We start from the raw sequence: 217,143 nt of genomic DNA, 5'->3' as shown, positions 1-217,143 counted from the left end.
TTTTTCTCTTTTTGATTATAGTTGATGTACTATGGTTACATTAGTTTCAGGTGCACAACATGGACAAGTGTAGACGTCACACCGTGCTCACCACAAGCATAGCTACCATCTGTCACCACACGATGCTACTCTAACGCCATGGACGATATTCCCTGTACTATACCTTCCATCCCTGTGACTTAGTCTAATTAAAGGCTTCATTTTTCTTATAGTAACAAAACATCTAGAAATAGGCAGAAAGGGATGGGTGCAGCTGGTTAAGGAAGTAAGTTATCACGGACTAGGCTGCAGCCTCCTCATCCTCGGCCTGTGCCTTATCCCCAGGGTGGCAAAGTGACATCTGTACCTCCAGGCATCCTATTTGCTTTCCAGGAGGGCAAGGAGCTTTCTCTTTACGAGGTTTTGCCTTTGAGTCAGGAATGGACCTCATTCCAGGCCAGCACGGTCATGTGCCTAGGCCTCTCACCTTAAGATGATTTTTCGGCTGGCATCTCACTCTGCCACCCTTAATAATGATCTGGGCGGTTTTAGTGAAAAGTACGGGGTAAGTGGATACTGGGTTAAGGGCAGTACCTGCTGTGCTCTGCACCAGTCACATGGCTTGTTACAAATGAACACCAGCTGGCCACCTGCAGAGTCAGTCCCTGGGGGTAGGCCCCTGGGCTCTGCATTTTCACACTCCTGTGGGATTTAGTGCATTTGAAATTTGAGATACTTTAGTCTGCTCTACAGTCTTGCTTAGAGGCTCATTAGCATATCTGTTGGAACTAGGAGATACTTCCTCCCACATACATCAGTTAGGATGCGTTTGGCCTAAACCCAACTCCAAAAGGCTTATGTCCTAAGGACATGTATTATTTTATGTAGTGTCAGTCAAGAGGTAAGATGGGTTCATGGTTGATGGACTCAGCGAAGATGATGATCAGATTTTTTCTCTCCACTTTGCTGTCGACCAGCCTCATTCTGTGGTTCCCCGTGCACAGGTAGTCAGATGGCTGCTAGCAACAATCATGTTTTGTGTGAGACAAAAAGGAAAAAAAAAAGGTCTCCAATGCTGTCAGGATAGAATTCCTCTAGAAACTCCAATGATCCTGTTTGTGGCTCATTCTCAAGAATTGAATCACGTGCCCATTTCTGAACCAGTTACTGCCAAGAAAAGTGGTAATGACCTTTTGGCCAGTTAATACACCCTTTAAGCTAAAATTAAAGTTGTCAGGGGTGCCCGGATGGCTCGGTTAAGCGTTCAACTTCAGCTCAGGTCATGAGCTCAGTTTGTGGGTTCGAGCCCCGCATCGGGCTCTGTGCTGACAGCTCAGAGCCTGGAGCCTGTTTCGGATTCTGTGTCTCCCTCTCTCTCTGCTCCTCCCCCATTCATGCTCTGTCTCTCTCTGTGTCTCTCAAAAATAAAAAGAAAAAAAAAAAATGAAAGTTGTATTTCCTCAATTCGCATTGCCCCAAAGGGGTGGAGCCAAATGGGAGTAAACTACTACACAGCCATTCTGGCTCCCTGCCCCTTTGCTGAGTATCCCAACGCAGATCCCTACACTTAGGGTGGAGGTTAGAGGCGAGATCAGACTTGTGGCAAGACCACACAGGGGGCCACAGATTCACCACTGTGAGAATCTTAGAAGACTGAGAAGGCAGTCCCATGGACTTCTCATGCTTCTCTCATAATCACAATTGTCATATGTGAATTCACTTTCAATTAATAAATCTTGAACACATAATGCAGTTTATTCTGTTCTTCCATGAAAATTGAGAGCAGCAACTCTTGATGGGAACTCTATTCTCCATGCCCACTAGGGCACTGAAGATGTACTTAGGATCACTTCAACCCTGGAAATGCGTATTATGTCACATTTTACATCTGGGAAAGAATCTTTTCACAAAGTCTCATGGCTTCATGGTGACAGAGCCAGAAATCCATTTGGGGATACCTGGCTGCCTTTTCTTTGAACCTTTTCAGTGTCTTTGTATTGACATCATATATGTGGAGAGTAGAGATGGCCAAAAAAACACCAGGGTTTGGGTGCCTGAGTGATGAGGGGTGCAATACATTTATTGGGGGAAGTTGATGAATTTGATTTTGAATTTGCAAATCCAATGGCACACGTTCCATCCGTCAATAAAGATCAACACTTAAGTGTTGAATAACTGAAAAATTAACGGAGATTTAGATGCTGGATTGTCACCATGAAAGAAAGTTGAAGCCAGACTCCAAGAGACAAGGACAAGAGGCATCAAATAGCCAAGGGAAGAAAAGAGAGCAGCAAGAACTGAATAGTTGGAAAGGTGACAGGAGACGGAAGATCCAAGGACTAGTTAGGAGATATCCTATAAGAGGTCCAGGTATTGGTTCTTTAAGGGCAAAGTATATTGTGACTCGAAGAAGTAAGAGCAAGACACATTCCTCTTGGGTCTTTCAGACCAGGACTCCTCAGGATATTGGGTAACTTGAAATTTTCACTACCTTCCCAACCTTCTTGGTGTCACTCAAATTTTACATGTGGAGAATTCAAGGAAACTAAAGACTTAATGACTCGTCTACCATATGGCACCAGGCATCATGTTTTACATTATTCTACTCAATAAAAAAATATGGAGGGCTACATGCAAGGGACTATACTAGGTATGGGACACTTCTTTCTAAACCCAGGACTTATCAGCACAGCCTAACAAAAGTGTGAGAGATCATGAGTTCACAGTAGTTAGTATTCTTTCCAGAAACGCACAGGTGTACTACTCTCCTCAAGATTCATATTCTTAAGCCTTGTAAATCCAATTAAAGTAATATGTTAGGAGAGCTCTTTACAGCAGGGGGGGGGGGGGTCACAAACCCAAGGACCCAGGGAAGTAACAGGAAGGAGCGAAGTGGGCCAAGAGATGTGGTGAAATCTCCTTGTTCGCCAGCTGCTCCTCCACTTTCGTCACAAGAAATTTCACGTATCTGCCTTTGGAGAAAAGTACTGATGCCGATCCTAGCGAGCAAAGCTCTGCCCTTCGGGTCAGGAGTCTAAACTAGTACTTCAAAACGTGACAACAGAATTCTCTGATCCAGTTTTAACAAAGAATTTATTTGCTGATCCCCAAAAAGCAAAACTCAGAAAACAGCCCCACCCCCTCACTGCAAGAATAGTTCTATAACAAAACATTTTCAATCATTTCCTCCTTTCTTCCCAAGGTGTGCTCTTGTGCCCATCAGTGTAGAGCAGACAGACATATGGAAATACTTTGCATGAAAGGCACATGGCACTGTCGTATCGCTCACACCTCCTGGTCCACCTCCCTGGCAGGCAGGCAAGTGGAACTTCTTCTATAGCCTCTTTTTTTTAATAGAAATTTCTCAAAAAATTTTCGTTATAGCAAAATATTTAAAGATTCCTCCCCCGCTCATCCCACTTCAGTTATCTACTGAAAAAGTATAGAATTGAAAAGTTTGTTGCCCCCGCTGCAATCAAAACCCTGAAGAGTGGAGAATTTCTGGATACTCTACAGGTTTTTGGGTTATATACTCGTATCTACAGGGGAATCTGAACGTCAAGTTCTGGATTTGATTGGAACAGCTGAAAACCTGACAGTCATTCTATGATGGAGCAGAACAGACTTTCTCCACCATCAACTGACACTACCTCATCGACCCCACATCCTGTAGACATCCAAGACTTGAATCTCACATACAGACTACATTTCAGAGACAGCAGAGAGTGCTACGGTGCAGGAACAGAACAGAATGCTGGTGAAGGCACAGAGGAAAGGATCCCAAGAAATTTTTAGTGCCATTTTGTTTAATAAGCCAGTAGTATAGCAACCTAAAGGCCTTGGCTGTGATCACACCAGGATGTTGTTATGGAACAGGTGCAGGAGAACATGACTGGCAGCCGGCGTCCCCTGGCTCACTGTGCTAACCACCTCCTTGGGGGACTACGGCTGGGGCGTGTAACGGAGGTACTTCTTGCCAGACGGGAGCTCTTTGGTGAAGACTCCTTTAGGGAAAATTTTTTTGGCTTCATCTTCAGGGATGGTTGGAAGAACCATCACACTATCGCCATCCTATTGAAAGACATTGAAAATAATGAAATTCACTCTTACAGTGAAGCCTGAAGGCCAAGAAGTAGCTTCAGAAAAGTAGCTTCAGAAAAGTAGCTACAGGTGCTCATGAGAATAACCCAGTATTGGTCACTCTCTCCCCTCTGAGGAATTTTGTTTTCACAGGATGATCTTCGACACTTTGCTGAGAGAACAATGTCCCCATCTTAACAAGAAATGATCTTGTTTTAAACCCAGTGACGTCTTGGCACCACACTTTAAAATTTAAATTCTAAGTCCTTACCGCTGCCCGGTGTGAATGAATCGTGCCTCCTTGCCCCACCTCCCGCTCCTGCTCTTCCAGGCACGCTGGTTTTCCTCCCTCATATATATATATATTTTAATGTTTATTTATTTTTGAGACAGAGACAGAGCATGAACAGGGGAGGGTCAGAGAGAGAAGGAGGCACAGAATCTGAAACAGGCTCCAGGCTCCGAGCTGTCAGCACAGAGCCCGATGCGGGGCTTGAACTCACGGACTGTGAGATCATGACCTGAGCCGAAGTCGGCCGCTCAACTGACTGAACCACCCAGGCGCCCTTTCCTCCCTCATAAACAAGCACGACTTGGTCCCTTGCTTTCTTCATGTCCTTCCCAAAGTTCCCTTCAGAGAAAGGCCTTCTTTGACAGCCAATTATAAAACCTACCCTCCCACCCCTATGCTCCCACTCTCTCCACCTCTGCTTGATTTTTCTCAGTCACACTTATTGCCACCTAAAACACGGTAAACTTGCGTACTGTTTGTCTCTGCCCACTGGCATGTAAGCTCTCTGAGGGCAGGGACTCCTATTTACATAAATATTTATATTGTTCACTGTTGCTGTAGCCCAGAGCCCACTGCCTGGGCTCAATAAACACATGTTCAATGGACAGATACAGACTTTAAATGATTTGCCTGTCAGGAAAAACAAATCAACACAACCTGGTATTCAGGTGAGCATATTTTAAAAAGGTAGCAATGTTAAGATGCCCTTGTGATATTATCCCTGTCTGAGAATTCTACATGGGGTTTGAAAGGCTAATTGAAGCTTAAGAGAAGTGAAATGCTCCAGATATTAATACACCAAAGAGTTTTATAGCCATGACTCAAGTGGCCAATCTAAGTTTTGCTATAAATATTTTGCCAACATTTTGCTCGTTTTGGGAAGGGTTAAAGGTTTTTTTTAAAAAAATTATTTTATTAAGAAATCATTCTGGATGGCTCAGTTGGTTAAGTATCCGACTCTTGGTTTCAGCTCAGGTCACGATCGCACACTTCGTGAGTTTGAGGGCCGCCCCAGGCTCCATGCTAAGGGATTCTCTCTCTCTCTCTGGCCTCTCCTCTCCCTTGCTCATGTTCTTCCTCAAAATAAATAAATAAACTTAAAAAAGAAAAGGAATCATTCTGACCAATTAATTTGATCAAGTGATATGGAAGTTAGAAAGCAATACGGGGAGTTTATATTTCATATAAAAATACAAAGAAGACCTTGACAATGGCCTCATAGTAAATCTGAAACTCAGCCATAAGGAAAAGTCCTGCCAGTGTGTGTGCGTGCCAGAAAAAGAGCCCCAAGTAAGAAAGACCCAGAAGATAGCCATTTAGAGACTGGCCCCTTAGGCCTTGAAGGTGAGCTGGGTATCTGCCCTTTTAACGTCTTTACCTTCCAATCAACGGGGGTGGCAACCCTCTTTTCCGCTGTCAGCTGGAGAGAGGTAATTACCCTGAGAATCTCATCAAAGTTCCTGCCAGTGGTTGCTGGGTAGAGGATAGACAGCTTGAGCTTCTTATCAGGACCAAAGATAAATACCTGCAAAGCACACAGATGCATAAATAGGAATAATTCTTTTAAGTGTTTTTGATATCAAAGCTTCTTTGAAAGCTCTTTAGTTACTAGAAATGTTCAAGAGTGTAGAAAAAAACCAAAACCCAAACCCTGCCCCCAACCCTGCCCTCAGCAAACATCTAGGAGGATACATCAAACTGTTAATCTGGGTGGCTTCAGTGTAGATAATTTTCTTCTCCAGGTTCTTTTTCTTTTCTTTTTTTTTTTTTTTAACGTTGATTTATTTTTGAAGGAGAGAGAGAGACAGAGTGTGAGTGGGGGAGGGGCAGAGAAAGGGAGACAGAATCTGAAGCAGGCTCCAGGCTCTGAGCTGTCAGCACAGGGCCCGATGCAAGGCTTGAACTCACAAACCTCGAGATACGACCTGAGCTGAAGTTGAAGGCTTAAACGACTGAGATACTCAGGCGCCCCTCCATGTTATTTTTCTAAACTTAGAAGGGAATTCTATTTGGTTCTGGGTGTCTCAGTAAGAAAACCTGATATGCAAATTGAATCCAGGAAAGGCCTCAGGAAGGTACTATGTTAACTAGGGATGATTACCTTAAAAATATACTAATGGGGGTGGGGGACACCTGGATGGCTCAGTCGGTTAAGTGTCTGACTTTGGCTCAGGTTATGATCTCACAGTTCCCGAGTTCAAGCCCTGTGTCGGGTTTCTGTGATGACAGTTCAGAGCTTGGAGCCTGCTTCAGATTCTGTCTCCCTCGCTCTCTGCCCCTCCCCCGCTCGCACTCTGTCTCTCTCTCAAAAAATGAATAAACATTAAAAAAACTTTAAAAAAATATACTGATGGGAGTTGATACCAGTCTTCAAATAGTTGTATAGTTTTGCAGATGAGGGATTAAGTCTGTTCTCTAGTAGGTAAGGACAAACAGGAATTCCCAGCCACAGTTGCCTTATGAAGAAGGAAAAAGAGAGGACTGTTAGGAGAGCTGGGAAAAAGATTCCTCAATTCTAGATGATATCTTATGATCAACTACTTATTTTATGTACATTTCCAAAAGTTATCAAATTTAGCTGAAAATTTTACTTTGCTTCAGCAGTACGGATGGTCAGTGAGATTGCCGCTAATTATTTTATAACTGGAGATATTCCCCTATTCCTCGAGTCGGTGTAAGCACTCAGCTGTACACGGAGCCTGGCCAGTCATGAGGACAACTAATGGATTTCTACAACTCACCACACGAGCTGTCACAGGCATGCCCTTTTCGTCCTTCTCTGCTGGGTCCAGCATGCCTAACAGGATGGCAAGGTCCCGATTCTTATCATCAATGATGGGGAAAGGTAATTTTTCTGTGGGCTCCTGACCATTGTAAGCATTGATATCCTGAAATGCAGGTGAAAGGGAAAAAAAAAAATCTAAACCAGGCACATTCTTTGAATTCAATCAATGAACATCTTGCAAGATAGGGAAGAGGAACATAATCATAATTTTCTCTAAGCGATTTTAGTAAAAAAAAAAAAAATGAATGAATGAACACTCCTCACCCCAATCACTCACTGACAGAAATAACAGTACAGTACAGTACTTAGGTTATAACCACAGACCCTTTTCATGCCCAGGTCTCTTAAAATTTGGCATGATTTTACTGCCCACAGAAAGCAGCAAGAAATGCTTTAAAAGTTGAATGCTGTAGAGTTAGATCCCAATCTAAGGTACCTCTCTGGGTACCCAACAAGTAAATACCATCAGAAATAATGTGTTCATTAAGTCCATCAAATCTAAAAATAATGCCACATGCAAAGATAATTCTACAGATCTGGTCCCTGCCCGCTAAGAACCCCGACCCAGACATTAAGCTACTATACAGCAGATACTAAGAAATGAAAAAAAAAAAAACCCATAAAATTTGAAGCAAATCCAAGAATGGAGAGTTGAATATATATTTTAAGGACAAGTCCAAGGTAAATTTACACTAGGGTGAAATCCACATAGAAAACAAAGCATTTCAGGTCTGAACTGAAAGACAATAATGTACTTTCCTCCTTATTCTACTCTCTTCCCCTACTAAACTTCACTCATTTACTCATTCATTCCTACCTTTCCTATCCCTAGAAGCCTTTGAAAAAGAAAATCTAGCTCCCGTATTTGATCAATGATACAGCACTTCCCGTGGGGTAAGCACGAGGACAAGTGCATGCGGATGAGTGAGGCGTGGCACCTGCCTTCAAAGAAACTTCTACTTTGGTTAAGATGATTCCCATGTGAAGTAGCAGCAAATGCAAGACTCTAATGTTTACATGGCAGGTTGTAAATGCTGAAGTATACTAATGTCCCCATTGACAGATAGGTCTCCTGAGTTAGGAAAGACTTCAGGGGAGATTCTACCTGGGGCCTTGAAGGATGGATGAGATTTTTCACAGGGAAGAGGAGCAGTATTAATGGAACATGCAGGCAGGTCTGAGCATAAATAACTGAGAAGAGAGTGAGTAACTTAGCTGGGTAGAGCTTTAGGAAGCAGCAGGAGAGAGGATTTAAGGTTGGAATAAGGTCTGTTTATTATGTGGAGCCTTAAAAGTAACATAGGGGTTGAGGTCATGGCGGATATAGAGCCTCTGTCAATTTCTCAGCAGAGATGCGACAGGACAGAAGTGGTACAGGTGAACTTTGAAACGGGTAACAACACATTTTGACGAGTTCCTTAATTTTATTATCTTAACTTCCTTTCTGTTGTCACTGGCCCCCCATCAACTCATCACAACTAAGTAATAATCAAAAGGGCTTTGTGCTAGAGGGGTCCTGAAGTTTCCTATGTAACCAGTTGAGTGCCAAAGTTTGGCCACTGCTTCTGATAGGTGGGACTTATTTCCTGTTCAGTGCTCTCACAATTCTGAAAATTCAAGGCAGAGGCTCACAAGCTAAAATGAGCCCGGGCATGCTCCTACTTTAAAAGGTGTTTTACAAGAGGCAATCAATTCTTCCTTTGGTGGTTTCTAGTTTCAATGGCTGCTGTACGGTAATAAACGGTCAACACTGCCACTTCCCTGATGGGCATTACGTTATATCCACGAACACCAAAGAACCACATGCTTTGGCTTTATTCTAGCCTAAATCAGATGAATTCCTACTCTCTATCATGTAGTATCAATGACAGCATTGGTTTGAGGTTCCAATTGCACTGCCATCCCTTCCTAGCCGGCTAACCCTGAGCAAGTCCCTCCAACTCTGTGGGAGGAAAAGTATTCTCACTGGCAAACATGAGAGCATAGTGCAGAAATGCACTTATCAGTCGCAGCCAAATGTAAGGGATGAAAAAAAATGCCACTGTAAGCAAGAGAAAGCCCCTTCTCTTTTCTCCTGTATATGATGCTTCTAATCTCGGGCACTTAGAATTAACTAGCAGGAAATGGCCAAGGGCTGCAGCCCCAGGTGACCAGCTCACAAGTCAGTACCACATCTTTTATTCAGTCGCATAGCAAGTGCTTGACAGAGTGCCTAGTACATTGTAAGCATCCTTCAGAGCTTACCTATCATCACTTTTTAGTGGCACATCATCGCAAAGTCATCAAAATGTCAAGTTTAGAACATCACATTTATTGTCCAAGTAAATCATTTGTTGAAAGTAGACAATTCCTTCCGTTCATGCATTCAACACACAGAGACTGACTGCCTAGGATACACTGAGTGCCAAGCACTGTTCGACAGAGCACAAAACAGGAGTCTGCCTTGCTGAGCCTGAGCCTGATGGGTGTGGACAAATGAACAAATGAAACTAGCAACGTGCAGAACATTTTATTTTAGATGGTGACAATGCTAAAGAAAAAATCACAGGGGGATAAGGAACATGGAGGGGAGTTATAATTTTAGATAAGGAGGCCATGGAAGAAGGCCTTGATGAGGTAGCATTTGAATCAAGACTTGAAAGCGGGAAGGGCACAAGCCACAAAGCTACCTGAGGAAAGTCTTCCAAATAGTATTTTGCATCATTTTAAAGGCAGAGCAGACAAGTTTACTGATGAACCAGACGTGGATATGGAAAAACCAGAGGAATTCAGGATGATGCCTAGATTTTGGCCAACTATGAAAATGCAGTGTCCATTAGCTAAGATGAGTAAGATCTCGGATTAAGAAAAGGAAGCCAGTGTCAGACATACTAGGTGTGAGATGACAGGGCATCCCAGGGGAGATGGGAGTTGGCGGTGGTCGTAGCAGTCTGGGAACCAGCAGTGTCTGGCCTAGAGATGGAAATTCGGGAATCACAGCATTTAGACGTGAGTGGATGAGCTCACCAAGGGGAAGGGTATAGATAAAAAGAGACGGTGTCCAATAAATGAATTCAGGGCAACTTTAGCATAACTAGGAGTTGGGGGTGAGGAAGCTCACTCTGACCATAAACAGGAGTAGCTCAAGGTGTGGTGTGTGGAAGCCATGAGAGGAAAATGTTCCAGGATATACAACGACCAGTGGGTTGAAGGCTGCTAGTGGGCCGGGAAAGACGAGGGCTAAAAACCGAGCATTGCATTTAGCAAGGTAGAGATCACTGTGCAGTTTAAGTCAGATTTTCAAATAATAGGTGAAGCCTGAACTTGAAGTTACTTGTACCTTTACCTCAAAAAACCCAAGCTACTCTACATAATTTATACCTTGATTTATAACCTCAAAGCACATGCCAATTGGTACTATACCTTGCTCCAGGCAAGATGGTCTTCAACACTATCCACTGAGAGGGCAATCATTTTCACGTTCTTCTTGGCAAATTCGGGTGCCAGCTTTGCGGCTCTGCCGAGCTCCGTGGTACACACAGGGGTGAAATCCCGAGGGTGCGAGAAGAGAATGCCCCATCTGAGATGAAGGAAAAGGAAGCCACAGCATATTGGAGGGATTATCACCGTCATGTAGAATGGGAAATCACAAATCCCATGTCAAAAATGACTTCCTTTTTAAATAAGTGCTTATGAGGACAATTACTTTTAAATTTTTGTTGAGGAATGCTTTTTTTTTTTTTTTTTTAATTTTTTTCCCAACGTTTATTTATTTTTGGGACAGAGAGAGACAGAGCATGAACGGGGGAGGGGCAGAGAGAGAGGGAGACAGAGAATCGGAAACAGGCTCCAGGCTCTGAGCCATCAGCCCAGAGCCCGACGCGGGGCTCGAACTCACGGACCGCGAGATCGTGACCTGGCTGAAGTCGGACGCTTAACCGACTACGCCACCCAGGTGCCCCGAGGAATGCTTTTTGATCTTCTGACTTCCAGAAAAGCCTATGTTGAAAGCCCAATTCAACCAAACATATGAAATTCCACATGATAAATGTCTTAGGAGACTGTAATTTAAGGGTGTTGCCTCCTTAAATAACTACAGGGCCACCCTCTTTTTCAGCTCATAAAACCTGTGCTACTCAAACCAACAAGCTTACTGAAATACCTTTTCCCCCCTTCTTACCCACTTCTACTTTTTTTCTAGGCTATAATAATGGATGTCCCAATATGCCCCAATCCAACCAAATGCCTGACTGCAATAATAAACAGGTTACATAATCTCAAATAAATAGGCTTCTATCCTCTATTTATATGTAAAATTAAAGCTGACACTTGGCTTCTTTGTAGTGAGTGGATATAAAAACTTTTGTAAAGCTACCAAGCCTGCCAAGCAGGACACCCAATCTCTGCACCCTGACGAAGCTACCGCACTTTTGAGTTTTACCTGTCTCTTCCTTTGCAGTTTCTTTTCCTATTTGCTTTAGTCCAAGTAGGCAAGAAAACTGGCCGCCTACAACACAGATTTTGACAACTACAGATTCTTAGGTAAACATGAATATCTAAATCATCATTACCTAGGATGAAACTTTATATAGATTTTTAAGCATATTTCCAGCTAAAAGTCACCAAGAACTTTTGGAATACCATTTCCTTCTCCTTGGCAACAGAACTACTCTTCTGACTGAAAAGGAAAATTTAACACCGGGTTCTCCACACCCCGCTGGACTTGTGTTAAACCAGGATCCTAAACTACTAAATAACTCAACTCAGTCTAGATGCCAAGCTTGACCTCTCAAAATCTGCCAAGTTTCCTGAGGCACAAAGAACAAAGCAGAGACAAGGGTACCTCCCTCCCACCTACATCTGCCACTCAACTCCCAAGGCTTCAGGAAAGGAAAAGCCTTCCTACAATGAGGATAGAGGGCCCTATGGCAAGACTGGGAAGAGAGAGGTAATATTTTGAAGATTCTGGAGGTTTGTGGTATGTTTACTTTTTTATAAAGGACAGTAAGAGGGCTATACATCTTGTGATATAAATAATCTAGGTATGGGTAAAAAATCTAGGCCTTTGATTCTATGGTAAAGGATCTGCTTAAGGGTCAGATGAGACTTACGAGAAAGTTTCCAAGAGTTGAGAGAAAAACAGGGCATTTCTTCCTGAGTTGTTAAAGGGTTGATGAATTAGAAGCGTCAGACACACTCTTTCCATTGTGCATCGAAAAGGTTTTGCTGAATCATGCTAAGGAACTCAGTTTAAGCCACTTCACATCCTGTCCCCCTCAGAGGCCAAACTCCAGTGTGCCACATGGCTAGGAAGAGGGTAAGTCTGAGGATGTCTTACTAGTAAAGAAGCTGCTTCTACCATATACACAAAGAAACAGAGCTAAAGCTCATTAAACTCACCAAATGAAGCACCCAAACCCCTTAGTTGTTTCCAGTTGTCAGGGGTAGGGCAGATACCTGTAATGTTTGAAATTATTATTTTTTTTTCTCCAAAAAACACCTAGATCAAAAGCTGACCTCTGAATTGAGATCACACACAGAACGGAGTCCCTGGGGAAATTGCATTAGGCAAAACCATGTATTATAAGTATAAAAAGAGCTCAAACTTCTTTTCAAGGTAGGGGAGGGAACACAATCCCAGGCGTGACCTGAGGCAGACTTGTTATATTTTTGTTTGTAGATCCAGATATTTTTCTCATCTTCCTACTGGTGGCTCCCTGAGAAGGCACCGCTTTTAATAAAATCAGGATAGACCCAGGGGCAAATAAACAACAGCAAGAAACCCAAAAAAGTAGGGTTAGCTTAAATAGTGACGGCATTTATAATTATTGCTATAATAAATGTTTTATGTCAATATTTATCTTTATACAATCTAAGAGTGCTGATAAGATTTTGTTCTATGGGGATGAGGACTGTAGATAGGAATGGAAAGGAACATACTCTAAAAATCCCATGGACTTTAGGAGAAATACTAATACCTAGATTACGAGATTGGACACAGTCTGTATATTTCTCCCTGCCTTTAAGGTCTGAATGTTCCATTTTTCATCTTTTTTCTAGCCTAGTCCTTTCTTTCACAAAGCTTAGCTTTTCCCTTAAATTGGCAGCTGGAAAATAGACTTAAGAGAGTGTAAAGGGCTGTGTAGGCCTAAGTGGGTAAGAATCCCTCCCAGGTTCTCTGCATAGCCCTGTCCACTCATTGATGAATGTCATAAACTTCCCTCTCTCTGTCTATACACATATACATCTGGACACTGTAAATAAAATAAGGACACAAATCATGGAGGATTTGTTAAGCCCCAGAACACCACAGTGCAGAAAATACGAACAAAAAGCCAGGAGCAGAGTCATAAATGCAGAGAACTGGTGGCTGCCAGAGGGGGTGGGGGGGATGAGTGAAATAGATCAAGGGGATTAAGAGGTACAAACTGCAGTTATAAAATAAATTAGTCATGGGGATAAAAAGCACAGCATGGGGAACACTCAATAATATTATAATGCATGGTGACAGACGGTGACTACTTACTGTGATGGGCACTGAGTAATGTATAGAATTGTCTAATCACTATATTGTACACCTGAAACTAATATAACACTGTGTGTCAACTATACTTCAATAATTAAAAAAAAAAAAAAGGGAAAACCAGTGTGGTGGGACCACTGGAACTCCAGAGCCATAATATAATGACACATATCTGGGAGGTTTCAGATTAAAACCAAGCAACTTAAAAGCTTGCTGATTCAGGGGCTGTAAAACGTAAAACCTGGGCAACACCAATTTACTCCTAGTCATAATGGTCCGACTGCCAGGCCAGATCTGGCTATCGCCGGCAAGGCCACGTGCTGGAAGCAAAGCAGTGGGGGGAGGAAGCAGTGAGGGGCACACGACTGGGAAACAAAAGGGTCTCAAAAGCGGGGAGGTCCAGGCGTCCAGGAGCCTGCAGTGGCCTACCGCGGCAAGAACACGCCATTGCAACTGAGCAACCTCAGAAAGCCCTTCACTTCAAGTGTTGCAAGTTCTGGAATGAAGGGCACACCTACATACAGAATGTTCTTGGTTCCTCCCAAAGCTGTTATCAAATCATATCCCAGCCACAGGAGGAGGCTCTGGACAAAAAGTCTTTCAGCCACTTATTTGGCAGCTGGTGGTTTAAATTTTTACATTTTGTGTCGAGAAGCCTGCAAATACCACTGCAGCAAGCAAGTCCTCGGCGCGCTGGGCCGTCCCGAACCTTCCGCCCACAGCAGTGTCCTCAGACTCTGGCCTTAGACACTCACCTTCCCCCAGGGAGCAAATTCCAGCACCGAGGGAGGGAGTGCGACCCTGGGCACAAGTCCCGGGAAGTGACCCCTGATGCAGCCCGGCCCTCGCCCCAGCCCCCTCAACTCGGCCACGCTCCTTGCACCCCTTACCAAACCGAGTGATACAGGCAACAAACCCTCCGCATCGGCCTCCGGTGCCCGTACCTGCTGGAACCCAATTTCGTTCCCCTCCCCCTTTCCCGCCGCGGAGCCGGCTCAGCCACACGGGGGCCGCCGGCGGAATGGGGTCGAGGGGCCGGCCCCCAGCAGCGCTCGGCCGACGCGGGGCAGGAGCCACTCGGCCAGAGGCACGTGCAGGAACCGGTGCAGGGAGGAGGCGGGCGGCGACCAGGGGGCTGAGCTGGGAGGACGGAAGGTAGAAGAAATAGGGAAGGCACCTCCGAGGCCGGGCGTAACCCGAGGACGCTACGAGGTGGCCACTTACGAGTCTCCCAGATAGTCGTGGAAACGGATACGGCCGATGGTAGTATTGGCCTCGAAGTTGGGAGCCTCGTCCCCAAGAAGGAGACCTCCAGGCATGGCGGCAGCAGTGACGCGGGAAGACGAGGACGCGCAGCAGCGGCAGTCACCAGCTTGCCGGCTCCGGCGGTGTGGGTGCCGGCCGCAGAGTAAGTGGGGCCGCGAGGGGCGGGAAGCGAGCAGCGTGGGCGGGGCCAGAGGCGGAGTCTGAGCGGGGCGGGGCCGTGGCACGGCGAGGGGCGGGGCGGAACCGGGCCGCCGCCCGAAGGACAGAGCCCCGCTGGCGCGGGTGGGATGGCGGACGGGGCAGGCCGGAGCAAGGGGCGGAGCGAGGGGCGGAGCAAGGGCGGGTCAGTTCTGGGTCCTAGTCTCCTGCCTCTGAACCTGCCGGGAACCTGTGGGCGCCGGCGCCTGTCTCCACTCACGTGACTTGGGACTCAGTGACCCCTGAAGGCTTGGGGGTGAGAAGGTTTGATCGTGCAGTGCGTCTGGGCTTTGGTGGTGCAAGGAAGCGGGTCGCAGTAGAAGGGGAGCCCCAAGGCGGAGAATCGGGGTGGGGGATGACGAATCCGCGATCCTCCTGTACGCTCACTCTTGGTCGCCTGACCCCTCCACTTACCCCTCTTTAAGTGTGAGCTTCTGGAATCCTGACCGCCCCAGCCAGCCTAGCCATCACGAACTCTGTATATCAGAGGATGTGGCAAGACCCAGACGTGTAAGGGACCTTATGTCAGAGGAAGTGGCTTTCGTATTGCAGCAAAAATTCCAGCACCTATGTCAGTCAGTGCTTGGGGGAATGTGACTAAACTTTTATTGCCCTCCCCTCTCCCAGAGTTCATTATGAACCATAAAATATTCAACACAATTATCCTGAAATCTACATATGCATTTTAAAACATACTTCTTGTGGTCTGCTGTATGCAAGTCAACTCTACCACCCAAGGAAGTGGGAAGTTTTTTTTATATATAATTTATTGCCAAATTGGTTTCCATACAACACCCAGTGCTCATCCCAACAGGTGCCCTCTTCAATGCCCATCACCCACTTTCCCCTCTCCCCCACCCCCCATCAACCCTCAGTTCTCAGTATTTAAGAGTCTTTTATGGTTCACCTCCTTCCCTCTCTGTAACTTTTTTTTCCCCCTTCCCCTCCCCCCTGGTCTTCTGTTAAGTTTCTCAGGATCCACATATGAGTGAAAACATATGGTATCTGTCTTTCTCTGCCTGACTTACTTCACTTAGCATAATACCCTCCAGTTCTATTCACGTTGCTACAAACTGCCAGATTTCATTCTTTCTCATTGCCAAGATTCCATTGTATATGTATATAAACCACATCTTCTTTATCCATTCGTCAGTTGATGGACATTTCGGCTCTTTCCATAATTTGGCTATTGTTGAAAGTGCTGCTATAAACATTGGGGTGTAAGAGCCCCTATGCATCAGCACTCCTGTATCCCTTGGGTAAATTCCTAGCAGTGCTATTGCTGGGTCATAAGGTAGATCTATTTTTAATTTTTTGAGGAACCTCCACACTGTTTTCCAGAGTGGCTGCACCAGTTTGCATTCTCATCAGCAGTGCAAGAGGGTTCCCATTTTGCCACATCCTCACCAGTACCTATAGTCTCCTGATTTGTCCATTTTAGCCACTCTGACGAGTGTGAGGTGGTATCTCAGTGTGGTTTTGATTTGTATTTCCCTGATGAGGAGTGACGATGAGCATCTTTTCATGTGCCTGTTGGCCATCTGGATGTCTTCTTTAGGAAAGTGTCTATTCATGTCTTCTGCCCATTTCTTCACTGGATTACTTGTTTTTCGGGTGTAGAGTCTGGTGAATTGGAAGTGGGAAGTTTAGGTTCATTTATTTGCTATGTGCCAAGTGCGAGGTAGATAGACAAAATGACTGTTCTCTTGGAGCTTTCATTCTAGTGGGGGAGACATAACTAAACGAGAACACATTAGATAGTAGTAAATCCTATTTAGGGAAATAAAATAAGGTTATATGCTAGAGGGTGACTGGGGTGCTGCTTTGCATTGGATGGTCTGGTCTGGGAAAGCCTCCAGGATAATGTAGGTAAACTACTTAGCACATAGTAAGTGCTCTGGAAATGGTAGCTGTTATTTGGCTGATGATAATAGCTTATGCAATACATCTTGCTTTGCCAACTATGTGCATGGCACTGTGCCAGGCCTGGTGACTGCAGTCCCTGCTCTTATAGGGAAGGCAGATGTACACGCAGTTTTGATAAAATTATGGAGTAAATGCTGATGGGAGAGGGTGCCAAATGGTTGGAGTTCAGAAGTGGGAAAAATCCTCTGCATGGAACTCCTTAGCCTTAGGAAGGCACATGGTAGTGTTAAGAGAAGTGACTCACATACTGCAGTTTTAGTTTGCACCGTAGTGCTGTGTGTGGGGTGCGTGTGTGTGTGTGTGTGTGTGTACACTAACCGGATTTACTCAGTTCTCCTCTGAACAAGGATTTACAGTAAGATTATTGGTAAAATTTCTAGCCACTCTAGAGAACTCCATAAAGCTACTGTAATTTGATATCTCAACTAATTTGATTCCAGGCATTGGTTTTGAAAGTGCTATGTCTTAAATCCTTTTGCGGGGGAGGGAGAAAGAGAGGAGGGAAAGGAGGGTAATTTTATCTTAATGCACTATTAATAACACCATGGAGATAGCATAGGAAACACAGATATACCACAAATATGGAGAATGAATACAAAAACAGACCACTGATCGCTATAAAAAGCATAATCATGGAACTGTCTGTTGTAAATTAAGCAAATGCACGTATAATAAAATCTGATAAACGCCTGTTAGCATTTATAGCTCCAGAGACTGCACCCCGGAAATCCTCATGTACTCTGCATGCTTATTTGCTTTGTCTTTGTAGCATTTTAAATTCTTTTGAATTAGCTGACATTTGAAAGATAGATTTTCTTTCTTTTTTTCTTTCTTCCTTCCTTCCTTTCTTTCTTTCTTTCTTTTTGCAAAAATATTTGGATTTCTGTCTCCTGGAAAGGCAGAAGGTCTAGCCACTCTGGACCCGTATTCCATGTGGGTGAACAGTGGCTGGAGAGAAGCCTTCTAAGGGTGCAAATGTTCCCTGTTATTCAGAAGGTCCTTCGCCACTTACTGACGTTAAGTGCCTATTGTCATTTTAACCCCACTCTTGCACTGTTGTTTTTCTTAGAGTAGAATTAGGAGGAAAATGGATCCTATCCTAATGTATCCCTATTCTATCAAAATTGTGAAAATGAAAGGTTGACCAAGGGCCATACGTTTCCAGGAGGAACAAGATAGAGCATATCTTTGTCAAAGTAAAGAATATTCCCATATACTTAATGTGCAAAGTTGAAAGAACACCATCTGTCCTGCCTGGCCCTTGTAGGGAGTTAGTTTAACTTCCATACTACATGGAAGGCGGATGCTTCATGGGCTGAGGCCATTCCAGAGGGAAGAAGTGCCAAGGAAAAAGGAGGAAGGGAGGCAGGGCAAGGAAGACATTCCAGGGAGAGGCCAGAATGTGGAAAAAAAGGAGACAAGACTAAGGGAGGGATTTACTTTGCAGAGGGGGTAGAGGCTCTGATATCAGGGGGAAAAAAAGTTGTCAGGCTGCTGGCAGGGTTGGGGAGAATCTTGAAGTCCTTAGAAGTAACTCCCTGGTGACAGGAAGAAGGGGATTGCAGGGATTTTCAGAGGGCTTTGACTCCTGTCTGATTGATAGGCTCTTCTGTCTTTACTGCTTTGGACAGACTGAAGGAAAAGGTGAAGGAATTGACAATGGTCATTTGTAAAATCAATAGTGCATTACGTTTCTCTCTCTTGTTCTCTCCTTAGGTTGTGAACTCCTAAAGGCTTGACCATATTTTTTTACTGGTAAACATTTGTGACCCGTTAGATGCGGTGGGCATTGGGCTAGATTACACAAAGTGTTGGAGAAGCATTTGTCTACCTCCTGCAGCCACACCAACAAAGTCTGTCTGCCTACAGCTGGAAATAAAAGAGCAATGTGTCCCTAGTTATAATTGTAGCTAGGGAAAAATTCTTATGCGTGTAGGAGGAGATACGGAAAACTTGAAATTAATGTTAGGAAGGTGGGCTTGGGTTTTTAAAAGCAGTTCTTATAAGCTCTCGTGTTAAATCTGATTGTCTTTATCAGAAATAAAAATAGAAAGAAGGCTGGCCTACAGGAAACTGTTCCTGCTATTCAGGACAGTGCTGTCCACCTGCTAGTGAGTAGGGCTGTTAATCTCTGCACTGCCCTTCTTTGTCTTGTGTAACGAGGTTGCTTCTCCCCTACTGTATCTGCTACAGGACATCTGCATTCTGGAAAGAAACCAATGTGGGAGAGAAAATGAAAGGACGACAGCTTGTAAAATGCTAGACTGATGAATAACTCTCAGTAGGGCTCTGGAGTAGTAAGTTCTGACACTTATTTTCCCAAGTAAAGCACCCTAAAAGTTTACCGTTTACCCTGAAAGAGATTGCTTAGTAAGTTTTCACAGATAATGATTGGTGGGAGGTGGGGGGGGGGTATTTGTTACAAAGGGTTAAAGGATTAGGTTTAGAGATGTCATACAATCGTGGGTAACTAAAGACCACATGCCAACTTAAGTTTATCTGTTAGCCAGTTCTCTCATCTGCTTTTAGTTGAGCATAAGGGGCCCGAGGCTATATAGGGAAGAATTTATTACTGTTACAGAGCGGGCAGTGAATATAAATTTGTGAAGCTTCATATCTGGAGATCCATAGAAACTGTCATAGAGAGGAAAGAGGGGAAAGGGGAAGAGAGAGAGAAAAGAGAGAAAGTGGTCAGCACAGAAGTCACAAGAGCTGGTGGGGAGGAGACAGAAGGAAAACAAGGAGAAAGGGAAGTTTGGAGAGGAACAAGTTTGGATGCCTGCCCGCCTTGCCTGGACCTCCCTCCACAGGACAGCTGGCCACCTGGTCCTGCCACTCTGGCCATTGGTGATTGCACAGATCTGGGTGTCTGGCCCAAAGGCAGTTCAACCTCTAAACTGGCTAGCAGCCCGTGAGGGAGCCTGGCACAAAGTGTTTTATTATGGGATCCTCTCTTGGTGGCTGGAATGCAAGAGTGCAGATTCAGTCAGCAGTTCACAGCCGGGACAGAAGCTGAGAGATGGTCAGGGAGGGTAGTAAGCAGAAGCCATGACGTGGTCCTGAGAAGAGCGGAGAGTGGCAGGCACTCTAGAAACAGAGCGGCAAGTGACTGATGCTGAGGGGAGATAAGCACAGAGTCACTACTGGCCTGCTAGCTTTCGAAGGCAAACTCTCTGAGGCCTAGTGCCAGGAGCGAGCTAAAGGTCAGTGGTGGGAGAAGACCTCCCCAGGGTCAGGGAATCAAGTTATGCATCGCCTGGGAATTTAAATGTAGTAATATCAGTCTGCTTGTTATTATTAACAAAATCTGGCACTTCTAAGCAATGTTGGTGATAAAACAGTCCTAGAAAAATCTGCATGTTGGTCTAAATTGTCAACAATTGCTGCAGTTCTTGTTGAGTTTTAGGAATGTATACATAAGCTCCAGCTTAGCACATTTTAATTACTTCCTCTTTGGGGAATAAAAGTATTCTGCATACAAGTTAATTTGGAGAACTCTCCATCATATAGTCAGCTCTGTATATGTGGACCTCATTTATTTCAAGATTGATTGTGGTTCAAACTGTCTTTCAGCACAGTTTCTGCCGATAACTCTGGCATTTAATAATTACTGCATTTAAATAGTAGGTTTGAAGTAAATAACATTAGCACAGTCGTTATAAAGGAACAGACCTTAAGTTATTTTCCTGTGACTGCTTGAAAGTTTTGTGTTTAAAATTTAAAACACATGTACACCAAAAACTATAAAACATTACTAGAAGAAATTAAAGAAGACACAGATTAATGGAAAGATATCACATATTCATGAATTGGAAGACTTAATATTATTAAGATGTCAACTACCCAAAGCAATCTACAGGTGCAGTGTAATTCCTATCAAAATCCTGAAGTTATTTTTTGCAGAAATAGAAAAATCCATCCTGAAATTCATACGGAACATCAAGGAACCCTGAATAGCCTCAAAATTATCTTGAAAAAGAACAAAGTTGGAAGTCTTTCATTAAAAACTTTTTTTAATGTTTATTTATTTTTGAGAGAGAGATAGGCAGAGTGCGAGCAGGAGAGGGGCAGAGAGAGAAGGGGAACAGAATCCGAAGCAGACTCCAGGCTCTGAGCTGTCAGCACAGAGCCCAACACAGGGCTCAAACTCACGAACCGCGAGATCATGACCTGAGCCGAAGTTGGACACTTAGCCAGCTGAGTCACCCAAACACCCCCAAAGTTGGAAATCTTGACACTTTTCTGATTTCAAACATATTATGAAACTATAGTTATCAAAACAGTATGGTACCTGCATAAATACAGACGTATAGACCAATGAAACAGAATAGATAGCCCAGAAATAATCCCTTATGTACATGCTCAAATAATCTTTGGCAAGAGTGTTGAGGCCACTCGATGAAGAAAGACAGTCTCTTAACAAGTGACATTGGGAAAACTGGACATCCACCCACATGCAAAAGAATGAAGTTGGACCCTAACTTACACCATGTACAAAAAAAGGTTGGGAGGGGGAAGCTTTTTTTTTTTTTTTCAACGTTTTTATTTATTTTTGGGACAGAGAGAGACAGAGCATGAACGGGGGAGGGGCAGAGAGAGAGGGAGACACAGAATCAGAAACAGGCTCCAGGCTCTGAGCCATCAGCCCAGAGCCCGACGCGGGGCTCGAACTCATGGACCGTGAGATCGTGACCTGGCTGAAGTCGGACGCTTAACCAACTGCGCCACCCAGGCACCCCAAGGGAGGGGGAAGCTTTTTAAGAAAACATACTACTATGAAAACTCCCTTACCCAAAATTTAGTCCACAGCCTCCATAAGATTACATATCAAGGGCAAATACAAATCCTAAAAGTCTTCTGCATAAATAATAGTAAAAAAGTTTTAGCAATCTGAGTGGGTAACCTAACTTGTTCCATCTGCCAGAAACACAATTAGATCCAACTGTTCTTTTACTTGTGAGTTTTTGTGTTATCTTGTCTCATTGCTAAAATGTTCAAATCAGAGCTGTAAGAGTTCTGTTTGTGTCCGTATGTTTATATGTCTACATATGTATGTTATATATATGTGATACTTTTCTACCTCCAGATGGTATTTTACCCAAAATAAGTTGTAAAAGGGCTCTATTTAATTGGATTAAAAAATAGGCACTTACAAAAATTAAGACTAGTCAAACGAGCTTATGTTGTCTCTATTAGATATTTAAGATTATAAAAGTTTGAAATCATCCTAAGAACAAAACATATAATAAAAAATAAATTGCTTAATGTATGTTAAGCACAGAAGTAGAGAGGGAGACAGTGAGAAGCCACATGTTTAACTTTATAGATGCTTTGCTTCTATGATGTTTGATGTTACAAAAGTTATCAGCAAGAGGAATAACTTAAGATTATGGCTAACTTTGTCTAATGTGTCATGAAATGTTCATGAGTAATCTAAACATAATCATTTAGAACATGTGAATTAAACACATGTAAGTGGAATAAGTTTAGAAATGAACTTTTCCTTGGGGCGCCTGGGTGGCCCCAAGTTTAAGTAGATAAACATTAAAAAAAAAAAAAAAGAAATGAACTTTTCCACAATGATTATGTTTTATAAAACATGTCTGCTTAAAAATAGTTTCCAAAATCTTTTTGGGAAGTTGAATCTTTAAAGTTGTACTAAGTTAAACTAAATTAACATACTAGATATTTGTTGAATATCTAGATCATTTCCAGTCAGATAAAATGCTGAAACATTAAATGCTAAATATAAATTTATCTACTTTGGCTTCTTATATTAAAGAGGCAAATGATATTTGGGTCTGTTAATAACACATTCTTCTTGCCACACTGAAAAAATTGTCTATTAAAAAGCATATGCGAGGGGCGCCTGGGTGGCGCAGTCGGTTAAGCGTCCGACTTCAGCCAGGTCACGATCTCGCGGTCCGTGAGTTCGAGCCCCGCGTCAGGCTCTGGGCTGATGGCTCGGAGCCTGGAGCCTGTTTCCGATTCTGTGTCTCCCTCTCTCTCTGCCCCTCCCCCGTTCATGCTCTGTCTCTCTCTGTCCCCCCCAAAAAATAAATAAACGTTGAAAAAAAAAAATTAAAAAAAAAAAAAAAAAAAAAAGCATATGCGGGGCGCCTGGGTGGCGCAGTCGGTTAAGCGTCCGACTTCAGCCAGGTCATGATCTCGCGGTCCATGAGTTCGAGCCCCGCATCAGGCTCTGGGCTGATGGCTCAGAGCCTGGAGCCTGTTTCCGATTCTGTGTCTCCCTCTCTCTCTGCCCCTCCCCCATTCATGCTCTGTCTCTCTCTGTCCCAAAAATAAATAAACGTTGAAAAAAAAAATTAAAAAAAAAAGCATATGCTTCTAGAAATTATGAAATGATGTGTTTATTGCACATTTGCCCATCTACTACAGAACATTGGTGCGTCATAAACACTTCACAATAGGCAACCTCCTAGTTTTCGCTAATATTAGGGTTCCTGAGAGTTAAATATTCTAATGAACAAATGTAACTAAAAGTACTAGAAATAATAAGGAAAAAAAATCTGCAGGCAAAATATACAAATAAGGTAGGATATGGTTTTGGTAAAAAAAATATAACGGATGAAGATGTCTCTTGTTATGGAAAATGGAAAGTAATATTGTCCTAGTTTAGAGGCTATTTACAGTTTGTTTCCAAATTAAAAGATAAAAAGGAGTATAAAGGACAAAAACTAAATAGATACTGAAAGTTGGGAAGAAGACAAGGAAGGAGAGAGAAATCTTATTTTATGTAGTCAAGCTGACCCAAATTAAATGAATTTATTATAAGGGTTTAAAAAATCAGCTTTAATATCACTGCATACCTATGCAAAGAAACAGAATGTCACCCCCAAATATGCCTCTTTGACATAAAATTTATTTTGAGCTGAAGGCAATGAAGAAGTGGCAAAGCCAGAAAAACCTCCTCCTTTTCTTCATCAAGGCAGGGCCTAAGCTCTCCTGTTGCTGGAGGCAGACTCTTACCACTTTAGAGAAGGCGCTAGAGAAATCTGCAAACAACCCTACTCAGTTCTGTTCCCTCCTGCCTATTTACCTTTGTGCAGGATTTATTAGAAATGCGGATTATCAAGCCCCACGCCAGACCTGCCGAATCAGGAACTTTGGGGGTGGGACCGAGCAGTATGTATTTTACCAGGTCTTCCAGGGGATTCTGATGCTCTGGACTAAAATTGTACCATGCCATTTACTGGGATTGGTTCAAGAACGGGCATTCAATCCAGTTCTTGCTAATGAGACATAACACGCATTAGGACAACTTCTGGCAAAACTGTTTTTGATCCTGAGTGAAAATCAAAGAAAGTCAGTTTTTCATCTTTCTCTGGACATTTTGCCTGGATACTTACAAATATTGCAGTTATGGTGCTACAGACCTAGGAGTGACAGAATACCAAGGGTGGCGGAGCAGAAAGATGGAAAATATCTGGATTCTTTATGGCATCATTGAACTACAGCCTGCCCTGAAACTTATTCTACCTCTAGACATTCTGCTGAGTCAAGAAATATCCTTATTTTTTATTTTATTTTTACTTTTGAGAGAGAGAGAGTGAGAGAGCAAGCAGGGGCGAGGGGCAGAGAGAGAGAGAGAGAGAGAGAGAGAGAATCTCAAGCAGGCTCCATGCTCAGCGAGGAGCTCAATGCAGGGCTCAGTCCCACAACCCTGGGATCATGACCTGAGCTGAAATCAAGAGTTGGCTGTTCACCCGACTGAGCCACCCAGGCGCCCCAAGAAATATCCTCATTTTTAAAGAGAATTTGAGTCAGTATTTCTGTTACTTGCCATAAACATATCTGATGGTCTGATACATTAGATTCGCTAATATTATACTTTGGGTTTTTAAATGATTATTCATTAGTAAAAATGACCCAAGATTATATTTTTGCTGGCATTGTTAGCTTTCAGTATCAGGATTAAACTTCTTCATAAAGTAAATTGGGAAGCTTGTCATGATTTTTATTATCTGAATAATTTATTTTTTTTTTACTTTTTTTTCAACGTTTATTTATTTTTGGGACAGAGAGAGACAGAGCATGAACGGGGGAGGGGCAGAGAGAGGGAGACACAGAATCGGAAACAGGCTCCAGGCTCCGAGCCATCAGCCCAGAGCCTGACGCGGGGCTCGAACTCACGGACTGCGAGATCGTGACCTGGCTGAAGTCGGATGCTTAACCGACTGCGCCACCCAGGCGCCCCGTTTATCTGAATAATTTAAATAACTCAGGAATTAGCTGTCTTTTCAGATATGTTAGACTTTCTGGTAAAGTAATTTGAACCTAGTGGTTTTTTTGAAGTTAGATCTCTTGCTACACTTTCAAGTTCTTCAATTATTTGGCTAATTTTCTCTCTTTGTGAACCGATATTAGTAATTTATCTTTTTAAAAAATCTGTCTATTTCAGGGTGCCTAGCTGGTTCAGTGGGTGAGGCATGTGACTCTTGATCTCTGGGTCTATGTTGAGTGTAGAGCTTACATTTAAATAAATAAATAATAAATAAATAAATAAATAAATAAATAAATAAATAAATATCGTCTATTTATTGGCATATATTGGAAATCTTAGAATTACAAAAAAAACTCTTTATTTTCAGTGATGTTCCCTTTTTCATTATATATATTTATGTTTCCTTGCCCTTTTCCCCCTTGGTCAGACTTGCTAATGATTTTTGTGCCATAGCATTCAAGGACAAAAAAAAAAAAACCCAACCCATTATTTTATTTATTGGGCCTATGCAGTTTTGTTTTGCTATGCTTTCTAGTTCATTAATCTCTCCTTTTGTTTTTATTACTTTCTTTCTCCTATTTTCTTGGCTTATTTTGATTTTTTTTAAGTGTTTTGATTGAATGCTAAGGTCATTTATTTTCAGTCTTCTATATATATTAGTAAGGTCACTAAAAGCTCTGAATTTTCTTTTCAGTTAAGGTTTTTGTGGTATCCCATAAGTTTTGAAATGTAGTTGGTTTTATTTATTTCTGAACATTTTGTATTCTAGTGTTGATTTCCATTTTAACCCAAAAGTTATTTAGAAAACTGTTTTGTAATATTCATGTAATTGGACTGGGTTTGCTGTCTTTTTCTTATTAATTTCTTATTTTATTGCAATTTGATCTGTGCCTTCAGAAGCATATCAAGATTTTATTTGCAACCTAGGCTTTGATAAGTGTTTATTAACCTTCAATGGCAACTTAAAAAGAATGGATAGTGTCTGTTTAAAGGATAGGACAAATATCTACCTATGTACACCTGTCTTTCTGTCTGTCTGCCCTTGATTGCACCCCTCCTCTCACTACTTAAGCTTATTAAGGTCTTCCCTCTTCTGCTTACTGTTTTTCTTTCTACATCATCGATCTCTGCTTCTCTTTTGGCCATTCTGTTAGCATGCAAGCATGCTCTAGTAGTTCTCTCCAACAGGAATATAATGTGAGCCATACCTGTAATTTAAAATTTTCTGGCAGCCATGTTAAAAAAGTAAAAAGAGAGGTAAAATGAATTGTATTGTAGTTTACTTAACCCAACATATTAAAAAAATCATTTTAATGTGCAATTAATATAAAAATTATTAATGAGATATTTAATATTTTTTGTATCAAATCTTTAAAACCCGGTGTGTAATTTGCACTTACAGTGCCTCTCACTCTGCACAGGCACATTTCAAGTGCTCAGAAGCCACCTGTGACTAGTAGCTACCATATTAGACAGCTCAGTTTAGAAGTCCCAACATTTCCTCCTGCTATCACCCATTTCTCTGATCCTCTCTTTTTCTCTTCCTCTATCCATTAAACTCATCTTGTTAAATCCAGTGGATGCTTGTCTTCACTTTCCATGTGTTTGACAAAATTGATCACTTTGTAGGGAAACCAATTTCTTTGCTTCCATAATACCAAACTCTCCTGGTTTTTTCCTCTTCTCTCTTGGCTTCTCTGTTTGCTTTACTGATGCCTCATCTCTTCTCTGATTTCTACAAGCTGGAGCTTCTCAGGGCACATTCCTTGACCATTTCATCTATCTACATTTCCTTTGGTGGCGATATCAGTGAGACCTGTGACCCTAAGTAACCTCCATATGCTGATAGTGCTCATTTTTATCTTCAGCCAGACCTCAGGTTTGTATTGCCACCTATCTGCCCATTTGACGCCTTGACCTGAGTGTGTCGTAGACATACAACATCTGCCCCAAATATAATTCTTAATTCCCTATATTCCCCATGAAAACACATTTGGTACAAGACTGAGCATCCCCAGTTTTCTCCTTCTCTCTAGAAGAAAGTGGTCCTGACTCCTCTTACTCCCCTCCCAAGAGGAAGTCCAAGTGATTCTGCCTCTCACGTGTATCTTGTAATTGTTCACCTCCCTCCATCTTTACACCCAGCCCTGGGATTTAGGTGTTTCGGTTATTAATTTATTTTCCTTTAGACAAAAATCCACCTTTCTTTGACCTACTTTGTGATCCCGGACCTGTACTCTGCAAACTATAGTTTTTCTCTGCCAGCAGGGTTGATGTTAGGCTCCATCTAAGGGTGGGGGGTGTGCTGAAGGAATTATCAAGGTTGGAAGGGACTTATTTTCTTCCTGCTTTTTTTTCCCCCCTTCACATGACTATGAATGGATCAGCACACAGCTGGCCCCAGCAGTATTCTTTGTGGTAATGGATTGCTCCCATGGCTCCAGCAACTACATGTCCTCTGGAAGGTTTCTTCTTAATCCCAGTGATGGGTGGCATGTTTCTTTAGCAGCTAAGCCATCCTAGAGAGGCCTGAATCTTAGGCTGGTACATCCCTTCTCTATATTTTGAAGTTTCTTCCTTGTTTACCATTCCTTCAGCCCTAAGTATGATAGCTGTAGTCTGTGATTGCCATCTCCATTACACCATAAACTTCTCTTTTACCGCTTTCAGTAGCTAGCCACTTTTTAACCAAATGTATAGTTCTTTATGTTATGCTCTCCCTGTTTGAATAGCTGGTGGTTTCTATCTCTTGACTGGAGGCTGACTGAAATAAAAATTGGTACCAGGAATAGTCCTAGGACAAAAACTCAGCGATTGTTTTTTGGGGTTGGTTTGGTCTGAACCTCTTGCCAGTGGGAAATACAATGCTGATAACACCTGACATTCGATGGCATCACAATAAGATGATCACACATGGTTGATTTTGATGAAATCCCAACTGAAGCCTGTGCTTTGGGGGCCCCGGGAACTGCCATGCTTGGCAGTGGTGATCACCATAAGGGCCACAGTGTAGGTTGGTCGTATAGTGGAGTGGTTGCAGAAAAATGAAAATCTCAGGTCCCTGAACTCTTGGTTCAGTTCTTGGTTTGAGACTCAGAGAGCTTCTATGGCCGACCTAAAAGGATTTTTTATTTCTTATAGCCACAAGGCTGATAGAGTTGAAAAATCAAATGCAAAACTTAATTTTGTTGGTTGCAGAATTACATCAGTTTCAATTCACAGACTTGCCAAGTTTCCAGTGTGAAGGGAACCAGAAAATATCCAAAAAGAATAGGATTCTCACACTTTAAATAGGGAGTTCTGGTGAGACTCACATGAAGTCTGAGTCTCTGAGGAGTCTTCCCTTCCCCCCAAACCCTGTAATCCCCTCACCTGGAACTAACACCTCACAAAAGAGAGGATGCCCATGCTCCTTAAAACCTATACCAAATACCCGTTATTGCTATTAGACCCACAGCCAGGGTTTAATTTCATCGTGTTCTAGTGGCCTGGTGGCAGCAGTGGGTCTCTCAATATAACTGGTGCACAGCCCAGGTTCCCAGATTTGCCCCTTGTTCCAGAGAGTCACGACTTGCTCCGCAGAGTGTGTATGGGCCTGGAAAACCTCAATAAATTCTTAGACTCAAGATTCTCAACCAGTATCTTTCAACACCATGGTTTTAAAAAACTAAATTTGAGGGGCGCCTGGGTGGCTCAGTCGGTTAAGCGTCCGACTTCGGCTCAGGTCATGATCTCGCAGTCTGTGAGTTCGAACCCCACGTCGGGCTCCGTGCTGACAGCTCAGAGCCCAGAGCCTGTTTCAGATTCTGTGTCTCCCTCTCTCTGACCCTCCCCCATTCATGCTCTGTCTTTCTCTGTCTCAAAAATAAATAAACATTAAAAAAACTAAATTTGAGAAGTAATTTTCAGTCTCTTACATAGAAGAATTCGTCCTAAAGAGCCATATCTATGGTGACTGTTTTCAGTCCTACACCTGTCAGCCTTGTCTCCTTCCTTAACTTTCAGACTGTTTGTGTGATATGTAGGTGGCATATAGACATAAATCTGGACATACAGAATGGGGTGTTTAGCAGAGGCAGTGCTCTCTTTCTCTGCCATTTGTTCTTCCTGAGCTTTCTGAGCACTGAGTTATCTTTAGCAAATGGCCGGGATTTAGCCATTGAAAGAGAAGCTCTCTATGTTCCACGGAGAAGGAATGTGGGCTTGTCGTAGTCCTTAGATACGGAGCTCAAGTGTTGCTAAGCTAAATTCTTTTGTTGCACAGAGAGCTAGACAATGAAGGCTTTATCAACAAAGTCTTTACATGTGCTACTCAATCAGTGACTGCCTCTTCCAGGACTCCCCGTGGACAGATAAGTTTATTGTTTCGCATACTCACTTAGGTATGTAGTCAGTTCTTGTCAATAAGCATTCAGCCTTCATTTCCATCTCATGTTAGTTAAGAATACAGTTCCAGGGCAAACCAAACCATGGCTTCAGGCCTAGTTGGGAACCTGTTAACTTTGCTCTGTTCCATGGTCCTATCTCTGGGGTCAATACCTTGATCATAAAGGGAGCTGGGCGGGATATATGGCTGATTCACTTGAAATAGAGGCTACCCAGTGAGAAGCACACCCTTCTTTTTTGTTTTTTTTAATGTTTTAACATTTATTTATTTTTGAGAGAGAGAGAGAAAGACAGAGTGCCGAGTAGGGGAGGGGCAGACGGAGACACAGAATCTGAAGCAGGTTCCAGGCCCTAAACTGTCAGCACAGAGCCCAGCGCAGGGCTTGAACTCACAAACTGCAAGATCATGACCTGGGTGGAAGTCGGACGCCTAACGGACTGAGCCACCCAGGCGCCTCCAGAAGCGCACACTTCTGACTGGAAGAGCTGGAAGGGAATATCATTGGTGTTGGCTTTTTATATAAAAGCAGATTTACTTGCTATTTAAAGAGACTTATTGAATATTTATAAATAGTTACCAAGTTAAATTATTCATACATGTAGTTTCTCTCCCCTTTCCCCTCCTCATTCACTTGTTCATCCATTCAGCAAGCATTTGTCTCTCTATGTGCAAGCCATAGTGCTAAGTGTTGGTACAAGACCTCAGTGAACTTAGAGTGTAATGCTTTTTCCTTACTTCTCAATTTTTTCATCCTTTTCCTCTAAACATTTCTTCTGTCCTATCCCATTTTTTCTTTTACATGTTTTTTTTTTTTAATTTATATTTCAGAGAGAGAGAGAGTGAGTGCAAGAGTGGGGAAGAGGGCCAGAGGGAGGGAGAGAATCTTAAGCAGGCTCCACATTCAGCATGAAGCTGGATGGGGGCTTGATCCCATGACCCTGGGATTATGACCTAAGCCTAAATCAAGAGTTGGATGTTCAATGGACTGAGCCACTCCTGTGCCTCTCTTTTACATGGTTATTCAAGCCTATAATAAAAATAATTTGCTGCCTATTAAGAAACAGCGAATTCAAATCAGGGAGATTTGGGTAGTTCTTATAGCCATCATGGGCCACACTCCATTTTATATCAGTCACTAACAATGCCTGCTTGTGGGACAACTGGAGGCATGGGGGTGATAAGCAGTGCTAGCTGCCTTTCTGAGATCAATTCCCTGGGGCTGGATGCTGTGCTCTAACCATCTGCTCCTTCAAATATCATCTACCTTTGTCATCCTCCAGCATGAGGATAACCCCTACTTCCCTCAGAAGCACTTTTAGGGTATTCTGTCTGCACAGCTACCTTGCCCACGTGGAGTCTGGAAAATTCCATCACCTAGAGGTGTGTCACCCACTGAAAAGAGTTTGGGAATGCTCCAGTAAGCACAATCTGTGAAGACATAAAGGCATGTGTTTACTCTTCATCTAGAATGGACTCTTGAGGGTTGGCGGGTGGGGCTTTGGCTTTGTATTTTCTTACAGCTACGTAACATGTGATCTGTTTTACTTGCCCAGTAAGTTTGTTGTCATTACTTAATAAATATTTAATGACAGCAGTGAATAAAAACTAAGAAGCTAGGCTAGGTATTTCAGTGGTCAGGTGGACGAATTCTGTTAGAACAAACTTTTCCACCTTCCTTTCCAAACTTGCGTTTGTTTTGTACTTCAGCCTTAAGTCCTAAATTGGAGCCAGAAACTGTGGGTCAAAGGAGGAAACAACCACTGAAAATAAACAAGGCAAGAGATGGAAGGTATGCGTACCTTAGGCTGTTTCATAACATGTATTCAGGGAGGACATGCTATTTAGATTATCTTGGCCCATACATGCTCTGCAGAGCAAGTAGTGACTCCCTGGAGGAAGGGGCAAATCTGGGAAGCTAGACTCAGCAGAGGCACCTGCTGTCACTAACAGGCCACTGGAACACATTGAAAGGTAATCCAAGTTATGGGTCTAGTGGCAACAAGGGCGATTGGAGTAGGTTTTAAGGAACGTGGCCGGCCTCTCTTTTGTGAGGTATCTGCTCCTGGTTAGGTGATTGCAGGGCTTTTGTAGGGGGAAAAAAAAGACTCATATGCAGAAGAGCAAGTAACATTTTTTCTAGAAATTAATTTGCATTTATGCCTATGATCCGTTTCAAGTTGATTTTGTGTAAGGTGTGAGGAATAGATCAAGGCCTATCTTTGCATTTATGTATGTATGCGTTTATTTGCATCTGAATATCCAAATGTTTCAGCATTATTTGTTTAAAAAATACCATGTTTTCTCCATTGAACTGCTTTGCAGCTTTAGCAAAGAACAATTGACCCTAAATAGAGGGTGTATTTTTGGACCCTCAATTCTATTTCATTGATCTATAGTTCTTTTTTCTTTTTTTTAAATTTTTTTTTTGTATAACTTAACTTTATTTTTTAATATTTATATCCAAATTAGTTAGTATATAGTGAAGCAATGATTTCAGGAGTAGATTCCTTAATGCCCCTGACCCATTTAGCCCATCCCCCCTCCCACAACCCCTTCAGTAACCCTCAGTTTGTGCTCCATATTTATGAGTCTCTTCTGTTTTGTCCCCCTCCCTGTTTTTATATTATTTTTGTTTCCCTTCCCTTATGTTCATCTGTTTTGTCTCTGAAAGTCCTCATATGAGTGAAGTCATATGATTTTTGTCTTTCTCTGACTAATTTCACTTAGCATAATACCCTCTAGTTCCATCCACATAGTTGCAAATGGCAAGATTTCATCCTTTTTGATTGCCGAGGAATACTCCATTGTGTATATATACCATATCTTCTTTATCCATTCATCCATCAATGGACATTTGGGCTCTTTCCATACTTTGGCTATTGTTGATAGTGCTGCTATAAACATGGGGGTGCATGTGTCCCTTCAAAACAGCACACCTGTATCCCTTGGATAAATACCTAGTAGTGCAATTGCTGGGTCGTAGGGTAGTTCTATTTTTAGTTTTTTGAGGAACCTCCATACTGTTTTCCAGAGTGGCTGCACCAGCTTTCATTCCCACCAACAATGCAAAAGAGATCCTTTTTCTCTGCATCTTCACCAACATCTGTTGTTGCCTCAATTCTATTTCATTAATCTATAGTTTTTTTCTTTTTTCTTTTTTTCTTTTTTAATCTTTATTTTTGAGAGAGAGAGAGAGAGACAGAGTGTGAGTGGGGGAGGGGCACAGAGAGAGGGAGACACAGAATCCAAAGTAGGCTCCAGGTTCTGAGCTGTCAGCACAGAGCCTGACGCGAGACTCGAACTCACGAACCGTGAGATCATGACCTGAGCTGAAGTCGGGTGCCCAACCGACCACGCCACCCAGGTGCCCCTCATTGATCTATATTTCTATCCTTTTGCTAATACCACCGTGTCTAGACTGCTGTTTAGCCTTGAAATTAGGTAGTATGAGGCCTCCAACTTTGTTCTTTTTCTATTTTTTCTTTGTTTGTTGTTGGCTATTATGGTTCCTTTGGCTCTCCGTATAAAATTTTGAATCAGCTGTCTGTGTCAACAAAAAAATCCTGCAGAATTATGATTGGGATTGCACTGACTCTGTACATTGGTTTGGAGAAAACTGTCATCTTGACAGTCTTGAATCTTCCAATCCTTGACTATTGTATGTCTCAGCATTTATTTAGATTTTCTTTGGTTTCTTCCATCAATCTTATGTGGATTTTAGCAGACAGATTCTGCACGTGTTTTATTAGGTTTATACCTGAGTACTGTGCTTATTTTGTATACTAGTGTAGACAGTATTTTTTAAATTTGAAATTCCAGTTGTTCATTGCTGGTATATAGGAATAAGATGACTTTTGTACGTTGACCCGTATCCTGTCACCTTGCTAACTCACTAGTTTCAGGCACATTAGGTCTTTGGAATTTTTGATGTACACAATCATGTTATCTACAAATAAAGTTTTTTTTTTCTATTCCAATTTATATGTTCTTTACTTCTTTTTATTGCATTATTATACCAGTTAGGACATTCAGTACGGTGTTGAGTAGGAGGGGTCAGAGGGCATCCTTTCCTCATTCCCAATCTTAGGAGGAAACCATCAAGTCATCATTAAGTAAGAAGTTAGTTTCAGGTTTTCCATAGATGCCTTTTATTAGGTTAGGGAAGTTCCCTTCTGAGTTAGCTGACAGTTGCTATCATGAATGGATATTGAATTTATTCTAATGCTTTTCCTGCATCCAGTAAGATACTCATGTGGTTATTCTTCTTCAGATTTTGACAAGGTGAGTTGCACCAATTGCTTTTCAAATGTTGAAAAAGCCTTGCATTCCTGGGATAAATCCCACTTGGTTGTGTCATATTATCTTTTTCATATATTGATGGATTCAACTTGTTAATAATTTATAAGATATTTTTGTGGTTTTTTTAAAGATTTTTAAAGTTTATTTATTTATTTTGAAGGAGAGAGAGCATTCGTGAGCAGGGGAGGGGCAGAGAGAGGGAATCCCAGTGCAGAGCCTGATGTAGGGCTCAATCCCATGAACAGTGAGATCGTGATCTGGGTCGAAGTTAAGAGTTGGATACTAAGCCGACTGAGCCCCCAGGTGCCATTTTTGTAAGATTTTTGTATCTTTGTTCATGAGGGATATTCATTTGAAATTTTCTTGATCGTAGTGTCTTTATATGATAATTTTATTGGGTAATAAAATACTAACCTTACAAAATCAATTGAGAAACGTTCCTTTATCTTCTTTTTCAGGATGAGAGTGTATAGAATTATTATTTCTTCCATCAGTGTTTGGTTGACTTTACCCCCTGGGCCTGGAGTGTCTTTTTAGAAGGTTTAAAATGACAAATTCAGTTTCTTCAATAAATATTATATATATACATATATATATGAAGAAATATATAGAAATATATAGAAAGAAATAAATAGATTTCTTTAATAGAAATGCATCTATTCCTTCCTGAATGAGTTTGATAGTTTGCTTACTAAAGAATCTCATCTAGGGGCACCTGCGTGGCTCAGTCGGTTAAGCTCCAACTTCAGCTCAGGTCATGATCTCACAGCTTGTGAGTTCGAGCCCCACATTGGGCTCTGTGCTGACAGCTCAGAGCCTGGAGCCTGCTTCAGATTCCATGTCTCCCTCTCTCTGCCCCTCCCCACTCACGCTCTGTCTCTGTCTCTCTCTCAAAAATAAACATTAAAAAAATTTTTTTAAATAAAGAATTTCATCTATATTATCAAATTTATAAACATAGAGTTTTTCATAGAATTTCCCTTATGCTCTTTTTAGTGTCTGTGGGGTCAGTAGTAATTTACCTTTTATTCCTGATTTTGGTAACTCATGTCCTCTCTATTATTCTTGGTCAGTTTAGTGAGAGGTTTATCAATTATACTGAACTTTTCAAAGAACCAGCTTTTGGTTTTATTAATTTTCTCTATTCTGTTTCTATTTTCAATTTTAATTGATTTCAGCTTTTACCTTCATAATTTCCTTCCTTTTTCTTGCTTTGGGTTTATTTTGCTCTTTTTTCCCTAGATTTTTGAAGTGTAAGATTAGATCATGGAATTGAGACAGTCTCCTTTTCCTACATAAGCATTTAATGCTATAAATTTCCTTTGAATCACTGCGTTAAGTGCTTCCCACAAATTCTGATGTGTTTGTTGTATTTTCATTTTCATTCAGTTCCCCCCACCCCAATTTCCCATGTGACTTTCCCTTTGACCCATGGATAATTTAGAAGTATGTTATTTGATTTCCAAATATTTGGGAGATTTACTAGATATCTTTCTTTTATTACTGTCTAATTCAATCCCATTATGATCCAGGAAGATATTTTGTATGATTTCCGTTATTCTAAATTTGTTAAGGTTGTTTTATGGCCCAGAATATGATCTTTCATGGTGAATGTTCCGTGTATACTTACAAAAAAATGTGTTTTTTGTTATTGTTGGGTACAGTGTTATAGAAATGTCAATTACATCAACTGGTTTATAATATTGTTCATGTTTTCTATATTGGCACTGACTGTCTACTTCTATCAATTACTGTGAAAAAGATGTTGAAGGCTCTAAATATAATTGTGGATTTATCTACTTCCCATTCCATTTCTCTGTCTGTTTTCAGTTTTTGGAAGTTCTCTTATTAGCTAAATACACATTTAAGATTGTTGTTATTATTTTTTTTTATTTTATTTTTTTAGTGTTTATTTATTTTTGAGAGACAGAGAGAGACAGCATGAGCTGGAGAGGGCAGAGAGAGAGAGAGGGAGACCCAGAATATGAAGCAGGTTCCAGGCTCTGAGCTGTCAGCCCAGAGCTGACAACCGACTGAGCCAACCGACTGAGCCACCCAGGCGCCCCAAGATTGTTGTTATTGTTTGTGTGTGTGTGTGTGTGTGTGTGTGTGTGTGTGTGTGTGTGAGAGAGAGAGAGAGAGAGAGAGAGAGAGAGAGAGAGAGAGAATTGACCCTTTTCTCATTATGAAATATATTTTTTTATCCCTGATAATATTCCTTGTTTTGAGGTCTACTTTGATACTAATATAGCCACTCCATTTGTCTTTTTTTTTTAAGTTGATTTATTTATTTTGAGAGAGAGAGAGAAGGGGAGGGGCAGAGAGAGAAGGAGAGAGAGAGAATCCCAAGCAGGCTCTACACCAGCAGCGCTGAGCCCGATGAGGGGCCTGAACTCACAAACTGGGAGATCATGACCTGAGCTAAAACCAAGGGTTGGACGCTTAACTGACTGAGCCACCCAGGTGCGCCGCCCCCCCCCCCCATTTGTCTTTTGATTAATGTCTGCATGATGTCTCTTCTTCCATCTTTTCACTTTTAACCCATTTATGTTTTTATTCTTGAAGTGGGTTTCTTATAGATAGCATATATTGTGGTACTGTTTATTTTTAATTCAATCTGACAAACTGTTAATTAGTATGTTTAGATCATTTACATTGAATGTACTTACTGATATTTTTAGATTTGCATTATTATTTATTTTCCAGTTGTCCCTCTGGTTTTGCCTCTTCCTCCTTTCTATTGATCTTTCACTCTGTTCACTGACTCTTCTTTCTTTTCTTCTCCATTTTGCCCTTGAGGCTTCAATTGAAGTATTAATTTCAGACATTGTATTTTTCACACCTAAAATTTCATTTGGTTCCTTAAAACTTTAAAAAAATAAATTTCACATTTTAGAGCAATTATAGGTTCACAGTGAAATTGAGAAGAAAGTACAGAGCATTCCCATATGCCTTCTGCCCCTATACATGCACAAATTCCCCCATAATCAACATCTGGCATGAAAGTGGGTTTTGTTACAATCAATGAATCTATATTGATACATCTTTATCACTCAAAATCCACAGTTTACTTTAGGGTTCACTCTTGGTGTACATTTCATAGGTTTTAACAAATGTATAATGACATGTATCCACCTTTATAGCTTTGTACAGAATAGTTTCACTGCCCTAAGAATCCTCTGTGCTCCAGTTATTCATCCCTCCCTCTCCTCTAAGCCATTGGTAACCACTGATCTTTTTTCCTGTATCCATAGATTTGCCTTTTCCAGAATGTCTTATAGTTGAAATCATACAGTATGTAGTCTTTTCAGAAGGGCTTCTTTCACTAAGAAATATGCACTTAAGTTTCTTCCATGTGTTTTAATGGTTTTAGCGCTCATTTCTTTTTAGTGATGAATAATATTCCATTTTGTGAATGCACCACAGTTTATCCATTCACCTGCTAAAGGGCATCTTGTCTGCTTCTAATTTAGCAATTATAAAGCTGCTCTAAACATTCTTCTGCAGGTTTTTGTGTGGACATAAGTCTTTAACTTATCTGGGTAAATGCCTAGCATACATTTAGTTTTGTAAGATGGGCTTTTTTTTTTTTTTTACAGTTTTTATTTCTCTGCCTGTATTTTCTGTTTTCTTTTTCCTTTTTTTCAACATTGCTAATTTTTTACTTCTCATAGCATGTTATGATAGCTGCTTAAAGTCTGTACCTGATTATTCTAATATCTTGGTCATCTCAGTGGGTGGCATTTGTTGATTGTCTCTCCCTTGTAAATTGGTCTTTTCTTGGTTCTTTGTGTGTTGAGTAATTTTGGATTGTATCCCAGACGTTTCGAATATTGAATATGAATGATTCCCATTAAAATCCTCCAGAGAATGTTGACTTGTTGTATTATTTTAACAGGTAGTCTACCTGGGTTATTTCAGATTGTCTGGCTACATTCTGTGCATGATAGCTCCAGTGTCAAGTTCCAGTGTTTTTGGAACCTTTGCTAGGCTGCCTTGAATATGTTCCATGCATATGCAGCTCAGGATTAAGCCTATGCCTTGTGCTAGTTTGTACACAGTCAGGAGAGCCCTCTCTCCAACTTCTCTAGCTCCCTTCTTCTTTTTTTAATGTTTATTTATTTTTGAGAGAGAGAGGGAGCAAGCGGGGGGAGGGGCAGGGTGGGGGGAACAGAGGATCAAAAGCGGGCTCTGCCCTGACAGCAGAGAGCCCAATGTGGGGCTCTAACTGGAGAACTGTGAAATCATGACCTGAGTCAAAGTCGGATGCTTAACCGACTGAACCACCCAGGCGCCCCTCTCTAACTCCCTTCTATCCAGGATTCCCCCACATTCTCCCACCTGCAGAGACTCCTTGGTCCTCTGGCCAGGTAGGTGGGGTTCTCTTGGAGTCTTGGATGCCTGTGCTGCTACATAGTTCCTGTAATCAGGACTACTTTTGGTGCTAAGAAGAGAGTGAAAAAAGAGAAAATTTACCCGGTGATTTATTCCAATTCTCTTTGGACCGCAAGAACCATTAAAAAAATGTTTGACCATAAAGCAAAGTTTTTATTGGGTATTAGCTGATCATGCCATTTGACTGATTCTGCTAGGGTATCACCCTTGGGAAGCTCTGAGAGAAGGGACACACACACACACACACACACACACAGGAAAAGAAACCCAGATTCTCTCCCATATTCTTTGCTCAAGGCACTCCCTTTCCCAGTCTTTCCAGACACAGGGTCCTTTCTTGAGGTGTTAGCTGTCTGTGGTACCACTATTGTAGCTCTGTTGCATGACTGCCCTTGGTTCAGCACTGTGAAAAAAAAAAACAGGAAATGAAATGAGAGCCCCCCGGGTGCCTGGGTGGCTCAGTCGGTTGGGCATCCAACTTCAGCTCAGGTCACGATCTTGCTGCTCGTGGATTCTAGCCCTGCATCGGGCTCTGCGCTGACAGCTCGGCGCCTGGAGCCTGCTTCAGATTCTGTGTCTGTTTCTCTCTCTGCCCCTTCTTCACTCACACTCTGTTTCTCTGCCTCTCTCAAAAATTAATAAGCATTAAAAATTTTTTTAAAAATGGGAGCTCCATCCCTGCACAAATTGCTTTTCCAGCTTTTGACTCCCCTCCTAACTATGACTGGGTTTCTTTACTTTTCAGATGCTTTAGGTTGTTGCTTTTTGCATTTCATCCGCAATTTGTCACTGTCGTCAGAAGAAGAGACAGGTGCTAGTGAGCTGCCTCTTGACTGCACTTTCCTTTGTGCTCTCTTTCCACTTCCATCTCAACTGCCCCTGTCACAGTGCAATGACAGACCCCTACCCTATCCTTGCAGTCTGTGAACGGAAACCACAGCTGTCCTTTTAAAACTATACCTTTCAACTTCGTGTTTTACTTGTGGTTTTTACATCCTGGCTAACTAGGTAAAGCTTGATTAGGTGTTGTAAAATTCAAGAACTTCACTTTGAAGTTGACCGATTGCTAGTGGAGTTTACCACTAAAATGCAAGTATGCAACCACACCAATGGATTGTCTGTCTCTCTGGTGTTTTTGTTTGTTTGTTTGTTTTTTGTTTTTGTTTTTGAGAGAGAGAGTGAGTGGGGGGCGGTGCACAGGGGTATGTTGGGGGAGAGAGAGAGAGAAAATCTTAAGCAGGTTCTGTGCTGGGGCTCGGGGCTCAATCCCACAACTGTGAGATCATGACCTGAGCTGAAATCAAGAGTCAGAGGCTTAACCTACTGAGCCACCCAGGTGCCTCTCTCCTGTGTCTTCATTATCAGTCTTCCTCCTCCTTCCCAATCCACCTATCCAATCTCTAATTCATTCTTCTGCTCCCCTCCCAGTCCACTTCTTTTCCCAACAAACTTACCCATGTTTATTCTTTCTGAAAGGACCTTATCCTTTACCAGAATTTCAACACTAACTTCTAAGAACCAATCCCACCTTTGCCTCACGTCTCTATCCACAATTAAATCTCTCAGAAAAATCCACAATGACATATCTCAGAAAAGTAAAGGTTTATATTTTCATTTTCACTTAAAAAGGGATTATAGTTATTCTGGAAAATTTACGCATTTGTTACGCATTTGTTCATAAAAACAAAAAGAATTTCCCATTAGTCTGACCATCCAAAGAGAATATATGTGTGGCCTTGAGTGTAATTTAAAATTTAAGTTAGAAAAACTTATAAATTATCCATATCCTGTGTAGAAAAAACAGAAAACATAAATAATCAAAAAGGAACAAAACTCCCCCATAATTCCACCCAGAGGTAAATACTGTTTTTAGTTCAGTGTGTGTTTATACACACACACACACACACACACGCACACAGACACATTTATGTGGGTTGGTTAGTTAGGGAGGGCAATTGGTTGGGCCTGAACTGGTATCACAGCTTTGCTGTGTTGGAGAAAGGGGTTGGGTAAAGCAGGTGTTGATTTGCAAAGGTCGATTTGCATAAAGCATTTTTGATTTTGTTATTTGGACAAGGCTGAAACTTGTAACAGATGGAAACTCCTGGGGAGCAAAATGTAGGGAATAGAAAGAATTTAGTCATGTGTGTTATGTGCCTTCTTGTCTTTCTCTCTTTTTTTTTTTTTACCTGCTTTCCCCAAAAGCTCACCCAGCCGTTCTGTAAATCTTAGGCCTGTGGAGACAGAGACTATCGGCAAAGGGCTTAGATGACAAAGGAAACAGGAATGGGAAGGGGCTTCCTTCACATTTCAGTCAGAGCATGGCCGGTCTCCAGAGTGGTGCACGCTGAGGTCAGCTCCATTTTGTGCTGCATCGGTCTGTAGCTTCCTGGGCCTGTAAGAGGCAACCTCTTGTGTCAGGAACCACCATTCTCCCAGTAACTCTGGGCGGACTGTGGCAGAAGCCAAGGGAGGGCTGCAGTGGAGGAATGTGAGAGCATAATTTATGCCACGAGAGCATAAATGAGGAGCACATTAATAAAAGCAACTCATGGAGACTCTAAAAAAGAATGGGAGGTGATTTTACTGGGGAAGGGTCCTGGGGCCAACAGTTTGAAGAAGTATGTGAATGTGTTTATTTCTATATCTATATTTCAAAAATGGGGCTCTTCCACACGTACTATTCAGTAATCTTTTTTCTTAGTAATATGCCTTGAACATCTTGATATGTTAAATATAGAGATATTTTTTATCATTTTAAGGCTGTATTCCATTGCATGTGTTATCTACACGTGTCATAATGACTTTAACCATTCTCTACCTTTTAGGTTGTTTTCAACTTGTTAGTATTATTATCAATTCATTTATTGTTGGTAATTTATTAGTAAAATAATAATGCATTTTCTCGTTTTAAAAAAAAAAAAAGGAAGCCAAAACACTGTTCGAGCTCCCATACTTTCAGTCTTAGAATCCTATTTGAGTCCCTTTACCTAGTTTGGTGCCACTTAAAATGTTTTGCTGATTTCTACACATCTTTTCTGTATATGTTAAATCTATTCTCAGTTTGAGTTCCACAGCCACTAGTGCTGCCCCAAAAAGAAAAACAAAATGGGCCCTAATAGTGCCCGTATATTTGTACCCTCCCTCCTGGCCCATCTCTAGGCCCACTGTCAGGAAAGGGGCTCACAGACATATATTCTAAATATAAATGTTATAAAACTGAATAGACTAGACTTCCCAGGGACAATTTCATTTTAAAGGCAACAAAGAAGTCTTGGAACCAAATGATTAAAACTCTTATGTATATGGCAAAGGTATTTGGGTTTGGGGTGGGGTGGGGAGAAGGGTAGAGAGGAACTGGGGAGCAGGGGCACTGAGATACCCTTGAATCCCACAGAACGTGACCTACTTTTTCCGATGAAAGATTGTTCCCGGCAGTACTGGATTTGAAAGGATTCTCAACGTCTTCTTCTAAAGGTTGTCACAGCAGTTAAGCTTAATGATCCATTCTTGTCATGATCAAAGACACTTTCATGATTTTTGCACCCACGGCACCAGTATTTTGAGATTAAAAAAAAAATCAAACATGTATTAATTACCTCTGCTTCTAAAAATAGAAATACTTAAAAAGGTTTTTTCTAATAATCAAAGAAATATGTGCAGATTGTACCAAGATTCAAGGATTATAGAAATGAACAAAGTAGAGAGAGTCCCCAGAATCCAATCCCCAGATACAAATAGTTTGTACATGTCTGAATAGATTTAATTCTGTGCCTGTATATCTGCCCCCCCCAATACATAACAGAAATGGAATCATACTATACTATTTTGCAAATTGCTTTTTTTCACATAAACATATAATGGGCAGATTTCTCCATCCATTCCGATGGAGGTATTGTATAGATTTATGATAATTTATTTAACCTATTTTTCTTCATTGATATTTAGATTCTCAATTTTTTTTGATATTTTAAACAATAATGAGGATTCTTATAGTTGCACCATTGCTGACTTTCTGTTTTTTTTTTTTTTCTGAAGGAATTTCTAGAAATAGAATTTGTTGTATCAAAGGGTATGAGTATTTTAAATTTTAAAATATATTGCTTAATTACTCCACGAAGGTTGGACTAATTTATATTAGTCCAGGTTTCTTGTAAAGCAGAAATAACCAGTTAGAAAACCTGTTTATTTCCACACTTCCTTGCCAAGAAAGGGGGTTATCAAACTTTTTAATCTTTGTTGATCTGACTGGTAGAAAAATTTCTAATGTGAATTAATTGCTCTAATTTTCAGTGCTCCTTTTGCCGTATGTTAAGTTTCCTCCAAAATCTAGGACTATTTCTAGGCTCTCTTCCGTTTTATTGGTCTTTCTTTTACTTTACCAGTACCATACTGTTTTATTAACTTTTCTAACATAATTTAGATATAGTAATATAATTGTTTTGATAGCTACTAGGGATGACCTACCTTCAGGAATTTCTTTACTAAAAATGACTTCTTGCTTATATAATCTTCCATATAAACTATATTTTTATCTATGGATCCTTCCATATAAACTTTAGAATCAATTTGGCACTTTTAAGAAGCAAATACATAAAAACACAAGAACTGGCAAAAATTAATATTGGAACTACATTAAGCTTACCAATGAAGTTGGGGAAAGGATTGATATCTTTTAAATAGTAAACTTTTTCATTTAGAGACTTGGTAGGTCTTTCCATTTTTCTAAGACTACTTTTATATTTTAATATATAAAGAATACAATTTTATTTAGATAGGCATAGCACATGTCTTGTTATTCCAAGTTGTTCTCTCATTTTAGTTGCTCTTGTGAAAGGGATTTGTTCCCTGTTATGTTTTCTAACTGGTTATTTCTGCTTTACAAGAAGCCTGTGTATTTGTATGTAGTTATCTCATAGCTTGCTACCATAGTGAAATCTCTTTTTAGCTCTAATGGCTCTCGGTTTACCCTCCTGAGAGTTTTCTCATTGTGAAATAATAATGTATGCAAAAAACGTGTTTTCTACTTTCCAATGTTGTTAATTTTTCTTATCGCATTGAATTGTGAAACAGCCTGCGGAACGATGTTGAAACATAGTGGCGATGGTGGGTACTTTTATCTTTTCTCATGACTTTAGTGAGAACGCCATTAATTTGGTCATATAGTCATTTATATTTATTAAATTAAGGAAATTGTCTTCTAACCTTAGTTCACCAAGTATTTGCTAGTATCTTATTGAGATACTATTCGATTTGCTAGTATCTTATTGAGAATTTTTGCATCCATATTCATCAGGGATATTGGCCTGTAGTTCTCTTTTTTTCCTGGGTCTCTGTCTGGTTTAGGAATCAAAGTAATACTGGCTTCATAGAATGAGTCTGGAAGTTTTCCTTCCCTTTCTATTTCTTGGAATAGCTTGAGAAGGATAGGTATTATCTCTGCTTTAAACGTCTGGTAGAACTCCCCTGGGAAGCCATCTGGTCCTGGACTCTTATTTGTTGGGAGATTTTTGATAACCGATTCAATTTCTTCGCTGGTTATGGGTCTGTTCAAGCTTTCTATTTCCTCCTGATTGAGTTTTGGAAGAGTGTGGGTGTTCAGGAATTTGTCCATTTCTTCCAGGTTGTCCAATTTGTTGGCATATAAGTTTTCATAGTATTCCCTGATAATTGTTTGTATCTCTGAGGGATTGGTTGTAATCATTCCATTTTCATTCATGATTTTATCTATTTGGGTCATCTCCCTTTTCTTTTTGAGAAGCCTGGCTAGAGGTTTGTCAATTTTGTTTATTTTTTCAAAAAACCAACTCTTGGTTTCGTTGATCTGCTCTACAGTTTTTTTAGTTTCTATATTGTTTATTTCTGCTCTGATCTTTATTATTTCTCTTCTTCTGCTGGGCTTAGGCTGCCTTTGCTGTTCTGCTTCTAGTTCCTTTAGGTGTGCTGTTAGATTTTGTATTTGGGATTTTTCTTGTTTCTTGAGATAGGCCTGGATTGCAATGTATTTTCCTCTCAGGACTGCCTTTGCTGCGTCCCAAAGCGTTTGGATTGTTGTATTTTCATTTTCGTTTGTTTCCATATATTTTTTAATTTCTTCTCTAATTGCCTGGTTGACCCACTCATTCGTTAGTAGGGTGTTCTTTAACCTCCATGCTTTTGGAGGTTTTCCAGACTTTTTTCTGTGGTTGATTTCAAGCTTCATAGCATTGTGGTCTGAAAGTAAGCATGGTATAATTTCAATTCTTGTAAACTTATGAAGGGCTGTTTTGTGACCCAGTATATGATCTATCTTGGAGAATGTTCCATGTGCACTCGAGAAGAAAGTATATTCTGTTGCTTTGGGATGCAGAGTTCTAAATATATCTGTCAAGTCCATCTGATCCAATGTCTCATTCAGGGCCCTTGTTTCTTTATTGACCGTGTGTCTAGATGATCTATCCATTTCTGTAAGTGGTGTATTAAAGTCCCCTGCAATTACCACATTCTTATCAATAAGGTTGCTTATGTTTATGAGTAATTGTTTTATATATTTGGGGGCTCCGGTATTCGGTGCATAGACATTTATAATTGTTAGCTCTTCCTGATGGATAGACCCTGTAACTATTATATAATGTCCTTCTTCATCTCTTGTTACAGCCTTTAATTTAAAGTCTAGTTTGTCTGATATAAGTATGGCTACTCCAGCTTTCTTTTGGCTTCCAGTCGCATGATAAATAGTTCTCCATCCCCTCACTCTCAATCTAAAGGTGTCCTCAGGTCTAAAATGAGTCTCTTGTAGACAGCAAATAGATGGGTCTTGTTTTTTTATCCATTCTGATACCCTATGTCTTTTGGTTGGCGCATTTAATCCATTTACATTCAGTGTTATTATAGAAAGATACGGGTTTAGAGTCATTGTGATGTCTGTATGTTTTATGCTTGTAGTGATGTCTCTGGGACTTTGTCTCACAGGGTCCCCCTTAGGATCTCTTGTAGGGCTGGTTTAGTGGTGACAAATTCCTTCAGTTTTTGTTTGTTTGGGAAGACCTTTATCTCTCCTTCTATTCTAAATGACAGACTTGCTGGATAGAGGATTCTTGGCTGCATATTTTTTCTGTCTAGCACCCTGAAAATCTCGTGCCAATTCTTTCTGGCCTGCCAAGTTTCAAAAGAGAGATCAGTCACGAGTCTTATAGGTCTCCCTTTATATGTGAGGGCACGTTTACCCCTTGCTGCTTTCAGAATTTTCTCTTTATCCTTGTATTTTGCCAGTTTCACTATGATATGTCGTGCAGAAGATCGATTCAAGTTACGTCTGAAGGGAGTTCTCTGTGCCTCTTGGATTTCAATGCCTTTTTCCTTCCCCAGTTCAGGGAAGTTCTCAGCTATGATTTCTTCAAGTACCCCTTCAGCACCTTTCCCTCTCTCTTCCTCCTCTGGGATACCAATTATGCGTATATTATTTCTTTTTAGTGTATCACTTAGTTCTCTAATTTTCCCCTCATACTCCTGGATTTTTTTATCTCTCTTTTTCTCAGCTTCCTCTTTTTCCATAACTTTATCTTCTAGTTCACCTATTCTCTCCTCTGCCTCTTCAAGCCGAGCTGTGGTGGTTTCCATTTTGTTATGCATTTCGTTTAAAGCGTTTTTCAGCTCCTCGTGACTGTTCCTTAGTCCCTTGATCTCTGTAGCAAGAGATTCTCTGCTGTCCTGTATACTGTTTTCAAGCCCAGCGATTAATTTTATGACTATTATTCTAAATTCACTTTCTGTTATGTTATTTAAGTCCTTTTTGATCAGCTCATTAGCTGTTGTTATTTCCTGGAGATTCTTCTGAGGGGAATTCTTCCGCTTGGTCATTTTGGATAGTCCCTGGCATGGTGAGGACCTGCAGGGCACTTCCCCTGTGCTGTGGTGTATAACTGGAGTTGGTGGGCGGGGCCGCAATCGGACCTGATGTCTGCCCCCAGCCCACCGCTGGGGCCACAGTCAGACTGGTGTGTGCCTTCTCTTCCCCTCTCCTAGGGGCGGGATTCACTGTGGGGTGGTGTGGCTCGTCTGGGCTACTTGCACCCTGCCAGGCTTGTGATGCTGGGGATCTGGCGTATTAGCTGGGGTGGGTAGGCAAGGTGCTCGGGGGCAGGAGGGGCAGGCTTAGATCGCTTCTCCTTAGGTGATCCACTTCAGGAGGGGCCCTGTGGCAGCGGGAGGGAGTCAGATCCGCTGCCGGAGGTTTGGCTCCGCAGAAGCGCAGAGTTGGGTGTTTGCGCGGAGCGAGCAAGTTCCCTGGCAGGAACCGGTTCCCTTTGGGATTTCGGCTGGGGGATGGGCGGGGAGATGGCGCTGGCGAGCGCCTTTGTTCCCCACCAAACTGAGCTCTGTTGTCAGGGGGCTCAGCAGCTCTCCCTCCCTTTGTCCTCCAGCCTTCCCGCTTTCCGAGCAGAGCTGTTAACTTATGACCTCCCAGACGCTAAGTCGCGCTTGGTGTGGGAACACAGTCCGTCAGGCCCCTCCGCTTTTGCCAGCCAGACTCGGGGGCTCTGCTTGGCCGGCGAGCCGCCCCTCCGCCCCGGCTCCCTCCCGCCAGTCCGTGGAGCGCGCACCGCCTCGCCGCCCTTCCTACCCTCTTCCGTGGGCCTCTCGTCTGCGTTTGGCTCCGGCGACTCCGTTCTGCTAATCCTCTGGCGGTTTTCTGGGTTATTTAGGCAGGTGTAGATGGAATCTAAGTGATCAGTAGGACGTGCGGTGAGCCCAGCGTCCTCCTAAGCCGCCATCTTGCCGCAACTCTACCTACATTACATTTAAAATGCTTTAAAAATTTCCTCCATGTTGTGGTTGTGTTCCCTTGTCTGGCATAGCATTATATATGTGTTTCTCTCTCTCTTTGGGGGGTCAGATTTGCCAGAGATTTGTCTATTTTACTTTTCTTTCAAAAATACCGGCTCTTGTTTTTTTTTTTTTTTAAATTTTTTTTTTCAACGTTTATTTATTTTTGGGACAGAGAGAGACAGAGCATGAGCGGGGGAGGGGCAGAGAGAGAGGGAGACACAGAATCGGAAACAGGCTCCAGGCTCGGAGCCATCAGCCCAGAATCTGACGCGGGGCTCGAACTCACGGACCGCGAGATCGTGACCTGGCTGAAGTCGGACGCTTAACTGACTGCGCCACCCAGGCACCCCGTACCGGCTCTTGTTTTTATTCATGAGTTCTTCTATCTAATTTCTTTGTTTCATCAACCAATGGCATAACTGCCAATCAAAGTCATAACTCAATACACAGTAACTAGCGTCATCAACCCAACTTGAATTCTATCCCAAAACAAAGAAATTTGACATTTTATTAACCTCTGCAACCTTATTGTAAATGAAATAACAATTTTACCACATTTTACTACTGTGTTTCTCTTGATGTTATTTACACTCATCTTATGAACAGTGGGCTTACTGGGCATCTACCCCAGCTCAGCGTTCAGTGATGTCACTTCAGTAGCCTGAAATTGGTCATTCCTCAGTTTACCAGGCTGCTGCACAAAATTCACTCTCCAGCCCTACTTTGGAGCAATGGGGAACCCCAGTGTCTTGATCTGTCGTTTTGGAGCTGCTTCATGTGGAAGATGGATAGGACCAGTTTCGGCAAACCTAGTATCTGTCCATTGACAAGAGATGATGGAGTTCAAGCAGGTTTGATGGGGCTTGTCCAAAGAAATACAGTCTCTTTCAAGATCCACTAATCCCCAAGGGGAACATGAAGAACACACATGGGGCACAAAGAAACACACATCCGTGTGCGCCCACACATAGAAGAGTAAATTTTTATCTTAGAGTGAAAAAGAGAAAATGTTCAAAGCACCTACTTTAAAAATTAAAACACAGAGTTCTCAAAACAAGTAATACCAATTTATCTTTGGACTTAATTTTATAGTTTTTGAATGGCAAGGGGTGGGAGGCATAAGAGAGGTCAAGACCTGAGACTGAGGTAGGAAATGGGAAAAGAAAAGAGAGGGGAGAGGAAAGGGATGGAACAGAGGAAGGGAGTGGGAAGAAAAGGAAATGTGTGGAGAGGACAGGTGTGAGAAGAGGTGCGTTGTGGGATGAATAGGAGCCCGCTGGGTGGGGGATGGAGTCAGGCGACTCTGGTTCCACTTGGCCAAAGGGGCAGGAGAAGAGTTGCCCCTGCTCTGACTAGCACCCTGAGGGGGTTGTGACCATCTGAGAAGTAGCTTTTATTCTTGATAATGAGAGTATTTTCTCATGAACATCTTCACCTTGTGGCAAAATTATCTAGAATTTAAGATTTTAGTAAAGTGGGGCGCCTGGGTGGCTCAGTCGGTTGAGCGTCCAACTTCGGCTCAGGTCATGATCTCGCGGTGTGTGAGTTCGAGCTCCACTTCGGGCTCTGTGCTGGCAGCTCAGAGCCGGGAGCCTGCTTCTGATTCTGTGTCTCCCTCTCTCTCTGCCCTTCCCCTGCTCATGCTCTGTCTCTCTCTGTCTCAAAAATAAATAAAAACATTAAAAAAAAAAGATTTTAGTAAATTATTTTAGGTTTTGTAAGTGTAGCCTGTATTTTGCTTTGGTGGATTTAAAATCTGACAGGTGATATTATTTTAAAGAGGGATTCAAAATGCCTCATTTCACCATGTCTAGAGATTACATTTGGAATCAGTGTTTATTTAAAAATAAAGCTGGGGGTGCCTGCGTGCCTCAGTTGGTTAGATGTCTGACGACTCTCGATCCCCGCTCAGGTCTTGATCTCGGGGTCGTGAGTTCGAGCACCGCGTTGGGCTCCATGTGAGGTGTGGAACCTACTTAAAAAAAATCTTGGGGCAACTGGGTGGCTTCATCAGTTAAGCATCCTACTCTTGATCTCAGTTCAGGTCATAATCTCATGATTCATGAATTCAAGCCTTGCATTGGGCTCTCTGCTGTCAGCACAGAGCCCACTTTGAATCCATTGTCCCCCTCTCTCTTTGCCTCTTCTCCACCCAATAAATAAACACTAAATTTTTTTTTTAATCTGTTTTCAGTCTTTTTAGGACCTAGTATGAAGAACATACAATGCGAACAAAGAACATGAGAAAAGACACTTTCATAGGAAGCTTCCCAGGTTTATTGTTTATTTAACTGCTTTGAACGAAATGCTTGGGTCTTACCTGAATGAGAATGTGGACGAGACGCAGTCATCATGAAGATGAACACTGTGTTCCGGCTGAAGCTTCTGCTGTTGGACAACACTGTCTCCTGTGGCGTGGAAGACTAGCATCATCTTAAAGCAAGAGGGAATCGACAACGAACAGTACTGGGTCCTACCCAGGAGGAGGGTAAGTTCGAGTAATTATTGACAAGCTCATGTTTGGTGCTGGGGGTGGGGTGGTCAGGGTACCGTGCCACCCCCTGGTCACAAGCAAATCTGCAGAATCATTCCACAGCTTTTCTAGTGAACTTAGCCTGTGTCCTGACTGTCATTGACTGGAACCGAAAGCTGTAATTGGTGACCTTTGACTTCTCCCGGCATACATGCAACTTTCCTCTCTTCCTCCACCCTTTCCTTTCCTCTTCTCTCCTGACTTCCATGAGTGACTGTGGCAACCGGCATGCGAGAGTGACGCCCAGGAATAGCATCCGATCTTTGATGAGACCAGGACCTAGAGGCTGCGGGTGCCCCTGTCAGCACACAGGGCAGGGGGTCGGTGACCAGACGGAAGGCACCTGTGATCGGCAATGTCAGTCTTAGTTTGAGACGTGAGGGCATCTGGAGAAGAAAAGTGTTACATGTCACTGAGTCACTAGGATTGAATGTTGTAGGTAGAAAATGGCAGAGCGGAAGAAAGAAACACAGGGATACAGGACGGAGTGTAGAATAATTGTGGCGGGAACAGCCCAGTTGGCTGTAACAATGTCACATGTCTGCGTGTAAGGCACGCTGTTGATTAGAAAAGAGACTCTTTGTTCTGAAATGTCTGCATCAGTGAAAGTCAAGGATGTGAGCTCGGAGGGGGCACAGGGAACTCAAGTGCACTCCTTTGCCTTGAGAGGGTCTCAAGGCTTGGGTGCAGAACTCAAGTAGCATTTTGGAACATCGTCCCCTCTCTGTCGGGCTACATGCAGCACAAGAGATGGTCCTCCTGTCAGCCTGTATTGGTGGTGGAGTGGACTCGAGCTGTCTCATAGACGCAAGTTTCTCACTCTGTTAGGTCAAGGATTGTGTGTCATATTTCCCTTGCACTCCCATTTATTTGTCAAATGGTAGGTACACAAAAGCTCGTGCTAAATGGACATAGTGCAAAGGGCTCTGAACTTGGAGGCACGAAGGCCTGAACTTTGATACGGTTTTACACCTGTCAGCCCTGGGAGCTCCGGCAAGACTTTGGGCTTCTGCGTCTCTCCACAGAGAGGAGGGATCTCTGTTCTGCCTGCCTTGCTGGGTTAACGAAAGAGTTCCCAACACATCTCCTCTCCTGAGCTGGCACTCCCACAGAAATGTAATATACCCATCCTTCAGGTCTTTATTCAGCTGTCATCTCCACTCTGAGAACTTCCTGGTTTTTTAGCTGGATCAGGGCTTGGGAAAAGCGAGACAGCCCAGGTGGTGTGACTGGTCGCAAGCCCGAACCTGCCCTTGCCTGTGACACCCTGCTTTGAGGACAAGCTACTTGCAAAGGCTCGACTGTTTACTTCTTTTATTTCTAAGGCTGGGTTTTTTTTTTTTTAATGTTTATTCTTGAGAGAGAGAGAGAGAGAGAGCACACATGCACGTGCACTAGCACACTAGTGGGGGAGGGGCAGGGGAGAGGAGAGCCGGAAGATCCAAAGCAGCATCCAGCTGACAGCACAGAGCCGGACACGGGGCTCGAACTCATGAGCTGTGAGATCATGACCTGAGCCCAAGTCAGACACTCAACTGACTGAGCCACCCAGGCGCCCCCAGAGATGGATTTTAAAAAAGCTTATAGTCCAGTGAGGGAGGCAGGGCACACAAACAAGAAGACATAGATACAGGATTAGGAATTGTGCTAAGTTCCAGGAAGAAAACAAGTACGGAGGATAAGGTGGAGGGAGACCCATTTCGAGCAGTTGGAAGTATTCTCTATTAGCAGGGACCTTCGGCAAAAAACAAGCTGGCCAGGCAGAGATAAGATAACAACAAACATTCTGGGCTGAAGGAACAGGAAGGCCTGGCTAAAAAGTTTTCTAAATGAAGATCTGCAAGTTAGCGGGTGAGGCTGGAGTCTAGGGCCGAGAGGAAGAGAATGGCCCAGGATACGTTCAGAGGGTAGACTGGGGCCAAGTCCTGAGTGACTAAAAACTGGAGTAGGTAGTTTTAAAGTGACGTCATGGTCTGAGTCTAGGACATTTCTCTGTCTCAAAGTCAAACTAAAAATACTGCCTTTGATGCTCACACTTACATACCCATCGACTGGGAAATATTCTTATCTCCCCCCTCTCTCTGACCACCCCATTCCATATCCAATTTGTCTGCAAATCCTGCTAAGTCCATCTGCAAATATCTTTCCAAATCTGTCCACGTATGTTCACCTGCCTCTCACCACCCTACCTCAAGCCACTGCCCCTCCTGTCTGGTCTACTGTAGAGGCCTTCTCGATAGTAGTGGGCTGGGAAACTGGTCAGGAGGGTGGGAGGGTGGGGAAGCCCCGATCCGTAGCCTTTGCAAGTTTCTTTGGTATAAAAACTCACACCATGGCCCATTTCAGTCTACCAAACTGATGCCACTAAATGTGGCCGTGGGAAGATATGTGCACAGTCCACTTTCTCAAGCCAGAACAAGCCAGCCGCAGCACCACCACTGCTTGGGTGATCCTGTTTCCTTCCCCCACCAAAAGGAAGAAAATCCTGCCAGTTGACACGGGTGGACCTTAAGGGCGGTATGCTAAGTGAAGTAAGTCAGACAGAGAAAGAAAAATGCTGTATAACTCACTTATTTGTGGAACGTAAAAAACCAAAGTCATGGATTTGTGGTTGTCAGCGGTGGGGGAGGAGGAGTTGGGGCAGGGTGGTTAAGGGCACACACTTCCAGTTTTAAAGTAAGTAAGTGCTGGGGGTGTAGCGCACAACGCGATGACTGTAGTTAACTCTGCTGTATGGGTATTTCGAAGTTGCTAAGAGAGTAAATAATAAAAGTTCATTTTTTGGAACTATATGAGGTGATGTGTGTTAACTAAACTGGTGGTAATCATTTTGCAATACACGTAAGACAAGTCATTATGGTGCACACCATAAATTTACACAGTGTTGCCCATCAATTATATTTCAGTAAAACTGGAAGAAAAAAATAAGTACAAATAAAAATAACTCTTATTTTTATACCAACATTATTCAATTTATAAACAAAATAACAATTTTAATTTGTATCTAGTCTTTTCCAGGAAAGTTTTAAACTCTTAAAACTAGTTTTGGGGCACCTGGGTGGCTCAGTCGGTTAAGCATCCGACTTTGGCTCAGGTCATGATCTCGTGGTTCGTGAGTTCAAGCCCCGTGTCAGGCTCTGTGCTGACAGCTTGGAGACTGGAGCCTGCCTCAGATTCTCTGTCTCCCCCTTTCTCCCTGCCCTTCCTCTGCCTGTGCTCTCTCTCTCTGTCTCTCTTAAAAATAAGTAAAAAAAAAATTAAAAAAAATAAAACTAGTTTTAACTAAGGGGTACCCGGGTGACTCAGTTGGTTAAGTGTCTGACTTTGGCTCAGGTCATGGCCTCATGGCTCATGGGTTCGAGCCCCTCATCAGGCTCTCTAATGACAGTGCAGAGCCTCTTGGGATTCTCTCTCTCCTTCCCTCTGTCCCTCCCCTGCTCATGCTCTATCTGTCAAAAATAAATAAACCAAACTAGTTTCAACTTAAAGATCTTTTTTTTTTTTTTAATGTTTATTTTATTAGTTTTGAGACAGAGAGAGAGAGAGTGTGTGAGCCAAGGAGGGGCAGAGAGCTAGAGGGAGACACAGAATCCGAAGCAGGGTCCAGGCTCTGAGCTGACAGCACAGAGCCCAAAGTGGGGCTTGAAGGTGGGAACGGCGAGATCATGACCTGAGCCAAAGTCAGATGCTTAACCAACTGAGCCACCCAGGCGCCCCATTAACATAAAGATCTTTTTAAACTAAGTTTTAAAATGTATGACTTTGGGAGGCTCAGTTGGTTAAGTGTCCTTAAGCGTCCGACTTTGGCTCAGGTCATGATCTTGCAGTTCGTGAGTTTGAACCTGTGTCGGGCTCTGTGCTGGTAGCTCGGAGCCAGGAGCCTGCTTCGGATTCTGTGTCTCCCTCTCTCTCTGCCCCTCCCCCCTCATGCTCTGTCTCTCTCTCCTTCAAAAATAAATAAACATTAAAAACTTTAAAAAAACAATTAAAATGTATGACTTTGATAAACTAAGTATCACTTGAAAGACAGGAAACTGTCAGGGATCCTTTCAGTTTGCAAAAATCCTCTCTGACATTAAAAACTCAATTGTCGCCCCTATCTAAGTAGGGGAAATTTCTGGAAAGACAAAAATACAGTGGCTACCCCAACTCGGGAAGGAAGATTTACGTTTTATTGTATATCCTTTTGTACTGTTTGAATTTTTAAAGCCACATGTCTGATTTCTTTTTCAAGAAGAAATAAAAACCAGTTGAAGAATGGCCTTCTAAGCTAGAAGGAGAAAAACTCCTGATGGAAAGAAGGGAGATAAGATGAAAGTAGGGCCTCCCCAGAGGACTAGAAAGAGCTGGAAGGAATTGCTTCATATAAAAAGCACTGAAGTCTTATAGACTGCACAAACCTTTGAACCAGCTGAACTTTTTAATCATGTACAAATATTCCATTGACTCCACATAACTTGCACCTAACATCCTTTCTCTTTCCGGGTCTTAACACTGCCCAAGGTGGAAATGTAGGCCTGGCTTGTGAATACCCTCTGGCCAGTGATGCATGTTGAGTCATTATGGAGCTCATGAACCTGGTGCACCCAAAAGTCAAGACAAGAAAAGACAGGACTGTCTTACCCATCTTTATTTTGCTAGCTTATCTTTTCAGCACATGGTAGGTGCTCAGTAATTGTTACTCTTCTTTTTCCCCTCTAGATGCAGTGTTTAATTTGTTGAAGGCCCTGCGTGTAAGCTAAGCTGAGGTACATGTCTTCCCTGGGAAGTGCTATAGGTAGGAAGCTTGTGCGGTTCAAATGCGGGGCATGACTCTAGGGGAGGCTGCGGGTGTCCAGATAGTGCTTGCCGAGGACAGGCTGAATGGGCCAAGGACAGAAGGTACCACCTTCTCCTCCTCAGCAAGAGAAGTAGCATATTATGAGTTAAATCATAGGCTAATTAATGACTACACTGTTTGACAGTGTACAGTATACTGTGGTACAGTATACACAGTACATTCATATAGGTTTTCCATTTAGCTCTCGCGACAAGCCCATGAGCTCCACCATTTTATAAGAGGGGAAGCTGAAACCCATTAAGTGATTTGCCCAAGGTCCAACCATTGGTAATTGAACAAGGACTTCACTCCAGGTTTTTCAGACATTGAACCTGATGGTCTTTAGACTGTACCATATTTGCTGTCAGGAGAGGTTTTTCCTGCTTCTTAGTTCTGCCATACGGATAGTATGTTGCTGGAAATCTTGGACTCCAAACACATCTGACTTCTCAGAGGTTCATGTTTCCCTGTGGTAGAGCAGCTTTCTTGTAAGAATGTCAAACTTGTGACTGTAAATTAATTCCTTGTGCCCTTGGGGGATTGAGCCGGCCTTCCAAGTGAATTGTAGCAACACATTTTTACAGATGCTGTTGGAAAAATAACCTGGTTAGCTCTGCAGACTTTCAGAGGGCTCACAAAAGCCCCAGCAGGGCAGCAACTGGCAGCCGAATGATATTCCACATTCCCTAATCTAAAAGGTACCTTGTTACATACAGTAGTAAGAAGGCTTCAGCTGTAATTGCTATAATTTTTCTTCATAGTGAGAACATTTTATTACTCCACTGAAGGGTGTGTGCCAAGAAATTCTGTACTTAAAAATTACTAAGCAAACCAAATAGCTTGGACACAGAATAACTTCCTAAGAGAAGATGCCCATTGGTCAAGGTATAGACTCAAACCAACCAACCCTTAAAATTCAAAACAAAATCCAGTTTTTACTTCAGTTATACCATACACTGGTACAAATCCAATGTGGATTAGGGAATTGAAATTTAAATAGGAGCTATAAAAGAAATAGAAGAACAAATAAGAACAAATATAGGACTACAAAAAATGTACACAAACCCTCTATGATCTTTGAATTAAAGGACTTCTTGAATACAATGAAAAAAAACCCACAAAGAATAGGTTTGCATAGATGGAAAAATGAAAAAATCTGTATAGCAGAAAATGTAGTAAAATTAAGAGGCAAAGGACATACTGGGAAAAATATTTCTATCTGGTAAGTCAAAGTGTTCTTCCTGTAGATTTTTTTTTTTTTTTAAGTAAGCTCCATGCCCAATGTGGGGCTTGAATTCATGATCCCGAGATAAAGAATCACATGCTCCACTGACTGAGTCAGCCAGGTGCCCCAATTCTTAGTATAGAAAATAGGCAAGGGGTCCCTGGGTGGCTCAGTTGGTAAAGGCTCTGACTCTTGATTTTGGCTCGGGTCATGATCCCACAGTCATGAGACTGATTGAGCCCCAAGTTGGGATCTGCGCTGGGCAGGGAGCCTGCTTAAGATTCCCTGTCTCTCTCTCTCTTTCTCTGTCCCCCCTCTCTTTCTGCCCCTTCCTTTCTATCTCTCTCTTTCAGAAAAAACAAACAAACAAAAAAGAAAATAGGCAAAAGATAACAGTTCACAAAGAAGGAAATACAACTGGCCAATAAGTATATGTAGAATCATTCAATCTCATGAAAAGTCAAAGAAGTACACATTAAATGCATAGTGAGATTCTTTTTTTTACTTGCTCAGTTTGGCAAGGGGATATTTTCAGTCTTATGTGATGCTGGTTGAATTGGAATTTTTCTGGAGGTAACCTAGCAATGTGCATTGAGAGCCATAAAAATTCTTATTTCCTTGAGGTTAACAAGAAACTTGCTGGACCTGTATGAAGAATATCAATTAAAAATGTTTTAAATATTTTTGTGTTTACAGTGGAATGGTAAAGATGGTATATTTTTCTGCATGGAAAGATTCCATTTTGCAAATAGCATATCAATTTCCTAAAATTAATTTTTAAGTTTAAGTTCCAATGAAAAACTGTAGTAGGTTGTTACTTTGGAAGGCTGATCGGAATTGACAAACTGATTTAAATCTTTCTTTTATGTTCTGAGTACTGCATTTCCAAGGGGTGCAGAAAATTTTATCATGGAAGAATAAATAGAGCAAGCCAAGAATATTTTATATTGGAATAATATGTAGGGAAAGATCTATGCCATGGGATCTTAATATGTATTCTAAAGCCACAGAAAATAAAGACAGGGGTGATGAAAGAAAAAGACAGCCATGTAGATGGAACAGAATAGAGTAATCACATACAAACCCTAGTGTATGTGGGAATTGTGCATGTGATAAAAATATAGAAAAATATGATTATTCAAAGATGGGTTGATTGAGAAACTATTTGGAAAAAAGTAGCCATAGATGTTTACCTAACAACAAATCCCAAACAGAATTAGGTAAATGAGAGGAAATGATACTGTAAAGACTAGAAAATAAAGATGAATGCCTATATGATTTTGTAGTGAGAAAGGCCTTTTTAAGTAAATAAAAACTACAAAGGGAAAGATTGATAGAACTGAGTTCACAAGAATTTAAAACTACCACAATTTAAATTATTAGGCAAACTAGTTAACAGCAACAACAACAACAACAAAACCCCACAAAGTTGAGGCACCTGGGTGGCTCAGTCGGTTGAGCATCTGACTTCAGCTCAGGTCATGATCTTGTAGTTTGTGGGTTCAAACCCCACACTGGGCTCTGTGCTGACAGCTCAGAGCCTGGAGCTGCTTCAGATTCTGTGTCTCCCTCTCTCTCTCTGCCCCTCCCCTGCTTGCACTCTGTCTCAAAAATAAATATTTTTTAAAAATTTAAAAAAAACCCCACAAAATTAAGTCCTTAAAAAAGAAAGAGCCTAGAGAGCTTGTCCATGACCACCCTCAGGTCCATTAATTCTCTGCAGTGACCACAGGACTCCGGAAAGTGCTATACTCATGATTACAGTGAAAGGAAACAGACTAAAATCAGCAGAAGTAAGAGACATGTGGGGCAGAGTCTGTGAGGGCTCTCCCCCTGGAGTCATGGGTGACATCGCCTCCTGGTCATGATGTGTGACACACAGAGTATTGCCAACCACTGAGGCTCACCTGAGCTTTTGGCATCCAGAGTTTTTACTGGGGCAGGATTACATGTTGTCCACCCAGCTGGCTCAGTTTTCATTCCCTCCAGGAAGTCAGACTAATGCCTTTAGTCTCCCGTCCCTCCTGGGGTTGAAACTGGTACAGCATGGCTCAACACCCCCATCATAAATCACATCATTAGACTGGTGGCCAAGGCCCCCAGGCAAAGAAGCCACTCTTATCAGGCAGAGCTTTCCAGGCGCCTAAGATCACCTGTCTGTGTCCAAACACAAAGGACAGAACTCTCCTTGAGGAAGGTTCATTCTTTACTGCATAGAGAGAAACCAAGCATTTCTGGCCTATCAGGTTGACAAAGTATAGCAGAGGCCATCAGTGCTGGGACCTAGCCTAGACACTTGACTACACCCCATGGGCTTCTAACTGCCAGTATCTCCATCTCTGTGCCTGAGAACTTTTTCTGCTAAAGAACTGTGTGTGTGTGTGGGTGTGTGTTTTGACTACAGAAGGCCCTCTGCCCCCTTCTTCAAGCAGCCCCACTTATAACGACTCTTGGAGGTAATAACTACCTTGTTCCACCCGGGTCCGATAGTTCTGAGGCATTCCATGCTCTTTCCCAGGGTTTCTCTACAAGATTAAGCTCTAGTCATCCACTGTGGTGGCTGGCTTAGCAACACACTCTTCATCAGCTGCCTTTCCTTCTGAGTACCACTTACCAATGGAGTACTCTCCTTGTACTCCATTACTCAAACTTCTTACATTTGGGGTTTCAGGATCTGCTTCTGGGACACACTCAATACAAAATTTAAAACAAAATTCAGGGGTGGCATGAGTGTTTGGACAGACATTCTCATCCGCTCTGTCATGGAGTGTAAATTGGTTCAAACTTGTCGGTGGTACTTTGGAAATAGTTATCAAATAGCCTTCAAATGTGCACAGTCTTTGATTTAGTAATTCTGCAAATGTTTCTGAGAAATAGCCTGGGATGCATACAAGATTTTATTTTATTTAAAAAAATTTTTTTTTAACATTTATTCATTTTTGAGACAGAGAGAGACAGAGCATGAATAGGGGAGGGTCAGAGAGAGGGAGACACAGAATCTGAAACAGGCTCCAGGCCCTGAGCTGTCAGCACAGAGCCCAACTCGGGGCTCGAACTCACGGACCGTGAGATCATGACCTGAGCCGAAGTCGGCCGCCCAACCGACTGAGCCACCCAGGCGCCCCTACAAGATTTTATTTTTTAAACAATGAACTACTTTCAAAATGAGGAGAAAAACAATAAATAATATCCTTCATGGGTAAAACTTGTGTCTCATGTATTTAAGGTAGGATACAAATAACTGACTGCAATTTTCCCTTCACCAGCAACTAACAACCTTTTAAAATTTTTCTTCAGAGGTACATTAACTTTTGTTGACTATAGGTGTCCATGGGAAATTATTAGATTTCTTGTACACTATATTAGTCTGCGCAGGTTGCCATTAACACAATACCATAAACTGGGTTGTCTTAGAGAACAGAAGTTTATCTTCTCACAGTTTTGGAGGCTGGGAAGTCCAAGATCAAGTGCCAGTGAGTCGCTGGTGAGAGCTCTCCTGGCTTGTAGAAGTCTGCCTTCTTGCTGTGTCCTCACATGGTGGGGAGAGAGCGAGCAAACTCTCTGGAATCTCCTCTAACAAGGATACTAATTCTATTAGATCAAGGCTCCACCCTTATGACCCCATTTAACCTTAGTTACTTATTTACTCCAAATACAGCCACCCTGAGAGGTTAAGGGCCTCAACATGTGAATTTTGGGGAGGCCTGTAGCATATAAGAAATATCTCAGGGGGCGCCTGGGTGGCGCAGTCGGTTAAGCGTCCGACTTCAGCCAGGTCACGATCTTGCGGTCTGTGAGTTCGAGCCCCGCGTCAGGCTCAGGGCTGATGGCTCAGAGCCTGGAGCCTGTTTCGGATTCTGTGTCTCCCTCTCTCTCTGCCCCTCCCCCGTTCATGCTCTGTCTCTCTCTGTCCCAAAAATAAATAAACGTTGAAAAAAAAAAAAAAGAAATATCTCAGTTATTTAGTGAGTGCCAGAACTTTCTTATTTGCTCTGCCTTGGCCATTTTGAGCCCCCCGGGTTATATCTAGAAACGATATCTCTGGTAAGCACAGGGCTGTTTTCCATCGCTTTCTGGATCCATCAAAACTTAATGTCATTACCCCAAAAGATGCAGCCTTGCTTCCCATCATGTGGCACCAGTGCCAGAGAGGATCATAAGTACCCATCAAGCATAGAGTCTCAGCAGTCCTCACAACCTTCCATTTGCTGTCCCCTTCCTGTCCTGTTTTGGTGGTCCAGCCTATAGGTAGAAACTCAGTATGATTCATGCCCAACATTGCAGTTTTCTACCAGGGATGGACCTTAGGCCATTTGACTACAGTTCTGTTTATTTAGTGTTTCATGTCTCCTGTGGGAGCACTGGGTTGCTCTCCTAGCCCAGAGCACACTTATCACCAGACACTGAGAATTTCCCTGGATTTCCTTCTTTTGTCTGCCAGATTAGCTCTCATGCTAATCACCTTGCTTAGCTCTCGTCTGTCACCATGCTTATATTCGTCATTCTGTTCAGACACTGTATATCAATTACTCAGATGGTATTATGGGTGCCAGCCTCTGCAGAGGAGGGTCTTTGCTGGCATCCCCCATGTAGACCCTATGACATTGAATGCCTACATTTTAATATCCATCCGATTTCATGATCCTAAAACTTCCCAAACATTAAATTGTAGTTTTTAGAAAACAACCAAATAGTGGGAACGCCCCTGCCACTCCCTCCAGCACATCTATGAGCCCTCAACCAGGCTCTACTCTACCCCATTAAAAAAATTTTTTTTAATGTTTATTTATTTTTGAGAGAGAAAGAGAGAGAGAGAGTGGGGAGCCAAAGCAGGCTCCAGGCTCTGAGCTGTCAGCACAGAGCCCCACGTGGGGCTCGAACTCATGAACCGAGAGATCACGACCTGAGCCGAAGTCAGACACTCAACTGACTGAGCCACCCAGACGCCCCTTAATTTTTCTTAGTGTTTATTTTACTGCACCCCATATTTTAATCCCACTCCCACACTGAGCCTCACTAGCATCTTCCACTCGTTCAGCACTTGGTGATAAAAAAAAGGTGAAAGGTTAGTGGTCAAATTGGCTACATCAAAATATCTGTTATGTTGCTGCACATCAGTTTGTTGGTTTGCTCACCAATTTTTCTGCCATGTCCCCAAAATAATCTTTTGTATACAGAGAAGAAAAGATGCCACAAGGGAAATTATATGAGGTTCAACAGGGACCAAAAAGCAACTAGATCATCACCACCATCATAATTATCATGCTCATCATGTGTAATCAGACACAAGGCAAGAAAAGTAAAGGAAGGTAAAGTCATTCAAGTTGTTTATATATTAGTTTTCTAGGGCTGCCATAACAGAATACCACAAACGCATGGCTTAAACAGAAGTGTGTTGTCTCAGAGTTCTGGAGGCAGTAAGTCCGAGATCAAGGTGTCAGCAGACTTCGTTCCTGGTGAGCCTGTCTTCCTGGCTTACAGAGAGCCCCCTTCATGCCGTGTCCTCACATGGCCTTTCCTCTGTGCAGACAGAGCTCTCTGGTGTCTCTTCTTCCTCTTATAGGACACCTATTGGATTAAGGCCCTACCCTCATAATCCCCTTCTGTCTTAATTACCTCCTTGAAGTCTCTACCTCCAAATACAGTCACTTCGGGGGTTAGGACTTCAATATATGAATTTTGCAGGGGACACAGTTCAGTTTATAACACTCTGGTTTTGACTGCAACTTTCTAACAAAGATCCAGCTGCCTTGGGCTCCTCAGGGTGTCTGAGAGGGCTGGTCTCTGGGTTTGGATCGGGTCCTTCAGTGGGGAAGAACCTGTAACCCTGACCAGCTGTGTCTTGCTTCGAATTATTTATGCACCAAATGCTCATTATGGAGGGGTCTTTTTCCTTCACCCTGTCAGCCATTAGCGATTTGGTGTTACTTATCAATCCTCATGGCTTCCTCCCCCCACTTCCTGCAGGCCCTCTCGGGTCATTGCCACACTCTTCTTTCTCTTAGCTGTTCTCATCAAATACATGTTCTGACCAGAGGGGTCCATACTGAGCTTTAACAAGAGCCCTTTGTTCATCAGACACCTTTGGTCACAAGTGAAGCTGGAGAACAAGTCCGCTGAGGAAATAAGCACACGCCCTGATGACTCACCTTGACCCTCCCCTTCTGACAGGTTCCCCCCCATCACAGAGGGGAACCTGGGCTCTTTCCAGTTCCCTTTCATGTGTCTCCATGACTTGGATCATGGGTGGCAGGAGGCCGGGGAGACAGACTCTTCCCTTTATCTGGCTTCCCTTTTCAGACTTGCCTCCCACAGAAAGTTTCCCTGCTTTTCTACCTCTTGGTGTTGTATGTCCTCACCTCGAGGCCTCTGTATACAAGAGGAGAGAAAGGAAGCTAACATACTTTGAGTATTTACCCAACAGTGGGTGTTTCTTATACATCACCTTACTTATTTTCCATATAGCCCATTCTGTGAGGATCAGTGGTGCTCACAGGTTAGGTAATGTCCTCAGGTTGCCCGAAAGCTAAACACTTGGCTGGGATCTAAACTCAAGTCCAAACTTCATCTGAATCAGGTTATGGTCCTGGATCCTCTTTTTATCGCATGCGTCTTGAGACCATGGAATATTTCCAGTGGAGGACGCATGCAGGGCAAGGCATGGGAAAGCAATCTGTCAACTGAGAAATACTCTTTTCAGAAATTAGTAGTATTGGCAAAAAGGATCTTTTTAGCAGCCAGCCTTCCCTCTGGGAAGGGGGTCAGCTGAGGTTGGCTCAGGAAAGGCAGATGAATCGGCAAGTTGTAGCTGAGAGCCAACAAATGCATAACAAGGCAGTGTTTTCGGCTAGCAGGGGGGCTGGGCAGAACCCAAAGCCCAGGGGTCAAGGCAAGGCTCTTCTTCAGTTGCCTGGCCAACAATTCCTGCCCCAACATGCTGAGAGCGCCCTCTGCTGCCCAGCATCTTAAAATGGAGCATAAAAACTTTTAAAAACCTTGACCTGAAAGGCGCCACGGTATTTCTGAATTTCAAACCCAATTTGAAGGTTATTATTTAAGGAAACCAACATGTTTTCTTAAAAAACTGATTGTGCTGAATGATATTAAAAATGTAAAAGTATTCTTCAAAGAAAATTGGAAACAACTACAGTTATTCACTCACTTTATGTTTGTAAATCATAAATATTAATTTAACAATATGAATAACATGCTCTTTAGCCCTTTGGAGGATAGCAACAGGGAAAACTGAAAAATAATGATCTAGCCACTGTCGGCTGAACCACATTTTAAGAAATCTAACTAGAGGTGCTTGGATGGCCTCGGCGGTTAAGTGTCCGACTCTTGATTTCAGCTCAGGTCATGATCTCACGGTTTGTGAGATCAAACCCTGAGTCAGGCTCTGCTCTAAGAGTATGGAACCTGCTTGGGATTGTCTTTCTCCCTCTCTCAGTGCCCCTCCTCTGCTCACATATGTGCTCTCTCTCTCTCAAATAAACATTTAAAAAAAAAGAAATCTAGCTAAGATGAAAGATGAAAATTCAAAATTCAAACTGTCCCTTGGGAGGCTGGTTATACCTGGATTCTTCATTTTACAAAAGACTTTGGTTTAGGCCTAGGCTTGGCTACCAATTACCCTAACTAACCCCAGCAGAGTTTTGAGAGCCTGAGAATGATAGGGGTTTGTGGGATCTTTGGGCATTGGGGGAAGAGTGTCTAGATTTAAGATTTTTCTGAGATTAAGTACATAGCCTCTGAGTTACATCTGACCTAGTTAACAAATTATATAAATGTTGGGATCGCATATGATATAATACAATTATTTGTATGTGTAGAGTATGAAATTAGTGCCTACAGCGAACACCTCCACAGTCTCTTCATCAGAATATACTACCATTTAAATGGAATCCTATTTCCCATGCACACACTTTTTGAAAGAATCTGTAGGGAATGGGAATGTCAAATTAATCATTCTTATGAGAAACAACATTAAGGAAGTAATGAAACCCCTGTTGCGTCCCCTCCCCAATAGCACTTTTCCCTTTCTTTGCCAAAAGTGCATTCCCTCTGGGAACCTGCAAGGCCATTAAATGTTTTTCTCAACTATGCTACCAGTTTCATAACCTCTGCTCTTGACACAGGAAAAGTGTAAGACTTTATGCAACTTGTTTGTTTTTTGTTTTTTTTTAATTTTTTTTTTCAACGTTTATTTATTTTGGGGACAGAGAGAGACAGAGCATGAACGGGCGAGGGGCAGAGAGAGAGAGGGAGACACAGAATTGGAAACAGGCTGCAGGCTCTGAGCCATCAGCCCAGAGCCCGACGCGGGGCTCGAACTCACGGACCGCAAGATCGTGACCTGGCTGAAGTCGGACGCTTAACCGACTGCGCCACCCAGGCGCCCCTATGCAACTTGTTTTTAACAGCAAACATACAAATGTAAACAAAGGTCCATGACCAACAGGCGTGTATTAAGAAAGCGATTGTGAATTCTGCTCCCTGGTTATGAAATGAAGTGTATTTGCACACGATAGATAGATACCTGGCTGGGTGAATAAAGGCCAGCAAACTGGCCCCACGGCTCTTTCTCAGCACTGCCTGAGCACCAGCTGTCCCTTCCGAAGTCTGTGACCTAGAATAGCAAGCTCTGCAATTCACTCTTCTAATTTTTTAAGGTATTTTTTCTCCTTAAAAAAAAAAACACTTTATTGAGCTGAGATTGACCTACAGAAAGCTATACATAATTAATGTGTACAACTTAATGAGTTTAGGGATAAGTACACACCTGTGAAACCATCACCATGGTATATGCCATAAACATAGCCATCTCTTCCAGAAGTTTCCCCTTCATTCCTTCCTTCTTTCCTTCCTTCCTTCCTTCCTTCCTTCCTTCCTTCCTTCCTTCCTTCCTTCCTTCCTTTTCTCCCTCCCTCTTTCCTTTCTGTCTGTCTGTTTGTATTTATTATTTTTGTGATAAGAACACTTGGCTTAAGACCTCCCCTCTTAGCGGGTTTGTAAGTTTATGATGAGGTGGTGTTGTTAACTCCAGGTGCTGTGCTTCAAGGCAGACCTCTAGGCCCAAACAGGAGGGGTGGAGCCAGCTGGGGGTTGAGGCTGTTGAACTGTGGGCCAGGCCATCCGCACTCCACCTTGAGGACTGTGGTAAAGGTAAAAAAAATAATAACATGCAGCATTGTAGTGGGCTTCCTGAGCACTACCTATTTAAATGTGAGATTTATTTGACAAAGCCGTAGCTGATAGCTTCAGCCCAGCACCGCCCTGAAAGTTCTTGCTAAGACACAGAGCCCCTACATCTGCTGTCGTGACGTCACTTTATGGTTGGGGCAGTTCTGCAACAAGACTGTTGGAGGAGGGTTGAAGATACTGGTAAAGTTTGGTAAGACATTTAATTCATGCTCACTTAAGAATTAAACACACTGAATCGACTTCCCCCCTCTCTTCCTTGGGAAACATTTGAAGGGTACCCACCATGTGCCAGGCACCTGCCAGATGGGATTCACAGGCGACGCAGCCTAGTGGTCTTTTTTCCAGCAGGCACTGTGACTTAGCCTGTGCCCAGGGCTGGTGCCAGGCTTTTCAGGATCAATTCCTCCTTGGGCTCCTGTTTCCAAAAGCCACAGAGACCTAGCATCTCTCCCTTTGCAGGTGAATGCCACACACTTTAAATTGGAATGCTTTCTTATTTCTTTGCCACCTAACAAATGGTAAGAGAATTCTGCGTATTTTTTCTTTTCTGTTTTGGTTGGGAGCACAATTCTAAGCATTGCAAATGTAAGCAGATCATCTGGAGAGAAGAGGAAATACAGGAGAGGGGGAGAAGACCATTTTCTCTATTGCTGAAGAATAGAAATTTTTCATAGAAATAGACATTATCATAATTGTCTGTAAAAATGTTTTAGAATGGAAAAATTTAAACATGCATGAAAGTAGAGAGAATAGAATAATAACCCCATGTACCCTCTGCCCAGCTTCAACAATTATCAACTTGTGTCCTGATATGGTTTTATGCATAGCTCCTCAGCTGTATTATTTTGAATCAAATTTGATATATTATTTCATCTGTAAACATTTTAATATGTAGTTCTGATAGAGACTCCTTTGGAAAAAGTAATCACAAGATAATCATTCACCTAAATTAGCAATAATTCTTTAATATGGTGAACCATCTAGTCAGTTACTTAAATTTCTAACTGACTCATAAGCATATATGTGCATATTTTACAGTTTATTTGTTTGAATTAAGATCCAAATCATCTCTACTTATTGTACTCGGTAAATCTCTGAAATCTCTTTTATTCCATAGATTTCTAATCGTATCCCTCTGTCTTTTATGACACTTGTAATGTGTTGAAAAACTGAGAAGTTCATCCCATAGATTTTGCTGATTGGGGCCCTGGGGTCTTATTTTACAAGGTCCTCCACCCTCTGTTTTCTGTAAACCAGCAGTTGGATCTGGAGGCCAGGTCAGATTCAGGTTCCATTTTTATGTCAACATGTCTTCATTAAGTGGTAGAATAAGTTCTTTCTTTGGTATTCTTTATAATGCTATTGGTTTCTGAATTTGGTTGCAGCCTGTAAGACCGTGTTTCTCAATCTTTAAATGTTCAAGTGTTAGTCAATTGACCATAAGGCCTTGGCCATCCACTACACCTGTTGTATCAGTTTCCTATTGCGGAAATGACAAGTTACCACAAACATGGTAGTGTTTAAAACAGTGCAAATTTATTATCCTATAGTTCTCAAGACCAGAAGTCTGAATTGGGCTTTACTTGGCTAAAATCAAATTGTCAGCAGGGCTGGACTCCTTCTAGAGGCTTTAGGACAGAATCTGTTCTCTTGCTTCTTCTAGCTTTTAGAAACTGCCATCATTTCTTGGCTCATGCCCCTTCCTCCATCTTCAAAGCAAGCAAGGTAGTAACATCAACTCTGTCTGTCTCTCTGTCTCTGTCTCTCTTTATAAGAATTCCTTAATTCCCTTTATAAGAATCCTTGTGATAGCCCACTGGAATAATCCAGATAAGGCCTCCATTTAAAAATCCTTAACTTAATCACAATTGTGAAGTTCCCTTTGTCATGTAAGGTAACATAGCCACAGGCTCTGAGGACTAGGACTGGACATCTTTTGAGAGCCATTATTCTGCCTTTCACACCCATATGGCAAAGAATCCGAAGGAGTGGAAAATTCATCAACAGATTTAAAGAGTGATCCTAACTGAGAAGAGAACAAAAGTGTGTAGAAAGTAGGACCAGTCATAATTTGGTCATAGTCCCCAGGCTTGGCTTCCATGTTGCTCGTTCATAGAGCCTCCATGGACACATGGAAGATTGTGTGTGTGTGTGTGTGTGTGTGTGTGTGTGTGATTTACCACCTCTCATTTCTCCCTTGAACAGGACTAAATTTCTAACTGCTGGAGGAAAAACCAGAGCTGGACATAAGGGGTAAAAAAGATTTCATTTAGAAAAACTATTTCAGCAGGAGAAAGGCTGGCCACAGCAAGTACAAGGGGAGGTTAATAGCTAAGGGACAGAGTGGGGGGGGGGGGAAGTCGGTGGATGGAAAATTACTAGGAGGAAACATTAGGGGTGAGGGAGTTGGGATTCTGGCTAAACTGACTTAGCAGGATTCTTGCTAAAGTGGAACAATGTAGAGATGAACATACAAGCTCAAAAGAAAGGGCCTGGTTGAGAAGAGAGTTCAGGGGAGCCTGAGCAGGGTTTTGTCAAGGAGAGAATCTGTCCCTGCCCCGTGCCCTTTTCTGTGCCCTTGCACTACCACTGGCCCTTCAAACTGAATGTATCCTAAACAGAGTCACTGACTTCCCTTCCAAACTTGCTCCTTTTCCCTCTTCACTGGTTGTATTAATGATACTAAGTCCTTCTAGAGCCCAGAATTCAACCTCTTCCTTTATCTCTTGTCACATGTCAGTTGTTTGCTAAGTCCGAGGGATTCCATTTCCATGAGAATTCTAAAATTTATCCTTTCTTCCCTGTCCCCATCACGATTCTCTTATTTCAGGCCTTCGGATGCTTTTCTTGGGTTATGAAATAGTCTTCCTAAATTACCCCCCATCCAGTCTCCGTGGCTCCAGTTTCTCCTCCTCCCAGTTTATCCATCAATGATAATAATGGCCATTCTTATGGAGCATGCTCCATATATAATCTCATTAATCCTTACAACCCTTCTGTGAGCAGAGTTGAGCCAAGGGACAGGCCAGAGGGGAAGAAGTTCAAAGTCGCAACCAGTAAGGGGTGCCAAGACATCATTAGAAATGAAATCGAGCAGAAACTCCTGGTGGAAGGTCGGTACCCAGTTTAAAGAAAGAAGACTCAGCTTAACTACAGAGTAATGTTTGGCTGGGTGGAACAGTGAAATTACTTGGGACAGTAGAGGAAAGGCAGAGGGTCTCTGCCTGAATCAGGATTCAGCCTCTCTTAAAAAAAAAAAAAGTTGAGTCAATAAAGAATCTCTGCTAGAAGGCACAGTACATTATTGCACACCTGGGGACCCACCTGTTTTGGTCCCATTTTACAGATAAGGCAACTGAGGTTCAGAAGATTTAAGTAATCTGCCCAAGTTCACACAGACTGTAAATGCAGAATTGGCATTTTATCTTAGGACTCCAAAATTCCATGTTCTTTCCACCCAATGATCTGGCTTTACCTGTGTTTGCAACTTAATTTCCCACTCTTTGCTTTCTATCTCCAATGTTACAGTAAAACCAAACTCCTCACTCCTCTTTGCTGGACCTTGAGTTTTTCCACCTTTATGTCTTTTTGTGTGTGGTTTCCTTTGCCTCCCAGAATGGCCTAGAATCCATCTCTTCATCTTTGCAAAGCCTATCCTCCTCACAAGCCTGGCAGCAACACCATTGCCTCTAGGAAACCATCATAAAGACTCCCATCTGGAAGTGATGGGTTTTTCCAATGACCCACAGCAGCCCATACCTTGTTTATGACTGTTTCTACTCTGTACATTTTATTACAGATATTTGTGCACGGGTCATTCTCTTAGTGAACATGTCTGTGAGGGCAGGTCTGTGCTTCATGCATCTTTGTGCCTCCCACAGAGCCTTGCCCATTAGAGGCACTCAAGAAGTATGTGTGGCCTAAAGGAGCAAGTACAGAGATTCTGCAGCCAGAATTGTCTATTACTCTCTAATTATCAGGGATTTGGCAAGACATAGTATTGAAGCCGGAGACATGGAAGGGGGGGTGTAGTTTTGTTTTACTTTGATTCTGTGCCTTTGTACAGATGGTTTCTTCTTTGCTTCCTATATCACAATGCTTTTGTCAATTCATAGCTACCACTTTCTTCAAGATCTGGCTCAAAGCTTAGCCCTTCCTACAGGAGTTCTCTCCGGAGTCCAGGCCACCGTCATCGCTTTTTACCCACACAGATTTGTAATTGGCAGACAAACAAATCATTGATCATCATTGTCAGTCATCAAACTGTTACTGAGTATTCGGTAAATGAATGGCTGTGCTGTGTGCTGCAAGGTCGAAGAAAGCTTTGCAGGGGGTGGGACCCAAGCAGAGTCTTGAAGGCTATGTTTCAGCTAAAGAGGTGGAAAGGAAGGGGAAGTAAAATTGAGTGTGATATTGAAAGGTTCAATTCCTACTCTTCCTGTTACTGGCAATCTTGAGAAAAACCATTTAATCTCATCAGGGATCAGTTTCCTCTAATGTAAGATGGGGATAATAAAATTAATGTGAGGATGGTTATGAGAATTAATGTGGGAGTCCCATGTATTGGTTAGGACTGTTTTGGTTACAAGTGATATTAATGCAGTTAATTAAAATGTGACATGTAATAACATTTTCAGTGGTTAGTATATGGTGCTGAAAACCTGTCAGTTTATGGTGCAGACACACTCTTTTCTCCATGTCACCAAATCTCTCCTCTTGTGGTATCCACTTGGCTGATGTTGGCTGAAGATGTTAGAAGTCTTCCATTTGGGCTTCCTTCCGCAGGGGACCACAATCGGCTATCTGTCGTGCTAGTCGCTATGGATTGCTCAGTAATTGGCTGGTTTCCCAAGGGAGAGAGGAATTGAATTGTTTCCATCTTCCCTGCACACATTTCACTGTTTTAAGTCTGTGCCTTTACTTAGTGTTGCCTCTTCTACCCGGAATGTGCAGTCATTCGAAGCTTAGCCTGGCCAGCTCTCGCTGCCCCAGTAAAGGATGGCTTTAGAGGTGTTACTTTAGGAAGTCACCTTGACCCCTTTTTGACCACCTTGAGTGTCCCAGGTGCCCCTTGTCTCTGGGCATCACTCTCTCATTGCACAGTTATCACATGGTGCCATAAAGACCTGCCTCTCTCACTGGACTCCCCAGCCTGTCAAGACCGTCGCAGAGCACTCATTTATTACATGACTATTAAATGAACGAGTGGACTTCCTCCATTCTCTCCCAGTCCTATCTTCTTTTTCCCTCTGGGCACCACAGTTTCTTCTCTATTTTTGTGCATTGTTTATGGCCTATTAGTTACAAAACCGCTTTCTGACCTGGCCATCAATACTGTCCCCATGTTTTAAAATTAATGATAACATTAGCTCACATCTACTGAGCACTTACTGTTTGCCTGGCACTGTTTCAAGCACTTTACATGGATAAACTCCTTTAAACATTCCTTGTTGCCGAATTCTTCTGGTAGAGGTTAACCTTGACCTCGTGGAAGGAGTTGTACTGTACTACTACAGTCCCTCCATACCGCAATAAATGCTGTAATGAGACAAGTTAGCTGGATCTACTATCATTCAAATATCGGAAGATACGACTAGAAGCAACAATAACAAAAGGCTATCCTTATGGTGCAATAACACTACGGGGTATTTTCCTCTTTAAATTTAGCTTTAAATTACTATATCATGTTTCAAGTCATGTAAGCCAGAAGGACAAGTTGGGATGGACTGTTGTATTTAAATTTCAGTTTACAGACATAGGCTTGAGGGATTTACAGAAATGTGAGTATGAACATGAAAAACATGAGGGAGATTTTCATTCTTTTTTTCAAATTTTTTTTTTTTCAACGTTTATTTATTTTTTGGGACAGAGAGAGACAGAGCATGAACGGGGGAGGGGCAGAGAGAGAGGGAGACACAGAATCGGAAACAGGCTCCAGGCTCTGAGCCATCAGCCCAGAGCCCGACGCGGGGCTCGAACTCACGGACCGCGAGATCGTGACCTGGCTGAAGTCAGACGCCTAACCGACTGCGCCACCCAGGCGCCCCATCATTCTTTTTTTCAAAAGAGGTAAGCTAGCAAGGAAGATAGATTTGGGAAAATTAGTCGTGAGAATTCACCTTTCAGAGAATCCTTCTTGGCTGGGAAGGAAAGCTTTTCTTCTAGTGGGCTAGGAATGGTGGTGGGGTTATTCTACCAGAAGGAAGCAGCTGGCAGATGAAGAGAACTCCCTGGACAAGTGGGGGCAATGTAATATGGAAGAGACGGGGTTCAGTGAGTCTGGGGATCAGAGCTTGGCGACACTGCTTACCAGGTGTTAGCTTCCATCAAGTTACTTTACCTTCCTGAAGGCTGGTTTTCTTTTCCATAAGGGTCAGGTTACCAATTTTACCAAATAGAAATATAGGATGCCTAGTTGAATTTGAATTTCAGATAAACAGAAATTATTAGTATAAAATATGTCCCATGAAATATTTGTGCCCCATGCAGTATGTCTTTAGTAATGCATAGGACATATTTATGCCCAAGTATTATTCATCGTTCATCAGATTCAAATGGAAGTGGTCTTTGGGTTCCTGGATTCAATCCCGACATGTACGTGGGGGCCTGGGGGTACCTCCAAGCAAGTCTCTGGACACCAGCTAGGTATCCTACCATTCAACTCAATTCTGACCCTATTTACCCAGGGATAGCATCAGAGTCTACAGGTTGAAGGCTCAGTCCTACAAGAGTGTTCCCAATATCCCCCACTTCAGATACCAGTCGCAAGTGCTTCTGACTGGCTACAAATCAGGGAGGTTCCCATGATCCTTTCCTGGGATTCTGTTTGATTAATTTGCTAGAGCAGCTCATAGAACTCAGAGAAACAATTTACTTACTGGATTACCAGTTTATCATAAAAGGAAATGAAAAAGAATACAGATGAACATCCAGGTGAAAGATACATGGGACAAGGCATGAGGAAAAGGCACCGACCTTCCATGCCCTCTCCAGGCATGCCACTCTCCCACAGCACCTCCGTATTCACTGACCTGGAGGTTCTCCATACCCAGTCCTTTTGGGTTTTTATGGAGGCTTCATGGCCTAGACAAAATTGATTAAATCATGGGCCATTGGCAATCAATACAACCTCTCGCCCCTCTTCCCAGAGCTAGCCCTCAGATCACAGGGTTGTCTCCATGACAATCAGCCCCCATCCTTAGGAGTAGTCTGAAAATCACCTCATTAACATAACAAAAGACACCTTTCTTATTCTCCACACTTAGGAAATTCCAAAGGTTTTGGGAACTGCGAACCAGGAAATAAAGATCCAATGTATACTGCTTAATATAAATCACAATATCACAACAGGGCATCCTATATTTTATCTGTCAGTGGGGTGTGATAAGAATGATTATCGTGTAAGGGTGTTGTAAGGATAAAATGATACCATACTTAAGTCTTAAAATAGTAACTGGTGCATAGTCAAAAGCTGAACAAATGGATGTTATTAATATAATAATAAAGGTCTTTATTTTAAAATTTCAGCTTTCTTGAGGTATAACTGATAAACAAAATGATAAAATATTTAAAATGTACACACTGGTGAATTGATATATGTGTGCATTGTGAAAGGACTCCCTCATCTAGTTAATTAACATGTCCATCACCTCACATATTTATTTATTTTTTTCTTTCTTTGAGAACATTTAAGTTCTACTTTCTTAGGAAATTTCAGTTATACAACGCAGTGTTCTCAATTACAATCACCGTGTTTTACATTAACTCCTCAGACCTTATTCATCTTATAACTGAAAGTTTGTATCCATTTACCAATCCCCCCTAATTCCCCCACCCCTAGCCCCTGACAACCACTTTCTACTCTCTGTTTCTATGATTTGATTTTGTTTGTTTTTAAGATTCTGCATATTAGTGATATCAGCAGTATTTGTCTTTCTCTGTCTGGCTTATTTCACTTAGCATTTATTTGCCCTCAAGATCCATCCATGTCGTTGCAAATGGTTCTTTTTTTATGGCTAGATAACATTCCATTGCATATACACACCACCTCTTATTTATGCATTCATCCATTGATGGACACTTAGTTTGTTTCCATTATCTTTGTTATTGTGAATAATGCTGCCATAACACGGGAGTGCAAATATCATTTTGGTCTCCCATTTTCATTTCCTTTGGATTTATCCCAGAAGCGAGATTGCTGGGTCATATGGTAATTCTGGTTTTAATTTTCAGAGCAACCTCCATATTATTTCCCTAGTGTCTGTACCAATTTACATTCCCACAAGGGTTTCCTTTCTCCACATCCTCCCAACACTTGTTATTTCTTGTGTGTGTGTGTGTTTTTGATGCTAACCATTCTAACAGGTGTGAGGTAATATGTCACTGTGGTTTTAATTTGCATTTCCTTGATGGTTAGTGATGTTGAGCACGTTTTCTTGAACCTTTGGCCATTTTGTATGTCTTCTTTGTGAAAATGTCTATTTAGGTCATCTGCCATTTTTAAGTTGGATTTTTTTCTATTGAGTTGTATGATTTCTTTATATATTTTGGATATTAACCCCTTATCAGATACATGTTTTGCAAAAATTTTCTCCCATTTCATAGGTTTTCCTTTTGTTGATGGTTTCCTTTGCTGTGCAGAAGCTTCTTAGCTTAATGTAGTCCCACTTATTTGATTTTGGTTTTGTCGCATTTGCTTTTGGTGTCACATCCAAAAAATCATTGCCAAGACCAAAGTCAAGGAGCTTACCCTTAAGCTTTCTCCCTAGGAGTTTTATAGTTTCAGGTCTTACATTCAAGTCTGTAATCCATTTTGAGTTAGCTTTTGTGTATGATGTAAGAAAGTGGCGCATGTAGCTGTCCAGTTTTTGTCCATTTTTGCATGTAGCTGTCCAGTTTTCCCAGCGCCATTTACTGAAGAGACGGTCCTTTCTCCATTGCATATTCTTAGCTCTGCTGTCATAACAGACAGATGCATGGGTATATTTCTGGGCTCTCTATTCTGACCCATTGATCTATGTGCCTATTTTATGCCAATACTACACTCTTTTGATTAGTATAGCTTTGTTGTATGTTTTGAAACTGGGAAATGTGATGTCTTTGGCTTTGTTCTTTCTCAAAATTGCTTTGGCTATTAAGGGTCTTTTGTGATTTCATACACACTTTAGGATTTTTTCTGTGAAAAATGTCATTGGAATTTTGATATGCATTGCACTGGATCTGTATGTCACTTTGGGTAGTGTGGACATTTAAACAATATTAATTCTCCCAATCTTTGAGCACAGAACATTTTTCCATTTATTTGTATCTTTTTCAGTTTCTTTCATCAACTTCATAGTTTTCAGTGTACAGATCTTTCACCACCTTGGTTAAATGTATTACTAGGGTTTTTTTTTTTTTTATGCAATTGTAACTGTCGTTGTCTTACTTTTTTCTTCTGATAGTTTATTAATAGTGTATAGAAACAACTAATTTTATATATTGATTTTGTATTCTGCAACTTCGCTGAATTCATTTATTACTTCTTATAGATTTTTGGTGGATTCTTTAGGGATTTCTATATATAATATCATATAATCTGCAAATGGTAAAGTTTTGGTTCTTCCCTTCCAATTTGGTGTCTTATTTTTTTTCTTGCCTGATTGCTCTGGCTAGGACTTCCAGTGCTATGTCGAATAAAAGTGGTGAGAGTGGATAACCTTGCTTTGTTCCTGATTTTAGAGAAAAAGCTTTCAGCTTTTCAGTATTGAATATAATCTGTTGAAAGTGGGGATAATAGAGTCACTACTATCATTGTGTTGCTGTCTGTTTCTCCCTTCAGGGCTTTCAGTATTTACTCTAAATATTTAGGTACTCTGGGGCACCTGGGTGGCTCAGTCAGTTAAGTGTCCAACTTAGGCTTAGGTCATGATCTTGCAGTTCATGAGTTTCAGCCCCACATTGGGCTCTGTGCTGACAGCTCGTAGCCTGGAGCCTTCTTAGGATTCTGCATCTCCCTCTTTCTCTGCCTCTTCCCTGCTTGCCCTCTGTCTCTCTCTCCCTCAAAATAAATAAACATTATAAAAATTTAGCCTGTTTCCGATTCTGTGTCTCCCTCTCTCTCTGCCCCTCCCCCGTTCATGCTCTGTCTCTCTCTGTCCCCAAAATAAATAAACGTTGAAAAAAAAAATTAAAAAAAAATTTTATAAATATTTAGGCACTTCTAGGTTGGGTGCATAAATATTTACAAATGTTATATCCTCTTGGAATTGATTCCTTTATCTTTATATAATGACTCTATTTTCTTTTATTAAAGTCTTTTTCTTAAAGTCTATTTTGTCTGGTACAAGTATAGCCACTCTTGCTTTCCTTTCGTGTCCATTTGCATCGAATATCTTTTTCCATTCTTTCACCTTTTCCCATTATTTTCACCTTCAGTCTCTGTGTATGTCCTTGAAGCCAAATAGAGTCCTTTTTAGGTAGCTTTAGTCCATTTAAATTTGAAGTAATTATTGATAAGAATGAATTACACATTGACAAATTTGTAATTATTTTCTGGCTTTGCAGTTCCTTTGTTTCTTTCTTCTTCTCTTGCTCTCCTTTGCAATATGGTGATTTTTCTCTAGTGGAATGCTTTGTTTCCTTTCTCTGTATCTCCTGTGTATCTGCTATAAAATTTGCTTTGTGGTACCATGAGGCCTACATAAAATAGCTTGTATTTATAATGGTCTATTTTCAGCTGATAACAACTTAACTTCAAATGCATGCTAAAAATCTACATTTTGGGGCATCTGGGTGGCTTAGTTGGTTGAGTGTCCAACTCTTGATCTCAGGGTTATAAGTTCAAGCCATGCAATGGGTTCCACACTGGGTGTGGAGCCTACTTAAAAAAAATCTACATTAAAAAAAATTTTTTTTTTAATGTTTATTTTTGAGAGGGAGAAAGAGCACAAGTAGGGGAGGGGCAGAGAGAGAGGGAGACACAGAATCTGAAGCAGGCTCCAGGCTCTGAGCTGTCAGCACAGAGCCTGACGCAGGGTTCGAACTCATGAACCGTGAGATCACGACCTGAGCCAAAGTCGGAGGCTTAACCGACTGAGCCACCCAGCGGCCCCCCAAAATCTACATTTTTACTTTCTCTCACACATTTTATGTTTTTGATCTCAATTTATATCTTTTAATCTTGTTTATCAATTGGCAAATTATTATAGTTATACCTATTCTTACTGCTTTTTGTCAGCTAATCTTCATATTAAAGTTATAAGTGATTTACTCATCACCATTACAATACCAGAATATTCTGAATTTAACTATATATTTACCCTTAACGGTGAGATTTATACTGTCATATATTTTCCTGTTACTAATTAACATCCTTTTGTTTCAACCTGAGAAATTCCCCTTAACATTTCTTGTAAGTTTAGTGGTAATGAACTCCTGCAGCTTTTGCTTATCTAAAAAATTCTTTATCTCTCCTTCAATTCTGAAGCACAACTTTGCTGAATAGAATACGCTTGGTCAGCAGTTTTTTTGCATGTATTATGCCACTCCCTTCCGGCCTGCCAAGTTTCTGCTGAAGAATCTGCTAGTAGTCTTATGGGGTTTCCCTGGTACATAACAAGTTGTTTTTCTCTTGCTGCTTTTAAGATTCTCTCCTTTTAACTTTTGACAGTTTAAGTATAATGTGTCTTACTGTGTGGGTCTATTTGGATTCATCTTATTTGGAACTTTCTGGGTTTCCTGGATCTGGATGTCTCTTTCCCCAGGTTAGGGAAGTATTCAACCATTATTTATTTGAATAAGTCTTCTACCCCACTCCACATCCTTTACCCTATCCTCTCCACCCCCCCCCCCCCCAATATTTTTCCTTCTGGGATCTCTATAATGTGTATATTGGTCTGTTTCACAATGCCCCATAAAGTCCTTAAGTTATCTTAATTATTTTAAATTATTTTTTCTTTCTGCTCCTTTGGATGAATTCCACTGCCTTGTTCTTGAATTCACTAATCCTTCTTCTTTCCACCAGATCCAGTCTGCTGTTGAACCCCTGTAATGAATAGTTCAATTCAGTTATTACATTTCTCAGCTCTGTGATTTTTTTTAATTTTTAAAGTTTTATGTATTTATTTTGAGAGAGAGAGAGAGAGAGAGAGAGAATCCCAAGCAGGCTTCACACTGTTAGCACAGAACCAGACATGGGGCTTGAACTCACGAACCATGAGATCATGACCTAAGCTGAAATCAAAAGTCAGACGCTTAACTGACTGAACCACCAGGTGCCCCTCAACTCTGTGATTTCTGTTTTGTACTTTAAAAGTATATAATCTATCTCTTTGTTGAAATTCTCACTTGGTTCATGTCCCTGTGACCTTAGTGAGCACCTTTATGACTATTATTTTGAACTCTATCCAGTAAATCACTTATCTTTGTTTCTTTAAGGTCTATTTCATGATTGTTTTCTTGTTCTTTTGTTTGGAACATAGTCCTCTGTTTCTTAATTTTCCTTCACTCTCCGTATTGGTTTCTGTGCATTAGATAAAACAGCCACCCTTCCAAGTGTTGATGAAGTGGTCTTGTGTAGAAGATGAAATTATTATTATTGTTATTGTTATTGTTATTATTATTATGTTTTATTTTAGAAAGAGAGCGTGAGTGCACGAGCAAGGTGGGGAGGGGAAGATGAAGAGGAAGAGAGAATCTCAAGCAGGCTCCATGCTCAGTGTGGAGACTGATGCAGGGCACTATCCCACAACCCTGGGATCATGACCTGAGCTGAAATCAAGAGTCAGATGCTCAACCGACTGAGCCACCCAGGTGCCCCTTGTAGAAGACGAACTTTATCATTCATCCTGATCATAGATGCTCTTGGTTGTCTCTTAAACCTTTGTGATTGTCTGAGCCACCTTCCTTGTTTTTAGTCAGTCCCAGTAGTTGAAGGTGTACCAGTCATGTGGGTATTTTCTTGTTCACTCAATGTTTAGGAGTCACTTGGCTAGTTTCTAGATTTCTTTCAGAGGGAATTGCCCCAAGGGTAGCTGTAGATTTGGTGTGCCTCTGGGAGAAGGTGAGTTCAGGAACCTCTTGTGTCACCCTCTTGGACCAGAACTCTTTCAATATCCTTCTCTCATTCCAGCTCCTCCATTATTAAAGCGTTTCCTGAACCGCCGAGACCTTGGCAGCAACGTCTCGGTACGTTGTGCACCTTAATGTCATTCTATTGTGCTGAGTACACTGCTCTCAAAGTAAGGTGCTAAAGAAAGATTTGCCCCTTCAGCAGAGGTACAGTCAAGGAAGGCGCACCAGCACCCCTAAACGTCTTTAAATGGCAATTTGCCCTACAGATAGTCCTTGGCGAAAAGTTTCCTGCTATAATCTAGGGGAAAGTGAATTTTAATCAAGGATTTAGAATTACATAATGATAATTGGGAGGAGGGAGGGGAATTAGTAAATTATGTCATTTAATACTTGGGAGATTTTCCTTAAAAGTTTGTTCTGTAGGATACTGGTAACCTATATCTATATCTATATCATCTATATCTATATCATCTATATCTATCTATTCAATGACACTTGGTAAAGATGGTAAGACAGACTATATTCAGGACCATTGCAATAGCTATAGGGACTATTGCAATGGGGTTTTACAGGGGAAGAGATATTGGGATCAATTCCAAATATAGCATGAGCAGGGAGGAATTTAAAACCAAGAAGCTGAGTAGGGTTTAGTGGATGGAGAATTACCAAGAGGAAACATCATGGATAAGGGGGATTCTGGCTAAATTGACCTAACAGTGTTCTTGCTGTTAGGTCAGCATGCCAGGGTGACCAGACATTACCTTGGGGATGCTGGAGGATGAGTAACCTGATCAGATATTGATGGTGATCAGATATTGAGAAGGGGGGTCCTGGTTAAACTGACTTAGCAGGGTTCTTGCTAAAACTAGATTTTACAAAGTTTACAAATGGGCCTAGGAGAAGGCTCAGGAACTTGACTAAAGTTTGGTCAAAGACTCTTTGTCAGTATCATTTAAAAATTATATTTAGTTTATGCTAGTCAAGTTTATATGTTTGTGGTTTTAGATATTTATTTTCTTTGTTTTGTTTTTAAACAGAGGGAAAGTATATTTAGCTCTATCTTATGAAAATTATGTGGTCATGTTAAAACTGCTAAGCTCTTCTTTCAAGGAAAAAGGCTTTTAGTGACACCTGGTGGCCATGACTTCTTACTGCAATGTTTTCAAGAGCATCCTCAGAGAAAAGTCAGCATTCGAACTTTGCCAAATCCTGAGGGCACTAAGGATGTGTCATGACAACGAGACACGAACAACTCTATTCTTTCCCCCACTCCCCTCTTTCCCAAGGCTTGAGGTTGAGAATGAGCAGCTTGCCAAGGGAGGCAGAGTGAAAATGCTGAAGTCCATACCCTCCCCCTTGCTACTGAGGATTTCCAAGCCTGAAGTGAAAAGCCAGAGAAGGAAGCTTTGTGTTGAGTGGAGTACTGGTTATTACAATGGACTGGTCTTTTAAAGGACAAGACAAAGAGCCTCTTTATTTCATGGCTAAAAGGGGCTAGAAAATCCATGGTGTTGCTCAGCTTTCATCCGAAGGGCAGGGAAAGTGCAAATCCAGATGGTGGCATCTAAGGGACAAAGAAAAAAGAAACAATCATGGGCTTCACTTGCATCCCATTGTGTGCAGTTCATTCAATAAACATGTTTCAAATGCATAAATGTATTGTAAGGAAAAAACCCAGTGGGAAAGGAAGCACGGTGATTCTGCCAAAGAACAGGCAAACTGAATTAGATTTGGATTCTGTCTTCTCATCTCACTCTTGAACAAACCAAGGTCAAAATCAGAGGAGGCATGAGCCCAGGGTAAAGCAGGATTCATAGTAAATCCATTCAAAAAGAAGTCTGAAAAAATTCTCAAGTCCATTATAGCTGGGACAGGAGCAGAGTCTAGTCCTGGTCTACTGACCCTGACCCAACCATGGCAAGAAGAGTTGTTTCTTTTTGGCCTCTCTTCCTCTCCCTGGTGGGTCTTTTGCAAGCACTGCAGAGAAGCATGGGGCTGCTTGGATCAGTGCCTCTTCCCCAGGCTTCACCCTTCTTTCTTTTCTATGAACCGTCTGTCTTCTGCCTGTTCCTCCAAATAATGCCTAACTTTTGAATCCTGCCTGGCAGTCCGGCCCTGTGTTCACACCCACTGGCTCAGTGAGTCTTTCCTGCCTCCCAGGGAGGCATTATGTCTCTATTTGCAGGGGGAGGGTCCCCAAGAGCAGGGGCTGACATGCCCAACGCCATCACACAGCTATAAGTGGCAGGACCAGAGTGAGACTTCAAGTCTAGGGCTCTCTCCATTATATTTACTGCCCTAGCATCTCTGCCGTCTTTTTCTGGCTTTCCGTTTTGGACTATGACCCTTTTTTGACTTTTTTTTTTTTTTTAGTGTGAAAGTTTTCAAGACGCCCACGAGTGGAAAATGTACTCCCCCCCCCAGCCAAATCAAACTCTGCCAGATTCCTTACAGCTGTGTGCCGTTGAAATGACTAATGAAAGCACCTTCCACTGCTGGTGGAACTTTCACATAGGGCACTGCTTGCCAGGACCCGACCCTGCGTATTTACATACTGGATGTCACCCCAAAAGCCCCCCGACCAGGGGATTTCCGGGATGTAATGAGAACGCCGCTCTGGGCCTTGGAAGGTGCACTGTCTGAGCGCTTGTCCTGCAGGGAAGGAGGGTAGCATTTCGGACCCCAGCTGGCTCTTCTTCTGGGGAGATGTGTATTTCAGTCACAGATCCACTGGTGACAAGATACTGCCTGTTGCCAAGTGTTAAGGTGCTGGGAATACCTGCCTGAGACTTCAGGGCCCCTGTGCATCTGGAGCTTGGTGCTTGGCTAAGGCAAGAGATACAAACGCTCTGACAATCTCAATCTGTAACATGGGTAAAAAGGGGGCATTCTGGGAGCTCCCGAGAGGGGCACCTAACTTAGGGGTGGCCAGGGAAAGCTTCCTGGGAATTGTAATGAAAGGGCTGAGTCTTCAAAAAAATTTTTAAAGTCCTTTTTCTTAAGAATAAGAAAATCTAGTTACAAAGGTAATACATCCCCTTGAAAATACTTTAAACTCTGTAGAAATATGTTCCTTTAGAAAGTTTAGGGAATGAAGAAGAAATAAAACTTGATTAGTAGGATTTCTACTCAGTTGACACTGGCTGTCTTCCTGAGAAGTTGTGTGTGTGTGTTGGGGGGGGTGGGGGAGTCACCTGGTGGCTCAGTTGGGTAAGCGTCTGACTCTTGATTTCGGCTCAGGTCAGGATCTCATGGTTCATGAGTTTGAGCCCTGCGTTGGGGTCTGTGCTGACAGTGTGGAGCCTGATCGAAATTCTCCTTCTCTCCCTCTCTCTCTGCCCCTTTGTCTTTCTAAAAAAAAAAAAAAAAAAAAGTGTGCATACGTGTGCATGTGTAAGGGGGTGGAGTAGTGCCCAAAAGAGAGAGGTGAAGACTCTAGGGGAGGCCTTCCTTGTCCCTGTGGCCACAGCCTCTCTCTGTGACGACAGCCAGCCTGAATGAGAAATCAGCCACTTACTGGGTACCCACCCACTATGGGACTCCGGTTTTTCAACCTGATTTTCCAGATTTGGGTCTTGACTCTCACTGTCCTATAGCTTTGGAGTCTCATCTCTGCCTAGTCTCCGAACAGTTTATCATGGTGTTTTTCTATGTGAAATGAATCTCTCCCTAAAAAGCATTGGAAGACCTGGTTTAAGATGTTCATATTTAGCCTGCTGCAATGCCAGTAAGAGCTTTTATTGAGGACTTTCTGTGCCAAGAGCTTTATGACTCGTAACATTAATTCTCACAACCTTCCGAAGCAGCTGTTTCATTATTCCCATTTCACAGATGAGCCAATGAAGGCCATTGCTTGGTCAAACCACGTGGCTGATAGTTGGCAGAGCCTGGTCTCAAACCCAGGTCTGCGTGACTTCTAAGTCTACGCTCGTGAACGTGATCCTGCCCTGCGTTATTTCTCAAGCACATTTGGCCACAGAAGTGTTTTTTAATTGCATAGACCCTCATCTCTTAGCATTATTATTACAATGCCATGGATAACAAGTTGGGAAATGATGCCCCAGGGAGAGGCCTTGCGCTTCCTGTAGAATAGAGATAATAACACAGTCTCAGTGCTGTGATGATTAAAACACGTTTCAGAAAATCAATGCTGATGGTACTTCCCTTCCACGAGGAATGTACGTGTTTTAAAAATAACACTTGTAATAACCTTGATGAAATGAAGCTGTGTTTTGGCTGGGATGATGGTTCTTGAGCCCAGAGAACCCCTGGCCCTGGGGATGCAGGGCTCTGCACGCTGCCCCCACCTCTTTGGTCCCTCAGGTCCCCTTCCTTCCTTTTACCCTCTGATTCTCTCCCCCTTCTCCCTGCAATGCTTGCCTTTGTTCCATGAACAGTGGCTCAGTTGTCTACTGCTGGGGCGGGGCCTTGCTCTGAAGCACTGCCTCCTATCAGGTCAGCCCCAGAACCCTCCTCTGCAGCACTGACTGTGTCTGGAGCTCCAGCTGTAGGCCAGGCCTCTGTTACTAACTGGTCAGACCTCCCATGGTCCTACTGCTACCACCCGACAGACTGCCAGGCCTATGTCGTCCCAGAGAATACGCAGCCACCCCATCACCATCTACCACATTCCAGTGATGGGAGGCCTTTGGAGATAAGGACCAACCTAGAAGATGAGGGACTCAGCTGCAGCTCCCTGGCCATTGCTCTGGGCAGCTCACCAACCCCCAACGGGCCAGTCTTTCAGCCTGGTTAGTTCCCTACCTGCTCCTGGGATCCCGTCCTGCCCCATCAGACTGTTCTAGGCGGGTGCACCTGGCGGCCAAATCATGACATTCCTTCCTCCTGTGCATCCGTCTTCTGCAGCTGTTATTTTTCTTTTGAAATTTTAGCAGTCCCGCATTTCAGGGTGCACTTAAAGCACACTAGAAGTAAAACAGACAAGGAAACACAACCAGGCCCTCAGCCCCAGCTCCTTAACTCTACCTGGAAAAAGTATTTGCATTCTTTTTGATAGATATCAAACACTACTGAAAAGGAAAAAAAAAATCCACATAGTTCTTTCCTCGCACGTGTGAAGGGGCTGTTGATCTCATTTCACACACAGAGAGACAGAGGATTGGAGGGGTTCAACGTCCTACAACTAAAAGGAGCGAAGCCAGGGTCAGAGCAGTTATCCGGTATTTGTCCCTCTGCCAAACACTGCCCCTTGGCCTTGGGGCCCATTGAGGTCGGGGCCCTTTTCTCCTGCAGTGGCCCAAAGTGGTTCTAATTGACTGTGACATGTGTGCTGGGTTCCCTCCATTTTCTTCCCTTTGCCCTCTCCAGCTTTCTGTTCCAGGGTTGATCCCACCTGCCACTCTTCACGGGCATCAAGCTGTTTCTTGGGCTTTTCTCAGTAGCCAATCCATGGGTTTCTTTGCTGCCATTCACCTGCCCAGCCACTCACTCACCTTTTGACAAAGTACCAGTGGAGCCACATGCTAAGTGTTGTGGAGATATGTGCAGGGAAATATGAGACATGGGTCTTGTCCTTAATCAACTGTCAAAGAAAAATAGTTCTGACAGTTGTAAAAAATGGCGAGGAAGACTTCATTCAAGATTATTGAACTCCACTTTTATACAATGGGGAGATTTGTAACCAATGAGCAGGGTTGGGGAATGGGTAGAAAATTACTAAGAGGAACTTGATTATCAAGGGCGAAGGAAGAGGAGATTGACTATCAAGTTAAGCTTGATCAATACTGACTGGTTTAGGATTCTTTGCTAAAACTGGGCTCAGCCAGCCAGGGGAGGTCTGATGGAGAAGAGGGTTCAGAGCTTGACTGAAGTTTGTTTCAGGAGGGAGTTATTGTCAGTACTCCTGAAGCAGTGCAAGAGTCAGGACCCAGATATAGGACCCAGAATGATGAGAGTCAGGAAGCATGTGCTGGCCATGGACACAGATGGAGCTCAGTGGGGCACCAGTGGGTGTATCTGGGCTATTCCAGACACTGGCTGTGGGGCTGACCTTTAGACATTCACACTGGCTTCCTCCCATTTTTTTTTTAAATATCTTACTACATCCACATACTTTCTTCTAGGGCTTTGCAAGCTTTCATTTCTAGGATTTCATACTTTCTGCTTCAATCGAGACGGGCAAGCACAAAGGTTTTATTTTAACCTTGGCCAAGGTTTTAACCTTGTTTTAACAAGGTTTTAACCGAGGTTTTAACTCATGTTTCTCTTCTTCAATATTGGGACCATATCTGTTATCAACTGACTTGTGTCCCCTGAAATTCATGTATGGAAACCCTAATTCCCAACATGATTCTATTTGGAGATAGGGCCTCTAAAGATTAGGTAAGTAAGGTTGAATGAGGTCATAAGGGTAGAGCCGTAATCTGAGAAGATTGGTGTGCTTCCAAGAAGAGGAAGAGAGACCACAGAGGAAAGGCCATGAGGACACAGTGGGAAGGGGCTGGCTAGAAGCCAGGAAGAGAGGCTCACCAGAAACTTGAAGTTTACAGCACCTTCATCTTGGCCCTCTTGCCTCTAGAACTGTGAGAAAATAAATGTCTCTTGTTTAAGCCACCCAGTGTGTGGCATTTTGTTATGGCAGCCCAAGCAGACTAATGCAGGCTCATCTCATGGGTTCATTTCGAGAACTAATGTAACACAAGTTGAGGACCTTACAGCAATCCACACATTTTAGCTCACTCAGTCCCTTGTCTTCCCGTTGTGTGATTTGTGGCCTGTTTGCCACCAAACATCTTTCTTGTGACCAAATGATGGCATGGGATATTCATACAGCAGAATCACTTCTTTGCATTCAGGCTTTGTCTCTCCATGTTGGAAGTAACAGAACTTTCACAAACTAGTATAAACCAAACGGGGAATTTTCTGGAAGTGTGCTGTTATCAGTTAGGGTTCCTGGTTTCAAGTAGCATAAACTAAGTCTGGTTGACTTAGGCTGAAAAGGAACTATTAAAAGGGATACTGAATCTAGTCAGGAAGACTGGAGTCCCAGGTGTGGGGCCTCATTAGGCACAGCATGTAGAAGGATGAGTGAGGACCATTAAGCCACACTATTGGGCGCCTGCTGCTGCTGCTGCTCTGATGTCTCCAGCACTGGACTGCGCCAGCACTGGTGGACCATCTTGCAGAGTGAATGTTCCTGTGGTCCCTGTAGTTCAGGAGCAGTGCTATCTTCTTGGCAGAAACTACATTACCATCTGCTACATTCTAGCTGCAAGGAAGTTTGGAAAAGTGATTATTTGGCATTTTCACCATTGATAGTGGGAGGTGGGTCTGCCTCTCATTGAGATTCGCAAGGTGGGAGAGCTTTCCCAAACAATAAAAGGAGGTTCAAGATGCTGGATGGCCAACAAGAATGAGAAGTTTCCTCACAGATAGGGAATCTTACAGAGCCCCAAATAGGGAGTGTAGCTTCACTCATAGGACCAAGAACCAGAAACTGGAAAGCCAGAAGCTGGATTTTTCTGTGTCTCTCTGTACCCTCTCTGTCTTCCTGAGGACTGGGCTCCTGATCCACTTGCTCCTGGTGAGGGCCACCTCCTTCTTGACTGTTAGAAATTAGTTGTCTGTGTCTCCTAGGATGTCTGTGTCCTATTCTTCCAGAAACACTTCCTTATTCCCTTTTGGGGGCCCCCTCCTCTGTCCATTTATGGTCTGGGTGGGCTCCATCACCAGCTCTAGGAAGGATCTAGACCCATGATCCAGGTCCAAGCCAATCATTAGCCACAGTGATCTATCCAAGGATGGACATATGACCTAAGACAGCCGGGCACTTTTAAAAATTGCACTATAACTCGCATGTTATAAAGTGCACAAATTTTATACAGCTCTCAATGAATTTTATGTATTTCTACACTTGTGGAATAACCACCAAGATGGAGCTATAGGACATCTCCAGCAGCTCAGAAGGCTCCCTTTCAGTTACTCTGTCAATACTCCATCCAAAGATAATCCCTATTCTGACTTTTGTTACCATTGATAGAAATCTTACCTTTTTTTGGATTCCATTTAAATGGAATCATATGGTATACATAATCTTTGGTGTATGGCTTTTTTGCTCAACATTATGTCTGTGAGATTCATCCCAAGTTGTTTTATATAGTGTTGGTTTATTCATTTTCACACCTATATGGTATCGCATTATATGGATTTTACCACAATTTATCCATTTTACCATTGATGGACGTTTGGGCTGTTTCTGGTTTGGGGCTATTAAATAATGTTGCTATGTACTTTATTGTATGTATCTTGGCAGATACAAGCACTCATTTCTTCGGGTATATATCAAGAGTGGAGTTTCTAGATCACAGAAAAAGATACATAAGGTATTACCAAATAGTTTCCCAAATGATTGTACCACTTTACACATTTGCCAGCAATATATGGGACCTACAGTTCGTTGCTCTTCATGTTTGCCTATCCTTATTGTTGGACTTCTAAATTGTGGCTGTTTTGACTGGGGATCGCAGTATCGCACTGTAGTTTTAATTTGTACTTCCACGATGACTAATGGTGCTGAAGACTTTCATATGCATATTGGCCATTTGGATATCCTGTTTTGTCAAATGGCTGTCCAAGCTTTTGCCCACTTCTGAAGAACACTGGATTGTTCATCTTTTTTCTTTTTTCTTGACTTGCAGCAATTCTTTATGTATTCTCGATACATGTGTTTTCTGAATCCAGATACAGATATTTGCTTGATAACATAAATTGCAAACATGTTCACCTACTCCATGATTTGCACGCTTAGTCCCTTAATGATGTCTTTTTTAGGGGCATAAGTTCAATGTATTAGTATTTTCTATGGTTACTGCTTTTTAACTTGCTCTGTTTAAGAAATCTTTGCTCACTCTGAGATCATGAACTAGTTAGCAACTTTGAGGGAGATAGAGGTAGGTAAATGGCTCCTTTGTGTTGAATTTGAAGTTGTGAGAAGGTGAGGCTGAGTTAGAAATGGGGGCAAAAAGCACCAAGACTTGCAGGTGGTCTTGGGGGGTTTAAAGGGGAGGCCTTGTCAGAACATGGCCAGTCTGAGCCTCCTAGGAGCTGTCCACTATGGCTTTGGCTGAAATCACAAGGCAGTCCAAGAGGGCACCAGATCTCTGTGAAGATTCATCTAGTCCTTCATAAAGTATTTACCGAGTGCTTATTCTGCATCCTGACGCTCTCATGGAATTTATGAACTACAGGATTTCAGAAATTATTTGAAAACACTTTCTTATATTCCAGATTTGGAAAAGAAGGTTAGAATATGGTAAATAATTTTCTTGTTATCATAGCTGGAGCAGAGCCACTGGTAAACCAGAACCACAGCTAAAACCCAAGTCTCCTGGATTGAACCCCCCTCCCCCACTCCCGACTAGTCTGTCAAAGAAAGGTATGAGGGATGGTGGTGAATGATGTCCCTTTTGTTTCAGGGACATCAAGGTAGATGGTAGACCAAGGTAGGTGGAGGTTTTCCTCTCTTCCTTTGACCCTGGGCAAATAGGAAGTGAGATCCCCTCTAGTCTGCAGTGGCAGAGACTTCAGGAAGCCCACACAAGTCAGAGGGCCAAAGTAGATCAGTGTCAACAGGCAGAAATTAGAGGGACTTCCCCCAGGTCCTTCCTGTCAAAGAAAGAAGCGTTAGAGATCTTTGTGAAGAGAAAAACACCTCGAGGACTATTCCAGACTGGGTAAGTGGCTCCCTAATGAGACTGCTACTCCTTGGGTTTTATCCCAGGACACTGGGATCCATACCACTGTGGTCAATTTGAGCATCTGGGATTGAAATATGGATGCTTCAAGCAAGTGCTCATCCGAGACTCAGCTCCAAGGAGCAACAGGGTCTTCTTATTGGCAGCAAGAGGGAAGTGATGGACATTTGGATGCCTTGGTATTCAATGATAAACTGGAGATCAGTGTCATGGTGAGATAGGACATGAGGCCTTTCTGGCCTCCTCTCCCCAGCTCCTGACTTTCAGCCCATGACTGTAACAACCGGCACCACAAGAGCTCACTTAGACATGCTCATGACTGTCGAAGTGTCACTGGGGTCTCTTCCGACAACAGACATATTTTGAATGTCTCCTCCCACAATTAGAGAAAAGCAGCACCTTTCCAAGTGGCTCCTAAAATCAGATGAGTGGACTGGTGCCAGGCTGTGTAAGAATTACCCTTGTGGGTCATGGCTTGGGCCTGAAACCTGGGATTGTTTTTAAGGCTGTCCAGGTGATTATGATCAACCGATGATTCTGAAAATCATTTTGCTACTTAGAGCTTGGATTCTGACAGATGGAGCTTTCAATTCTGCCTCTGCTGTACGCCTTAGCAATTGCATTTTCTTGCACACAAATAGCCTCGTGAACCCTCAGGGTTCTTGTCTGCAAAATGGGGGCTAACTATACTATGCACCTCATGATGTTGTCATGCAGACTAAGTTAATGTGAAGCATGTAAAGCTGAAGCATGTAAGGCTTGCCGCTCAGTGAGTCATAATACTATGTGCTACTATCGTTATTATTTATTATTAGTCCAGATTCATCTCTTTCACCTCCTTTCTCCACTGTCATGGTTTATTTTTATGCCCAAATGACATACTAACGTTGCTTAGTTATATGAAACCACCCACACTAAATTTTACTTAACACAAACAGAACAAAGAACGTATTAGCATTTTGATTTTATAGGTGAGAAAAGAGGACAGAGAAGTTACATGATCTTCCCCAAATCACATAACTTGTAAGTACCAGGGCTGAGGCGTAAACACAGGACTGTGGGTTCTATAGCCAAGAAGGGTGACCTTGACAGAAACACAGCACAGCAGCAAGAGGGGACACTATCTATTCACACCCTTCTCTCAGGCTTCATGTTCTATGTTTTGAGTGTTTGCGACATTGTAAAGAAACTCAATGAATTCATCGTCCATTTGGTTTTAACAGATTAACTCTTTCTCACAAAGGGGAAGCGAACATGAGGGCTGGTCTTTAACACCTGGCTGACCAGGAGAGGCCACCGAACAGCAGCACCAGCACCAGCATAAGCACATTAGAAACACAGAGTCGCCGCCCCACATTTGAACCCACATTTTAACAAGGTCACCAGGTTGAAGTCTGAGAAGCAGTAAGAGGAGGCAGGACCACTGTCTGGAGGAAAGGGGTCCAAGTGCCTATATAGGGCAGTACTTTCCCGGTTCAGGGAGTTGGGATTTCTAAGGGAAAACGACACCCTTGGTTAGGACACTTTGCACATGCAACACATCACACAGTAGATGCATTCCCAGTAGACACATTCCTTCTTATTTTTACTCACATCCTTGGGAATCCTGCCACATGTATGATTTAGACAGCAGTACCATGGGGCCTCGCTTAGACACACTCCTAACTGTGCAAACATCCTTGGAGTCTTCAGATTGACCAAGTCCCTGTACAGGAAACATCTCTGAATGTCTTTGAATGTTAGAATCTCTCCTCACGTTATTAGAGGAAGGCAGGAACACGGTGGTAGTAAAATCGGATTCTGACAGCTATCTAGCATACCTGCAAGAGAAGATGACATGGAGAGCTGATGAGTGAGTGTGGTTTTTTGACCGTGGCCGTCTGCAGTGACCGTCCCTTGAATTTCTGTTGAACCACAAACTGAGAGCTTCATTGTAGGTTACTTTTTTTGTGCTTCACTGTTGATTTGTGAGTGTGACAGATGTAACTCTAACAAAATTGTTGTCATCTGGTGTTTCTGGTGGTTTGTGGATTTTTTTAAGATGAGGGACTATGTCTCTTTTTTTTTCACTTAAATTGAAATTTTATTGATACAACATACAGACAGGAAAGAGCACAAAGCTTAAGCATGAAGCTCGAGGGAATACATAAGGATGCACCCAGCACCTAGGTCAGGAAACAGAATGCTAAAACAGCAGAAGTTCCTCCTGGCTCTCTTACAGTCACTACTTCCTCTTTCTCCTCCCACCGGCGGGAACCAAAGTCCTCGCTTCTCGAACCGCAGATTCGTTTTGCATGTGGGAGCCATACTTTTAGGTCAGCAAAAAAACCAAAAAACAAAAAAAACCCACTTCATTTAAAAAATATTATAAATCTTTGAAAGCACATGTTCTTCAGGGAACACACAACACTTCAGTAACAAATTCTGTAGTCCTTGGCTAAAAGTCCTGTAAAAGTTGGAAGATTTTCAATTTAATTTTATCTTCTTCTATTGAAATGATTTCAAACTTAGAGAGAACTTGCAAGAATAGTGTAATAATTTTTCTCTTGAAACATCTGAGGGCAATTTGCTGGCATCGATGCCTTGTCACCACTGCCCCCCGCCCCCCACCAAACGTCTTAGTGTGTGGTTCTCTCACAAAGGATGTCCTTCTACATGATGAAAATACAACCATCAAAATCAGCAAAATAATATGGATACATCATTACCATCTAGTCTGAAGACAGCGTTCAAGTTTTGTCAGCAAGTCCAGAATCATGTACCACGTTTACTAGTCTTCTTCAAAACAGGAGAGTTCTTCACTCTTCCCTGGACTTCTTCTAGAAACTTCACACTTTATAAAATTACGCAGTTATTTTGTGAAAGGTACCTCGATTTGAGTTTATCTGATATTTCTTCATAATTATATTTAGAGAACGCTTTTTTATTTTTTACTTTTGGCAGGAATATCACAGAAGGGTTGGTCTTCTCATTGCCTCCAATAGGTGGTGCACAATTTTAATTTGTCTTATTAATGGTAACATTCACTTTGACCACTTGATTAAGAGTACCTGCCAGTCTCCTTTACTGTAAAAGTATTCTCTCTCCCCTTTTAATTAGTATTTTGTGGGAGGTGTTTTGAGACTATTTATCCAATTCTATATCAAATGTTCACTCATGAGTTTTAGCATCCATTGATTATTCTTTTTTTATTCAAGTATAATGAACATACAGTGTTATATTAGTTTCAGGTGTACAATTTAGTGATTCAACAATTCTATACATTAGTCAGTGCCCATCATGATAAGCATACTCTTACTCCCCTTCATCTGCTTCACCCATCCCCCATCGACCTCCCCTCTAGCAACCACCAATTTGTTCTCTTTAGTTAAGAGTCTGGTGGGTTGCATGTGTGTGTGTGTCTTTTTATCTTTGTTTTGTTTCTTAAACTCCACATATGAGTGAAATCACATGGTATTTGTCTTTCTCTGACTTACTTCAGTTAGTGTTACACACTCTAGATTCACCCATGTTGTGGCAAATGGCAATCTTTCATTCTTTTTTTTATGGCTGAGTCATATTCCATTGTATATATGCCACATCTTCTTTATCCATTCATCTATGGATGGGCATTTGGGCTGCTTCCATATCTTGGCTATTGTAAATAATGCTGCAATAAACATAGGGGTGCATATATCTTTTCAATTGAATGTTTTCATTTATTTTGGGTGAATACCCACTAGTGGAAATACTGGATCATATGGTAATTCTATTTTTAATTTTTTGAGGAACCTTCATACTCTTTTCCACAGTGGCTGCACCAACTTGCATTCCCAGCAACAGTGCGTGAGGGTTCCTTTTCCTCCACATTCTCGTCAACGTTCGTTATTTCTTGTGTTTTTGATTTAGCCATTCTGACGAGTGTGAGGTGATATCTCATTATAGTTTTGATTTGCATTCCCTGATGATGAGTGATGTTGAGCATCTTTTCATGTGTCTGGTGGCCATCTGGATGTCTTCTTTAAAAAAATATCTATTCTTTTGCCCTTTGTGCAATCCAGTGATTATTTTTATCTGAATCAATATTATTATGATGGTTGCCAGACAGTGATTTTTAATCTAATCATTGATTCTATATTTATTAGTTGGCATTCTGCTGTAAGGAAAAAAAATTTCCCTTCTCCTTATCAATTAGTTAATTAACTCATTCATATTGGTATGGACTCATGGATACTTATTTTATTCGCTGGATTCTAATCTCTTGTTATCATTATTTATCAAATCTATTATCAAATTGTCCCCAATTTGACAGTGTCCCTATCATTTTTTTAGTACTTCCTTACTTTCTGGAATAAGATATTCTATGCTCATTTGTAATTTTCCTGCCATTTCTTCTGAGAGTCCTACTTCCTTTTATTTTTACTTAAAAAAAAAAAGTTTATTTATTTATTTTGCAGGGGGAGGGGCAGAGAGAGGGAGAGAGAGAGAATTCCAAGCAGGCTCTGCACTGTCAGCATGGAGCCTGATGTGGGGCTTGAACCCACAAACTGTGAGAACATGACCTGAGCCAAAACCAAGAACCAGACGCCCAACTGACTGAGACACTCAGGTGCCCCAGTCCTACTTCCTTTTAAAGGAGAATGATGTTTAGAAATCAAAATGTGGAGCTAGGTATGTTTATTGTTACTGGAACGTCACTGCTCCCAGCTTTTCTCAATGACTAGCGCTAAGGCACACATACACACACATTCCACTCAGGCTTCTGACAGCCTGCACTAAGCTGTGAGGTCACTCTCCTCATCTCTTGCTCTATGATCTCACCTTACCACCCTTACCATGTGCCCAACCCACAGCTAGATCCTCTCTTCGCCCTGCTCAGAACCTAACATCCCTCAGCTGCTGTCACTGTCTCTCCACACAGTCATCCTCTTTACCCCATTGCCACAGCCCTCTCTTCCCCAATTTGGAAACTCTTCATAATTACCCTTCAAGACTCCCACACCCTGGAATTCTACCTGTCATCCCCACCTATCATGCTTAGCCCCTTTGAGTAACTTTTGAATTATGCAGGATTGGGGCGCCTGGGTGACTCAGTCAGTTAAGCCTCTGACTTTTGATTTCGGCTCAGGTCATGATCTCACGGTTTGTGAGATTGAGCCCCACGTCTGGTTCTGCACTGACAGCATGCAGCATCCTTGGAATTCTCTGTCTCCTTCTCTCTCTATCCCTCCCCTGATCATGCATGAGTACACACACACACACTCTCTCTCTCTCTCTCTTTCAAAATAAATAAACATAAAAAAAACACGTTATTGAATTATGGAGGATGAAAGGCAGGAGGGCAGAGACTGTCACAGGGCCAACATCTCCATTAGGCACATAGACACAGTGCCCAAGGCCTATGACACTTGTAGGGGCCCACAACAATGTTGTAATTTTAATTTATTTTAAATTCAGAAAAAAACAATGAACATAATAATGAATCCGGCCTGAATTATATTTATTTTTATATCAAGACAAAATAAAATGTTTACTTTTTTTTAAGGTATGGAAGGCAATGTATTTAGCTTTGTGAAACTTTACTTTCACAATAATACATACCCTTGGCACTGTAAGACCTTATTAAAGTTTTGTAAATTGCGCTAATAAGGTAAATATTTAGGTTGATTTTATGAGGTTTTCAGACATTAAGTTTGAAAAAGTTAGTGGTTATCATAATTTGCACACATGATGACAATGAAAACAGTAAATGAAATCAATGAATACGATTTACCACCCCTGGGGCACCTGGTGGCTCAGTGAGTTAAGCATTGAATTGTGGGTTTGAGCCCCCCATCGGGCTCTGTGCTGACAGCTCAGAGCCTGGAGCCTGCTTCAGATTCTGTGTCTCCCTCTCTCTCTCTCTGCCCCTTCCCCACTTGCACTCTGTGTCTCTTTCTCTTAAAGATAAATAAACATTAAAAAAATTATTAAAAAAATAAACATTAAAAAATTAAAAACTTGATAATTGTAAATAAGCTAACATTTAAACATGTATACTTTGATAGGTATATGAATAATTAGGTAAACTTGACTAATTAGGAGAAGCTGACTGGGATACACACATTAAGCAATATAAGTGTTCATCTAAATTTTTTATATTTCATTTTTTTTTTACAAAATACCTATTCAAGTTGTTTAATGTATAACTTCTCATGTGACATTTTGGAAGTCCTTTATATTAAAGACTATTATTCGTGTGTCTGATGCCAAACAGTGCTTATTCTGGACCTCCATGTTTGTATAAATTTGATTTCTTCTTGAGACACAAGTTTCTTGCTGGATTTCTGAGGTAACATTTTTATTATTTCTGCAGTGGGTGGTGGACCCTGGTGCATCAGCCAGTCTGGTGATTTACTTCCCTCAGGATCCTGTGAAATTGAATGAGAGAGAGATCATCGTCCTGCTGGTCTCAAAACTTCTGACGTGTTTGGTTTAGTATTGTCTCTTCTGTCGGGGAACCTTATTTTTTAAATTAAATTAAATAATTAAATTAAATTGAATTAAATTAAATTAAATTAAATTTTATTATTTAATTTAATTTTATTTTTGAGAGAGAGAGAGGTGGGGGGAGAGCACGTGTGAGCAGGGGAAAGGGGTAGAGAGGGAGAACCCCAAGCAGGCACTACGTTTAGTGTGGAGCCAGACACAGGGCTCCATCCCATGACCCTGGGATCTTGAGCTGAGCCAAAATCAAGAGTCGGATGCTCAACTGAATGAGCCACCCAGGCACCCCCTGTCAGGAAACCTTATTAATGGCGTATGTGCCTGAACAACCCTGCGGGCAGATGCCATCTCACTGCCCATCATGACCCAAATGTTTAATTTTTATGGAAGAAGGAAAGTGTCTATTCCCCTTGAAAGCTGCAGTGCAGTCCTGCGGCCTTGATTAGTTTTGTAAGTCCAGTTCCTTGTAGAGTTTCTGGAACATAGCATATACTCGATAAATGTGAAATAAATGAATGAATAAGTGGCCAAGTGTCAGGGCTTATGTTTCTTGTTTTTCCCATGGCAGAAAAGAATAGAGCAGAAAAAAAATCATCATATTTGTTGATGGCCTGTTTACTAGAATGAGTGTTTTCTTTGCCCCCAGTAGTTCAAAGCTATCTATATATTCATCCATTAATTCAAATACTTATTGGCTCCCTACAATAGGAAGTGCTTCCTTTGTGTGTCAGTACGGGATTGTGGAATGTCCAGCTTGGACTTAGGAGAGCAGGCTGTGTCTATAAGAACAAAGTCCTGAACTAACCTCTCCGGCACAGCACTGTCGTCCACGGGCCCCACACGTCGGAAACACGCTGAGCTAATCCTCCAGTTCCAGTTCTACACATCCCCGCTCATGCAGCCTTTTCTATACCTTTGACACGAGCCAACTTCATCTTTTCTCAGCATGAGTCACTGTCAAAAACATACACATTGTCATAACTGCTGTAGCTCTAGTGCTGTCCGTTGCTTTTTAAACAATCATAAAATCAAATCTAAAGCTCACGTTGAGAGCTTGTTTTATTGATGACGTACAATGGGAGATGGATGAGATATCTGGGGCCAGAACTGTTGACCATCTACCATCTTTATTGAGAAATTTCTGATTTCCAATCTAACTAACTCAAATGAGTCGTAATTCAGAGACATGATAAAGTTAAATTTTCCTCTGTGCTGACTATGAAAAGCACTTGGGAAGCACAATAATAACATAGACATGATTGTATGAGGAATGCTCAATATACTTAAAATAACACTTTCAACTACCCTCAAATACTTTGGCATAAAATATTCCATTTGAACCTTTACTATTTCTAGGTCAGCTGTTGGCAAACTGTGGCCTGGGGTTGCATCCAGCCTTCTCCCTGTTTTTTTATGGTCTGTAAACTAAGATTTTTTTTTTTTTTACATTTTTAAGTGGTTGAAAAAAATAAAAAGAATATTCTGTGATATGTGAAAATTGCAGTAAATTCAAGCTTTGACGTCCATAAGTAAAGTTTTATTCAACTCAGCTATATCCATTTGCTTATGTATTATTTGTGGCTGCTTTTGAATGATGAAGGGCAGAGTTTAGTTGGAACAGAGACTGTTGGAACAGAGACCAAAGCCAGAAATATCTGCTATCTGAAACTGTACACAAAAGTTTGCCTTCCTGGGTTTGAGGTACTAGAGACACATCAGTGAACAAAACAGAGATCTCTGTGTTGGGGGAAGTCATCAAGAGGGTGTGACTACCAGCTGATCCGAGAGCTAGACCCAGGTGACAGGAGGCTTCTTAGTCCCCCCCCCCCCCCCCCCCGCCATCATCGGAATGTACATTCTGAGCATCATTCCCGTAACCAGAGCTGTTTCAAGGGCACAACCTTAAAAAAGAAATGTGTTGTTGAGACCATTTGGATTGTATATGGGACTGAACCCTGTTAAGTGCTCTATATAAACTTTTAAGATTCTGGCAGGTAGGTATGATGACCTACCAATCTGGACTGGCCTGCTTCTTTCTTTGGTCTCTCCTTGCCCTCTGTGTAGGGGGACCAGGTTTGAATTTTAGCCGGAGAACTCCCAAAGTTGCAAACCAACACCCTGCCCTCAGAAAACTTACATTCAAATACGGGAAGACAGGAAACAGTAAGCATAAGTACATTATACATAGTATTATTAGGATGTGATAAATGTGATGAGAAGAAAAGATGTAGAGGAGGGTAAAGGGAACAAGGATTTTCTTTTTTTGGTGGGGGGAGGATGTTACACTTTGGAAGACAACAATCAGTGTAGACCTCGTTAAAAAGGTGGTACCTGAGCAAAGACTTGAAAAGGGTGAGGAAGTGAGCCACGTGGGTGTCTGGGGAAAAGCACTGGAGGCAGAAGGGATAACAGCAGCTCCTCATACGGTTGTGTAGATTGAGTTCATGTATTTAACTAAAAATAGTGCCTGGCAAATGGTAAATTCTCAAAAAAAAAAAAAAGGGTTCTTTTTTAGAACGAGCTAGCTGTAGACGCTCCTTTCCTCTCTGCAGTGGGCGGATGTACTGAGTGCCTCTTGGTAGGCGCTCACTATAGCAGAGAAAGGCTCTCCTAAGTACGAGGGGTCTTGAAATCTTAGCTTTATCTATCCCAGGATTAGCTTTCATCCCTGGGGCTTAGCTCTCAGGGGCAGAGCCATCCTGGAGAATCATGAGCTCGAGAGGTATCATACCTGTGGTCTGTGTATTTATCAGATACGGATCCCGGAGTCTGTCGGCACACACAGGCGCAGGGACTTGCCCTACCGTCACACAATTAGTCAGCAGCAAAGCTTCGATAGGCATGGGGTGTTTTGCTTCCAGGTCTGGTGTTCTGTTCCTGCTCTGTGCTCCTCGTCCTGCAATAAACCTATTTTTACACGGCTTATTTCTTCCAGTAAACTTTCAGGTGTCTTTGCGCAGGGACCACGTCTTACTCATTTTTGTTTTCCCCTTCAGAATCAGGCACTAAACAAACAAAAAACCAAAACCGTTGCAAGAACAGTCAGTGCTTGATTTTGTTGGGTACCGTTTCAAATCGTAACCACTACCTGTAAGTCTGTCAGATAATGCCAAGGTGGGACCGACCGTCCCTTGTTTCCTGCGTTTGTATAAAGCATGGGGACATAAATTGTCCTACAAATCAGGGACCTCCCAGAAGAGATACCGGACATTTACATTTTCAAACTTTTTTATGTTGCTAAATATCATGTGAAGATCCTGGAGCATAAAGATGATTCATGAGCTTTGGGCTTTGATGAGCAGTAGCGTCAGGCTGCTAGATAAGAGATGGCATTTCCAGGACAAAAAATGGGGCAGACAATGCAGGACAAACACTTTGTTGTCCCTTGTCTTAATCCAGGGTGGGTTCTCAAAGTGTGGTTTATGGACGGGTGGCATTAGCATCACATGATGCTCGTCAGAAATGCAAATTCTTGGGGTGCCTGGGTAGTTCAGTCCATTGAGCGCCCGACTCTTATTTCGCCTCAGGTCATGATCCCAAGGTCATGGTATTGAGCCCTGTGTCAGGCCCCACGCTGGAGCTGAAATAAAAAAATAAAATAAAATAAATGTGTTCGACAAATTTTTTAAAAATGGGAGAAATAGTTAAGGATATGTGAACTTCCTGGGGACTGCTGTGAGGTGACACTGGATTACGTTTATCACCTGATTCCCATATGCCCTTACTCAGACTGGCCTATTTTAGAGTGGTATTACAGGCCCTAGGAATTCGTATTCAACTCAAGAGTTTGTAGCCAACATTTCCCAAAGATTTGGTGGGTATTTTTTAGGTAAATGGCTGCAGGCTTATTTGGGCAAAGTTATGAAATTTCAAGGTCCTGATGTTTGAACAGTCTGGTTTCTGTAAAATATTTGCTTGTAAAGTCCTGCTTTTATTTTATTTTTGTAATAAAAGACACTCAAAACCTCTCAATTTTTGTGCTTGGAGGCTCCATGCTCTCCAAACCAGAGTTAGAGATCTCTAAGTGTCAGGTCACTAATTGCTATAAATATTTCATGGTAATTGCTAATCATGCCCATTCTTTTTTAGAGGTTTGTTTAAACCCTTGTTTAAACATCAGTTCTGGGTAAATAAGGCTGAGATGATCTAGGAGTACATTTTTTTCTTTTTTCTTTTCTTTCCAAGGAAGATGGACTATGCTAGTGGGAAAGCCTTAGATGTGTCAAACATTTTGATGAGATGTGTGTTCATTTGAGAAAGGAACCAGAGAGAGAGAGAGAGCCAATCTGGTGTGTACTGGAGGGAGAGAGAGAGAGAGAGGGAAATCTGAAGCTGAGGATGGGGATACATCAACAGGGAGTGCGAAAAAAGAGCCCATGAGACCAGATACTGCATTGGGAGGGCCAGAGCAAGAATCCTCTGATGGCAAAACTGCCTGGAAGGCTGATAATAGAAATATTAAATGTAGATTTTTAACATGTCTGCTGTGTTTATATACTCTTTAGCAGTCGAAGCAACAGAACACAACCAGTTCTGTGATTTACAGTTTCTCTTAACAGAAGAATGTCAAAATTATGTTGGTAATAAGAGCGTTGATAAAGTTTTGCCTTTCCACTCTCATATGAAGTTGGAGAAATGCAGCGATTTAGGTTTGAGAAGAGAAACAATTTGGAGGATAAATTTGGTTTTGTCTTTAGGTGACCTAAACTTGAACAATAAAGAGTAACGAGGACTTCTGTTTCCAGCGATATGGCAGACTAAGTTATCTGTTACCTCTTCCAACGCAAAACACTTAAAAATGCTAGACACATTACAATGGGCATCCTTTTCGGTGCATAGCTGAATTTATAAGAAAGAAGGGGAAACTCCAGGGCCAAAACTTGAGAGTCAAATGAAAAATTGGAAGGGTTTGTAGGTCTCAATAACCAATATACTTGGATTTTAATGGCGTCACAAGGACGGAAGACAGGTTTTAGGTCCATTGGGTAAGAAATTGATGAGACTTGCAGTGGCAGCAACAATGATGAACAAGGTGGACTAGAAAACAACTACTTTCGGCTAGTCGCTGACCAAAAAAAGCATTTCCTGATGAATGGTAACTGCCGGACTATTCTCACATGGTTTAGGCATCCAAATTTATTTTGTCCACATGCTCTAATAAAATTCAATCAAAAACTTACCATAATGGTGCATCCTTGGACACCTGCCAGAAGCACGTGCCACATCTGGAAGAGCATGCTCTCAGTCCAGGCCTTTGCAAAACAAACGACAGGATTAATCCCCAGGGTCTTCAGATTTTGGAATTATTCATGTCTTTAAGTATGTTCAAGTGAATAAATAACTAAACAAATGAGGGAATAACAATTATAATAGAGAAACAAAACCTTACGAACAGAAGATACAGTAAAACCTTGAGTTGTGAGTAACTTGTTCTGTGAGTTCTGCAAGATGAGCGAGTGATGTCTTACAATAAGGGTAGTACTCAGTGCCGAATGTCACATGATCACAACTGAATCAAAGGTTCTTGAAATTCGCTTTGGTATGTAAGTGCTTTGGACTGTAAGCATGTTTCTGGACTGAATTATGCTCACAAACCAAGGTTTTACTGTAGTAAGTATTAGAAAAAAGAACCAGATAGAACTTCTGGAATAATTATAGCAATCGACATTAGAAACTCCGTGGAAGGGTTAGTTGCAGATTAGAAGCAGTTTAAGTGAGAATCAGTAAGAAATACAGAAATAATCATGAATGCACCAAAGATAAAGAGGGATTCCTTCTTTGGATAGATTCATACATCTCTTTGGGTTACATTATAATTATAGTTATGTTGGCTTAGGAGCTGTTACAGGACTCGCAAAGAGAAGAAAATGAGTTAGCACTCTGAAGTCTTTACAACTATCTTATTAGCTTAAAGAGAAGGTGATGTCAAAAAATTAAAAATGGAAATTTTCTTATGGTCATAAACATGATACAAATTTCTCTTACCCTGTCATTGGCAGGTGAACAACCAAAGAAAAGTGGGTGTCATTGAATGCCTCAGTAACAGCTGGGATAGTAAACACAGCATGCTCCAAGGGCTCTTCTAGAGGGAAGAGTTGGAAAGTGTGATGAAATAATGATCACTTTTTCTTCTTTCAAGATTCTCAATGTGCATAACATACTACCATTTGTAAAAATAAAAATAATATGTCTTACATAATATTTATTTTACGTATATGCATGCAATACACAGGAAACTGGTAACGAAGACTGCCTCTGGTGAGGGGAATTGTGTACCTAGGGGGATAGGTATGGGAGAGAGACTTATTTCTCACAGTTCTCAAACTTTTCTAGTCTTAGGACCCCTTTTGGTCTTTTAAATTTTTTTTAATGTTTATGTATTTACTTAAACCTTTTTTAAACGTTTATTTAGTTTTGAGAGAGAGAGAGAGAGAGAGAGAGAGAGAAAGTGGAGGAGGGGCAGAGAGAGAGGGAGACACAGAATCCAAAGCAGTCTCCAGTTTCTGAGCTGTCAGACAGAACCTGACGTGGAGCTCGAATTCATGAACCATGAGATAATGACCTGAGTTGGATGCTTAACTGATTGAGCCACCCAGGCACCCCAGGACCCCTTTTGGTCTTAAAAATTATTGAAGTTCCCCAAGTGTTTTTGTTTATATGAGTAATATGTTCAATATTTACTGTACTAGAAGTTAAAACAGAAATCTTAAAAAAATCTATTTAATAATTCACTTAAGGGGCATCTGGGTGGCTTGGTTGGTTGAGCGTCCGACTTCGGCTCAGGTCATGATCTCATGGTCCGTGAGTTCGAGCCCCGCGTCGGGCTCTGTGTTGACAACTCAGAGCCTGGAGCCTGTTTCAGATTCTGTGTTTCCCTCTCTCTCTGCTCTTCCCCTGTTCATGCTCTGTCTCTCTCTGTCTCAAAAATAAAATAAATGTTAAAAAAATTTTTTTTAAATAATTCACTTAAAAGTAAGAATAAACCCATGATGTGTTAACATAAATAATATCTTGTTAAATAAAAAATAAAAAGAGAGCCTTGAATAATAAATAAAATAAATAATAAATAAAATAAATAAATAAATAAAATAAAATAATAAATAAAAATAACTATATTTTCTAAAACAGAATTTAGTGAGAAGAATGGCATTGGCTTTTTTTTTCTTCCTGTAAATCTTTCTAGTGTCTGGCTTAAGAGACAGCTGGATTCTTACATTAGCTGCTGTATTCAGTGTTTGCGATCTTACATATCATGGAGATTCTGGAGAGCACCACTGTACCCTTGAGAGAGAATCAGAGTGAGAAAGGGAAACAATATCTTAGTACCATTATGAAAATAGTTTTCATCTCACAGACCTATGCAAAGGATCTCAAGAACCTTGGATTGCACTTTCAGAATTGCTTCTGTATAAAATCTGTTGGAATTCTATACCATGTGCATGGATTAGCAAGTCACAATACATCCAAACTTGCATACATACAAATATCCATACATGCATATGCATGTATAAATGTACACCTTTCAAAGCTCTCTCTTCTGATATTTCTGGAATGCAAAAAGAAAGGCAACTGGAGGTTTCTGTGAAACAACCGTGTCACAGTTTTGATAATGCTTTTAGAAAGGAAAAGCGAACATATAGCTGTTAAATCTAGTATTTATTGGGTGCTTATTATGTACTGGACAGTGTGTCAAGAATTTTACCTGCCTTATATAATTGAATCTTTTCCCGAACCATATGAGAAAGGTGCTATTATTTTCTTCACTTTATTAAGGAGAGACTGGGACTTAGAGAAGTTCAATCATGTGTCCGAGATCATGCAGCCATTAGGATTTTGCTACGTCCAACTCCAAAGCACATCGCTTTCAAAAACTAGAGTCTAAATGGCGTTTTTTTTCTTCTTTTAGTGTTTAAAATTGTGGTAAAATACACATAACATAAAATTTACCATCTTAACCCCTTTTGAGTGTATCGTTCAGTAGTATTAAATACTTTCATAATGTGGAACTATCACCACTATCCATTTCCGTAATTCTTCTCATCTTGTAAAACTGAAACTCTATACCCATGAAAAGATAACTGTTCTTTCCACCCTTCCTCCAGACCCTGGCAACTACCATTCTTTCTGTCTGTACAATTTTGACTACTCTAAGTATCGCATATAAATGGAATTACATAGTATTAGTCTTTTTCACATAGCAAGGTGTCTTCAAGATTCATCCATGTTGTAGCTTATATCAGAATTTCTTCCTTTTTATTTTAATATATGTGCTGCTGAAGTGAGCACAAAATTACCTCATTTTTAAAAGCTGAATAATTTTACATTGTAGGCATCTATCACATTTTGCTTATCACTTCCTCCATCGATAAACACTTTGGTTGCTTCCACATTTTAGCTATGGTCAATAATGCTGCTGTGAATAAAGCCTTTAGTTTAGTAATATTATTATTATTATACCAATGTTCTTAAGTTTGACAAATGGACCATAGATATGTTAATAATGGGGCAAGACAGTTTTGGTGAGGGAATTCTGTGTATGTTCTTGTAACTTTTCTGTAAATCGCAAATTGTTATAAAAGAAAGATATCTTTAAATAGTGAATGACAAACTTTTAATATTTGGTCAGTAATAAATATACCTTCAGGAAGATTCTTCTCATATGTAATTTCTTTCTACTTCAGTATAAGCATGTATTGCTATTTTTGTCTATTTCCTGTTAGTCATTAAGAACCTCTGCTTTTTACTTGCCATAAAAAGTGTTTTTTTATGACTAAAAATTTGAGAATTACAACAGCTTTTCACATATATTTGCATTTTAAACAATTCATGTTATTTAAACAACCCAAAATCATGGTTCAATTTTAATCCCTGTATAACTATTTGGCCATATTCTTTGGCAATACTGTCTTAAAGTCACATAGGCACAGCAAGCTGACAATCATTATGATTGGCTTTATTTTTTAACTTTATTGAGATACAATTGACATAGAACATTATGTAAGATTAAGGTATACAATGTTTTGATTTGATACACTAATATTTTGCAAAACGATTACCACCCTAGTGTTAGCTAATACTTCTGTCACATCATCTAATTACAATTTTTTTTTGTGGTGAGAACATTTGAGATTTATTCCCTTAACAACTTTCAAGTTTATAATACAGTATTGTTAGCTATAGTCCCCATGCTGTACCTTAGATTCCTCAGAACTTACCATCTTATGACTGAAAGGTTGTTCCCTTTGACCATGTCTCCCTACTTTCCCCATCCCACCCCCTAGTAATCACCATTCTACTCTCTGTTTCTATGAGTTTGATGTTTTTAGATTCTACATATAAATGAGATCATTCAGCATTTGTCTTTTCTAACTAATACCCTCAATTAGCATAATACCCTCAATTTCTATCCATGTTGTCACAAATAGCAGGATTTCCTTCTTTTTTAATGGCTGAATAGTATTCCACTATATCACATTTTCTTTATCCAGTCATCCACTGATGAATACTTAGGTTGTTTCCCTGTGGCTATTGTGAATATTGCAGCAAAGAACATGGGAGTGCAGATTCCTTTTTGAGTTAGTGTTTTCTTTCTTTTTTTTTTTTTTTTTTTTTTGATAAATTCCCAGAAGTGGGATTTCTGGATCATATGGTAGTTCTATTTTTAAATTTTTTCAGTAATCTCCATACTATTTTCCATAGTGGTTGCACGAATTTATATTCCCTCCAACAGTGCACAAATACTACACATCCTCACAAATACTTGTTATCTCTTATGTTTTCAATGATAGCCATTCTAAATGTGCATGAAATCACAAGAACCCAACTAACCAAAACAATTCTGAGAAAGAAGAACAAAGCTTCAAACTGATGATGATCCAAACACTATGGTATTGGCATACAAAGTGATCCAAACAGTATGATATTGGCATAAAAACAGACACATAGGTTCTAATTAATGGAACAAAATAGAGGCCCCAGAAATAAACCCGACATATACGGTCAATCAATTTACAACAAAGGAGCCAAGAATATGCAATGGGGAAAGAACAGTCTCTTTAATAAATGGTGCTGGGAGAACTGGATAACCATACACAGAAGAATGAAATGAGACCCTTATCCTAAACCACCTACAAAAATTAACTCAAAATGGACTAAGGACTTAAGCATAACTTGAAACCATAAGCTCCTAGAATAAAACATGAATAAAAATCTCTTTGATATTGATCTCAGCAACAGTTCTTTTTTTATTTGACACCAAAAACACAAACAACAAACACAAAATAAATGAGTGGGGCCACATTGAACTAAAAAGCTTCTGCAGAACAAAAGAAACAAGCAGCGAAATGAAAAGACAACCTATGGAATAGTAGAAAATGTCTGCATATCATATATCTGATAAGGAGTTGCTATCCCCAAACTATGAAGGACTCCCACAACTCAATAGGAAAAAAAGAACAATTCCATTTAAAACTGGGCAGAATAACTTGACCAGGCATTTCTACAAAGAAGGCCTACAAATTACCAAAAGATTTATGAAAAGATGCTCAACATCACTAAGCAGCAGGGAAATGCAAACCAAAACCACAGTGAGAAACAGCTAATTGTTGGTGTTAACAAAATGGATTCCACTGAGCCACCCTACCTACAGCCAGAAGAGATATGAGGAAATCGTTAAGGAAGTCAGCACCTACATTAAGAAAACTGGGTACAGGCCCAGCACAGTAGCATTTATGCCAGTTTCTGGTTGGAATGGTGACAACCTGCCGGAGCCAAGTGCTAACATGCCTTGATTCAAGGGATGGAAAGTCACATGTAAAGATGGCAATGACAGTGGAACCACACTGCTTAAAGTTCTGGTTCTGTATTTGGCTACCCGCTCATCCAGCTGACCCTTGTGTCTGCCCCTCCAGGATGTCTACAAAATTGGTGATATTGGTACTGTCCCTGTGGGCCAGGTAGAGACTGGTGTTCTTTTTTTTTTTTTTTTTTTAATGTTTATTTTTATTTTTGAGAGAGACACAGAGACAGAGAGAGACAGAGAGAGATAGAATGTGAGTAGGGGAGGGGCAGAGAGAGAGGGGGACACAGAATCAGAAGCAGGCTCCAGGCTCTGAGCTGTCAGCACAAGCCTGATGTGAGGCTCAAACCCACAGACTGTGAGATCATGACCTGAGCCAAAGTCAGACGCTCAACCGACTGAGCCACCCAGACACCCAAGACTGGTGCTTACACCCAGCATGGTGGTCACCTTTGCTCCGGTCAATTTTACAACTGAAGTAAAGTCTGTTGAAATACACCATGGAGCTTTGAGTGAGGTTCTTCCTGGGGACAACATGGGCTTCAATGTCAGGTATGTATCTGTCAAAGATGTTCATCATGGCAATGTGGCTGATGACAGCAAAAACGACCTACTAATGGAAGCAGATGGCTTTATGGCTCAGGTGATTATCCTGGACCATCCAGGCCAAATCAGTGCCAGATATGCACTGTGCTAGATTGTCACACAGCTCACATTATTTGCAAGTGTGCTGAGCTGAAGATTTATTGTCGTTCTTGAAAAAAGCTGCAAGATGGCCCCAAGTTCTTGAAATCCGGTGCTGTTGCCATTGTTGATATGGTCGCTGGCAAGCTTTTCTGTGTTGAGAGCCTTTTTGCTGTTTGTGACATGAGACAGACGGTTGCTGTGGGTGTCATCAAAGCAGTGGGCCAATAAGGCAGCTGGAGCTGGCAAGGTCACGATGCAATTAACAATGCAATTAACACAATGCAATTAACAATGCATTGTAAAACAATGCATGTAATTGGATTGCTGGTGGGACTGTAAACTGGTGCAGCCACTGTGGAAAACAGTATGGAGTTTCCTCAAAAAATTAAAAATAGAGCTACCCTACAATCTAGCAATCATAGGGGAAAGATCCTAGCACTACTAGGTATTTATCCAAGGGATACAGGTGTGCTGTTTTGAAGGGCCACATGCATCCCAATATTTACAGCAGCACTATCAACAATAGCCAAAGTATGGAAAGAGCCCAAATGTCCATCAACAGATGAATGGATAGAAGATGTGGTATATATATACACAATGGAATATTACTTGGCGATCAAAAAGAATGAAATCTTGCCATTTGCAACTACATGGATAGAACTGGACTGTATTATGCTCAGAGAAATTTTTCAGTCAGAAAAGACAAATACCATATGATTTCACTCATATGTGGCATTTAAGATACAAAACAGATGAACGTAAGGGAAGGGAAGCAAAAATAATATAAAAACAGGGAGGGGGACAAAACATAAGAGACTCTTAAATATAGAGAACAAACTGAGGGTTGCTGGAGGGGTTTTGGGTGGGGAGATGGGCTAAGTGGACAAGGGGTATTGAGGAGGGCACTTGTTGGGATGAACACTGGGTGTTATATGTAGGGGATGAATCACTGGATTCTACTCCTGAAATCATTATTGTATTATATGCTAACTAATTTGGATGTAAATTAAAAAAAAAAAAAGCAAAGGAAATCATTAACTAAATGAAAAGGCAACCTACCTATTGGGAGAAATATTTATTTTATCATCCTGTTTAGCTATTGCAGTGTGGTGGGAGGAAATGTTTTAAGTACTTGCTAGGCCTTTCTGCCAGAGTCAGACAACAACTTCTGAGGTGCAGCTTTGATCTTGACAGCCCTCATTTGTTAAGGCGCAGGCTTTGAAATGGGAAATTGGGAAAGACTTTAGAGAAAAGGTGTTTATTTCATGGTTATATATGGGTATGGGTCTTTACAGACCTGAATCTGTGTTAGCCAGGCTAATAGGATTGGGGAGAAGCCAAGGTTAGTGGTTATGTAGTTAGTATCTATGGCTGCTGGTCTGTGTGGTCATCATAGCCGGAGTGGAGTGGACAGTATGATAAAGGAATCATTGACTCTGGTTAAATGGTCTGACCCATGTTTTCAGATCAACGAGCTTCCCATCCAATGTGCTCTGGATACTCATGTACAGAGAGAATGAGTTATAAGGTTAACTTACTACATTATAAGAATAATAGTGAGGAGAGAGGGCAAGGTGATCAGATGGTTAAGGAAGGCAGCAGAGGCAGTGATTTGAGCTTTGTAAGATGGAAAAAGCAAGTCCTTGAATTTTCCTTTTTAAAAATAACTCCGAGGGGGTGCCTGGGTGGTTCGGTTGGTTAAGCATCCGACTAAAGCTCACGTCATGATCTCGTGGTTGGTGGGTTCGAGCCCGCATTGGGCTCTGGGCTGATAGCTCAGAGCCTGGAGCTTGCTTGGGATTCTGTTCTCCCTCTCTCTCTGCTCTTCCCCACTCACACACTCTCTGTCTCTCGAAAATGAATAAATGTTAAAAAAAATTAAAAATAACTCTGAGACTGTGAATGGAATTTGCTTATGTTTATATGTTTCCTTAAACTATGAACTTTTTGAGAATAGGTTCTGTTTTATTTATTTATTAATTTTTAAATTTTAGTGTTTATTTATTTTTGAGAGAGAGAGAGAGAGATGGAACGTGAGCAGAGGAGGGGCAGAGAGGGAGAGAGGGAGACACAGAATCCGTAGCAGGCTCCAGGCTCTGACCTGTCAGCACAGAGCCTGATGTGGGGCTCAAACTCATAAACCGTGAGATCATGAAGTCAGACGCTCAACTGATTGAGCCACCCAGGTTCCCCACGGTTCTGTGTTTTAATAAATCTTTTTATCCCAAACAACTAACACAGTGCCTATTGAATAATGTTTGTTGAAACAACCAAATTTCTGGGATCAGGACATGCACATCTTTTGGCAAGTCCTTATTCGGCCTACTCATGTTTTCACCCCACCTATCTACAGTGTGAATTATTCTTACTTTATGTGTGCCAGGTACTATGCATAACGGTGTGATGGAAGGAACTGCTTTGGAGTTACCACACCTGAGTCCCAGAGCTGCTTCTAAGTAGCTATGAGGCCTTGGACAAGTCACTTAAATTCTCTTGGTTTTTGCTTTTTAATTTATGAAATGAGGTTTTCGGACTACATCACGGAGGGAAATACCTGGGGAGCAGCATACTGTCAACCTTTCCTCCTACACCTATAACAGGGATGACGTCTTCACATAGCCACTGCCAGGGAGCCAGAAGTGACACTGAAATAAGATCTATTTCCTCTCCCCGAACAAGATCATCTCAAAGGTCTGTGGCCTAAGCTGTGAAAACACATACACAGCTAAAACTCAACTAGCCTCATCATGGGTTATTGGATACCCAGAGTCAATTGATTCCCTTTCTTTTTCATATATTTTCTCCACCCCCCCCCCCTCCAGTTTCTTCCTAGACCTATTAACTTGGCTAGTTAGTATTTCCTATTTCCATGCCTTTCTTTTGAAGTGAGCAGTTAGGGGCAAAAAGAGACACAGAAGACCTGAAAGGTCTCCCACGTCATTTGTCAATTAGGTATGAATGAGAGCTGCCCACACAGAAGTTCTGCCACCATGGCCAAGACTCCAAGCATGACCAGACTGTACTTGTGCTGATAATTTGTACTTATACTTACTCCTGTAGCTACCTGTAGCCACACCTGTAGTTACATCGACCCCAACACCTATACCTACACCTATGTCTATAACTATACCGACACATACCCTACACTTACACTTACATTTGAAAGCTCATGTCCTTTTTTTTCCCCCTTCCTAGTATACAGAGAACACTGCAACAAGCTATACTGTTTGTTGCCAGACTCCTAAGCCAGGAAGAATTCTCTCAAAAACAATTGGCAATGACACATGTGAAACATCTTACTGAGAGTAGGTGCAAAACATTAAAGACATACAGCTTGGACCATGAAAAGGCTGCGAGACAAGGATGTGAACTACTGGAAAGAATATAATGTAAAAAACAAAACAAACTCAAAACAATAACAACAACAACAACAACATGGAGAGACATAAGTTGCTCACCAGGAGCAAAGTCCAGTGCTAGGCAAACCTCAGAATACTCAAATAATCAAATTGTCTATAATATGTGATTTCTGGAATGCATGAAAAGTGACAGGCCGATTTTTTAGTAAGACAATCGTTTCTTTTCAGAATCTGCCCAGACTTGTTAAAACCTCTTTCAATGATCTTTGGGTAAGATTTTCCAAAGAAGAGATCATCTTCCTGATTATTCTAATAGCTCGCCTCATCAGAGTGGAATTTTGGATTACTTCATTTCATAAGCACAGGTCAGAGAATAAGCTTCCTGAGAACTGAGTTCCTCACTGGAAACTCTTGGTGGAGACACAGACAGACAGGCAGGGCTCTGGAATGGGCCATCTTCCCTGAAGAGTTCTCCTTCTGTATTTGCCCTCACATAAGCCTGTTTTATTTTCCACACATGACGTATTGATAACTGAAATTGTTTTATCTTTTCTTTTCCCTTTGGGATGGCTCCCCTGTGGGTGATGGATGAGTGGGGTGCTGACCTTTAAAGTTGCAGGCTCATTTCTTTGGCCCACAGGGGAATATACACCAATTTTTGAATCTGAATGTTTTTAGGCAGAAACTCTCCAGCTCGACATAATCACCACTCCTTCCTGTCTCACACTTGCTTCTTCACACATCTGCGTTCTCTGCCTTATGCAGTAAGGCAAGAGAGTGTGGGAACTGTGGCTTCCATACACTGGGTCTCCTGAGGGACCTATAACTTCACAGAGTGGGGACCTCGTACGCACATCAGCATGTACAGTGGCAAATGTTCAACAAGTATGTGTTCACTGGGGTATAAAGTGAGAGGTTTTATTTTTGGCTCCTTCCAACTTGTAGGTCAAGGAGGGGGCATCTTACCCGTCTCATACTTTCACTTTCTCACCTGTAGGAGAATTGAATGAGGTAGTATGTGGAACTGAGAAGGAACTGGAAGGTAGAGTCCCTGTGAAGATTCTTTTAAGACCCCTGATCGGTACTCGCCAGACAACAAAGAACTTCCTTGTAGGCCAGCTTTCCAGAGGACAGAGCTGCCCCCTTAGATATGGAGCAAAGCTTTATCAGTCTCAATATTGTAATGCCCCTCTCCATGAAAGATGAAGTCATGAAGAATGATGTGGCCAGTTTTATCCTTTTTGGTTGTTGTTGTTTTGCAGAGGGGATTTGCTGACTGCTTCATGGTGTCATAGCTACAAGCCCATCCCAATGGTACTTTAAAACTGTTTAAATTTTTTTTTCTAGTTGGTAGAAATACATTTGTTTTTTTTTTTTTTTTTTTTGTATATTGGTCTAAATTCATTTAGGAATTCTAACTGGACATCTAGTTTCTTTTGGATTTTTCCAAACATAATTTTTGACTAATGGCTGTTTTAAAAATGCCTTTTATTGGTTTATTTCATTGGCTACTATCTCTAATATGATGTTGAGTTGAAATGCTGAATGGGTATCTTTGCCTCATTTCCAGTCTTAGTGGCAAAGCTTTCAATATTTCCCTCTAAGTTATACTTGCTACAGGATTTTTGTTAAGTATTCTTAATTACATTTAGGAAGTTCTTTCTAGTTTTAAAACATTTTTTTTAAAAATCATGAATGAGTGTTGAATTTTATCACATGCTTTTTATGGATTCATTGATATTATCATGCTAGTTGTGAATATTAAACGTTGTGTTCCTAGAATAAATTCAACTTGTTGATAATGCATTATTTTTTATATGTCTCAATTCATTTTGGTCACATATTGTTTAGAGTTTTTGAATTGATATTCATGAAAAGATTGTAATTACTCCCTCTCCCCCTTGTGATATCCTTACCTCGTTTTTGGTAATAAGATTATGCTGACTTTATAAATCAGTTGAGAAGTGTTTTTGTTTTTTCCAATTCTCTGTAAGGGTTTGAGTATATTAGTATTATTTCTTCCTTAAATATTTGGAAGAATTTATTAGTGTAGGTGTGTAGACCTGAAGATTTCTTTGTGGAGATGTTTTAAATTATAGATTCAATTTACTTAAATATATACAGTAAAACCTTGGTTAATTCATTCTGGAAATATGCTTGTAATCCAAAGCACTTGCATATCAAAGAAAATTTCCCCATAAGAAATAACGGAGGCACACCTGGGTGGTTCAGTTGGTTAAGCACCCAACTTCAGCTCAGGTCATGGTGTCATGGCTCATGAGTTTGAGTCCTGCATCGGGCTCTGGGCTGACAGCTCAGAGCCTGGAGCCTGCTTCAGATTCTGTGTTCCCTCTCTCTCTGCCCCTTCCCTGCTTGTACTCTCTCTCTCTCTCACAAATAAATAAATATTTAAAAAAATAATGGAAACTCAGATGATTCGTTCCACAACCCAAAAATATTCATGTAAAAATGATTACAACACTGTAATATAATACAAAATAATAAAGAAAATACAAAATATAAAGAAAAACAAATAACCTGCACTTACCTTTGAAAACCTTCAAGGCTGGTGTGAGGGAGACAAGAGAGAGGAGGGTTATTGTGTAAGATGACTTTCACTATCACTAACGTATGCTGACTACAGTAAAGTATTAATAAACTCTTGTCCTATACTGTATTTAATGTAACTGGCAATAAGGCAGCAGAGGAAAGGGTCTATGTCTGCAGGCAGCCTGACCTAGAATGAAGCAAAGTATCCCTAAGGTTACTCTTGTATGGAAAAGCAAAGGACTGCCCATAGGTTCTTTGAAGTGACAAAAAATACACCAATGCCAGCTGTGGGCACCTTCCAATGTTCTGAAAAATCACTGATTTCTGCCAAACACCGCAGCCTGGGAACAAGCATCCGAGCATGGGAAATGATCACCCATAATCCTGCAATGAGAGAGAGAGGGAGAGAGAACCATTGGCTCAGTTGTGGTCATCTGAGTTGGTGTCACGTCCTACTCGTATTGCAAGATATTGCTTGTTTATAAAGTTAAAATGTATTAGAAATGTTTGCTCATCTTGGGGAACACTTGTACAACAAGTTACTCGCAATCCAAGGTTTTACTGTATTACTATTCAGATTTTCTATTTTATTTTGTTTCAGTTTTGATATTTTGCATTTTTCTAAGACTTGTCTTTTTTCTTTTTCTTTTTCTCTTTCTTTCTTTCTTTCGAGAGAGGGAGCAGGGGAGGGGCAGAGGAAGAGACAATTTTAAGTAGGCTTTTGCCCAGCACAGAGCCCGATGCAGGACTTGATCTCACCACTGTGAGATCATGACCTGAGCTGAAATCAAGAGTTGAACACTAAACTGACTGAGCCACCCAGGCGCCCCTGTCCTTTCTTTAAAAAAAAAAAAAATTGGAGTATGTAGTTGACAATGTTACATTAGTTTCAGGTGAATAAATAATGATTCTACAAGTGTATACCTTATGCTATGCTCACCACAAGTGTAGCTATAATCTCTTATCATAAAATGCTATTACAATATCATTGACTATATTCCTTATGCTGTATCTTTTATTCCTGTGATTTCTTTATTTCATAACTGGAAGCCTGTTTCTCTTACTCCCCTTCACTCATTTTGCCCATCCCCCCACCCCCTCCTCTCTGGCAACCAGCAGTGTGTTCTCTGTATTTGTAGGAGACTTGACATTTTCATCCAAATTTTCAAATTCATTTCCATAACATTGTTCCTAACATCTCCTTATGATAATGTTTGTAGGATTTGTAGTGCTGTCTATTCTTCATGCTTGATACTAATAATTTGTGCCTTGTTTCTTTATTGTTCTTGATAGGGTTATATAAATTTTATTAAAATTGTCAAAGAACTAGCTTTTGGCTTTGTTGATTTTTCTCTATTGTGCATTTATCTTTCTCTATTGTATGTTTATATTTGTTGATCTTTGTTTTTATCTTCATTATTTCATTCTTTAACTTGATACGGGTTTGGTATGCCTTTGTTTTCCTAGCTTTTCAAAATAGGTACTTAGATTACTGATCTTTTGTCATTCTTCTTTTCTATGTATTTGAAGCTATGTTTCAATCTAAGGACTCCTTTAGCTGCACCCCCCAAATTTAAGAATCATTGCCTAAGACTCGGTCTCAAGTTTATGCCAGTGATGAGTGGTTTTTAACTGGGGTGATTTTACTGCCCCACCCCCTGCCCTCAGGAACGTTTGGCAGTGTCTGGAGACAGTTTTGGTTGTCACATCTAGGGGAGGGGAGCTACCAGCATCTAGTGAGTAGAGGTGAGGGCTGTTGCTCAAAATTCTACAATATACAGGACAGCTCCTCATAACAAAGAATTATGTGGCTCAGAATGTCAATAGTGCTGAGGTTGAGAAACCTTGTGTGTTTAGGTCTACTTATTACCCATAAATGTACTTGCCCCCCTGACCCCCAACCCCATAATACCCTCCACATGGCTTGTTTCTTGACTACTTTAGGATTCCCAAGATGCTACCCCTAATCACACTATACATGTAGTTCTGCATCATGCTATATAATCTCTACTGTTGTATTTTCCCTCATAGCACATTATGCATGTTATCATATGATGTATTATAAATACCATGTATGGCCATATGTATGGAATGTTTATTTCTTCTTGCTTGCCTCCCCCATTAGAATAGAAAAGTCCTGTCTATTTTGCTCACTGTCCTTTTCCCAATATCTAGAATAATGCTCAATGGTTGAATGAGTTAATATCTGTTGCATGGCTGATGCATTGTTGCATCTGAATGAGCATTATTTCCAGTTTGAGGTAAATAAGGCAGATGTTGTGTTAGGGGAAATACAAATGTAAACAAGAAAATATTGAATTATCCCTGGTGCAAGAAGGGAGACTCCTCCTCCCCCTTTCCTTAGAGTATTTACTTAAAGAAAACTGTAATTTTGAGTTCTTTCTTTGCCTGTTTGAGATGTCTATAAACCTTTGTAAAAGGGAAATAAGCCTCTAGACAGTTTTTTAAAAATGTTTATTTATTTTGAGAGACAGTGTGCAAGCAGGGAAGGGGCAGAGAGACAGAGACAGAGACAGAGAATCCCAAGCAGGCGCCTTGCTGCCAGCACAGAGCCTGATGCAGGGCTTGAAATCATGACCTGAGCTGAAATCATGACCTGAGCTGAAACCAAGAATCAGACGCTTAACCAATTGAGCCACCCAGTTGCCTCTAGCCAGTTTTGTAAGTAGGGATCTTTTTCAAGGACTTGGGAGCCATCCTTTTGAAATGTAATTGAGGAAGATAGCACCTTTATTTCCCAGTCTCTGGGAATAGGGAGGAGCCCAACTTTGGTAGTGTGTGACCCCAAGTTGCTATTTTCCTTCTTGTCTCAAGTAAATAAGCAATGTATATTTCCTTTGGATAAAGGCACATTAGTAAACACGGTGATTTTATCAGGTAAATTTGGGAGGAACTACACGCGGCAAATGGTGTCGTCAAATGCTCTTCCTTGAGGACTAGTTATTGTTTGTCTTGAGAACAATGAAACGGGTTGTATCTGCTTGACTATAGAAAAGGATGAGATTTCTTTTCCGCCTTGCGATCTCTTCAGTGGATTATCTGTGATGTGGATCACCTTCTGGTTTAATGTTTACTCAGTAAGAGGGTTGTTTTTCTCTGGTACTTTTGTGGTGAGTTTTTCTGAGTTGGCAGGACACCCATGGTCTCTGGCTACGTCGGGGAGGTGGGTTTGTACTTTAAAAGATGCTCCTCTGCATTTGTTCTTATTGAAAGCAGCACCCTGTCCTCACCTTTCTGTCTCCCTTGGTACTTGTCTCAGGCACATCAGTGCTTCTGAATCTGAGGGAGACCATGTTCCATCAATTCCCTTCTCCCACACCATCTAGGAGCTTCTGTAATTGTCTGGAGAGTGTATGCAAACTCAATTTCAAGGTAGGGAATGAACAGTTTAACACACAAATGGACTCTTCTTTCACTCCTTCTAGTAGATGTGTTTTAGATGGCTCCTTAGTGGGAGCGGGGCAGAAACCAGAGGGATTTTTCTTTTCTTTAAAAAAAATTGTTTTTAATGTTTTTTATTTTTGAGGGAGAGACACACACAGAGCACAAGCAGGGGAGGGGCAGAGAGAGAGGGAAACAGAGAATCCGAAGCAGGCTCCAGGCTCCAAGTGTCAGCACAGAGACTGATGTGGGGCTCCAACCCAGGAGATGTGAGATCATGACCTGAGCTGAAATTGGATGCTTAACCGACTGAGCCACCCAGGTGCCCCTGATTTTTTATTTTCTTAGGGGAGGTGGTCATCATGGTTGGTACTGTGGTCCAGCGATCCACAGTGGGGCGTGCGGGTATTTTTTTCTACAATCTGCTCCTTTCTGAGGACTCGTGTCTTTTCTGTGGATAGGACACATAATCTGATTTAAGATGTTTAAACAACTCTCTTCCTGAATGGTTGAAAGAGTGAAAGAGTGAAAGAGTGAAAGAGTAAGTGTCCTACAGCTGCACAGAGTTGAGGTGGAGGTGAGAGGGTCAGAGGGAGGTGAAAGGTTGTGGCTTTGAGCTAGATTACTCCTGGTGGGGGGTAGAGTTAGGTGGGGGCTCATGAGGGGTGGATATGGCTTCATCTTATGTCCTCAAGAAGGTGAACCACCACAAGGCTTCCTCATTCCTTCACTCTCTTTTTCTTCCAGTCCTACCCATTTTCTCTCATCAGTCCTCCCTTAGGTCGGTCCTCCCTTAGGTCCTCCTCACCTGAAGTCCCTGGCCCTTGCCCTCAGGGTCACTCTTGCTCTTCCTTCAACATAATGAAACAACATGTTCACACCCTTCCTAGGCTTCACAACTCGGGCATCTCAGGCACCAGTCAGTTAACACTGGGGTCTTCCTCTGCTGGGACTGCTTGATGATTTCCCTGGGGCGAGGGTCACTGGCGATGGTAGCTGCTTTAACTTTGGTTCTCTCTCTCTCTGTTGGCAACGCTAAAGCCAGTTTTTCTCCCAGAGAACTTGATGACAAACACACTTCTCTACTGGAGTAATTTTTTCCAGAAAAATTTTGGTCTATTCTGTGTGAAGTATGTGTGTTCTTCACGAGACCCTACTTCTCATGAAAACAAAACAAAACTGATCCCGGTGTTGTTATGTTACAGGCACATTTTTTTTCTTCTCACCTAATTTTCATTACAAAGTATTCCTGGATTAATTGAGATTGCTTCTGCCTAGCTTTTTGGATGAAAGAGCCCTATATTCAAATAGTGCCTCTTTTGGGGCGCCTGGGTGGGCTCGGGTTGGCTGAGCGTCCTGCTCTTGGTTTCAGCTCAGGTCATGATCTCACAGTTTGTGAGTTTGAGCCCCGCATTGGACTCTGTGCAGACGGTGAGGAGCCTGCTTAGAATTCTCTCTCCCTCTCTCTCTCCTCTTCCCCTACTCTCTCTCTCTCTCAAAATAAATAAAAACAAAAAAAATAGCGTCTTTCTCTCTCTGACCCCAAATTTCTCCTATGACAGATGTGGTTGAAATTTCAGCTGCCATATAAATATTCAGTATTGGAAAATATACTTGCAGTGTGAGAGGCAGAAATGTTCCAATGAGAGAGATTACCCCAACTTTTTGAACAGATATCTTTTTTCTATATATAGCTTTGCCAACGATTTGATGAAAACACCCTGTGATTGTGATAAATCCTGTCTAAGTAAATGTTGAAAATATGTACAGAACTTTCAAAACTATTTTCATTTTGTGTGAGTGGAATATAAAGTAATTCAATATCCATTGTCTTCCTTCCTGTCTTCTCATAATGCATTTGGTCTCCAGATGTTGAAGTGAGATATTTTTTTTAATGGAAAGTAAAGGAGTCAGTGTGGGTTAACATAGGGAAGATACTAATGCATGCCTGAAACTGAGGCTAATGCGAATTTAAATTCCTGGGACCCCTGACGCAACCCTGCCTTATGTTGAACTTGGGACTGAGAGAGAAGGAAGCCCAGTGATGTTAAAGCACCAAGTATTCCAAGGGAGAACTGTAGATGTTTTCCCACATTTTATCTTATTACATTTTCTTGACAACCTTGCCAGGTAGGTTTTCTCTTCTCTCTCTCTCTCTCTGTCTTGCAAATGAAGAGAGTCAAGCTTAGAGAGTTTAGGTAGTTTTCTCAGGCTTCCAGATATTTAGGTGCAAAACCCAAGAACACTTGACTTAGAAGCCCTTGAACTGTCCCACACCTGAAAGTCCTGCATGCCCGGTTCTATAGTCATACCTTACAATGTTACTTCAGGACAAAGGTACTAGGGACTTGCTTCTTTACGGTTTCATACCGACATGCCTTTGAGGCCAGAGATCATGACATATCTAGCTTTTTCTTACCAGCTCTGAGCATAAGGAAAGACATTTAGGAAAAGGTCAATACAAGGCTATTAAAATAATGAAAGAAGGGGCACCTGGGTGGTTCAGTCGGTTAGGGGTCTCACTCTTGATTTCGGCTCAGGTCACGATCTCAGTCATGAGATTGAACCCCACATCAGGCTCCACGCCCGGCATGGACCCTGCTTAAGATTCTCTCTTCTCTCTGTCTCTGCCTCTTCCCGACGTGCATGCGTGTGCATTCGTGCTCTCTCTCTCAAAAATAAATAAGTAAATAAACACATAAACAAATAAATAAAATGGATGAATGAATTAGACATGGCTATCCTAAAAAACCTTTCCAAAAGAGCTCTTCTTTTACGAATTTCCATTTCTTTGGGGCTAAGCCTGGCTGGCTCAGTTGGAGGAATGTGCAACTCTTGATGTGGGGGCTGTAAGTTAGAGCCCCACACGTGATAAAGAGATTACTTAAATAAATAAAACTTTAAAAAGTTCTATTTTTCTTTTTTTTTTTTTCAACGTTTATTTATTTTTGGGACAGAGAGAGACAGAGCATGAACGGGGGAGGGGCAGAAAGAGAGGGAGACACAGAATCGGAAACAGGCTCCAGGCTCTGAGCCAACAGCCCAGAGCCTGACACGGGGCTCAAACTCCCGGACCGCGAGATCGTGACCTGGCTGAAGTTGGACGCTTAACCGACTGCGCCACCCAGGCGCCCCAAAAAGTTCTATTTTTCTTAAGCCTTGCAGTTTTTAGAACCTATGAGATCACTTGAGGAACTCTTTTTCCATGCCCACTTTAACATTCATAAAATTATCAGATATTTCATTTTACATTTACAATGTCTCTAACACCTGTTTCCTCCTTTTTATTCCCATTGCCATCACCTCTATTCCAGCTAGCCTCAGGAAGTAGAGAACTATCTTCTCTCCTTCCATTCACTCTCTCTGTTTTACTCTGTTTCATCCATCCATCCATCCATCCATCATCCATTTTTTCATTTCTTCAACAAATGTTTTGTGAGTTCTTACTAAAGACACAATAAACAGACTATCCCAAAACAGTGTGATAAATGCTCAAGAAAGGATTGTTTAGGGTGCTATGAGAATACAGAAAAGGGTCACTCTTACCCAATTCAGGGAGGACAATTCAGAGAATTCTTCTTGGAGGAGGTGTCTATGTGAGCTGAGCCTTGAAGAATCAGTTGAGTTAGAAAGAAGAGAATGGGGAAGTGCAAAATAATAACCATAGGTCCCTCCCCTGTTGCCTCATCATTTATTTGCCCTTGTTTCGATTTTTCTCCATAGAAGTTTGTAATATCTGGCATACCATGTAGTTTACCTGCCATATCTCTTCTCAGAATTATCCAATGACTTTCCTTCTCGCCCTCAGTACAAGCCAAAATAATCACAGTGGTTGCCCAAACTACTGTGGTGTGGCTTCTGTTAGTCCTCTGACCTCTTCTCTCCCTACTATTCTCTTCGGTCACACTGGGATCCTTGTTGTTTCTTGAATGCATCAGGCTGCTGCCTGTCTTGGAGCCTTTGCATTCATTCTTCCCTCTGTGTGCAACAGTCATCTCACAGATGTTTGCATGGCTAACTCCCTCACTTCCTGCAAGACTTACTCATGTTATTACACAGGGCTTCCCTGATTATCTTATTTGTAGTTATATCCATTCACCTCCTCACTGGAACTCTCCACCCCCCCTCCCCTTTTATTTTGGCCTAGAAAATAGCACCTTTGATCATACATTTACTTATTTCATTTACTCCCCAAAGAACACAAGCTTCATGAAAACAGTGGTCTTTGAGTCTTTTATTTTTTAAAAATGTTTATTTTGAGAGGGGGGAGGGGCAGAGAGAGAGGGAGAGAGAGAATCCCAAGCAGGCTCAGAGCCTGACGTGGGAGCCAAAATCAAGAGTTGGACACTTAAGCCACTGAGCCACCTAGGGGCCCCTTGAGTCTTTTAAAATCAATTCTGTCTGGGGCACCTGGGTGGCTCAGTTGGTTGAGTGCCCAGCTTCGGCTCAGGTCATGATCTCGTGGTTTGTGAGTTCAAGACCCGCTTCAGGCTCTGTGCTAACAGCTCAGAGCCTGGAGCCTGCTTCAGATTCTGTGTCTCCTCCTCTCTCTGCCCCTCCCCTGCTCATGCTCTGTCTCTCTCTGTGTTTCAATAATAAATAAACATTAAAAAAAATTTTTTTAATCAATTCTGTCTTCACTACCCTCATGAGTGCTGGTAGTGAAGACACAATTGATTTTAAGTGAAAAGTCTTAATAAATAAATATGGGTTAAATGAATAAATGGAAGGCTGGAAAACAGGAAATATAAAAGCAAGTCTGGAAGAAATTGTAAGAAAAGGCCAGAACTCTAATTTGGCCTGATTCATTTGGAGACCCCTGATTGAATTGCTAGAGTCAAGGATTCAGTAGTGTGGTATCTCCCTCCTTAGACTCTTGAGGAGCACTGATTTTGCTAAAGGGAAAGAAACATTTCATTTTGGTTGGTGGTAATGACTAAATTTCTTCCTCTCTCTTAGATAATATTGTTTTAAGCTTTCATCACCACCCAGAGTCACTTATCTTTGACCAATACATGGGATTCTTCCATAGAGCTACAGATTTCCTGGTTACTGTTTATTGCCCTAGTATAGACATTAGGAGGTGGACATTAGGAATGTTGGAGTTTTTGACTAATGGCCTCTGTTTCCTTGGTGTGTAGGAGGTTAGACCATCTGGTGAGAGAAGGTGGAGACAGAGTGGAGATAACATTTTGAACTGCCACCCATTGGATTGGGAAATGTGGCTGATGACAGAAAAGAGAGATCTTGAGCAGAATGAAGTGTTGGGAAATATCTTTGATGTGTATTCTTTTGCATCATTAGTGCTGTGGTTTCCTTAAGAAGAAAGAAGGAACACAAATTCTCATTGTTAGGAAACTAACAAGCGAGAAGTAATAATGTGCTGTTATTTGCCTGTGGGGATCTTATTGTCCTCAAATGATAGGAACCACTGCAGGGAGTAAAGCCCCACAAGGCAGGCTAATCATTGTATCAAAGGATCAGATGTCCAGCAGATATATAAGGGAGAGGATAAGAACCCTGGGTCTTCTGGAAGGCAGGCCATTTCCTAATCCTGGTGAGATTAACACTGAGGTTCAGATTTTTTTTTTAAGTTTATTTATTTTGAGAGAGTGAGAGAGAGAGAGAGAGAGAGCATGAGCAGGGGAGGGGCAGAGAGAGGGAGAGAGAGAGAATCCCAAGCAGGATCTGCGCTGTCAGTGCAGAACCCAATGTGGAGCTTGAACTAACTGTGAGATCATCACCTGAGCCGAAATCAAGAGTCAGATGCCTAACAGACTGAGCCACCCAGGTGCCCCAACATTGAGGTTGAGATTAGCCAAAGGTTCCTTGTGGGAGCCCTACCAATGACCAGGCAAGCCCTCCTGAGGGAACATCCATGCTTGTAGATCCCTTCCCTCTGGTGGTAGAAGAGGCTGCTGGAGACCAAATGCCCTGGTTCCCGCCTTCATCACACTCCCCTAAACTTCAACAGTGAGATTTTTTTTTCAGACCACAAACTTGAATTTAGCAGAATGTCCACTAGTGTGCTATAATCAGACTTTAGATAAGCAGAATAGGAATATAAGAAATCAGGTCAGGGGAGGAGCAGGAATTTTAGGGGTAATCCTAGAGCTACAGAGACTTCCAGGAGGGGTGAGAGAACATCGATAGGATCCAGGACCTAAGGAATTTGGGGGCAGGGAATTGTGAGGGCACTTCTACGATGGAATATGGAGAAATTTTATGTCATAGGGACAAATTGGAGCCCACACCAACAGAGAAGGAAGGAAAATAACATTAATGGGGCACTTACTATGTACCTGGGGTTTGTCTAACGCTTATGACATACCACTAATGCATATCATTTATATCTCATGACAGTTCTGTGAGAGTATTGTAATCTCAGTATTGTAATCTGTCAGCACAGAGCCCAATGCGGGGCTCGAACTCACCACAAGATCATGACCTGAGCCAAAATCAGGTACTTCACTGACTGTGAATCAGGCGCACCCCTGTCACATGTAATTTTAAAGGAGCAAAAGTGTCTGGGATTCTTCACTTGTTATTTGTGTCCTTTCATCTACTAGATTCTAAACTTCTACATGATGATGGCAAGGATTTATTAAACAGGATTATATCTTCTGTATCTTTCTTAACAGCATGCGGGCGGGCACTCAGTAAATACTGTTTAGTGCTCCACACTAATCCAGTTGGAGAACATGTTTCAGACCACTTGGATCCTAGGAGAGCAGCTGGGGAAGGTGACTGTTGGTAAGCTTGAGACTGACAAGGGGATCTCAGCCCTTCCCTCAGCCTTGTGCAGGTCCTCACCCTGGGGCTCTGGGCTAGGGAAGACTCTGGCTTTGCTTCTTCACTCTTGCTGGGTGAGAAGAGCTGGATCTGAGAGGCTCCCTTGCAGGTCACAGTCATTCTGGCACATCCAGGAGATTTGCCTGCATCCAAGGCATTGGTTGGGGAAGCTGAGGGTAGCTTGCATTTGTCTAGAGCAGGGTTTCTCAACCTCAGCACTATTGGCTTTTGGGCCAGATAGATAATTTTCTGGTATGAGGGGCTGTCCTGTATATTGTAGGATGTTTGGCAGTATCTTTGGCCTTGACCTGCTAGATGCCAGGTAGCATCTGCACCCTTAGTTGTGACAATCAAAAATGTCTCCAGATATTGGCAAATGTACTCTGGGGAGCAAAAGCATTTGAGAACCACTGATCTCGGGCTTTGTTTTTTCACAAAGAAAATTCACCGATGTGATCACATTGTGAATCAGGAAGGAACTTGTTCTTTTATCTAATTTTTTTTTTTAATTTTTTTTTTAACATTTATTTATTTTTGAGACAGAGAGAGACACAGCATGAACGGGGGAGGGGCAGAGAGAGAGGGAGACACAGAATCGGAAGCAGGCTCCAGGCTCTGAGCCATCAGCCCAAAGCCTGACGCGGGGCTCGAACTCACGGACCGCGAGATCGTGACCTGAGCTGAAGTTGGACGCTCAACCGACTGAGCCACCCAGGCGCCCCTTTTTATCTATTTTTTTTAATGTTGTTTTTTAAAGTTTATTTTTGAGAGAGAGAGAGAGAGCTAGGGAGGGGCAGAGAGACACAGAATCTGAAGCAGGCTTCAGGCTTAAAGCTGTCAGCACAGAGCCTGAGGCGGGGCTCAAATCCATGAATCTCGAGATCATGACCTGGGCTGAAGTTGGACACTCAACCAGCTGAGCCACCCAGCCACCCCTCTTATCTATTTTACACAGTTCGTCTAATGGCAGGAAAAGAAATAGAACTCACATCTTCCGACTTCAAGCTTACAGGTCTTTCTCTTTTATATCTCCAAGGGCGATAAGAAAGACCACTAGGAATGAATGACAAAAGGAGAGAGTAAATTGACCCCACCCTGGCGGAGATGTCATTTTTGAGCTGAAGAATGAAAATCCTTATTAAATTACAAGTTTTGACAAAGGGATACCATTAACCACTTTGCTATTTTCAGAACCCGTTTCTTAATTTTATTTGATGACCTTTCAGTTTGCCCTTTTGAAAGGGAAGACATTTAGATTTCCTTTCATAAGGAGCTAGTTTTATTTTTGACTGCAGGATTTCCAAAACTTCCAAACCTTTTAAGAGGAGAGGTAAGGTCCTAATAATACTTGTTCACTTCCTCTTGAAGATGCGTCATCGTGATAACATTTTGTGTGCTGCCTTGGCAGTGGTGGTTTCCAGGAAACCCAAAATACAGTACTGCCCTTCAGAACAGAAGTTTGTGCTAATTGTTATTGAGACTAGATTGGAAAACTAGAAGTACTAAAATAAGCATCTGAAAGGCAACCCATTTCTGAGACTCTTATTATTTTGCCTTCTGGGTTTTGAAAAGAGAAAATGTAGTGTGTCTTTTTAAAGTGGGGTGTGAAAGGAAAGAGCCTGAATTTGCTAGGTAGGGGTAAGAGTAAATCTAAACTTAAGATTTTAGTTAAATTCTTCGCCTTGGAAATACAATTCAACTATGACTAGGTACCAGACTTTAACTCACCATATTGAAAGCATGTTGTAATCAGTGATCATTATGATTAGTCAGGGTTTACTTTTCACCACCACTGTTCCAGGAGCTCAACTTTCAAAGGGAGGCAGTGTGCTGAGGCACAGAGCATGGCTCGAAGGTCTGTCACAATCTGGCTTTTCTATATGTGTGAAAATGCCTTGGCCTTTTCTAGACGGTTGACCTTATGCAAATTAGGTAGCTTCTTTGAGCCTCAGCTTCCTCATTTGTAAAATGAGGTAATAATATCAACTCTTGTATTTTGATTAATGACATCAGCTTTTGTGAAGACTAAATGAAAAAAATTGTGTAAAAGCTTAGTTCGTGTTCAATTAGTATTTAATGTTGATAGTTTTTAATCACATTTTACAAATTACATAATAATATGTGATTGATATTGTTAATTAATACCACATATTAACATCATGTGATGCAAAATGAAAATCATGTGAAAGAATAATTAACATCAGTATTAATTATTAATTATTATTATAATTGATAATTATTTTTAGGTGTGCTGAATTGGTTTTGAACAGTTATGAATATTCCTGATCAACAAGGTGGGTTGGTGTTTCAGGGTTTCCATAATTTTCTCCAAATTTGGTTTATTTATTTATTTATTTTTTTTGTATTTTTATTTTGACAGTTTCATTTTTGAAAGTGCTAGTCTTATTCTTCTATATCCTAAACAAATCCCATGGACGGGGGCAATGTGTAGATATGAAATAAATGTCATTAAAAGATGATGAATAGAATGTGTGCAACACTGGTTACACTTGTTTTGGGAAAGCTATCTGGCTTGCACGTGATGATGGCATTTTTGAGGAAGTGCAGAACTAACTTGTAAGTCTGGATCGTTCAGCAAAATGCTACTAGCTTGCTTTCTCCTTCCCCCTCCCACACTCCCTCCCTCTCTCTCTTTTCTTTCTTTCTTCCCTTCTTTCCTTCCTTCCTCTTCTCCTCCCTCCTTCTCCCTCTCTCTCCTTCTCTCTCCCTCTCTCTCTTTCTTTCTTTCTTTCTTTCTTTCTTTCTTTCTTTCTTTCTGTAAAGACAAATGCCTCATGGTGAAAACACATGTTTTCCTTTTGAAATTTCTTAGTAGTAATACAGAATGCTGCTTTCCAGATAATAGGTCCTAGGGTACTGCTTGGCATTGGTCCCAATACTTGCTTGTTGAACTAAACAAGTTGCTCAAATTACATCAAATTTGCTACAGCTGTGAAATTTGATTTTCCACTTGTTTGAAAGGGGAAAAATCCCCCAAAGTTCTACTTTAAAAGACAATTTTATTTAACTTTGTTTCATTTTTCTATTGTTTTTGCATTTTATACATTGTTATGATGGTATCAGACTCTATTTTCACTGTGCTTTTTAAAACTGTTATAGCATAAGCATTTTCTGTAGTTTTTTTTAAGCATAGTTTTAGGATGCATAATAGTTCCTTTAGTAAATAGCCTATACTTTATACAACTGTTTACCTGTTATTAGACACTTATGTTGTTTTCCAATATTTTAATTGCTATAAAAATGCACTGGTGAACATCTTTACATCTAAGGCATTTTTCTTTTTGGTATTTCACAGTCTTTCCTCAAAAATAGCTTTCCGTACATGTAATTACTAAGTCAAAGGGCACAAGACATATTTAATAAATATTAATATTTAATATTAATATTTAATACTAAAGCACATATATTAATGTTTATTTTTGAGAGAGAGAGAGAGAGTGTGAGCTGGGGAGGGGCAGGGAGAAAAGGAGACACAGAATCCTGGAGTGGGCTCCAGGCTCTGAGCTGTCAGCACAGGGCCCAATGTGGGACTCAAACTCATGGACTTCAACTCACGAACTGGGAGTGATCATGACCTGAGCTGAAGTCAGACGCTCAATCACCTGAGCCATGCAGGCACCCCTAAGGCACAAAATATTTTAAGTCTCTTCATTCATATAGCCAGATTGGTTTCTGAAAGATTTTTAACAGCTTTGTATACAAATTCTGATTTCCTTACCCTTGCCAGAATTGGATATTCCCATTAAAGTTTTTTGATATGTCAAAATATATCTCAATATTTAATATACATATTTTTAGATACTGATGAGGCTGAAATGTGAAAAATATATTTTGTTAGTTATTGAATTTCTCTGTGAATTTTTTTCTTCATTTTAATTTAATTTATTATTATTATTTTGAGAGAGAGAGAGCAGAGGAGGGGGGCAGAGGGAGAGAGAGAGAGGGAGACAGAGAGAGAATCTTAAGGAGGCTCCAAGATCAGTGTGGAACCTGATGAGGGGGCTTGATTCCACAACCCTGGGATCATGACCTGAGCTGAAATCAAGAGTCAGATGCTCAACCGACTGAGCCAGGTGCCCCATCTGTGAATTTTCTATTCTCTTCTACTTCTCTGAACTTGAGAATGACTGCTTTGCTCTGCCCTACAGTGACCTAACAGCTTTAGGACTGAATTGTTCAGGGAGGAAAGGAAAAGGAGGAGGAAGGGGAATGGCTTTCCATTGTTTTAAAATGAGTAATCAACCTCATATTGATGCTTCTAGTCTTAGTGATTGATACATTTTAGAATGACTCTTTAAACCATTGTAATATGTTTTACATGTCTGATTTGAAAATTGAAATTTATGAAAATCTGTATTTAACAAGTAGCCAACCAATTCTCCAACTACCATGTATTGGAGTAATCTTTTTCTTTTCCAGTGATTTATGATCCTTCATTAAAAAAACTGTGTGTGTTCGGCCCCTGGGTGGCTCAATTAGGTGTCCGACTCTTGGTTTCAGCTCACGTCATAAGGATCTCACAGTTTGTGAGATTGAGCCCAGCTTTGGGCTCTGTTGCTAACAGTGTGAAGCCTACCCAAGATTCTTTCTCTCTCCCTCTCTCTCTGCCCTTCCTCACTCATTTTCTCTCTCTCTCTCTCTCTCTCACACACACACACACACACACTTTAAAAAGAAAATAAAATCAGTTTTGAAAAAAAGATGTGCTTAGATATTTCTTGTATTTTGTTGCTATTATGGATGGAATACTTTCTTCCATTCTAGTTGCTTACTTTTTTTTGTAATTTTTTTTTCAACGTTTATTTATTTTTGGGACAGAGAGAGACAGAGCATGAACGGGGGAGGGGCAGAGAGAGAGGGAGACACAGAATCGGAACCAGGCTCCAGGCTCTGAGCCATCAGCCCAGAGCCCGACGCGGGGCTCGAACTCCCGGACCGCGAGATCGTGACCTGGCTGAAGTCGGACGCTTAACCGACTGCGCCACCCAGGCGCCCCTCTAGTTGCTTACTTTTAAAGATTATATTTTAATTACATATGTAATTATTAACTACATCTCCTAGAAAAAATAAAGTGTTATTCTACATAAGGCTAAAAAGTCCCCATGATCATCTTTGATCCTAGCACCTGCAACAGAGGTACAGAGTTACCAGATGGCCACACAGGTTCAACCTGGATCATATTTCGGTGTGATGCTATCATACAGATACCATCCATGGATTTTCCTGTGCATTTACATCATATACATGTCCGAGGGGAACATATATAATATTGTTTTGTGTAAACTTGTGTTTAACAAAATATATTATACTGTATCATCCGGTCACTTACTCTTTTTTCTCCCTGATTTCTCTTGGAGACTTTTCTATGCCAATACTTAGAAACTACCTCCTTCTTTTAAACTGCTTAGCAGATAGGCTGTGATTTACTTTGTCATTTTCCTGTGTGTGGAGGTTAGTTTGCTTCCAAGTTTTGTTATTTTAAAACATCCCAAGGAGCCTTCAGGTACAGCCCTCTTTTGCACAGGTAGAGTGGTTTCTATAGATACATCCTTTGAAGGAGTCTTACTGGATCACAGAATGTACATTTAAACACATTCATAGATGTGCCAAATTATTCTCCAAAGTAGCCAGTAGTGTATATAAGATTACCCATTTCTTCATACCACTGATAACACTTAAGAATATCAAACAAATCAATTGTGGCTAATCTGGTAGGTGACATAGTAATCATATTGTTGTTTTAATTAGTCTATTTAAAATTTTTGGCTATCAGTGAAAATTGAACATCTTTACCTGTTTACTGTTTGTATTTCTTCTTCTATGACTTGCCTATTCATATCCTGGATGTGTTTTTCACTTGGTATGTTCATCTTTTCTTTTTTTTTTTAATTTTTAAAAATGTTTTTATTTTTAAGACAGAGAGAGGCAGAGCATGAGTGGGGATGGGGCAGAGAGAGAGGGAGACACAGAATCCAAAGCAGGCTCCAGGCTCTGAGCTGTCAGCACAGAGCCCGACGTGGGGCTCGAACTCACGAACCGTGAGATCATGACCTGAGCCAAAGTCGGACGCTCAACCGACTGAGCCACCTGGGCGCCCCTCACATTTTCTTATTATATTATGGTTCTTATATACTCTGGATCTTTTGTCTGTAAATTTTTTGTTTATGGTAACTTTTACCATACAGGTTTTAATTTGAATTTAGTCAAGTTTATCTACTTTTTGAATTTTGCTTTTTATATCTTTTTAAAAAGGCCCTCATGACTATAAAGTCCTGAAAATATTCTCCTATTTTTTCTTTTAAAATTTTTACTATTTTGACTTTCATGCTCAGTGCAGAGCTCAACTCAGGTTTGAACTCATGGCCATGAGTTCAAGACCGGAGCTGAGATCAAAAGTCAGTCACTTAACTGACTGAGGCACCCAGGTGCCCCTCATGACAACTTGTATGAGGGAGGCATCATTGTCATTTTTTAAAATGTTTGTTTGTTTATTTATTTAAAGAGCAAGAGAGCAAGGGAGAGGCAGAGAGAGAGGAGAGAGAATCCCAAGCAGAAGACATGAATAGATACTTTTCCAAAGACATCCAGATGGCCAACAGATACATGAAAAGATGCTCAACATCACTCATCATCAGGGAAATACAAATCAAAACTACACTGAGATACCACCTCACACCAGTAAGAATGGCTAAAATGAAAAACTCAGGAAACAACAGATGCTGCCAAGGATGTGGAGAAATGGAAACCCTCTTGCACTGTTGGTGGGAATGCAAACTGGTGCAGCCACTCTGGAAAACAGTGTGGAGGTTCCTTAAAAAATAAAGAATAGAACTATCCTATGACCCAGCAATTGTACTACTGGGAATTTATCCAAAGGATTCAGGAGTGCTGATTCATAGCGACACATTTATCCCAATGTTTATAGCAGCACTTTCAACAATAGCCAAATTATGGAAAGAGCCTAAATGTCCATCAACTGATGAATGGATAGAGAAGATGTGGTTTATATATACAGTGGAATACTACTTGACAATGAGAAAGAATGAAATCCTTCCATTTGTAGCAATGTGGATGGAACTGAAGGGTATTATGCTAAGTGAAATAAGTTAGTCAGACAAAGAGAGATATCATATGTTTTCACTTGTATGTGTAACTTGAGAAACTTAACAGAAGACCATGGGGGAATGGAAGGGGAAAAAATAGTTTCAAACAGAGAGGGAGGCAAACCATAGAGACTCTTAAATACAGAGACCAAACTGAGGGTTAATGGGGGGGTGGGGAGAGGAGAAAATGGGTGATGGGCATTGAGGAGGGCACTTGTTGAGATGAGCACTGGGTGTTTTATGTAAGTGATGAATCATGGGAATCTACTCCCAAAACCAAAAGCACACTGTATACACTGTATGTTAGCCAACTTGACAATAAATTATACTAAAAACATTTTTTAAAGTATTCATGTGTAGGATTGGGGCACCTAGGTGGCTCAGTTGGTTAAGTATCTGACTCCTGGTTTCAGCTCAGGTCATGATCTCAGTTCATGAGTTCAAGCCCAGTGTTGGGCTCCATGTTGCCAGTGTGGAGCCTGCTTGGGATTCTCTCTCTCCCTCTCTCTCTGCCCCTCCCCTGCTCATGCTCTCTCTCTCTCTCTCTCTCTCTCTGTCAAAATAAATAAATTTTTAAAAAAACTTTAAAAAGGTATTCATGTGTAGGATTTAAAGCAATGAAAATAGCTAATGTGTGTTTAATATGAGGCAGATATTGTTCCCTGTGTTTTATGTGTACTCATTTAAGTTTCAGGACTTTTTTTCTCTCTCTTTAAAAAAAAGTTTTTTTAAATGTTTATTTTTGAAGGAGAGGGAGAGAGACAAAGCATGAGCTGGGGTGGGGCAGAGAGAGAGGGAGACACAGAATCTGAAGTGGGGTCCAGGCTCTGAGATGTCAGCAGAGAGCCCAATGCGGGGCTTAAACTCACTGAGATCATGACTGAGCCGAATTTGGATGCTTAACCAACCTAGCCACCCAGACACCCCTTTTTTTCCCTTTTTTAAAGTAGGCTTCATGCTTGGTGCATGAAATCATGACTCCAGGCTTGAACTCACGACTGTGAGATCAAGACCTGAGCTGAGATCAAGAGTCAGGCACTTGACTGAGCCACCCAGGTGCCCTTCATGACAACTTTTATGAAGTAGGCGTCACTGTATGTTTTTAAATGTTTGTTTGCTTGTTTGTTTGTTTAGAGAGCAAGAGAGCAGGGGAGAGGCAGAGAGAGAGGAGAGAGAATTTCAAGCAGGATTCACACTTAGTGCAGAGCCTGATGTGGGGCTCTATCTCTCCCATCGCGACTGTGAGACCATGACCTGAGCTGAAATTGAGTCAGACACTTAATCACCTGAGCCACCCAGGCACCCCACCATTGTCATTTTTGTTTAAAAACCAAGAAAGCTGAGGAACAGGAAAATTAAGTGAGTTATCCAAATTCACACAGCTAGAATGTGATGGAGGCTGTCTGGGAACTCTCTTCAGTGTGATTTCAGAGGTAATATTAACTATTCCACAGCCTCTCTTTATACTGGGTTCTGCTTGAGCAGCCTTGAGAGGTTGAAGGTCCTAGCAATGCAATAACAAAAGATAAATAAAAGGCATAAGGATTAGAAAGGAAGAAGTGGAACTTTTTCTCAGAAAATATAATTGCCTTGCCTCAAAAGAACCTACAGATAAACTTGCCATTTATATATTTAAAATGTACAAATTTAGCAAACTTTATGGATACAAAAGTAGATTAAAATTGTATATGCTAGTAACAAAAACTTAGGACATAAAACTTTAAAAATGCTATTTGTAGTGACATCAAACAACAAAAGAAAAAACAATAACAAATGCCTAGAAATAACATTCTTGATTGAAATTAAAGAAGGCAATAAATGAAAAAATATACCATGGTCATGAACTAGAGGACTTAATATTGTTAAAATGGCAGTTCTTTCCAGATTGATTTATAGATTCAATGCAATTGAAACAGATTTTTTTTTAGTTAGAGTCCATTTATTTATTTATTTATTTATAAATGTTTACTTATTTTTGAGAGGGAGAGGGATAGAGTGTGAACAGAGGAGGGGCAGAGAGAGAGGGAGACACACAATCGGAAGCAGGCTCCAGGCTCTGAGCCATCAGCACAGAGCCCGACACAGGGCTCAAACTCACAAACTGCAAGATCATGACCTGAGCTCAAGCCGTATGCTCAACCAACTGAGACACCCAGGTGCCCCTAGTAAGATTTGAAATGAATTTTGATACCTTGATTCTCAAACTCATATGGAAATGCAAAAATGCTGAGAAGAGCTAAGACAATCTTGACAAAGACCAAATTTGGGGGACTTTAACTGCTAGGCATCAAGACTTATTAATAAAGCTATAGTAACTAAAATAATAGACAAATTGATATATAGAATAGAATATAGGATCTAGAAACAGAGCCTCATGCAGTCATCTGATTGAGGAAGAGTACTACAGTGACATGAAGAAATGATGATCTTTTACTTAAATGGTGCAATTGAAAAACCTTGACCCTCTACTTCACATCATGTTCTGCTTATCTGTCACTGCATAATAAACACCCCAAACTGTAGTGGCCTAAAACAACAGTTATTTTATCATAATTCAATTTTGTGTGCCAGGAATTTGGGTAAGGTTTATTTGGGTAATTCTTCTGCTCAATGTGGTGTTAATATCGGTGGTATTCAGCTGGTGGATAGGATGATCTGGAGGGTCCATGGTGACTTTACTCACCTATCTGGCCCCTCAGTGGGTTTGGATGGGTTGGAAATCTAGGCTCAGCTGGGACTATTAATTAAAACATATACTTGTCTTCTCCAGCATGGTGGTCTCAAATAATTGGGCCTATAAGGTGGCAGCCCAAAGCTTCCTGAGTGTTTCCAAGAGGCCAAGATTAAAGCTGTAAGGCTTTTTCTAACTAGCCTCAGAAGTCTCAGAATGATATGTATGCCACATTCTATTGGTCATGTAAGTCACTAAGGCTAGCCCAGAATCACAGGGGTGGCATCTAGACTTGGCCTCTCAATGAGAAGTTCAGCAAAGAATTTGGGCCATCTTTATCATTCTAGGTGGATCATAGACCTAAAGGTGAAATATAAAACAAGGCTTTTAGGAGAAAGCATGGGAGAAAAATCTGTATGACCTTAGGAGTAGGGAAAGATTTCTTAACACACAAAGCATTAGAACTAATCAATAAGACAGATAATTCCATACAATGTTGGTTAAAGGTGACTTAAACAGGATATATAAATGGCCATAAGAATATGAAAATGTGCTCAACATCACTAGTTATTGGGTAAATGCAAATTAAAACCACAAATCCACCCACCAGAATGGCTAATACTAAAAGGATTGACAATTCCAAGTGTTAACAAGGATGTGCGGCAATTAGAATTCTTACACACTGCTGACAGAATTGTAAACTGATACATCCACTTACAAAAAATGAACATATGCATATCTCGTGACCTAGAAAATTCACTCTCAGAGGTATACTCATCAATAATAAATGCATATGCTCACCAAGAAAATGTAACAATGTTCACAGTATATGACCTTTATTAAAAAAATTGGGAAACAACCCAGATGTCCACCGACAGTAGAATATAAATTAATTGTGGTATATTAATGCAATTTTTGTTATAATACTAATAAAAACAGAACAAATTATAGCTACCATATGACAAGGTAGATGAACATTATAGATCTAATGGTGAGCAAACGAAGCCAAGAACAAAAAAGCACATACTGTAAGATTCCATTATGGGGAGCTCAATAAAGGCAAAATTAATCATGGTGACAAATCAGAGTAATGATTCCATCTGGGGTATATTGACTGGGAGGGAACCATCTGAGGTGGTGCAATTATCCTGTGTTATGATCTGTTGGGGAACACTCATACGTTGAGCTCTGCATATAAAGTTTGTGCCCTTTTCTCTACATACATCAATAAAAAAAGTTAAAAATTTTCAAGTAGAAGCTTAACTGAAAAAAGGCATGTACTATGCAAATGCTCTAAGACACAGGATGTTTCCAGTCTGTCTACATACCCGTTCATAACTGCTATGGTCTGAATATATGGTCCCTCCAAAACTCATATGTTGAAAACCTAATACTCCAGGTAATGGTATTAGGAGACAGGGTCTTTGGGAGGTGATTAGGTGGCAAGGACAGATCTCTCATGAAGGAGATTAGTTCCCTTATAAAAGTGGCCCCAGAAAGCTAGCTTGTCTTTCCACCGTGCGAGCTTACTAGAGAATTCTGTGATCCAGAAGAGGACATTCATCTTTGCACCATGATCTTGGACTTTCAGCCTCCAGAACTGTGAGCAATAAATTTCTGTCATTTATAAGGCATCCAGTCTGTGGTATTTTGTTACACCAGCCTGAATCGACCAAGACAAGAATCATACCTGGAGAGGCCCATTAAAAGATTGGATTCACAATATGAAATTTAAGAAATTTTATATGTTTAGAATTACTTTAATGAGTAAATGTAACAACAATAAAGATCATTCACAATGAGTAAACTCCCATTTACTCACAATGAGTAAACTCCCAATCTCCCTCTCTGAAAGTCTGAGAGGAACGATCTTCAGTGTGGTTAGGGAGAGAGCCTCCAGCCTGGTCTGATCTAGTGTATGGTCCTGTTTTCTTTGCCTGATTTGGATTTGGATTCTGCTCATTCCTTTCTTCCTGTCATGTTTTTAATGTTCCCTACTGTGGATGTTAGGAACATGTGATTCCTTGAATTCTAGACCCATCTCCATTCTCTGTTTAGAAATGTGGCTCCTTCCACCAAGCCCCGCACAATGCACCTGTTTGCATGATATGTCAACCCGGAAGTATCTGTGTTCTAGTACTGCTCCCCAAATCTTTCCAAGCTGGGCCCTCTGAATTCACTCCTTCACCTGACAAAGCCAGTGTGTTTATTCAGCGTGAGCAGGGCTCTTAAAACAATTTTGGAAGCTCTATGTCATTTCAGATTTATTAAAATGTTTTCATAGCCATATAACTTTTTTTTTGCTATAAATTTTTTTGAAAGGATTTTTTTGCTTTCTAAATAACTTAGCTGCAAGTAAGTTCCTTAAAATCCTTAACATGTGATTTCTTGCCAATATTGGGAAGTGATAAAATGAAACTTAAAAGTAGATTTCAAATATAATGACTTTTTAAAGTATTTATTTTATTTTTGAGAGAGAGAGAGAGAGAGAGATAATGGGGGAGAAGAGCAGAGGGGGAGAGAGAGAATCTCAAGCAGGCTCCGCGCTCAGTCCAGAGCCTGGTATGGGGCTTGATCTCATGACAGTGAGATCATGACCTGAGCTGAAATTAAGAGTTGGACACTCAACCAACTGAGCCACTCAGGTGCCCCTCAAATATAATGATTTTAAAATCAACACTAAATTTGGGGCACCTGGGTGGCTCAATCAGCTGCGTGTCCAACTCTTGATTTTGGCTCAGGGCATGATCCCAGGGTCATGGGATTGAGCCATGTGTCAGGCTATGTGCTGAGCATACAGCCTGTTTAGGATTCTCTTTCTCTGTCCCTATGCCCCTCTCCACCTCTCTCTGTATCTCTAAAAAAATTTTTTTAATCAACACTGAATTTAATAATTAGTAAAATAATTTAACTTATAATTAATCATTAATTTGATAATAAATGCTTTATATTTTTATTAAAAAATTTTTAGTTGACACACAATGTTACATTAGTTTCAGGTGTACAACATAGTGATTCAACATCTCCATACATTATGCTGTGTTTACTACAATATAGCTATCATGTCACCATAGAATGCTATTACAATATCATTGACTATATTCCCTATGCTGTATTTTTATTCCTGTGATTTATTCATTCCATAACTGGAAGCCTTTATCTCCCACTCCCCTTCACCCATTTTGCCCATTCCCCAACACCCCCTTCCCTCTGACAACCATCAGTTTGTTCTCTGTATTTTTAGGTCTGATTCTGCATTTTGTTTTTTAGACTCTGCATATGGGGAAAGTCATATGGTATTTGTATTTATCAATCTGACTTACTTCAATTAGCATTATACCTTCTAGGCCCATTGGTGGTGTCCCGAATGGCAAGATCTCATCCTTTTTCATGGCTGCATGATGTTCCTGTGTGTGTGCATGTGTGTGTGCATGTGTGTGTGTGTGCGTGTGTATCACATATTCTTTACCCATTCATCTATTTTTAATTTTTTTTAATGTTTATTTATTTTTGAGAGAGAGAGAGAGAGACAGAGTGTGAGTGGAGGAGGGGCAGAGAAAGAGGGAGACACAGAATCCAAAGCAGGCTTCAGGCTCTGAGCTGTCAGCACAGAGCCTGATGTGGGGCTCAAACTCATGAATTGTGAGATCATGACCTGAGCCAAAGTCGGATGCTCAACTGACTGACCCACCCAGGTGCCCCTTTACCCATTCATCTATTGATAGACACTTAGAGTGCTTCCATATCTTGGCTATTGTAAATAATGCTGCTATAAATATAGGGGTGCAAATGTTTTTTCAAATTAGTGTTTTCATTTTCTTTGGGTACATACCCAGTACTGGAATTACTGGATCAAAAGGTATTTCTTTTTTAATATTTTGAGGAGACTCCATACTGCTTTCCACAGTGGCTGCACCAACAGTTCATGAGGGTTCCCTTTCCCCCACATCCTTGCCAAAAATTGTTATTTCTTATCTTTTTTATTTTAGCCATTCTGACAGTTGTGATATCTCATTGTAGTTTTGATTTGTATTTCCCTGAAGATGAATGACGTTTAGCATCTTTTCATGTGTCTGTTGAGCATCTGCACATCTTCTTCGGAAAAATGTCTCTTCAGGTCCTCTGCCCATTTTTAAATCAGATTATTTCTTCTTTTTTGTTTTTTGTTTTAAATTTTTTTTAATGTTTATTTTTGAGAGAGAGAGAGAGACAGAGCGTGAGCAGGGGAGGTGCAGAGAGAGAGGGAGACACAGAATCCAAAGCTGGCTCCATGCTCTGAGCTGTCAGCACAGAGCCCGACACGTGGCTCAAACTCACAGACTAAGATCATGACCTGAGCTGAAGTCGGACGCTCAACCGACTGAGCCACCCAGGCACCCCTAGATCAGATTATAAAAGAAGCCTGATTGTGTAGTTTCCATGCAAGTTCTCTTTCTGTGTATCTGTTCTCTTCTGTAATTGGTCTGCTCTTAGTTGTGCCAGTAGGAGGAGGGTTTCGGAATTTGTTTTCACTGAAAGGATCATTTCCTAGAGTCAAAGCAGCAAAGGAAGCCTCCATTGAGTTGAGACACAAACGCCCATGTTGGTTAAAGCATTAAACATACTCTCTCCTTGTCACTAGTCCTGCATAAGAATCAGGATAGGGATGTCACTGTACAATTTAACCATTTTGTGATGGATATAATGACATGAATATCAGGTTTTTAAAAATATTTTTTATTTATATTTGAGAGAAAGAGACAGCACGAGTGGGGGTGGGGGCAGAGAGAAAGGGAGACACAGAATCCGAAGCAGGCTCCAGGCAGCACAGAGCCCGATGTGGGGCTCAAACTCCTGAACCATGAGATCATGACCTGAGCCAAAGTTGGACGCTTAACCAACTGAGCCACCCAGGTGCCCCATGAGTATCAGTTTTATGGTGAATATCATAACTCAAAAGTGGTCCATGGACTGGGGCTGGGCCACCACTATCAGTAGCCAACAAATAGATAACAGAAAATGAGAGTATTTAGAACATAATAAGGGCAATTTGAGAGAGTAATTTTATTCTGTGGAATGTAATAATAAGAAGTTGGGCTGTTTTTTAAGTTATTTTGTTTAGTAACTTATTTTTATCATATTTTTCAAAGGTATTAGATCATGATGGGCTAGGGAAAAAACGTCCTTTGCCATAGATGGTATGAGAAACACTGATGTACACCACACTTAAATATAGTTAAGCTCTCGGGGCGCCTGGGTGGCGCAGTCGGTTAGGCGTCCGACTTCAGCCAGGTCACGATCTCGCAGTCCGTGAGTTCGAGCCCCGCGTCGGGCTCTGGGCCTGGAGCCTGTTTCAGATTCTGTGTCTCCCTCTCTCTCTGCCCCTCCCCTGTTCATACTCTGTCTCTCTCTGTCCCGAAAATAAATAAAAAACATTGAAAAAAAATTTTGAAAAAAAAATATAGTTAAGTTCTTGACACACACTTATTTCAACAAATAAATCAATCATCATGTGGTTTTGGCCATAAACGATAAGTTTCCTTCTAGATATTGAATTTCTCATTTGAAAAAGCTCTCTGTTCTGAAACGTCTCATGTTATGTGTGGTAATGAAGAAATTCCTCTGAGTACAAAGATTTTTAGAGAAAACTGATACAATCTTGATAAGCTATTCAGTGACAAACTATATGTTTAAGTAGAAGTAACTTCTTGCCCTTGCCCTTGAAAATTGCCAAGAATCAGTGTGAACGCCAAAAGCAGATTCTCTTTCATCATGAGCCTGTACAATGTACAGTACACTTGGGTGATACACACACACACACACATATATATATATATACACATTTTTTTGCCTTCACATATGTGAATATGATTTCATGGAGTTTTCCAAATCCTTAGTAATCTTTTCCTAAAGCAATAGACTGTGGTTAAATGCAAATAGGTGAATAACTCTGACATGATATTTTTTATCTGATATTCTTTTTTTCTTGATGACAAGATTTTTACATTTAAAGTTTACATTTGGGCGCCTGGGTGGCTCAGTCGGTTAAGCGTCCAACTTCGGCTCAGGTCATGATCTCACGGTCCGTGAGTTCGAGCCCCGCGTCGGGCTCTGTGCTGACTGCTCAGAGCCTGGAGTCTGCTTTGGATTCTGTGTCTCCCTCTCTCTCTTACCCTCCCCCGTTCATACTCTGTCTCTCTCTGTCTCAAAAATAAATAAAAAAAAATAAAGTTTACATTTAAAGGTGATTAGACTTTTATGCTAGAAGAAATATGAATGGAACATTTAATTTATTAAAGCAACTTTTATGGGGATTGAGATAGAGAGGGATTGAAATGCCACATTAATTTTTAAAATCTTTTTACCATTTATTTCCATGCATGTGACTACAGTATATTGAATTTTCAAATATGCTAATTGACCCATTTCAGCAAGTACCCAGGCTGGCCAGAGGTTTTGTTTATCTAAATATTCACGGTTTTAAATAACAACTGAAGGGCACAGAGATGACTTAATCATATATAAAAGATGGAAAACAAGATCATCAACCTCTAACGACCTTGTTTTTGTTCTCATCCCTCATCTTTCATGATCTTTCTCCATTGTTAGATACTGTTGACCACTTCTGTCGTCACTGGGTTGATTCAATCTGCTACCTGCTTCTCCTCATCACCACCTGCCCCGCTCCGTTCTCCTGTCACTTAAGTGTGGGCGTAGCTCATGTCTGGTGCTCAGCCTTCTTCTTGATTGTACCTCACGTGGGAGAGTGTGGCTTTGACTATCAGATGAATGGCTCCTAGAAGGGAATGATGTCTTTCAGCTCTCTCTCTTCCATGTTTCTGTCTACAAATTCAGCATTACAGCATGGCACATGGAATACTGAAATGTTCCCAGTGATCAAATATTAAATAATTCAGCTAATGATTTTCTTCTTTCAATAGTGACAGAGTCTCTATTTTTTGCTTCTCAGACTCTTTGTAGCTAACTTGAAACAAAGAAGAAATGACAGAGGGGAAAAAAAAACCACAATTGCTCTTGTTAAAATTAAAATTAAAACTGCCAGTTATTTTAACAGCAAAAGATGGGTTTATTCAGGAATGAAAGAGAATTGTAATCTGGGACAAACAGGCTGTCATAAAACTGTAGGCAAGTCTGGCGGACAAAGGAGAGGTACGCTTTTTTAAGAAGAAAGGGGGCATGTTGAGAAGGCTGTTATGAACTAAAAGTCCATTGCTGTAAACTAAGAGTTTGAAGTGTGGTGGCTTCTCATTGACTGAGCTGTTGTAGGGGTGGGGAGATGGGGGTGGGTGGTGGAGTAGGGAATGAGGAAAGTATCTCTTCTTCTGGCTGGAATAGTAGAGTTGTATCCATGTACAAGGTCAAGTCTGGGCAAGGTCAAATCTGGCTCTTCCTGTTGGGTCTGTAATTGACTATGAGCGTAGTTCATGAGAGCTCCCCCTGCTGAAACTTCCTGACTCCATTTTAATGAGGTTTCCTACTACTAATTTTCACTTTCTCAAGGAGCTTAAATTCCAGTAGTGCATGCACAGAATGAAATAAGTTCCATATCAGAAGTATGCACAATGGACGTGCTGTGGGAACACAGAGTAGGAAGTTGGATACAATCAAATGGTGGGCATTAAGGCTGAGGAAAGTGTAGGTGGGGGCAATAGCATATACAGCCTAATGGAGACTTAGCAAGTGTTCTTTTGGTTCAATAGGCTGAGAAATGAATCAAAATTAAGAACTCAAGAATGGGAAGAAGGATGTAAAGCAAAAATCAGTAAGCAGACAGGCCAGTAAATTTTAGAGTTTTTATTAAGATTATAACACAATGAAAATGTAAACAATATTTCTTAGAAGATAAGATATATAAAGTAAGAAAAAACAGAATAATTGTTTGGATCAGAGAGCTCAGTTAAAACTAGTAAGATAGGTAGGGGAGAGGTCGTCGTATTTCACAGGTGGAAATCATGATTGATTTTTATACAGAAATATGGGTTCAGATGTATTTATTATGATAACTATTATGTAAAGATGACAATAGTATAAATAGGGCATATGACCAGTAAGTTCTAGAAAACAAGAAAAAGCTAATACAAGTCAATGCAGCAAAAGATAGGATTATAAAGAAGGGAAATAGCAAGAAGTATAAAAATAGCATACAAGATGATAGTAGTATACTATACTACTAAGTATACTTAGTATACTTAGCATACTAAGCATATTGCTTAGAATAATTAATATGAGTGCTCCAAATGTCCCTATTATAAGACTAAGACTCCTGGGCTGGCCTTCAAACGCAAAATCCAAATATTGCTATTTACATACTACAGATACACTTAAACCCGAATGACCAGATAGTTCAGAATAAGGACATTTAGCTTCCACGCTAAAAAGTGTGTGTAATATGTGAAGAGAAAAGATATGCTTTCTGTGATTAATGAAAATTGACAAGTTTTCAAGAGAAGTATTGATAGTCTATAAAAATGTGCTGAATTCTAGGAGAGATTATCTAAAGGGAGTATGGTCTTTTAAAAGAAAGAAAAACCCAGAGAAGATCAAAAGTGAGATAATTTCTTGAAAATCAGATCAGTCTTTTTTTTAAATTTTTTTTTTTTCAACGTTTGTTTATTTTTGGGACAGAGACAGAGCATGAACGGGGGAGGGGCAGAGAGAGAGGGAGACACAGAATCGGAAACAGGCTCCAGGCTCTGAGCCATCAGCCCAGAGCCTGACGCGGGGCTCGAACTCCCGGACCGCGAGATCGTGACCTGGCTGAAGTCAGACGCTTAACCGACTGCGCCACCCAGGCGCCCCGAAAATCAGATCAGTCTTGTACCTTCTTAGAAAACTTAAGATCTATGAGAGAGATGCTAAAATATGCTGTCTCAATGAACGTGTTACTGCTTCAGAGACACAAAATTAGAGGTATTTTTGTATGAGATCTGATGTTCCAAAGTGATTCTGAAGTAAAGTGGGTATGGTACACACATAGTTGAAAACAAAACTCAATTTTCCGATGAATGAGTGAGTTGCTAATAACTAAAAATGTTAAAAGGTTTTATCTTGTGTTCCTAATGAATTCTTTATTGTCTTTGAATTTTCTATTAACATGCTAAGTATTCAAAATATCTGTATTTAGGAAATCACATAAAATTGAAGGCAATGGCTCTCTCCTCCGCCCATCGAAGATGCCAAAAGGAAAGAAGGCTAAGGGGAAGAAGGTGGCCCTGGCCCCTGCTGTTGTGAAGAAGCAGGAGGCCAAGAAGGTGGTCAATCCCCTGTTTGAGAAAAGGCCCAAGAATTCTGGCATTAGACAGGACATCCAGCCCAAAAGGGACCTTACCTGCTCTGTCAAATGGCCCCACTACCTACGGCTGCAGTGGCAAAGGGCTATTCTCTATCAGTGTCTGCCTCCCAGATTAACCAGTTCACCCAGTTCTTGGACCACCAAACATCTCTCAGCTGCTTAAGCTGGCCCACAGGAAGAGACCAAAGGAAGAGAAGAAGCACAGATCGTTGGCCTGGGCTGAGAAGAAAGCTGCCAGCAAAGGGGATGTCCCCACCAAGAGGCCTCCTGCCCTTCAAGCTGTGGTTAACGCTGTCACCACCTTGATGGAAAACAAGAAGGCTCAGCTGGTGGTGATTGCATATGGTGTGGATCCCATTGAGCTGGCTGTCTTCCTGCTTGCCCTGTGTCGTAATATGGGGGTTCCCTGTGGCATCATACAGGGGAAGACTAGGCTGGGGCATCTGGTTCACTGGAAGACCTGCACCACTGTCACCTTCACACAAATTAACTCAGAAGACAAAGGGGTTCTGGCTAAGCTGGTGGAAGCCAGCAGGGCCAGTGACAATGACAGATATGATGAGATAGCCTGTCACTGGGGAGGCAACATCAGGGTCCAAAGTCAGTGGCTCGCATTGCCAAGTCGGAGAAGGCAAAGGGTAAAGACTGGTCACCAAATTGGGCTAAGTGGACGCTGTTGAGTTTTCTGTACATAAAAGTCATAAAAAGTTCTCTTTCGGCCAATGTCAAAAAAATTGAAGGCAAATGATAAACCAGAAGGAAAAAAAAAACCTGTATAATGGACAGCAAACGGATACCGCTAAAGTACTCAGCTCTCTCACGTAGAGGGATCCACTTTCTCTTCTTCACCGAATCCCTGCACGGGCCATCAAAGTAGCATTTTCAACCATGTGGTAGAAAAGGAAGGGAATTTCCACCCTAAAATCTGTCCTACTCAAAGCTTCAGTGAGATTGAGATCGAGAGAAAGAATTGATCATGAAGGGGTACCACTTACACAGGCTGACTCTCTGTGCTGGTGATTGGGGGCTGAAACTCATGGTTCATAAGTACCAACCCTGTGTCAGGCTCTGTGCTGACAGCTCAGAGCCTGGAGCCTGCTTTGGATTCTGTGTCTCCTCTCTCTGCCCCTCCCCCACTCACACTCTATCTGTCTCTCAAAAATAAACATTAAAAAAAAAAAGGAATTGCTTTCTTTATTATTATTATTTTTTTAATTCCTGAACTAACTTTCAGGACTTGTGCCTTGGAAGAAAGCTAGGCTTACCTGGAGTATATCTCACCTGGAGGAAAGTGTTAATTCCAGCTAAGATGTTGTCGAGTCTTCAAGCCCTGTGCCTGAGGGTCTAGATCCCCCCCTAGGAAGGGGAACTATCTACAAAGCTCATCTTTGTAATTTTGCTGGGGGCCTTGTGAGGATGTGTATTTCAGCCCTTTCTGGGTTCTTTTCTCTTTTAGATCTTCCTACCCCAGAGCCCCGCATGTATTTTAGGGTCCTTTTCTCCTAGGGGAGACATTGTCCCCTGAATTAAGAGGCCTATGGTTTATGCACACAACTGGGCGGGGGGGGGGGGGGGAGTTGAGGGGGGGGGAACCGGTGTGAAGTCTGATTAATTCAGGAGTGAGGTACTAGCAGGCATTAGCATTTGGCCTCTAAATTCCCCAATTATCTTTGTCAGTATGGAAGCTGGTAATTTGATTTGATTTCTGTATTTGGAGTCTTTATCTTCCATTTCCTCATGATTAGATTTAGGTTATGCAGTCTTAGCAGACATAACCACATTGTTGAGGTTTTGTCCTCAATACCTCAACAGTATATAATTTGACCTAGCATAAAGTAAATAGTTACTATATCTCACCTTACTCATATTTTTTATGACAAAGAATTTCTCAACTTTTTTTTTAAAAAGTAGTCCATGAATTTATTTAATAAACAAAATTTGATTTACTTAGCATTTTATGTGGGAGTGTGTTTGTCTCAAAGTTGATGATGAAATATAAAACAGAAGTCAGGTTGCTCAAGACTGACCATTCCAAGCGGCAAATAATAAGATGGTGTCCTCGGACCCAGTGAGGATGCTTCATGGAGACCATCTGGAGGGTTTTCATGTGTTCCTTCAAGTGGGAGGGATGCAGGGACTAGCAGCTGACCCACAACCACAGAGTCTAAAGGTGAGCGTCACTGGCCTGAGCTCCACTGACTTGTAGCAGAACAAGGGAAGGTGGCCCTGCGGGAATCCACCACAACTTCTGGCCGCTGGTGTGACAAGGGATGCTTGAACTCCCCATGAACCCGTGAGGCCCCACAGGAGGGAATCCTACTGGGTTGTTCCGAATGGGACTCCACACAAAGGGACTGACCCAACGGATGGGTGGGCTATAAGAAACCAGTGGCTAAAGAGGAAGTTGTAAGTGGCCAGCTGGAGGAGGCATGGTGTACGTCAAAGGAACCGTAGGCGAGAGATTTCCAGTGATGGAAGTTGTCTCTGAAAAAGCCACAAAACCACTCCAAGAAAGAAAGAATTGACATTTACAACATCCCTCACAGAGAGGTTATCTCTGCCAGAGTATAACTAGCTGTACTATAACTGTACTTTTATTTACCCTGACTTCTTTTCACTCACCTTATTCCAATCCCTGAGAGGTCCCAAGGCCTCAGCTAGGGAGTGAAGGAGACGGTAGAATAAGAGGTAGATACGAATCTAAGCACCCCCATTTTGTTTTTCATTACCAGCTTCCAAGCGTGCAGTAGGCCAGAGCCCCCAGAAGGAAGAAGTTTTAAATTTGATGAGAATAGAATTTTGGTTACTATGCTTTAATAGATTTTTTTAATAGTAGAAAAAGGGATACTATGTTTCATTGACTCTAAGATGCTATTGATGATAAGATGCTCCATTATTTTATTTATATACAACTAAGAAAGGAAAAAAACAACCCCTCCAATTGTGATTATACGATGACATTAAGACTCAGAGATGTTAAAATGGAAAGGTATGCTCATTTTAGGCCAGATAAAATATAGTAGTATTTTACTGTTTGAGAGTGATTGGAAAAACTATGAGGTCTGCTTGAGATTTCATTTAAGGGAGGGTAAATGAATTAATTATTCAGGATTCAAAGGGGGACAGTGGTGATAAAAAGTAAAGTTTATTCCTGCCTGTACCCTACAGTGTCCGACTGGCTCAATAACCTGGTTTAAGAATGCAATTTCTCAATCTAATTTCTAGCACACAAACACACATGAGTTAAAGTTGTCTTTCACAGAAGCCTGAACAGAAAAGAGTATCCAGGTACTTGAAGGCTTGTTTTAAGGTTCACATTCTCCAAATGAAATATGTCTAATCCTGCTCCAGAAGAGAAGAACACACTCCCTGAACACTAGTGTATGTGCTAAATTTTCTTGGTTGGAGTTAAAATTTGGAATACATAGAAATGATGAAATACTTGAGATGTTCTCATAGTTCACAAGGAATGACAGGAAAGAGTTAGATGTTATGCTCTCATTAACAGAGCTGATAATATGTGGAGGTTCATAGTATTACTAAAATATCATCTGGCCTCCCCACGCCTCAGCTGTCTAGATAAACTAAACCACCCACTTGTAAGGTCTGTAGAAGTCCGAAGAATTTCCTTTTGCTTTCATCAATTCCTGGAGAATTATGTCTCACAGTCCCCTCAGGCTCTGGTTCTCATGGGCATCCGTCTGGATTTGAAACTGGATTCCTGTGGTGGTTTTAAAATATGTCGATGAATTCTCTGACCCTCCCCTCTTCAAGAGATGATACTTAGTTCCTCTCCCCTTAAGTGTGATTTGGACTAAATGACTTACTTCTAATGAAATACATGTGGTGGATGTGACATTGTGTGACTTCTGAGATTAGGTCATAAGGCTAATTAGGCTTCCTCCTTGCCCTCTCTCTTGCTGTGGAGGGAGTAGCTCCCATGTCGGGAGGATACTTGAGTAGCCCTCTAGAGAGAGAGGTTCATGTGGTAAGGAATAGAAGCTTGGAAGTGAAAGTCAGTTCTTTGGCAATTTACCGAGGGCAAGGGACATTTTAGAAGGTAAGGTCAGAGTTTGTATTTATAGTTCTGTCAGCAGTAATTATACCCAGGCTTACAGTCAATTTTCCCCAACAATACTTAATACCTTAATAAAGTATATAGAGCAGTAGCTTTATAAAAATAAAGTATTAATAAAGGATAATACTTAAATCTTTAAAAGAAACTTTTCATTCATGAGCAACTGGGTCTTTTCACTCTTGGGTTCTCCTCATTTTGAACCATTATCTTCAGCCCAGGAGATCTTTCTATATCATTTATCTGATCATGCTGTCCTCCAGTTAAAGAACACATCCATATCCCACCGACTCCCACTGCCTCCAGGGTGAAGTCCAAAGTCCTTTACGTGGTTTATAAGCATTCTAAATACTTCCACGATGTAAGATTGTGGTCACTTCTCTGGCCATGGGATATTGACTTTGAGCCTCAGGCAATAAAGATTTTATTTTTCACAAGTTCTGTATGAAGCAGAAGACTCCATAACTTTTACCTGAAGACCTTTTTTGTTCTAGAAATGAATGCTTATTTTTTTTGTCAGTATTTCTTACATACATGGAATTAGTGGACCAAGTGGCCAAAGCTTCTGGGAAAGAAAGAAATGACTGTTTTCGCACCTATGTAGTAGGACCTACTAAAACTGTGTGGGAACTTCAAACTGGACAGGAGAATAAAAAAAAACAAACTGGTGGAACAATATGTTCCATCTCTGAAAAGATTGTATTAAATTCCTAAACAAAGACAAAGGAAATAATACTTATGGTATATCCACTACGTAGCTATTGAAAAGAAAAAGGTAGATCTATCTTATTGACTTAAGATTAAATTCCTAAACAAAGACAAAGGAAATAATACTTATGGTATATCCACTACGTAGCTATTGAAAAGAAAAAGGTAGATCTATCTTATTGACACTGTCTATCATAAAGAGTGAGAAAAAATGGTTAGAGAACAGTATGTACAGAATGGTCACAAGCAGGTAAAAGTTTATGCATGCATAAACAAATACAGTGTAGACAGTAACTATGTCAAGCTGTTAATGATTGTCTCTGGATTATGAGGCGAGTTTGTGGGGGTACTGTTTATATTATTCACTTCTGAATTTTTAAAAGTGTATAAAAATGTATCCTTTTATAATTTAAAAAGACAGTTCTGTTTTATAAAGATCAAGGACCACAACTAGAAACTTTAAGTTAACATCTTTGTCTTCACATAGACTCTCATTCAAATCCTCCTAGAATGATGAAAGGTTTGATGTCAGAATTTTTATATATGTATGTATGTATGTATGTATGTTTATTTATTTTTGAGAGAAAGAGACAGAGCGTGAGCAGGGGAGGGGCAGAGAGAGGGAGACACAGAATCTGAAGCAGGCTCCAGGCTCTGAGCTGTCAGCACAGAGCCCGACGCGGGGCTGGAACCCACAAACTGCGAGATCCTGACCTGAGCTGAAGTTGGACACTCAACCAACTAAGCCATACAGGCGCCCTGGTGTCAGGGTTTACACACATCTTGGAACCCTATTCCAAAGGTATCTTTCATTAGCTCATTAGTGATGAAAACACTGTAACTGTTATTAAAGTCTTCCCCGTGGCAAACCTCATGTTGCTCCACATAATTTCCCCCCAGAGTTCAACTGGGAAAAAAAATAAAGAGTTGATAATTCTCCTTTATTTAAAAAATGACTGAGTGATTAAAAATTTTCTTTTTCATAGCATGTTTGTCTCCTCCCAAATTTCTTGCCCTTGATCATTTCTTGGAAGCAACAGGGTGAAAATGAAGAGTGTGGGGTTTGAAATGGGTGGAGCCTGTTGTCTCCATTTACCAGTAGGCTCCCTGTGGGAAAGCCATTCCCTTAAACTCTCTGGACTTCAGTTTCCTCATTTATAAAGTGGGACGAGGGTGGCTGAGAGGGTCACAGGAAATGATGAAAGTGAGTGTGGATAAACAGTAGCTTCTTGCAAATATGCTGCTTGACCCTTCGCTTCCTCCTTCCCCCTTCTCTCCTTGCTCTTTTCTTACCACAGTCCGAAGAAGTCTGTACGTATCAGTATCCTTTTCTGGAAAACAGAATGAAAATGATCCCTGCTCTTCTGTACTTCAAAGGCTCGCTTTTGTAAGACCCAGCTGGGCAGATGCCTGTGAAGAATGTGGTAAGGAATAGGGTCTGAATGGCAGCTACATTTGTGTATTTGTATGTTTTTGCCCCATGATGGCTCTACAACCGGGTTTGTCAGAGAGGACACTGTCCTTTCTATTTTATAGATCAGGATGTGGTTGGGGAGGCTGTGTTGCACACAGTCTCACAGCATTAGAACCCAGACTTCCGGATAATTGAAGGCCATTGTTCATGGGTGTTTGCTTCTGTGAATTAAATGATTTCACCTCTTTTCAGCTTTTCTTTCATTAATTCCACACATCAACATAACCAACAAAGAAAAGCAAATGAATTGTTCTGATGATTTTCTTCTCTGGAATTTTGCTATGAAAGTGAGGTTGAATTATGTGAGCCCTGAGTCAGCCTAAGCCTGTACCGTGCAGGGAATACAGTGGTAAGTGAGAACACACAGTTCCTGCCTCCGTGGAATGTGTGTCCTGGGGGGGTTGGGCTGGAGTGAGCGAACTGAAAATAAGTGAGTCAACAAATACATGAAAAAGATAATTTTGGGTAGTGATAAGCACTTCTGAATCAAATCGTAGTGACCTGCAGGGGTGACAGGGTGGTGTGTTGGATGGGGTGTGACCCAGGCTCGAGTGGTCAGAGAAAGATTCTCAAAGGAGATGGGCTCAGAGAGAGCCCTCTCTTCACCCTCGCGTCCCCATTGCCAGTGACTAGACCAGTGCCTTGTAAACAACGTGTGTTCGGTAGATATTGGTTGAATGAATGAATCAGTGAGTGGAGGAGCCATTCCTGCAGAGATCCAGGAGTGTTTGAAAATGCTTTTGTTATAACAGCTAATACAAATAGCTGCTCTTGTTTTGCTCTTATTATGTGCCAGGCAATTAGGCTTAATGATTTGCATTTCTTTAAAACCTGAATCATCACAACAATTCAAAGAATTAATTACATTACTACCCGGTTTTTCAGGTAAGGGCTATAATGACATTTGTGGTACAGGGAATGGAATTTTATGTTATAGACTCTTGAATGTTCTTGTTATTCCTTTTAATCTGAAATGCTTTAAAAACAACTGTCACATTTTAATTAGTCAAAATGCTAGGAAATGTGGTGTTCTGATTCATCTAATTTTCTATCGAACACATTTGTTAAAGTTCTATATAAAAATAATAGTTTCGGGTGCCTGGGTGGCTCAGTCGATTAAGTGTTTAACTTCAGCTCAGGTAAAGATCTCGCAGCTCGCAGGTTCAAGCCTGGCATCAGGTTCTCTGCTGTCAGCAAGGGGCCTGCTTCAGATCCTCTGTTCCCCTCTCTCTCTGCCCCTGCCCCCGCTTGTGCTTGCTCTCTCTCTCAAAAATAAATAAAACATTAAAAAAAAGAAACTTTAAAAAATAATGGTTTCTCTATCTGTTTCATTCATGTTAGTTATAACTGAACTGTAAAAAGTCTGAGTTGAAAGAAACCGCAGAATTCAGCCAGTCCTATAGTATTTTTTTTATGCATAAAGATACTTAGGCATCAAGATATTAAATGAAACTTTTTTTTGTCTTTAATGACAGTGAACTTTTGTAGTGAGTATTTATAGTGGGTAAAACTATACCAAGAATGGTCATGAGGGGCGCCTGGGTGGCTCAGTTGGTTAAGTGTCTGATGCTTGATTTCGGCTCAGGTTATGATCTCAAGATTGTGAGATCAAGCCTCTCATCGGGCTCCATGCTGAGGGAGAGACTGCTGGGGATTCTCTCCCTCTCTCTCTCTCTCCCTCTCTCTCTCTTTCTCTGCCCCTCCCCCGCTCATACTTCTTCTCTCTCTCAAAATAAATAAACATAAAAAAAAACAACCCAGAAGCACAGCAGAAACTAGCATCGCATGTTTAATATTAAAAAAAAATACAAAAGAATGGCTACCATTTGGTAAGCACACAAGTCCTGTGTTTCACTAACAATTCCTTTCCTCTTCATAAGAACTGCAATGACATAGTCATTAGAACGCCCGCTTTACTGATAGACACACCTGAGGCTGAGGGGCCTAAGTAACTTGCTCAATGTGACATTAACCCTAACTGGTAGACCTGGGATTTGAAGTCAGATATACTCCTTCAATATACCATGCTGCCTCTCCTTAAATAGGATAGATTAATAGTAAAAATATTTTAGAGACTGGTTGTGACAATTATAACAGTTTGGATTGACAGTTTACTTGTCCCAGGACACTGGAATTTATGTTACTTTTGTTCACTTTGAAGGTTGCAGCAAACTTATCTCCACCCCAAAAGAAAGCAAAGGGTAGAAAAAAGTTCCAGTTATTTATATTTCAGTTAATATGTGTAGCATCACACATCCGATGATCAACAAAATCCGGTCATTTGGACAGTGAGACAGAGGGCTCTGGGCAACTACAGACAGGGAAACTTGTCAGAGACTCTTGGGGAAACCCCTACCTTAAGAAAATCCCTCCATGATGACAAAGTGTCCCAGGGACCTTTGAGATTCTCTAAGGGCTGATAAAGTGCAATCTAAACACCAGTGGCCGATACTATCTTTCATGTCTTCTCTGAATGACTGAGGATTTCGGCCTCTGATAGTCTTTTCTCCTCCTCTTCCTCATAGGAAGTTCCTGGCTGGAGAAACCCCCAATATGGGTGGGCTAAAGAGAAAGGACTCTGGGGCTGCTTGGTCTTCCCCAGGGGCTGCTTTAAAGATCAACTTCAGCTTTTATTTTATCTATCTATCTATCTATCATCTCATCATCATCATCTACCTATATATCATTATCTATTTTAGAGGAGTTGGGGGATTATAATGAACAGCTATCAACCAACCAATAGAGCCTAGGGATTAAGTTAATAAAACATGGATTCCAGAGATTGGAGAAGCCAGCCCCAAAGTAATTTTAGCCATGTGAGGCCATTTGAGGATGGGTTTAAATATCACTTAGTTCTTGGAGTTGAGGAGCCCCTGAGCCCTGACACTGTATCCCCCATCCATCATGCTCCACACACATCCACTACAGGGGCATGCTGGAATTCTAATTTATCTAGTCATTATAGATCGAGGAGCAGATGAACTCTACATTCATGATTACACATTTGATTATTTCTGCAAAGTCACTGTTTTGCAGCATTCCCAGAAAAAGCCTTAATCTCAGGGTTACAAATCAGTCACTACAAAAAACATTTATGAATTACCTGCTGCAAATCTTTAGATAAAACATGTTGAATTTTAGAAGTTAGGCTATCCTAAACCAGTAGAAAGATATCTCAAGGAAAAGGGCAGAAAAAAAAATCCTCATTTCTCTGAAATGTAAACATCACAATCTTGGTTGAGCTAGTCCTTTGGCCTTTTCTTCTCATACCCTAATGGATCATCATAGCCTTCTTGGCCATTGAAATCAGTGTTATGAGAGAGGAACCAAGGACACCTACATTTTATAACAAAAGACTATCAAGGGATACACTATTTTCTGTGACTGGAATTTACACCCTGCCATCCCAGCTCCCCCCTGGGGTTTATAGCTCCACTGTAGACATACCATCCTATACTGTGATTACTCCTTTGCTTCTTTGCCTCCCCCACCAGGCCAACTTCTTTAAAGGCAGCTTACAGTGCCTATCTCACTGTGCTTGTCTTTGATAGAATTCCACAGGAAAACATCTACATGAGACAGGGATTTGTGTGCGGGGATATTCTCACACCTGAGAGGGAATGAAAACAGTAGGATGGGTAGAGGAAAGAGTCGAAATGGAAAACCTCATGAGATCCCATCAATACCTTGGGTAACTCTAAAGCTGGAATGACCCCTTCAGAACCCTCCCCTCTTGAGCCAAGGGAAGTGGGCTTTCATTACTCATCTGCTAGTCATTGGATGAAGGTTGGCTCTCCCAGTGGAGGCCTCAAGAAAGGCAGCTTTCACGGGCCAGAGGGAAGTTCCCAGGAAATAACTCACCTAGAGTTGTCAGCTGCTGCCCAAACTCTCCAAAGCTAAGGGAATAATGAGTGTGCTTTATTTAATTCTGGATGCAGGGATCTGGGTGGTATGCCATAGCATCCACTACAGTACTCAAAAAATATTCTTTTTTTTTTAAGTTTATTTATTTATTTTGAGAGAGACAGAGAGAGTGCAAGTGCAGGAGGGGCAGAGAGAGAGGGAGAGAGAATCCCAAGCAGGCTTCACACTGCCAGTGGCAGAACCCAACATGGGGCTTAAACCCATGAAGCTGTGAGATCATGACCTGAGGCACAACCAAGAGTTGGACGCTTAAGTGACTGAGCCACCCAGGCACCACTAAAAAAATATTCTTAAATAAGAGACATTATAGTCCAGCCATTTCTCTAAGTGACTGGTGTTTTTGATGTCATATATGTAAGAGGAATATTTTAACCAACGGAGGATGTATCATTCATAGCTGTTAGTTCAGAAGCATCACTTTTAGGGATCCGTGATATAGCTACCCATGATATAGCTCATACAAATTTGTGTGAGCACAAATTTGGTTTGACATATAATTAACTTCACTTATCCAGTATGATCTGCTTGAAGAAAGTCTGAGACTTGGGTTGAAAGGCCTAGGTTCTTATTAGAACTCTGCCATTTACTACAGCACAAGTCATTATACTTCTTTGTTCTCAGTGTTCGCATCTGTAAAGTGGCAAAAATGATACTTTGGCTGACCCCTCCACAGGGCTGTAGTGCACAATAATACAAAGGATTCTTGTCAAAGCCTTGGCATGAGGAGCCCTGGATGCTGAGGGCAGTGCAGATGTACAGACAGAGAGGAACGGGCAGGGGGTGGGAGGCGACTGCAAAGGGAAGGGGTGAGGAAGAAAGGTGGCATTTTCCTGAAGTAAGAAAACCATCTCTTGCTGCTTCACCACTGCAACTCAGGCTGGCTCAACAGAAGTAAATTCAAAACAAAATAGAACAATACACAAAAGAGACAAGACAAAACAGTCAATTGAATTATATACATTAAGTAAATCTTTATGCATTTTAGAATGTGTTTCTCACCTTCTCCCCACCAGTAGAGGCTGCAACAATCATATTTTTTTGGGGAAAGGAAAACCACTGTATTTGTTTAGTTCTGGGGGGTTCTTGGCTACATACAATATAGGATCTATCACCTCAACACCACTTTGACTCAACTTGTTCATCCGAAAGCAAGTAGGTGTTCATTTTCTAAGTCTCTCTTTATCTCTCTCTCTCTCTCTCTTTTTGTTGTGGTCGTGGTTGCTTTGGTCTCATTTTTAATCTTTCCTGGTGACAACCCTCTCTTAGTCCCTGTCCTGAAAGTAAGTGATCATCCTTCAGGTCAGGGTAGAGCTAACTAACACGGACTTCCCCAGACACTACCCGCAGCGGTGGAAATGTTTCCTTTGAATTTTAAGCCTTTCAGCACTGATGGCACAAACTTGGTTTTGGCCGAAAACTAGAGAAAAATGTCATGTGGTCAACTCCAGGGAGGTGTAGTTGGCTTATTTCTAACCAGAGGCATTTCCCGACTGGTTGGCCACATGACACTAGTTTTCCCTTCTACCCCAGAGGCTTTCTGCTGCACATTCTGCTCCTCCCTCTACTCTTTCTTCTAATCATCCATCCACACATCCATGCATCCATGCATCCATCCCTCCATCTCCCTCCCATCTGGTTAAGATGCCAGCGTTGGTTGCATTACATATTTCATATTTCAGAATTCCCTTTTGCAACCTCCTGTCTGGGGCTAGATGTGGATGAATTCTGCCTTCAACTTCAACACCTTGCTCCTGGGACCCACATTTTTTCTGGCATGGCCTCCAGCTCTGGGAGCTGGTGATTGGCTAGCAAAGCAGCAGGTGATTGGCTTTCAACAAAGCAGCAGGGCCAGTTTGGGTCAGGTCTGCTTTGTGCTTCCTGTTATTTCAAGACTTAGGGATTAGATTAACCTGGTACTGAACCCTGGCCTTGGAAACAACATGTTTGTTTTTATCCATAAGGTGCCCTAGAAGGAGACCACACCAATGACTGGGAAAGCTGACTTTACTTGGGTTGTAGTAGATCTGGCCTCCATACCACTGCTCTTTTTCCTGTGTAGCCAGATATCTCCTCCCTTAACCCCTGAACCTCTGCCCTGGGGTTTAAAGGAAACCAAGTGTCACATATCATTAGATGGTATATCATTAGATGGAACCATCTTTCTCATGGAAGCCTGCCATGATCCCCAACCCCACCACCACCCAAGGGTAGACTGGGTACCCTTCCTATGTACTCTAATGGCACCATGTACTTTCCCTTGTGTTTTTTCTATCTTTCTCTTCTACAAGCCCCCATGCAATAATTAACAAAACAAAACAAAACAAAACAAAAAAACCCTCTTGTTCATCATTGATTCCCTAGAGTTTGGAACACAGAAGTGTCAATATGTATTTGATCCTGAATTAACTGAACTTTGGAAAGTGTAGATCGTCTTCCAGTTTTCTGAGGAGGAAGAAAAATAGCAATATCTATTTTGCTTTTCTGGGTGCCATCAACCCAGGGCTCTGTGGCCCATTAAGAGGCAGTGCTGAGGGTAAGAGGATATTGGCTTCTTACATGTGACTCTGTCTCTCGATGTTTTCTGTCCATCCACACCATCCTCCTTGCTGTACCTAGATCTTGGCAAGCACAGTCTTCTCCATGCAGGGCAGGGGGAGCATGGCTGGCAATGGATAAAGGTGATCAGGAGGATATAGCAAGCTGCTAATAAGTGTCTTTTTCTTCCTGCCTACCCACCTCCATTAATATGGTAGGGAGATATGTGCTTAGCAGTGTATCCATGCTGTCAAGATCCTTGCCAAGCCTCTGTTCTTTCCTTCTTCTTTCTCCCTACTTCTCCCTAAATTCTCTTCCAGTCTTCTCTTCTGTCAGTTAAAAAACCCACCATATCTTATATACCGTAGAGTAAATGATCACTAGTGTATGGCTTCTTCTAAAGCTGATAGGGATACTATGCAATCTCTGCATGATTTTTTGTCTTTAAGGTCTATCTCCCCACTGTGTTGTGAGCTCCTCAAAAGTACGGCTCTTTCTCACACTATCTTACCCCAATGAGTAGAACAGATGCCTTCTCTGCATCAGGACTCTAGTCAATATTTGTTGGGTGAAATTGAAATTTACAGTGTTAGACATCTAGGTCGTGATGGATAGATGTACTCGATACCGTCACCTTTTGTCTCCGAGGGGTCAGGGCTTCTAGCCAAGTACACTCTCTTCCTAGCTCTCTGGCTACCTCATACTTACCTTAAAAAAATATCTTCCTCTGAGAAACCCTCTAGGGTGATGCAGACTTGGGCTAGATGTTCCTCCTATGTGGTTGCATAGAACCTTTTACTTCTCAGTATCATCGGAATGCATGAGAATAATTCTATCATGTTGTAGTTGCCTGTGTAATTTGTCTTTTTCTCTCATGAGGCCAAACATTTCCTGAGGGCAGGGACCTTGTATAGGCCTCCTCTTTTTTTATGATCTGACTTGTTTGAGCAAAGCTATCCAAGAAAACTTTCAGTGAGGGGGGAATGCTCTTTTCTGCTCTGTCCAATGAGGTAGCCACTAGCCAGATGTGGCTATTGAGCCCTTGAAGCTAGCATAATGAGGAACTACATTAATGGTATTTAACTTCAATTCATCTATATTTAAGTTTAAATAGCCCCAGATGACTAATGGTTGCAGTATTAAGCAGTACTGTTAGAAACTTGTCTGTTATTCTTTCCAAAGAACTTTTAGCATTGTTGATTCTTTATTTTGTTTCTTTCTGTTCTGTTTCAATCAGTTCTGCTCTAATCTTTATCGTCTCCTATTTTCTTTCTTTCTTTCTTTCTTTCTTTCTTTCTTTCTTTCTTTTTTTAACGTTTATTTTTGAGAAGAGAGAGACAGAGCATGAGCGGGGGAGGAGAGAGAAAGGAGACACAGAATCGGAAGCAGACTCCAGGCTCTGACTGTCAGCACAGAGCCTGAGGCGGGGCTCGAAACCACGGACCACGAGATCATGACCTGAGCCAAAGTTGGACGCTTAACTGACTGAGCGACCCAGTCGCCCCTTGTCTGCTACTTTCTTTGCTTTTTTTTCTTCTTGTTCTTTTTCTAACTTCCTAGCTTGGAAGCTTATTATCATTAATTTTAACACTTCTTTCTAATGTATGCATGCAAAGCTGTACATCTTCCTCAAAGTGTTGCTTTATTAGTCTATAGTCTTTTAATCTATAGTAATTAATTTAATCTATAGTATTTTATTTTTTAAAGTTTATTTGAGAGAGAGAGAGAGAGAATGGGGGAGGGGTAGAGGGGGAGGGTGAGAGAGAATCTCAAGCAGGCTCCCCACTGTCAGCGTGGAGACCGATGCAGCGCTCAAAATCACCAACCAGGAGTCATGACCTGAGCCAAAGTTGGACTCTTAACCAACTGAGCCACCCACGCACCCCTAATCTATAGTATTTTATTTTATTTTTTTTAATGTTGATTTATTTTTGAGAGAGAGGGAGAGAGAGAGAGGACAGAGCATGAGCGGGGGAGGGGCAGAGAGAGAGGGAGACACAGAATCCGAAGCAGGCTCCAGGCTCCAAGCTGTCAGCATAGAGCCAGAAGCGGGGCTCGAACTCACAAACCGCGAGATCATGACCTGAGCCAAAGTCTGACGCTCAACTGACTGAGCCACCCAGGCGCCCCTATAGTATTTTAAATAAACTTTATCGAGATTTAATTTACACACATTAAAGTGCAAGCTTTAAAATTTTATTTATTTAAATTAAAGTTAGTTAACATACAGTGTAGTATTGGTTTCAAGAGTAGAACCCAGTGATTCATCACTTACATATAATTAACCCAGTGCTCATCCCAACAAGTGCCCTCCTTATTGCCCATCACCTATTTAGCCCATCCCCCTCCACCTTCCCTCCAGCAATCCTCAGTTTGTTCTCTGAATTTCAGAGTCTCTTATGGTTTGCCTCCCTCTCTGTTTTTCTTATTTTTCCTTCCCTTCCCCATGTTCATTTTTTCCCCTTCAATTCCACATATGAGTAAAATCATATAATATTTGTTTTTCTCTGATTGACTATTTCACCTAACATAATACACTTTAGTTCTATCATTGTTGCAAGTGGCAAGATTTCATTCTTTTTGATTGCCAAGTAATATTTCATTACACACACATACACACATACATACACACACACACACCACATCTTCTTTATCCATTCATCAGTCAATGGACATTTTTTAATTTTTTTATTTTATTTATTATTTTTTTAATGGACATTTAAAAAAAAAGTTTATTTATTTATTTTGAAAGAGACAGAGAGAGTTTGAGCAGGGGAGGCAGGGGAGGGACAGAGAGAGAGGGAGAATTCTCTGTACTCGATGAGGGGCTCAAACTCACTAAAGTGTGAGATAATGATCTGAGCCAAGATCACGATTCGGTTGCTCAACCGACTGAGCCACCCAGGCACCCCTCAGTTGCTGGACATTTACAGCAGTGCTATCAACAAGAAAGTGCACCCTTTTTAAGAATACAGTTAGATGAGTTTCAGTGGATGTATACACCTATGAAACCACCGCCACAATTAAAATATGACCTTCCCCATCTTCCCCAAATGTACCTTCATGACCCTTTGCAGTCATTCTCTCTCCCATTAACCTATTTTTACTAGAAATGTTTTTTGCCTTTTGTAGAATTTCAAGTAAATTGAAACAATTATCATCTACTCTTTGTCTCTGTTTCTTTATTTCAGCAGAATGTTTCTGAGAGTTATCTGTGTTGATGTATGTAACAATAATTATTTCCTTCTTATTACAGATTGGTATTCTATGAGACGGATAGATGACACTTTGCTTATCGATTTATTTCTTGATGAATGTTTGGGTTGTTTTCAGCTTTCAGCTATTATGAATAAAGCCGCCTTGAATGTACACGTACAGGTTTTGGTGTGGAGACATATTTTCATTTTTCTTGGGTAATTACTTAGGTGTGGGATTGTTGGGATGGCACACGTAAGTTTAACTTTATAAGAAATGGCTCAAGCGTTAAAAAAAAAATGCTTGTATCATTTTCGATTTTCACCAGGAATATATGAGAATTTCAGTTTCTCCACATCCTCATCAATACCTGCTATTGTCAGTCTTTCAAATTTTAGACATTCTAATGTGTGTAGTTATCTAACTGTGGTTTTGTGTTGCAGTTCCCTGATGACTAATGATGTTGAACATCATTTCATGTGCTCATCAGACATTTGTGTAATTTTTGTGGTATGACTACTTAAATATTTTACCCATTTAAAAAATTGGATTATCTTCTTAAGCATTCAGTGTAAGACTTCTTTATATATTGCCTTCTTGTTAGTCTTAGGGGAAAACATTTAGTCTTTCAATATTAATTGTGCTACTAGCTGTGGGTTTCTTACAGATGCTCATTCTCGGGTTGAAGAAGTTGGTTCACTTCAAGTTTGCTGGGAGGTTTTATCATAAAAGCGTGTTGAATTTTGTGTGCTTTTTCTTCATCTATTGAAATTATATGTTTTTTAATCTGTTAATATGGCTAATTTCATATAAATATACAACGTGTATTTTTTGTACCTTTTTGTTAGTATTATGATTTTGAAATTTATATTGTTTTGTGTATCAGATTTATCTTGTATTTTATTTTTTATTTAAAATTTTTAAATATTTGTTTATTTTTAAGAGACAGAGACAGAGCACAAGTGGGGCAGGAGCAGAGAGAGAGGGAGACACAGAATCTGAAGCAGGCTCCAGGCTCTGAGCTGTCAGCACAGAGCCCGATGTGGGGCTCGAACTCGTGAACCATGAGATCATGACCTGAGCTGAAGTCAGACACTTAACCAACTGAGCCACCCATGAGCCCCGATTTAAATTTTTTTAATGCTTATTTATTTTTGAGAGAGAGAGAGAGAGAGCAGGGGAGGGGCAGAGAGAGAGAAGGAGACACAGAATCCAAAGCAGTCTCCAGGTTCTGAGCTGTCAGCACAGAGCCCAACACATGGCTTAAACTCACGAGCCCTGAGATCACAACCTGAGCCAAAGTCTGAAGCTTAACCGACTGAGCCACCCAGGCGCCCCTTAGATTTGTTTTTTAAAGTTGTTCTGAGTGATGCCTGAGTGGCTCAGTTGGTTAAGTGTCTGACTCTTGATTTAGGCTCAGGTCATGATCTCCCTGTTTGTGAGACTGAATCCCACATCGGGCTCTGCTCTGACAGCATGGGACCTGCCTGGGATTCTCTCTCTCCCTCCCTATCTCTCAAAATAAATAAATAAAAACATTAAAAAATTAAAAAAAATTGTCCTGAAGAACTCCACTGTGTGAATATGTCCCCAATCTATCTTCCCTAGTCATTTAGGTTGTTTCTACGGTGGAGCTATGATAAATGACCTTTCTACAAACGTTGTGCATGCCTTCTGTGGAGGGAATAAGCATTCACATTTATTGGTAAATGCCCAGGAGTAGAACGGCTAAGTCATAAATTAAGTACGTATATCATCTTAGTAAATATTGCCAAATAGTTGTAAGCCAAATAGTTTGTAAGTTGAAGCACACCAATTTCCTCTCCTATTAGTACTATTAGCATGAGAATTCCAGTTGCTCTACATCCTTGTAAACACTTGGTATTGTCTGTATTTTAATTTTATTAATTCTGGTGGGTGTGTACTGGTATGTCATTGTGGTTTTTAATTTGCATTTCTATGATGACTAATGATGTTGAGCACAGTTTCATATGCTTTTTGGCCATTTGGATCTCACGCTCTCTCTTTTTTTTCCTTAAGTAAGTATTTGGATTTTTACTCATTTCACCCCCACTAGTTTGTCTGTCCTTCCCTAATTGATTTATAGAATTTTAAAGATATAGATAATAAGTCTTTTTCAAATATATGTATTAAAAAAAATCTCTGCGTGGCTTGGCTTTTGTTATCTTAATAGTTACTTTTGGTTTTAAGGAAGTCCAATATATCAATCTTTTCTTTAAGGTTAGTGCTTTCTGTGTCCTGTTTAAAAGACCTTTCTCTTTTCCAAGTTCAAGAAAATATTCTTCTATTTTTTTCTATGAGAAATTTTTACTGCTTATCTTTCATATTTAGGCTTACGATCTCTTTGGAATAGATTTTTAGATGTGCTATAAAGTTGGAACTAAGGTTAATTTTTAAAATTGGATATCCAATGATCTGTCACTAGTTTTTGAATTGATTATCCTTTTCCTAATGAATTGGCATCTTTGACACAAATCAGGTAACTGTATATGTGTGGGTATTTTTATGGCTTTCTATTCTTTACTGTTGCTCTATTTTTGTGCCATTGTAATATTGTCTTGATTTCTTCAGTTTCATAAGGTCTTGATGTCAGATAGTGTAAGTTGTCCACCTTTATTCTTCTACAAGACTGCCTTGGCTATTCTAGGTTCTTTACATTTCCATGTAAATTTTAGAATAAGCTTTTAAAATCCAAAACAAAACAAACCTCTGCTGGGAATTTAGATTGAGATTGAACTGAATCTATAGAACAATTTGGGGTGAAATGACATCTCACCAATTTTAAGTTTTGTAATCCATGAGCATAGTATACTGTTCTATTTACTTATGTCGTCTTTTTTTTTTAATGTTTATTTTGAGAGAGAGAGAGAAGAGATAGAGAGTGGAGAAGGGGTAGAGAAAGAGGGAGAGAGAGAATCTTAAGCAGGCTCCTCATTGTCAGTGTGGAGCCCGATGCAGGGCTGGATCCCATGAACTGTGAAATCATGACCTGAGCTGAATTCGAGTTGGACACCTAACCGACTGAGCCACCCAGGCACCCCTAGTTACGTTGTCTTTAAATTGTCCTGTCAAGGTTTTGTTACTTTCTTAGTTGCAAAGAGTTAATTAAAAAAATATGTCTTCTAGATTAACTGAATCTTTTAACCTTGCCACATGTTTATTTTAGGTCAGGAATCCGCAAACTTTCTTCTGTAAAGTTCCAGAATAAATATTTTCAGGTTTGCAGTGCATACTCTCTTCAATGATACAACTCTGCTGTTGCAAAGTGAAAGCAACCATAGACAATATGTAAACAAATGGGCATGTCTTGTTCCAATCAAACTTCATAAAAACAGGCAGTGAGCATAATTTTTGCTTATAGGCCATAGTTTGCTGACAACCTTAGACAATTCTCTTGTAAATAGGCTTTAACTGGCTCTCTTGTGAATAGGATATAACTCAATTTTTAAAAATCTAAGTGAACAATCTATATCTTTTAAATTGTTGACTTTAGTTCATCACAGTTAAAAAAATTTATTCTCATATATATTGACTTTTTTTCCCACTCCATCTTACTGTTGCTTTCTATTTGTTCTACTTTTTCATGCTTTTCTCTTGTCTTTTTATTAATTAAATTTTTATTTATTTCCCCTCTAGTTTTTCATTTTTATTTCTATTGCTTTCAGTAATTACTCTTGCAACTTTGCCATCAAATATCAAACATCAAATATCAAAGTCTAACTTTAGGGGCGCCTGGGTGGCGCAGTCGGTTAAGCGTCCGACTTCAGCCAGGTCACGATCTCGCGGTCTGCGAGTTCGAGCCCCGCGTCAGGCTCTGGGCTGATGGCTCGGAGCCTGGAGCCTGTTTCCGATTCTGTGTCTCCCTCTCTCTCTGCCCCTCCCCCGTTCATGCTCTGTCTCTCTCTGTCCCAAGAATAAATAAACGTTGAAAAAAAAATTAAAAAAAAAAAAAAAAAAAAGTCTAACTTTACTGAACAAGATAAGGACCTAGAAGACTTTATTTTCATTCACTTTTGTATTAGCTTATATACTATTACTGCCATACATGTTCTTAGGTTCTTTCTTTTTTAACCCATTGATCAGTCTTTATTATTATGGTTTTCCTATAAATAAAATGTTTAAATTCACCCATATATTTACCATTTTCTTTGCTCATAATTTTTTTCAGCTTCTAAGTCCAGCTTAGACTTCTTTCAGGGAACATCTTCCTTATTGCCTGAAATATATTCTTAGAAGTCTCTTTAGGGATGTCTGTTGGTGGTGACTACTAGTTTTATTTATCTGGAAATGTCTTTATTAAACTTAATTTTTGAAAGGTAGTCTTAATAGCACACAATTTTTGGTTGACAATTATTTCCTGTCAACACCTTAAAAACACTAGCTTGGCTTCCATTGTTATAGTTGAAAAGTCAGCTGCCAGTTTAATCTAATTTTTTATTCCTTTGTAGGTGATCTGCCTACATTTAACACTCACAACATGTTAAATGAGATAAGATATGTAAATCTTTCAGCAAGTATCTCCTGGATAATGAGTACAATAACGTCCTCTGTAGATGTTGTGATCAACCCATCCCTCTACCTACATCCAAAAACTAACACAGAGAACCAATCATATATATGTTGGTTCACTTCGAGCCACCAGAAATTGTCAAACTGCTATCTTTAAAAAATGGAGTAATTTTAGCATTGTTGTGTAAACTGATTTAAATAATAATAATTATTCAATAATTATTTAATTATTAAAGGGGGGTATATAATAACTCCCTGTGAAATGCAGTCCAGTGTCAATGCTTATTCAATTTCTGATGATGATATATAAATGAAATTTAGTGTGTATCTACCACTCTGCCAGATTCCCATGTCTTTGCTCTCACTCTGAGGATGAAAATATTGAAGCTTAGATGCATGGAATAATTTGTCTAAGGTCATAGAGTCAAATCCAGGATTCTATACCAAAGTATCCAGGATTTAAGCATGAGATGTTTCCATGTAGAATATAATGTATCCTTGTATATTTTGACTCTTCCATAACAAGAAATAGTGTCCAAGGAACCAGAAGAAAAACCAGGAGAGTGGTACCTACGTGGCTCAGTCCATTCAACATCTGACTCTTGGCTTTGGCTCAGGTCATGATCTCACAGTTCATGAAATCAACAGTGGAGCCCGCTTGGGATTCTCTCTCTGTCTCTCAAAATAAATAAATAAACTTAAAGAAAAACCAGGAGAGAGCACAACCTCAAACCAGGAGAGAAAGTTTTACAAAGGAAGAGTGCAGTGTTGAATGTCACTGAGAGAATAAAAGAGAGATGAAAAACGCAGATATATATTTGATTTTGAAATGTCGGGGTGCCTTTGATTACCACTCCTTTTAAAAAAAAAAACAGAAGTTGTAGTTTTGACCTAAATTTTGTTATAGGAAACTAGCTGGCTAATTCCTGAGAATCACCAAGTGATAACTGAGTCAGTGGCCAGGAGAAAAGAGAATTTCTGGCAAGAACAACTTATGCTCACTAGACAAGAAAGGTAGCTCCTATGTTTCTTGTGTGCTACTATGAATTTCTCTTCAAATACAGAGAATTACAGAAGTGATGTTCCTCAAGATGTTTTCTGTTGACAGTGGGCAACCTAGTCTATTTTGTATGCAGTCACTGTATGCACAACTTACAGGGTTTCTAGGGCTTTTACTGGGAGTTCTGGTCTTGCCTTCCTCCCTAATTAATTGGCCAAGCTATATCATTATATCAATCTATTTCAAGGATGCTTTGGTAGCTGGGTCGTGTATCCTGGAGATCTCTTCCGCTTTTTGTGCCTGCCATTTTCCCAACTAGAATTGAAATATCTTTTGCGTGGAAAGATGGTTTCTCCAGACTTATACAATCACTTATATACTAACTGTGCTCTGGGATCATATTTGATTTGTTAAGATGTTAAGGGTAATTGTTTGAGAACTTTATATTCCAGTGACAGTTCCCTAGAGCTCCTCTTCTTAGAGTTTTCATGCTGGTGTGGAAATTACATATAGATGGTGGTAGTTACTTAATAAAGACAAAGACAGGGGCGTCTGGGTGGCTCAGTCAGTTGAGCGTTTGACTCTTGATTTCAGCTCAGGTCATGATCCCAGGGTTGTGGGATTGAGCCTCACATTGGGGCTCAAGATTCTTTCTCTCTCTCCCTTTGCCCCTTCCCCATTCTCTCTCTCTCTCTCTCTCTAAAGTAAAATAAAAAAAAAAATAATAAAGACAAAGATAAGTGTTATCAAAGTATTCCATCCAAGCTGGAATCTGAAATAAATGGGAGTAAAATAAAAATAAAAAAAAAATTTCTGCTAATCTCAAGGAGGCTAGAGATAACCAGAAATGCATCATTTTGAAGGATCAGGAGGAAGAGCATAAGAGATATATAAATTCATTTATTGATTCAGTCATTAGTTTAAACAATTAACTGATCATCTATTCCATAGCAAGCATTGTGCAAGGTGCTGGTGTATAGTAGTTAAGAAGATAATCAAAATCTCTGGATGCATGTAATAGAGGAACATAGGAACATAGGAATTTCAGATTGTCCAGAAAGTCAAGGGAAAGTGAACATGAGACTTGGGGTCTTATCTGAGAGGATAGGAATGATATGTTTCTAGATGCGCAGATCACACAGATTACCCATTAATTGGGTATACTGCCTGGGAATCTTTGTGGAGTCATTCTCCCCCTGAGTGTAATCCTCCCTCTTATGCTCATCATGCTATTTCTGTCAAGAACCTTTCCTCTTAGCTTGATTGTATAACACAGTGGTTAAGACCGTGAGTCTGGAATCAGACCGAGTGGGCCTCTAGCTCCAGTTTGTCATTGATGAGCTATGTCATCACTATTTAGAATATTCACTGGCCTTGAAATTCAGTTTCCCATCCATTATATGGGGCAATAACTATACTTAGTTCATAGGACTATTGTGAATACGTAATTCAATGATTACCCAAAGCTTTGAGCATTACATCTGATTCATACTTAGTAGCCATCATTATTGGAATTGTGCTCAGTTCACTTATTAAGTACTTAATATATCCCAGCTTTATGCTAAGTAACTTACATGTGAGTTGACAGTGTCTCTTTCTTCTTATCACCTTTCACCCCTCATTTTTTGTTCCTACTGTTGAAATTCCCAGGAGGCCTAGAAATAGAGCATTCCTAAAAATTGGAGTCAGTAGCCTAAAAGGGCTACACAGGCCATGGCCGATTTCTGATTCCCAGGTTTAAGACCCCACTTTCCTTTAGGTCTGTATTTGGGCCTGTTTCTGGTTATTCTCATGGTCAAGACATCAGATGTTGACTGGACAGAACACATCTGGAGTAGTTACATTTATAACAGATAATAACTGCTACAAATTCCCCCGTGTTCTTCACTCCAGACAGGTTTCTGTCTCACCACCGTGGAAGGTGGTGGGGCGAGTACCATAAAACCATGTGCTGCTTTCTTTTTTACCACAGGCAGAGTTTCACTCTGGTTGAATGGGTTCAAAGAAAAGGTTTCACTCTAACTGATGGTCTTACAAACACCTGGAACGTTTGAAGCATTATGATTATAGCTGACTTGTTCTGAAAAATTAGGGTTCTTATTTTGAGGGACTGTAACTGTATGTTCTTGGATGAAAGGGAGAGAAATTCTGTCTTCAGAAATCAGAGATTTATCACAGCATTACATACAGAGGTTTGACTTAACATCCAGTTGCAGAAAATAAAGCAGCAGTCCTGAATGCCCTGTGGAGTCTGAGGGACCAAGGAGACTGGTTCTTGGCTCACAGATGAGCAAGTTCTTCCTGTAATCCTGCTTTTGAGTCACCTGTTTTAATCTCCCTTTCTAAAAAGCAGATGAGTGCTAACATTTTTGTAAATTTGGAAGGTAACATAGGAAGTCTTTACTAAGTGGAGTCCATAAATTAATGATGGTCATGGGAGCTAACCAGGGATGCACCTGAGCTAGAGGTCAACTTCTTTCCTGTGGCTTGCAGATTCAGTGCGTCCTCTCTTTTCATACTCTCTGCTCCTTCATTCACTTCCACCTTCATGTGCTTTTCCCTCGAGCAAAATTACAGGGGGCTGAACTGGTGCTTCAGTCTTTTCCAAACATGGGAAATTGGGAACAACTGTGTACACTTTGAGGCTATATTAGTAGTTTAGGCAAGGAGAGGAGGAGGAAGACAGGTGGGGGAAAGTGTGGAGCCTATAGCTTAGAGGGTATCTTCCTAAGGAAAAATTTCACTCACTGGATAGCAGAGTTAGAGAGACAGGGTAGATGTGGATTAATCTTTCTGTCAATCTGTACTGAAATTTTTTTTTACAAAAAACAATTGTCACTGACCTCTGTCCTTTCTCTTTGTCATGGGATTAACACAGTTATCTTTAGTTTTTAATTCTTAGGTATGATGTTGGTGTTGATTATTGGCTTGAAATTGTTCTTTATCATCTTAAGGAAATAGGAACATATTATAAATTTTCAAAGAGTTCTTTTAAAGTCAAGAAAAAGTGTTCGATTTTACACTATATCTTGGCTTAAAAAGAACTCTTACAAAAGCAAACTAAGTGCACTGATAGATGAATAAAGAAGTATAAATAATATACTTTATTATACATACATTATATACAATTTAATATATATGTATACATATATATGTATATATATAGAGAGAGATAAAGAGAGAGAGAGAGAGATACACACATACACATACAATGAAATATTACTTAGCCATATAAAAGAATGAGATCTTGCCATTTGGGACATGGATGGAGTTAGAGGGTATTATGTAAGAAAAAATAAGTCTGACTGAGAAAGAGAAATATCATTTGAGTTCACTTATGTGTGGGATCTAAAAAAAAGATGAATAAACAAAAAATAGAAACAGACCCGTAAGTACAGAGAACAAATGGATGTTTGCCAGAGGGGAGGGAATGGGGGGATGGGCAAAATGGGTAAAGGGGAGTGGGAGATACAGGGTTCCAGTTATGGAAGGAATAAGTCATGGAGATGACAGGTTCAACATAAGGAATAATCAATGGTACTGTAACAGTGTTGTATGGAAACAGATGGTAGTTACACTTGTGGTGAACTAGCATAACACATAGAGTTGGATCACTATGTTGTACATCTGAAACTAATGTAATGGGTACAGGTAATGTGAAATTTGTGTGCCAATTGTATTTCAGTTAAAAAAGAAATCACAAAACTGTTTGATTTTATCGATTTTTTTTACAACCAATTGAGATGCTTTTATTGTTTTACTTATTCAATATGATGATATTATTATCAACCACACTGTTGTAAGATTTGAATGCGTGTGTGTGTGTGTGTGTGTGTGTATAAAGGTCTTATAACTATGTGCTCTGCTACCTTAGTAAATTACAGATCCATCCTTACATTCCTGGAATTAAGCCCAGGAGGCACTGTTAACCTGTGCCCAATGGTTGATGCATGTCCCAGTGGAAGAGGAGGGTCCACAACAATCAAAATCACTTTTTTCCCAACTGAAAATGCTTTTTTTCAGGAACACAACGTGTGCCCTTGGAATTGTAATTCTTGTGCATAATTCTCTCCTCTCTCCTAGAAAACACTGGTAATAAGAGATCTGCAAGTGTTTACAATTGAACGGATGTGGTCTTATCTCATCAGTCAGATGAGAATGGCCAACAGAATGGTATATTCAGAGAAGTGTGGAAACAAGAGGCGGGTTTGTTTGGAGGCAATTCTCCATGGTGTTTTCACACATCTTGTGTCAGCTTTTGTTCTAGAATATTTTTTCTAGGATCATGTAGCACACAGCCTTCAAAACTAGAAATAGTGTCTTTCTCAGGGTCAGAGGGCAGATTTGCTTCTGGTCCAGCATAACGAAGATGGAATCTCTGTGTGGTGCAAAGCTTGGACAGAACTGCTTGTAGCCCCTTAAAAGATTAGAAGTTTCCTAAGGTTGGGGTTCCTCAGCTGTGACAGCACCCAGTTATGTGGCTGTCCACACAAGCCCTGTCCCTCCCCACATGGCCTTGGGAACAAGGGGTGCAGATGTGAACATGGAGTACATGCTGCCCTCTGTGCCATGAGTACAAACTCTCTAAACCCTTTGGGTTACTGTTTCCATCCCCACTAGACTTTGAAAGTGCAATAGTTCAGTTCAGCATGTGCACAACTGCTTGGGGTTGCTGAAGTCCTTGACAAGGGTTGGACAAATGACTCAAGGACAAAATGGTCAAAGTATATGAATAGGCAACTCACAGAAGGAGAAATCTAAACAAATAAAAAATAAAGATATTCTTTATTGAAAATGTATCAATAATGAGATACCATTTTCTTTTACTTATCAATTCTACTCAATTAAACAATATTTATAGTTAGTTTTGATGCTGGTAAGATGAGGAAAATGTTATCTTGTACATTGTCATTGGAAGGGTGAGTTCTTACTGTATTAATTTTCTATTGCTGTGTAACATTACCATCAAAACAACACAAGTGTGTTAGCTCACAGTGTCAATGGGTCAGAAATCCAGGGAGGGTATGCTTGGATTCTCTGCTCAGAATCACACAGGGTTGAAATCAAAATGTCTGCTAGGGCCACAGCTCTTATCTGGGCCTCCTTCCATCTCACTGGTTGTTGGCAGAATTTGTTTCCCTGCAGTTATGGGGACTGAGGTCCCCCATTTCTTTGCTGGCTGTCAGCCACAGGTTGACATAATCAGGAAATCTACAATATTCCGAGTACTGGGGATTATTACAGGGTGTATGTGGAGGAGGAGGAGGTCATCCTACAAATCTTCCTACTGTAGTTACTGTAATTTGGGAAGGTAATCTGGCACTATCTTTTGTAATGAAACATGCATATACATTTTAATTCTGCATTCCTACTTTTATAACTCCACTTTTTACAAATAAGTACATCAACCTATAGGACAAAAGGCCAAAGATATTTATTACATCGTTTGCAATGACCCCAAGTTGGAAACTCATTCTTCAACAAAAGGAGACAGGTTGAATAAATTATGAATTATCTATAGCATTTTTAATATGAATAACTTAGATCCTTTTCTGTTGATAGTGGATTAATCAACATCTATGTTTTTTGTAATTGGTTGACTATTATCCCCATAACATTAATCAAATAATTATTCTCAATGATTAGAAATGCCACTTTTATGATATATTAAATTCTTGTATATATTTCTGAAAATTCCATTCTACCCCATTGGTAGCTCTGACTGATACAAAATCCCATTAATTAGAGCATGTCCCACAGTGTGGATGAGAAATTATTATTACATTTACAATCTAGTAGATATTTCGTTTCCATAATTGGATGGACCTACTGGTATGTGGAGCAGGAATCATCATTTGCCATATGTGCTGTACCTATTTGAGGGAAAAGTGCACAATAACTTTTTCTTTTATTCATCACTGAAGTACCTTGTTATGGAGAAGTTATGTTTTTGTTAGTTTTGGATGATTTCATAAACCATAATATAGCCTGGTAGAGGTGCATCAGAATATGTAATTCCAGGATACCTACTGGGTTTGTAACAAGAGTAGGTGTTGCCCTGCTAAATAAAGGAGATTAGGTCCAAGTTCTACTCCACACCTTATATTTTTTGCAGAGAATAGTTGATCAATATTATGACTCTTGATCTTAATTTATGTTAAAGGAAATATTGAAAACTGTGTATGCAATAGATAACAGTCACTGAATGTGTACCTTTTCAGTGCTTTGTAAATAAATGGATAGCATGTGCATGTAAAACTGCTCTACATCAGGAACATTAGATATGGAAAGTAAAAGTGCCCGGTTGAGTTTTTAAAATAACAGCTGAATTGAAAACATTTCTTAATGTCACAGTGGTAATAAGTAATGTCAGTTTCACTGATTCCATATGATGTGAACTACCATTAAGTAGTTCCTGGATCCCTCTAATTTAAGAAACACTCACCAGACACATGGGGTAGACAATAAATAGTAGTTCTGATTATATTATTTTTGAGTGGTCCCCAAATGTTTTGCATTGTGAGAGATACTAGGAATGCAAAAATAAATATGACACTCACAGAGATTCGAGTCTAGAAAAGGGAGTAAGGCACACAAATTGATCATATAAATGCCGAGGGATTGCCATGCTAGAGGAACAAAGAAAGGCATCCAGTTCAATTTAGATGGGGCTGAGAAAGCTCTCCTCTAGGAAAGATATTTGAACAGAATATTAAAAGAAGAGTGATAATAGAAACTGTTATTTTTGGTTTAAGGCTGATTCATGTACTCCATATACTTAGAAGCCAGACAAGCAGGTGCCCATTCTATTTTGAGATACTCAACCAAGACTCCCACCAGGTAGGAGGCCACAGTATTTTTCTACAAAGTTGGGCTATATTTTCCTGGTGAAATATGTATACCCTCCTTGAAGTAATTGGCCTTGTTTTCTTAAGCTGTAGTTTTGCAAAAGCTATTCCTGCTTTCTTCAATACTCTTTACTAAATCATGCATTGGACTAATTCATACCTTTCAAATACTCAACTTGTATCACTTCCATCTTAGAAGAATTTCCCATTATCCTAGCTCGAATTAGATATTATCTTTCCATATTCCTCCTACTCCTGCATACTCTTTTTTTCATTTATATATATTATATATATACATATATATGTATAAGATATAACTATATATATTATATATTTATATATTATGTATTATATATTATATATGTATTTTATATATGTATTATATATATGTATTATATATGTATGTATATATATATTATGTATTTTTTATATACATATATAACGTAACTGACATCAAAAGCCCACAATTTAGCAGGAGAAACAAATATACAATATATTCTAGGCAAGAGCTATAAAGATTACATCAAAGTTTTGTAGTAGCACAAGGTAAAAGCTGATCAGTTCTGTGGGGTTCTTAGAAAGTTTTAAGCAGGAGGTTAACAGTTGAATTGGTTCCTGAAGGAAAATTAAGAGTTTTCTGGAGGGACAAAGCAGACAAAGATGGTTCAGTTGAAGCAAATATCATGTTCAAAAGCATGAATAGCCAGTTGGGCATCTGGAGAACTAAAGCTAGTTCAGTATATCAATGAAGAATGAGAGAGAAGAGGAACACCCATGAGGGATAAAGCTAGAAGAACTGGTAGGAGAAGGGGGCCTTGTCTACCGGGTTAAACAGCTTACACATTATCCCAAAGGCACTAAGGAGTTAAGGTTTAGAGGAGGAGAGTTTTATGATTACATTTGCCATTTAGAAAGATGACTTCTGCAATAGAGAGGATGGAGTAGAGGAGAAGGTATTAGGGACAGAAAGGAGACTATTACCACAAAAGTAAATTAAAACAATGAAGAGTAATAGAAAAGGAACAAGCAAGAAAATTTAGTGGAAAAAACCCTCATTCCCAGTTGAAACAAAAAGTATCAAATACCTAGAAAACTATCCAAAGAAAACAAGGAAGAAATGACCATCCGACAAAATACACCATATTTCTAATTAGAGAATCTCAATAGTAAAGATGTCAATTACATTTAAATTTTTTTTATAAATTACATTATAAAATTGGTGATATCATAAAGAAAATTACAGCAGAGTTTTTTGAATCTACAATGTAATTAAATTACAGAGTTTTTTGAATTACAATGTAATGTAAATATGAATCTACATTTGGAGGAATAAATAATAATCAATGAAGTTTTGAAAAGAAAAACACAGACTCAAACTATCACATATTAAAAAATTAACATGGAAATAATATACAGGTACTGGCATACAGAACTAAACAGAAAACTGAAAAGCAGATTCAAACATATAAAAGAAAACAGCATGCAATAAAAGTGGCAATTCAAACCAATGGAGATTGGTGAGACAACTAATTAGTCATTGGAGGGAAAATGGATTTTAACCTCTACTTCATTCCCTTCATAATTAGAATATTCTAGAAGAATTAAAGATAGAGTTTTTTACCACACACAAAAAAATCTGAAATCATGAAAGTATTAGAAGAAAACAATACAAAATATTTACATAATCTTGGAATAGTGAAGACTTCCCTAAGCAGAACATAAATGCAGAACTCATAAAGGAAAATATTCTGTCATGGGAGTCCACACAGCATTACATCTGATCAAACAACTTATTTTCACAGCAAATGAAGTGTGGCAATGAGCTCATGCTCATGGAATTTGGTAGTTTTATCATGTTTCCCACCATCCTGAAGCAGCTAGCTTGACAGAATAGTAGAATGGTTTTTCAAAGAACCAGTTACAGTGCTAGCCAGGTGTGACAGTGCCTTGCCAGACCAGGGCAAGGTTCTCTAGAAGACTCATATATTATGAATCAGTGTCTAATACATGGTACTGTTTCTCCCACAGCCAAGCTTCACAGTCCAAGAATCAAGGGGTGGAAATGAGAGTTGCACTACTGTTACCTCACAACAGATAATAATGTTTTGCACTTCAGAGGGTACAGGAGGAGTATGTCTAGATTTAGCCCATCTCTTCATTGCTGTGGTCCCCCAAGATCCACTCATTTAATGGACCCAGATAGCTGCCTTAAATGAGTGCACCAGAAAACCTACTCATTGATTCTGATCACCTTCTAGTCCTGGTTCTTCTGATGGGTATTGACATACCCTACTTTAAAGTACCCTCCAAATTACCACAGTAATTTTCACCCCATATGAGCAGCCCTTAGTGGCCAACTTTACCATTGCTCTTCTGCCTGACCATATAGCCACATATTTGGTCACTGTTCAAGAGGCAATAAGATCCCCAACACAGGGGCAAACAGTGTGCCATTCAGCCCACTACACTGATTTGTTTTACCTTCCTTGATCAGAGTGATGACCTTCCAAACAAAACGCTAGCCATTTGCTTTGGAACTGCCATCCATAAACCAAACAGCTATTTTTTGGTCATTTGATGGCTGTTTATAGGGTACTATCCAAGTGGTGATAGGGTCTGGCAGCTTTTAAGGTGGCTTCAAAGACAGCCGTAGGGGAAAGAGGCTCCCTGCTCATAGGTACCTCCTTGCAATCCCTTTGTAGTATGTTGCAGAAATAAACTATTTCTGTTTTATTATGGAACTCTTCTGGGCACTGCTATCTCCATTAGAACTGTTCTGTCTGCCAGAGAGAGGGGCAAAGAAGGCAGAGGGCCATGAGGAAGATTCCCTGGGGGAAGGCCCTGCACGTATCTGGCAAAATGGACTGACTCCAGTAACCCCAAAAGGCTAAAAATGGGTCCAGACAGGAATAGACAGTCTGGACTAAGCTTTGCATACCTGATAGTAGATGTAAATGCTAAAAGTACAATAAAATGACCACAACAGAAAATGTTGCAACAATTTGGACCACTGAGTCACAATTCTTCAGGCTAAGGAACATTTCACAGTCCATATTGTCCAACAATGGCAGAGAGAGCTCTTCCTCATAAAAGAGTATGGGAGGGGTGCCTGAGTGGCTCAATCAGTTAAGCATCCAACTCCCACTCTTGGTTTTGGCTCAGGTCATGATCTTATGGTTCATGAGACCCCTGAGTCAGGCTCTGTGCTGACAGCATGGAGCCTGATCAGGATTCTCTCTCTCCCTCTTTCTTTCTCTCTCTCTCTGCCCTTCACCTCCTCTATCTTTCTCTCAAAATAAATAAATAAACATTAAAAAAAAATAAAAGAGAATTGGAATGGGTAGCTGGAACAGTGGTTGTCTAAAACCAATGGGAGGAGATATAGACATAAAGGGCTGGCTTACATACCTTCATGAGTGCGTGCTCTCATTCAATATGAAGGGGGCCAACGGAGGGTTCCCACTACACAAATTATTCTTCTTTTCTGGTGTATCTGGGGAAAAGGAGGAGGAGGGAAGGATGGTATGACAATGACTATATTTTTTCTTTCTTTCCCACATCATCTCAACTTTTCCTTTCCCTACTAACGCAGTGACCCTAGGATGAGGGATACCACTGCACGTGTTGGAAACACGGATGATTTGTAAACAAGAAACTGTATCTTTAAACCTTTGGGTCAGAATTCCTAAGGGCTTGATGGGGTGGATTGTGCCTTAACCACATCTGGCAAAACTGATGCTGACAGTTAATGCAGCTGTACTACCTAGTGGTAGTTCATTCATTCTTTACTTCTGTAATCCTACCTTAAATGGATTGGAGTAGACTGAGGGGAGGTACTTGATAAAGGAGTATATCTGGCAACCTAAACCAGTCCAGTAGCTGAAACTAACATTCCTTACACATGCTAAACATTTCGGGTATAAATGGAGAGAAGGAGAGATAATTGCTAAGGGAAAATTAATGAACAGGTCACACGATAAGGGAATTCCAATGTATTACATTAACACTTGGAACGAGGCTCAGAACAAGGGATGATACTCTTCTAGCTCTGATACCAGATGCCTAAAAGGGTGATGCCATATATTTCTTATACTACTTCTATTTTTTGAAAAGGAGACAGTAACATGGAAGCCAGCAAACCCGAGTGGCCTTGCCCAGAGAGACATTTTGGTTATTTGATATGATGATGAATGGGCTAATTGCTAATTGTCACCAGTTAGGCGCTAAGACCTGACCTTTACTGCCCACCTGCTTGTACTCACCAACCTCTGTCCCAAGTCTTTCCTTAAGCTCTTTTTTTCAGCTAATCTCTTAACTCAGGGAAGTGGAAACTGAAACCACCACTCTAGCAATAGCAACTGCCCTGACAAGACCTCCCACTTGCCCAGACCATTCAGACCGGTTTGAGTTAAATCCCTGACTTGCGCCTGCACAGATGGACCATGCAGTGACCTCTAGAATGAATCACAACTACCTTTACCTCATTTTAATATACAATACTAAAATGAGCACAAGCCTCATTTACATAACATAAAATGTGTGTATAGCCATGTTTACATAAGGCATATGCATATGCACAGCCTTATGCCTACCTCTACATATGATTAAAAGGCTTCCCTAAGTATTCTTCCTAACCCTAATAAAAGGAATCCATCCACCCTTGCTCGGGGATCATGGCTTTGGAAGTTATTCCCTGTGATCTCCTTTGTTGCTGCCAGTAAAGTTTACTTTGTGTGACAAGTCCACCTGGTATATCTGTGACTCACCAAGGAATTAACTCACATTGGTTTGGCTACATAACTACTTAGTGGGACTCCAATAACATGTCAGTATCTTTTTACTCTTATTTTTTGAGTTATATGTACCATATTTATGGTGTAACACTGAATCATTGGCAAGCTAATACTGATACTGGTGGTCAAAAGTACCGTGACATTGAGTCAAAAGCCTCCTGTACCTACCGCACATTGGCTATTCTAGATGTTACACATATAAAGAGAACCATGGCCAAAGACCAGTGGGTGGCAAGTATAATAAAGAACTTGGTTGACTTTTCTCTCTGGTTCCTGAGACACAGCCTCAAAATACTTGGAATTTCCTGAGTGATAGGAAAGTGTCTTTGCTATTTATGGTTAGCCCTGATAGCTTAACAGGCTGACTCTGGGTGGGCCCCTGTCATCTGTGTTGTTGAGATGACTCAGGATGGGAGTCTGGACATGTGATTAGAGGGCTGGAGTTTTGAGCCACAGTGATATTAGCTAGGTCTCCAGAGAGGGAGGGTGGGGCTAGAAATTGAATTCAACAGATGATTCTAACAATGATGCCTAAGTAATGAAAACCCCATAAAATTTTGGACACCAAAGCTTGAGTGTGCCTCCCTTGTTGGCAGCGTTCTGTTGATGTGTAAGGAGGGTAATGCTTCTCGACTCCAGGAAGAGAGGGCAATGGAAGATTTGAGTTTAGAACCCTCCCAGACCTCACTTTATGATTTGTATCCTTTTGCTAAAATAATACTTTAATAACAAATATACTGGCTTTCTGAAGTTCTTTGAATTGTTATAGTGAATTATTGAACCTAAGTGGATAGTGGGAACCCCCAAATTTTTAGACAGTTGGCCAGAAGTGAGGGAGGCCTGGGGATCACTGCAACTTGCAGCCACTGTCTGAAATGAGGGCATTCTTGTGAGTGACAGTGTCCTTTACCTGAGAGGTTTGACCCAACTCCAGGTAGTTGATGACAGAAGTCATTGCAATGCTCTCCCCACCCCCCAAATTAATCCTGGTTAAGAATATTAATAAATTATTATCTAAAATTCCTCTCAATGTAGATGCTGAATGTCTAAAACTACAATTATGCTGAAAATGGGAGTGAAACATGAGGGACTAGATTAATATCTGAATACCTACCATGCAGCATTTGGAGTTTTATGAATTTACTTATGCTGAAGTTAAAGTGGGGTAATCAGTGCATAGGCTCAATTAGACTGGATCAATACCTTTGGGAGATAGTTCTTTCTCAGGTGTCTAAAGCAGAAAGTTCATACAGTGCCTTCTCCAGGGGAGAGGAAAATCTGGGCTTATCTTATCACATCAGTCACATCATCAATGAGTTCAAAAGCGACCTAAAGAACAAGCATCCAAGAAGATGATTTTAATCTCTTTTCCTTATCCACCAAAAGCTTCAATGTTACCTAAAATTACATTTGGAATCTGTTTATATTTGAAATGTATCAGAATACTACTTTGAAGGGCTATGAACTCAAGAGTAAGGAATGTGTTTAAACACTTGAGCGCCCTTTAGAGGAAAGTATGTGGCTAAAAATAGAGCAGGAGGAATGGCCTTTCCACCCACTTCAAAGGGTCTTCCCTGATAGATAAGGAAAGTTTTTTGGTAGAATGACAGGCTAATGCAGTAAGAGATGGAAGCCACATCCTTTCTTCATTCTCTCCAAGTTTAGTATTCTTTCCAAGGTCAGGATTTAAAAGGTATGACGTTTCTCAATTTGACCCTCTCTGTTCTATGGACAGAATTGTGTTTCTCAATTTGACCCTCTCTCTTCTATGGACATAACTGTGTTCCCCTAAAGTGCATATGTTGAAGCTCTAACTCCCAACATGATGGTATTTCAAGATGAGGCCTCTGGGAGACAATTAGGTTTAGATGAAATCATGAGGGTGGGGCCCTCATGATTGGATTAGTGCCCTTATAAGAAGAGGAAAAGACACACAGTGCTCTCTCCCTGCCATGTGAGGACACAGTAAGAAGGCTGCTGTCTATAAGCCAGGAAGAGGGCTCCTACCAGAAACTGAATTGGCCAGCACCTTGATCATGAACTCCCCAGTCTCCAGAACTATAAGACTAAATTTCTGTTGTTTAAGCCAGCCAGTCTATGGTATTTTGTTATAGCAGCCCAAGCAAACTGAGACAATGGTTTATAGCAATTTTGCTCAGCATCTGCTCAGCATCTTTTAAATATTAGTATTTTTAAGTTTGTGTGCTTCTTTCAGTCATAGATATGCTGATAGGCAATTAAGGCAAAGTCAGGCACTGTTATTTTTCTATTATTTAAACTCAGAAGTTCAGCCTTGATATTTTTGGCTTAACTTCCCTTATCTTTTTCAAGGCTGAATGGCAAACAACTATCCTTTTTACAATTTCTTCTCTCTTAAAAAAAACAAAACAAAACAAAACAAAACAAAATAAAACAATACTTCCCCGGGTGGCTCAGTTGGTTAAGGGACTGACTCTTGGTTTTGGCTCAGGTCATGATCCCATGGTTCTTGAGTTTGAGACCCGCATGGGGCTCTGCACAAACAGTACGGAGGCTGCTTGGCATTTTCTCTTTCTCCCTCTCACTCTCTGCCCCTCCTCTGCACACTCTCTCTCTCAAAATAAACAAATAAACTTAAAAACAACAATAACAACAACCTTCCCCCTCAATGTGAGGATGGGGACCTAGGAGGCAGATAAAACCTGATAGATGATGAAGGTGGAGCAACACAAGGCAAAGAAACATTAGGTTAAGTCCTAAGCCTAGTGCAGAACTCCAAGCGGTTTCAATGGAGCCATGAAGGACTCCTCTTTGCTCTGCTAATATGTGCACATTTAGCCAACAGTATAAATTACTTGTCTCCTCCAAAAAAAACCCCAAGTGCAGGTCTTACTCTCTTTCCCCCTCGCTTTCCAAGGAAGAGAAGCCAAAATAGGCCACACCCACATTATAACAGTATTAACTTGGCAATGTGGTGCCATCTCATATCAAATAACCAGTAAAATCCTAAACTTAAACCCAAGCGATTCTTCTTGGGGTCGCGAAAGAAAGGAGGTAAGAGAAGGAGAGTGCAGCTCCCCCTAGAGGTTAGCAATAACATTCCTGTAAAGTAGGTTTTCTGTTACAAATTGACTCTTGCTTTCTCATATAGCTAAACTTCCCCGCATCCATAATATTGGCAAACTCTGTTCAAGAATTTGAGGGGCATTATGGTAATCAACAGATTGAAAAGAAAGCATATAGATAGCACAGGGACTAAAAAAGGCACGAAGAAACACTGGGGCTTTAGTCCGTTCTTTTTTATACTTGTTACAAGCCTCCTGTTGTGGACATGAGTATTGAGGTCCAATCGATCTTAATCAGCAATATCAATCAGACATGACCACGCAAGTTGCTTGAAAAGGAGAAATGCTAATCTTACCTCCCTTCCCAACCTCCTCTCAGACCAATTAATCAGAATTTCTAGAGGCGGGACCTAGGCATTAGTACTTAAAAAAATTTCTCAGGGGATTCTAACGTGCAGCCAAGTTTGAGAATCAGTATACTGGGGCATACATGTGCTGGTCAAACCTACTTTCTTCTTTCTGAGCCCCGTGTTTCTTCTTCTTTTATATTTTATGTTTTCATTTTCTGTGGTTCCATTTTGTTGCTGGCAGTTCCTCTTTTGATCTTCTTTTTATTTTAATTTTATCAATCTTATTTTCCTCTTGAATATTTCTTTTCAACTCTGTTCAAAAGATGCTTCAACTGCATTTAATAAACTCAAGATATTCTAGGTTTGCCCCATCAGTCTTGATCTGGTAATTCCTACTCCTCCAGGACCATGAACCTTGTTTATGAGAAATAAGGTAGAAATCTATATCCAGGCACATGGCCTCACATAAAGAATTTGAATGTTGATGATTTTCCTGCACTCATCATACTTTGTCTTAGAGTTGCCTTTGCATTACACTCATTTAGAACTTGATGCTTTAAACATCAAAGAGGTCTAATGCAGAAAGTCATCCAAACATCTAAACCCTAAAGCCTCCATGTCCTGTTTTATATGTCATTTTCAAAACAGCTAGGAAAATGGAACTGATGACTACATACTGATTTGTTGGCTACTGCATCCACTTTCTCCTACAACTAATGTTTAGCCATGACCCACAAAGAGTAATTTGGAAGCTTTTGAGAAAACTCAGCTTACTTTATCTTATGTGCTTGATTAGGCTTAAACAGGAAAACCCCATAATGCCAGAGAAGCTTGTCTAATTGTCTTCCCAGGACAGGTCGAGGGCAAAACCAGAAGCTGATGCATCTTGGCTTCATCACTTCATCCAACAGAGACTTCATCCAGCTCTCTCTTACCAGACAAGAACGAGATGGGAAGCAGTTGCGAGGTCCTGATGTTTTCGCTGAAATTTATGTTTGTGCTAGATAGGCCAAATTGCAGGGCCCGAGTCCTCCTCATTCCTCCCCCTCTCCAAGCCTCAACTTTAATTTTTTGAATACTCATACTCCTAAGTATCCTATGACAACCTTTTGCCAGCATGGTGAAAGGTAGTAACAGATCAGCTATGGATCCCTATTATTCTGGCTTCTGCTGATACTCTTCTTTCATATGCTCTTCTTATTCCATTCTTTTGTAAGTGAATTCGTTCACTTATGTTTCAGGATCCTTGTTCTTGACCTCTTTCTCGGACAAGTGGAGATCACTGGGCTGAGCTCTTATATTTGGAATGGATATGACGACTATACAGGTGTAGAACTTCAATTAAAAAAAAAAGGTCTGATAGATGAACACCGAGGAAGATCTGGATGTGAGGGGAGATAGGAAATATAAGGTCCACGTGAGCAAGGAAACAGCAAGACATTGGTTAAAATCGAAGGGTTGGTAAAAAAAAAACAAAAAAAAACAAAAAAACCAGCAAGACAGAGTGAGTGGGTTCAAGAGAAAAAACTTGGACATATTTCCAAATGCAAGGAAGTGTAGGGGATGGGAGTCTTAAAGTTGCCCATGGTTAAAGCCACGGAAGAGAAGCTTGAACGATTCCTGTGAAGTTCAGAAACTTATCCTGCTGGAGGTGAGCTGGTGATCATTTCATCTGCAACTTCTAACATATGTTTTAAGCCAAACCTCTATCAAAAATTTCAATGGAGGTTTTGTACTTCTGAAGTGTTCTATGAAGTCCCAGTTGTTAAACTGGGGAATTCTGTCTTGGTCATGTTCTGATCAGGGTTCTCTCTGGTGCCCGAGTTGCCGCTTTCTCTCAGTGTTCATTGCTGGTCTGCTCACAGTGATGGAGCATGCACCCTACCCTGGTGGGAAGCGATGCTTCCTGATTGGGTCCGGGCTGTCTTGCGGTACACAGAAATACAGAAGTTGAGATACTTCCTGTGCAAGACAAATAACCATTCTTTCAACTTAGACTCAGGGAAGGGATACAGTGTGTTTTTAACCATTTAGTGCTAGGTATTATATAGATAATTATCCCAAAAAGAAGAGAAAAATGGAAAGTTCCACACTGGAAGGGCTCCTTAAGTAATTACTTATATTTAATTTCAATGAGCAATTTTATATTTTAACAATTTCAACAATCTCAACTTCAAATCTCTAATTAGATTTCTGTGAAGACTGTATGAGGATATATCAAGAGATCCATAATGAAGCTGTTGGAACCTTAGGCTAGCATTCCTCCAACATGATTAACAACTGGATTTATCATCCTTTAAGACAGGACTTCAGAGACCTTTTTATTTCTTCTTTATCTTCCTTCCTCCATCCCTCCCTCCCTCTTATTCTTTTGAATATTTCTTTTCTATCATCAGAGCTAAGGACTGAAAGTATCACAGAAAGTAGCCAAAACTGAACTTTGGCAGAGATGCCTCTATAAACATTAAAAACTTTGACTTTGCTAGCCAACAGAAATCTGTCTAAAATTCAAGAGTCACACAATAATAAGGCATTTATCTTGTTCTCTGGTTGTAATTCTCCACCTTCGAGAAAGGACTTCAATAACGGAAAGGTTCCTATGCTTCTTTCCAGGGAAAACACGTTGCCAGATGGGGTAGGCTTAAGTCCTTTTAATGTAAATTGAACAAGACAGGGACCTTATCCCTAATCATTGATTCTTTCAAAGTAGTGCTACTTTAATAACAACAAAAATAATAAATTATAACCAAAAGAGCTAACATTAATTGATTATTTCTTATGTCTTGGACACTCTGCTATGTACTTTACATGTATTTTTCTCTCTCTCTTTTTTAAATCTTTGTTTATTTGGAGAGAGAGACAGAGAGAGCACAAGTGGGGGAGGGGCAGAGAGAGAGGGAGAGAGAATCCCAAGCAGGCTCTATGCTGTCAGTGCAAAGCCTGACATGGGGCTCTATCCCACGAACTGTGAGATCATGACTTGAGCCGAAATCAAGAGTCAGATGCTCAAAACCAAGTGAGCCACCCAGGTGCCCCCTATTTTCTGTTTTAATCTTCAAAATAATGCTATGGGATAGAGACTATTCTCATCTTTGTTGTAAGTATAAGGACAATAAAGCTTAGAGAGATTAAGTAATTAGTGCAGGTCACACAGCTGTAAGAGCTGGAACTGTGACTCAAGACCAGGTGTTTATTATCAACTTCCCATTTAGACCATCTTGAGGAACAACCTGGGTCAGGCTTTTCAACATGTGTAATATCCCATTAATTCTATAATTAGGTATTGAGTACCTTCTACATGGCAGGCACTTTTGTAGAAAATGGGGGTCCAATAATGAACGACATCTGTCTCTGCCTTCAAGGAGTTCATAGATTAATTCAATTTATCCCCACTGTGTTCTATAACTAAATTCCTCTTCAGATCTCTTATTGAGCAATTAAATGCAAGTGGAAACTCAGATGCCTGTAAGGAATCTGCAGTTAACTTACATGGTGTGAAGTATGCTAGGTGAATGTAGAATTCTGGGGGAAGATCTGCTTATATTTTGACCAAGACTTACACATCTGGTTAGTATTTGCCATTTTAAACACCCAGCAGCTCTATAAAGTCTTGGACCCACTTTGTGCCTTCCCTCTCAATGGTTTCCAAACCTGAGCTTGTTAAAACAGTTAAAACAGAATGCTTAACACCAATCTCCACCCCCGAGTTTCTGATTCAGTGAGTCTTTGGGGGAACCTCAGAATTTGCATTTCTGAAAAGTTACCTGGTGATATGGATGATGCTGGTGTAGGGATCATACTCTGAAAACCTGTTGGATCATCTAGGCATAATTTTAGTCTTCTTGTTATGTTATGAAATAATTCTGTCCGGTGGTATCCCTGAGTTTAGTCTCTCAACAGACATTGATCTCAATCTGCTTTTCTCTCTTCCATTCTTCAAAGATATTTATAGAGATCTTTGTTAAGAAACTGGAGATGCTGAAGTGAATAAGACCCTGTGGTTGGGGTCTTTGTTTATATACAAAACTACTTTGTATATATAAGACAAAAATTTGTATCTCTTAACCTCTATCTCCATATTTACTTTCAGTTGTAACCCATCAAACTTTTTCTTTAATGTTTTTATTTATTTTTGAGACAGAGAGAGACAGAGCATGAGCAGGGGAGGGGCAGAGAGAGGCGGAGACACAGAATCTGAAGCAGGCTCCAGGCTCTGAGCTGTTAGCACAGAGCCTGACGCGGGGCTCGAACTCACGTACCGTGAGATCATGACCTGAGCTGAAGTCGGACGCTCAACTGACTGAGCCACCCAGGCGCCCCCATCAAACGTTTTAAATAAGCATATTCTCTCTAATGGTTACTGTTTGTTTCAAGATGATCAACTAAATAAAAATTAAATTTAAAAATCATTAAGTTTGAATAATGTGCTAAAATGGTCAAAATTAGTTAAATCCTTTAAAGTTTTCATAAGACAAAGAAATACAAAATATCTATCAAGCAAATTGAAATAGTGATCTCAACTTAGCCCTCAGATGCCGTATACATAGAATAGTTAGATATTGAATGGTTATCATCTGTATTGATGAAAAGGGAATTGCCATATATGGATCATTAAATTTTGAATGCTTAGAATATAATTAAGGACACTCTGCACAAATTTTATTTTTTTTTAATATACAAGAATTGGATGATTTGATGATTTAGGAGTTTCAGGATCCCATAATGCCTATGAGTCATTAGTATGACCATTGCCACCACTGCCACCACCACCCAACATTTACTGGGTACTTAGCGTGTGTCAAACACTGTACTTAGTGCTAATTACGCATTATCTCTTGCCCCTCCCAAAATCTGTGAAGCAGGTACTATTATTATCTCCATTCTAAGGCTTAAGAATATTTAGCACTAAGCGTTGGTACTAACTGTTGATGTTATTGCCAAGGGAAGGAAGCTTTGGTGTCCAGGTGCACAAGCTTTGACTTCAGGGGAGGGGGTGTATTGTGAAATGAGTGGGTAGACAGGCTACTTCCCAGAAGTCACGAGTGCTCTGCCCAAGTCCTCCCACTGACTTTAAAACCCAGCTGAGCTTTGCCCTTTTCTTGTGTCGTGCAGGAAGGATGTGGCATTGCTACAAGAATGATATCACAAGGAACAGGACACACAGTCCATCCAAAGGCACCAAGAGTATGGTATGCCATTTTGGAGAAATTGAATGGACAATTTTATCTTTGGATAGTTCCCTCAACCTGCATTTTGATAATGTGAGGGATGTCCTTAGAGATTAACAAAGACCCTTTCCTTCATATGTAGATAAAATTTCAGTACTCACAAGTCTTCTTGCTGCTTTAAAATGCATCTCAATTTTGGTACGTCCAAAACTGAACTTAACCATCTTCCAGCCCCTGCAAACATGTGCCACGCCTCTCCAGTGTTTAACACCTTGAGGAAGGGCCCTGTCATGCACACGACTGTCCAAACCAGAAACCTATCCTTCATTCTGGTTTCCTCCCAGTCAGTCCCTCATCCCAGTCCAATTAATCAAGTCTACTTCCTGAAAGACTCTTCCCACCAATCTACCATTCTTGCCTTCTTTCCTTCTTGTTTGCTAGTCTCTCATCTTTTATTAATGTTGTTGTCAAAGTGATTCTTCTAAAACTGCAATTATTATGTCATGTTCTCCCTTAAACACCCTACAACAGCTTTCCACTGCTATTAATATAAGCTCCAAATTTTGTAATGTGGCTTACAAAATGCTTCACAACTGGCCTCTACCTACCTCTCCTGTTTGTCTCTGACCACTTAGACACCAACCATGATGAATTTGTTTTTGCTTCTTGAGAGGGCCACATACTATCACCTGTCTGAGCCTTTTATATGCTCTTTTCTCTATCTGAAACACTTTCCCTTCAATTCCTATTCACACTTCTGACATCAACTTAAATAATCCTTTCTCCAGGAAGCTTTTTACTCTTCCACATTAAGGAAGATATGGATACTATATATATCTTGAACTTCTCTAACAAAACACTTGTTCACTTTATTAGAAGTTCTTGTTTAATAGTCTACCTTGTCTGCTAGCCTGTAGGCTCAGAGATGGCAAGAACCACATCTAGTTTTTCATAAATGTATCACAGGGCTTGGCATATAGTAGGGGCAAAATAAATAGCTATTTCATTAATTGATTTAATGAAAGACTTAAGTAGGGGCAAGTATTGTATAGTCTTGTATCTTCCTAAGTCACTGAAAACATATATATAGTATTTTTACCTTTGGTTTTCTATCACCCTTTGCTTTTCTTATTGGTTTTAAAAACACAAAAGCAAAAAAATTCCCAATGGAGTCAGAGGTGTCTGAAGCCTTGGTTTATCTCTAGGTAAATCTGTGAAATGAAGAAAAAATGAATTTAGTGGTCCCTACTGTCAGGTGGCTGAGGTTGCAGTTTTGTTACCTTCTGCTCAATTCTCTCACCTGAGAATCTTGGTAGGCTCAGTTTCCCCTAGAATTTGCATTTTTTCCTATTAATATTTGAAAAATCCCACTAAAATTCACCTCAGCTGCATCCTTTCCCTCCGTTCTCCTCCAGAACACACTCTATATTCTGTTTTATCATGGATCCATTGAATCATAGGAAGGAACCTCAGCCAATATCTAGTGTACCTAACTAACTTATACTTTAATTCCTGCTTTTCGTTTCCATGTTGAGTTATCCACAACCAGTGGCAAAAATACTCAGTGACAAGGAACTCCCAACCTCTGAAGGCTATCCATACAGATGGTACTAATTGGTCGGAAGCCCCTGTGGAAGGGAGGGAGGAGACATGCCTGGAAGGGAGGAGACATGTGGGTTCATTGTCAGTGTAAACTTTGAAGGAGTTTATCCATCTTTTTCTGAGATCAGACTTTGTACAAAATAAGAGGAGATAACATTTAAGGTACTGGGAAATAGAGGTTGCAAAGTTGTATTATTAATTATTATTATTTGCACATACATTATCATAGGTGGCAATTAGGTTTTGGGAGAGTAAAAAGGATTTTTGCAATTTAATACCTCAATATTTGTGTTCACAAATGGATTAAAATATTTTATGTCAATGGTATTGCTAAATATATTCAGCAAATTTATGTTCCACTTTTCTTAAGAAATTCTTAAGAATTTGTCATTTTGCACATAGGTCAATGGAACAGAATAGAAATCCCAGAAATAAACCCACAATTATATGATTAATTAATCTTTGACAAAGCAGGAAAAAATATCCAATGGGAAAAAGACAGTCTCTTCAACAAATGATGTTGGGAAAACTGGACAGCTACATGCAAAAGAATGAAACTGAACCACTTTCTTACACCATCACAAAAATAAACTCAAATTGGGGCTGGGTAGCTCAGTTGGTTAAGCGTCCAACTCCAGCTCAGGTCATAAACTCACGGCTTGTGGGTTCAAGCCCCACATCAGGCTCTGTGCTGACAGCTCAGAGCCTGGAGACTGCTCTGGATTCTGTGTGTCACTCTCTCTCTGCCCCTCCCCTGCTCACGCTCTGTCTCTCTCTCTCTCAAAAATAAATAAAACATTAAAAATTTTTTTTAAAAAACTCAAAATGGATTAAAGGCCTAAATGTGGGACCTGAAATATGGAAGTCCCAGAAGAGAACAGAGGTCGTAATTTCTCTGACATTAGCTGTAGTAATATTTTTCTAAATGTGTCTCCTGAGGCAAGGGAAATAAAAGCAAAAATACACTATTGGGACACTGTTTTATCAAAATAAAAAAGCTTCTACACGGTGAAGGAAATAACAAAACTAAAAGGCAACTGATGGAATGGGGGAAGATATTTGCAAATGACAAATCTAATAAAGGATTAGTATCCAAAATATACAACAGACTTGTCCAACTCAACATTCCCAAAACAAGTAATACAATTAAAAAATGGGCAGAAGGTAGGTCTATTTTTAATTTTCTGAGGAACCTCCACACTGCTTTCCAGAGCGGCTGCACCAATTTATCCAAGGGATACAGGAGCACTGATGCATAGGGCCACTTGTACCCCAATGTTCATAGCAGCACTCTCAACAATAGCCAAATTATGGAAAGAGCCTAAATGTCCATCAACTGATGAATGGATAAAGAAATTGTGGTTTATATACACAATGGAATATTACATGGCAATGAGAAAAAATGAAATATGGCCTTTTGTAGCAACGTGGATGGAACTGGAGAGTGTGATGCTAAGTGAAATAAGCCATACAGAGAAAGACAGATACCATATGGTCTCACTCTTATGTGGATCCTGAGAAACTTAACAGGAACCCATGGGGGAGGGGAAGGAAAAAAAAAAAAAAAGAGGTTAGAATGGGAGAGAGCCAAAGCATAAGAGACTGTTAAAAACTAGAACAAACTGAGGGTTGATGGGGGGTGGGAGGGAGGAGAGGGTGGGTGATGGGTATTGAGGAGGGCACCTTTTGGGATGAGCACTGGGTGTTGTATGGAAACCAATTTGTCAATAAATTTCAGAAAAAAAAAAAATAAATTCATTCTCTCACTAAAAAAAAAAAAAAAATGGGCAGAAGACATGAACACATATTTCCCCGAAGAAGATAGATGACCAACAGACACGTGAAAAGATGTGCAACATCACTCATTATCAGGAAAATGCAAATCAAAACCACAATGAGATACCACCTCACACCTGTCAGAATGGCTAAAATCAACAACACAAGAAACAGTAATTGTTGGCAAGGATGTGGAGAAAGGGGAACCCTTCTTCACTGTTGGTGGCGATGCAAACTGGTGCAGCCACTGTGGAAAACAGTATGGAAGTTCCTCACAAAGTTAAAAATGGAACTACTGTTTGATCTAGTAACTGCCCTACTGGGTATTTAGCCCTAAAGTATGAAAACGCTAAATCAAGGGGATACACGCACCTCTGTTTATCGCAGCATTATTTACAATAGCTAAACCATGAAAGCAGCAGCCCTAATGTCCATCAATTGATGAATGGATAAAGAAGATTTGGTATGTATACACAATGGAGTATAATTTAACCATAAAAAGAATAAAATCTTACCATTAGCAACAACATGGATGGAGCTAGACAGTATAATGCTAAGTGAAATAAGTCAGTCAGAGAAAGACAAATACCATACAATTTCACTTCTATGTAGAATTTAAGAAACAAGACAAATAAGCAAAGGAAAAAAAGAGAGAGAGAGAGAGAGAAAGACAAACAAGAAACACACTCTTACCTATAGAGAACAAACTGATGGCTACTAGAGGGGAGGGTGTTGGGGGAAGGGGGAAATAGGTGATGGGGATTAAGGAGTGCACTTGCTGAGATGGAACCTGGTGATGCATGGAAGTGTTGAATCACTATATTTTACACCGGAAACAAATATTACACCGTATGTTAACTAATTGGAATTAAAATTAAAAGTAGAATTTGATAATGGCTCAGAGACTGGAGCCTGTTTCTGATTCTGTGTCTCCCTCTCTCTCTGCCCCTCCCCCGTTCATGCTCTGTCTCTTTCTGTCCCAAAAATAAATAAAAGTTGAAAAAAAAAAATTTTTTAAAAAAAAAGTAGAATTTGATATTTTGTTTGTAATAAACTGAACATTATGAATGATGAGAAGAGCAAGTAAATCCAGAATAATCTTTCCAAATGAAATATTATGCAAAACAATAAAAAATAAAAAATACTGTCATCATCAACACTATGGATGAGAATCTTACTCTTCACCTAACCCAGTGGCTTCAAAACTTTTCAAAAGAAAGCTGATATGTTTCTGTTTTTGCTTTTTAAATGAAATACTCTCATGCCAAAACTAAATAGAAAGTTAAAAGCAAAGCTGCCTTATTGAAGTTAGGTGGGACGCTCTAAGTTCTGTCCACTGGTTTTTAATTCCTCTCCTCTGTATGAATTGAGGGCTCTTTGGAAGTTAGTTTGAAAACTACTGATCTGATATAAACCATCATCAAACACATAAAATTAAGATCATGCCAGTTTTATCTTACTATATCAGATGCCCTTCTAAAGTAGCACAGGCAAGAAAATATCCAGTCACACAGGAACATTCTATAAGCATGTATTCCTTACACACACACATATGCACACATGTGATATAGACACACCTGCAAAAAGATATCAGAGCATGCTATTATAGTACAAAGCAACAGACATGTTGTGTACACATATCCAAGTATCACCTGGGCAGATGGGGATCACCTTGACCCTTATGGAAATTTTCATATGCTCCTCAAGATTTCTACTGATTTCAGAGCTGATGATATCTCTATTTCAAAGCTCTTGCTTCAGTGGGATTAGCTAGATTTAAGAACCGTTGCACTGTCTAGCTGATATTTTCCCTCCTTCCTACCATGTCACACCAGACATGAGACTCATAGACATAATAAATACATAAGACATAATACCTAAATAAATACCTAAGGCATAATAAATACTCCACTTTATTTGAAATGTCTTTAATTCTAGTATCACAACTCGTGAAATGACAGGCTTAACTTTATTCTGTCAATTACATTCTTTTTATAGTTTGAGCCTCATGATTTTAAATGTTTAATAATTCTCCCTTAATATGTAAACACTTGTGTGATCAGTGGAATAAAGAGTGATTTTGACAGGGCTTGTAAAAAGATTAGTGCACAGACGTAATTTTGGAATTATAGGTGACCATTCCCAGTTCTGGAAAACTTGCGGTGACAAAGACAAATTTTGCCCTACTATAAGGAGAAAGAGACAATTAAAACTGTTGTGGAATAGAAGGGGACAAACCTAAAAGTAGAGACATGCGAGAGGGTACTGTAGAGATTCTTAATGATAGAGAAGAAACTGAGAGTTGATGGAGGGAGGCGGTTGGGGGGATGGGCTAGATAGGTGATGGGAATCAAGGAGGGCATTTGCGATGAGCACTGGGTGTTGTGTGTGATACTTCACTGAATTCTACTTCCAAAACCATATCACACTGTCTGTTAACTATCTCAAATATAGAAAACTGGTGGAATGGTGAAGGCATGGATGGGAAACATGGACAGGTCTGTGTGTGTCCTGGAACATGGAGTCAAAGGGGTGAAGAGACGGAGATGCCATCGTGATGAGCTGATGCTTGAGATGTGAGAATGTGGTGGGAGAGAGCAGGCAGGAGGGTGACAATATAAAAGGGGAAGTCATAAGGAAATGGAAAGATTTTTATCTTTGACTTTTCATGTTCTGTTTTGGAGATGGCTGTGTGCCTTTTATTTTCAGACTTGCCAAAATTAGAAATGTGTGTTAGTTTTCTATGGCTGGTGTGATGAATTCGCCCAAACGTAGTGACTTAAAATAACACACTTTTATTGTTTTACAATGCTGTAGATTGGAAGTCTGACATGGGTCTCACTAGGCCAAAATCAAGGTGTCAGCAGGACGATACTCCTTGAATTCTAGGAGAGAATTCACTTCCTTGCCTTTCCAGCTTCTAGAGGCTGCCCACCTTCGTTAGCTCATGACCCTCTTCCACCATCTTCAAGGCCAGCAACATCGTACCTCTCTGACCATTCTTCATAGTCACATCTCGCTCTGGAAAGTTCCTCTTTTTTTTTATTAAAAAGATTTTTTTTTATTACTCTGTTTTTGAGAGGCAGAGAGAGACAGAGCATGAGTGGGGGAGGGGCAGAGAGAGAGGGAGGCGCAGAATCCGAAGCAGGCTCCAGGTTCTGAGCTGTCAGCACAGAATTGAACACGGGGCTCGAACCCACAAACCGCGAGATCATGACCTGAGCCGAAGTCGGACACTTAACCGACTGAGCCACCCAGGCGCCCCTGGAAAGTTCCTCTGCTTTTACAAACGCACATGATTAAATTGGATTCACCTAGATAATTCATTATACTTTCTCAAAGACCTTGATTTAATCATACCTGCAAAGCCCCTTTTGCTATGAAGGTAACAGTCTTAGGTTGTTCTTCTGCCTACTCTCTAGCCCACTCTAAATCTTTTATTCAAAATGAAACAGGGACATTAATATGAGCCAAAGGAATTGTATTCTCTCTCTGTTTCCTGTAAAAGTCATTGTCAAGCAATGCTCAGCCAGCTGTAATCTGTCAGTCTCTAGACATCTGCATGGTGGCCTGGCTGAGTTCTTGGCGTCTGGAGGCTCTATTACAAAGCAGAAGTGTGACTAGCAAGCAGTCTTCTGCCAATATAACCACATCATTCCAAAAAAGAGAAAGACTATTTCAACCATTTTTATTCTTTCCTCAGGGGCAATATAGTTGCCTGTAGTGCTATCCAAATACAACAGTCATTTCTCATTTTTGACTGTGAGGGCTACATTTTTTTCTTTTCTTAAGTTTAAAAGCAAGCAAGCATAATTAGTAGAGAAAAAGGACCTTTAATGGTGAAACTATAAGCATGGCATAGTGTAAGACCTAAAATGTTAAGTGATGCTTTGACATCTCGGAGCCTCACAAGACCCAAAAAGTCTCACCAGGAGTTCTCCTGCTCTTTCCAGATATGCCCCCAGCCCAGTGGAAAGGCTCGCAACTGGCTAGTTCCCGCATCAGCCAGACTTGCTGAAACTACCTAGCCCTCAACCCAATGGGCTTCGCCTTCCTGCCGGTCCATACAGTTACTCAAACAAGCAAATCATATTCTCCCACAGAAACCAAGGGTCACCCCTTTCTCTCATTACTCCAAAGCTTGTCTCCCACAGCCCCTGCTGGTTCACTCTGTTCCTGAATGCCATCCCCATGTGGCCCTGCATCTCATGTGGTATACGCAACTCCCTGGACGGTGAGTATATGACATTGCTGACAATCTCATCTGTCCAGTGTCAGGGGTCATGTGTTCTGCCACCTTGTCTGTTTAGGGTGGGAAACTCCCCCTTCACCAATGGTATGAATAAGAAGTGATCAGAACATGTTTGCTTTCCTTGTTGTGAAGTGTTTGGTCTATGCACTGAAAAAGACACGTGAATGGTCAAGTCCCTTAAAGGAACCACGGATCCTGTCTTCCTCATGCAAAAGGGAAAAAAGGTCAATATATGATGCTATTATGCATTCCTGGGATTTTTCCAGGGGGTTCCAGTAACACTGCTGGAATGTGGCATAGTACATAAGAAAATTGGTTTCACATGCAGCTCACTAGCTTTTTTGGAATTGTCATGACCTTTCAAACACCAAATTAATGAACACTGGAGTATGTTCGGGAGTAAGAGGTTCTTGGCAACAGAAGGCCACATTCCATCTTACTTTTTCATGAAAACTTTTTGTCTTGACTTTTGTAGAAATAGGAAATATGTGTGCAATAGTAAGATCTAAACTTAAATTGATATCTAGAATATAAAAAAAACTCCCACAAATCACCAAGATAGAAAATTTAATAGAAGAAAATAAAGATGTGGCTAGGTAGTTGACAGAAATGAAAACACTGACAGTTAATAAATACTTAAAGAGAAGCCAGATCTCACCAGTAATCAAGGAAATGCAAATTAAAAATACTACTTTGCACTCATAGTTTGGCAAAAATTAGAAAGTCAGATACTATCAAGGGCTGGTAAGGATGTGAGGAAACCTCATGCACTGCTGGTATGCTAGCTAAAGATCACAATCTGACATAAATAGTGAAGTTGAGCAAGCCTAGATAGCCTCTGACTAGCACCTTTGCTTCCAGGCATATATCCCAGAGATGTCCTCAAAGGAGATGTTCATGAGGGTGTTCACCCGAGTGGTATTTACGATAGCAAAGAATTGGGAACTAGGTGAGCATTGATGTCCAAGGCAATGGACAAATAAAATGTGATGAGAAGATCAGATTCTCAGCATCAGCCCAAACCAATCATTTAGATTTACATGTAGTGACATTGATAGATCTCAAAAAAAAAAAATTATTGAATAAAAAATAACTCAAGAAACAGGATGACACTTATATCCAGTCCCTTTTATTGAAACTAAAACCCAAACACAAAACATGCCATATGCTTTAAAAGTACACATGTCTTGGGGCGCCTGGGTAGCTCGGTCGTTTAAGTGTCCGACTTCAGCTCAGGTAATGATCTCGTAGTTTGTGGGTTTGACCCCCGTGTCGGGCTCTGTGCTGACAGCTCAGAGCCTGAAGCCTGCTTCAGATTCTGTCTCCCTCTCTCTCTGCCCCTCCCCTGCTCATGCGCAGTCTCTCTCTGTCTCTCAATAATAGATAAATGTTAAATAATTTTCTTTTAAAAATACACGTGTCTTTAAGTACATGAAAAATGGATTAGAAAGAAAGTGTTTGACTATGGAATGGGGGAGGGCCACGGTATTGTGGATGGGAGATGAAGATGAAAAACTAATAAAGTAAGAAACCACAAATGAAGGAACATAACTCTGACAACGATAATATACCACACATGGTGGCTCTGAGTAACTTGGCTCTGTGTACCTGATTCCAAAGAAATAGGAAAGAAGGAAGAAATGGGGGAAAGAAAGAAGAAGGGAGGAAGCAAGGAAGGGGCAGAATGTGTGTGAGAGTGCAGACTCTGGGACCCTGACTTCTAGGGAGTGCATTTCCCACCACTGAACAATTCTCCTGTAGGCACCTTGGATTCCTAGTGAGGAAAAACAGGAAGGCGTCCTGGTCCAGCAGGCAGGAACTTGGAGTTCAAGACGAGAGACCTGTACCTCTCTTTCTTCTTTGTCACAAGCTCGTTGAATAAACTTTGGTAGGTCACAGGTATCTCTGTTAGATATGCTCTGTGCACACTAACAGATATGCTCTGTTAGATATGCACACAGGTATGCTCTGTGTGCCCTGCAGGGTCCTTGTGAGGATGAAATTAGGGGAAACTGTGGCAGAAAGTGTCAGCTTTGCATAAATATCAGATGATGTATCTGTTGCAAGACTGGGGGTAGACAGATGAGTGTAGTTGAGAGAAGGAGAGTGGAACTAAGTTTCCTCTGTCCTGAATGTGCCTGGGTCCTTGACCCCCTGGAAGAGTGAGGGGCCAAAAACCAAATCTAAAGGAGATTATTAAAAAAAAAAAATACAGTATATTGTTATATTTGTCCTATTTTATTATTCCTTATTGTTGTTAATTTATTACTGTGCCTAATTTATAAGTTAGAATTTATTGTACGGGTGCATATATTGTAGGCATCTACTGGGGGTCTTGGGATGCATTTCCTGTAGAAGAAGGGTGACTACGGTGTTTCAGTTATGATCTCCCCCAAACCTCTAAACATTCTCCTTTCAGTTCTTCACTGATTCTCGTTTTAGTTTGACCTTGGTCACATTATTATACTTAGAAGTGTCCCTGGATCTGATTGTCCCCAGGTGTTTCTTTGGATTCACATATCCTACGGTTGGAAAATATTGGAAAAGCTGTTATGTATTCACTGAGTTTCAATGATATGACAACCTTTTAATTCTCTAATCTCTCAGAAGGTTAAAAACAAAACGAGTTAATCAAAATTCACAGAGGTAAAGAGGATGCCTCTGGGTGCAAGAACTATGAGTCCTTCCCCACTGGACGCCGAGAATGATTCTCAGGAATCCTCAGGACCTCAGGCAAGCTCTTCTCCCCCAGGCCTGTGGACATTGCAAGTGCCAAGAAACCTTAAGGGATATTCTCTTAACCACCCTTCCACCCTGGCTTATGTCCTTCTCTACCTTCCTTTTTTTTTTTTTTTTTCCTTCATGTTTCAAAATGAGTTTATTCATATTAAGTTTGTAAAAGGAACACAATTTGGTATTTACAAAGAGACTGATTACTTTTCTTGGTGAGCTCACCAAGCTAAATGTCTGCATTTAAACATTTAAAAATGAATCAACATTAAAAAATAGTATCTTCCATAGAGCACACGCTCAATATGTATTTAGTAAATGGACGACTAAATGAGTCAATTAGGGACCTTGGGCAATTTAGTAACCTTCTGTGAGCCTCAGTCTCTTTTTTCTGTTAAACAAGGATTATTAAATATCACTCAAAGGATAGCAGTAAAGAGTAAATAACATGATGCAACATACTTCGCCCGGTGTCTGTCACATCAAACGCTTTCAGGACTTCTCGCTTTTTCTTTCCCTGGCAAAAAATGATTCCCTTATAATGTTTACCTAATGAGTACCTAAGGATCTGCACCACTGAGAGATGATTACATTGGTATTAGATGCCCAAAGGACAAAACAAAAAACAAAAAACCCAAACAAAAATCTCAATGCTTTCGATGGGTTATCTGACAACACACAGGAAGAGAAAAATGAAAAGTGACAAGGACATTTTACAAGACATCGTTGCTGGGAGGAAACTTTGAGGTCTTTGGTTTTCTGATTTCCTTCTGCTACAGCTAAGACAATAATGGTACAGGGAGGCTGGGTCATTTGCCAGGTACTGGCAGCAAAGTCTGGAACCCGGAGGCTTGAGACTTGCCCTGTGCTCCTGCCTCCTACACTTCACTTGCCTCTAAAACAGAATTGGTTCAAACTAGTTTCAGAGTTGAGAGACTCTACAGATGGAAAATATTAATCATTATGGTTTCAGATTCTTGGCTGATTCCAGTGTTCTAACTCTTTAGTTATAAACATGTCTCAGCCTTCGTCACAATAAGCACCTTAATAACAATAAAGATTATTTTTTCTCTTATTAGATCAGGTGACCTCTTCAAAGTTTTCTTTGTTTGTAGGCCTGCAATTATATTGTAGAATATAGTTGAAAGAAGTCCTAGGAGAATAAGGCAAACGCATGCAAGATGAAAATAAGAGAATATAATGCTGAAAATATTTTAAGATCAAATTTAGTATCAAATCAGGACTTATGGTCTGAAAGCGCTAACACCAATCGGTAAGTGGCGTGAAATGATGAGATAAAGTTATGAACATGATCTGAAACTGTTGTAGAAAATAAACTCAATAATAATAATAATAAAAAGTATGATTTAAAATGTCACTTCCAATTTTTGAGACATGGGCAGTTTTCTGTGACATTTAATTTGTCTGCAATAAAGGCTTTAAAAATTTAGTTTAAAGCAGACATGATTTATGCTAAATTAGCTTTACAAAAACATTGAAAATAAAGTGTACATTAGACAACCACAGTTTCCATCTAGCTTATTCTGGGTGGAATCAGAATCGATACCTTTTAAAAACGTAGTTCCTAAAAAGTGAGCTAAATTTGTTTCTAATGGGCTCCTAATAACCCTAATAACTTTTGCTGGTTCAGGTTACATTTTGATGGGGCTTAGTCATCAGTGGTTTCCCTCACACATGCCCTCCTCATGTCCTCTTCTCTCAGTCTCCTCCTACCCCCCCCCATCCTTTCACCTCTTTTACCCTTCATTTTTCCCCCATGATATCTTTCCCATTCCTATAATTTTCTTACTACCCCTCTTTGTCCATCTTTCTTTTCTTTTATTGGCCCAAGCTAATTTGAAGAAATCCTCAGTAAAGATCATGAAAAACCAGAGGCAAGCCTTTTAATTTAAAACATGCTATACTTTTTTATTAGAGGTGGCAATCTTAGATACAAATTGTAGTAAATTGCATGAATGGCCCCAGTTCTTCCCTGTAACCACACCCTGCCATGTGACTGTGAATTTCTATTCCTTGAACGGGTGGAGGTATATTTCCCCACTCTTCCACTTTGTTTTGGCTACATGACTTGCTTTGGCCAATAGAATGAGGCAGATGGTATGCCACTTCCAAGCCTGGGACCTAAGAGACCTTGTACGATTCTGTTTTGCATTCTTGCACCTCCACCATTGCCACGAGAAGAAAATGCCCAGACTTTTCTGGGGGTCCCAGAAAGAGAATGAGAGACACATGGAGCAGAACCACACACCCAGTCAGCTGACCCTCCAGCTGACACACAAATTCATGAGCTCATTAAATGCTATTGTTATGTACCACTGATATTTGGTGGTTGTTTGTTACACAATGTTGCTGTAACAATAGGAAATTGATACACTAACTCAACGTCTTCCATTTTGAACACATGGAGGCTGAGGCCCAGAGAAGTCTAAGGTTACAAACTGTTAAGAACAGATCTGTAACTAGGACTCAGAATTCCATATAGGTGGACCTATACTTGTTCAGTAAACCATGTCTTGTTGTGAAGTGCCTTTGCATATGCCTAAAACTCTTCACACCCTTCTGCTTAACTTCTGTTAGAACCTCATTATTTATTTCTTTAACTGATTTGAATCTATCATTTCAGCAATCAGTTGAGTTAACTTGATTATTCAATTTATGATAAAAGGCAGGAAACGTAGGCAGTATTGTATTGCTAAGACATCAGTCTTGCTGTGGTATACATGTGTATGTGTATCATGTGTGTGTGTTTGTGGTGCAGAGCTATGAAGTCTTGCCATCATAGCTACCATTGGCCGAGCAACTGATATAATTAAACCATACACCATGTATTGTGCTAAGCACTTTTTTTATTCAAGTATAATTAACACAGTGTTATATTAGTTTCACGTGTACAAGATAATGATTCAGCAATTCTACACATTACTCAGTGCTCATCATGGTAAGTGTAGTCTTAATCTCCTTCACCTATTTCACCCATCCCCCCACCCTCTTCCCCTATGTCACCACCAGTTTGTTCTCTATACTTAAGAGTCTGTTTTTGTTTGTCTTTTTTCTTTGTTCATTTGTTTTGTTTCCTAAATTCCACATATAAGTGAAATTGTATGGTATTTGTCTTTCTCTGACTGACTTATTTCACTTGGCATAATACTCTCTGGATCCATCCATATTGTTGCAAATGGCAAGATTTAATCATTTTTTAATAGCTAATATTCCATTGTGTGTGTGTGTGTGTGTGTGTGTGTGTGTGACAACTCCTTTATCCATTCATCTATGGATGGACTTGGGCTGCTTCCATGTCTTGGCTATTGTAAATAATGCTGCAATAAACATAGGGATGCATATATCTTTTTGAATTGGTGTTTTCATTTGGGGTAAATACCTATTAGTGGAATATTCATCAACTCATTTGGTCTATATCAAGGGTGAACATCCTATGGCATAGGGCCAACTCCTATCTGCTGCTTGTTTTTAGAGAGAGTTTGATAGGAACACAGTCCTATTTATTTGTTATGTACGGCCTGCGGCTCCTATTGTGCTTCAGTGACAAAGGTCAGTAGGTGAAGCATAGCTGGCTGTCTGGCCTGCAAAGTGGAGGATGTTACCATCTGGCCCTTTACAGAAAAAGTTTGCTGATACCTGGTCTCCCAATAGTAGTTTTCAAGTGTCTGTGGATCCTGGCATGCCTTAAGAGGTCTGTGAGGTCAAAACTATTTCATGACAATACTGTCACATATTTGCCTTTTTTACCGCGAGGGCATTTGCACTGATGGTGGATAAAACTGCCATCACTTTGGTATCAGTTAAGATGGTGGTGCCACTCTTTAATAGTCACCATATTCTCTAAAATACTCACAATACATAAAAAAGTCAGTTTCACTTAAGAATGTCCCAATGAGGACATTAATTTTATCGAACCTGGACTCCTATAGTATCCATCTTTTTAATACTCTGAGTGATGAAATGGGACATATCGTGGGGCTTGTGCTGCAGACTGAAGAGAATGCCCATGTGTGATTGGGTTGGGAGTTCAAGAGCTGTTTTTTCACAAAACACAATTTTTACTTGGGGAAAAAATACTGAGAAACAGTCTTTTTGATTTTTCAGATGAGTATTTGGCAGATATTTTTCTTATATTTATTTTATTTATTTATTTTTTTTTAAAAATTTTTGAGGGCACTTGTTGGGATGAGCACTGGGTGTTGTATGGAAACTAATTTGTCAATAAATTATATTTAAAAATAAATAAATAAATTATAATCAAACAAACCCTGGAAACCACACTGATTACCCTTTGGAGAAGGTTGTCTGGATAAGACAAATGGCTATGGATAACTAGATAAAATGTAGTGAAATAGTAATTCATAAGATCCCAAAATACATAAAACTCTTTAAACCTCATTTACGCTTTATAATTATTTATAATTAAATACATATTAAAACAAAAAATGTTTATTTGTTTTTGAGAGAGAAAGAGAGAGTGCATGTGAACACAAGTGGGGGCGGGGGCAGAGAGAGACGGAGAGAGGATCCTAAGCAGGCTTTGCACTGAGAGCAGAGAGCCCAATCTGGGGCTCGAACTCATGAACCGTGAGATGAACTGAGCTGAAGTTGGATGCCTAACCAACTGAGTCACCCAGGCACTCTGTGGCAGATATTTTTCTTTTAAATAAAAGAAATGAGCCTGTTACTTCAAGAAAAATATTTGGCAATATATTTTGCCAATGATAAAATTCAAGCTTTCAAGTGAAAGCTTTTCAAAAAGTTGCATCTACCACTTTGAGAGTGACAGCTTTCTAATACTTAAAAGACTTTTCTGGTGACCACAGTGGTGACATTAATGAATGTGATTGTTTTTGTTTGTTTGTTTGTTTGTTTTTTGGCTGTTGAACAATGTAATGGGTCAGTGTTAGGAAGATATGTATAATTCACTGAGCCAGTATTTAAACGACCAACGAATCATGTTACAAATCCACGGATGGATGAAATATCCTTTCAAAATGCAAGATATTCCAATGGATCTTAAAGTAACAGTATGAATGCATTGATACAATTTTTGATTTACATGGCAACTAACTTTTTTTAAATGTTTATTTATTTTTCAGAGAGAGACAGAGTATGAGCAGGGGAGGGGTAGAAAGAGGGAGACATAGGATCGGAAGCAGGCTCCTGGCTCTGAGCCCTCAGCACGGAGCCCGACGCGGGGCTAGAACTCACGGACTGCGAGATCATGACCTGAGCCAAAATCGGACGCTTAAAGGACTGAGCCACCCTGGCACCCCTACATGGCAACTAAGTTTTAAGAAACTACCACTTGTTAGGTTCTGGTATGTAATCCAATGATGATGTCCACAATTTCCTGAGAAGAATATGAAAACACTTCTCTCATTTCCAATGACACATTTGTAGTTTTACTAGATTTTCTTCATACACATCAACCAAAGCAGCAGGTCACAACAGACTGAATGCAGCAGATATGTGAATTCAGTTGCCTTTCATTAAGCCACAGATTTATTTTTTTATTTTTTTTAATTTTTTTTTCAATGTTTATTTATTTTTTTTGGGACAGAGAGAGACAGAGCATGAATGGGGGAGGGGCAGAGAGAGAGGGAGACACAGAATCGGAAACAGGCTCCAGGCTCTGAGCCATCAGCCCAGAGCCTGATGCGGGGCTCGAACTCACGGACCGCGAGAGCGTGACCTGGCTGAAGTCGGACGCTTAACCGACTGCGCCATCCAGGCGCCCCATGCCACAGATTTTTTAAAAATATACAAAACATAAATTATTCTCCTTATTTTTTTGAAAATATAGGTTTTTTTCTATAAAAATTTGTTGATGTTAGCATGTAGTAGGGTTAATTTTTAAATGAATAAATATTTAAAATATTCTCAGTTTTAATGTTGCTGTAGTAAATATTGATAGATATAGCACACATAAATAAAAATTCTTACAGGTCCTCAATAATTTTTTTTTTTAATTTTTTTTTCAACGTTTATTTATTTTTGGGACAGAGAGAGACAGAGCATGAATGGGGGAGGGGCAGAGAGAGAGGGAGACACAGAATCGGAAACAGGCTCCAGGCTCTGAGCCATCAGCCCAGAGCCCGACGCGGGGCTCGAACTCCCGGACCGCAAGATCGTGACCTGGCTGAAGTCGGACGCTTAACCGACTGCGCCACCCAGGCGCCCCAGGTCCTCAATAATTTTTAAGAGTATAAAGAGGTTCTGAGATAAATTTTGAGAATTGCTGGCCCATATATACTCTATGATCAAACAGCTTGCGGGCTGTACAGCTAAGATTCAAACTGCAGCAGAATGATTCTGGAACTTACACTTGGCACCACTAAAAGCGCCTCCTAGCATTTCTGGATTTAGAAGGCTCAGAAAAATCAGGACAGTCTCTCTACCCTCCCTTCCCCACTTACAATAGAATTTTTCTATGCCCACTTTTTATTTTATTCACCTCACCTCCTTCTAAGTTTTGAGGACAGGCCAGTTTACATGCAAAGCTGCAGTTGTAAAGTTAGGTCGAGCACAGCCCAGAGGAAGGGACTGTGGAGAGAGGGTGACCACAGATATACCTGGGTGAGGCTTTTCCCTTTCTGTGAGCTAGGAAAAGGAGAGAAGATCTCAGGAAGAACCTGGCACTCTAGGGTGGGTTGGCTCAGTTGCCAGGATAGGTGGCAGGAAGATCTGCCTCAGTGACTGGGTTGTGCCCTGTTCCGGGTTCTCAGTTGAGGGGTTTTCCAGAGATGGCGCTTCTGCATCATGGTCCATAGCAGACACCGGGAATCAGTTAAAACCCTCTTTCTCATTGAGCTTAGAGACAGCCTGGAGGCCTGGCCCTGTGTGATGCGGCATGTGTGATGAACCTTATTACTGGGCAGCAGGTGTGGGTCTCTCAGAGCCCATCCTGAGGTGGATGTGACTCATTCCCGGTACTAGAAAAGCAACTCCTGACATGTCTGTGGTGTTTTCACTGGATGTATTAATTAGGAAAAGATCTATATGTCTATATATTTTTCCTCCCGTACATAAGAAATGGAACCCTCCTTTGTCATCCATGTCCCGTAGACAAATATACCGTAGTTAGTAGCATGGGCTCTGGAGTCCAATTATCTGGGCGTGACCCTCTAGTGGTGTTGTGAACATTAGATGACTTAATTAATATAAATGATACACACTTAACTGTACCCACTTTATAGTAATGCTCAGGGAATAATAGCTATTATCATCATCATCCTCTTCTTCTTTTTTCTTCCTTCTCCTTCTCCTCCTCCTCCTTCTTCTTATTTTTAATGTTTTTATTTATTTTGGAAGGAGAGAGAGAGAGACAGAGCATGAGTGGGGGAAGAGCAGAGAGAGAGGGAGACACGGAATCTGAAGTGGGCTCCAGGCTCTGAGCCATCAGTACAGAGCCCGATGCGGGGCTCGAACTCATGAACTGTGAGGTCATGACCTGAGCTGAAGTCGGACGCTCAACCGACTGAGCCACCCAGACACCACTATTATTATTATTATTATTATTAGACTGTGGCAGAGTCCCTATTTAGGAAAATGTTAATTGTTTAAAACGAGGAACTTTAGACTTTCAGTTTCAGCAGCAAAGAGGTTAGGTATCCTGAATTATCCTCTAGTTGGAAACAACCAAAAGAAATGGCAAGAATATAAAGAACATTTAAAAACTACATCTCTGAGCCAGCAAGAAAGGAAGACATCCACAGAGGTTGAAAACTCAGTGCCAGTGGGAAGCTTGAGGGCAAATGAACATCAAAGCAGATTTCATTTGGGGTTATCTGACAAACTGTGGTGACCCTGATGTTTTGTTTCAATAGGTGCACAGGACTTAGAAGACAAGGGACTAAGCCCAGGGTGGACTAAAGTGCAATCTCGTGAGAAAACTCACAAACGAAGCTGGGGTACCACACGGCTATGGTCTCGGTTGAAGGTTAAACTTAAATTTTCCCTGTAGAATGGGACAACAAGGAAACTGCCTGGGTTGACCTTGGTTTGAATGGAGGAAAAAAAAAATCTCCCCTGAGAATTTATAACCATAAGCCAGTCCTCTCTGGGGTTTGAGCATGAATGGAAAGTCTGAACTGCAAAAAGAAATGGTGGACGACTATGTGATTAAAGATGTGGTTAAATAGAAACAAACACTGACTGTATAAAATAATGACAGCAGTGATAATACCTAACTGGTAGGACAAATCAAAATAAAACAGAACCAAAATATGAGACAACAATAGCATTTAAGTTCAGGGAGTTTCGTTGATTAGAGTTAAAACATTCTAAGATCTGTGTAGTATTTAAGAGGAGGCTAAGAATATTAAATTTAGAATTTGTTAAGTATGCATGTTAAAAAATCAAGCTTAATCACTAAAAGATAGACAACAAGTTCTCCTCTTCCAGAACACCTTTGAAAATCATCTCAGGTATGATGATTTGGCACTTAGGTAGCATTTATCCAAGGCCCTGTAGTTAGGTTGTAAAGAGAAGGAAAAGGTTTTACAACATATTCACTAATGAACTGCCTAATAATGAAATCAGTCCCCACATAGATATTGTTCTCTGTCTTTTCTAAGTCTGTGGTTGTGAACATTTGAATGCAAAGTAAATTGAGTGATGAGTAAAACTGCAAATCTGTCAAGAGAGTTGAGATATTAAAGAGTCTGTGAAAGTACAATTGGAGAATCACACATAAAGCTTTTGAGAAAGGAGGCCCAGGCATGTTCCAATCAGTTAACAACTGAAGAAGAGGGAATCAACAAAGATGGTAGGCCAATTGGGTGATTCAGAGAGTGATTTTGGTACATAAAGCCCTTGAGCCTTTGAGGAAACTGATGAATCTCTCTTTAATTGTATTGATTATGGAAAAAGCTAAGATGCTAAAAAAGGGACCCGAAAATACAGTGACTTAAGATAGAAGTTATGTCCCTTTCATATAATAGTCTAGTTCTATGAGGTCAGTTGGGGTGTGGGCTCCTTCTGTCTTGTTGCTCTGCCTTGTCCTAGGGAATGATGCTCATTTGTTTAGTCAAAGGTAAATCATGTGGCATATCTATGTTTCAGTTAAAAGGAAGGGAAAAGAGAGGAAGTCTAGAACAAGCAATTTCCTTTTAAGCAAGTTATACAGAAGATATATATATATATATTATATATATAGATATATATAATATATATATATATTATATATGCATATATCACTTCCTCTCACATTCCACTGGAGATAACTAAGTCACGTGAGCCACAGCTGCTCATGAAGCTGAGAAGTGTAGTCTCTACGTGGATGACAAAGGGTCGAGCATAAGAGGAGATCAGATTTTTGGGGACCACTGGTAATCTGCCCCATGAATATTTGTGTAAAGCTGACTCTGTGATAATGTTCTGAAAAAAACCCATAAACTAATGTTGCACTGTCTGTACAGTGATGTATGATAATTATGTCTGATAAATTATGCCCATCCAAATCAATACCTGATTAATTCTTTAACTTAAAAAGTCACCATATCATTATTACTCATATTTTGTGAGTCAGATAAAATAAACTTATTTAAAAAATAAGCAAGGGTTTATTAGACTAGGTGCTTAATAACCCTTGTTTTGTTTTTTCTTTTTTTTTAATTTTTAAAGTTCATTTATTTTTTGGGGGGAGACAGAGAGAGAGAGAGAGAGAGAGAACATGCACATGGCACCAATGGGGTAGGGGCAGAAAGAGAGGGAGAGAGAATTTTAAGCAGGCTCTGTGTTGTCAGCGCAGAGCCTGACGTGGAGCTCGAACTCACAAACCGTGAGATTGTGACCTGAGCTGAGGTCAAGTCAGCTGCTTAACTGACTGAGCCACCCAGGCGCCCCTTGTTGGTTTTTTTTTTTTTTATTTTCTAGTAAAATGGCTAGAAAACTCTTATTTCTCCTCCACATTGGTAGTTGATACAGTTCTTGATCCACAATCTCTGTGTTCAAGAATTGTAACAAACCTAATTTCTATGTTTCTATTTTTAACCTCCATGTATTCTGGTCTAAGCAGTGGCAATTTAATTTCACTTCATAGTTCCTCTTTTAACTCTGGCTGCACCTAAATTCTGGCACCCAGAAATTACTGGGGCTCTGTCTAACCTGGCATTTGCTGGGCCAGCCATCATCCATCTGGGCTTACATTCATTCAAAAAGTACTTTAAACACATACATGGGCCAGGCACTGAGGAACACTTCAACCCTTTCCCATTGCTCCCAAAATTTGGGGCATTGCTGAAGAAAAAAAACGTAAGGCCAACCATGCACACATGTTAGAGAGAGAAGTTAATTTAAAAGACCGGCTCAAAGTGAGGAGGAAGAAAGTTAATGACTAAGTGGAAATCTCGTTTTCAATGAATTTTTTATTCCATCATGATCTATGAAAATTGAGAGTTGGTGGCATTTGGAAGTCAGAAAAGACTTAGAGAAGATATGTATGTGTAAGAAAGAGTGATTTCTGTTTCTCCTGGGGAATTTCTCTTTCAATGTTGAGGTCAGGGGTTAAGATCTCTGTAAACATTCAACCGAAGACAGTGGTATTCAGTCCACCTCTTAGCACATGACTGCAGCTTCCTAACTGCTGTGGGATAATGAAGCGAGGAAGAACCACGGTTCTGAAAGTCGCTTAGAGTCTCCTCGGAAGGACAAATGACAGCCAAGACAGGCGGGAAACAGAACTGTACTAATAAAACAGTGTGGCGGGGAGCGCCTGGGTGGCGCAGTCGGTTAAGCGTCCGACTTCAGCCAGGTCGCGATCTCCCGGTCCGTGAGTTCGAGCCCCGCGTCAGGCTCTGGGCTGATGGCTCGGATTCTGTGCCCCGCGTCAGGCTCTGGGCTGATGGTTTCCGATTCTGTGTCTCCCTCTCTCTCTGCCCTTCGCCCGTTCATGCTCTGTCTCTCTCTGTCCCAAAAATAAATAAACATTGAAAAAAAAAAATTAAAAAAAAAAAAACAGTGTGGCGGAAATACAGCGCGTGACCCTGAAGGCTAGCTTACAGATAGGCAGAGGGGTAGGGGAGATGATTACAAGATGGGAGACTAGTGTGATCAATTAATTGCAAAGGGGCGGCAAGGAGCATGGTGGGTCGAGGGTGTAGGTCTGGGACAGGCCTAGCTGGAGCGTAGATCTGGGTGGGAAGGTTTGCTTCTGTGGTGATGACCTCTCTTCGCAGCTCACGCTGCACAGCTGCAAGGCCACTCCTGCATTCGGTTTGATTGTGTTACTGTTTCTATAGCCCTGGTGAATGAGAACACCGCCTCTGCAGCCAGACAGACCTGGGTTTGAATTCTGACCCCAATACTCACTGGTGTGTGAGCTTGGGGAAGTTACTTAACCTCTCTGAACCTCAGTTTCCTCACTGCCTTGCAGGTTTTCTGATTATTGTCATAAGCTACCACATATAAAGTATCTTGTGGAGTTTTCAGATACTCAATAAGACAGCGATCATCCCTATGACCTTCGGTTGAGGTGAAGAGCGCTGGGAACAGGGGGCAGGAAATGGTGAAGCGCAGCCCCAGACAGTACTGAGCTCACACTGCTGCTCCATCACTTTTCTCGAATTCCCGCTCTGCCGGGAATAAATGAGATCATGAACATAAAGTGCTCCACACAGGCCTGCTATGGCACAGGGCTTTAAAAAATGTCTGCTTTCTTCCCCATCACTTATCCACTTTTTTTTTTCCTTTGTTCCCCCAGCGTACCTGTTGTAGCCTCCTAGTTTTGTGCTTGTGCATTGACTAGGACAATGGACTAGGGTGGTCATGTCTTGGCTTGCCTGGGCAGTCCTGGTATGTGCTGCGGACCCAACATTACTCTGAATAGTCTTCAATAGTCTTCCCTTTCACTCACAAAGTGTCCCAGTTTGGCAACTGATTACCCTAGTGCTACCTTTGGCTTTCTGCCCTCCTGTCCAGCATGCTAGCCATGACCTTAGGCTGCCTTTTCTGAAGAGGAAATCACCTGGGGGCTTTGGGCTGGGGCATATCCCTCCAGAGTTGCTGCAGAGCTGACAGGCATCTCCCCAGGCAACCCCCTTATTTGTATCTTCTTCACTGTCTGGGGGTCCCCAGGATTACCTGGCCAGATGTGTCTGACCACCACATATTCTTTCCCTGGAGATCAACTGGAATAAGATACAAACATACAGTAGAGTTTCTCCCCTCTCCTTTCTTGTTTGTTTCCAGCCAACACAGTTTTTCTGCCTGAGATTCTATGATATGTTTGGGAAAAGAAAGAAGGGGGGCCAAAATAATGTATAGGAAGAAATCACAACTCAAAGTTGGCACAATATTAGAAATGCCCCCTAACCTTTTCTTTTTTTTGAAGTTTATTTATTTTTGAGAGAGAGAGAGAGCGAGCACGAGCAGAGGAGGGGCAGAGAGAGAGGAGACAGAGAATCCCAAGCAGGCTCTGTGCTCTGACAGTACAGAGCCCGATGTGGGGCTCAAACTCACCAGCCGTGAGATCGTGACCTGAGCCGAAATCAACAGTCAGATGTTTAACCCACTGAGCCACCCAGGCGCCCCCCTAACCTTTGTAAGCATATGAAAGTTGGCCTTTCTTAGCCCTCCTCACTGATTCATCTCTTCCAGTGAACTTCTGAAATTCACCTTTGTCTAATCTTCCTGTCTCGATTTTTTTTTTATTCTTGGGACTTTATGAAACAGTGTCCCCAGTATTTTCTTTAGCGATTTATTTCTGGCACTTATGGTGTGCCCAATAAATATTCTTTTCTAGAATAGTGGCAAGCAAATAAATGGATGGAAAAGGAACAAATTCCTGACCGTGCTGTAACAAGAGCACTGCTGTTGCTGTTATTTCTGAAAAGGCCCATTCCCTGAGAAATCATCTAATCAGAATGAAACTCCACACAAGGATGGAATTAGTGTAAATGCTTAGTGAAAGCTATGTGTCAGGTGATTCACAAGCATTACCTCACTGACCTCTCCCAGCAGCCCTGTTATACTTTTTCCCACTTTTATTATACAATCATTATATTTTCCCCATGTTAATCAATGAGGAAACGAAGCCTTCAGAAGGTTAAATAGCTTGCCCAATTACTCCAGTAATTCTTCCATTGTTACTGAAAAGGTTGAGGCAAGCTGTGATTCAGACTCAGGCAGTCAATCTCCAAAGCACTTGCTCTTAATCCTTATAGCCAGAGACCCCACCCTAGATGTGTAACTAGGATCCAACCTGGAGACAGCCTGCCTGGTGTGGGGCTGAATTTGCAGTGGGGTAGGCCCTATACTTCTGAGAAAAAGCTCGACAGTCTAGCCATTTCTACTTGTCTCTCAGTGGTCCTGCTTTGCCCTGTTTTCTCAAACAGCTTTTCATACCAGTCTTAATGATCCTATCCTCAATTTTACCTTTAAAAGAAATGAGACAGATGAACATAGGCGAAAGGAAGGAAAAATATGATTAAAACAGAGAGGGTGGGGCGCCTGGGTGGCGCAGTCGGTTAAGCGTCCGACTTCAGCCAGGTCACGCTCTCGAGGTCCGTGAGTTCGAGCCCCGCGTCAGGCTCTGGGCTGATGGCTTGGAGCCTGGAGCCTGTTTCCGATTCTGTGTCTCCCTCTCTCTCTGCCCCTCCCCGTTCATGCTCTGTCTCTCTCTGTCCCAAAAATAAATAAACGTTGAAAAAAAAATTAAAAAAAAAAAACAGAGAGGGAGACAAACTATGAGACTCTTAAATACAGAAAACAAACTGAGGGTTGATGGGGGGGGTGGAGCGTGGGGGATGGGATGGGCTAAATGGGTGATGGGCATGAAGGAGGGCACTTGTTGGGATGAGCACTGGGTGTTATATGTAAGTGATGAATCACTAAATTCTACTCCTGAAACCAATACTACACTATATGGTAACTAACTTGGATTTAAATAAAATCAATCAAACAAAAAAAATACAGTTATTGAAAAGGCATCATGTGGTGATTGTTCAGAAGGATCACCCTTGTCCCCCTTCCCCTCTGCCACCTCAGTTGGCACTGATTTTCCACTGCTATTTATTCTTAGCAGACAGAGTGCCCTGAGGGAGAAGTGACAGTGTCGCACAGGCCATTCTGATGTTAGGGAGTACCGTGGGACCGTGGAAGAGGCCCACAGCAGCTGGGTGGGCTCAGGGAAGGACTTTTCCAGGCATTTAAGCTAAACCTCTCAATTTTGCTAATTTCGGACCAGTTCTTCCTGTGAGGTCAGCGTGGGGGAAATGCTCTTGAATACTCTTCACCTCTAGCTTTCCGGGATCAAGATCTCTACTGCCTGATGATATCGTGTGTGGTTATTTTTTTTTTTTTTCACTGAGACAACTAACTTTCCCTGATTAAGACTGGGACTTTTTCTCTTTGGTCATTTCAGACCCTTTCAGTGGAGTTTTTGTACCTTGTCTTTTGCCTCTGATGTTTCCTTTATTTAATCAGGCTTTATTTCAGGTCTCACTTACTTTTCCCTCACCCTAATCTTTAGATGTCAGAAAGCATCTATCATAGGCAATTGGGTTCTCATTCTTTAATGTAGTCTTAACAATGAGAAACAAAACTAGGGAGGAGAAGGCCAATTGGGGGGAGAAAATATACCTCCTAAGATGAGTTCTTTTAGTTGGAGTAATCCAGTATCATAATGCTATAATATTCCAAGGTTTGGAGATGGCCAACTATAACATTAGCCAACACCACACATTTAATATATATAATGTCATGCAAATTGCCTATCTTGCTGCATTTAGCCCTCAAACAAACCCTGTGCAGGAAACTTTCCATTCCAGAGGACAAAATCAAGGCTTAGAAAACTTAAGGGCCTTGTCAAAGAGTCACAGAGCTAACAAAATGTGGTTCTGGGGTTAGGATCCAGACATCTTAACCCCTATGCTGTGTCAGGGAAAATATCCCATGGAGTGAGTCAGCCAAATGACCTTAGCCTCGTTACATAACCTCCCTATGCTTTAGTTTCCCCTCTGTAAAATAGGAAGAATAAAATGACTCTGGGAGTCATCTTAAGCACCTCTATGATGCTTAAACGAGGAGCTGTCCAAAACAGTTCTCTTGATTTGCAAAGTATTTTCCTGATCTGTTCCTCTGCAGTCTTCCTCTTAACTCAGTCAATGGCACCACTACATAGTGACTCAGTCAAGTTGCCCAGAAGTCACTTTTGATTCCTTCACTTACCATATATATCTAATCCAGTAAGTCTTATTGCCCAATCTCCAAAATACATCCCAAATTCTGGTCATTTAGCAAAATCTCTACTGCAGCAACCCTAGTACTCATCTTGCCAGGATACTGTGTCCTACTGCTTATATAAGTTGTTAGTATTAATTCATCTCCTATACAAGTAGAAAAAGAAAATCAATAAAACGTTCACTATTTTTTTTTCCTAAGCATTAACTAAAATACCAATTAAAAATATTTTTTAATAACCTTGTAATAACAGAATCCCACATTTTACACATTATGAAGGAGCTTTAATGTAATGTGAAGGTTAGAGGTGGGGGCAGCTAGGAATCATCAAAAGTAGTTTTTTGTATGTTAGGGGAATTTTGTTCCCCTTGTCTGGGCCAGGAATTGAAGATGAGATCTTAGTAACTAGAAAGAGAGACTGGGAGTGTCAATGAAGAGGGGCTATTGTACACAAGGAGCCTTAGAATTTATCCATCGATGGGCATGGAATTGGCCCTTCCCTTGCCACATGGAAACTGAAATAAAGAGGGTAAGAGTCCTTCATCTCAGGTAGATAAATATATTGGGTTCTTGGGTGCTATCAATAGACATTACTAGTAGCTATGGAGGGGACCTCACCTACATCTAGTGGGTACAGGGATCTAGAGAGATCAGTCTGGAGTGTCAAGGTGATTAGACCATGTAAGGGGCCTAAAGATCCAGGGGGAACAGTGGTTCAAAGAAAGAACTTCCCACAAAAATGATAAGCACCGATCTAGACTGATTTGTGGAGCATATGAACTCTCCCTGGGATGCTCAGAAATACTTGGGACCATATTGCGGGGTGTGATAAGGTCAGGCTTCCACGTGGGTTAGGATCTATCTAGCCCAACACTATCCAATGGAAATATCACAGTGTAATCTAAAAAATTTTAGTAGCCACACAAAAAAAGCAAATAGTGAAGTTAATTGTAATAATGCTGCATTTAGATGCAAAATATCATTTCAATATACAGCACTAGTCTAGTAGTATGCTGGTAAAGCAGCTCTCTCCAAAAAAAGTCCCAATTTGTAGAGTTTACCAATTTCCATGATGTAAATACTCCAACTATGGTCAATTTCAAGCTACAATAATGTTACTGATAATGACAACTAACAATTATGGAATGCTACCATGTGTCACTTTCTCTTTTAGCAATGTACTTTGTTCTTTTTTGTTAAGCAAATAGCATTTCTACAAGGAAAAAAAGCAACGCCATTTCAAGTTGTCTCTTAAATCTGATATAGCTTGTATATTTCAATCATTTGTAAATCTCTTCATACTGCAGTGTTTTCTCCTTTTTTAAGGACTGATACAGGATTCTAATTACAAGGCTATTATCTATCTATCTATCTACCTACCTACCTACCTACTACTTACTGATTATAGATAACTAAGTGAAGGCTGGGATGTTAAATTACTTGTCCAATAGGAAGTAGTAAAGCTTTTATTTGCATATAGGTCTTTTGATTTCTTCACAGAATGTCAAGAATAAAAGCAAAGTGGGATTCAAAGAAGGGCAGGGAATCATGGAGCTAAAAGGGTAGAAAGATAGAAAATGGAAGCTCCAAAGAACTAGAGTAAAACTATAGCCCTCCATCCAATTGAATGCAGTCCCTATATTGAGCACAGCCATGGGCTGGTGTTGGGGGGAGCAGGGGCATATGACAATGGCTAGGACTTCTACTCTTTTCCCTGGGGGGTGATAGGTACATCCAGGCAGAACTCTGACACAGGGTAGACTGTAATTAGTGCTAAAAGAGGAGCCTAATCCAGTTTCCCCAAACTGAGCTTAGCACAGAGGGAAGGTGATGTGGGGGAATACCACATTGGGGCAGAGCAATTTTGGAAAGTGGAGCCTGAAGAATTCCTAGCAGGGCATCCATTGGGACTTCTGGGTAAGTGATGAAACAGGAAGTTGACATCCGGGATCTGAGTTTAACCAAGACAAGTTGAGAAGTTTGAGCTAAGACGGGAAGGAAAGGGATAGGAACTGCAGAAAGCACCCAGGAACACAGCTGAAAGTAGGCAGGAGAGGCCTAGAAGACTTCCCTAAAGCAATTTGCATAACATTGCAGGGTTTTGTGTGTGTGTGTGTGTGTGTGTGTGTGTGTGTGTGTGTGTGATTCTTGCAGAAAAGACATACCCCTAGGACTTACTAGTACAGCTGAGGGAGGTGGAAATGAGTGAACAAACCATATACAGTGAGGGTAGGGAGATAAGGGGAAACTACCTTCAAAAAGAGACAGACTGCTTATTGGACCTACAGAAAAGCTTTAAGAGGTGGTTAATGAACATATGTCTGAGTGGAAGAAGTGCTTCAATGCCCTTACAGGTTAAACAAAAAAATATACAACAACATCTGTTGAAGGCCTACTATGCCTAGATACATTATGTGGTGTATTCTTTTTTTTTTTTTAAGTTTATTTATTTATTTGAGAGAGAGAGGGAGAGAGAGCAAGAGAGAGTGGCAGAGGGGAAGACAGAGAGGGAGGGAGAGAATCCCAAGCAGGCCCCATGCTGTCAGTGCCGAGCCTGATGTGGGGCTCGATCCCATAAATCACAAGATCATGTCCTGATCCGAAATGAAGGATCAGATGCTCAACCAACTGAGCCACCCAGGGGCCCTTGCCATCCATGTATTCTACAGATTCTTTTAGTCTAGTTCTGAACTACAAGTACATTCAGAAATGAGTTCCCTATAAGTACATGGAAGATGACAGGATAAAACTCTTCAGTGGAGGCATCTGAAGGTCGAAACAAGAGAGGGTTGAAGAAACAATGCTCTTTTGGTACAGTTTTTATAATTTCCAGCTGTCCAGTCTGTTTGGGCTGCCATAATAAAATACCATGGACTGGGTGTTTAAACAACAGAAATTTATTTTTCACAGTTTGGAGGCTGAAAGGCCATGATCAAGGGATCAACATGGTTGGATTCTGTGAGAAGTCTCTTCCTGTCTTGTGGCTGACTTCTCACTGTATCCCTTACCTGGCAGGTAGAAAGAGAGAGCACGATATCTAGTGCCTCTTATAAGGGCATTTACCCTATCAGACAAGGGTCTGCCTTTATGATCTAATTACCCTTCGTCTTCAAATATTGTCACTTGGGGATTAGGGCTTCAACGGTGAATTCTGGAGGGACACAAGTTTTCAGTCTACAACACCAGCTATTAAAGGTTTGGTACAGTTAAACAAACAGACAAACCCAGATAATGGTTTAAATCCCAACACTGTTGTGGTTATGTTACTCTGAGATTCTGGTTCCTCATCTTAAAGATGTGGTTTGTAGTAACCACGCACAGTGTTCCCAGAAGAATTGAATGAAGGGAGGCTTTTTTCCTGGCACACAGGAGGCATACAAGAAACATGAGAATGTATCCCATTCACCAGTAATTTGGGGGAACAATCAGATCCAGTTATAAGAAGAAGTTATTTTGTTACTGAATTAGTGACTGTGAGCATTTGGCAATGTTAACATCTGCTTAGATGTACTGATTGCTTACTAAGTGCGTGGGCCAGCCACAGAGCTTGTTTATTTTCATTTAAAAAATTAACAGCATCACAAAGAGTTTAAGAACACCATGTGACCTTGGCAAAGTTAATTCAGGTCACCAAGCCTCAGTTTCTCTCAACTTGAAAATGAGTAGAAAAATAGTACCCTTCTCACTGTTGCTGGGCAGTGGAGAGGCATTTCAGACAGAACAAAAGGCAAAGGCAATATTCAGAGAATGAGTAATGTATTGCTTCATTCATGATCAATTATGGAAATGGATCTGTACCAGGTTTGTCAATCTCACTAACTGACATTTTAAACCGTTAACCCTTTGTTGTAGTGGGGGCTGGTCTGTGCCTCGTGTCAGTATCCTTGTGCTCTCCTCTCTAGATACCAGTAACACCCCAAATCCCAACAGCCAAAATTGTCTCCAGACATTGCCAAATGACTACCGCTGGGGAGTCAAACCACCTCCTGTTGAGAATCACTGATTTACATGAATTCCAATTTAGCTCAATTAAATGTATTTTGGAAACAGGAGGGAATTTCTCATGTACTCTGTTTAGATTTGCTTTGGGCACGATTATTATTTAAAGAGAATTATCTTTTGGGGGTGAATAAAGGTTCTGTATATGATGGTGGTTTCAGAGTACATACTGTCAGAACTCATCTAATTTTTTACTTTAAGTTTTTTTTTTTTTTTGGTCTGTAGTCACATTTCAATACAGTTTATTTTTAAAAAAGAAAATTGCCTATTTTGGTTATGTATTGAAAGATCTACTTACAAATTTTTATATATTCTTGGTGCTGCACACATATTTTGCAAACACGATTTCAAAAGTAATGTCATGTCTAGATATTTTCTTTTCCTAACAGTGTAATACTTCAGCCACAGAGAGAAACATTTCTGTGGCTATTTAGTGCCACTAAGTTTTAGAATCTATCATCACGCTCTAAAATAACTGCCAATGTTCAACTCAAGATAAAAAAAAGTAGCAAATATGAAGAATGAAAGGGAAAATCAGCATCGGAAGAAAAGGGGTTGCCAAGCGGAGGGGGCTAATGAGTCTGAAACCCAAACGAAATATCACTAGAAGAGTTTACATTTGCATTTGAAATAATGGTGTACATCCGGTTTCAATGAAAAGTACACATTTCAGGTTTGCTAATCTTTCACATGTAAGACTCAAGTCCAGCTATCAGGAAACTTCTGTATTTAATAGTGCCATTTTCAGTTTTGTTTAGACTCTCATTCTTTTCTGGTCTTGAAAATAGCACGCTTCAGATCTATTGCAAACAAATTCAATTTAATTTGGTACATTATTTGAAGAAAGACTATTTATTTTGGCCCTTGAGAGTGAGCGCAGCATAAGACTCTTAGCCTTATCATCACACAACATCTTTCATGGAAGAGACTGACACAGATTTAAATCATTGTAAGACAAGACAGACCATGATAAATGCTCTCAAAACAGGGGGTGGAAACAACTGCATTCTTCTGGGAGGCTCAGGGAAGTCTCATCATAGAAATGTAACAGCAAAAGAGATCTTAAGTGGTCATTTGGGGAAAATCACAAATATGGCTCTTACCAAAAGTTTAGAAATACATATTCATAAGGCATTACTCCAAATGTCTCAAATCAGAATTTCTAGAGTAAGGGGATCAGGAATCTGAATCTTTTAAAAGCTATCCTAGTGATTCTGATGATCAACTAGGCATCACTCGATGCTAGTGTTCCCTGAACAGGATTCCCTCAGGGTTTTTGTTTAGCCTTTTTGGAGCACAGCAAGCTTACTGCCATGAAGACAGCCAGCCCTTCATGGAAAGTATGTATGTAGAGTGAAGGTTTCGATTGTCAGAGACGGAGAGTAAGGATATTTGAGGCACAGCAACTATCAGAAATCAGGAAACAGGGGAAGGTAAGTTTGGAGAGGAAACCTGGGGTTCCATTATGGGGTGATTTGAACGTCAAGCTGATGAATTTCAGCCACATCCTCTTTGAGATGGAGGCCATTGATAGGATTTTGGTCATCACTAGGTTTAAACAGTCTGCCAAAGCAGAATGGATTGGAGATTGAAGAGAATGGAAGTAGGGAGAACAGCTTAAAGTTTCATTCAGGAGTTCAGAGGTAAGAAAGGCAAAGTGGAAGAAAGTATGAGCTGTGTTACAGGGACAGCCCTACAAAGCTTGACCAATTAGGGTCGAGGAAGAGTCAAAGCTGATTCTGGGGTTTTTGAGATTCTGAAGGGCTGAAACATTAACCAGAATGAGGACATTAGGATCAAGGGCAGGTTGAGAAGGCAGATGCCAAATCAGGCTTTTGACATTTGAAATGCATTTGTTTCCATCACCATCTATCTTACTCTGTCACCTGTCCCAGGACAGAGCTTAGTTATGATTTCCTTTATATTCTCAGAGGTTGGCACAGAATAGGGCCTCAAAATGTTTGGTGAATTAATAGTCACTGTAAATATCTTCTCTCTTTCTCCTCTCAGCTTCAGTATAGGACCTTATTATTTCTCACTTAAATAATGCAAGCCCAGGGTCCCACCCCAGCTCATAGTTTGTGTGAATTAGAACAAAGTGCCCTCTCTGACTTTATGAATTAAAAAGGGGGGCTTTTATCTGGGTAGATGCAGCCCTTTGTTCAGGGCTTGGGAAGCCGCACACACCTTTGCGGGAAGATAAAGGCTGCCCTTCCTGTAGGGAGAAGCCTCTCGCTCAAGGATGGATATGGACAGCTCAGGGCAGAGGTGGGTTTAGACTGCACTCTTCTCCTCAGCAGGCACAAGGAACCCTGGAAAAGTCACCCAGTTGGTCCCCTTGATCCCACCCGGCCATTTCTATTTCACCCAAAGAGATATTTTTCTAAAATGTAATCATATCACAGTCTGCTTCAAACCTTTCCTTGTTACCCCAGGGTCTTCAGGATAAAGTTCAAAGTTCTTAACTTAGAACAAAAGGCCATTTGTGAGAGCCTTTCAGCATCCTTCCCAGTCCCCCTCTCCAGTTGCATTTCCCAAACGGGCGAGGCACAAGTGGCTTCACTGGCTGCATTTCCCTCACCCTCTGCCTGGCTAGTGCTGCTCTTCTTTTCTTAGCTGTGATCATCCTGCCTTCCTGTCTAGGACCTCCTTGAGGACTGAGAACCTATTTTGCTCATGTTATTTCCCCTGCACAAGCGTGCAGGCTCCTGGCTCATACTTGCTGAATGGCCACATGACTTAGAAACCAATGAAAGACCAGGTTTTGCCCCCACCCCCTCCCCACAAACAAGCAAACCAAAACAGAACAACACAAAACAGATCCCCCGCAACCAAAAAATTAAAAAAATAAAAAAGGTTTTGCTGCTTTCTAAACATGAGGTATTCTGTCAGCTATCAAAGCCTTTTCTTTTGCATTCTTTTCCATAGTCTTGAAATGGTTATTCATTCAGAGGTCAAAGATTTATGGGAAGATAATTGCTTGGAATGAAGTCCAAGGCTGGCTTGCTCCGGTGTGTCTGTGTGTGAGTCTCTGTGAGGAGCTTTACAAAATGGCCCCTAGATTCAGGTAACATAATTGACATCATTGACCATGTCAACTGAGAAGATGGAGGACTCTGCTCAGCTGCCTGAGAAGGAATGCCATCAGTGAGACCTTGTTCCAAATGCCAGACCAGCCCAACTTTGGAGTTCTTATGTGGTCTGTCAAAGGGTCTCCTTGCGTGGAACTTCTAGGCCAAGTTAGACTTATTTTTCCAGTTGTATTCCTCTGCTTCCCACAGAGAATGTGAAGAAGCTGTCAGAATGTGGTCAATGAAAGAAGAAATGATTCAATGTATGCCATCACTTAGACTTCAACAAAAAAATCATAAGGAGGCAAAATATGGCAGTGGGAGACTGCCACAGGGAGGTGAGAGGGGTGCCACAGTTGTGCTGGCCCCAACATTGCAATGGCCAACCCTGCACTCTCTTGGGACAACAAAAAACATGGAAAATTATGGGGTGCCTGGGTGGCTCAGTCAGTTAAGCATCCAACTTCAACTCAGGTAATGATCTAGCAGTTCATGGGTTTGAGCCCCACGTTGGGCTCTGCACTGACAACTCAGAACCTGGAGCCTGCTTCGGATTCTGTGTCTCCCTCTCTCTCTGCCCCTGCCCTGCTCTCTCTCTCTCTCAAAAATAAATAAACATTAAAAATAAAAAAAGGAAACTGATTCTGTCGCACAGTCCTCATTCATGAAAACCAGCAATGGTAGTTTTTCTTCATAGAAACCATGATAACAGGGAGAAGAGATGTGGCTTAGGGCGCAAGTACATATTCTAAATGTTCATTTTTTCCATGATTTTTGACAGTCATTTAAAAACATTTTCTGTGATTGCAGCATTAATAGTTTTTGTACAATCTTGGTCAGTTAGTCTTTATAGTTTCAGACAGTATTTTAGGCTTTTCTCCTTTGATTCTGTTAGTTAGGCTTTGACAATAAATGAGTAAATACGTAGAGTCTAATGTCTACTTATGACTATCAACTATTACACAAGAATTGGGCTCTACACACAATTATTTCTTTCATTTTTCCTTCCTCCATACCCTATATGTTATATATACTTTGCGCATAGGAATAACTAGCTAGAGATAAGTTTCAATGGAACTTGCTTTCTAATTTTGGCTTGGAGTCTATGACAAAGTGTCTGTTACCTTATCTTTCAGACAAAAACTTGAAGACCAAGATGTTCTCCAAGTGCAAGGCATAATTATTATATTGAGGATATTAATCCATACTTTCCTCAAATAATGCTGCACCCATGAATTTATTTTCCATTTCCCTCATATCCACTTTCTCTAAAATTAAATTGATATGGCATCTTACATTGTTAATATCAAAATAGTCCTCCTCCCTTCTTTCTTTAAGTATCTGTTGAATGGCTCATCGGGAGCTTAGAGAGACCTGCTTGCTCAGAGAAGAGACAGAATTGTGCCTTAAACATCCCCTCCCCAGCATACCCCTGTCCTCCAGTACAGCACTGGGTTTACTAAGTACTCAGGAAATATCTGTCAGTTTGGACTTGACATTCTAAATCATTACATGACTTATTTCCTTTTATCATTTATCTCAGCACTAAAGGGTAAGTAGTGCCCGTCTATTGGTAGGATACTCTTACTTTCCAAATTCTGAGTCCCACCCCTAACCTCAAAGGAAGGAACAACCCTCAAAGCCTATTTGAATCAATTAATTTCTTCATTCATGCAAAAATTATGTAGGGGGAAAATGAAAAGTGGAAAGAAGAGGAAAACGTCAGGATACTCTTCTGCCTCTTTTCTGTTATACTTAAAATTAATCATATAAGCTTTTTCTAACTTTGCCTCAAGGGATCCAGTGAGAAAAAGACTGTAAGGCTGTCTAGCGCAGTGTCTGACAATAGTGGATGCTTGATATATACCAGTTTATTTATTATAATATAATGTACTAAAATCAGAGGATCTCCCTCCTTTATTGCTACATGATCCACCATCCTATTTTCTTCTTTTCTCTCTTTCACTTAAAGAATGGTCTGTGTGTGATTTTTAAAAAATATATGTATACATA

General features: G+C 40.7%; 1 protein-coding gene and 2 pseudogenes across 1 annotated transcript; 2 read left to right on the top strand and 1 right to left on the bottom strand.

The window, feature by feature from the left end:
- Positions 1–3,053: 3,053 nt before the first annotated feature.
- On the bottom strand, positions 3,054–15,177 carry PRDX6 (peroxiredoxin 6). Its single transcript, XM_043568231.1, has 5 exons — positions 14,863–15,177; positions 10,539–10,695; positions 7,093–7,239; positions 5,730–5,876; positions 3,054–4,050 (listed from the first exon to the last, which is right to left on the bottom strand). The coding sequence occupies exons 1-5, from the start codon at positions 14,955–14,957 to the stop codon at positions 3,922–3,924; spliced, it is 675 nt and encodes a 224-aa protein (XP_043424166.1). The 5' UTR covers positions 14,958–15,177; the 3' UTR covers positions 3,054–3,921.
- A 51-nt stretch (positions 15,178–15,228) lies between these two features.
- On the top strand, positions 15,229–142,402 carry LOC122476041 (annotated as a pseudogene).
- LOC122475895 lies at positions 104,486–105,948 on the top strand (annotated as a pseudogene).
- Positions 142,403–217,143: the final 74,741 nt, after the last annotated feature.

The sequence above is a fragment of the Prionailurus bengalensis genome, chromosome E4 (genome assembly GCF_016509475.1).
Source record: "Prionailurus bengalensis isolate Pbe53 chromosome E4, Fcat_Pben_1.1_paternal_pri, whole genome shotgun sequence".
Taxonomy (NCBI): domain Eukaryota; kingdom Metazoa; phylum Chordata; class Mammalia; order Carnivora; family Felidae; genus Prionailurus; species Prionailurus bengalensis.
Note: the sequence above shows the minus strand (reverse complement) of the source record. Positions and strands in the feature narration are given on the sequence as shown.

Excerpts from the sequence above, each read along its gene's own strand:
- PRDX6 (XM_043568231.1), bottom strand. The coding sequence starts at position 14,957 with ATGCCTGGAGGTCTCCTTCTTGGGGACGAGGCTCCCAACTTCGAGGCC. Across the intron at positions 10,696-14,862 it reads CACGACTATCTGGGAGACTC|ATGGGGCATTCTCTTCTCGC; the intron begins GTAAGTGGCCAC and ends CCTTCATCTCAG. Across the intron at positions 7,240-10,538 it reads ACCATCTTGCCTGGAGCAAG|GATATCAATGCTTACAATGG; the intron begins GTATAGTACCAA and ends CCTGCATTTCAG.